We start from the raw sequence: 288358 nt of genomic DNA, 5'->3' as shown, positions 1-288358 counted from the left end.
ATTTTCTCAGATTCGTTCATGTTATTGATAGTAGCAGAGGTAATAGTATTAAGGAGCGTGCTGATTAGGGGACATATTCGATTTACTCGTCGATAGCTGTATTTTATTTCCAAAAATTTATTTCACTTACTCAATTTCTTTCTTCATAATCGATGATTTTCAAAAGCCTGCAACTGTGTCGTTCACGGCGTAAATAATGAAAAACGGCACCAGTTACTTATTTTTCATCCTTAACACAACGCGTTTCGAGAATTTATTCTAATTTTCAAGTACATTTGTTTACATAAATATGTAAACTATGTGAAAATTACTTACAAGTTCGTGGCGCCCTCTATCTGTAATGCCTGAATCCAGTATGGTGTTGACCCACCGTTAGCCTTGATGACAGCTTCCGCACTCGCAGGTAAACGTTCAATCAGGTGCTGGAAGGTTTCTTGGGGAATGGCAGCACATTCTTCACGCAGTGCTGCACTGAGGAGAGGTATCGATGTCGGTCGGTGGCGCCTGACACGAAGTAGGGGTTCCAAAACATCCCAAAGGTGTTCAACAGGATTCGGGTCAGGACTCTGTGCAGGCCAGTCCATTACAGGGATGTTATTGTCGTATAACCACTCCGCCACAGGCCGTGCGTAATGAACAGGTGCACGATCGTGTTGAAAGATGCAATCGCCATCACCGAATTGCCCTTTAACAGTGGAAAGCAAGAAGGTGCTTAAAACATCAATGTAGGCCTGTGCTGTGATAGAGCCACGCAAAACAACAAGGGGTGCAAGCCCCCCTTCATGAGAAACCGACCGCAATTTAACACCACCGCCTCCGAATTTTTCTGTTGGCACTGCACACGTTGGTAGATGACGTTCACTGGGCATTCGCCATACCCAACCCTGCCATCAGATTGCCACATTGTGCACCATGACTCGTCACTCCACACAACGTTCTTCCACTGTTGAGTAGTCCAATGTTTACGCTCCTTACACCAAGCGAGACATCGTTTGGCATTTACCGGCGTGATGTGTGGCTTATGGGCAGCCGCTCGACCATGAAATCCAAGTTTTCTCACCTTCCGCCTAACTGTCATAGTACTTGCAGTGGATCCTGATGCAGTTTGGAGTTCCTGCGTGATGGTCTGGACAGATGTCTGCCTATTACACATTACGACCCTCTTCAACTGTCGGCGGTCTCTGTAAATCAGCACGTACGCTTTTGTGCTGTACGTGTCTCTTTACGTTTCCACTTAACTATCACATCGGAAACAGTGGACCTAGGGATGTTTAAGAGTGTGGAAATCTCGCGTACAGACGTATGACACAAGTTATACCCCATCACCTGACCATGTTCGAAGTCCGTCAGTTCTTCGGAGAGCCCCATTCTGCTTTCTCACGATGTCTAATGACTACTGAGGTTGCTGATATGGAATACCTGACAGTAGGTAGCAGCACAATGCACCTAACATGAAAAACGTATGCTTTTGGGGGTGTCCGTATACTTTTGATCACTTAGTGTAGTTGTCTTTTTGAGTTTATACTGCAATCAGCAAATCGGGTAAAATGAATCTTGATCTTGGAATGTTTCTATATGCTATGTTAGAGATAGCATTTTTGTTTGTCAACTTGCGGGTATTGGGTCTCCTCCTTAACGCAGATAATCATACAAGTAAATTATCTCTTACAATGTATTTGTAACCACAAAATGCCATAAAGATATCACAGCATTATGGTTTCTAAAAAATTTACTGATCCGCTGTGTAGTTTGTCACAGGGAACTTCTTGTTCTTGGTTTTTGTGGTGTACAAATATTTCAAGGTCTTCCATTACGTCCCTGTATGCGATTTTGGGAAGTGACGGAATATCTTAAGACCTTCTACATTTTCTACTCGATATCCAGTATTTTTTCATAAATTGATTATACATGCAACAGTTGATGCGTTCAGTGTACTTAACTTGGAAGTTCCTGCTATGTAGTAGCTAGAGGAATTTTTATATGTGATTGTTAGATGATTTCAGAATTTTTATTGCACGTGGCGTGGACTACTTTCTGTTGTAGTTTGTTGTTTGTGGACGGATCCAAATAAAGTAGAACACCACTGACTGTGTACTTGCAAACTGTCTGCAAAACCATGATGTCGTAATATCACTGTAGCATGATTTTATTCCAGAAACAAACAGTGTAAGTGATGATTTGCCTACGTATGATATCATGTGTAATGGAGGAAGCACAATACTTGTAAGCAGACGAACAAAAATAGTATCTCTAGCACAGCACCTAAAAACATTCCGGCATTCATTTTGCCTGATTTTACGATTGCAGTATAACCTACAATGCAAGAGAGTCAGAAAATCACACATGCAAACGTCACGAAAAAACGATTTATGTGAGCAAATTCACTTGAATATACGAGGGTTGGAACTTAAATAGTGGCAACTATTTATTCACAACCTATACAAAAGAGCTACATATTTGCACCTGTTACTGTCTTTCAAAGTAGGCACCTGCGTTCTGTAGAACCCGTTGCCAGCGATGTGGAAGGCGTAGTACACCGTTATCAAAGCCTCTTCTGTTGATGGTGCGAATGGAGCGGTCTACTGCCTGTCGAATCTCTGGAACAGTTCTGAAGCGAATGCCACGAAGTGGTTCCTTCATCTTCGGAATCAAATCAAAATCACAAGGACTTAAGTCCGGGGAGTATGGTGGACGTCACAGTACTTCCCAGTCCCATCGACCGGACGGAGCAGCCACAGCTTGCGCTGGATGCGCCTCCGCATTGTCGTGCAAAATGATGGGTGGGTTGCGCAGAAAGTGTCACTGCTTCTTTCGCAAAGCTGATCCCACGTGATGCTCCAAAGACGAACAGTAATACTGTGCACTAACGGTCTGTCGTGGAGGAACGTAATGCGTTACGATAACACCATCACAGTCGTACACGAGAATCACCATAACTTTAGACCGCTCCATTCGCACCATCAACAGAACAATCTCTGCTAACGGTATACTACGCCTTCCACATCGCTGGCAACGGGTGCTACACAACGCTGGTGTTTACTTTGAAGGACAGGAAAAGGTGCAAACATGTAACTCTTTTGTATCGGTTGTAAATAAATAGTTGCCACTATTTAAGTTCCAATCCTCGTAAATTCTCCAAATGCGTTGCTCTAAGGATGAAAAAATAAGTAACTGGTGCATTTTTTCATTATTTAAATCGTATTTTACTTACGTTCGGGTCTCTCATCAAAGTTGTCAAGAAATGAAGTTAACTGAAGTTAAAATCTTCTGGGTTCTCAGGCCGTATCATATTTCTTCAAACAATCGGCTTTTCGACCCCACTGCCGAGATCTTCTCAGGACCATCTGGTGTTCACTATACATTGAGCACTGCCAGACAAGAGTGTCGCCTTTTCTTATAAATGGGAGCTTTCCTCGCTTTTGTGCTCGAAAAGTGGGATTATTGGTTAAAAATCTAGGGCTACCCTTGGTGGGTCACCGTCATTGGATAGTGAGAGAAGTTTTCCCGCGCTAATGTCGAAGAAGGGGGCGGGGGTGGTTCCTGGCTGACACTACTGTGGCTGCCATTGGTGGGCCAACGTCATTGATTAGAAAGGATTTTTGCTGCAGTTATGGTGGAGGAGAGTTATTGGTTTAAATTCCTCTTGTTGCTCTTGGGGAAGCCACATTATTGACTAGAAGCGAAACGAGCAGAGCATGAGAGGAGGAACGTTTACCCAAAATATTATTTTCCCCAGATGTGGCTCCCAGGGCGTTGTTTCTATTGCTCCAGTGCTGCGGCCGCGTATTCACGTCCTTGATAGTGGGGAGGCACGATACCAGAACCCTATAGCTGTCCTCTCTTTTGAAGTCAAAAAATGGTTGGTAGTGGGTTGACTGTTCAACATTGGCGCTTTCAGATTGGTCCCATTACCAGACAGTCTTCCAAATTTTAACGGCTACAGAAAGAAATACACTTTGACAAATTTTGCTCGCACGCTAGTGAGCCTTCTGGTTACAGAACTTCGTTAACACTAGATCATTACGTCTTTTAAATGAGTTGAATGCTCAACGACCTAGCTTGTAGCAGGTTACGTAGCGACTCCACGGAAAGAATTAAACGCAAGACTCTTCCACTTTTGAAAACGAACAAGTTGTCAGAAAATTATGTGCATGAAACTTCGTCCTGGTGCTGCTGTTCCTCCAAGGTTGGGTGGTCTGCCAAAGATACACAAGGAAGTGATAGTCTTGTGTCATATAATTAATAATCGGGGTGAAACCTCTTAAAACTTGGAGACGTGTTCAACATATGTTCTTCGCCAATTTGATGGCGAATGTGAACATCAAATTTGCGTTTGGCTGGGTTTCATTCGACGGCTGAAATCTTCCAGGCTCTATCCTTCGGAACAAAGTTGTTTGCTTTAGTCTATAGTTGGAGTTTTTATTTTACATAGCGGCTACCGGCTTCAGTACCAAGTGCCAATATCAGGCCCTTCGATGGCATGCAGTCGTCAAGGTCACTTCCCGGTTAAGTGTGTGGTCTGTGACACACATATAGAGTAAAGAAATTTTTTTCCCTATTTCCCTATTGCCATTGACAGTATGTCAGAAACATGTACCTTTCGGATTTACTTGTGAGTTCTGATGTGGCACCGGTGTCCGTACTTGCACAGGTCCTTCTGGATGTGCGTTTGTGTTTTAGTAGTGCAAACTGAGTGAAGGGTCGGTGCAGCTTTGTCCGCATGTACTGACATTCACTACTGACATGGCAATATTTTTGAACAGAATGACGGAATGACTATGAGTAGCCCTATGTCGTCCATAGATGCTAGTTTATTTATGGAGGACTTCAAGGATTAGGCACTGCGAACTTCGACTTCGCAACGACGTACTTTTGGAGATACATTAACCTTTTTTGTCTGGCCTCTAGTACCTGACGCTCTTAAGCAGTTTTGGACCACTTCAGTTGTCTTCATCGCAGCACCGCAAGCCCAGTCGTTGTAGCTTCACTTCCGTTAGGCGGGGCCTGTGGCATGTACGGCACTACAACCTACACAGAACTTCGGTTTCCTGACCTATCATCAGTTTTCAGCGACACCCTCCTGAAGACCATCGATATTCAAGATTGTTCTAAAAATACGTATTTTTTACCAAACACTATGAACTGTGCAGTTTGGAAGGTAGGAAAGCAGAGGGCGAATCATGATTCATGCCTGCATCTTGGTAAGAGCATAGTCTGCGAAAAAAATTGTTGCTGGTTTGAAGCCCGGGCCGGCATGTGGTTTTAATGACAGCAAGATTCAAAAACACTCCACGGCAGAGTGAAATATTCGTTGTGGAAGACCAAAGAATTTGCTGCGTATGAATATATAGAATGATGATGGCCATACGTGAAATAGGACTCATAAAAAAACACAAACTATTTCATATTCAGGCTAAACTAATAGCACCAATAAGTGCTTACACCGGCAAACGAAATACAAAATGATGACTAGTCATAGTTTTTTGCAATGTACTTAACATCTCTGTTTACAACGCTAATGTTTTGTGGACTTCACTACATGTCAATTGGAACACAGACATAGTGATAATACAGGCAGCGATCTTAGAACAATTGGGGAATATTCCCACAGCAAGATATTGCATCAGGAGGAAGAGATCAGACGAAACACTTAAGATTGCAAGGAATGTAAGGGGTGGAAGTCGTAAGAAGTTGAGATTTCGAGTTGATCTGTGAGACGTGCACGGATGCGGAATTCACCGTTCCTACTTTGATTCTCGGTTCAGCTAACAGTTTGAAAGTATTTCATACTACTTGAACATTCTATTTCTGTGTTCGAGAGTGCAATAATAGGAAAACTGTAAAACACACTAGATGTAGACCTTGCCAATTAAAAACGTAATAAAACGAACGTCCTTTGAGGGAACTACTTCATAGAGCTTTGTAAAGCTCACATCACTTGCATGTATTCGATGTGTAAGCAATGTAGAAGGGTATTGTGCTGCAACGCTGTACGTCGTATGTGTGTTGATAACATTCGTGTTATTTAAAACTAACACGTTAATAATAATGATAAAAATAATAATAATAATATGTAATAAAGATAATAAAACATGGATTACGAAATCTCGTACCTTCAGTAATTGCATGTTTTTGGAATTTATTACCTGTTGGTGTCCAGTTTTACTAGACGGAGCCGTACAGTCCCGCAAAGTATTTTCGAATAAAACTGTAATATCAGAGTTATCTGCGTCAATATGTTTGGGAAGTAATCTAAAGTTCCTATATTTTGCGTGGTGTCATAAAAGTACAGATATGATAAGTCATAAGCTGGAATGTTGGTAATTTATTGATACTAAATTGTTGCAGGAACGAGATTTCCCTTTGCTAAGATGTCGACCACGTCGTAATGCCACCTTTTACCATTGAATTCTGGAACAGTAGAAGACAAAGAAAACTACGAAACCGTAAATATTACTGTACTTATAAAAATTTCTTCTGATCTCAGTTCAAAACATACTGTCACTGTCGTTCGAATGATGGGAGCGTTGGTAAGAGTTTCGGCAGAAGGATGTGAGGCTACATAGAGTAATAGCTTAGTTTTGTTCATATGAACATCTAAATAATCACTTCACAAATCACAGACCAACATCAAATACTTGTCAGCTAATAGTATTCATCCATTCCAATATACAAATAATGAATGGCTGCTTAAACGTCTTTGTGTATGCAATTGTCAAACTAATTGTATACACCGACTAACGCAGAAAGAATATGAATGTCCGCAAATTTCGCTGTGATCATTTCTTCTTACTGGTAAGTTTCCACCAGACTCTCAACTTTTGTTTTTGTTCAGATCTTTTAGCAGCTTTTCCGCTTCCCCACGAGGTAAACAAGCCAATAGGTATTCGCACTACCCTACTTATTATATGCTCAGTTACTTATGTTAGTCTGATCTGCTATACATACAACACGTTTCAGCGGTATTCTACTACGGATCGTAATGGCGTTTCGTACACAGCGTTTTTCCCAGGATCCTGTCAACAAACCAAAGCCTGGAATTTGCTTTAGCTTTAATTCAGCCTATGTTATCACTCCGCTTCATGACCCTACACATTGTCAATACAAGCTGATTATGTGACATGACTGACTCTAGGTGTAATTAATTAAGCACATAACCAATGGCTACAAGATTCGTATTTTTCGTAAAATATAGAATGACGCAAAATAGATGTTAGAAAGTCTACGACATAATATGTGGTGGCAGATACTTGTTATCGTATTTATGCTATAGCGGACAATCTAAAATTAATAAATAATTTTTTCAAAGTGTTTTACTTCTGTTGTACATCTACATCTACATCTACATTTACACTCCGCAAGCCACCCATCGGTGTGTGGCGGAGGGCACTTTACGTGCCACTGTCATTACCTCCCTTTCCTGTTCCAGTCGCGTATGGTTCGCGGGAAGAACGACTGTCTGAAAGCCTCCGTGCGCGCTCTAATCTCTCTAATTTTACACTCGTGATCTCCTCGGGAGGTATAAGTAGGGAGAAGCAATATATTCGATACCTCATCCAGAAACGCACCCTCTCGAAACCTGTCGAGCAAGCTACACCGCGATGCAGAGCGCCTCTCTTGCAGAGTCTGCCACTTGAGTTTGTTAAACATCTCCGTAACGCTATCACGGTTACCAATTAACCCTGTGACGAAACGCGCCGCTCTTCTTTGGATCTTCTCTATCTCCTCCGTCAACCTGATCTGGTACGGATCCCACACTGATGAGCAATACTCAAGTATAGGTCGAACGAGTGTTTTGTAAGCCACCTCCTTTGTTGATGGACTACATTTTCTAAGGACTCTCCCAATGAATCTCAACCTGGTACCCGCCCGACCAACAATTAATTTTATATGATCATTCCACTTCAAATCGTTCCGCACGCATACTCCCAGATATTTTACAGAAGTAACTGCTACCAGTGTTTGTTCCGCTATCATATAATCATACAATAAAGGATCCTTCTTTCTATGTATTCGCAATACATTACATTTGTCTATGTTAAGGGTCAGTTGCCACTCCCTGCACCAAGTGCCTATCCGCTGCAGATCTTCCTGCATTTCGCTACAATTTTCTAATGCTGCAACTTCTCTGTATACTACAGCATCATCCGCGAAAAGCCGCATGGAACTTCCGACACTATCTACTAGGTCATTTATATATATTGTGAAAAGCAATGGTCCCATAACACTCCCCTGTGGCACGCCAGAGGTTACTTTAACGTCTGTAGACGTCTCTCCATTGATAACAACATGCTGTGTTCTGTTTGCTAAAAACTCTTCAATCCAGCCACACAGCTGGTCTGATATTCCGTAGGCTCTTACTTTGTTTATCAGGCGACAGTGCGGAACTGTATCGAACGCCTTCCGGAAGTCAAGAAAAATAGCATCTACCTGGGAGCCTGTACCTAATATTTTCTGGGTCTCATGAACAAATAAAGGGAGTTGGGTCTCACACGATCGCTGTTTCCGGAATCCATGTTGATTCCTACATAGTAGATTCTGGGTTTCCAAAAACGACATGATACTCGAGCAAAAAACATGTTGTAAAATTCTACAACAGATCGACGTCAGAGATATAGGTCTATAGTTTTGCGCATCTGCTCGACGACCCTTCTTGAAGACTGGGACTACCTGTGCTCTTTTCCAATCATTTGGAACCTTCCTTTCCTCTAGAGACTTGCAGTACACCGCTGTTAGAATGGGGAGCAAGTTCTTTCGCGTACTCTGTGTAGAATCGAATTGGTATCCCGTCAGGTCCAGTGGACTTTCCTCTGTTGAGTGATTCCAGTTGCTTTTCTATTCCTTGGACACTTATTTCGATGTCAGCCATTTTTTCGTTTGTGCGAGGATTTAGAGAAGGAACTGCAGTGCGGTCTTCCTCTGTGAAACAGCTTTGGAAAAAGGTGTTTAGTATTTCAGCTTTATGCGTGTCATCCTCTATTTCAATGCCTTCATCATCCCGGAGTGTCTGGATATGCTGTTTCGAGCCACTTACTGATTTAACGTAACACCAGAACTTCCTAGGATTTTCTGTCAAGTCGGTACATAGAATTTTACTTTCGAATTCACTGATCGCTTCACGCATAGCCCTCCTTACGCTAACTTTGACATCGTTTAGCTTCTGTTTGTCTGAGAGGTTTTGGCTGCGTTTAAACTTGGAGTGAAGCTCTCTTTGCTTTCGCAGTAGTTTCTTAACTTTGTTGTTGTACCACGGTGGGTTTTTCCCGTCCCTCACAGTTTTATTCGGCACGTACCTGTCTAAAACGCATTTTACGATTGCCTTGAACTTTTTCCATAAACACTCAACATTGTCAGTGTCGAAACAGAAATTTTCGTTTTGATCTGTTAGGTAGTCTGAAATCTGCCTTCTATTACTCTTGCTAAACAGATAAACCTTCCTGCCTTTATTTTATATTCCTATCAACTTCCATATTCAGGGATGCTGCAACGGCCTTATGATCACTGATTCCCTGTTCTGCACATACAGAGTCGAAAAGTTCGGGTCTGTTTGTTATCAGTAGGTCCAAGATGTTATCTCCACGAGTCGGTTCTCTGTTTAATTGCTCGAGGTAATTTTCGGATAGTGCACTCAGTATAATGTCACTCGATGCTCTGTCCCTACCACCCGTCCTAAACATCTGAGTGTCCCAGTCTATATCTGGTAAATTGAAATCTCCACCTAAGACTATAACATGCTGAGAAAATTTATGTGAAATGTATTCCAAATTTTCTCTCAGTTGTTCTGCCACTAATGCTGCTGAGTCGGGAGGTCGGTAAAAGGAGCCAATTATTAACCTAGCTCGGTTGTTGAGTGTAACCTCCACCCATAATAATTCACAGGAACTATCCACTTCTACTTCACTACAGGATAAACTACTACTAACAGCGACGAACACTCCACCACCGGTTGCATGCAATCTATCCTTTCTAGACACCGTCTGTACCTCTGTAAAAATTTCGGCAGAATTTATCTCTGGCTTCAGCCAGCTTTCTGTACCTATAACGATTTCAGCTTCGGTGCTTTCTATCAGCGCTTGAAGTTCCGGTACTTAACCAACGCAGCTTCGACAGTTTACAATTACAATACCGACTGCTGCTTGGTCCCCGCATGTCCTGACTTTGCCCCGCACCCGTTGAGGCTGTTGTCCTTTCTGTACTTGCCCAAGGCCATCTAACCTAAAAAAACGCCCAGCCCACGCCGCACAACCCCTGCTACCCGTGTAGCCGCTTGTTGCGTGTAGTGGACTCCTGACCTATCCAGCGGAACCCGAAAACCCCACCACCCTATGGCGCAAGTATGAGTGTGTAGAGCCCTGAACTGAAGTCCTTGATGACATTAGGAAGAACATCATTCTATGTGTCCCCGGAGTCTTTCGCGACGGCATACACAAATAAATCGTTCTCAGTTTTCAAGCCTCGTCAGTTCGAATAAAATCCTCGAGCTTTCGATGACCATCTCCGCCATAGTCGTCAGGAGTTCACTGAACTTCAGTGAACTCGAATTGACGCGGCTTGAAAACCGAGAACGTTTAACATCATTCTAGATTACACGAATCTCTCTGGAGATTGGAGTACGAGAATCCTGGAGTGTTGAAAGTACATTTTTGAAGACTGTATCGTTTAGAGACCTCCATAACAAATAATCACATGAGTTAAGTTCGGGACTATAAGGGGGCCATTCGACGCCATGTCCAGTGAATGCTAAGATGTCCAGGGCAGCAATCTGATCTCTGAGCGTCTCCTAAAAGAAATCAAAGACGTCCGCAGTACTACGTGGACTTGGTCAACCCTGCATAGAACAGCAGTATTTTTTTTTTATGTGGCGCAGCAGCAGCTTGAACGTATAGATTATAAGTAGCCCAGTGGCGCGAGTTTTGTTCGTTGGTGTGGAACTCTGACTCATCACTAAACCAAACCTGATACGTGTCGACTACACCATTTTCAAAGGCGTCATCTCATTTCGAAAAGAATATTGACGTCCACATTCCTGTCCTTCATAGTTTGGTGCAGTTTAATTTTGTGTGTGACTTGCTGTACTGTCTATCATTTGATGTAATGGGCTCCTCATTGACTAAAGTTCACACTTGTTCCACTCTCTCCAGGGTTACAGCTGAGACTGGTCTTCCTGACTGACACATAGTAGAATCACATAGGGATCAGGTCTTTCCATAAAATTTCACCAACTTTGGGATGGTGCTGTTCATGGACCAAATATGCTGTTGATTGCGCTTCTCACCACAACGACACGTCTAGAATTAGCCTGAAACAGCATTACGATCAACAAACGGTGCCATTCTGAAATGTGAACTGACGCATCGGTAGGCGAGCTACAGAATTTTCAGAGGTACAATAAGACAATACAAAAAGGAGTCTCACTTACGACACACACTTAATTCACTGTAGGCAAATGCTTTCTAACACCTACTTTGCGCCACCCTGTAGTTGACATCACACATTTCTACAGCGCACATAGCTACATTCCAGTGTATGTACTATGTTGATATTTTATTCAGATGCGACTGAATATTGCCACATTGTCTGTTAGTTAAGATTTGCCGGTAGCTAAATACATCATTTAAAAAATTACGTCGTACTTTTTGATATTATGTACCTAGCCATTATAACACACCATTACAATTAACTTGAAATTTCATGTGCGTCTGTGAGTCGCCCTTTCCAAAATGACGTCCTTCTGTAACGGCATTGTTACCTTCGCGAAGGCCAGTGAACCGGGAAGCTCTGCTGGTGCTTGCCGTTTCAGCATTATGTCGTCACCCGCAGCTCCTGCGGCTAGCTACTAGCTCACCACAGCGAGATTGCCAACAGCCTCGTCTCACTGAAATCGCAGGTTCCCGTCAGATCACTAAATTTAAGCAACGCAAGGAGTGACCGATACTTGGATGGGTGACCTCGCGCCGTTGACAATTTTCCCTTTGCTTTTCCGGCGAAGAGGAGGAAGGGTAGCAGCGTGAAGTTCCTAATCGCCAGACTTCGCGCCAGTGTCCTGGGTTCAATTCCAAACCTCTCCACAGTGTTTTATGGAACGATCGCATAAGACACTATTGATAGTGATCCGCCCGTCGGAAGGGGACGTTAAACTCCGCTACCGCCTTGGTGCCATTCGAGAGGAGCAGGCTATGTGCTGGGACCGGGTTTCACCTTGTCCCATCATCATACAACACAAACATGGCACCGCAGTACACGCACATCCATGACAGTCATCTAAACGTATCAAATGTACTTAACAAACAACTCTCACACTTTGCGAAGGAAAGGAGCCAATGTGCGGGAACGATAGGAAAAGCTTCTGTAAACAGGCGGCTGCACCTGCCCCTCGGGTTCTCCCAGTCAGTTATGCCATAAGATTTGCTTTTTACCACGCTGATGAATGTGCTAAAATTGAAATGCAAGGCGACCGGAATCGGTTATTGCGGTGTAAACACCGCCGAGTAGAGCTCTAACGCCACATTCCTTCGTTGTATCGAGCCTTTCAACGGTTTACTTGTTTCCACAAAAGATGTCCACTTAGACAAGAGAAGTAGACACATTTGATATACTTTTTCTAAGCCTATTCTGATACGCTAGTAGTTATCATATAGTTCCTTCACACCAGTCGTAGCTGACTCTGTCCTTACGTCGTATGAAATAGGACCAAGAGGAAATACGTTTAATTGTAGTAGCGTACGCTAAACTTCTTTCTGCATATACCGACTGTGTAGCACGAGAGCAAACAGCCGATTCCGGCCGTGTGAGGCTTAATTTTATCACATTTCTCGGATATTTTTGCGAAAAGTCTCATCTTCAACGTTAACAATTGTTATACCACTGAATTCGTCCGTTAGAACTTTCGAATTCCATTAAATAAAGTACAAAAAGTACTTGTTTCAATGTATCTGACGTTGCAAGAGTATTAACAAATGCAACGAGAAAGTGTGTCTCTTTCCATAGGGGCTTACTATTATTTGCTGAAAATCTCGTTTCGACATCTTGAACTACTTATGAAATACAAGTGGTGTTACGTGTTATGGCGTATTCTACGTACACTGATGAATACCAGCCTGAAGGAAGCAGCTTTGGAGCCCATCGTTGGAGTGGGACCTGTCCGAAGAACTGGGTCCTTGCGGTCCGTGCTGCATTTTGGTGGCCACTGCTAGTTGTGTTACGCTGTATACAGTACTGAATGAAAATACTGCTGGAAAAAAATCGCAACACCGAGAAGGAATTGTGCGACATAAACGAAAGTTACGATATTACAGTGCCTATGTTATTCCTAATTAAGATGCAATGTCCCTTTAGACATATATGCATCGTAATTCGAAAAACAAAGGTACTGCAATATCGTATCTATACGCCAACACAGGTCAAGCGTCCTTTAAGTAAAATCTCTCGCCTGTACGCAAATATACATAATGGATGTACGAGTAGAAGCTGACGACCTATAGAAGTTTAAGTCTGGTCGTGTGTCGTGCTCGGATAGTCCATTGGTAAGGCGACCGCTCTTGATAAGCGGGAAATCTGGTTTAGAGTTCCAGTCCGGCATATGCATTGTCGTCATTCCATCACACAGTTGATAGTTGTCCATATTCACAGTTGCAAATACATTTCATGCAACGGAAACCTGGTAGGCGTGTTTCCACACCTGAAAGATGATGTCTACTCAGATTTCGTACCAGTCACATAAGAGTGGCGCTAGTAAGCGCCGCTATGAGGATGCAGATCAAGTTTGCTTTAAATACACGTTGCTACAGTATTGAGCGTCAGTTACCTTAGGGATCCGACATGGTGAGTTGATGTTAGTCAAAAATGCCTTTAAGGCGGCCAAGACGCTGTTATCAACAGCCCACTGAGTTTGAACAAGGTCATGTAGCACTTTTTTGTTGATCTCATTTTGTTCTATATTGTATGTTGAATTCGTTCGGGGAAGACGTTCGATGACACCTGTTCAGGCTCTTCGTTGCTCCGTTCTCTCATTTTTTTTTTAATTACAGAAGGCAGCTAACCCGCTGATCGAACGCGCTGAGCTACCGTCCCGGTAAACTTACTGAGCTATCCAAGTCGGAACGGTAGCTCATTGTGTTCGGTCAGGGAACTGTCCACCTTCTGCAATAAAAACTTTGTTTGACGTCCTCATCGTTGGAATTTGGAAGACGTAATGCGACATACTCAAAGAAGCGGTGACGAATGAATTATGAACAAACAGATCGAAAACAAAGAAGACAAAAAATGACGATAGAGCACTTCACTCACGAAAGGCGAAAGGCCCAGTTTCCCGATACGGCACACAGTTTTAACCTACAGGGATATTTCTTTAGGTATCGTGGATGTGACACTGAAAGCTGTAACGAAAGTCAGTCCACTTCCATGTCCCGTTTAAAATTAAAGAGAGTTATCCACAAATTACAATTTTTTTCTCGTTTGCATATTTTTAAGTGAATTTAACGAAACAGTTGATCACTTGAAGTAGTATATATTACAAATTTACCGGTTGTGTAATAGTAATAACGATAGTAATTATAAAGACACTCATACCTCATGGGAAAATTTTTGAGCATTCACCACAGAAAGAGTAACTTTTAATCAGTGTTATCTCACTTCATTCCCATCCTGGTCGTTTTAATTTTATTCAGACTACAACTATGTTTTTTTATTCACATGATCACTTTGACACGTGAGCATAAGATCAAAAATAAATACCTGGGTCTCACGAAATGTGATGGTAAAGTAGTTAAAATATTTGTTCTCAAAATCATTGCAACTGGTCATTGGTTTTACAAGACGGACGACAGATTAAGATTATGAACCGAATACAGAACTAAATTCATTTTTCATTTGATTTTCAGCAGCTTATTTTAGGAAGTGGCTCACTATGCTGTCTTTAGCAGCTTACAAAAATAAATCGCACTTCGGAACGTCCAAACTTTTACTCTTCTTATTGGTAAATATCATATTCTAAGCATCGACGGAAAAACAAATTAACTTTAATCGCTTACTTTAAAACGTGGAAAAAATCTCTTAGGACGAGATATAATGTTCGAAGTTAAACATCTACTGAATTTGTAGTTATGCAGACTTAAACCACATGATTACCGAGTCACAATTCCAGTCTGTCATATTATACAAATATCTCGAAATAACAACGCGCGATAATGTTAAGTAGGACCATGACTTAGGATGAAATGTGCCTACAGTAAATCGTAGTATATCAGGTAACAGTAATTTGTCTGCAAAAGATATTTCCTACAAAGACTTGTGTAGTCACCTTATTTGAAATTGGAAAGAGGCGAATAATAATCTCACGAAGAGGTTTAGCAAAATTATAATAAACAACTGGAATGTAAGAGTATTGCATATTCTCAGAATTATCGAACCAGCAGAGACTGTGAATTGAATAATAGGTGATTACATTGGTGCCACTGATATTTTCTGTTTACTTAAACGGTAGGCTAACACATCAACTTCATAGCCGCCTATGGCTCCCTCAAAATTAAAATACGAGTAATTACACAGACTGTAAACTGAAAAGTTCTGAAGATTATTAGTGACACCCGGAAGCAGTAATCGCCCATATTAAATCACAATTGTAAACACTTGATTCATCTCTCTACATAATTACCTCCTGATTGTAGAGGATACCTTTAGTGTAAGAAATACTGAAACAGAGATCCATAAGCATTCGTCCCACAATACATCTATGAATAGAACGGCAAGAAAAGTTAGAAAATTTTACAATTCAAATTACCCTTCATTCTGCGCCTGACGCTGGTTTACGGAGCAAAGAAATACTGGCAGGCGTTGTTGCAAGTAGTTTCACAATTTTCTTAATGCGCTCGTAGCTACATTTCACTATTTTCTACGGTTTTGATAGGCCTGTTTTATTGTTGCGCCTAGCCCTTGGGAGCGGCCGAGCGAACACTGAAGGATCCCGGCAACTTTCAAAGGAAAAGCTGTTAAATAGGGCGCCTCTTGGTGGAGAAGTTTGGCACGTTAGCTGCGCCCCGCTCGACCTTGTACACCACTGCGGAGATCAAAGAACTCTTTCCCGGAGATTCTTCCAAAGCCTTTCATCAGGTAATGGATGACACGTTCTCCTTAAAGGGATTAGGGGAGAGGCGCCAGGCGTGTGAAAGGCCTCTCCAAATAGATTGTAGCCGGGCACAGACTGTGAGTTCGGAAATCGCCATCACTGGTCACATCTCGCTAGTCTGAGCGCCAAACAAGTTCCAGACCGCTATCAGGACATTAAAAAAAAACTAAATAACACAGCGATATTTCTCTTCACCGCGCTTACTTCAATGAAACATGTTCATATTTCTGGACTGTTTATAGACGATGGCAGTGCCGATTTTTAACATTCGTTAAATACTGCATGAGCTTCTGATACTTTACTTTTTATTTGCAACCGAAAATATTTTTTGTAGTCTACGAATTTATTTATGTGTTATGGAAGGAAATATTCATATTGTTACAAAAGGCAATATATGAGCTCTTTTTGCTTCCATAGCGCAGGGGATATCAGATGCGAAGTATTTCGTTGTGCAGAATAAAAGCTACTCTGCTACTGTTTTTCTCCCACTTAGCTTTGTTTATTGTTTTCATGATGTGATATACAACCGCAAATTTATCCTCTCCAGTCTTATAGTTAGCAAAACTAGTGGATGCTGTGGTACAGTGCCGGTAGTTGCTTCGAAATCGATGGCAAATAAATTAAGCAATAACTACAGCTGGTTAAAACATAAGCACACTGCTTAACAAAAGACGTGATGCACCCAGAATAGGATGAAGAAACGAAATGAAAGTTATGATCGAGGATATGTGACGTTACTTCAGTCATTACAAAATCTAGTTATGGTTCAAATGGCTCTGAGCACTATGGGACTCAACTGCTGTGGTCATAAGTCCCCTAGAACTTAGAACTACTTAAACCCAACTAACCTAAGGACATCACACACATCCATGGCCGAGGCAGGATTCGAACCTGCGACCGTAGCGGTTGTGCGGTTCCAGACTGTAGCGCCTTTAACCGCTCCGCCACTTCGGCCGGCAAATCTAGTTATAAAATTACAGTACAATACTTCACACTTAGTGCATATTCAGTGTTATTCTTTGATAATAACTGTATATATTTTCAATGTTTTCATGCCAAAGCTGGTTAAATGAAATATTGTGAAATGATGTTCTTGCAAATTATTGAAAACAGTTTTGTAAATGTTGTAAGTAGACGTGCTGGCGATATCAGAGACTTCGCATTGTATGACATCCACAGATACAGTCTGAATGAAGTATCGTCTGTGTTATGAGTTCATAAAACGTTTGAGAATTATCGTTCCTCAGTATGTATTTATTAATTTTGAGTGCTGATCTTGGATTTCGTGTTTTCAACAATACCTTGTTCAATTACTACTAATTGTGATATTATTTAAAATTAACTATTATGTTTAATGATAATGGATTTTGATCTTCTGAAAAAAGTGATTGGTAAAATCTAGCAACCGTGCACGTTACAGTGAAGTCACATTTCATAATCATTACCATGTCACGTTTTACAAGTAGAGAATGAGTTTTTATTTTAAAAGTTCTAAAGTGCTCATTTTAATAGTAGTTACCTATTCAAAATCTTGCAGTTCTTTGGAAATTTGATGGTGTTATCATTCATGTAATTACTGTTGTCACCAGCGTACTTTCGTTCAACAGTTACGAGAGTTCAGTTTTAATCCAACACAGTCAGGTTCATGATTATTGTCCTTGAACGTAATGGGGATTGTATTATTTCATTTATTACAGTTTCTGTTAATTTCAGTCTCGTAAGTATAATAATAACAATCTCAATTAATTAATAAACTATTACACACTTTTGCTTCCGGTGTTTATTAGTACAGCATATTTCTTTGGAGTTTATGCCTTATTCGAAATTTAGGTACACTGTAATTATGATCGACTGCGAATATACCGAAGGGTGTAGCAGGTTACAGAGTCAGATTTACAAAGTACTTGGCAGTTTTAGCCTAACTGTCAGTAGGATGCTTTACCCCTCCGGGGTGGAAGCGTGCACAAAAGCGTTGCATCCTCTCCTCAGGCAAGTTGGTTCACAAATTTTGTACCTCATCTTTATATCCTGGACAGGCAAAGAAAAGGAGGTGATGTCCGAGCTGATCTAACACATGTAGTATCTGGGACTGATCTGGGGATCTCTCTGGCGAGGGAAGTACCTCAATATCATGCACACAGTTCATTGAGACACGTGCTGTATGTGAACAAACATTGTCCTGTTGAAAAATGGCACCACACTACTGTGGCACAAGAGCTAGCGCATGTGGACGCAGGCTCCCTGCCACATACCATTATGCCGTCAGAGTTCCCACACTCACTAGCAGCCGTGACCTCGTGGGAAAGCAACACTTATGGGTACGTCTAATAAGGCAACCGAGATAGTGATTTTTTGCGTCACTCTGCCAAGGTCAAAACGGCAGCACCTATACATGCCGCAAACAGAGCGAACAAAAAAATGGCTCTGAGCACTATGGGACTTAACATCTGAGGTCATCAGTCCCCTAGAGCTCAGAACTACTTAAACCTAACTAACCTAAGGACGCCAGATTATGTAAAACTGAGCCACTGTCGAATTTTATGAGCCTCACCATGATACAATAACTAGTTTCTTCGAAAAATCAGTTTTTTTCCAAATTTTTAAATCACGTAATATTGAAGTTAGAGAGTTTGGAAACAGTTTCACTTTATTAAAGAAGCACACGATAGACGTTTTCGTCAAGCTATCTTCTTTACTTTTTGAATTATTGAATAAAAACTAATTTTCGGCCAAAAACTATACATACGAGTTTGGTTAAATTACTTTAGCCTGTAACATACAAATCTACAACGAAAGCACTGTAACTGATAAAAGTAATAATGAAACTGAGCCAATCTTCTCTGTTATATTGTTATTTAATAAAAGTACAGAAAATTATAAAGAGACAGTTCAGTGACCACAAACTACCATGAGTTCTGTTTGAAAAATTCGTCAGGTTAAAGTTGTCAGGCTAAGAATTATAAACAATATAAACAAGTTAAAGATCCACTTAGAGAAAATTTGTGATCATTGTACGCGTTCAACTAACAACTATGTACTTAATGTTGTAGTCAAAAAGGGTACTCTGCATGCATTGCTGCCCATGTTCGAAGCAGCTTTGGAGAGTGTTTCCTTCGCATTCGCAGCGCTGTTATAGAGAGACCGACATGTGTGCACTTTGGGAGCCTATTCACCGTCGTCAGCCACGTGAAATCTGTTACGCTCCACTACAGAATATACCGTGATCTTGTTTGCGTACTCGTACGTGTCCGCTTAAGCCTCGGATGGAGTTAATGACGAAATGTCACGAAATAGTGCAAAAGTGAACCTACTTGGATGAATAATTTAGCTGACAACCCCGTGTTTCGTTTTCGGCGTTCTGTTTCGTGGGCCGCCCACTACATTGCAGAAAACCGCATGGCAAGTGTAAGAGATTATTTCGACTTTTAAGGCGAGCAATTAACTTTACGTATTTAGGAACAAAGAGTAGAAATTGTCTCTGGACTGTGTCAAGTGCTAAACAGATAGGACAAGCTATAGTGATTGTGCAAATTAATTCTTTTGCGTGCGAGCTACTTTCGGAATATACTGCTCACCTAAACGACAGCAGACTTTTATTTATTGTTGTAGTTACTGACACCTTTGCCTTATTCTTAGAGAGTTAGAACATTTTATTTCAGTTTCGGTGAGCTGAATGGTGGATCTGTGTACTGAAGTCTATGAACAATTCGTTCTTCATCTTTTTCTGGCTGTCCGCAGATATGGTTTTCAGGTCCTTGAAAAATGCTGTGGTATCCAAGAAATCGTACAAGAACGCCAAACATTTAAGAACGTTCAAAAAATGGTTTAAATAGCTCTGAGCACTATGGGATTTAACATCTGAGGTCATCAGTCCCCTAGAACTTAAAACTACATAAACCTAACTAACCTAAGGACATCACACACATCCATGCCCAAGACAGGATTCGAACCTGCGAACGTAGCGGTCGCGGGGTTCCAGACTGAAGCGCCTAGAACCGCTCGACCACAGCGGCCGGCAACGTTCAAAAAATAAAAAGAACAACGCTGGCGATTCGGTGTAGTGCAGAAGCGTAATGCACTGTTGAACACAATACACACCATGGATCAGCAGTCCACGCTCCTCGTCCACAGCACAACTCCAAGCGCAGTCGCTTGTGTTCTGGTTTCAAATCAGTTCACGCATGAAACGGTAGTTCCCTAGTTGGGCTGCTGCTGGTCTCCAAGAAACGGAGCGGGATGACACAGAGTGTTGCAAGAAATCTCTTACTTGGTCTCGGACAGAGGGTGCAGATGTAAAGAGGTTATGATGCGGTTGCTGCACAATATGGCGGTACTCCCTTTGATGGTCACACACGATCGACTGAATCCTTGCCGATGAATATGCCTGTCACAACGTTCCCATCCAGTCAGATATCGGGCCATTGTCATGTCAAAATGTCCCACAAGGAAATTCAGGATGGGGTTCATTTCAAACACTTTGAGGTGCTAATAACGCTGTCTTACACAAGTACGCGAAAGCTCAGTGTCTTCAACATCTCTCGCTCTTCACGCCACTTACACTATAACCCTCCCACCTCTCCGGCTAATTAGGCTTTTCTATATGACCGTCCCCCCCATGAACCATGGACTTTGTTGTTGGTGGGGAGGCTTACGTGCCTTAACGATACGAATAGCAGTACCGTAGGTGCAACCGCAACGGAAGGGTATATGTTGAGAGGCCAGACAAACGTATAAACGTGTGGTTCCTGCAGAGGGGCAGCAGCCTTTTCAGTAGTTGCAGGGGCAACAGTCTGGATGATTGACTGATCTGGCCTTGTAACACTAACCAAAATGGCCTTGCTGTTCTGGTACAGCGAACGGCTGAGAGCAAGGGGAAACTACAGCCGTAATTATTCCCGAGGGCATGCAGCTTCACTGTATGATTAAATGATGATGGCGTCCTCTTGGGTAAAATATTCCGGAGGCAAAATGATCCCCCATTCGGATCTCCGGGCGGGGACTGCTCAAGAGGACGTCGTTATCAAGGGAAAGAATACTGGCGTTCTGCGGATCGGAGCGTGGAGTGTCAGATCCCTTAATCGGGCAGGTAGGTTAGAAAATTTAAAAAGGGAAATGGATAGGTTAAAGTTAGATATAGTGGTAATTAGTGAAGTTCGGTGGCAGGAGGAACAAGACTTTTGGTCAGGTGAATACAGGATTATAAATACAAAATCAAATAGGGGTAATGCAGGAGTAGGTTTAATAATGAATAAAAAATAGGAGTACTGGTAAACAACCACAAACAGCATAGTGAACGCATTATTGTGACCAAGATAGACACGAAGTCCACGTCTACTACAATAGTACAAGTTTATATGCCAACTAGCTCTGCAGATGACGAAGAAATTGGTGAAAAGTATGAGGAGATAAAAGAAATTATTCAGATAGTGAAGGGAGACGTAAATTTAATAGTTATGGGTGACTGAAATTCGAGAGTTGAAAAAGGGAGAGAAGGAAACATAGTAGGTGAATATAGATTCGGGCTAAGAAATGAAAGAGGAAGATGCCTGGTAGAATTTTGCGTAGAGCATAACTTAATCATAGTTAACACTTGGTTCAAGAATCATGAAAGAAGGTTGTATACATGAGGGGACCCTGGAGATACAGACAGGTTTCAGATAGATTATATAATAGTAAGACAGAGAGTTAAGAAACCAGGTTTTAAATTGTAAGACATTTCCAGGGGCAGATGTGGACTCTGACCACAATCTATTGGTTATGAACTGTAGATTAAAACTGAAGAAACTGCAAAAAGGTGGGAATATAAGGAGATGGGACCTGGATAAACTGAAAGAACCAGAGGTTGTACAGAGTTTCACGGAGAGCATAAGGGAACAATTGACAGGAATGGGGGAAAGAAATACAGTAGAAGAAGAATGGGTAGCTTTGAGGGTTGAAATAGTGAAGGCGGCAGAGGATCAAATAGGTAAAAAGACGAGGGCTAGTAGAAACCCTTGGGTAACAGAAGAAATATTGAATTTGATTGATGAAAGGAGAAAATATAAAAATGCAATAAATGAAGGAGGCGAAAAGGAATGCAAACGTCTCAAAAATTATATCGACAGGAAGTACAAAATCGCTAAGCAGGGATTGCTAGAGGACAAATGTAAGGATGTAGAGGCTTATCTCACTAGGGGTAAGATAGATACTGCCTACAGGAAAATTAGAGAGACCTTTGGAGGAAAGAGAACCACTTGTATGAATATCAAGCGTTCAGATGGAAACCCAGTTCTAAGCAAAGAAGGGAAAGCAGAAAGGTGGAAGGAGTATTAGAGGGTCTATACAAGGGCGATGTACTTGAGGACAATATATAGAAATGGAAGAGGATGTAGATGAAGATGAAATGGGAGATATAATACTGCGTGAAGAATTTGACAGACTACTGAAAGACCTGAGTCGAAACAAGGCCCCCGGAGTAGACAACATTCCATTAGAACTACTGACAGCCTTGGGAGAGCCAGTCCTGACAAAACTCTACCATCTTGTGAGAAAGATGTATGAGACAGGCGAAATACCCTCAGACTTCAAGAAGAATATAATAATTCCAATCCCAAAGAAAGCAGGTGTTGACAGATGTGAAAATTGCCGAATTATCAGTTTAATAAGTCACAGCTGCAAAATACTAACGCGAATTCTTTACAGGCGAATGGAAAAACTGATAGAAGCCGACCTCGGGGAAGATCAGTTTGGATTCCGTAGAAATGTTGGAACACGTGAGGCAATATCTTAGAAGAAAGATTAAGGAAAGGCATACCTACGTTTCTAGCATTTGTAGACTTAGAGAAAGCTTTTGACAATGTTGATTGGAATATTCTCTTTCAAATTCTGAAGGTGGCAGGGGTAAAATACAGGGAGCGAAAGGTTATTTACAATTTGTACATAAACCAGATGGCAGTTAAAAGAGTCGAGGGGCATGAAAGGGAAGCAGTGGTTGGGAAGGGAGTCAGACAGGGTTGTAGCTTATCCCCGATGTTATTCAATCTGTATATTGAGCAAGCAATAAAGGAAACAAAAGAAAAGTTCAGAGTAGATATTAAAATCTATGGAGAAGAAATTAAACTTTGAGGTTCGCCGATGACATTGCAATTCTGTCAGAGACAGCAAACGACTTGGAAGAGCAGTTGAACGGAATGGACAATGTCTCGAAAGGAAGATGTAAGATGAACATCAACAAAAGGAAAAAGAGGATATTGAATGTAGTCGAATTAAGTGGGGCGATGCTGAGGGAATTAGATTAGGAAATGAGACACTTAAAATACTAAAGGAGTTTTGCTGTATGGAGAGCAAAATAACTGATGATGGTCGAAGTAGAGAGGATATAAAATGTAGAACGGCAATGGTAAGGAAATAATTTATGAAGAAGAAAAATTTGTTAACATGGGGTATAGATCTAAATGTCAGGAAGTCGTTTCTGAAAGTATTTGTATGGAGTGTAGACGTGTATGGAAGTGAAACATGGGCGATAAATAGTTTAGACAAGAAGAGAATAGAAGCTTTCGAAATGTGGTGCTACAGAAGAATGCTGAAGATTAGATGGGTAGATAACATAACTAATGCGGAGGTATTGAATAGAATTGGGGAGAAGAGGAACTTGTGGCACAATTTGACTAGAAGAAGGGATCGGTTGGTAGGACATGTTCTGAGATATCGAGGGATCACTAATTTAGCATTGGAGGGCAGTGCGGAGGGTAAAAATCGTAGAGGGAGACCAAGAGATGAATACACTAAGCAGATTCAAAAGGATGTAGGCTGCAGTAGGTAATGGGAGATGAAGAAGCTTGCACAGGATAGAGTAGCATGGAAAGCTGCATCAAACCAGTCTCAGGACTGAAGACCACAACAACACATATGACCGTGTACCTTAAATCCCTAATCTGTGGGGAAAAGGCATCTACTCCAAAGAATAATGCAAAACCGAGAGAAGTAGATTAAGTTATAGCCGAATAGTCACTGTTCAGTACTTTAGCGATGACGATTAGAAAAAAAGTTCAATTAACTTTGCATATTTTTATTACGGAAAGTAATTTTTAATTAAGAGTAGGTAGTGGAAAATTTGGAAAAAAAGGTTTTCAAACTATGTCATTAATGAAAATAACCAATGGTCGCCGTTCCTAACTAATTTTTAATTAACAGTAGGTAGTGGAAAATATGGAAAAAAGGTTTTCAAACTATGTCATTAATGAAAATAATCAATGGTCGCCGTTCCTCGCCGGAACAAGAATAATTAAATTGAAACTGAACTTGATACTCCTAACAAATGTTACGTAAGAAAAGTTGGCATCTTGACGAGGGAACAGTACTTAACGCATACCATACTTTCAAATACTTCACACCACACATGTCACAGCAGTCAGATAATAATAAAACAGCAAACACATAGAACATATTAATTTTCAAAGATCAAATAAAGTAAGATTGTTTACTGGCTGTGGACAGAAACGTTTTGTTATGTTACTCACCATAGTACTGACTGTCGTAATTGCAGCAAGCAGAAAGATTGGATTTACTCATTGGTAAGGACTGTCATTTACCTAGCAGTTACTCTGATATTTCGTTGTTACAAACGCTATGAATTATGCCATAAGCTATAAATTAGAAACTGTGTTTTGACAATGAAATTCAGTGGCCAAGTTACGGAAAGTTTTACTACCAATTTTTTATTATGAAAGTTACTCTATTTTTAGCAAACGCTGGCTGTTGCATCATTCTATTTCTGACAATATTCATACTACAGCCAAAGATTTCATTATTACGTAATTGTCCACAAGTTGGAAAAATTATGTTTTGGTAATGTAATAAATTAATATTCACTTCATTTTCTGATTATTTCGGTTCGTACAAACACTTCTTGGATAACGACATAGAAAAATTATTTACGTGGTAATATACACGAAAACAATGTCATTTAAACACTAAATTCCAATTACGCTGGTCAGCCTATTACACTTCTAGTTATAAAAAGTCTAGATCTTACTTTTCTTCATGATGCCGCTGGTTTGTCGAGCGGCTTCATTTAGTGGTAAAATAGGGCATAGGTTGATCTTCTTGCTATACCATAGCCAATAACAAGGACCCACAGTACTCTGGGTGTTATGTGAAATACTCTTGCTGCATTTGTACTGTGCCCAACAAGGGCCCACAGTACTCTTGGTGTTATTTGAAATACTCTTGCTGCATTTGTACTGTGCCCAATAACTGCTACACACATAGGTTGCTTATATTAAACATCCGCCAAAACTACCGTATCATTTTTCACTGCTCCGCACTTCGGAAACAGACTTTTTACCTCCGCACTTCTGTGTAGCCACACCGGCGAATACACACAACCAACGACAACAATAGTCTCCTCGCGAACCCAAACTGCTACCTTATTTTGGCGTACTCGCACGCCCAGCGATAATACATCATAGAGGGAGACCAAGAGATGAATACAGTAAGCAGATTCAGAAGGATGTAGGTTGCAGCAGTTACTCTGAGCTTGCAAGACTTGGGACTGAAGACCACAATAACAAGAAGAGGAGTCATATTGTTTTTTCAGTTGCGTAGTCTAACATAGGTCGCTTTGCAAGTAATTAATTTGACAAGGTGGTAAGACTTTGAGGTCGCTCCACGAAATCGCTACAGTCAAATCTAAAGTTTCACTAGCCGGTTCTTGGAGTTCCATGTACGTCAGGGTTCAATATTATTTTATCAGTTTTAACAAACGTAATACACTCCCGGAAATTGAAATAAGAACACCGTGAATTCATTGTCCCAGGAAGGGGAAACTTTATTGACACATTCCTGGGGTCAGATACATCACATGATCACACTGACAGAACCACAGGCACATAGACACAGGCAACAGAGCATGCACAATGTCGGCACTAGTACAGTGTATATCCACCTTTCGCAGCAATGCAGGCTGCTATTCTCCCATGGAGACGATCGTAGAGATGCTGGATGTAGTCCTGTGGAATGGTTTGCCATGACATTTCCACCTGGCGCCTCAGTTGGACCAGCGTTCGTGCTGGACGTGCAGACCGCGTGAGACGACGCTTCATCCAGTCCCAAACATGCTCAATGCGGGACGGATCCGGAGATCTTGCTGGCCAGGGTAGTTGACTTACACCTTCTAGAGCACGTTGGGTGGCACGGGATACATGCGGACGTGCATTGTCCTGTTGGAACAGCAAGTTCCCTTGCCGGTCTAGGAATGGTAGAAAGATGGGTTCGATGACGGTTTGGATGTACCGTGCACTATTCAGTGTCCCCTCGACGATCACCAGTGGTGTACGGCCAGTGTAGGAGATCGATCCCCACACCATGATGCCGGGTGTTGGCCCTGTGTGCCTCGGTTGTATGCAGTCCTGATTGTGGCGCTCACCTGCACGGCGCCAAACACGCATACGACCATCATTGGCACCAAGGCAGAAGCGACTCTCATCGCTGAAGACGACACGTCTCCATTCGTCACTCCATTCACGCCTGTCGCGACACCACTGGAGGCGGGCTGCACGATGTTGGGGCGTGAGCGGAAGACGGCCTAACGGTGTGCGGGACCGTAGCCCAGCTTCATGGAGACGGTTGCGAATGGTCCTCGCCGATACCCCAGGAGCAACAGTGTCCCTAATTTGCTGGGAAGTGGCGGTGCGGTCCCCTACGGCACTGCGTAGGATCCTACGGTCTTGGCGTGCATCCGTGCGTCGCTGCGGTCCGGTCCCAGGTCGACGGGCACGTGCACCTTCCGCCGAGCACTGGCGACAACATCGATGTACTGTGGAGACCTCACGCCCCACGTGTTGAGCAATTCGGCGGTACGTCCACCCGGCCTCCCGCATGCCCACTATACGCCCTCGCTCAAAGTCCGTCAACTGCACATACGGTTCACGTCCACGCTGTCGCGGCATGCTACCAGTGTTAAAGACTGCGATGGAGCTCCGTATGCCACGGCAAACTGGCTGACACTGACGGCGGCGGTGCACAAATGCTGCGCAGCTAGCGCCATTCGACGGCCAACACCGCGGTTCCTGGTGTGTCCGCTGTGCCGTACGTGTGATCATTGCTTGTACAGCCCTCTCGCAGTGTCCGGAGCAAGTATGGTGGGTCTGACACACCGGTGTCAATGTGTTCTTTTTTCCATTTCCAGGAGTGTATGAAGCTTAGACGGTGACATTGTTAAAAATGTCTAGAGAGTAGCACAGCTGTTCCTTGTAACAAAACCGGCGTATGTATTGTGCTACCGTTCTGGCATTATTTTTTTATTTTTTATTTTTATTTTATAATTTTTTTTGCAGGCGACGTCCCACTTCCGTTAGTGAAAATACAGCTTATGATTCTCTAATGTTGGAATTTTTTCTTCCAAAACAATTAATGCTATTGAGCGACAAAATTATTGAACTAGGAATCGTATTTTTTCAATCCATTTTAGAGTTTTTCGATTTTTTTCGTGTCCATAATTTAGCTCAAGCTCGCAGAAGATATACAGGAAAACGTCTGCGAATTTGGGAAATACGAAAGAGATCCTGGGGAAGTAGAGCTGTGATGCCGCTCGTGAACCGTGTCTCGACAGCCCAGCCGGTAGACTACTTGCTCGTAAAAGGTAGAGGTTCGGAGTTCGTGTTCCGCTCCGACACAAAGTTTTCATCTGGCAGGAAGTTTCAGGTCAATGCACACCCCGCTGGAGAGTGGAAATTCATTGCGAATTTTTTTGTATTATATTGGTGCAAAAGTCGTAGCGTTTTTCCGTAAGTTTAATAAACACAATAAATACACACAACAGAGACTTCCGCCATCAGTACTGTGTTCTCCTTCACTATTTACTGTAGTCTGTTAACGCTGGGGTAACTTTTTTCGATACTCTGAACGCGTCCAGCTACGTTCGGAGTGCATTTTCGTCCAAAAAGCAATTTCGTTGAAGGTTATTCGATAGAGAGCGGAAAAGGTGAAAGTCTGATGGTGAAAGACCAGATGAATAAGGTGGGTGCCGAACGACTTCCCAATCCAACACCCGCGCAGTGTTTTTTATCAGTCTAGCAGAACGCACGCGGGCATTATAGTGGGGTAGTATTATTTCACGCAATCTTCCTGGCGATTGATCTTGGATTGCGTCTGCAAGGAGTCTCTGTTGTTGACAATAAATGTCAGCGGTGATGGTTATACCTCGGGGAAGGAATTCCTAGTACACCACACCGTCGCTGTTTCATGAGACGCGTAACATTATCTTTTGTGGACACCCGCAGGTCTTTGTACGGGAAGTTGCTGCTTCCTTTGGGCTCAGTTATTCATTTCTTTTCATTACGTTAGCCTAGAGACACCATAATTCGTCATCGTTAACGGTACTGGACGGAAATGGTCGCTGTTGTTCACGAACCAATTGATGATGAGCAAGCAGAGCTACTTACATGGCCACCCGCTGATTTTTGCGGTTTTGGCTTAGAGCGTGCGGTACACATACATCCGATTTTCGAACCTTCCCCATTGCATACAAATAACGTACTATGGTGGAATGATCACAGTTCATCACATTTTCCAGTTCTCGAGTGCACTGACAGCTATCATTGTGGATTAATGCAGTTAAACGATCTTCATCGAAACCCTAACGGCCTTCCTAAACGTGAAGAATCACTAACGTGAAAACAGTCAATCTTAAAAGAAGAATTTACGTTCCTTGCTCTGTCCAGTGGCATTACCCCACAGACGGTGTAAATGCTTCTGGCTGGCTCTGTTACTGTCACCCCTGTACTGAACTAAAGCAGAACAGTACGCCGGAAATGTTTCGATTTCGCCACTTGGCACTCCATTTTCTAGTGTCCACAGCTCCGTTCACAATCTCCAAATGATAAAATGACAATACGTAAACTCAGATAGTAACAGTGAACTACCAATAAAAAATCACAATCGATAACTAAATCCAGAGCAACCGGAATACAAACCTGCAAAGCAAAAACGCTACGAAGTTATGCACCAAAAATAATTCCATGTTATTATACACTAATATTGTGATTATGGTCCTGAGTTCATAGGTGCCATTTTGAATTTCTTATTAAATCGCTACAGGCAGAGAAATTTTTGCTTTATTAGAGCTACCATCGATACCATTACAATTATTTAATCTATGGGGAAAACAAATGTACACACATAACTTTACGAAACTGGTGTTCCAAAAAGTTGTTGCTAATTTAACGCTAAGAAAATAACGAAAAAACTCTAATATAGTGAAGTATCTGGAAATATTATATTTAATCCATACGTATTATGAAATGGATATGTATATGAGTGTATGTTCCATATCTCCTCCTAACGACTGGACCGATTTCAACCATACGTGATAGTAACAGTTGCTATGGGGATAAGAACCACGTAGCTATCATAGTTCAGGCGATATGGCTTCATAAAGATTGAAATGCGTGAAAAACTGCCGCATTGCGCATGACGTTTAAATTTATTACTTCTTTGCTACTAACTCTATTCGCAACACATTTTGCAGGAAACTTCCACAATTTCGTTGAATGTACCTACAAAATTATATCAGTGAATGACACATAGGTCAGAGATATGACTTCATAAACACTGAGATGAGTGAAAAGCTGCCGCGTCATGCATGACGTTTAAATGTATTACTTATCTGTTACTAACTTTATTGACAACATATTTCGCACACAGGATTCATGTATGCCACTCAATGTACTTACACCAATATAGCGTTGTACGACAAATAGTTCTAGAGATATGACGTCATAAACACTGAGGTGCGTGAAAAAGTGGCACATCATGCATGAAGTTTTAATAAATTTATTCTTTGCAGCTAAGACACTCCTCTAGTAAAGTCAACTTAAGGAAATTCTTGCACCCGGCAGCGCTTTTGATAGCTTTCAACTGCGAAGCACAAACGGCTGTATGCGGAAACAATAGTTATCTAAAGAGGCATTGAGAGGTGTTGCGATAGAGACATTTACAAAATCAAGTTGTCGTCACGCGAAGCAGCTGCCCCCACTGCACAGACACTGACGGGAATCATCTCACATCGAGTTTATTGCAGGAGTACGTACACTGAGCAGCCTGGACATTATGACCACCGACCTACTATCGATATAAGCCCCTCCATGCGACAGCATCATCACCTGGAAAGGACTGGCTGCTAGTCAGACACACGCACGGCGCATGTACTATCACTGAGCGTGCTGTCCATGTGTAGAACGGGGAAGGAGTTGGACCGAGATCTATCTGAGTTTGGCCGAGAGTAGATTGTGATGGCCTGGAGGCTCAGCACCAGCATTTCGGAAACTGCACGACTTGGGGAAATCAAGGTGAAACCACGTCCAGACTTCGTAGGATTGGGAGGCCACCGCTCATTACAGAATTCGGATGTCGTAGGATGGGTAGACTGGTAAAACAGGACAGGAGGCGAACTGTGGAGGAACTAACATCAGACTTTAATCCTAGGTGGAGTGCAAACGTGCCCGAAGACACTGGGCACTGAAGACGCCTAACGAAGGGCCTACGCAGCTGACGACCCACGCATACGCCAATGTTAACACCACGACGTCGACATCGACGACTGAAATGGGCAAGTGACCGTCAGCACTGGACGTGACAAAGCACTTCATGGTCTGATGAATCCCGATACCTTCTTCATAATGCCGATGAGAGGGTGCGAATCCGTCCTCTTCCAGAGGAGCAGCTCCTTGACAACAGTACTGCAGGACGCAGACAAGCTTGCTGCGGGCCCATTATGCTCTAGGGAACCATAATGGCCAAGGAGTATCGTACACTGGTTGCAGATCACGTACACCTCTTCGTGATGATCATGTTTCCAGGTGCCAGTGGCACTTTTCAGCAAGATAATGCGCTATGACGCAAGGACAGGAGTTTGATGGAGTGGTTCGAGGGACACAGTGGCGAGTTCCAATTGATGTGCTGACCCCACAAATCATTATATCTGAAGCCGATTGCAGCTGGAATGTGACTGAACGTGGCGTCAGAGTTTTGCGCAAACGGTCTGCATCTATAATTAGATAATAACTATGATAGTAATAACAATATAGGAGGAACCAAATATAATGACTCTTAGGAATATTACGTTTGTGTAAGTCAGAGAACCTACTTGTGTGAGTGGATATAGTAAGGAGCGCTGTGCGAGTTCTGTTATCCCTGCTACACTTCAACTGTTGCACAAATTCTTACCAAGGTATTAAACACTTCCGTCGCTGTGTCTTTCGATGAAGATGCCGTATTCATACTTTCATCCAAACTCATTGCATGCATCTGAACTGTTATTGTAACGTACTAGCTGTTCATATACTCTGAAAATGGTTGAAATAAAAGTGTGATGAGACTAATTTACGTAATTAACAGTTTTTCTTCAGATTTTTTAAACTGAACATACAATCTTTTTCTGTTGTACGAAATTTCTTGTGAAGCACGGTTTTAGCTGCCGGCTCATGGTAGAGCTCCTTATAGCCTGCAGTTGCGGAGACTATTTCATTTTGTTTACTGCTGCTAACGATTAAAAACGTATTGAAGCTAACTGTGCAACTACAAGGGTCACTCCAAATATTGTTACCAAAGCAACATTACGAAGGTTGCAATTATATTTAGATAAATATTGTTACCAAAGCACTGAATTTCTAATTTGAGGGTCACTGAATTTCTAATTGGAGAGTCACTCCAAATATTGTTACCAAAGCAACATTACGAAGGTTGCAATTATATTTAGATAAATATTGTTACCAAAGCACTGAATTTCTAATTTGAGGGTCACTGAATTTCTAATTGGAGAGTCACTCCAAATATTGTTACCAAAGCAACATTACGAAGGTTGCAATTATATTTAGATAAATATTGTTACCAAAGCACTGAATTTCTAATTTGAGGGTCACTGAATTTCTAATTGGAGAGTCACTCCAAATATTGTTACCAAAGCAACATTACGAAGGTTGCAATTATATTTAGATAAATTTCTAATTTGATATTAAAGTCCGTATTTTGTTAAAATACAGTTTTCATTCTGCACGTGTAAAAGTTTTACAGTGTGTAGATACACCCTTCCCGCTTGTTTTGAAACTTAGTTCAACCTCTTCCCTTGAGTGGCGCCGTCACATCATGTCTTCAAGATGGCTGCTACACTTGACGTTCGTCAGAAGCAACGTGCTGTCATAGAATTCCTGTGCTGTGAAAACGATACAGTGGGAAGCATCCACAAGAGGTTGAAAAAATTGTATGGAGATGCTGCTGTCGATCGCAGTACACTTAGTCGGTGGGCAAGCGGTGATGAAAGCAGGCACGGCAATATTGAGGATTGTCCTCGTAGCGGCAGGCCTCGTACTCCACACACTCCAGACAATGTGCAGAGAGTTAACGACTTGTTGACTGCTGACAAACGCATCACAGTGAACGAATTGTCACGCTACGTTGACATAGGGGAAAGAAGTGTTTGCAGAATACTGAAAGTGTTGGCGTTAAAAAAGGTTTGTGCCAGGTGGGTTCCCAGGATGTTGACAGTGGCTCACAAAGAAAGAAGAAAGACGGTGTGCAGCGAACTTTTGGAACAGTACGAGAATGGTAGAGATGAATTTCTTGGAATAATTGTGACAGATGATGAAACATGGATCCATCATTTTTCACCAGAGACGAAGAGGCAACATGCAAATTCACCCAAGAACAAAAAATTCAAAACCACACCTTCTGCTGGAAAAGTTATGGCTACGGTGTTTTCTATTCCGAAGGACTCTTGCTTGTGGACATCATGCCAAGTGGAACCACCATAAACTCTGATGCAAATGTGACGCCACTGAAGAAACTCCAAGCTAGACTGAGTCATGTTCGAGCACATCGGCAAAAGCAGGTTGTTTTGATGTTGCACGAAAATGCACGACCACACGTCAGTCAAGAAACCATGGATGCGATCACAAAACTCGGATGGACAACACTGAAACACCCGCCTTACAGTCCTGACCTGGCTCCATGTGACTATCATATCTTTGGGAAACTGAAAGACTCTCTTCGTGGAAGAAGGTTTGAAGATGATGACTCCATTGTGCACGCTGCCAAACAGTGGCTCCAACTGGTTGGTCCAGAATTTTACCGAGCGGGTGTACAGGCGCTGGTTGAAGATGGCGTAAGACAGTTGAGAGGAATGAAAATTAAGTGGAGAAATGAAAATACTGTTCCTAAAGGATGTATCTACACACTGTAAGACTTTCAAACATGTGGAATAAAAGAGGGATTTAAAAAAAATAGTGTGCATTTCTTTTGGAGTGACCCTCGTATATACCGATTGCACGCGTGAAATTACGGCAGCCACCAAGCGTAAGAAGATCTACCTTCAAAAAAAATAAAAATAAAAAAGATAATAATAATCGAATTTCACATCTTTGATTGAAAGTGACTTTACGAGGCAACTAATTTTTCTGGTGGAGATAGTTTAATTGACGTCCGATTTCCGGAATGCAGTTTGGAAATTTGGAAATTTTCGGTAAGGTCTTATGGGACCAAACTGCTGAAGTCGTAGGTCCCTAGGCTTACACACTACTTCATTTAACTTAAACTAACTTATGCTAAGGACAACACTCACATCCATGCCCGAGGGAGGACTCGAACCTCCTGGGGGAGGGGCCGTGCGGGCCGTGCGGGCCGTGACACGGCATCGTAGACCATGCGGGGTAGCCGCCAGAACGCAGTTTCTTTAAATTGTGATAAAATATTTTTTTCATTACTTTTTGTATGGTAATACTAAATTCGTATTTTCCTGGTCCTTGTCCTTCGGTATGAGTCGAGAAGAATTTACCAATTAATCCCAATGGCAAGAAGAGGTTCCACGAACTTCGTCAGTGGAGCTGCTATCAAGCAGAAATGTATCTTAATTATTCCTGTGCTCCATCTGCTCGGACAAAGTTCACATAGACACAGTTCAAAATTCAGACGTAGTAGCAGGCAATTCTTCTTTGTAAAATAGAATTAGTAATCGTTTTTAATTTTTTGGTCAAAGAGTTGCGCGTTGCGTAAAAGTAAAGGCAAATCGTTATGGCCTGCTTCTTTGAAACGAACTAATTGAGCTTACTTTCTGTAATAGTTAGGCGATCTACGTGTGTTGGTGTTTAGTTGTTGTTCCTTTAATAGTTATGTAGTGATGTTATGAAGCAGTTGGTTTTTATGAGTGATATAGTTTATAAGGAGTGATAGAAAACATAAAAATGATAATAACATTACGAAGGTTGCAATTATATTTAGATAAATATTGTTACCAAAGCACTGAATTTCTAATTTGATATTAAAGTCTTACTTAGCAACTACATTAACAATCTAGAAAAAATCTGTGTTTCAATAAAGGTATTTCAGTCGATAAGTTGTATCCCAGTAGGTTGACGCAGTGATTAAGTCATTGTATTAGTATTCAGGAAGTTAGGTATGACGCAAATTGTGGTTTTGTATGATTTCCCTAGACTGATTAAAGCAAATGGTAGAATGGTTTCTTTTAAAAAGAACGGTCGATTTTCCAGCCCATTTTTATCCGGCCAGAACTTTTGCTCAGAATCTAATAAACTCCCACTGAAATAAGTGACAGTTATTGTGCTCCATGGCGTGCTACTACTGTGGACGAAATCCTCGTATTATTATCACGAACTAATGTGATCATCAGTGTTATTGACCCATAAATGATCGTTTAAATACTGTCATCAGCTGTGTTCTAACGATATAATGCTAATTACTACAGATTTTCAACCAATATTTCCTGAAATCATCACATTTCTTGGGGGAACGATCAGGAACTGCTGTATGTTATCTTGTCTTCATAAATTGATAATGTCTACTGCTATATTCTGAGTTATGGCGTCAGCAATGCTTTTTTTCTCTTTACAACTTAGGTTTCTTTTCCTGTAGAGATTTCAGCATCACTTACGATTTCTATGGAAAGGCAGAATCTTCTGGAAATGAGACTCGGGAAACAAGCTTGTGTTTGCGCCAGTACGGAAATACCTCTTTCGTCAGTTTAGCACCTCTTTTCTTTTAGAACCTGACGCGAAGCGGAAGGGGCAGATGGATAAAAAGAGCAGGGGACAGGTAATTCTGGCAAGTTCTCTGTGCCGCGAAGTTGCCCCGTTGCCTTAGAGTTTTCAAATAAAATTTCTCCGTCACAAGAATAATAAATTTTCATTTGACCTGGTAAAACTGTTTCTGTAAGACCCTCGCAGCTGAAGGGCAGCCGCTCGTAGATATTAATATTTAATTTACGACTGCATAATGAAAGTATCTCGGAGAAATACGTTCTTTGATATTCAAGCTTTCTGTTACTGACTGCACTAAAGAGAAAGTTTGAACATTTATGCACGCTTCTCTGAGATGTTTCTGCGCACATTATGCTAAGAGGTTACAGTAAACTAGCTGAGAATCTTCAAATTAATTCATTTAGCCCCATCTTGGTTTGCTCCTTGGACCTATAAGTTTCAATCTGTTTTATTTGAAATACGACAGGCGAAATATTCATCTTGAAGATTCATATTCAGTCGGATATGAACGGATAGTGCAGATAAATGGACAAAGTCCGAGTGTGTGTGTGTGTGTGTGTGTGTGTGTGTGTGTGTGTGTGTTTAAGAGAGAGAGAGAGAAAGAAAGAGGGAGACACAGAGATAGAGACAGATTAGAGACCAGTTCCAACATCCAGACTCTATCTCTCATGAACATTCGTCGGCGATATCAATACTCGAGTAATGACAAAGACGTTTTGATCTTGTGGCAATCCTTGAGCTGTGATTAGTTTACAGACATTCAGCTTCATCATTCTCTAGATACACATACCTCACATGGTGACCAGGAGAAGAACTACTGAAAAACTTTGATGAACTTCACAGTGTTACCTTGGAATATCCTGTAACCGCTTTATTATGCTAGACAGACCAAGAAATATAAATCTGAACGTCAATTTTGAATTCTTAGTTGAGGAAAAATGGCTCAGTGAATGACCTGCATAAGCAGAAACGTTACAGGAAGAAAAAGAAGAAATCGAGAGGACGTGAAGAACTTTTTAACAAAATGGTAAAGTTTTCTGTTGCGTTTGGTTACACCGGATAGTACATGACCGGAAGAAATGTTTTCGATCCACACGTAGTTTTTAAAACACACATCTATTGCGAACACATTCATAGAGATCAAGTCCATGAATTACAGGCTGAAGCTTAGAATGATGTCGTTAGCGAACAGATTCGAATGGTGTTGGCTTTTAGAGTATTTATGTATAAATATTGTGTTTGATAAGAGTCATTATAGGCCTGTCTCGTATAGATGTTATCGAATATTAACTGCATAGTCTTCTTGTTTTTCCTGTTCACCTTACGAACTTAGTAACTTGTTTTTAGGTAATCTCAGAACTAGTATAAGTTTTCCTGCTGATGAAATTATAAGGAATGTTCAGCTCCCCGTCTTGAAAAGCATGACTTCTATGGCAGTGCATCAAATACTTGTAGCCTGAATGTTTAAACACTGATACCTTTAGTATCGTAAGAAAACTGTAGCTACAATCTCTACCATCATGCATAGAGACAATTGTTATGGAAAAGGCAGGATGAAACTGGAAATTAAACATAGGTCGCTTGAAACCCTCAAGTGAAATGCAAAAAACAAGATTTTTAAGACTATATATTTTGCCATTGCACTAGCGACAAGAGCACGGAAGAGAATATTTTACTTTCTTTAGAATAATGAGACTGTTAAGAATGCTACAGTTATCGACAGAGTAAATAAATTTGCAGCTATGGTAACTATCTCATAGACAGTTGTACGCTTACTCTTTCAAACAGAAAAGTGTTAGAACTTGAGGGCAGTCATTTACTTCTGTCAGACGGATATTAAATTACTTTAAACACATACATCCCTGTAAAGAAGTTGTTTTCTTGTTTCTATTTTTGTATAAATAAATCATTTAAAAGGCTGTAACAGTAGTTCATTTTCTATAGAATCTGCCCCTCCCGGTGTTGTCCAGCTATTGAGAAATTTCGAGAAATGACATAGAAAGAAATATTCTGAAGGGGCACTTAAGAGTGTCGCTGCTCGAAACTTATTTTCACGGCGTGCCAATTAATACGCCGGAAGTATTTTTTACACTGCTACACCACATCCCAGTTCGCTACAAAAATAATACAAAGACGTATGTGAGCACCACCGTTAAGAGAAAATACGTGTACTGAAAGAACTTCATTTGGCAGAGATTAAAAAATAGCTGTGGTTTCGCTAGTCATACATGAAATTTGCATTACAAGACTCGTAGGATGTGACGAAAAACGTTTTATTGGATACGTAGTTAGTGGTCGTACGTTAAATGTAGGACATCCCGTGAGTAGTGGTGTGAGTGGAGTGAAAGGGGCAATTTAGTTCTGGCTTACCAACATTTCCTACACCAGATTGACATTTGACTGTGCAAATTTTTATTTATCAGTAGCGCGTTATTTAGGAGCTGAAATCAGTGCTGAATGGAAAGTTCCGTAAGTAGAAATTCAGTACAATTCTTAACCTACTTCTTGGAAGTCTCCTTTACAATATGTAAACTTCTGTAACGGCTGATTTGTATAGAAGGTAAGTTCCAACACGGATTTTAGCTTCAACAAATAACTTTTTACATCCTGAATGCACATTTTGCTTGCATTTATTCCGCGTAATAACTATTTAAGAGCGTGCCGTTTTCTTCCATGTGGAATTGCTCTCACTAATAGATTGTGACCGAAAAATCATTTTCATACTTTCAAATAACGTATTTTTTCGTAATTTTTGTATACAGTACGGCGTTACGTGTCCTGCAGCTGCTGGTAACTTTATTCATAGTCTTCCGTTAATAATCGATATTTCTAGTCACATCTTTGTTGCCAGATACTCTCTGAGCAAATTTCCGTTATCATTATACCTCGAAAAAAATCGTAGGTTATCTCAAACTGTTTCGTATGCTGCATCATTCCCTATGATGTTTTTCCGTTGACCCTGTTTTTAATTGCGACATGTTTGTTGCAACATCTTTTGTAGCGTCAGTATTGGGCTTCGGAATGGAAAGAAGTTCGATGGTTACAATAGTTCTATTAAAGCAATGAACGATGGAAAAAAGCCAAAAACGCGCAGTCCAGGGACATTTTAATAGATAAAAAATATAAAAAAACATACTTGTGCTTGACTTCACAAAGGTGAAGCAGACAAAAAATCTCGATGTACATCGTATCAGAGTTGAGGACTTAGAATAAAGCAAAAATGGCCACTTAACCATAGCTCGTAATTTAAAATAGCTTTCATTCTTACCGTGCGCAGAAGGATATTGCTTTGTAATTTGTGGATGATGAGAATATTTTTGTGCTTGGATATTCAGACAGCAACTTCAGTGTAACAATATATATTTTCTCTGTTTCACCCTCTAAATGGATGCGTCAACAGAGATTCAGTCGCTACAACTCAGGAAGTACCGAGAGGGCTCACCAATTATTTCATCTCCGGTGTCAATTTTGTAGCGATGAGCAGTAAGCGTAAAATAATATTTGAGGAAAGAAGTGTGTATTAAATTTATTCTGTGCTTTGTTTTTCATTTGTGTCTTGGTCTACAGCCACTGATCTTGTTATAATGACGGCTCATTCTTGTTATCCGAAGATTATCGAACATTAAAACACACGCCCTCTAGATTTAACTACTAATAAAATCGCGACTTACAGTACCTCATTGTTGTCTTTCTCATTGCAGTGCTGTTTCGCCAGTGCAGTTCATCACATACTCAGGTTATTGCCATCACTGTGGCCCCTAGCGTTGCTGATTCAAAAGTGTACACTTAGTCAGGAAGTATCACAGAACAAAACTATTGTAGCATAGATATCAATCAGAGGATGCCTATCTCTGTCTAGCATAAGCAGTTAAATTGAGCCAACGTAACTAGTACCTAAGTTCTTTAGCTTCACAGGTGCTAGGCAAGTTAGAACAAACCCACTCTCGTGTACGCGTTCGTGACTGACAAACTATCGTTTTATGGCGAAGGTTCAGTATATTATTTCTGACCCAGTATTATCTCAGGTCCGCTATGCTGCTCTGACTTTACTATCAATACATTTTCTTTAGCGTGTATAAATAATAGCACTTTGCAATGTTCGATTTTCTGCTTTTCTAAAGCGTTTTTTATTTAGTAAGAACTGCGCGATTGTAGTCTAGTGAAGGTCCCTAATCAGCAAAACAGTTTGTGGATTACATAGAAATCAACATAAATTCATAAGTTTCCAATTTTTATTCTTAATCGTGTTCAACGATAATCCTAAGGATAAAGTTGGTCTCGCTTCCTCTGTTACGTATAGCTAGCGGTGGTTTATCAAATTCATGCATAAACATGGATGCAAAATGAATCGTATTATTGTAAGTTTCACACTATGAAAGGTGACTCAACTTCCTATTTCGAGGATGTAAAGTTACTACAATACACACTACTGAGAGCATGAAGTAACATATTTATTTTACTTATGGATTAACTGGACATTTTTTATTTTATACAATATACCAAAATGATATCGCGATAACCCCTTTGCAGCGCTGTTGAACTGTTGCTCTCTTGATTCTCCCGTAGTACTTGGATCAGAGCAACAAAGTGATTACGGAGTTTACTGGATAGCTACCTCAACAGTAGCTAGCGAATGAATCTGATACACCGTTCTTCCGATCGTTGTCATTTCGCTCGTTTATATCAGATACTTATTACTGCAGTCACTTTCGAGCGGAGCTTGTGGCTGGTAACGTAATTGTTGTGGTTCGATTCTCTTTTGTACCTCTTTTTCCGTTTATTTTATGGATCAGAATATCATAAACTTGTAGAAAAAGTACACAGAAAATGATAATGTGCAGTATGTGGAATAATGGTAATACGTTTAGCTCCACGTAATGAAAACGGGTTCACTCTAGTTGATACATGCGTTCCGTGTTTGTAGCGCCAGTATCGTCTGGCCAGGGATTTTGTCCTGCGATTGTATGTCTCTCATCGGGCTCTTTGGTGTGGCGGGGTCTTGGCTATCTGGGAGCTGAGAAGGAAGTCTGGAGAGAGCGCTGGAGAGAACTGCAGTGGTCGCTTGGGACAGTCAGTAGCTGTCGGAGCCCAACGCATGAGCACCGGGCCGTATAGCGGAAATGGGTTTCGTCATGGCACTGAGAGGTGTATCTCTCGGAATTCTGTTCGGTGTTGAGTTCGTATGAGCTGCCGTGCTCTACTATTCAGACATTTGTGGTTTGGTTCGCCGCCCTGCTCGCTACTGCTGTTCTTTGGTGAGCTGCTTTATTCTAACGTTACTGGTTCGGAAGCTGTTCTTTGCTTCTGACGATAAATGGTTACCGTTAAAGCTCGCCTGCCCGGATTGCACTGCATTCTAACATGTTACGCTGGTGTACCTTGCTATTGGTTTGGCTTTGTTAAGCCTGAGTTCTTAGTTCCGTAAACGTGTCACGTTTATGGAACTTCTTGCATACTAATTGGTAATTTGATGTTTGTAATTCAGAAGCTTCTGCCTCTAAGGGCGATCTTTAAAAAAATCTTAAAGATTGTTCATTATAATTTTTTCCCCGTTGTGAACATTTGGTTAAAGTCCTGAAGGGTTTTAATACACCTCTTAAAGGTAGCTCGGTGTAATTTTTTTTAAATTGTGAACATTGACTCAAAATTATGCTGTAAAGTTTTCGTTTATGCTATTGTTAGTGGTTGTCTTAAACTCAAGCATAGGTTTGATTACTTGGTCCACACTAACGTGTTGCTTAGCATAAGTAAGAGTATAACGTATTAACTGCAATTTGGTGCTTTTAGACGAACTTAATCTGTTTTGTAATAGTGCTGGAAGTTACTCCACGCGTAGTTACGTGCCTAGACCAGTTAAGAAGTCCAACACCTGTCGGCAGTTCCACGCACTGCTCCTGAGGCACCAAGGTTTAACATTGTAAGGAAATTCCTTTCCACCAATAATTTAACAAGTAAATTATGCACATCTGAAGCTTGTTCTGCGGCAAGATGAGTCGAGCAGGTACGAAGGATTGGTTTTATAAATATGTTGCACACTACCATATGTTTTGTGGAACCCTACATAAGGTTATATTGAGCTTATGTGCAAATATGTTTTCGGAATGTAATTTTACTGGAGGTCTTATTACGCTGAAATTTTTTCAGTGCTTTTTTATAGAATTTAATTCCAGTGGACTGCTGCCTGAGCATTAATTCTAGTCACCTGTTTTTTTTTTTTGTTTATTTATTTTTCAATTATTTTAAAAACACCTAAAGATTGCGTAATCTTATAGTGATCTAGATTGCTAACCTTGTTCTGTAGACAATCTTCGACTTAGTTGTTCTATGCATGATACCAATGTATGTTGTTTGGAATATTTTGGCAAAATAAACATCGTATTTCTGGTGTACCCTCTGCTTAAGTTCAGTCCTCCCGCTGCAGCAGCCAGTGTCCTGCTGTCATTCATATAATTTAGTTAATACCTCATCATTTAAAAAAGTAACTATAGATCTCATGATGCTATCTTTTGTATAGTATGATAAATTACACGTTTGGTATGCTTAGGGGCCTGAAGATGGTGGATATTATCTCCGAAACCAGTCACAAACAAACAAAATCTAACACACACAGCCAGAGATATTATTATACATAAATATACAGCGGCTGTTTCAATCCTTTTCCAGAAAGTGGATGTTCGGAAAAATAAATTGATAAGGCTGTTACTGTCCTAGAAAGGGTACTAAGTAGAATACGTCATGTTAACAGCGAGCGTGTGAGTATATTCTTTATGGAACTGTGCAGCTGTTCCTGTCACATCCATTCCGTGAGAAAATGTAACTGCGAATCGATCACAACGCCGCTTTCCGGGTGTCAATCACTTTGATAGTCTGATCGAGGTGTATTCCATTGGCAGTCATGAAGAAAGTCTGATTCTTGTCACAGAACTGTCGTATGCTTTCAAAATGTAGAGAACGGGCCGGACGGCCATGAGTAAAATACGTTTTGTAATTTCTTTCCTGTATTGAAGGGTGAGTAAACTTCTGTAGCGGTAGTACTGAGTAAAGGAATGGCGTGCGATGCCTTGGAGTTTAATGAAGATCGAGAGCGGAAATAAGAGAAAAATTTTATCATTTGGCCGAAAAGCATTTTCTCTTTTTCCTTGCAAACCAAACGCCACTATGTGATTTACATGTCTTTCTTTATTTGAAATAGATGTAGTTCGTCAGTGTTGCCATGAGGTTTTCATCATCAGAGGAGTTGCACGCGTATGAAATCACCGCCATCAGAAATACGCGTCAATAGTGCTGTACGAGGGGACGAATACTGGGTTCCTGTTGCGACAAGTGGCTGACAAATCACGCATATTAGGAGAAGATGTAGTTTAAGGCGTCTGCAATGCACGCAAATAAAATTACATTTGAAAAAGTTACCTTCCTCACAAAAGAAGCCGCCGGTACTTGCTTTTCGGATTTGCCAAGTACAAACAATGGTTCAAATGGCTCTGAGCACTATGGGACTTAACATCTGAGGTCATCATTCCCTCAGAACTTAGAACTACTTAAACCTAAATAACCTAAAGACATCACACACATCCATGCCCGAGGCAGGATTCGAACCTGCGACCGTAACAATCACGCGGTTCCGGACTGAAGCGCCTAGAACCGGTACAATGAATTCATTCCAGTCAAACTTAATGACTACTTTCACTGTATTGAGCTTTTTCATTCCACTTTAAGGATATCTTTACGAAATCTATTTTGTTATTACTTTCAAGTAAATGCCGTTAATACGAAATGTTAATTTCTTACTGCCACAGCGACTCTTTCTAGAAATTAATTGATATCAGTGTCAAGTTGGGTTGAAATTGATCCAGCGATTTCGGAGTAGTGGAAAAGTATACGTACATTTTTATAATGTGTATGAATGCCTTTTTTTCGTTATGCGATTTTGATGAAGTATAGCCTATACGGTGCCGCTAGCCACACTGAAATTGCCAGTGAAAACCCCATAAAAATCCGTCTACTAGTTTTGGTTCAAAAATGGCTCTGAGCACTATGGGACTTAACATCTATGGTCATCAGTCCCCTAGAACTTAGAACTACTTAAACCTAACTAACCTAAGGACAGCACACAACACCCAGACATCACGAGGCAGAGAAAATCCCTGACCCCGCCGGGAATCGAACCCGGGAACCCGGGCGTGGGAAGCGAGAACGCTACCGCACGACCACGAGATGCGGGCTAGTTTTGGAGATTAGCGTTTTTAAACCACGATATCTTTTTTTCGTGATCCTATTTTGATCACTAAAACGTGTATTGTGTTCTAAACTATGCTCAAGTTACCAGAAAAATCCCCATGATAATCCACCTAGCAGTTTTGGAGATTTTACCGTGTTGAAAGACAGACAGGCACGGCGGTTTTAAAAATTTGCTATTAGTATAACTTCATATTTACTACGTTTTTTCTCTACAGCCTAATAGGTCCATGCCGACATCTCTCAACATCAAATCCATTCCTAAAACAAAAATTTAATAAAATTAACATTTTGTATTAATGGGATTATTCGAAAGTAAAAAAAATCGATTTCGTAAACAGATCCTTGAAGTAGAATGAAAAAACTCAATACAGTGAAAGTAGTCATTAATTTTGATTGGAATATATTCTTTGTACGCGGCAAATCCGAAAAGCAAGTACCGGCGGTTTCTCTTGTGAGGAAGGTAACTTTTTCAAATGTAATTTTATTTGTGTGCATTGCAGACGCCTTAAACTCCATCTTCTCCTAATATTCGTGATTTGTCAGCCACTTGTCGCAACAGGAACCCAGTATTCGTCCCCCCGTACAGCACTATCGACGCTTATTGCTGACGGCGGTGATTTCATACACGTGCAACTCCTCTGATGATGAAAACCTCATGGCAACACTGACGAACTACATTTATATCAAATAAAGAAATACATGTAAATCACATAGTGGCGTTTGATTTGCAAGGAAAACGTGAAAATCCTTTTCGGCCAAATGATAAAATTTCTTCACTTATTTCTGCTCTCGACCTTCATTAAACTCCAAGGCATCGCACGCCATTCCTTTACTCAGTATCACTGCTACACTTAAAAAGACTAAACAGAAGCTTACTCATATCATAGGGATACGGGTGAAAAAGAAGTACATGTCACGACGGGCGAATACCGAGATTTTATTCAATCAGTATTTGAGAAGCAGCGCAGTTAGTGACTTTGTAACGTCTATTAGCAAAAGACATATTATGTAGTAACGAGAAAACCTTGTGTATCATATTTTGTTACTGTATAAAATTATGTATTTTTTTTATTATTTATTTTAGATAATATCTGTGACGGCGAGTACTGAAACCGCCACAGACGATAAATATCAAACAAAGATGAGAATGTGCAACTAGTATAAATAATACAGAGCGAACATTAATTTCTCTGTCTTCTTCTTGGAGTTAAGCGAGTAGGATAGTCTGTGAAGTTGTATTGTACGCTAGCGTAGCCTTCTTTTGTCAAGACTGAGAGATGTACGCCATTACGTACTCATTTTAAAGGTGTGTAATCGTTAACATATTTAAATGTTTGGAATAGAGTTATTTAAATGAAACCTTGCATTATTATTTGTAATAGCTTGCTTGGCATATTATCCCATCCTTTTGAGACATTTTCAGTTATTTAAATATTATCCGTGGTGCCGAGCTGCGCTACGAACGAACGAGCCGCTGCCGCGGCGTATTCAAACTACATTAAATGAAATCTATCATACCGCAAAGAAGCGGGAAGGTAATAGTGAAATAAAATTATTTCTTTCAGCTTCCGGACTTGCAGAGCAGAGCAGCAGATTTTATGATGTGTTGCAGGTTGACGCGGCCCGCTGATAATATATATAACTAACAGTACAAAAAGATAATTTACCTTCGTAATATAATAGGAATCTTGCTGTGCCTGGTTCAGGTCTGGCAAACCTTATAGTGAAAACGTATTTTTCTCCGATAATAGTCTCATGTTCTTGTGCTAGTCGTGGTACTGAATGGTGTTTTACTGATAACCAAAATCCACTGCAAAATTTTGTTGTTGAACAATCATGCGAACTGTAACAGCAGTATTCATAACAAAGTAATTTTCATTTTCAATAACTGTAAAGTAGGGAAGATATGTTGACTTTTAGAGTGAGTTACAGTAACGAAAAATGTTCCTTTATTAGAAAGCCAGATACAGAACAACAAGAACCCAATATATTCTGTTTTGTTGAAAATTAATGATTATAAAGAAATTCATAGCACAGCATTACTAAAAGGTATTTCGCGGCTCTTTTCATATATGCGTTGTTACGCAAATAATAATAATAATAGTAAAACAAAACAAAGCAAATAATAGAAAAGAGCATACGAAGCGAAACTGTCGCACAAAAACGAGGGGCCCGAATTTGCAGTGGCCACGAAAATAAGTGTTTTATGTATTTTCTTTTCAGTGTCTATTGTTATATATATGTATGTATTTAGTGATAAATGTATGTATGTGTATCATGATTAATGCCATATATTAATGAATGTACAAACATTCTTTCATGAAAAAACGCACTACTGCAAGCGAGTCAGAGGAAACGATCCTGATAGTACTGAGAAACTGTAACGACTACATAATCCGGGGGCAGCCGAACCCCGAAATCAGATAAAATAAAGGTAAGACTACAGTGTAGTTGTCCTGTTTGTAGAAGCTTATCTCCAGTGAAGTGATCTCATATCGCTAGTGGTGTGCGTAATTTGACGTTAGTGTTTATGACAGGGCAAAGTTGTTTGTAGATAGTAATTTTTAGTGTGCAGTGTATTGTAGATAAATTAACATATTTTGTGTGCAAGTGGAAAAACTGTCAGATCTTGTGTTCGAGTAGGCAATTTATGAATATGGTTAAATTGCGTAGTCAACGTCCGAGCAATATGGATACTGAGGAACAGCCATTAGTTAGTGCAGGAAATGTAGAAACGGGTGCATTAAGCAGTACAAGTACTCTTTTTGAGGATATACCATGCGAAAATGTGGGGGCAGGAGCACAGGAAGTGATGCCACCTCCCCCCAGTGCTCAAGGAGAGGTAGACAAGGAAAGTGTAACAACCCCAGAAAAGCAGGAACCAGAGAGTGGTAATCTGCCTGGTGGGTATTCACTTCAGGCGATATTAGAGCGCGTGCTGGATTACCAGGCAAAATTTGCGCAACAGCAAGCCGAGCGAGATCGCCAGCAAGCTGAGCGAGATCGCCAGTTAGCAGAAAATTTACTTGCCCAGCAAGCTGAGCGAGATCGCCAGTTAACAGAAAATTTCCTTGCCCAGCAAGCTGAGCGAGATCGCCAGTTAACAGAAAATTTCCTTGCCCAGCAAGCTGAGCGAGATCGCCAGCAGGCTGAGCGGGACCAGCAACTTGTGCAATCGTTAGAAAATATGAAAAAAGAGATTGCCAGTATGAAACAGAATTATGAGTCGATACCTAAGGCCGTGCAGGAGTTGACTGTACAGGTCAACAACCTGCAAGTAGCAAACACTAACAGGGTAGACGAGATAGATGTCTTAGCCAACCGATTAGAAAAGCTAGAAATAGATTCCACACAGCTTGTAGAGTAGAAGTGGAACGAACAAGCGACTAAAATTGAAACCGAATTCAACTCATGGCTAGAATCGAAGGGGAGTGAGATCGACAAAAATATTAATTCTAAGATACAAGCAGCCATGGCCGATAGAGATTCCGAATCGTTCAGTACCGCAGTAAATAGTCAGGTACGGAACGACGTGCAAACCATCAAACAAATACTCAGTGAGGATATTCCGCAGTGGCAAGTGAATATTAACAAACGGATATCCGAGTTGGAAAAGGGTTTAGCACAAAGCAGCAAACATCTTGAACATGAAACTATGTCGCCAACAGCCAATGCTTTTGGCAACGCACAAACTTATACGCGACGCAACAATGGTGAATCCTTAGGCGATAATGCGAAGAGCTGTAGCTTCGGTTCGGAGCACACAGCCTATGTCTCAGGAGCAAACCCATATAGGCCAAAAATATTAGTTGAAGAAAGTTTAATCAAAAATAGGCAGTTTCAAACGTTTACTACTGAACGGAAGTCAGTACACCCCGTAGTATTCATAAAAAGCTTTAAAAATATCTTGCCTAGTGTGTGGAACGAAGCACAGAAAATTCAATACGTAATGTCATACATTCAGGGTGATGCAGCGTTGTGGGCTACGGAAGTAGCAGACAGCTGCATGACGTATGAACAGTTCGAAAGGGCGTTTTTGTCGAAATACTGGTCGCCTTGTATACAAGAGCGGCTAAGAAAAGAAGTATACAATCCCGAACCGTACTCATCCCGTCTTGGGAATTTGAGACGGTATTTTGAAAAGTATATAAACAAAACGCGCTACTGGGACGAGCCTATCTCACCAAGAGACATAATAAGACTCCTAAAATCAGATTTACCCATTCATATCAAAGAGAAATTAATACACGTACCAGAGAGCGACATGGAACATTTCCTGTCTGTTCTACATTCAATAGACTTAATCCAGGAAGACGCAAAAGCAGCGTGTGATCACTCGCGGAATAATGGATCAGGGTGTAAACATGACAGAAATAATAGTGCACAAAACCACAACCATGAAAATGGTGGGGGTGGTAACAAGCGGCAAGAGCATTCGCAAAATGGTAATAATGGTAGAAGTCAGAACGGGTATGGGCAACCGTCCCATAATAAAAAGCGTCGATTTGACGACCGGTACGATTCCGGACTGCCAGGGACCAACCGCTGGAAAAATGCGAGAGGTCAGTGGCATAGCAATTACAGTGACAGTAATCGCAATTGGAATCAGAATCAGCGACCAAGCCCAGAGCGACAGGGTAATGACCGGTACGACAACAACAGACCACCACTGCAAAACGCGCCTATTGCGCAGTCGTGGCGGCCTACAAATCAAAACGTACACATAGTAGAGGTCGCGGACAATAGCCGCCCAAGTACCTCACAAGCAAGCAATCCAACAAACTAGAATCGGCCTCGATATGCTCTCCATCGCTGGCCGAGGGGTGGAGTGAGAGCAACACGAATGACAATAATATCCCTGGAATACGTATGCTGCGATACAACGACGGTATCAGTATGGATAAAGATCTACTGACCGAACCGCACGAATGTAAGAAAGATAGCAACGAGAATGTGCAAGCCATAATAGAAGCGAAAATCAATGATGTTGCCGTGAATATAATCATCGACACAGGTGCCTCAGTGAGTGTAATGAGTATAGAGTTGTTAAAAGCGCTGGGGAAAGGACGTAGCATACCGACTTTCCCGGTTGTCATTGCAAGGTGTCTGGAGCCATAAGTGCACAGAGCCAATTAGTTAAGTACCAGGTGCAGGTGGAGATTTGTAAGGAGGGCGAAGCCATAGTGAGCTCGTTCCTCATTGTTAAAGGGTTAAAGGTGGCCTGCATTCTGGGAGTAGATTTTCTCCGTGAGAGGGACGCCGTGATCGACCTCTCCTCGGGAAAACTAAGCATAGTTAATAAGGGTAGGAGGATTGAGTTGCCTATGATGAAATCGAAGGAGGTACTTGTGCCATGTTGCAACCGAATTAATATCAAATGTAGGAACCCTACACCTCGATGATTTTTCACATGTAGCAGACCTCTATTACCCGAATTTAGAGGATCAAAATTTTGAAACAAATGTTGAGGCATTTCAAAACAAAGTACAGGAATCTGAAAGTTTAAGCAACATACAAAAGCAACAGTTGACGCAGCTGCTATCGGAATATACCACGGTATTTACCGACCGACCAGGAATAGTCAAAGGGTACCATTATCACATAGAGGTGATGCCCCACAAAACATACTGTCGTGCAACTTACTCCATCCCTTGGTCGAGGAGGGAAGTAGTGGCTAAAGAGATTCGGAAGATGTTAGAGTGGGATATCATTGAGCCCTCTTTCTCCCCATACAGTAGTCCTCTTGTAGCAGTGGCGAAAGCCAACGGAAAAATCCGGCTAGTGTTAGATGCGCGGGACATCAATAAAATTATTATACCTGTCAGGACTCGTCCAGAAAATTTAGATGAGCAGATACAAAAATTTCACGGAGTGCAGTACTTGACCTCGGTCGATCTTAAAAGTTCGTACTGGCAAATCCCACTTACACCAGAATCAAGGAAGTACACAGCCTTCATATTCGGAGGGCGAAGTTACCAATTCAAGGTACTTCCCTTAGGATTGAATGTGTGTGCTGGAGTATTTATTACTGCTCTAGACACGGTACTGGGTCCAGACTTGTTAGAAAAAATCACAGTATATGTTGATGACCTTGTAATCGCTACTGCTACTTGGGACGAACATATGGAATTGCTGCATAGAGTATTAGAGAGATTTAAGCAAGCAGGTGTGACAGCAAATTTAGAAAAGTCAAAATTCGGACGAAATAAAATTAAATTTCTAGGCCACCTTATCACGCCGCTTGGTATCAGCCCAGACAACAAAAAACTAGAGGCGATACGAGAATTTCCGAGCCCCCGAACTAAGAGACAATTGAAAGCGTTCATTGGACTTACGTCTTTTTTCAGAAGGTTCGTACCTAATCAGTTGTTAAACGACGCGTCATTGTTAAACCTACTACGAAAAAATGTGCAGTGGGTTTGGACTGACAAATGTCAGCAAGCTTTCGAAGCAATTAAAACCGCCCTGCTGAATGCAAATATTTTGCAGTACCCGGATCTATTAAAAAATTTTTGTCTTGCGACGGCCTCGTGTTCCTATGGCTTGGGAGCGTGCCTGTTCCAGTGGGAGGAAGGCAACGACCCGGCAACAATAAAGATTATCGGCTTTGCCAGTAGGACTTTAACTAGCTGCGAGAGGGCCTACTCGGCAACCGAACTGGAAGCGCTCGCCGTAGTCTGGGCTGTAAAAAAGTTTAATTACTATCTATATGGTAAGCAGATTAAAGTGTATAGTGACCACCAGGCGTTAAGTTTTTTTGATGTCATGCAAGCTATTCCATACACGACTGAGGAGATGGATGCTTACCTTACAAGAATACCGAATAAAGATTATGTACATAAAGGGCCAAGATAACATAGTAGCGGATGCTTTGTCGCGACTGCCGGTAGGATTACCGGAGTTAGCAGAAATGCTAGAACAATCCGCCGAGTATAAAGTGCTTTTAGTACGTGACAATACTTACAGGAAGGATTTTTTATATATATGTAAAAATATGTTTGAACTACACAGATCAGATCCGATGTGGGCAAAACTCATTAATAATATTGAAAAGGGTGCTAACAATAGAGATGAGCAAGGTTTTAAAATTGTGGACAATATTTTGTATCATAAACTTAGCATGAAAGAAGACTGCTGGGCAGTATGCATACCTAACCAGTCCGTAAAAGTTATAATATGGCACACGCACTTGGCATGGGGCCATGCAGGGATCGGGAAGTGTGCAGAAATCATGGCGAGATACTGCTACTTTCCCCGAATGAAACACCAAATTCAGGCAATAGTTAGGACTTGCGCTATATGCCAGAAAGCAAAACACTGTAATAGGTCCACCAAATTTGAACTTCATCCCATAGTTCCACTCCGGCCGCTTCAATTAGTATCTTTGGATGTAGCAGGTCCCTATCCCATGGCCAGAGGAGGTATGAAATATATACTGGCCATGTACGATATTTTTTCCAAATACTTGGCAATTTATTGTATAAAATCAGCTACTGCCAAAACCATAGTCAGACGGATCAATCAAGAATACTTGCCTCAAGTAGGGAAACCCGAAGCCATAACGACTGACAATGCCACTTATTTCACGGGTCGCACCTGGAAAAATTACCTACGGGAACAAGGTATACAGCATATTCTGGTATCCCGGTTCCATCCAGAAGCAAGTTTAGTCGAAGGAACATTCAGAGAATTGAATAAGTTCCTTAGAATTTACATAGGGAACCGACATACAAAATGGCCTGGGTTGGTACCTAAATTTGTAGAAATACACAATTTAACACCCCATTCAAGTACAGGATACCCACCGGTAGAGATATTGAAAGGAGTTAATGAGAGACAGAATGAATGGCTCACGCCTTTACCGAGACTACCAGCCAGGGCAGAAACAAGGGAGGAAAAGATAAAAAAGATATGGAACAAACTAACCAGCTGTGCTGCAAAGAGAAAAAAGAAGTACGACCGAGGTGTAACTAACAAACAGAAATACAATGTAGGGGACATGGTGCTTATTCGTAACCACCCCAAATCCTCAGCCACCTTAAAGCAAAATAGTAAGTGGCTATTGCTATATTCAGGGCCCTTTGAAGTAATAAAGGTGCCACACGAATGTAGCTATTTGTTAGCACATCCCCAAACAGGGAAGATAAAAGGATTGTATCCACGTAAAGATGTAAAATTATTTATTCAGTGTCATGTCACATGTAAATAGTAGTAGTTTTAAGAAGATTTCAATTGTGTTTTAGGGTATAAGTATGTTAGTTTTAAGAAAGAATTTGTGTGTAATTAAACTTTGAGGAAGTAGAATCAGTAAACTGAGCAATAAAATGCAAAGGGAAGACTTTGTTTACAGACAATTAGTGTCACTAAAATACTATATGCACATCAAGCAAAGAACAATCTTTTTGTTGATAAAATAAGGATTAATTTTTTGAATCATTTTCCATTTGTAGTAAGTAAGTACAATTAATGATGCAATCCCATATAGTAAAGTAACAGATGTAATTGTGTTAGAATTAAGGAACCCTGAGAGAAAGTCTCTACTAGCCAAAAATTGACTTTGTAGTACGAAACAATTATGTGATGTAACGTTTACTTCCAGTAGTGATCTGAGAACGACACTGGAGCAGAATCCAATCAAAAACAAACCCGTTCCGTGTGAACTCCGCTTTGTATGTATCGATGCTTCAATTGAAGCCTGTGTACTTGGTACACGTCCTTGAATATTAATTACGCGATACGCAAATCAAGTCAATCAACGCGGAAACTACACTGTAGTCCTGTAGGACAGATCATTAAAAATAATACTAGTACTAAATGAAGTATTTATTGAGCGATATGCCCAAGTCAAGCTGTCATGCACATGGTAAAATCTGTTTGCTAGATGGGTGATAACCTGGCAAGCTACACTGAAAAAGGAAAAGAAAGCTATGTACCAAAAATCACACACCTTTAAATAATTACAAAAAGGCCATATACGCCTAGTAATAGCATTAAAAGTGTGTAGTGACGAGGTAAACACAATGGGCTCAATGTAGATGAGAGTGATTATGCTAAGAACAGTTTAGATGCATTAAAAATAAACTGTGTGCATAAACAATCGAGGAAAGGACGGAATATTGTGTGTAGTAGGGACAGAAAATGACTGTTGTATCTGCACCAATATATACGTCGGTATAAGTCAAGTGTTGAGTGACTACCTGTCATAGTGCAGTGCTCAGCGAACAATATACTATGTATAAAAACAGTAGTTAGTGATCCGTTCGGAGTCGATTCAAACAAACATTGCTCGACGGAGACATTTAGTGTGTGTGAACCGAAACATTTTCGCGTATTGAGAGACGCTCTGGCATCGTATCGACCGTGAGAACAAGTGAAAGTGTGTAGTACAATGTGCGTGTGACGAACCCTGAATACCAGTGTCACAATGCCACAAGAAAAATGTTATCACGCCAAAACATCCTGTGCATACCAGCGAAGCGACGGCTTACTGAACAATAAATGCTTTTAACCAAGTTGCATTTTCTTCCACAGCTAGTAATCTGTATCCTTAAAGACAGTACACCGTTGTGGAATATTTGTTTCATGCGTTACGACGGGGAGCCATGCGGAGAAGCAGAGACGAGTGCCGTGCCGCCAGCCAGCCGGTCGCGGTAAACTACTGCAACACGCCGACATTGGTGAATGATTCGGCGCGGTTCGCGACTGCTCGGGCGCCACCTCAGCACGACGTCGCTGTTACTGCGAGCCGGTCGTCGACCCCAGCGGTCGTCGGCACGCCGCGTTCCAGACGACGCTACGCAACAATTGCTTCGCGCCGCCCGCTTCTTACAACATTGTTGTCATTCAACCGAACTACCAACTACGTGGTTAATGTACTAATATGAAAATGGTTTATTGGACACGAAATTACGTGACGAACATTTTTTTTTCTTTGGTTACTGTGTGTAGACTCTAAATATTCATTGGTTCAGTGATATATATGATATGTTTTCATCATATTAGTGAAGTAAACTGACACGAATGCCATACCATGGTAGAACATTTGTCGTGAGTAAGGGCAGAGACAATCCATTACACTACTGTAAAACTGTTTAATGATTGACTTTCATTGTAACACAGAACACAAATATGAAAGAGTGTAGAAGATACATTTTTAACAAAGAGTCTAAAAGTTTAACGTTTTGTCATAAATAACCTTTGTTATCTGTGAACATTGGATAAAGTCCAACTTTTTTTGATGAACAATCAAACTGTGTGTTAAGACAAACCCGGCGAGATGACCATGGCTCCGGCGCAGTTTTCCCAGGTTTTCTGATCGCACGTAGCCCGAATGAGGAAGCCAGATAACTGTAAGGACCCTGGGACTAGGTTTACGGTCACCTCGCAAAGTGTGAGAAAACTATAAAGAGTGTAATTAAAACTATAGTGCAAAAGAGCTAAGAAGTGAACAGTGAATATTCCAATTAAGGTGACAGACAATGACAAAACAGACGTTAGTGGCAGCATATTGCCGAACATTCTTAACGTTAGTCAATTGCTGCCAGGGGGCATTGTAACGTCTATTAGCAAAAGACATATTATGTAGTAACGAGAAAACCTTGTGTATCATATTTTGTTATTGTATAAAATTATGTATTTTTTTATTATTTATTTTAGATAATATCTGTGTCGGCGAGTACTGAAACCGCCACAGACGATAAATATCAAACAAAGATGAGAATGTGCAACTAGTATAAATAATACAGAGCGAACATTAATTCCTCTGTCTTCTTCTTGGAGTTAAGCGAGTAGGATAGCCTGTGACGTTGTATTGTACGCTAGCGTAGCCTTCTTTTGTCAAGACTGAGAGATGTACGCCATTACGTACTCATTTTAAAGGTGTGTAATAGTTAACATATGTAAATGTTTGGAATAGAGTTATTTAAATGAAACCTTGCATTATTATTTGTAATAGCTTGCTTGGCATATTATCCCATCCTTGTAAGACATTTTCAGTTATTTAAATATTATCCGTGGTGCCGAGCTGCGCTACGAACGAACGAGCCGCTGCCGCGGCGTATTCAAACTACATTAAATGAAATCTATCATACCGCAAAGAAGCGGGAAGGTAATAGTGAAATAAAATTATTTCTTTCAGCTTCCGGACTTGCAGAGCAGAGCAGCAGATTTTATGATGTGTTGCAGGTTGACGCGGCCCGCTGATAATATATATAACTAACAGTACAAAAAGATAATTTACCTTCGTAATATAATAGGAATCTTGCTGTGCCTGGTTCAGGTCTGGCAAACCTTATAGTGAAAACGTATTTTTCTCCGATAATAGTCTCATGTTCTTGTGCTAGTCGTGGTACTGAATGGTGTTTTACTGATAACCAAAATCCACTGCAAAATTTTGTTGTTGAACAATCATGCGAACTGTAACAGCAGTATTCATAACAAAGTAATTTTCATTTTCAATAACTGTAAAGTAGGGAAGATATGTTGACTTTTAGAGTGAGTTACAGTAACGAAAAATGTTCCTTTAATAGAAAGCCAGATACAGAACAATAAGAACCCAATATATTCTGTTTTGCTGAAAATTAATGATTATAAAGAAATTCATAGCACAGCAATACTAAAAGGTATTTCGCGGCTCTTTTCATACATGCGTTGTTACGCAAATAATAATAATAATAGTAAAACAAAACAAAGCAAATAATAGAAAAGAGAATACGAAGGCGAAAACTTGCAGCAAACTTTATATAATTTCAAATCTTTAAAAAACTTTTTCTCGCTGACAACCCCCAAAAAGTGATGAAATGAAAAGAGTTCGTCGCTTATCATATTTTCGTTGTTCACAAAGTAAAACAGTCGCATCAGTTATGACGTCATGACGTTTACATTTTTTTGTCCTTTGCTGCTGTTCCAACACACTTAGCAGACGGTATCGAAACACGCTGTTGAATGAACTGTTAAATTATATCATTAAAAGACGCAGTTTGGGATATATGAGGCTAGGGGGAGATGGACAGAGAGAGGGGAAGAGGAGATGGACAGAGAAAAGAAAGAGGAGGAGATGGAGAGGGGAGGAGGTGGACATGGGAATGAAGCAAGAGGGGATGGACGGAGAGGGGAGAGGAGGAGATGGGCAGAGAGACGGAGGGGTAGCATAGCACAGAGAGAGAGAGAGGGAAGGAGGAGATGGACTAATAGAATTGAAATAAATACAGAATAGGGCAACGCCGGATACTCAGGTATCAGTAATAAATCTTTATTTAACAATACTGCGTGGTTGTCATTTCTTCATCAAGTCCTGACAAAATAATGTTACATTCTTTGGCAGGTTTTAATACGATGACATAATTGATTCTCCATTTTGTAAAACTAGCTTTCACTTCTCTATACTACACTATTCGTCTGCGCTAGTGGAACGTCATTTAAATGCGCTGGGAAGCAAATACTTGTTGTATTCGGGTAATAAATCACCAATAGCTCAGAAAAATATTCAGTTGTTGATTCTTCTCTTGTCACTAGGAAATCTTCAGTTATATCTTGCACATTACTTGTGCTAATATTAGTTTCAGAGTCTCCATCAAGTGAAATCTCTAAACATCCCTTCAAACACATCATACAGCAGATACTCTAGAATGATAATCTAGGCAACTGGAAGTAATGTAACTAATTACTTTACAAATATAACTTTTTCCATTGCAGATTCATTTTGCGCACATTGTCTCCTAGAGTGTCCATTGTACTTCCTAACTTATTTCATACAATTTTTTTTCTCTAAAATCTCCACATTAATATATTTTATAGAAACGAGAAGAAGCGATACCTAAGCTTCAAAGTATTACATTTTTCAGTTGCGGATCAGCCTGTGCATTTACAGCACACCATCACCTATTTATACTTGCCAAGACTAATGAAATTAGGAAATTTGTGGTAAGTTCCTATGGGACCAAACTGCTGAGGTCATCGGCCCATTGCCTTACACACTACTTAATCTAACTTAAATTAACTTACGCTAAGGACAACACACACCTATGCCCGAGGGAGGACTCGAATCTCCGACGGAGGGAACTGCGCCAACTGTGGCAAGGTCCCTAGACAACACGGCCACCCCGCGTCCGCGATATCCAGTCCTTGCTGTTTCCTCCTGCTGCAACAAAGAGTGTCACGTGATCCCAACGGGCGAGTCTTGTAACCACTAAAGAACTAGGCTTTACGGACACTACAAGCAGGACAGTGTTAAGTCTTGTATGGCAGATAACCAAGTCGCTGGTATATCGTCTAATCGCGGACGCCTCACTCGGCTGTGCCTTATGCGAAATATTAGAGGGCGCCCATGGCGCTTCCAGAGCTCCTCGGATCTGTCCGCAACATAACCGACTGGCGCCAGTGGCGGCTGCTAGCTGGCGGCGGCCTCGTCCGCCGGGTCGCCAGCCGCTGGAGCCGGCGGTGTCTGCGCGCCGGACCCCTCCTGCTCGTCGCCGCCTCCGCCACTGCCGCTGCCGGTGCTGCCCTCCTCTACGTCTTCGCCTTCTCCTTCTCCTGGCTCCTCCACTCCGGCGTCCTCATCATCCGACGGCAGGCAGACTCCTTTGTGCACAGCAGTCAGGTCTGCGAGCAGCGACCACAGCGTGTTAGTCGAAGAGACAACCATCCATAAATAAGGTAAAGAGCTGTACGACAAATTCTGTAACTCACATTGATGCTTTTTTATCACTAAACGCGCATCTGGCCAGAAATCTCTGACCTCTTTTCATTTCACTTCATTAATCACTACCGACTGTTTTGGACCGAAAAAAGAGGCGCAGTGGTGAAACACTGGTTTCGATTCTGGAGGATAACAGCTTTTAAAATCTCATTTAACTCCCTGAAAATAAATAGCGGAATAGTTCCCCTGAAATGGACCTGTCTGGATATTTGATTTACTTTTACATCCTCCTCCATCAAAGTAAGAGCATATGGACTATCAGACCAATTGTGTGATTGGATCGAAGAGTTCCTAGATAACAGAACGCAGCGTGTCATTCTCAATGGAGAGAAGTCTTCCGAAGTAAGAGTGATTTCAGGTGTGCCGCAGGGGAGTGTCGTAGGACCGTTGCTATTCACAATACACATAATGACCTAATGGATAACATTGGAAGTTCACTGAGGCTTTTTGCGGGTGATGCTGTGGTATATCGAAAGGTTGAAACAATGGAAAATTGTACTGAAATGCAGGAGGATCTGCAGCGAATTGACGCATGGTGCAGGGAATGGCAATTGAATCTCAATGTAGACAAGTGTAATGTGCTGCGTATACACAGAAAGAAAGATCCTTTATCATTTAGCTACAATACGGCAGGTCAGCAACTGGAAGCAGTTAATTCCATAAATTATCTGGGAGTACGCATTAGGATTGATTTAAAATGGAATGATCATATAAAGTTGATCGTCGGTAAAGCAGATGCCAGACTGAGATTCATTGGAAGAATCCTAAGCAAATGCAATCCGGAAACAAAGGAAGTAGGTTACAGTACGCTTGTTCGCCCACTGCTTGAATACTGCTCAGCAGTGTGGGATCCGTACCAGATATAGTCTGTCGGTAAACTGAAGAGCGAGCGAGCGAGTCCCCACTCTGCCTACCCAGCTACGTCACGAGGCGCTTCTACAGGCTGTTTCACAACTTACTACCGGTCCTGCCGCGGCGCGCGTTTTAAATCTTTGTCGACGCCGTGTACAGATACGTCCTGGCAGCGTTTATTTTTAAACAAATGCGTTAAGACCATAATGAATCCAAAAGACGATAGCTTCTTCCGAAGTACAACATTATAGAGTAAGTAATATTAACGTAGGAATGGAAGTCAGGATTCTGCTACAAATACAGAACCGAATGCCTGTTCATGTGAATGTATGTACCCTCTACTGCTATTCGCAAAACGAACCCCGTATGGTGCAATCAATCTGTAGAATTTACGCCTTGTTCTTACTTTATGTTTCTATTAAAAGCTAGAAATTTCCAGGTAAATCCCATTTTACGCTGTGTCTTACGTAAAACATCTTTCTGCCAAAGAAAACTGAATTTTTTTTTTGACGGCAGTAAGCAATGTCCATAATGTCGTCATTATTTTTTGGTTTATGTGGAAGTCCTCCATCGTTTGTCGAATGACCGATTTTGTGAAACTGCCTATAACGAAGAGTTTCCTCCCAAAATTATCAGTTTTCTTTCGTGGCGGTTCCAGTAAACCACGCGGTTTATTTTCGCGTTTCTTCCCTATGCGTCCTGTTGTGGCGAGGCTGACGTTTGCATAACTTGCAGCCCTCTGATTGGGACTGGTAATATTAGCCCACAGTTCTTTTGTGCCGCCTCTTTAACACATGATGTTGTAACATTACAGACAATCGAACGCTCGTTACTCCATTAATACCTCCTCTTCTCCATATTCTGCACATTTTATTGCAATGCAGGGCGATTATCCATCACTTCCGGATACCGAAGTATATCAGTAAGCATACAAAATTAACTGTCTGACATTGGCAATTAAGATCCCACGAACAGAACGACGTGTATCACTGCTCGCTGATCTACACCGCTAGGCAGGTAGCGGGCAACGGATTTTGGGTGCCCCTGTAGGCCAGTGGCAGGGTTCTTCTGGGAAAGGCCGCTTTCTCCACCAAAAGCACTGCTCGCTCTTCAGTTTACAGACAGACTATAGGCTTGATAGAAGAGATAGAGAAGATCCGACGGAGAGCAGCGCGCTTCGTTACAGGATCATTTAGTAATCGCGAAAGCGTTACGGAGATGATAGATAAACTCCAGTGGAAGACTCTGCAGGAGAGACGCTCAGTAGCCTGGTACGGGCTTTTGTTGAAGTTTCGAGAACATACCTTCACCGAGGAGTCAAGCAGTATATTGCTCCCTCCTACGTATATCTCGCGAAGAGGCCATGAGGATAAAATCAGAGAGATTAGAGCCCACACAGAGGCATACCGACAATCCTTCTTTCCTCGAACAATACGAGACTGGAATAGAAGGGAGAACCGATAGAGGTACTCAAGGTACCCTCCGCCACACACCGTCAGGTGGCTTGCGGAGTATGGATGTAGATGTAGATGTAGATCTCCGTCTCCAATGATCTGGTCGGTGACGGTATAATGCAATTGATCAAAGGCAAACTTTTATTTACTAATACACAAAACAATACATGCAATAATGTAGCACCCAAGCCATTAACATTTTTCACACAACATCAGTTACTGATTTTCATTTATGTAGAAAGAGATGTTAAAATATAATTATTTATGCACGAATGTAATTACGAGGGTAATCCCGAAAGTAAGGTCTCCTATTTTTTATAAGTACATAGACCTGTTTATTTCTACAATGGTTTACATCATTTTACAGCTTGAACATTTAGCTATTTTTCGACATAATCACCATTTCTGTCGATACATTTTTGTAGACGCTGTGGCAGTTTTTGTATGCGCATGTCATACCAGCTCGCCGCCATGCTGTTCAGAAAGAAAAGGACATAGTGATAGACATACCTGGGGTTGTGAAGCAGCTGAATGGGTTGAAAATAAATAAATCGCCAGGTCCTGATGGGATTCCATTTCGGTTTTACAGAGAGCACTCTACTGCATTGGCTCCTTACTTAGCTTGCATTTATCGCGAATCTCTTGCCCAACATTAAGTCCCGAGCGACTGGAAAAAAGCGCAGGTGACGCCTGTATATAAAAAGGTTAAAAGGACGGATCCTCAAAATTACAGACCAATATCCTTAACATCGGTTTGTTGCAGGATTCTCGAAAATATTCTCAGTTCGAATGTAATGAATTTCCTTGAGACAGAGATGATGCTGTCCATGCGTCAGCGCGGCTTTAGAAAGCATCGCTCCTGCGAAACGCAACTCGCACTTTTTTCACATGATATCTTGCGAACCATGCATGAAGGGTATCAGACGGATGCCATATTCCTTGACTTCCGGAAAGCGTTTGACTCGGTGCCACACTGCAGACTCCTAACTAAGGTACGAGCATATCGGATTGGTTCCCAAGTATGTGAGTGGCTCAAAGACTTCTTAAGTAATAGAACCCAGTACGTTGTCCTCGATGGTGAGTGTTCATCGGAGGTGAAGGTATCATCTGGAGTGCCCCAGGGAAGTGTGGTAGGTCCGCTGTTGTTTTCTATGTACATAAATGATCTTTCGGATAGGGTGGATAGCAATGTGCGGCTGTTTGCTGATGATGCTGTGGTGTACGGGAAGGTGTCGTCGTTGAGTGACTGTAGGAGGATACAAGATGACTTGGACAGGATTTGTGATTGGTGTAAAAAGTGGCAGCTAACTCTAAATATAGATAAATGTAAATTAATGCAGATGAATAGGAAAAAGAATCCCGTAATGTTTGAATACTATATTAGTAGTGTAGCGCCTGACACAGTCACGTCGATTAAATATTTGGGCGTAACACTGCAGAGAGATATGAAGTGGGACAAGCATGTACTGGCAGTTGTGGGGAAGGCGGATAGTCGTCTTCGGTTCATTGGTAGAATTTTGGGAAGATGTGGTTCAACTGTAAAGGAGACCGCTTATAAAACACTAATACGACCTATTCTTGAGTACTGCTCGAGCGTTTGGGATCCCTATCATGTCGCATTGAGGGAGGACATAGAAGCAATTCAGAGGCGGGCTGCTAGATTTGTTACTGGTAGGTTTGATCATCACGTGAGTGTTACGGAAATGCTTCAGGAGCTCGGGTGGGAGTCTCTGGAGGAAAGGAGGCGTTCTTTTCGTGAAGAGCTAGTGAGGAAATTTAGAGAACCAGCATCTGAGGCTGTCTGCAGTACAATTTTACTGCCGCCAACTTATATTTCGCGGAAAGACCACAAAGATAAGATAAGAGACATTAGGGCTCGTACAGAGGCATATAGGCAGTCATTTTTCCCTCGTTCTGTTTGGGAGTGGAACAGGGAGAGAAGATGCTAGTTGTGGTACGAGGTACCCTCCGCCACGCACCGTATGGTGGATTGCGGAGTATGTATGTAGATGTAGATGTAGATGCAGATGTAGAACCTCTTCTTTCACCTCGTCGTCGGAGCTGAATCGCTTTCCGGCCAAATGTTCTTTTAACCTGGAGAACAGGTCACTGGGCGCCAAGTCAGGACTATAGGGTGGGTGCGTGATTATGTTCCACTGAAACTATTGCAGGAGATCAACGATTTGCCGAGCGATGTGTGGGCGAGCGTTGTCATAGAGAATGTGTACATCCTTGCTCAAGATTCCTCCGGTTCTGAATTGCCCGTTTGAGTTTTTTCAGAGTCTCACAGTACTTGTCAGCGTTAATTGTGGTCCTAGCGATTCAGCTCCGACGACGAGGTGAAAGAAGAGGTTCATAATTTTCTGAACAGCATGGCGGGGAGCTGGTATGACATGGGCATACAAAATCTGCCACAGCGTCTACAAAAATGCATCGACAGAAATGGTGATTGTGTCGAAAAACAGTTAAATGTTCAATCTGTAAATTGATGTAAACCATTATAGAAATAAACAGGTCTATGTACTTATAAAAAATAGGAGACCTTACTTTTGGGATTACCCTCGTATTTATGTACGAATGTATTTTGGAAGAAATATCATAATACTAAAAAATTATCAAACAATTATTGTAATCTTGAAAACATCAGTAACAGTGATTATTATTATTGTTATTATTATTTTTGGTATTACTATTTTTACTATGTATTATTCTCTCTAATACTTACAGCATTAATTTTAAATGTAAAAATAATGAAATCAAAGTACTAAGATGTAAACGTATAACACTCAACTATGATGTTATCTCATTGTCAAATTGCGTCTTTGTGCATTTAGGTATATCTTTGTTTACTTTTCGTTTGGTATTTTCAAGTAACTGTGAGTTGGGAGTCGCGTATGTTACGTTGTTGATGTGCGCACATATCGCACACGTTGTATTTGATGTAGTGAAGCTATAAAGGATGTATTAAAATGAATCAAGACTCAAATCGCTCGTAACTTCATATAACCTTTCATTCAAAAATTAATTCATATGACAAAACCGAAACCAAGAATTTTTTTATCAATTGGGAAACAAGGTACTGCAAGACTAGCTGTGCCAAGAATTGGATAGAACTGTACTGGACGTCCCAACAATTTAATCACTAATATTCAGGATAAAATCAAAATAGATATCCTAATCATAATCTCTTTCGCTGTAGTTTTTAAGAAACTGAAAAACTTCACGCAAGCCAGAACACTGCGAAAAGACTGAGGTTTGTCAAGCAATGGTTTAATACTCAATTTTGTCATTATTTGAAAGAGATTATATAGGAATCTGACTTTAAATGTTAATTATCCATTCTGCCTTTTACTACTGGATGATCGATAAAGAAAGTTAAAGCGTCAGGAGGTGCCAAAACTGCGCTCCACCAATGTCCGTGTTCGGGATGTCTTGTCACAGCCACGGCTCCCAACATGGTGAGTCGTGCGGATGCCATCATTCGTGCAGACCTGCGCATCACAACTCTTGGCACTACAGCTATCAGTGAACATTGGAAGTATGTGTTTAATGATCGGGAGATTCTTGGATTTGGATTTTAAAGTTGTGCTAAAGATGGGTTCCACGCATGCTCACAACAAACTACACGATTCAACGAAAATTGGAGCAATTTGAGGCCAATGGGGAGATTACTGGGTCACGGATTGTTATGGGCTACGAGACTTGGGTATATCACTTTGAGCTGAAAAAAAAGGCAATCACTTTGTAAAATTCTTGTGCTGAAGTATTGACTTCCTTACTATTTATAAAGAGTCTACCAACTTGATTAAGTAAGAAGATTTTTTGTAGAACTTGCACAGTTGTAAGTAACGATAGATTTTTGCTTTCTGTTGGAACTTTGATAAAGGATACAAATCTCCTGAAACATGTCTTCAAGAAACTCTAGTGTGGAAGTGGAGTCATATTCAAAATGACCTAGTTTCTTAAGACTGGAGATATTCTTGACTGCATTGTCAGCTGCATGCCTGACAATCTTGTGGGCATCGTGTGAATCTGAGTACTATTGCAGGAAAGATTCCCCAGTCACTAACTGCTTTCTTCTCGTAATCGTCTCTTTCCCCACAGACATAATACGTAAATAAGCAGCTGCTGTTACTACAGCCAGTCGTCAAGTAAACTACTTTGCATATTGTTGCACGCAATCCAAGCAGGCAATGCCCATATCTAAAGAGAAACGCGAGCGATAGCCTGCGACAGCCCTAAATAAATATGAAGAGATCCCACAAACGTAAAGACTACACGGGCTGAATTCTAATTTCTATTATTTTAAACCACACTTTTTCTCTCTGCATACCTTATCTAAACTGTTCATTACATAGCAAACATGTAATAAATATTGTTCCTTGGCTACACATTTTACTTTACGCTGCTGTCAAGATCAATATAAAATGATATTGGAAATTAACGTCAACAGTTGTCTGCACAGTTTACAGTGCAGTCAACGTACCTCTGCATCTATGCTCTGCAAGTCTCCTTATAATGTGTGGCAAGGGATACTTTGGTCCTACTAATCGCTCACTCTCTTCCTATCCCATTCCAATAGTAAAGAACAGCGGCTTTCTGTTATGTTTTGTGAGAGCTCGATTTTCTCTGAGGTTCTCGTCATTATCGTTTAGAAATATACTGGCGATGGGAACTCATGTATTGCTCATAGAGTCTTAATTTTAATAATAATACTAATAATAATAATAATAATAATAACAATACCATTCCGACCTTATTTCTTCCGTCAGAGGGTTCGGATGAATATCTCCGCTCAGTTCTTTTTTCAGTCTTCCGTTTTCCTTGTGTCACTCCGTCCAGGTAAGAGTCCTAAACAAACTGTCAGAACTCAAGAAATGGCAGAACGACTGAAGTGTAAGCATCATCCTGTGTTGATAAATTATATTTCCTTAGCAATCGTTGAATGAACTGCAGTATGACATATACCTGTTCTACAACTTGTTACGTGTGTCTGTTAAAACTTTAAATCGCAAGTTATTGGACTATTATTTAACGCATACAACTTTATAACATAGGCAGCTACAGCCGTCCGCGAGAGGCGACATACATTTACAATCTCGGCTTCCGATTTATTGAAGATTTTTCCTTGAAGAGGTTGAGATGGTTCGCATAAGAACACACTACCCTTGCATATTTTAAATAAACAGATGGAGCTAACACACTGCGGTATTCTAAGTAATTTTGATTGTTTGAACACTATAATTTAACTCCTTGGATCCAATGATCTTTAGTATTCATCAAACCTTTCTTAGGTGTCCACGGCTGTTCAGTACTTTGAGAGAAGCATATTTGTGCCATAAGCTGTACCATTGTGTGTTTATTCTTTATCGGTTTCAGTTATTAGATGTTTGTTACAACTAAAAGCGGTAGAGAATAAACATACAATTGTGCAGCTGGTGGCACGAATATGCATTTTATACTCACTTTTGGTACCTTATTCGCTCATTATTCATATGTAGCATTCTCTCTAATACAATGAGCTATCGTGAAGATAGTCACGTGAAGTTTTATACTATGTTCTTTGGTCTGTAGATACAATGTTATATTGTTAAGGCGCTCGCCAACCTTTGGAGTTCAAAATCCCGCTGCGCCTATCACGTGTTGTTGTCTTCCCTCCTATTAAAGCCCGCCAGTTTAGTGTACAGCTGACCGACTCCAGGGCTTTATCTTCGAGATAACCGACTACAGGATATGTAAATTTCGTATGGTGTATTTGGACACTGAAGTTACGTAACGCGGTTTATTAATCTGTTCTTCTGGTTTCCTGGCTTGTCATTATAAATGGGTCTCCTGTTATCTGATATGTTCATTTTTGGTTCTGACTAGTTGGTTACTGATAAGTGTCTTGAATAAGTTTTTTAACCTTACAAGAGTTTTAATATTTTTAGTCCTACAGCTGCGTTAAATTTGCACATGTAGGCCCATAGTTTACTTAATTTCTCGCTTCCTGACTTTTTATCTTGCATAACTTTCTCCATCTTGGGGTTGTTAACCTTGTAGTAATAGGGGTAGTTGGAGGGTTACGTTTCTGAGTCAGACGCTCTATTGATGGTGTCTTATTTTATGCTTCTTGTGTTAGAATTTAATCACAATTTATTACATTAACCACTGATCTTTTCGTCGTAGTACCTCAAGCCCTGCACTTTTCGCCCCAATGCTCTGTTGTTGTTTTTTGACGGCTCCCCCTTTTCATAGGGTTGGATTCTGCGACTACGAACGTTGGGAGTGTCTCCGTGTGCTAATCTATGCGACACTAGTGTAAGTACTTTTTATTTAGGTTTACTTTCATTGGCTGTCATTAATTAATTTTTTAAATATATGAGTGCAGATTGCACGAATGTTTTCCTTTCCATGTAGCATCACCTAAGACGCCACTTAAACGTAGTGAAACTGGTTGCGTGAATAAATCATCGATGGACAGTTTTTTACGGTTCTATTCAAGTTCAGTTTACCAATTATTTAACGGTTGTGAGGTGTTTCCAGTGATTGATAGCCAGACTTACAGTGAATCGGTAATCGGTATTTCTGCTGATTTATGAGCAATACGTTACATTTATGATCGTTGGGGGCAGCTGCCAGCCTCTGCGTCAATCCCCCACGCTTTGCCGGTCTTTCTACATTCCGTTAGAAAGATTTTTTTAACCGGCTTCTGATATTGCCTACCGATTTCGCGCAAAATTTACTATCTGTGAAAAGTTTAATATACAAGAGACTTAAGTATCATAGTCAAAATGGTTGCAATGGATGCCCAGCTTCATACCTATATTTTACGATGCTTATTTATTAATCAAGGATAAGAGTCTCCTTTTTCATATTAGATTATTACAAACATCATTTTGCTGGTTGTAAAGTACTTACTGACTGGATAATTTGTATACACCATTGTCTTTTATAACAAACATGACCACCGCTGTAGTCCGTTATCTCTGCCGGTCGCAGAAGCTGACTTTTCTAAACAAATATACTTTCTGGAACGACAAACATGTTTGTCATTGTCGTCTTGAATTGTAACTTACCTATTGCTACTACGACCTAAATTTCTTACTGTACTTGAAAATGTTCGTCGAGTTAAAGTTATAAGTTATCTGGCCCTACTGACAGTCTCTGATCTCTGCCCGTAGTACAAGCCAGGACAAACATTCTGAATACAAAACACATTTTTGGATACCTCAAAATGTATACACAAGGATGTAACATAAATTCGCGATTATTATTTCCCGTCGTTCCGTTCGTTTTTAAAGATGTTTTCTCTTCATTCCCACATGGACCCTTATCCCAACGATTACTCTTATTACAAATACTGTCATTGTTTAAAACTGAAAAGGTGCGAAAGTTTCGCATGGGTTCTGATTCTTCACTATTTCTCACCAGCCGGGGACATATAATGTTGGATCAATGGAAGATATAGATTTTTTTTTAAGTCATCAATCTTACTGGCTTCATAAGGCCTGTCACTAAACTCTCTTCGTCTCAGAGGAGCACTTGCAACAACCTACTTCACAGTTATTTTCAGGATGTATTCCAATCTCTGTGTCTCAGTTATTCCCTGATGTCTTGACAGATCTCCTATCATCCTGTTCCTTCTCCTTGCCTGTTTCTTCCATATATACCTTTCCTCGTCGATTCTCCGGAGAACCTTCTCATCACTTACCTTATCAGTCCACTTAATTTTCAACATTCTTCTGTTTCACCACATCTCAAATGCTTCGATTGTCTTCTGTTTAGATTTTCCCACAGTTTGTGTTTCACCACCATACAATGGTGTGCTCCAAACGTGCGTTCTCAGAAATTTCCTCAAATTGAGGCCTATGTTTGATACTAATACATTTCTCTTGGCCAGGAATGTCATTTTTGCCGATGCTCATCTCTTTTTTATGTACTTATTGCTCCGTCCGAGATGGGTTATTTTGCTGCCTAGGTAACAGAAGTCCCTTACTCCATCTATTTCGTGCTCACCAAATCTGCTATAAGCTTCTCATTGTTCTCATTTCTGCTACTTCTCTTCAATTTACTCTTACTCCATATTCTTGTCATTGATATCCTTTCATCTTGTATCTTACTTCAACGAATAGCGGGTGGGTTTTAGCAAAGGATGATTTAGCAAGCGCGAGAGTGTGACACTGATGCATATCAGACGTCAGCGCCAGACGTTGCAAGAGAAGTAATGTGCATCAGGGAGAGACTATGTGTAACAATTTCGAGGGATCACGGTAGAGGAAGACTCGAGAAACGTGTTACACCTCGCTTAATGACCTCGACAAGAAAGTCAGATAAATTTGAGCTAGTACCAACGCTTACTGACAGCTCCCCCCAAGTGAGCAGACTCTTATTCTCAGACCAGTAGAGTGGTCTTAGTCCGAGTGCAGAGAGCTGCACGCACCGTCGGTGGCGGTGGTCATGGCGCACATGAGCGCCAGAGGGTTGCCGTAGGTGAGTCCGTCGCTGCCGCAGACGGGCGCCGCCTGCAGCGCCTCGGGCACCAGCCGCAGCCGCTCGCACGGGTGGTCCGAGGAGTCGCACGGGATGCCCACCTTGGTGATGCTGTCTGCAACGACCAGGATTCAAGTTACATACTATTCGTTTTTCATTCACCGCAAGAGAAACTCTCGCAAAGAAATTATGAACTATCAAAATACTCCACGTAAGACGCAAACTGCTGTGTGTGGCTTTCCGCGGGGGCCAATACTGCAAGCCAGGCTTCAAGCGCTACGTACACCGCACCGTTCCTCGGACTGTCACAGGTGGCGCACCAGTTTCAGCCGAACTAAAAGTGTCAAGAACTATCCTGTCATCAAAAACAGCTCGTAATTCTGTCATTGCACGAACTATCCTTTTATCAAGCCCACCTGTTAATACTGTCAGAGACGCTTTGGCGGCGAGTGCTCTCGCGTTGTCCTGTAAGGAAAAACCGCAACTCTTTTTGTTAATATTTAGCTCCCTGTACTGTAGCTCCCAGCAACTACAAAGGCAGACCAGACTGAATGATTGGAACTTGGGTAGAAGACGTTATGATACCAAAGGATCGAAGCTACGCAACTCTTCGGTAATACACATATCAAAAAAATTTTTACATCACCTCGGTTCCGAGAGTTTCGGAACCTGTACAGAAAATTGGAATAGACATCTACATAAACATCATGTCCGACTTTTAATTGCTCATGGAAACCGCACATTTCCTGTTGTACCATCATACAGTGAGACCTTCAGAGGTGGTGGTGCAGATTACTGCACACACCGGTACCTCTAATACCCAGAAGCACGTCCTCTTGCATTGATGCATGCCTGTATTCGTCGTGGCATACTATCCACAAGTCATTGACAAGATGTGCATTAAGGGGGCGAGAATTGTCTTCCATGAAGACGAATGCCTCGTCAATATGCTGCCGATATGGTTGTACCATCGGCCGGAGGTATCGTAAAGCCGTTAGGGCGCCTTCCATGGCCACCAGCAGCGTACGTCGGCCCCACATAATGCCACCGCAAAACTTCAGGGAACCTCCACCATGCTGCACTCGCTGGACAGTGTGTCTAAGTCGATAGGACTGGCCGGGTTGCCTCCAAACACGTCTCCGACAATTATCTGGTTGAAGGCATATGCAAAACTCATCGGCGAAGAGAACGTGATGTCAGTCCTGAGCGGTCCATTCGGCATGCTGTCGGGCCCATCTGTACCGCGCTGTATGGTGTCGGGGACGCAAAGATGGACTTCGCCAAGGACGTCGGAAGAGAAGTTGTGCATCATGCAGACTATTGCGCACAGTTTGAGTCGTAACACGACGACCTGTGGCTGCACGAAAGGCAGTATTCAACATGGTGACGCTGCTATCAGGGTTCATCCGAGCCATAATCCGTAGTTAGCGGCCATCCAATGCAGTAGCAGCCCTTGGCCGGCCTGACCGAGGCATGTCATCGGCAGTTCCTCTGTATCTCCTCCAAGTCCGAACAACATCGCTTTGGTTCTATCTGAGATGCCTGGACACTTGCCTTGTTGAGAGCCCTTCCTGCCACAAAGGAACAATGCGGACACGCTCGATCCGCGGTATTGACCGTCTAGTCATGGTTGTACTACAGACAACACCAGCCGTGTACCCCCTAACTGGTGGAATGTCTGGAACTGATCGGCTGTCGGACCCCCTCCGTCTAATAGGCGCTGCTCATGCATGGTTGTTTACATCGTTTGGCGGGTTTAGTGACATCTCTGAACAGTCAAAGGGACTATGTCTGTGATACAATATCCACAATCAACGTCCATCTTCAGGAGTTCTGGGAACCGGGTAAGGCCTTTGCATCGCTCCTGTCACTTGTAAGGACGATATCGTTATAGGCATGAGTCATCGGCAGATGTCACCAGGTGACATGGACCTGAGTTACAGAGCTGCACGTAGTTGTACTAGTAGGCGACAGAGGTCAGCAGCTGACGGACAGTGCTAGCAGTCGTAGTCAAAACAATGTTGTAAACTTATGTTTGATTAATATTTAATGTATTTGCATAATTATAATTGTTTTATATGTGTAGTAATTAGCAGAGTGAGTGTTGTATGAGTGAAGAAGAACAGAAGTAGATGAAAACTGTTTTGTTTATTCACGAAGTACCAGTTAAACTATACAGGGGATTTACTATAATTAAATGTGCAGTCAGGTTACGGTACTAATAAATCGTGAGTAGAACACAAATTAATCGGTAATTTCAGAAGGAGTAATTTTATATTTGATACTTTTCTAAATTTATTTATTTAGCAATTTCCATAGAAAGAAATGTTTTACGATGATTGGTCATTGAAGTAAAGCGCGGGTTAGCGCGGGATAATACTGCAACCTGATTTGCTGTTTGTGATATCAACCAAACAGAAAAATGCAGGCTCACGCCAATCAATGCTGGGAACAAAGCCTTTGGTGTGATCTAAGTAAGTCGGAGCTGAGGGTTCGAACTAGTAACATCTCACTGAAAGCAGCTCACGAAAGTACTGTAAAATCGCGGAAAAATGCTAATTACGAGTTCGCGAAGTAGTACAAAGTGTATTTAAATGAACGGTATAGTGGATGTTGTGTGGAATTTCGGACGGAATATCAAAATTATTGCTTTTGACTGTTAGTTAAAACCGCGTGGTGAATTGTGCGATCTAAGACTGGAACAGGTATTACGTGTAGAGCTGAGTGCACAACGTTTGAGCAAGCATTTTCATAACTAAACGATCTAGTGAACTCTATTTTCTTCGGTAGCTGGTGTAAATATCAAAAACTGGCTACGTGTGTGATTGTGGTGTGAGTGGGAACTTTACATTGTGTAGACACTTAGTACGGACTCGGCAGTATTAACTGTGATCTTTATCGTAAAAATACACCTGAAAATTTACATTGCCAAGTTAAAACTTTTATTTCAGTACTAGCCACATCCCGTTTACAGGACAATTCTATGTAAGTTGCGACCTGCAATAGCAGTAGTGGTCTAGTGTTTTCTACTACAGCTTTTAGCTAGACAAATGAACATTGCTAGACATTGGCAGGGCGGTGAAAAGTGACGTGCCGCATTGCACGGGTGATGCAAAACTTTTTTTGGTGTGTGTAGAATATGAACAGCACTGCAGTATGAGTTCTACATTACGGGATATTAAGATATTGATGTCGAAATATGGGCTAATATTCCTGATTGCCAAATGGGTCAGTCAACAAGGTTTGGAACGTATGCGTACAAGAAGAAGAACTGCACCAGAAGAACCTCGAGAACGAGTTCAGCAATGAAACATTTAGAAGGAAAGCTCATTGAACTTTGTAATTTGAGAAAGAGATGCTGACGACATGCAATAGGATGCTAATGAGGAGGCTGATTAATGATGTAACATGTTTATTTATAGCGTAATATTTTTAAAATTGCATTAAAGCAATTAGTCATAGGAACCAAATTAATGATGAAACCTTTTAATATTTAGAGTGCAGAGTTCTTTAAATTGTGTATAAACACTTAGTCACACTAACACTAATAGTAGTGCGAAAGATCGAGCGCTGCCAAGCCACGCAGTATCATTTGCCAGTAGTCAAATATAGGGGTGAACTTTGATGTAACAAATTGCATAGTCAGTAGTCGTGAGCAGTTCCAAGATTCCTGATTACCATTGTAACAGTTCAGGACGAGAGGGTACGTGATTGTGAGTCTTACTTTTAATTTCGTTCCACTCTTCTTGCTTCTTTGCTTTCCTGCTTTTTCTGTTAATATAGCTTTAGTTGGCAATGTTATATATTTAATGGCAAACTAAAATGCATAGAATGTATCTACCCGGTTTAGAGCCACAAAACTAACGTCAGATGTGCAGCAATAGATAAAATAATAAAAAATAGGTAAAAAAATAAACAGGCATTAAATCAGCTACCAGAAGTCATGGTTTTGTGGAAAATAATAAGTCCAACAATTCGTGCTGCACTAACAGTATACACAACTAATTTCAGATCATGAAGTGGCATGTGATGAAACAGATGGCAAATTCTGAAAACTCGATCGCCCACTGTTCTGCACATTCTCGTGCATAATAAAGGCAGCCTTGTTATTCTTGAAGTTTTCCTCTCGGAGTAATGATATCATCATTTTCAGGCGTGCATCCGGCACATTAGCAATTCCTCTCGCGTTATTCCGGTTATGGAGCTCACCGCCATGCTCAGCATTAGTCGGCGACTGAGTTCCGATTTCACTTGATTCAGTGCTATATTGTGGAGAAAAATGCACACGCGTCACAGGTGACACAATCGACAGAGTGTTACCGATCACAGATAATGCTTCGAAGTTGAGAATATTGCCAAGCGCCGATTGTAATTATACATTGTTCATTAGATTAACGAACAGACGGATACATGACGCTGTCCAGCCTCACATTAACAGTTACCAACTGTGTTCAAAAGGATGCCCTAAAGGCTCTCTTTGCAGTCCCGAATTCTGGGATGTAAACTTAGAGCCATTTCTGGATAAATTACAAACCAGTCAGGAATTACTTGGAATGTACACGACACTGAGGTGATAAAACTCATTGGGTAGCAATATGCATACATTCAGATTGCAATATTAGTATCTGTTTCGATAGCTTAAATAAACTTACATTCAATAATCTAACCATGCAGGCTCATAAAAGCCATAAAATTTGTGTAAAAATTTCTTAGATCGTCGCTGAGCAGCGACCACCTGATATTTCAAAGAATGCTTTACGCTGCACGGTGCGGAATACGAATTGTTCATAAATTGTATCGATAGAGATAATTTGTGTTTCTTATTTTTTGACAGCTGAAGAATTGTAATCCTCTTCTTTTACCAGAGTCGTGATATTCTTTAAAGACGGCGGACGCGTATATGGCGTGGTCCGCAATCACTGATTAGTTATTATAAAATATTACTGTAGTTCAGTGCTATGTAAGAATTTATGTGTGCATCTAAGATGAAATATCGAAGATGTTAAACGACTCTACTTAAGGAAATAGCCAGAAAGATAGAAAATTGAAATTTTACGGAGCCTGTTGTTAGCAATACTGACTAAGGTAATTAAATAAGTTATTGTGCTCTCAAATGCAGTAGTGCCTGCTTATTACTTAGTGTATTTCTGTGCTATCAATCTCCAATTAATAGCAACAGAAATAACGGTGTTTTTATAGTATAGTATAGTATAGGGACCGACTGCATGTCGTCAAACGTCGTAGTTAAGGCAGAAGGCGCACTGCTATTTACCTTGTTTATGATTTAAATCGAACTTCTTTTAATGTGTGGTGTAGTATAGCAAAGAACATTTCCAGCTCTGTCTGGTCCCTTAGGTTTCTCTGTCCGTAGTTGCTATGTCTCAAATCCTGTCATGATCGAACATGATAACGACACAAATAAATTAAGTGTCAATGCGAATTCTGTTCTTGATGTTGAGAACGCTACGCCTTCTGCAAACGATTTCAGGTGAAATATAAACTATCACTTACACTACTTAAGTTTTTTGAAAAGTCTTTGTTCTTCCAGCCAAGAAGTGGTGCAAAACTCACAACAGATTTCTGATTCTTCACAAGAGAATAATAATTTGATCAAAATATAAATATCTTAAAAAAAACACAACAAGATGCCGGTGGCATCTGGTATGCAACGTATAAAAGGGCAGTGCATTGGCGAAGCTGTCATTTATGCTCAAGTGATCCACGTGAAAAGGTTTGAAATGTGATCATGCTGAACTGCTCAACATGCCGAGCAAAGAAAACTCGCCAATGGAGGACAGCGACAGCAATAGAGGCTGTCATTTGCACTCAAGTGATCCATATGACGTGATTATAGCCGCACGACGGCAATTAACGGACTTTCAACGCGGAATCATAGCTGAAGCATCAGTTATACAAATATATGCTCTCTTTCTGAAAATATGCTTTGTACACAATTATGTGCATTTCGTCTTAATAGAGACTGAAACCACTGTAGACAAAACGTATTATTTACATTGTGCAGCTCACCTTAGTTCACATACAAAACTTCTCTTATTTACGTAACCCCGCAGTGTGGTTTAACACTCCAAAAAGCCATTTTCCGTACAGCTGTTCATATTGCAGGCTGATGTATAGCCTGTGGAATGGCGTGCAGGCTGTGCTGAAGTCCAGTGTAGAAAACACAGACTGTATGGAAGGGACCCTTCCGATCTTACTGCTCTAACTGGCGGTGTAGTTGCATAATTCCACACACAATCTACCAGAACTCCTAAGTGGCGGCAGTAAATATAGGGTTAAAATAAATCAGGAACAAAATCTGGAAACCCCGCTGGCACACCAGCTACTGGCAGACATTTATCAGCCGAGCAGTACAGGTACCGGGGGCGGGTCTCGTCACACCGAGAAGCTGGAAGGAGTGAACTCACAGGGGAACCAGGTGCCCCGCAGGTGTACGGCGCAGGAGTACGCCTTGGCGTTGTAGTAGGTGCGCCCGTCTGAGGCGCAGAAGAGCGGCCGGTCGATGACCGCCGGCAGGCGGTCCGCCGCCTCGCACGGGTCCTCGCCTCGCTCCACGGGCCGCTCACACGCTCCCTCGTGAAGCATTTCCACAACTGCACACACAAAGCACACCTCCGATTATCCGTACGACCAAGTGGTATTTTATATGCTATTAGATAACAAAATACTGTCTCAACCCCTTCCGCTTTACACTGCCTGACGAAAAAACTGAAAATTCCTTACGAGATGGCCGTACGTCAATGTAACTTCTTTGACGTACACACCATCTGTGGATGAGTAAATTTACTACACTTGCAATTTACTGTGAGAGGTAGAAGAGCCACCACAGTGGGCGTGGTTCGTGCTTAACGTTGTTACCGTATCTGACAGGCTATGTAAGGGAAGTGAACAGCATCAGATGCTGAGTTATCACAGTGAGTGACATCAGTATGCTGCATACTCGTGTAAAATAGCGTTTTAACCACCTGACAGAGTTTGAAGGGAGACTCATTGTGTATCTCCATTTGGCCAGCTGCTCGAATCGTGCAATATCCAAATTTTTTGAGGCATTCGGGTACAACAGTAGCTCGATGTTGAACTGCGTACTCGTCATCAACGTTCTAGTCGACCATGTCTGACCACCACAACGGAAGAACGCACCGAAAACATACTGAACTCTTCAAGTCTGCACCTGCCTACTGACAGCAAATAATGGACTCCTTGCAACATTTCGTGCCACGTTGCACAATTGGCTCGAGACTAATAGCAGCCACACTAGGAAATGACCTTCCAATGTGTACGCTGCCATTCACATCACAAAACAAACGGCTGCTTTTGGAGTGATACCGTGACCGGCAAACGTGGATTGATGTTGAACGGCGTCGCATTGTTTTCAACGACGAATCGCGGTTCTGCACTACCTCAGATGACCGTTGATGGGATGTATGACGACGAGGTTGGGAGAGGTCCCATTCCTCAGTGTTTTGGATAAGCACAGTGCTCTTACTCATGGCGTAGGGAGCCATAGGGCATGACTACGGATCACGGCTGGTAGTGACTGAGGGCAGTCTGATGGTGCAACAATACGTCAAGGACATCCTGCGTCCTCATGTGTTACTTCTTACGTGACAGTCTAGTGGTTCCATTTTTCAGCAAGACAACGCTCGTCCACTCGTGGAACGTGCCTCAATGAATTGTCCGCGTGATGTTGAGATACGCCCACCGCCAGTAAGATTCCCAGATTCATCTGAAGCAACTGGTATCAACCAGCCCAGACATCTACTCCATCCCAGTGCTAGTATTCCGGATATCAAAGACCAGTTATTTCACAAATGTGGGACAAGTTGCCTCAGAAGAGGATTTAACGGTTTTCTGATACCATCACCAACTGAAACGATGCATAGATCCAGAGCAGAGGGGGTGAATAAGTGGGGCTCAAATCGCCAAGTTCTTTGTAAGCTTGACTCGATTTTTCAAATACTGAAATAACATTACATACTCATTTAAACTGTGATGGATCATTCTATTTCCTTCTTCCTTATGCGTGCTCCATTTTTTTGTGAGGCAGCGTAAATATCCTGCGACCTCGGCATTTACAGCATTGTGCCCAAACCGTGAAAAGCTGCACACAGCACAATTACTGAAACTGAAAGGTACGTCTTGAAAGGCTCGCCCAAGCTGTAAGCTATTTTATTTTTGTGAACCATTCTCAGGCACTGCCCACTACGTGTTTCACACCTAATTTGTACATCTATAATTAGCAGTACTTAATATCCATTATACAATAAAACAAATCTGTTCTAAGCATAAATGCCAAACATACGACACGACGTTGCGGACTTCAGCTCCATAAATACTGTAAGAACCTAACGCAGCACCACCCGTGGTAATCTTATGAATGCACATTGACTGCAGTATCAGGAACAGGGGCTGCAAAGGTATGGGATATCGTGTAACCCCCTCCTGCTGCAGTTGATGGCTTGTGCGATCAACTCGTTAGGTAACAATTATTCTGTGTCCATGGAGTCGTCGTGGCAGCATCTCTTATAATCTCTTTTCAGTTTACAAGCTGCCTCATATCGAATAAAAAACACGAGCTTTCGATATCTCCGCCATTGTCAGGAGTAAAAACCGCTGACTGACGAGACGATTTTTTTTTTCTTTATTGTAATTTCATTCCCCTGCCCCATATGGGCAGGGGAGGGCTGTCAGCAGCACAATCCTCCGCTCTTCAGCCGAGTGACATGACAACTAAAACAAGAATAAAATAATACATACATAAGGAGATAATAAGGGGAACATAAAACAGAGTAAGGGGAGAAAATGGAGGTAAAAATACACTGGCACGTAGACGTTCATTGGGGACAGTTAAAAAAGTCACCAGAAAGTTAAAAAACACAGTTGACGATTCTTAAAACACAGAGAAGACACTGGATGCGCATGCACAGGTTAAAAGTTGGCCACAGTATTAAAAACACTCCAAAACAACACACTTAAAACCCACTTGGAGCACACACGACGAAGAATAAAACTACCAGTGGGACCTGCCGAGGGAAAGGTCAGAGAGGATGGAAAAGGAGGGGAGAGCATGGGGCAGCTGGGGAAGCGGCGGGATGAAGAGAGGAAGGGCAACCGTGGGTTCACGAAGAGGCAGGAGACACATGGGGCGGGAGAGGAAAAGGGATGACAGGGCAGGAGGGAGTGCAGAGACACTGAAAGAAGGCACAAGAGATGGAGGGGGAGTAGGAGGGGAAATCCGCTCAGAAGGAGGGAGGGGGGTGAGAGGGAGCCCTGAGGAGGAGGCAGGAAGAGGGGGTTAGAGTTGGTAGGAAGGGTAGATGTCAGGGCGAAGCTCATCATCCGGGAGGGGTAGACGGTGGAAGTTGTGTTGGGAAAGGAGATGGAGGGTACGAGACGAACGCAGCTTTCCGCTTATATAGTCACGACTGCAGCATCTGGAACCAGTCAGAGAAGGTCAAAAAGACGCATGCGCGGAAGGAGGGTTGCGGCGCAGCTCTCAGCAGCAGCTCCAGTCCGCTGCGGGACGGAGTGACGTCAGGGAGCGCGAGGGGTTGGCGCTACGTTTGAAAGTGTCGCTCCCGCCTCCCTAGCTACGTCAGGTATTCGTCTCTGCATTCGCTCGACATACAGAGCTCGACCCCATGCACTACTAAGGGTGTACGCTGGACTCTATTTAAGATGTTGCAGTTTTTTTCTAATTTCGGATGCCTCCCTTCACAAAATGATGACGCGTGAGCCAAACTCTTGTCTTTTCAGATTGTATTTTATATCCGTTTGTCAGGAAATGATGAGCTATGGCCGAATTCTCACGTTCCCTTTGGTTAATATGTCGATAGTCCTCAGCAATGTTCAAGCTATTTGATTTACATAGATACACACCATGCACTCGATTTACATTGATACACACCATGCACTCGAACAGCTATGTCATCTCGTATTTTGGGGGTGATCCGAAACATTGTTCTCAGTCCATGTCTCTGCATCACACGTACTAAGCTGCTGCTCGTTGCCCCGCAGCGTGGCAGGAACGCTGCCGGTCTGTCTTCTTCTGCCGATTCACAAGGCGTCCGTCATCAGTGGCACCTGACAGCTCCCGCCGTTCTCCTTCGCTGTAAACTTTCTCCCCGAACACGCGTTTCAATCGCTGCATTTCAGACCCTAATTGGTCGTTATCGAAAATAATCTTTGGTCTGTGTACCCGCTTTCTTGTATACTTGGTGGTCACACCTATTGGGATTCAAGTGCCGATCTGCGTGCGTTTGTTTCCCGTACATTGAATGACCGAGCCGGCCTCCTGCCCTCCACTCAACTAAAACTTCCAAGAACGGTAGCTTAACATCCTTCTCCATGTGTATAGTAAGTTTAATGTTGGGATGGACACTGTTAATACCATCAACGAAATGTGTATTTTCACCATAGGAAGGTGTCATCAACATGCCGGAGGAAGCAAGATGGACTCAACGTTGCAGAGTTCAGAGCCTGCTTCCCGAAGTGTTCCATGAAGAAATTCACTACTGCCAGAGACCAGCAGTGATCCTATTGTGTGCCATTCGCCATCTCATAATATTCGTTGTACAGGATGTACGCAGCCGTTTGGACATGACGGAACAACTTGACGATCCCTCACGGAAAATGTTGGGCCGAAGAATCCAGCGTGTCTTGCACTTGCACCCTCGTAAAAAGCGACATAACTTCCCGACTAACCATTACGTTATTTCGGCCTGTCGTCATTTTCTTGAGTATGTCAACAAATGTGTGCGAATTCACATGATGTTCACAGTGTCTCAGCTTGGGTGCTAATAACCCTGTCAGTCTGTAGGTGGGCGAACTGTTTGCACTAACAATGAGCGCAAGAGGGACATTTTCCTTGCGTATCCTCTTCGGTCCATGAACCCTTGGAGGTCTTGTGGCACGAGGCATTAATGTCTTCACTACTTCCCCTTGGTAAGCTAGAGTCTTTTTATAACTTACCTGTCTTTCTGCCAATGGCTATGTCGGATCACGACTGAGTATCTAGTACGTATCATCTTCTAATAAATGTAGCAATTGCAGTGTTCAGAACCACTGTGACTTTTACTTTGTCGGCTAGCAAGACAATCAAGTCTTTGTTCTTATGTAACAAGCGTAAACCAATTAGTTGAGTGGAAGGCTGGCTCGTTCATTCATTGTAGAGGAAAGCAGCGCACACTACTCGGTACTTGAACCCGAATAACTTTCACCACCTCGTGCGCAAGAAGGCGGTCTTGTACACACTAGTACATAGAGCAAAGATTATTTCAATGACGACCACCTACAGTCTAAATTGCAGCATTTGAGACACGTGTTCACGGAGAATGGTTACAGCAATGGAGACATCCCAACCGCTTTCAGGTGCCACCAGTGAAGGACGCTGTGTGACGTGGCGTTTCTGCCGTACTGTGGGGCAACGAGCAGCAAGTTACGGCGTGTACTGGATAGACATGGAATAAGACCAGTGTTCCTCCCCTCCCCCCCCCCCAAATGTGTGGTGCGTCCTGTTAAAGGCGAAAGACGAGATAGCTCTTCGAGAGCGAATGCAGCACTATCTACACTCATGCTCATAAATTAAGGATAATTGCAGAATGTGGCGCCTCACAACGTCGCGCTACACAAAACTGGCGCTAATAGCATAGGCACATAGGGAACACACACGACACAGATCTGTAAGTTGTGAAAACCGTCCCGAAACACATGTGCTACAAAACGCCACTGTTTCCTGCGCATGTACCCCGACATCAATATATCAATATGGGATATGATCACTGTGTACACGTACACAGGCCGCACAACGGGTTGGCATACTCTGGATCAGGTGGTCGAGCAGCTGCTGGGGTACAGCCTCCCATTCTTGCACCAGTGCCTGTCGGAGCTTCTGAAGTGTTCTAGGAGTTTGAGACGTGCAGCGATACGTCGGCTGAGAGCATCCCAGACGTGCTCGATGGGGTTTAGGTCGGGAGAACAGGCAGGCCACTCCATTTGCCTGATATCTTCTGTTTCAAGGTACTTGTCCACGATGGCAGCTCGGTGGGGCCGTGCGTTATCATCCATCACGAGGAAGGTGGGACCCACCGCACTTCTGAAAATGCGGATATACTGGTGCAAAATGAAGTCCCGATCCACCTCACCTGTTACAGTTCCTCTGTCAAAGACATGCAGGGGTGTACGTGCACCAATCATAATCCCACCCCACACCATCAAACCACGACCTTTCAAGGACATTAAAGAGTTGGTATCTGGTTCCTGGTTCACGCCAGATAAAAACCCGGCGAGAATCAATGTTCAGACTATACCTGGACTTGTCCGTGAACATAACCTGGGACCACTGTTCCAATGACCATTTACTGTGTTCTTGACACCAGGCTTTATGGGGTCTCCTGGGACCACGGGGTCAGTGGAATGCACCTTGCAGGTCTCCGGGCGAATAAACCATGTCTGTCCAGTCGTCTGTAGACTGTGTGTCTGGAGACAACTGTTCCAGTGGCTGCCGTATGGTCCTGAGCAAGGCTACCTGCAGTACTCCGTGGCCCTCTGTGGGCACTGATGGTGATACATCGGTCTTCTTGTGGTGTTTTACACTGTGGACGTCCCGTACTGTAGGGCCTGGAGACGTTTCCTGTCTGTTGGAATCGTTACCATAATCTTGAGATCACACTTTGTGGCACACGGAAGGCCCGTGGTACGATCTGCTATGTTCGACCAGACTCCAGTCGCCCTAGTATTCTACCCCTCATAACATCGTCAATATGTGTTCTTTGAGCCATTTTCAACACACAGTCATCATTAGCACGTCTGAAAACGTCTGCACACTTACTCGCAGCACCGTACTCTGACATGCACCAACACACCTCTGCGTATGTGGACTGCTGCCAGCGCCACCGTGCGACAACCGCAGGTCAAATGCACCGCACGGTCATACTCCGAACTGATTTAAATCCACAAACCGCCCACCAGAGCGTTGTTTCACCATGTATCAGCATTATCCTTAATTTATGAGCATGAGTGTATACAGGGTGTTACAAAAAGGTACGGCCAAGCTTTCAGGAAACATTCCTCACGCACAAATAAAGAAAATATGTTATGTGGACATGTGTCCGGAAACGCTTAATTTCCATGTTAGAGCTCATTTTAGTTTCGTCAGTATGTTCTTCCACCTACGCTCAATGGAGCACGTTATCATGATTTCATACGGGATACTCCACCTGTGCTGCTAGAACATGTGCCTTTACAAGTACGACACAACATGTGGTTCATGCACGATGGAGCTCCTGCACATTTCAGTCGAAGTGTTCGTACGCTTCTCAACAACAGATTCGATGACCCATGGATTGGTAGAGGCGGACCAATTCCATGGCCTCCGCGCTCTCCTGACCTCAACCCTGTTGACTTTCATTTATGGGGGCATTTGAAAGCTCTTGTCTACGATACCCTGGCACCAAATGTAGAGACTCTTCGTGCTCGTATTGTGTACGGCTGTGATACAATACGCCATTCTCCAGGGCTGCATCATCGCATCAGGGATTCCATGCGACGGAGGGTGGATGCATGTATCCTCGCTAACGGAGGACATTTTGAACATTTCCAGTAACAAAGTGTTTGAAGTCACGCTGGTACGTTCTGTTGCTGTGTGTTTCCATTCCATGATTAATGTGATTTTAAGAGAAGTAATAAAATGAGCTCTAACATGGAAAGTAAGCGTTTCCGGACACATGTCCACATAACATATTTTCCTTCTTTGTGTGTGAGGAATCTTTCCTGAAAGTTTGGCCATACATTTTTGTAACACCCTGTATAGGTCAAACAATTTGAACTTTTCAGAACGTTTTACTGAGAAGTAAGGAAACTTAAGAACCCAAACAGATAAGCATTGTTGAAAAAGTGCGTAAAATACAGTACAATATGGAAACACGACAGCCTTGGCTCACGCATCGTAGTCTTGAGATGCTTTTATAAAGGAGGCAGTTTAGATTAGAATGAATAGCAACAACTGATACAGAGACCAGGAGTACACACCCAATAGGGCGTGGGTAAGGACTTAACATATTGAGCGAAAGTAAAGATGGATGCCTGACGCTTCTAAAGAGGCGGGAGCGGCAGTTTCAAACTTGGCGCCGGCCACTCTCGTCACGTGTCGTCTCTGCTCCTGCAGCAGACTGGTGGTGCTGTGAGCTGCGCAGTTCTTCTTTTGCGCATGTCTCACTTCGGCCCTCTCCAGTTCCAGATGCTGCAATCGTATCCATATAATCAGAAAACCGTTCCAGCCCCGACAGTCAGTGATTTTTAATCCTGACGGCGACAGCCGAATGCTCCAGTGTTTTATTCAATATGACGCTACTTTTAAATCGCGAATAGTTTATTCCACAATTATTTTGAGTTTTACTTCTCTTTCATCATGTTGTCTTTTTTCTGTCAATATATATCTGCCTAGTCACACTGTAGGAGTTGTTTCCAATACATTCTGCGACAACAGAGTTCTTAAGGAAAATAGTTTTAAAAGCTATAATGTGTTAGTTTCACTTTCGTTTGTATTCCAAGTAGTGTTTCTTTTTAATATTAGACTGTTACGATAGCGAGAAGCGTTAAAACTGCCTTCTGGTCGAACCTATTTCAGGCTAAGTCTGCCTAAATCATTTCACCCGAATTTCGGATTGTCTTCATTTAATTTCCCGCGGATAATTTTCTGCTCCACGTCGCTTCTCAGTCTGCCAAAAGCAGTTCAGTGTAAGTAATCAAATACGACATTAAGTACACAGTCAACTCTTAGGAACTCTCTGTTTCGCATCTGATGCACGACCATGACTTCAATTTAGCTGATTAACAAACAATCCTCATTTGGTCTTCTCCACAGCACAGCGCAATATTTGCTGCAGGAATTTGTTGAAAGGAATATTATTTGTCGAGGTTAGCAGAAAATTTCAATGATTGCATTTGTTTCAAAGGATGGCTAGCGTATTTTACAGATTATCAAAGAGGACTGACGTACAACAACAACTGGTTTAATGTAGTTACCGTCTGTGTTACAGTAATATACTCGGGCAATCGATTTGTTTGCAGGAGACTGTTTACGGCTTTCTGTAATGTTCTGAAGCTGTGTGTACTTAACGATGCTCGCCGTGTTGTACGTTGTTTGCTGTGAGGCAACTCACAACTTCATTACGGATTTCTGATGTTTGTTCTCTTGTTTACCTGTGGAAACGTAAATATTAATAGGGATACAGAGAATTAATATCGGCTGGAATGAACTTACAGAAAGTTTCAAAAATCTTTGAGCCAGTGCACAGCATTTTCACGAGATCAAATTTTCAAATCTACTGTTTCCTTATTTCTCTCCCGGGGAACTACTTGCCTTCAGAGTATCCAATCGACACAATCTTAAAAATAGTGCTGCCTGATGCAATATAAAACTGTGCGCAATGGTACTAGGATCTGAACTGTCGTCCTCCCGGATGGAAGTTCGTGTGACAACCACTGCACCATTGCACTCCGTGTAAATATGGGCGACAGTCGAGGTCAGTCCTTAAAGGAGAGGCACTGGATGCGATAATTATGAAGCCGCACCAACGAATATACCTCTTAAATGCAATGGAAAAACTGATGAATGATCTTTATCTCGACGATTAGAGAACCGCAAGGTCATTGCAGGCATAAATCCGCGTACTTTTACGAAGGGAAACCCAAAAATAGGACGCTATAAAATCGCAGTGCACGTAGTCGTAAACTAAACAACCTAGAGACACATATGAGTGGGACTGTGAAGGACCTGATTACTTATGTACTTTGGGAGTGCAGTAGACAGCAATAGTTACATATTACGAAATGAAATTTGGCCAGGCTCCAGCAGTCCACTAGGGTACATACATAACTAATTAAAATAGGTTTCTCTTGAATTTAGAACGCTACCAAGAAAAAAAAAAGAATGTCCATCACATGATCCAGAAATTCTTCCACTGTAGAGGTAGATGCCCAATCAGGTTTGACAGAAATTGCAACTACGAAAAATAATTGGTCGTAAAATTCTTTATCATATTTAATAAACAATTTGTGGTCTCGACAGGTACGGAAACGAGACTATCCTGGAGTGCTAAACGCAGACCTTAGTTAGTTAGTCAGTTACTTTCATGTTCCATGGATCATTTGCACGATAAATCATAATCTACATGGTTACTCTACAATTTACACTTAAGTGCCTGGCAGAGGGTTCATCGAACCATTTTCATACTACTTCTCTACCATTCCACTCTCGAATGGCGCGTGGGAACACGCAACACCTAAGATATCTACTTTTATGTCACTCATGCTAACAGCTGTTCTGGTTTCTAATTATGGAATATTTACTTCTTCTTTCGGGAAGGAATTACGGAAAACTGTATTTAGTAACTCCGCTTTAGTGGCACCATCATCGGTAACATTTCCATCGCTATCGCGCAGTGACGGTATTAAATGTTATTTGCCACTGGTGTACTTTACATACGACCAGAATCTCTTTGGGTTTTCTACCATATTTTGAGACAATGTTTCATTGTGGAAACCATTAAAAGCATCTCGCATTGACGTCCGCACTAAATTTCGAGCTTCCGTGAAACTTAGTCAGTCTTGAGGATTTTGCGTTCTTCTGAATTTGGCATGCTTTTTTCGTTGTTCCCGCAACAGAGGTCTGACGTGTTTTGTGTATCATGGTGGATCAGTCCCACCTCTTATTAACTTATGCGGTATGAATCTATCTACTGGTGTCGATACTGTATCTTTGAATTTGAGCCATATCTGGTCTACACTTACATAATTAGCTTGGAAGGAATGGAGATTCTCTCTTAGGAAGGCGTCAAGCGAATTTTTATCTTCAGTTTTAAATAGATATATTTTGCGTTTATTTTTAGTAGTTTTGGTCAATATGGTTTTGAGCCTCGCTACAATGACCTGGTGTTCACTAATCCCTGTACCTTTCATGACGCTCTCTATTACATCAGGATTATTTGTGGGTAAGAGGTCAAGTGTGTTTTCGCAACCATTTACAATTCGTGTTGGCTCATGAACTAATTGTTCAAAGTGATTCTCAGAGGAAGCATTTAGTAAAATTTCGGAAGACGTTTTCTGTCTACCACCGGCTTTGAGCATGTATTTTCGCCAACAAATCGAGGATAGATTGAAGTCTTCACCAATTATAACTGTATGAGTGGTGTACTTATTAGTAATGAGATTCAAGTTTTCTTTGAACCGTTCAGCTAATGGTACGGCTGTTGAGCATAACCTCTACCCATAGTAATTCCCAGGAACTATATCTATATCAACTTCACTAAAAGATAAACTACTACCAACAGACACAAGCACACCACCACCTACTTTATATAATCTATCCTTTCTAAACACGGTTTGCGCCTCTGTAAAAATTTCGGCACAATTTATCTCCGGCTTTAGCCAGCTTTCTGTTCCTATAACCATTTCAGCTTCAGTGCTTTCTATCAGCGCTTGAAGGTCTGGTGCTTTCCCAACACAGCTACGACAATTTACAACTACAATACCGACTGTTGCTTGGTCGATTCTCGTCGTTCCTTTGCACTGTACCCTTTGAGACTGGAGCCCTTTTTGATCTTTCCTGAGTCTGTCTAATGATACGCAACGAGTCATTTTACATTGTAAGACGTATGCGTTGCCGGCGATGGGCGAGGCACGGCAGAGTCTCTGACCAGAGAGTAGTATGTAGTTAGTTGTTGCTTGTCGCGAGTCGGCGTCTGTCGGCTTTAGTCTTCAGTCCGTGCTAGTAAGCAGTAGTCTTGAGTAGTCTGCGTGAGTCCGCAGTAGTCGACAGTAGTCGGCGCGTGCCTGCGCATGTCGGCAGTCTGTTCTGGTCGGGACTTTGGACAATGAGTATTATTGTAGAAGGTAAAGAAGCAGCTTTGTGCATATCTAGTAATGTATATTAACTGTCATTAATTTCTTTTTAAAAAATGCCAATAATAATTTTTATAATATAAAGTAAGTTTTTAAAGAAAAGCATTCATTTCAATTTCAAGAATATTTCCAATACATGATCATTCCTTCCAAGAATCAGAAAAGAATATACGCCAGCATTACACGAAGCTGCGCCGAAAAATTTCTACATAAGAGCAAATATATTCGCAGTTTTTATTGAGGTAAGAATTTTTTCGTTTTTATTCAGAATACAGGGCCGAGGCGCAGCGCTGTTGTCGTCATAAAATTTACCAGGATACTGAATTTTTTTTATTATTTTGGTGCTTAGGAATTTTTCTGTTTCGAACTTAACATTAAAAGAGAAAAGAATTTTGTGGTTAGATTAAATGTGAATGCATTTCAGCATAGAGATCACAAATGGGAGCCAATTTTGTTCAGAGGTTACAATTTAAAAAATCATTTAAATATTTCTGTGGGGAGGTTACACTTGGTTCATGGTTTCATAAAAAAAAGTTTCGTGTGGGGAGGTTACACTTGGCGACCCTTTGTGAATCTTCTGATAAGTAGTCATATATCTGCTCTTATTTACTTAAACGTAGTTTGCATCTGGCACAACGCATTTACTAATTTGTCACTCTTTGTTTCACAGATAATCGGCAATTTGTTGCTCTTTGTTGTAATTGTGTTTGTTGCATTTTTGCATTGTCCTTGTTTCATTTGTGCTTAGTTTTGTTTTGTGAAAAATGCCGCGAAAAACTGTTAACAGTACATCGCGATGTGCAATGAGTGAAATAGCCGACTCGAATAATTTGACCGATAATACTTGCGATACTCAGTGTAATGATGATAATCCGCTAATTGTAGACAGTCAGTGCGTACCGACCACTAGTAATGATTTTGATCGTAATGATGAACAAATAAATTCAATTGTGTCGTCTGTCAATTTAATGACAATTGATGACGCCGGACGTTCTGTTACAATGAACGCTGCCCAGTTTAACACACCCGGTTTGCAAAATTTGCATAGTGAACAGATGAATTTTTCTAACGAAAATGAACAGTGTACTCAAAATGCGACAGATTTATTTGATTCCGAGGTAGTGACTAACAGTGCACATCCGATTGGAAAACCTTTTCGAGAATCACAGAACGACCAAATGGTTACTCAAAACGTGATAATTGCAGGTACGCCATCAAACAGCACAGAGAATAGAATAGGTAATGTTGGCTTGGATCAAATTATGGCAATATTGCTACAACAGAATGAAAATTCCAAACAACAGAATGAAAGACAACAATCACAAACAACTTAGTGAAAATTTCAAACGACTTAATGAAAATAATGAAAATCTCAAACAACAACTTAATGAAAAACTAGACAACAATTACAAACAGTTGAGTGAAGAACAAGACAACCTTAATGAAAGTTTCAAACAGTTGAATGAAAAACACGACCACCTAAATGAACAGTACAAACAACTTAGTGAACAGATTGAAGCCGTTGCCGCGCAATGTCATGATACTAAAGAACAATTACGTGAAGAAATTAAAGCTTGTGCTAGGAAAAGTAGTGCAGAAATTAGATCTGTTGCTCAAGAATTAAGGAATACGCAAACACCTACAACAGAGTCACTTAGAGACGAAATTAGTGCAGTCGCTAAACAAATCTCTGAAAACGCAACACAGTAACGCGACGAGTTTAAACTAATGTCAGCAGAACTTTCGCGCACACTGGATGCAAAGGTAGACGCGAAACTTGAACAACAGAACAGCCAAATTGACGAACGTTTTAATCACCACCTACAAAACAGTGAAACGCGTTACCGTAAATTTATACAGGAACAGAATAAAGTAAAGCGACAAGTCATGGAAACAATTTCCGCACAGAGACAGGAAGATAAACGTAAATTGTTTACGAAAGCAAAAACATACGTAAACAACAATATTGCTACAGTATCAGACGAAATTAATACTATCAAACAATTGAACACCGAATTGCTTGATGAAATTTCCGATCTTAAATCAAAAACAGATACACACACAGTAGACTTTCAGACAGTGACCGACAGACTTGAACAATTAGAACTAATACACGATTCCGATGTCATCAAAGCAGACGTTAAAAAATTGAACGAAATCACACGTAAAATACAAAAACAAATTAATGCTTGTGACACTAAAAACGATGATCAGGTAAAAATACTGACTGAAAAATATGATGAATTGGCCAGTCATGTTGAAGTTATTGAAAGTAATAATGACAGCAAATCAGACGATACTTCACCGATTTCGTTTAATCAAACACCTGAATTCCAAAATTTACAGAAGACGATCAGTGAGATAGATTCGTCCAATAATACATTACGTAGAAAATTGTCGACTTTACAGCAAGAGGTGACAGAGATAAAAAATATTTCAGTCAATAACACGTCACAGCATACGCCACGTTCCGAACATTTGTCACACCCACACAGCCAGTATAACTTAAGTAATTTACAGAGACTACGTGACTTAAACTCCGAACAGTCTCACACAGACAGATTGTTACACAATCCTGAACATGTTCACACATTCAGAGACGATAACGTTGATTACAAGCAATTTTTATCTGTAAAAAAATCTAAGGTACTTAATAATCACAGAACACAGGTACACGCTTTGGACTGGATACGACAATTTGCTTTTGTATTTTTATCAGCTTGGCCTGTAACGCAGAAACTAGAATTGGATTGGATACAACAACTTGCTCTTGAATTTTCGCCGGCATTGCCTGTAGCGCAGAAACTGAAATTTATTTGTAGCGCGTAATTGACCTCAGGGGATTCATTATGCTTTAATGAATATGTGCCGTAGCGTGCACAGGGCCCCGAGCCGTAGTAGTGCTATTTCATCTTTAGTTTTCTGCACTGCTGCCTTCTCTTCTACTATCCTTTATATCTATTAAAACAGCTCTTCAACTATCGATCTATCTAGGAATAAGAAACGTGTAAAGAAAACCTGATACGACAAGTTTTACCGAAAGTGACAGTTTTCATTAGACGCTCCAGAAATGACAACCACGAGAACTTTAATAACAGACAAAACTTTAATTATCAGTATCGACAAGATTATCAGCAACAGCGAACGCATTTTGGTAACAATAGAGGTTTTTCACAACAACAGCATGAAAGCCAGCCGGTTAGCATACCTAACCAACAATGTAATGTACAAGGTCAACCAAGCTTTAATGTTTCGCCGTCTACACGTATAGCGTCAGCTCCAACAAATAGTAACGCACAGCAACAAGGAAATCAGTACGTACAGAAAACACACTATTTCAATTCTTATCGCAATGCACCATATAGAAATGGCTATCATGACAGACGTAAAAGTAATGAGCACAATTTTCAGCGTACATTTAATAACAGTCGGTCTTATCAGCAGCAAAATCATCCGCAACAACATATTATCATGAATGAACCAGACAGTAGATATCATCCCGAACGTAATATGTCAGGAAGAAATAACAGAACAGTACAAATAGTTGAAATGCCACAGCATCCTCCCGAAAATAATAGCGCGTCAGATAGAATTTGACTAGATACAGTACAGGTTGCATCTTGCAGCAACGCAAGCAATACTTCAGATACACAGAATCTTGTTCACGAAAATGTTATTACTTTTGACGACATCCGAGAAACTCTTTTGCAGGAAAGACCAGTTATTCAAAAAACCATTTCACACCCTGTCATTGAAGTAAAAATTGGATCATCGAAATTTTCAGCAGTAATCGATTCTGGATCTCCTATGTCAGTTATAAATGAGGAAACTTTCAACGAGTGTAACAAAGAGAATACTTATCCTACGTTACCATTAGGCAAAACGAAAGTAAAAGGAGCAGTATCTGGTAAAGGAGTAATGTTAAATTACAGACACATTTATCATTTTGTATTGCAGGTCATACATTTCACTCAAATTTTTGGATTGTTCCCTTATTGACGACAGACGTTAATTTAGGTATAAATTTTCTGGTACAACACGACGCAATTATTGACTTTCAAAATTCCTATTTAATGTTAAAGGATGAAAATGTACAACTGGCACTAGAATTTCAGCACTCTTTATCTGCAGAAGAACAAACAATCAATCGTACAGAGGTCATTTCCGCATCACGTAACTTAAACTGTCATTCCACATTGTTCACAGATACGTACGTATACAAGTATAATACCCCAGACGAAACCGACTATGACGTTATACGGATGATTTCTGATAAAGTTAAACAGAGCAGTGCAAATACAGACGACGAACACACGCAACTACGCAAAATTCTTTTACAGCAAGCTCCAGTTTTTGACAACGTTCCTGGTACTATGTCCGGTTTTATGTGTGAATTTCAAGTTAAACAGCACGACACATTTAAAGCCAAGCATTATCCCATTCCGTATATTCACAGAGAACAAGTTAAGAAAGAATTGCAAGCTATGCTTGACCAAGGAATTACTGAACCGGCAGTTAGTCCGTACATAAACCTGCTCCATATTGTTAAGAAAAAGGATGGTTCACTTCGCCTCGTACTTGATTCGCGTCACATCAATGACATTATTATTAATGAAACAGATCGCCCACAGACACTAGAAGAACTTCTACAGAAATTTCATGGTACTGCTATTTATTCCACATTAGATTTGAAATCGGGATTTTGGCAAATTCAACTCCATCCGAACTGCAGAAAGTGTAAGTAGGCTGTTTATGTTTTCTTTATGTAAGTAGGCTGTTTATGTTTTCTTATTGGCAACGTTACGTAGCGCTCTATATGAAAATCACTGGCTATGCTGTGTGCAGTCTGTGGCTAGTTTGCATTGTTGTCTGCCATTGTAGTGTTGGGCAGCGGCAGCTGGATGTGAACAGCGGGTAGCGTTGCGCAGTTAGAGGTGAGCCGCCAGCAGGGTGGATGTGGGGAGAGAGATGGCGGAGTTTTGAAATTGAACTGCTATATATATTATGATTATTAAGGTAAATACAGTGTTTGTTCTCTATTAAAATCTTTCATTTGCTAACTATCCTTATCAGTAGTTAGTGACTTCCGTAGTTTGAATCTTCTATTTAGCTGGCAGTAGTGGCGCTCGCTGTATTGCAGTAGTTCGAGTAACGAAGATTTTTGGTGAGGTAAGTGATTTGTGAAAGGTATAGGTTAATGTGAGTCAGGGCCATTCTTTTGTAGGGATTTTTGAAAGTCAGATTGCGTTGCGCTAAAAATATTGTGTGTCACGTTAAGCACAGTCTTGTATAATTTTTCTAAGGGGACGTTTCATATGTCGACCCTTAGCTTAGGATACCTCACTGGAATCTTCTGATTTTTTTCTTGTATTTTGTGTAATTAGTGTAGCTATTGTTTATTGCTAGCGCGTAATTGTAGAGAGAATCTCCTTTGTAGTTGCAGCCTTTCATTGTTGTACAGTAAAACAGTTGTGGCATGCATGTAGATTTTCACTAAGTATTTCGAAGCTACGCTTGCAATTAACTAGATATTATTTTCAGTGCTATGTTAATGTGTTCCCCTATTTTTGCTCTTCAAATTGTGTTTTTCTGTGTTATCGTGTGAAATATTGTGACAATAATGGCGTGTGAAAAACGTAATACTAGGCTCCAAAGTAAACTGAGAAATGACAGTGAAGACGAAAGCAGTGTGTTAACGCCACCATGTAATGAATTAACTAATATTCAAAGTAGTAATTTGGTAACGGTGCATAGGGAAATGGAGCGGGCGTCAAATAATGGTGTAGACAGTGAAACAGGTAGTAAGCAGGGAAGCATTATCGATCGATCGGTCGGCAACAGCTCGCCTCAGGAATTGGGAATGACAGAACACAATATTGCAAATACTGTAGACTCAGGTTTTGGGTTCTCACCGTTTTCTCAAATGAGTCAAGACACATTTTCTGCTTGTCAAAATGTGAATGTTGCTGGTGCAAATGCGCTGCCGAAAAGCGTAGAGGAACAGATTCCAGACACTAATGCATTGTTATTACAATTAATGCAACAAATGGGACAAAATCTTCAAAAGTTAGACACAATGGAACAAAATCAGAAACAAACACAGCAAAAGCTTCAGAAGTTAGACACAATGGAACAACACCAGAGACAAACACAGCAACAGTTAGACACAATGGAACAATACCAGAGGCAAACACAGCAACAGTCAGACACAATGGAACAAAAGCTTCAAAAGTTAGACTCAGTGGAACATAAGCTTGAACAAACACGTGAAGATTTAACTACTGAGTTACATAACATTGAATCGAAATGTTAAAAAGTCTGTAATGACGTAAAAACACAAATTTGTGAGCATTTTCAACCTATTTTTTCGCGGCATGAAAATGCATTACTGAACCATGAAGCAGCCATAAAAGAACTGCAAACTATTGTTCATGAAAATCATGAGACCTTGCAAGCTAAAATTGACTCAGTTGCATCTACCGATTTGGTTACGCAACTTTCAAAAACTCAAGAAAACTTAAAGGACACAGTAGATACTCTGAAAATTGGTTCAGAAAGACACATGGAGGAAATTACTTCATTATCAGAGAAAGTAGTTGAACTTTCGGATCAGCTAAATAATTTATCTACGAAGGTAGATGATAATCTGAATGACACAAAACCAGTAGTCTTTAATGACACAGAAGAGTGCGAACAAATTAGGAAATTCAAATAAAATCAGAATCAAATTAATACGCAACACCAAAGAGAAATCCGGGAAGTACAAGATCAGCTGACACAGGTAAAACAAGAATTACGTATTTCAGAGGACACTCGCGCCCCAATACGGGAAGAGGGACATAGAAATACGGAACAGCCACAAAATAATAACACAGGGCATTTCGGATTGGTCTCAAGCTACACAAGACCGAGTAAAACATGGCATCATAATGATGAAACGTTTCGAACAATCTGAATTTTCCAGTCTTATGAAATATTTTGAAGACATGTTGCATAAGAATCAGTATCTTTCAAACCCATACAGCCCCTCAGAACTCATCCGCATTTGCTTAATCAAACTGCCTGAACATTTACGACATATTATTTTAGCAGGACGTTGCAAAGACGACATTGAAGCTTTTCAGGGACTGTTACAAGAACTGGAAATTGACACTGACAACAATTACAGGTCACATCTGTCACAATTCCGCGATGACAGAAATAATAAATGGACACGACAAGGCTATTCTTACAACGTAAATCGTGACCAAAACAGACACCACCCGTATGACAACCGTTGGCAGAGTAGTAATAATTACAGGGAAAGATCACCTCTCTGCGGTAATGACTATCACAGAGACATTCAGAGAAACAGACAATATGGGAACCAAAATAATTATTATCAAGGGAGACAGAATAACTTTAGACGCAATGGTCCAGCGCGCAGTTACGACTCAGGGAGAAATTCTCCACCACGTGACCTACAAGAAAGAAACTATGGAATCTACCGACATGACGACAGACGATATGATCGTAACGACAGACCTGAATTGCATCAGAACTGGCGGGATTCAAACAGAGCAGAGCCCTCTTGTCACAGTGAATTTGTAGAAGTTAGGTCTCCAAATCCCAATAACGACACGCGCCAACAGAGAGACAATAGGCAATGACTCGTACTGCTGGCAGCCACAAAACGTACGTATGAAACTGACGACGCAGCTGCCGTAGCTAGTAATTACGTAAGAATGGAAGACATTAGAGACATCTTACTCCAGGAACACGACGTAAAACATAACAACATTGCATATCCTGTGATTCACATTACAGTAAATGACGTAAAATTTACGGCAGTACTTGACTCTGGCAGTCCCATTTCAGTAATTAGTGAAACAGATTTTAGCAAGTGCAACAAATCGTACGATTGCCCCACACTTCCATTACGTAAGATTAAATTACAAGGTGCAATCTTTGGAAAAAGTGTAGATGTACGCCAACAAACCAACTTAGAATTCTTTTGTCAAAGCCACAGCTTCTTTATGAACTTCCTTATTGTTCCATTATTGTCGACGGAAATTATACTGGGAGTAGACTTTTTGAATGAATACAAAGCAGTCTTAAGCTTTCACGATGCTGAAATAAGTTTAGAGAAAGAAGGTAAGTCAGTAGCTTTGAAATTTGAAGATTTGCTCTCAAACCATGACGAAGAAATTAATCGGCTTTACCTCCTTTAGACAACAGTTCGGAATTTTCTATGGAACTAGACACTAACAATCACTCTGCAAGTACTGACAGGGATGATATCGACGGCATATTTGAAATTAATGAGTTAATTCAGAATAAAATTCAAACAATTGAGAATTGCCGCAGGAGCGCTACGGTCGCAGGTTCGAATCCTGCCTCGGGCATGGGTGAGTGTGATGTCCTTAGGTTAGTTAGGTTTAAGTAGTTCTAAGTTCTAGGGGACTTATGACCTAAGATGTTGAGTCCCATAGTGCACAGAGCCATTTGAACCATTTTTTAGAATTGTAATGACACTGATAGGCAGGAACTTTTTGAGATTTTACAAGCACATTCCACAGTTTTTACTCACAAAACAGGAACAATCAAGGGATTTCAATACCAATTTCGTGTTCGTGAGCATACTAAATTTTGTGTTAGACCATACATAATTCCAGCACATTATAGGGACCGTATTAGAACAGAAATACAATCTATGCTTGACGAGGGCATTATAAAGCCTGCAGTAAGCTCATACAACAATCCATTACATGTCGTTGAGAAAAAAATGGATCGATCAGTCTTGTCTTAGATTCGAGACAAGTTAATACTATCATCATTCCTGAAACAGATAGGCCGCAGACGATGGAAGAACTTCTTCAAAATTTTAATGGTGTAAAAGTGTTGTCTTCCATTGATCTCAGATCCAGATTTTATCAGATCGAACTTCATCCAGAATGTAGAAAATACACAGCTTTCCTTTGTTTCGGCATTTGTTATCAGTTTCGGAAACTTCCTTTTGGTTTGAACATTTCTTCAGCAGCATTCATTCTCAGGCTAAATTCCATATTACCTGAGTTCTTAAAACGTCACATCACCTTATATGTGGACGATATTCTGATAGAAGAAGCCTCATGGGAACAACACAATCGCATCCTCAACAGCGTGTTACGTATTTTTGCAGAATCTGGAATTACAGTTAACTTGGAAAAGTCTGAATTCGGTAGGTCAAAGGTGAAGTTTTTGGGACATATTATTTCTTCTGAAGGCATTCAGCCGGATCCTGAAAAGTTAGAAGCAATCAGAGCCATTCCAGTTCCATCCACAAAAAAACAAGTCCGCAGTTTTCTAGGTCTCGTAAATTTTTACCGTCGTTTTTTGAATATGCAAATTCTTGTTACACCAAAACTTTGTTCTCTCACTGGAAAAAATACTATTTGGAACTGGGACGAACAAGCACAGTTGGAATTCAATTCTTTGAAAGAAGCGTTATTTCACGCGCCAATACTAGCTCATCCAGATCTGTCACAAGATTTCTGCCTTAGCACGGATTCTTCTAAAGTCGGTCTTGGTGCCCATTTATTTCAAGAAGCCACAGAAAATGACACTACTGTTCAGAAAACCATTGCTTTTGCTAGCCGAGTGCTAACAAAATCTGAAAAAAATTATTCCGTTACTGAATTAGAAGCTTTAGCTATCGTTTGGGCATTTAACAAATTCCGTTTCTTTCTTTCTGGCAAGCACGTAAAAGTATACAGTGATCATCGTGCATTACAATTTCTTATGTCTTCAAAATTAAATCATGACAGGTTAAAACGTTGGGCATTGTTTCTGCAAGAATTCCACTTTACAATAGTCTACATTCCCGGCAAGGAGAACATTGTTGCGGACGCACTGTCACGCGCACCGGCAGGGCTTGAGAAAAGTAATACAGAAGGCAACCTCGAGAAAAATTTCAGTATTCTTTACATTCAGAAAGTCGCCTTTGAAAACTTCATCACCACATCTTTAAAGGACATTGCTCATGAACAAGATAAAGATCCGATTTGGAAAGACATCAAAAGTAAATGGCATGAAAAGACACACACACAGATTCGGCATTATTATCTGGTGAGAAACAACATACTCTTCAAACGCTGCACTGTTGATGACAAGCTATGGGTTCTTTGTATTCCAGATGATTTTATTAATAAGCTCATTTGGTACATTCATCTCAGCTACGCACATTTTGGTCCACGAAAATGTTATCATATTCTTCGAACGACTTGTTATTTTAACAATATGGAAAAGCGAATTCGAAGAGTCTTGTCTATTTGTAAACTTTGTCAAAAGGCGAAACCATCTACTATCTCACATCGTGCTCCGTTGTTTCCTATTATTCCTTCTAAATTAAAAGAATTTGCTGCTGTTGATCTCTTGGGACCCCTTGTCAGAACATCGAATGGATTTTCAGTCGCTATTGAACTTACTTCAAAATTTGTTTCTTTTACTCCGTTCCGTAAAGCCACTGGACGGTCTGTATCCAACGCCTTTGTTAAAAATTTCTTACGTGAAGTTGGCCACGTTGCTAAAGTCATTTCAGATAACGGACCGCAATTCAGATCTGCTGTTTGGTCCCGCATGCTTTGGAATCATAAAATCAAACCTGTTTTTATTTCATTGTACTCACCACATTGTAACCCGTCTGAACGGATTATGAAAGAAATCAATAAGCTTTGCAGACGTTATTGTCACAGAAAGCATCAGCATTGGGACAGATATTTACACTTATTTCAAAACGTGCTGAATGAAATGCCTCATGACTCCACTGCTTTACCACCTACTCTTGTACTGAAGAATGAAGAACCACCGAACAGAATCAGAGAGCTTGTACCTTTCCCGAATACACGTAAACTTAGACACAAAGACATAATTGATTTGGCTCTTAAAAATAATCTGCAGCAGACAAAAGGAGAAAACTACACGGTAAAGCAAATGCAAAGAAATTGTATATTGGTCAGAAAGTTCTCATTAAAGCTCATTCATTGTCACATAAGAAGAAACACTTGAGTCACAAATTCTTTCTAGTTTACAATGGACCATACAGAATCCGACGTATACCACATGATAATTGCGTTGAAGTTGAAACTCTGCGTACGAGGAAGAGTAAAGGTTTACACCACATTTCACATGTAAAACCGTTTATTGAAAAATAATCTGCTTTTTAACTTTGTCTTTGCCATAAAACGTTTCGCTTCACATTTCTAGTATGCATGTCACACTTAGAAACTGTTATCATGCAACTATGTTTTGAAGTTAACTATCCAGTCTAGAACCTAGGGTACATATTTAGACAGTAATTACCACTGCATTGTGATAGTGAACAGAGAACACAGTGTTACTGTGTGTGTACATTCTTGCTTGTTAGTTGCACGATCGCGTAACGACTATGAGGCTCACATACTTGGAACATATACCGGCACTGCTAATGAGATTTTCATGCAACATTTTGGTTTGCTTGAGAGTGGATTCTGGATTTGAGGTGCTTTCTGTGAAATGCCAGATGACACAGTGGTTGGTTTATGTGACAGCTACACGATTATATCACGACACTACTAATGAGTGACAATTTACAATGTTGCTTTTGCGGTGTTTCTGTTTCATATCTGCACAGTTTTTCTTAATTATTCTGGAATGTAAAACATGTTTTAGTAGTAACTTTTGTCGTATAGCTACAATGAGACAGCCTTTTCCGTAGCACAACAATACGTTACAGCACAGTAATTTCTTCATCACAATAATAAGCGTAATAACTAAGATATCTATACGCAAAGCATTTCACTTTTGTTTATCATGAGGTAAGTACATTGACTTCTGCAGAACTTAGCTTTCGGAGGACAATAACTACGACACTTCCACAGAGATTATCTTACAACAAGATGCACATTTAGCGCTACAGGACACGCATTTGAGTGCTTAATTTTGTACTTAAACCATTTATTTTTCAAGATTTTTGAAATACAAAGAAAGTTTTCTGTGATACATTTCATTCCATTGCTGTAATCTGTAACACCTGAGGGTATAATTACATTAATCCTCAGGGGGGTACACGCCTACTTTGTGTACCATGTGTTTGGCAAGCACAAGGAGCCCTAGCTAAAATGGTATTTGCTTATACAACTTTACACATCGGTACCATATTTCTCTAACACATAATTACATAGCTATCTGATCATTTAACTGAGAGAGACAAACTTTTTATTACGTCAGTGACACGTGTTTATGCAATTACAGAGTTGGATTACTTCACACTTACGAAATTGTATTTTGTCTGTACTGTGTGAACTGTTCATATTTTTTCGGACCCATTGTGATACTATGAGAGCTTTGAATGATGTATTCGGTATGAGATCATGATTTTTAAAGTACGTTTGAGGTAGATGACACTACTGAAATGAGCAGAGAATTTTCTTTAGGTTTTGAAATTATTGCAGAAAGCTTCGACGTTTTTGAGATTTGACTGAGGTGTTATGATGTTATTTTTACGACGACGATGTGTATTATGCTGTTGCGGTATGTTTATGATCAATAAGCCGATGTTATATGAGGAATTTGATTATGCTACATACTTCTTAAGATGAAATATTGAAAAAGTGTCGACGAATATGTATATGTGTAGTAAGGTAAGGAGTAATGAATAGTGGTTAGGGACTCTGATTTATGAAAAGGATGTTGGAAACCAAGAAACGTACTTTAAGAGTTATGAAATGTATGTAAATGCGTGAATGTATCGCAATGCCGACGAAAATTTTTGGACACTGTTATATCAATAGCACTTGGTTTCTACAGATTTGTAACGCAAATTCTTGACCTGTGAAATATTTTTATATGAGACTGTCACTGTAGCGGAAACTGCTGTCGTAAATATTTCCGTAAGAAAGTTAAGTGACCACCTGCACGTAATGCGTCGTGGGCACCCAGCTGTGCAACAGACGCCCAGAAAAAAAGCCTTTCAGAGGCACAGGTAGAAAAGAAAAAAAAGGGAGGCCATTATCCTCGTTTTTGACATACCTTTGTAGAAAGCACCGCAAATACGACACGCTTACATCTGCACACCTGATTATGACAAGCGTCTTTCTCTAGAATTGAGGGAATTTTACTGCGTTATGAAATGCCATATGGATAATGAATGATGTTTCATGCCGTCCTTTGTACATATTTGCTCATTTTCTTTAATATCTAGTTCCTAGCTGCACTGCAGCATTGGTTAAAATAAAATTTAATATATGTACTCATATAGTTATTAAAGACAGAATCACAATGTATGTAGATGACATTCTTATTGCAGAAGCTAACTGGTCTGAATATAATCTGATTCTTGAACAACTGTTGCAAACTTTTCGTGCACAAGGACTGACAGTTAATCTCAGTAAATCGCATTTTGGTAAAACTTCTATAAAATTTCTTGGACATGTAATTTTAGCAGAGGGCATTACGCCTGACCCGGAAAAACTTCAAGCTTTACGTGACATTACTGTTCCTACGACGAAGAAACAACTACGTAGCTTTTTGGGTTTAATTAACTTTTTTCGTAAATTTATTCATTACTCTGCTTTAGACACTATTTGGTCCTGGGATAAGCAAGCACATTCTGAATTTATGGACCTGAAACATGCTTTGTTGAACGCACCACTTTTATCGCACCCAGATCTTAGTAGAAATTTTTCCATTGCCACCGACAGTTCTAACACCGCTTTAGGTGTACATATTTTTCAGGAAATTGAAGAAGATGGTTCTATAGTAATTAAAAACATAGCCTTTGCGAGTCGCATTCTGTCACCTGATGAACGGAATTATTCTGTTACAGAACTTGAAACATTTTCTTTATGGAAGACATACCACCGTTTACGCAGACCATAGAGCTATACAGATTTTACTTTCGGATAAATTTACACACGACAGAGTAAGCAGATGGAAACTTTATTTACAAGAATTTAATTTTACAATTGTTCACATTCCCGGTACACAAAATATTGTAGCAGACGCACTATCCCGTTCTCTCAGCAACAATCAGCAAGACATCGCAACCAACTTCTGCAAAGCAAATTTCAGCGTCATGTACATTCAACAAGTTGCATTTGAAAATTTCATTTCGTCGTCATTACGAGACATAGTATTCTTTTTTTTCTTTCACATGCTTTGGTCAGCTGTGCGAGCTAATGCTTCTGTCCGTCAGCTGTGTTGTCTTCTGCTGTCACTACCAATTTACGACACTCACAAAATACAAACAAATGTTTTTCAGCAAGCGATTAATTTTGACACGCGCCAACTATTACGGGTACTAACAAAGTAGAATCGGAACACAAAAGAACATGTCCGACCTAACTATCAGGTTTTTGCTACACCTTTGTCGCTGTTGAACTCACTTCAAAATTTGTTACCTTCACTCCGTTACGCAAAGCTACTGCTAAAACTGTTTCGAAAGCATTTGTAAAACATTTTCTATTTCATGTAGGGCATGTATTGAAAGTAATTTCCGACAATGGATCACAGTTTCGATCTTCTATATGAACACATATGTTACGAGCTAGAAACATTTCTTTGATCTATATATCCAGGTACCATGCTTCTTCGAACCCTAGTGAACGATTAATGAAAGAAATTGATAAACTGTGTAGAATATACTGCCATAAAAAACATATTGATTGGGCCACATACACTCCTGGAAATTGAAATAAGAACACCGTGAATTCATTGTCCCAGGAAGGGGAAACTTTATTGACACATTCCTGGCGTCAGATACATCACATGATCACACTGACAGAACCACAGGCACATAGACACAGGCAACAGAGCATGCACAATGTCGGCACTAGTACAGTGTATATCCACCTTTCGCAGCAATGCAGGCTGCTATTCTCCCATGGAGACGATCGTAGAGATGCTGGATATAGTCCTGTGGAACGGCTTGCCATGCCATTTCCACCTGGCGCCTCAGTTGGACCAGCGTTCGTGCTGGACGTGCAGACCGCGTGAGACGACGCTTCATCCAGTCCCAAACATGCTCAATGGGGGACAGATCCGGAGATCTTGCTGGCCAGGGTAGTTGACTTACACCTTCTAGAGCACGTTGAGTGGCACGGGATACATGCGGACGTGCATTGTCCTGTTGGAACAGCAAGTTCCCTTGCCGGTCTAGGAATAGTAGAACGATGGGTTCGATGACGGTTTGGATGTACCGTGCACTATTCAGTGTCCCCTCGACGATCACCAGTGGTGTACGGCCAGTGTAGGAGATCGCTCCCCACACCATGATGCCGGGTGTTGGCCCTGTGAGCCTCGGTCGTATGCAGTCCTGATTGTGGCGCTCACCTGCACGGCGCCAAACACGCATACGACCATCATTGGCACCAAGGCAGAAGCGACTCTCATCGCTGAAGACGACACGTCTCCATTCGTCCCTCCATTCACGCCTGTCGCGACACCACTGAAGGCGGGCTGCACGATGTTGGGGCGTGAGCGGAAGACGGCCTAACGGTGTGCGGGACCGTAGCCCAGCTTCATGGAGACGGTTGCGAATGGTCCTCGCCGATACCCCAGGAGCAACAGTGTCCCTAATTTGCTGGGAAGTGGCGGTGCGGTCCCCTACGGCACTGCGTACGATCCTACGGTCTTGGCGTGCATCCGTGCGTCGCTGCGGTCCGGTCCCAGGTCGACGGGCACGTGCACCTTCCGCCGACCACTGGCGACAACATCGATGTACTGTGGAGACCTCACGCCCCACGTGTTGAGCAATTCGGCGGTACGTCCACCCGGCCTCCCGCATGCCCACTATACGCCCTCGCTCAAAGTCCGTCAACTGCACATACGGTTCACGTCCACGCTGTCGCGGCATGCTACCAGTGTTAAAGACTGCGATGGAGCTCCGTATGCCACGGCAAACTGGCTGACACTGACGGCGGAGGTGCACAAATGCTGCGCAGCTAGCGCCATTCGACGGCCAACACCGCGGTTCCTAGTGTGTGCGCTGTGCCGTGCGTGTGATCATTGCTTGTACAGCCCTCTTGCAGTGTCCGGAGCAAGTATGGTGGGGTTGACACACTGGTGTCAATGTGTTCTTTTTTCCTTTTCCAGGAGTGTACATACTCTCATTCCAGGATGTAATTAATTCCATACCAAATGAATCTACTATGCTATCTCCGTCTGTTATACTGAAAAATGTTGAACCACCAAACAAAATTAAAGAATTAGTAACCTTTCCTACATCTCGTCGACTACGACACCATGAAATAATTGACATTGCGCTGAACAACATCAAACGTGCCTCAGAGCGCCGGAGAAGACAGCAAAAACAGGTTTGTACGCGCCGTGACTTTCACATTGGACAGAAGATATTAGTACGTACACACTATTTATCCAACAGAGGAAAGAGCTTCTATACGCAGGTCCATGTCGAATTCGCAGCACTCCTCATGCCAATGTAGTACACGTCGAAACTTTGAGAACCAGAAAAAGAAAGGGCAATCACCATGTCTCCAACATCAAACCCTTTATTGAATGAACATACTTTATGATTTATCACACTGCAATGCCATTTCCTAATTTTTTTTTATGACCACTTATGCAATTATATTTATGTGACCACTTACTGATGATTATCGTATTTTTTCTTGGCAAGTGCCCGGCAAGGTAAGGTTAGCAGGTCGCCTTTCTTGTCGTTACACATCAGACTGTGCACATTTTCCATTTTTTATGTGTGTATGATTGTTTTCCTGTTTTGTTTGTATGCACTATGAAATATTCAAGATATAACAAACACCAGTTGACATTAACATTTTGCCTTACGATATCTCAACATCATGACTACTTTTTTTTTTTTTTTTTTTTTTTTTTTTTTTTTTTTTTTTTTTTTTTTTGCTACATTGTGATACTCTGTGTACATTTTTGCACCTGCACACTGTTTATGTTTTTGACATATTACGTTTTCTGTCATGCTATGCTGTATGCTCAATTATGTTACTATAAACCAGTTTTTATTTAATGGGTATATGATTTAAATGCAAGACATTAATCTTTCTTAATCATTTTCAGAAAGAAATAACGTGTAAAAGAAATAAATGAAACAAACCACAATGGATTACTATGAAATTGGAATTTCACCTTCGGAATGAACGAAAAAAGATGCAATACCTCGTCACGAAGAGTAAATGGATCAGAATTAACAAGCGTTAACAAGAATATACTATACACATCGTATGATAGCAGTCTTAACTAATTTTTTCTTTCAGAATACGAGGCGATTGATGCAGGCTGTCAGACAGAACTACACATCTTAGTTTTAGTGATGAAATATGCTAGAAATAAGGAATTCTATACTATGAATAGTTGTATAATGAATAATGAAGTGACTTTTTGCAGATGCTAATGAATGATGATGAATAGTGACGAAGAGTATGCTACTATGGATAATGAAGTTTTTCTTTACAGGTAATGATAATAATGGAGTTATGATGATATGGATAATGAAGTTTTTCTTTGCAGATGAAAATAATGATGAAGTTTATATATTTACTGTTAGTTAAGAAATGCTATGTAGTTATTGAGGTATTTGTTGCAGTTCGTTTTGACAGTATGTCTTATGTCGCATGGTATGATGACTGAAGGTTTTGGAAAGGACAGCTAGAGAACATATATATTTTATAGACATTTCACTACCTGTTAATTCGAAGTTCACTGCTTTTCAGCATAATATGCGTTTCTTCTTTCAGTTTAATAATCCATTTTTTATATTTTGCAGGAGAAATTATTCATGAAATTAATGTGTTAGAAGCAGTTGGTCATTAAACCTGTGTCATTCATGAATGTGATCACATATACTCTATTTGTTTCATAACTTTGCTACAGCTGACTCATGACAAATGACGTTACACATCTTCATTTGCAGCAATAACTCAAAAGCAAATATTGTTATCCCCCAGTAATTAATTATCGATCCCAACGCAATGCATTGCTAGCACAAAAAAAAAATGTATTACCAGTCCCAAATAATGTTACCAGTTTAAGAGAATTCTGAGTAATACTGAATAATGTTTTCTAGTCACAGACCTTGAATAATAGTTACAGTATGTTACATTTTCAATTTGTCCTATGTCACTGGCATGATCAGTTCTGAGTAATACTGAATGATGCTTTGTAATAATGCATAAATACTATGCCAATAATTTCTGTAAATAATATTTTGTTATACTCTATAAATGTTATGCCAATAATTGACTCTCATTTTGAATGATAACTTCTGAATAATACTGAATAAGGTTTAAAAATATATAAGAATACTTTGCAACTAGCCAATGAGTGCCAATAATTATTTTAAATATATCGTATGTCACTTGAATGACGAAAAATGTTTTGTACTATTCAATACTTGCTATATGTTTTGTAACTGGCCAATGAGTGCCAATGATTACTATAACTAAGTGAATTATGTTAATACTATACCATTCATTAGCTCCTGTTTTGAATGATGACTTCTGATGGTTTGTAACTGGCCAATGAGTGCCAATGTTCACTGTAATCAGATGATTTATGAACATTATTCTGTAATACTTCATACATGGTACAGAAATGTTCAGTAACTTGGCGACGAGTGTCACCAATTACTCAAATCAGACTAGTGTAATTCTCAATGAAGACTAGTATGTGACTTAATGTCCTTCACCTTCTGACCTAATTAACAGAAATTACTGCAATATCCGTTTGTCCTGTCTATCCTTATGATCATGGAGCACTATATTTGGTTTTTGCACTAATTCTACGTAGGTGTACCTTACAAGAACGTGGTGTTGACACGACATGCTGTCCACCACCTTGAGCGATGGAGATGTTATTATGGTCCCACTGTTTGGTGTACCTAATGTACTACCAAAATGATAACATGGAATATTACTATGACATTTCAGTGTCTTGGCTACTCTGATTAATACTTCAAGGAAAAGAACTTCAGATTGTCTCACTTGGTGTTGTGCTTCTGTAGAAAGATATGGACTTTCAGTGCAGCTGCGTGCAACCTAAAGTGCTACAACCATGATGCAATCCTTCCCTTTCCTATCCTAGTTCTTGTAAAATAGTAAGAAAAGTATATACAGTGCGTGTGCACTTTTGTCATTTTGTTAACATGATTTCTATTCATTGCATATACATTCTGTGATTTGCTGATATGTTCTGAACTACAGTGTGTGTGTGCACTTTTGTCATTTGTTAATATGATTTGTACTCATTGCCCATACATTTGTGATTTCCTGATATGTTCAATACTACAGTGTGTGTGCACTTTATGTCATTTGTTAATATGATTTGTACTCATTGCGTATACATTTTGTGATTTGATGATATGTTCTGAGCTACAGTGCGTGTGCACTTTTGTCATTTTTTAATATGTTTTGTACTCATTGTGTACACATTTTGTCTTTGCTTGATATGTTCTGTACTCAGTGCATGTGCACTATATTTTATTTCATGTTCTGCACTTATATAGTATATGTATATATTCTGTGATTGTAAACTTAATTAATTAAGAAAAATTTGTTGCTCATGGCAAGTCCAATTGACTCACCATCGCTGCCAAATTTTTGCCCCCCCCCCCACCCCCCCAGTGGAGGGTTATGTAAGACGTATGCGTTGCCGGCGATGGGCGAGGCATGGCAGAGTCACTGACCAGAGAGTAGTAGTCTTCAGTCCGTGCTAGTAAGCAGTAGTCTTGAGTAGTCTGCGTGAGCCTGCAGTAGTCGACAGTAGTCAGCGCGTGCCTGCGCGTGTCGGCAGCCTGCTCTGGTCGGGACTTTGGACAATGAGTATTATTGTAGAAGGTAAAGAAGCAGCCTTGCGCATATCTAGTAATGTATATTAACTGTCATTAATTTCTTTTAAAAAAATGCCAATAATAATTTTTATAACATAAAGTAAGTTTTTAAAGGAAAGCATTCATTTCAATTTAAAGAATATTTCCAATACATGATCATTCCTTCCAAGAATCAGAAAAAAATAGACGCCAGCATTGCACGAAGCTGTGCCGAAAAATTTCTACATAAGAGCAAATATATTCGCAGTTTTTATTGAGGTAAGAATTTTTTCGTTTTTATTCAGAATACAGGGCCGAGGCGCAGCGCTGCTGTCGTCATAAAATTTACCAGGATACTGAATTTTTTGTATTATTTTGGTGCTTAGGAATTTTTCTGTTTCGAACTTAACATTAAAAGAGAAAAGAATTTTGTGGTTACATTAAATGTGAATGCATTTCAGCATAGAGATCATAAATGGGAGCCAATTTTGTTCAGAGGTTACAATTTAAAAAATCATTTAAATATTTCTGTGGGGAGGATACACTTGGTTCATGGTTTCATAAAAAAAATTTCGTGTGGGGAGGTTACAACGTACAGATAGCAACTTAATTTTGTAGTATGGCTATAAAGTATTGTTTTTGATATATTCAGTAAGTCCTACCCATCACCTTTACACATTAAAGTAATAGAAATTTTTCTACATAATAGGAGATCTTCAGTTTGTTTTCCAATTTTACTTTGCTATTTGTCAGACATTTTGTGTCACTGGCTAAGTCATCAAAAATTATTGTTGCAGTATTAAGCGTTCCTTTTTGTGCTAAAGGCACCCTTAATGTGGGGTAATGAATGGCATATTTCCTTCTGGCATTGTTATTATTTACTTCATTGTTCCTTCTGAACTGCAGTTGATTATTTGCAACAAACTTCATGACAGAATTAATGTACTATAAAGTGGTGTCACTCCTTAAAGAAAAGTCTACGAGATGACTGTAGGTGTGCACCACATACTACTCTTATGGCACGTTTTTGAGCAATGAAGTCTTTCTTTCTTAAACATGAGTTTCCCCAGAACATAATTCTGTATGACATTATTGAATGAAAATTCGTGAAATACGTCACCTTACTGATCTGAAATGATTCTAAGTGAAACTGTGACTAAACTAAGTTTTTTAGGGGTTCCAAAATGAGCTTTTTCCATTTTAAATTTTCGTCTACAAACATCAAAAAAACTTTTGCATCGCCTAAGTTCCGAGAGTTTTGGAACCTGTACAGAAAATTGGAATGGAGATCAACATAAACATCATTGCCGCATTTATTACTGCTCATTAAAACCACACATTGCTTGTTGCACCACCATACAGCGAGACCTTCAGAGGTGTTGGTCCAGATCGTTGCACACCGGTACCTCTAATACCCAGTAGCACGTCCTCTTGCATTGATGCATGCCTGTATTCATCGTGGCATACTATCCACAAGTTCATCAAGGCACTGTTGGTCAAGATTGTCGCACTCCTCAATGGCATATATCCCTCAGAGTGCTTGGTGGGTCACGTCGTCCATAAACAGCTCTTTTCAATTTATCCCAGGAATGTTCGATAGGGTTCATCCTGGGCACTCTAGTCTAACGGTGTCGTTATCCTGAAGGAAGTCATTCGCAAGATTTGCGTTATGGAGGCGCGAATTGTCGTCCATGAAGACGAATGCCTCGCCAATATGGTTGCGCTATCAGTCGGAGAATATAAGATGAACATCAACAAAAGCAAAACGAGGATAATGGAATGTAGTCGAATTAAGTCGGGTGATGCTGAGGGAATTAGATGAGGAAATGAGACACTTAAAGTAGTAAAGTAGTTTTGCTATTTGGGGAGCAAAATAACTGATGATGGTCGAAGTAGAGAAGATATAAAATGTAGACTGGCAATGGCAAGGAAAGCGTTTCTGAAGAAGAGAAATTTGTTAACATCGAGTATAGATTTAAGTGTCAGGAAGTCGTTTCTGAAAGTATTTGTATGGAGTGTAGCCATGAATGGAAGTGAAACATGGACAATAAATAGTTTGGACAGGAAGAGAATAGAAGCTTCCGAAATGTGGTGCTACAGAAGATTGCTTAAAATTTGATGGGTAGATCACATAACTAATGAGGAGGTATTGAACAGGACTGGGGAGAAGAGAAGTTTATGGCACAACTTGACGAGAAGAAGGGACCGGTTGGTAGTACATGTTCTGAGGCATCAAGGGATCACAAATTTAGCATTGGAGGGCAGCGTGGAGGGTAAAAATCGTAGAAGGAGACCAAGAGATGAACACACTAAGCAGATGGATGTAGGTTGCAGTAGGTACTGGGAGATGAAACTTGCACAGGATAGGGTAGCATGGAGAGCTGCATCAAACCAGTCTCAGGACTGAAGACCGCAACAGCAACAACAACAACAATCAGTCGGAGGATGGCATTCACGTATCGTACAGTCGTTACGACGACTTCCGTGACCACCAGCAGCGAGCATCGGCCCCACGCAATGCCACTCCAAAACAGCAGGGAACTCCCGCCTTGCTGCACTCGCTGGATTGTGTGTCTAAGGCGTTCAGCCTGACTGCGTTGCCTACAAACACATCTCCGACCATTGTCTGGTTGAAGGCATATGCGACACTCATCGGTGAAGAGAAAGTGTTGCCAATCCTGAGCGGCCATTCGGAATGTTGTTGGGCCCATCTGTACCGAGCTGCGTGGTGTTATGGTTGTAATGATGGACTTCGCCATGGACGTCAGGAGTGAAGTTGCTCGTCATGCAGCCTATTGCGCTCAGTTTTAGTCGTAACACTATGTCCTGTGGCTGCACTAAATGCATTATTAACATGGTGGCGTTGCTGTCAGTGTTACTCCGAGCCATAATCCGTAGCTAGCGCCCATCCAATGCAGTAGTAATCCTTGGGCGGTCTGAGCGAGGCATGTCATCGACAGTTCCTGTCTGTCTGTATCTCATCTCATGTACGAACAACATCGCTTTGGTTCAGTCCGAGACACCTGGACACTTTCCTTTTTGAGAGCCCTTCCTGGCACAAAGTAACAATGCGGACGTGGTTGAATCGCAGTATTGACCATCTAGGCATGGTTGAACTGCAGACAACACGAGCCGTGTGCCTCCTTCCTGGGGGAATGACTGCAACTGATCGGGTGTCGGACCCCCTCCGTCTAATAGGAGCTGCTCATGCACGTTTGTTTACATCTTTGGACGGGGATAGTGACATCTCTGAACAGTCAAAGAGACTGTGTCTGTGATACAACATCCACAGTCAACGTTTATCTTCAGAAGATCTGGGAACCGGCGTGATGCAAAACTTTTTTTGATGTGTGTATATAGACACCTATGAATTTTGAAGTTTGCACCCTGTTTATTATTTCCTCAGCTTGTGTTACACTTTTATTTGGAGTTGTACCCGTAGATGTGATGAACTGAATATATTGTGTGTCTTTAAAATTGAGGGCGAGACCATTCGCAGAAATCGAGTCAATGATACTTTTAAGAAAGCTGATTACTATTTTTTCTGTTTCTGAAAAATTGCTTGTATCGATTGCAGTACTAGTGTCATCTGCAAAAAGAACTAATTCTATTAGTTATGTGTTAAATAGAGGATCGTTTACATATACGCGGAACAATAGTGGATCTAAGACTGAGCACTGTGGAATCCCAGACGTGATTTCGCCCCAGTCAGAATAATGTCCATGGACTACATTGCTTAAATTACTAAGTACAACTCTCCGCATCCTTTTCGTTAGATGTGACATTATCCAACGGTTGGCTATAATATCAATCCAATAAAATTCAGTTTATCTAGGAGTACATAGTGATTTAAACTATCAAATATTTTAGATGAGTCACAGGAAATAGCAACCGGCGCTGTTTTATTATTTAATGCTCGGAAAATTTGGAGAGCATGTAAATTTCATTCTCAGTGGAAGAACTATTGTAATATCTAAATTGCGATTTGCTGAGGATATTATCGTTGGTCAGGTGATATACTAATCTGGAATACATCACCTTCTCAAAAAATGTCACCAGAGAAAGAGGTGGGTGTTTATGACATGTCTCTTACAACTTTTCTTAAAGAGGAGTTTAACAATGGCACGTTTCAGTCTCTCTGAAAAAATATCTTGAGCTAGTGATGCATCACATATTTAAGACCAGCCAGGGTTTATTATATAGTGACCAAAATTTAATATTTAATTGGAAATAGCATCAAATCCATACAGGTTTTTATTTTTGAGGGTATATAAAATGTTCTTAATTTGAGAGGAAGAAGGTGGTAATACGTTCATTTGATTTAATTCTATGAGAGTTGCTTTTTCAACATAATTCCATGATTTTTCACCTGAACTGTTTGTTTCTATACTTTCTGCTGTATTTAATAAAAGATTATTAAATATATTTCCTATCTGTGTTTCATCATTTACAGCCTTAAGAAACGAAAAATAGTAATAAGATGATCGAATAGCTGTCTGTCTGCTGGTTAACAGTTTTCGAGTGCTAGGGGAGTACAGAAGTATACAGTCTGCCGACTGGGAGCAAGTGCAGTAAAAAATAACACACCTTACCTCTCCATAATAATATGAAAAAATATGGTAACGATTGTTTGGTAGCAGCAGTAACAACGCATTTTCATCGTTTAATTATTTAATGATTTTAATTGTATATCATTTTTCTCACATTCAGTACTTGTATATTAACTGCTTTTCGCATTCGGTATAGGCCACATAAAAACTCTCTAAAGCCAGACAGCTTCCGTCCTGAGAAACGGCGAAAAATTTAAGTAGATGACATTGAAAAAACATCTTCTGTTAAAATTTTTGTACTTACAAATGAAAAGTCTGCAGTAGCAACAAGGCTGCAGGCTACTCAAAGCCGTTCCAACATACCAGCATGCTATTCAAATAATTTTAAATATAAAAAGAATAACTATAATAAGGAAAATAACCTAGCTTGAATTTTTACTGCTTCAGTTTTCATTGAGTAACCAACCATCTCGCTCTCCTAGCTGTCAGTGTCTTACACGGGATTGTCGACATAGGCCTACTAATGAAAAGTCGACAAACTAAGTCATAAGGAGGTTTTTTGTGATACTCAGTAAAGTATGACACTTCCTGTAGTTGGTCGTGATTGGGGAAAGAAGTACCGTCCTTGAGGATGACATTGGAAGTACGGACAGACGCTCGGTATGAGAGGACTGAGGTACTTACGCCAGGGGATGAGCTCCCTCTCCTTGGCGCACTGCAGAACAAAGGGGTTGGGGTAGGTTACGCCGTCGGTGCCGCAGACGGGTAGGTAGATGGCCTGGTTGTCCGCCAGGTAGCAGACGGTGCGCGCGTTGTTCGGCATACGGATGTCGGTCAGCTGGCACGCCCCGTCGTGCACGATCCGCAGACCTGCAACAGCAATGACGGGCCAGCCGACAGGTTTAGCTGGCGGCAGTAGTGATGGGACAACCGACTGGTTTTGCAGACAGCGGTAGTGATGGTGAAGTGTATGGTACGAGAAGTAGCAACTGACTCTAAATTATGAAAAGTGTGAAGTCATTCATGTGAGTACCAGAAAGTAATCCGCTAAATTTTCGTTACACGACGAGTCGTATAAATCTAAGGGCTGTAAACTTAACTAAATACTTCTGAATTATTGTTGTTGTCGTGGTCCTCGGTCGAAAGACTGGTTTGATGCAGCTCTCCGTGCATCCTGTGCAAGCCACTTCATCTCGGTATATCCTTATGAATCTGCTTACTGTATTCATCTCTTGCCCTTACCTCTACGATTTTTATCCTCCAGTACTAAACTGCTGATCCCTTGATGCCTCAGAACGTGTCCTACCAACCGATCCCGTCTTCTAATCAAGCTGTGTCACAAATTCCTCTTCTCTCCAACTCTATTCAGTACCTCCTCGTTAGTTGCGTGATCTACCCTTGTAATCTTCAGCATTTTTCTGTAGCATCACATTTCAAAAGCTTCTGTTCTATTCTTGTCTAAATTGTTTATCGTCCTTGTTTCACTTCCATACATGGCCACACTCAATACAAGTACTTTCAGAAAAGATTTCGTAACACTTAAATCTATACTCGATGTTAAGAAATTTCTCTTCTTCAGAATCGCTTCCCTAGCCATCGCCAGTCTACATTTTATATCCTCTCTACTTCGACTATCAGCAGTTATGTTGCTGTCCAAATAGCAAAACACATCTACTACTTTACGTGTCTCATTTCCTAATCTGATTCCCTCAGCACCACCTGATTTAACTCGCTTTTTTACGTTCAACTTATATCCTCCTTTCAAGACACTGTCCGTTCCGTTCAACTGTTCTTCCAAGTCCTTCGCTGTCTCTGACAGAATTAAAATGTCATCGGCAAACCTCAAGGATTTTATTTCTTCTCCCTGGATTTTATTTCCTATTCCAAATTTTTCTTCTGTTTCCTTTACTGCTTGCTCAATGTACAGATTGAATAACATCGAAGATAGGCTACAACCCTGTCTCACTTCCTTCCCAACCACTGCTTCCCTTTCATACCCCTCGACTCTTATAATTGCCATCTGGTTTCTATAAAAATTGTAAATAGCCTTTCGCTCCCTGTATTTTACCCCTTCCACCTTCAGAATTCGAAAGAGAGTATTCCAGTCAATACTCTCAAAAGCTTTCTCTATGTCTACAAATGCTAGAAACGTAGGTTTGCCTTTCCTTAATCTTTCTTCTAAGATACGTCGTAGGGTCAGTATCGCCTCACGCGTCCCTGTGTCTCTACGGATTTCAAACTGATCTTCCACGAGATCGGCTTATACCAGTTTTTCCATTCGTCTGTAAAGAATTCGTGTCAGTATTTTTCAAGCATGACTTATTAAACTGATAGCTCGGTAATTTTCACACCTATCAGCACCTGATTTCTTTGGAATTGGAATCATTATATTCTTCTTGAAGTCTGAGGGTATCCCATTTGTCTCATACATCTTGCTTGGAAGATAGAAGAGTTTTGTCATGGCTGGCTGTCCCAAGGTTATCAGTAGTTCTAACGAAATGTTGTCTATTCCCGGAGCCTTGTGTCTACCTAGGTCTTCCAGTGCTCTGTCGAATTCTTCATGCAGCATCAAATCTCCCGTCTCATCTTCACCTAAGTCCTCTTCTATTTCCATAACATTGCTCTTGTATAGACCCGTTATATACTCCTTCCACCTTTCTGCTTTCCCTTCTTTACTTACGACTGATTTTCCATCTGTAGTTATACAGTCTCTTTAATTTTCCTATAGCTGGCGTCCATCTTACACTTAGTGATATATGCTTCTACATCCTTACATTTGCCTCTAGCCATTCACGTTTAGCTATTTTGCACTTCCTGTCGATCTCATATTTGAGACGTTTATATTCCTTTTCGCCTGCTTCATTTACTGCGTTTTGATACTTTCTCCTTTCATCAATGAAATTCAGTATCTCTTGTGTTACCCAAGGATTTCTATTACACCTCGTCTTTTTACCTACTTGAACCTCTGGTGCCTTCGCTATTTCATCTCCCAAAGCTACCCATTCTTCTTCTATTGTATTCCTTTCCCCTGATATTGTCCATCTTTCCCTAATGCTGTCTCTCTAAACTCTCTAAAACCTCTGGTTCTTTCAGTTTATCCAAATCCCATCTCCATAAATTCCTGCATTCCTACAATTCTGGAAGCGCTTACCTCTTCAATGTCTACATATATTCAACGAAAGATAGTGATCGATGCGGCCTGACAGAAGAAGAGTAAATGCTTGCCAAACCAACTCAGGCTGTTTTACGTCTGTGCAAACCAATAGAATGAAGTAACCGAAACATTCCTGTTGACAACTGGTTTACATCTGTAGAACTCATTCGTGAGCTGAGCAAGAGAGGACTAACATACGTAGGAACGGTCAGAAAGAACAAACGCGAAATTCTCCAAGAGTTTTTGGCTAATAAAAGTAGGCCAGTTGGGTCAGTATTATATGGACTCACTGAGAATACAACACTGCTTTCATTTGTTCCTAAGAGAAACAAGGCAGTAATTCTTGTGGGTTCAATGCATCATTCCATTGAAAATGATACCATAAAAAATAAGCCAGAAATTGTTTGTTACTACAATACAACGAAATATGGAGTAGATTTGCTCGACATGAAATGTGCCAATTATTCGTCAAACAGACGTACAAGGCGCTGGCCAATGGCAGTCTCTTACACACTTGTAAACATCAGTTGCGTGAACCGTTTTGTTCTTTATTTGTGCTACAGAGGAAACCCCATGCTAACTCGTCTCAAATTCACCAAACGTCTGGCCATGGAGCTGGTAGATCCACATCTAAAAAGACGCCTGGCAGTTCAAAATTTACCCATAAATATCGAGGAAATGATCCACAAAGTTGTGGGAGACACTTAGCAATCAAGCGAAGGCATGCCAAGTATTAGAATGGACAAAAGGAAGACGTGTAGGAAATGCCCTGGCTCCAAGAAGAGGAAAACGGCGCATAAGTGCATAAAATGTGGTCACCCAGTTTGCCTGGAATGCAGCAGAAAGATGCGTGTTGACTGTGCAAAAGATATGTGATTTAATATTTCAGTTCAGTTGATTATTATCTTTTTTTACATTTTCTACAATATTTTATTTATATTTAGGAATATATTGTCTGGTATAACAGCGATTAAAATCATATGAAATCTGACACTGAATGGCTGCACGTACTTGTGATATTTCGTGTTTATTTTATATAATTTAACAACAAATCGTTTATATGGGCTGAAAAGCATTAAATTTACTTGTAACATGAATTAACTGACTATGTACTTGATTTCTGTCAATTTATGTGCAGTTATGTGATATAAAATATTAGGTGGTCTGAGAGACCGCATGTTTCTAGTTACGCACATTTCAGAGATGTTTCGGGTTAAAGGTTAACTAGGGTTGTCAACTTTTCAGAGACAAATAATGCTTTTCTTTCAAGAAAAAGTGAATAACAATTATATTCACAAAAATTTTCTCGAAATGTATATGTTCATAGACATAAATACGAATTTTTCGTACTTCTTGAATTAAATATGGATTTTTGGTTAGTTTTAAAGGCTTAATAATTGGTGCTACATAAAAATTTATGTTTCAATAAATGAATTACATTATACTTAAATTTATTGAAGGTCCCTCTCTTCCCGTTGGTTTGAACCTGTTGTAAGTAACCTGTTTATGTGTTTGTATGTTGGCAGCGCTGCAGACTGCATTAACATGACTGACAGCGCTCTGCGCCCTCGCTAAGAGACTCTGTGGTTAGAAGTTATTAGTTAGCACTGATGGAGGTTAGCAGTGTTAGCGCGAGTGGATGATTTGGACGTGTGTCCTTCATGGAGATTTAGTGTTGACTGGAAATGGATTGTAAAATGATGATTGATATATCCGCTAATGATTGTATAACGGAATTATTGATGACTATATAATTTTTGGGAACTGGATGTCACACGATTACGGTAAAATCTGTAAAATACATTGTTTGCACAGCAACAAATCTTTCCTTTGCTAACTACATGCCTATTAGTAGTTAGAGCCTAGAGTAGTTATAATTCTTTTTATTTAGCTGGCTGTATGGTTGCTGTATTTGCTGTAGTTCAGGTCATGAAGATTTTCTGTGAAGTAAGTGACTTACGAAATGTATGGGTTGTTGTTAGGATTTCGTCTAATTCAGGGTCATTCTTTTGTGATAATTATTTGCGGTCAGATTGCGTTGCGTTTGTATATTGTGGGTAATAAATGAATAAGATAAATTTGAGATGTGTTTGTCAGGGCAAATTCTGTAGGGCAGTGTTGAAATGATAAAAATTAAGCAAAGAGACAGTAGGTTCAGTTTCACTAAGAAGTTTCACTCAGTAGCTTAAGAAGGTTAACTAAACATTCAGCAGTTTAAGTAAAAATGTAGAAGTTTCACCTTCTCAGTTATTTCAGTTTAAATGAAAACATATTAAGAAGTTTTACTGTCACCGATATTTCTCTTTCGGTAAATGCTGGGGATGACGTGAACAGAAAGCATAAAAGAAACAATTATTTATTTGTTTGGTTACTTAATCACTTGATTTTAAGCACACACTGTTACCTGTCGGAAGTAGTTTTTTCCGTGAGGAGTATTTATACATTATTCGTTAGTTCTCTCCGAATTTTTTAAATTAATACACTTTCAGAATGTAATTCACACCTGCAGATACTTTACATCGCATTGACTGTATCGGGAGGAACATTTTTTTCTCCACATTTGTGTGTTGCGACCTGATGAAACTACAATCGTCTGGTCACAAATGTGAGTTCTTCGAGTGGATTAGAAGATGGTTCATTTTTATCTACAACAAATGAAATATTAGTTCACTTTGTTACTTGAATCAACAAAAATATTTACTTAATTTGAGACAGTTCTTTCCCACAGGAGAGCGTAGATTATTTACGATTGTCATTGACTATGGAAGCATCACTGGATGCATACAAGCACACACTGTTCTCTTGAAGTACAATGTACGGTATTTACAACAGTAAAAGTTCATCTGATTCATTAACAAGTAATGATGTTGACCGCTGCAGCTGAGGCATCGAACAGGGGTTGAGCTCTTGCATGCTCGACACTGCACTGACCTCAGCGTCAGGACATTACTATGGTTACGTCGTTGCGAACTGCATCGAGCTTTCACTAATGTCTGTGGTACTGATTGGTTTTGCCGACTTTGATGTGACACCGCGATCTCTGGACCGTACCACAATATGATTTATTCCATTCCCACGTCACTGAGCGTCTCGGCATTTTAATCCAAAGTTCACTATTAAGTAAACACCTAGTCGTAAACGTAGAGGTTAAACTGAATCAAAAGCTGGTTACTGGCGCTCAGTAAAAGGCAAATATCGCAAAGACAGTAACAGTGACAACAGGTGATAACGTAGTGTACTCAACAACAATGGTTTAACAACGCCAAACGCCGCTCATATGGGGATACGCTGGAGATAAGGCGACAATGTCGACTATTTTCATTAGGTTTCCCCCGCAGACAGATTTCACTCGAAAGAAGTGAATGAGTAACAGTACAACCGATACTTAAAACTGCAACCAGCTGAACTTTTTTTTTATTCATAAAGTTGCGCCCGCAGACTCCTTTCTCTCAAAAGGATGAAAGAATAAAGCAAACTACAAGTGAAATTACAACCCAATGAGTTAATTATTTTCCATCACTAGGCTGCAACAAGTGATCAGGCGATAATCCAACAGCAGAACACTGTCTATATTCCTTCAATGTCTATACGGCCTCAACGTTCAATCCGTCCTCTGTAGCATCATACAAGGTCACCCAAAAGTCCGTTAATATTTCAAAATTCAATACTTCACCGGAATAATGTGGGGAGAGAGGTAAGAATTGACACACATACTTGTAATGACAGGGGGTTTTCTTGAAACCACATAAAGGTGCACAAAATGACTAACAGAAGGCGCTTCATGTCTCCACACGTGTTGCAATACGGGGTGGAGCGCCGTCCTGCGGAAAAGTCGTGCCTTCCAGCAGATGTTTATCAGCCAGACTAGCAATGATCTCACTCCGTCTCTCGCTGCAGTATATTTTATTCACGATTCTCATGCGGTGTCGCTGACGTGTTGCTGTCCAAGCAATCCCATCTCACTTTAGGCACCTGTGTCAGTTTGTACGTCTCTAAGTACATTATTCCTTGAATTACTGCATTTTCAACTGATTTAGGGGAACCCTAGATGTTGATTGAGGAGTCGCTGTCGACCAGATCAGTGTCCCCTTCAACCTGATCCAAATAAATTGTTGATTCTTCGTGCACTCTTGAGGCGTGTCTTAAAGAATAATCTAAAGTTTAATTCGTTTAATTGCTCTAAGATGTCAGTTATTGGTTTAATGGTGGACTTATTTACTCATTTTCCGAAAATTATCATCATGAACTAACTAAGAAAGCACCTGAGGGTAAATGTGATATTATCGGATGATTTGTCTGACAATTTCTTGCCACAATAATATAAAGAAGAATAGAAAGAAGAATTGAAAATTTGTGTCTATGTGTATCCACAGCCTCTGGATACTTTGTATCAGAAAACATGGTTCGTTGTAAGCTGTACTGTAAATGTAAATAAAGAGCGTTTATAGTACAGCCTACAATTGACCACATTTCGTAAAGAAAGTTGAAAAAGCAATATAGGAATGTTATACTGCTTTCGTGGAGGGTAAAGGAACCAAATAAGCAACTCTGAAGTTGTACGTAGTAGAGAAAGGCCGACTCAAGAAAAATCTGGATTGTGGGTAGTGTAACCTGGAATAAGATTTTCACAAATAATTTACGGTAAGTTAAAGTATTTCAAGTATTTCCGTTCAGTAACATCCTATAGTATAATATTCTGGGGTACTCTTCTTTAAGAAAGTAAGTTTTCGTTGCACAAAATGTGTCGAACGGATAACGTGGGGCGCTCACACACGACCATATTGCAGGCATCTGTTTCAGGAATCAGTCACTTAGGCAATTGCTTCACGCTAATGTATTCCCTCTTGAGCCATGTCGTTTGTTGTCAAATAATGCGCTACATTTCTAAAGGAACAATGTGCGTAATTACGGCGAAAAATAACAATCTACATTAAAATTAACTTTAACCAGTAAGAGGTGCACAATACTGCCACCAACAGTTTTTTATCGCATACACCGTGGCATAAAAGGTCTGACATACAGTTCAATCTCAAACTGAAAACATTTCTCCTCGACAACTCCTTCTATCACATGGAAGAATTTCTATTTGTTTAATGTGTAGAGGGAGGCGGATACAAGTTTCTAATTTACATCACCACTAAAAACTGTAAACGCTCGTCATGTGCATCATTGTACATACGAACGCCAAAATGACTAATTCCCCATCATTACGATTAATCGTACGACCGATCCTTGGAACATGAAACAAAGCAACTGTAAGAATATGGGACAGTATTTCTTAAAATAGCGTGTCTAATTGTTTGAGTTTATTTGTATCGACGAAAAAGAGTATTCACACGTTTCAGTCACTGGTTGCGCTGGGTGTACTGATGCTGTTGTTGTTGTTGTTGTCTGGAACACTGGTCTGATGCAGCTCCCCACAATAGTTCATCCTGTGCAAGCGTCTTCATTTCTACACAAATACTGCAACCCACAACCATTTGAAACCTTCTTACCGTAGTCACACATCAGCCTTTCTCTACAGTTTCTGCCCCCTATGCTTCCCAACATCAACAGATTATCTATTCCTCACTGTCTCGTGGCCTGTCAATCTACCTCTTCTTCTAGTCAAGTTATGTGATGTATCAGCTTATGATACTTGAAGTCCTATCTGTATTTTTCGAATCATTACAAAAAACTTAAAATCGGAAGGTAAATCTTCATCCTTAACCCAGTATTTCATGCGTCAGCACCAGAACTCGCCTGTTCAGAGAGACATTCATTTACACGACACACATCGACAGGGTCTATAGAATCAAAAACAGGAAAATCCATGGAATCAGTAGGCAATTTGTTTCCACTCTGCACGTTTGAGTAACCAATAATAATCGACAAAATATTCACACTTTGCCTCTAAGTAAAGGAAAATTAGTTTTGTAAATTGCAAATTGCCTGCATCACAATGTTCAGCTGTGAAATGCATCTGCATAACTACTCTGCAGTTCCCACAGAAGTGCCACTTAGAGAGTTACACACTATTTCTCTGTCGTTATACTCTCTAACAGCGCCTGGGGAAAACGAACTCATAAATCTTTCCGTGCGAGCACTGCTTTCACTTATTTTATTACAATAATTATTTATTCCTATGTTTGTGGGCGTCACCAAAATATTTCCACAGCCGGAGGAGAAAGTTGATGATTGAATCTTAGTGAAAACGTCTCGCCTCAACGAGAAATGTCTTTGTTTTAATGGTTGCCACACCAACTCGAGTATCAAATCCGTGACATTATCTGCCATTTTTCTAAATAACAGAAAATGAACTGCTCTTCTTTGTACGTTTTCGATGCCATCCGTAAATCCTACTTGGTAAAAATCCTATACCTCACAAAAATAGTCTAGATGACGTTCAAACCTATCGTAGACAGTCTTTTTAGTAGACCTGTTGCATCTTGTAAGTTTTCTGCCAACAAAAAGCAGTCTTTCCTTCGTCTTCCGCACAACATTATTTACGTGATAGTTCCAACTGAAGTTGTTCATAATTGTAATCCTTCGATATTTAGATGAACCGACAGCTTTAAAATTGTGTGATTCATCGTGTGACCTGAATGTAACGGTTTCCTTTTAGCACTCATGCGGATGATCTCAAGCTATTCATTATTTAGGGTCAACTGCACTTTTCGAACTATACTGATATCTTATCTAAATCATTTGGCAATTGGTTACAACCTTCTTATCATTTTACTAGACTGTAAATGACAGCATAATCAGTAGACAGTCTAAGGGGACTGGTCAGATTGTGCCCTAAACCATTTGCATGGTTTAACAGCAGCAGAGGACCTGTAACAGTTCCTTGGAAAACGCCAGGTATCACTTTTGTTTTACTCGATGACTTCCCATCAATTACTACGAACTGTGACGTTCCTGACATGATGACAGGAAAATCGCAAATCCAGTCGCACAAACAAGTAAAAAAAAAAAATTAACTTCCGAGAAAAGTCTCGGTGGTCATAGTTTCACGCCATAAGCAGCAATAAAAATATAAAATTTCCGCTGCTGTTGTCATGAGCAAATGAAACTACAAAAACAACTTTATTCCGTTAATTAAGTAAAATTTCACGTTTAAGTTTTTTACTATAAACTTAACGCTGCTTACAATGCTTTGCTATTGCAGACGACTCTGCCTCTCTGCAAACATACAGATACAGAATATAACAAATCAGCAACTGAGCGCCACATCCACATACATTATGTATTTACTACACGACGGGGAAACATCAACAAATAGTGCCGTATGAACTGATAAGGTCAACAGATTTAGAGAAAAAGGAAGTTAAAATCTGGATCTCGTAGAGGATCACGGTACAAATACTGTTAGAGATAGGAGCGTGTTGAATTTCCAAGACAGGAGGCGGTTACACGAAAGCGTAGAAGGGCATATGAGACGTGAGAGAACCTCGAATCATCAAATTTCCTATAGTAAATAGACAAGCACATGTAGTATGAAAGTACTAACATTTGATGTGAGAGACAAAATTGTAGACATATCAATAACTAATTTAATTAGGGAAGTAACAGTACTAATGTACGGTTATGAAGTCTTTTGCGACTGAGAAACTGGATAAAAAATTCTCAGTTTACTAACCAAGTTAAATGTAAACAAAGTCCCAAGCCAGTTTGATGACTGTCAGACGTAGCATGTGAGGATGCTGACAGAGGCAACCATCGAAATCTTAGGATTCATTTGAATTTGAAGTGGTAGGTTAACCGAGAACTTAGTATTTGGAGCAATTTGCAACTTCTTGTTCTTTTCAGCCATCGGTCTCCGGACTACGTGAACGTTGTTCATCACTACCTAAAGATACGTACATTTTCTCGCCGTACGTGTTACAAGTACCTTGCACAATGGGTTCAAGCGAGGTAATGTTCAATGATGTTACAAAGCCAGATCACTCAACATTCACACTCTTGACCCTGCTACTATCGAAAAGGTTGCTGCGCACCTGTAAGTACGATGTGTTAGTCTGGCCTCTGCCATAGATACCCTTGTAGCGGGACATGCAAGCCACGCTATAGTGCCAAGGTCCATTGTTCGTTGCAGAGAAAGTCTTATTACATTCTAAATACTTATCTCTCACCCCATATAGTTTTTGTTCTTTTACTTCATTGAATTTGGTCCAGACAGTCCTATACTGTTGGCTGCCCTTTTCATTCTGGCAGTTGTTGCTTGTTTTATACTAGTATGCAGTTAAGGGTTCAATCTGGATGTTATAACATATTGGCAGAATATCTTCCAATTCAGTTGCTTAATATAATGTAATGATGAAATAGGCCACTCATCTGCACAAGTTCATCAGACGTGGAAGAGAGAGAGCGGGGGATGGTCACATCTTGGAGCTCCAGGTATAGATAATGCTCACTGCTAGTATTCGATTCGATATGAGTAGAGGCAGTGCAAACTTTCTGCGACATCATTCACCACAATACGTGCCATGAGGTATGCTACGACGAGGTCGGTCACACTGTAGGGAATTAAATATTATGTGAGCGCTCACAAATACAATGGGATATTTTTCGAACAGAGCTATTGTTAGTAAATATATTCCTCGCAAAATCGTACACGAAAAAGATATTCTGCATCTTTTCATTTTTACGAATGGTATTTGAGGTACAAGAATTGAAAAAGAATTCTGTTAACATAATAGTTTGCAGTTTTTGTTGCTTAGAAAAGTATTTAAATATGATTCAAATGGCTCTGAGCACTATGGGACTTAAGAGCTGAGGCCATCAGTCCCCTAGAACTTAGAACTACTTAAACCTAACTAACCTAAGGACATCACACACATCCATGCCCGAGGCAGGATTCAAACCTACTACCGTAGCGGTCGAGCGGTTCCAGACTGAAGCGCCTAGAACTGCTCGGCCGCAGGTGCCGGCGGTTGATAGAATAGATTCGTTCTGATTCGTTAGAGGTTCTTCGGCAATATTTTTTGTTCTAGAGACTAAAGCTGGTAGCGAAGACGATTCGCTCCGTATGTTTTGCTTTACTCGACTGTGCCGCTTACACAAGTAGCAGCAATATTTACAAGGGGAGGCCACGACTTTGGGAACACGGATTTGCTTCAAACTTTGTACATGTTTAGTAGGCCATTAAAACAACATAATGCGCAAGTAGTAAGGTACACTACACTGGCCATTTCGAGAAAATCATAAGAGGGGTTTACGCGTCTGTTATGTAACTTTTGTATCTGTGCGTAGGTGCCGGACGTCATAGTTCGTGGTGCTCAAGTGGTTAGCATTTGAGCTTCGTAAGACGAACGTGTAAGAGGAGACTCCCGCTAAAACATTCATTTTCGTAGTTCATGTGCAAATTCTGTGACATTCAAAAAAATTTGCTGTTACTCTATTCGTTCTTGCTACATTAGCAACGTCTCACTGCCAAATGGGGCCTGTCCCTGTGTCTGTATAGCTGTATAGCGTCAATGTGCGAAGTAGTTACGGGTGCCTTACCAGTTTGCATGTTTAAAAAATTTCGCAAATCACGACAGGCATATATTTTCAGGCAAACTACATGTGTTTTTTCGTTAACCTGCCGACAGTTATGAATATGTTTGTTCTAATAATTAATTTAATTAAAAATAGTGAGTAGTCAAACAACATGAAATTCACTAAAACTTCATACAAATATACGTGGCTTTTTTTAATTATATTACCTCTCAAATGTCATATAAATTAAATAGTATGACCAATGATGAAAGAAATAAACATTGAAAGTTAAGTTTCAGTGCGAGTCGAACAGTCGCCTCATTCACCTTCTTCTTGCGAAGCTCGAACTCTAACAACTTGTCTGCTCTGAATTTGAACATCGAGTATCTACGCACAAATACATCCATTACATAAAAAACTAAAATAAACTCCTCCCGAGCAGGCCATGAAGGCCCAAAGGTACTGACCGGCCGCCATGTGATCCTCAACCCACAGGCATCACTGGATGTGGATATGGAGGGGCATGTGGTCAGCACACCGCACTTCCGGCCGTATGTCAGTTTCCGAGCCCGGAGCCGCCACTTCTCAATCAAGTAGCTCCTCAGTTTGCCTCACAAGGGCTGAGTGCAACCCGCTTGCCAACAGCCCTGGGCAGACCGGGTGGTCACCCATCCGAGTGCTAGTCCAGCCCGACAGCGCTTAACTTCGGCGATCCGACGGGAACCGGTGTTACCACTGCGGCAAGGCCGTTGGCAATCCGTTACGTAATGGACTCTTAAAACTGCTCTTGCGATTTTCTCGGAATTGCCAGAGTAGTACATCTTATTACTTGAACATTATGTTGTTTTAATGGCCTGCTAAAACTGTACAGTGTTTGCAGTAAATCTGCGATCCCAACGCCGTGGCCTTCCCTTGTTACTTCAATCCCCTCGTAAATCCAACAGCATCTCAATGACTTTGATATCTCCACATACCACACATTCACGCTTGTTGTAATTAACACTGTTTACAACGGTTTTCTAAATGATATAACTTCCTTTAGCTAAGGCAGCACATACAACAGAGATGGATGGCGTTTCATCACTTTCCTGATACATTACTGTCTTCAGGCTTATCTTTGAGCCATGTATACAGACTCTCCACTTGTCAGGTTTGTATGTAAATATTCACATCTTCCAACAAATCGTGCCGTGCGGGACTAGCCGAGCGGTCTAAGGCGCTGCAGTCATGGACTGTGCGGCTGGTCCCGGCGGAGGTTCGAGTCCTCCCTCGGTCATGGGTGGGTGTGTTTGTCCTGAAGATATTTTAGGTTAAGTAGTGTGTAAGCATAGGGACTAATGACCTTAGCAGTTAAATCCCATAGGATTTCACACACATCTGAAGAACAAATCGTCAGTGTCACTGCAGAATGTAATGTTGCCTTCAGTGCTAAAATGACACTCAAGTTTCTTCTGACGCATCAGAAACATAGACACACGTAGTATCTCAGGGAGGTGATCCCATTGCTGCAGACGTGAGGCCAAAAGTTCTGCTTTATCCTTTGGAAGATCTAAATCCCTGACCACATCGCTGAGTTCACACTGTGTAACTTTGTGTGGTTGTCCAGATGACAATGTTCGTGTAAATGTAGGATCTGTCACTGGTGGATGATTGCATGTGAGTCATGATGCTAAGCAGGGCCGCCAAACTGTACTGGAAATGAAACTTCCTGGCAGATTAAAACTGTGTGCCGGACCGAGACTCGAACTCGGGAGCTTTGCCTTTCGTGGGAAAGTGCTCTACCAACTGAGCCACCCAAGCACACTCCGCTGCAGAGTGAAAATCTCATTCTGGAAACATCCCCCAGGCTGTGGCTAAGCCATGTCTCCGCTATATCCTTTCTTTCAGGAGTGCTAGTCCTGCAAGGTTCTTAGGAGAGCTTCTGTAAAGTTTGGAAGGTAGGAGACGAGGTGCTGGCGGAAGTAAAGCTGTGCGGACGGGGCGTGAGTCGTGCCTGGGTAGCTCAGTTGGTAGAGCACTTGCCCGCGAAAGGCAAAGGTCCCGAGTTCAAGTCTCGGTCCTGCACACAGTTCTAATCTTCCAGGAAGTTTCATATCAGCGCACACTCCGCTGCAGAGTGAAAATCTCATTCTGTACTGGAAATGTCTATTTCACTCAGTTACGGCAGAGGAACACTCCTCAAAATGCCTTTGCATGTAGCTCTTATAATGTCCCACAACTTTGACTGTAAACCGTAAAGACCTTATTTGCTTGTAATTCTGAGCTATAAGACAATTTTAACCTTGATACTCATGTTCAGAACATCTAAATCTATAAAGTACAGCTGATTTCGTTTCTGTAAACGATAAAAAGTGAAAATTTCTGTACCAGTGTTGTTAGTGAGTAACAGTCTCCCCTGCCTAAAACATATTATTTTTTAAATCCAATTGTCAATAATCAGCCCGCCCCCTTAGCTAGTAGTCAACGAGGATGACTGCCACGCTTAAGACCCTGGTTCGATTTCTGGTACAGCCAGGGGTTTTTCCTTGGTAGATGGATTGGAACGGGTCCATTCAGCCTCGTGATACAAGCTGAGAAGCTACTTGAATGAGAATTTGCGGCTCCGAGATCAAGAAAGCCGACAACAACCGGGAGAGCGGTGTGCTTACCCCGCGACCCTCCATACCGCATCCACGCGGCACCATATGGCGGAGGATGACACGCCGGCCGGTCGGTGACGCGTGGTACTCTGGTCCTGACCGTGGAGTTACTGTCAATAATTATGTAAGTGTACTGATCATTAGCGAGATGCTATGGTATTCAATCTCTGCATCACAAGCTCTGGTATGTTAAATTTTATTTATTATAACGACTCGATGTATTTTTGATTAACAATGAGGCACACGGGCTCTCTTCTGTCTGATTTACACACTTGAAGATTGAGGGGCCTTTGGAAGTAATTTTAATCATGTTTGTAACTGCCTATGTTGGAAATCTCAAATAACTGCAGGAATGTCGTGCGCTATGGGCTCAGCGGAAAACATTCCGGGCAAGCAGTCCATACGAGAGGGAGAGCGACGAGTTATCTGGTGTTACGTCATTTTCATGCCGTGTATTCATGCGCTCTTTAATAAGCAGTTTTCTGTCTTCACTCTTCTCGAACGTACTACGCTCGCTTTAACTACATTTAAATCTGAGAGAGAAGTAACTGCCTTCATGAGGGATAAAATTTTAGTTTTAGACGAAATTTTCAACTATTCAAGTAAGTTCGTCTCGCTATGGAATTTCTACAACAGTGCTTGCGCAAAATGACACTAGCTCCGATCTTTTCCATTTATTAGGTGTTCTTGGATCTCAGTGCAAAAGTATTTCCATCGCACGAATCACATCTCCTAAAGTGTAGCTCAAACACCAGTGTGTAGTGAGTAACTGCCTGACGTATTATATTTTGAGCGTTTTGGTTTAACTCTTGTTAAAGACACCTTTAATTTTTCTGCTACGCTATGTGAATGTTACTGCCGTTACAAATTTAAAACTAAGCCGATCAGATTCCGTTTATTAACAAACGGATCAGATTTCCTACAAAGGGACAATGTTTCTGGGCATTAAAAACAAGCGTTATAGTCTCTTATGGACTCGCGGTTAAAGTGTAAATTAGTTCAAGTCTTTCAAGCGGTATAAATACTTAACCACAAGAAACTCTTCACTCAGACTTAATGAATTTTATCGTTCCATTTAACCCTCGCTAAGACGTTATTTGATTAAGACCTGATCACTTAAAACTTTTAATGTCTCTTTCAGCTGCTCTTAAATCTCTTCTTATGCACAGTCGCCTCCTAAAGCAGCGTTAACGTGTTAGACCTGCCGAAAAATAGTCTCCTCTGCAGGAAAGTACTCGCTAAATTTAAAATGCGACGTTCTCTGTTCATCAGAAATTTCAAATTCAATCCCACAATCATAACTTCAGAGTTTTCGAAAGGTTCTTCTCGGTTTTAAGGCAAACGACGGAACTTGACATCCTTTGCGCGTACACAAACACACACACACACACACACACACACACACACACACACACACACACCACTACTGAAACCCACTCTAACCGCTCTTTCTCTTCACTATGTCAAAGTGCACTCTACAATCCTTATGACTGTCTTAATCCAAATACATATTTCCTTCAATGAGCTCTAATAAAATCATCCCACTTGAAAGTCACACTCATTAGTACTATGCGTGTTTATTTAAACACTAACACATATCATGTAATTAAGGAGTTGCATCACTTCAGACCAAGACTGAGGTCTTTCAATTGGGCTACAGTAACACCCTTGCTGATCACAATGCCATATAACATATAGCTTAAAGTGCTACTAGCGTGAGATTGTCACCTCTGTGTCGTCGACCGAGGAAGTAACTTATGACTGCTCATTTTGTTATCCGGCGCTGCACTGTAAAGTGATCTGACATTCTGTGACTTTCACAGTCACAGTTACAATGAGATCTCGTTTCGGCGACCCTGACATTCACGTACTTTTGACGAAGACACAGAACTGTAGTCCTAATAAAATTCGAGAGAACCGTGTTCCATCCTTTCCTTGGTAGTCCGTGAAAAGTGTAGCTCTTGAACGAAATGTCCTTCGTGTACGTGCCTACGATGATGTGATGTGACCAATCAAATCTCGTGTCTTTTCCATCCTCCGCGCGAGTATAAGACGGTCAGGTAAGCTCTGAGGACATTACTGTCAAACCGAACAGCTGCACTTCTCTTGGTGCTCGGACACGTATATGCACGAGCAACGTTCACTTTAGAGAAGATGTTCAAAGGAACCATCTTGCATTTGCGAACACTTCACCACTCGGTGTATCATACTTTGCTGGGCTCTACGCAATACCTGCCTCCACCATTGCTGAAGTGGGATGCACACAAGCTATTAGTTCGTATACATCCATAGGTGGAGTACTATAAACTTGTTCGTTTAATCCAGTGGAGTGAGTTCCGGGCAACATGGAGGCCAGAACATTGGATCTCCACGACCTATCTATTACACTGGAAACTATTCATTTAAGTAGTCACGCACATTCATGCCAAAGTGTGGTGGTGTACCATTGCGCTGAAACCATAGCTGTCGCCGAACGCGGAGTGGCACGTTTTCTAATGTGTCAGGCAAAGTCTTGCAAAGAAACGTACGATATGGGGGTACATCCAAATTGATCGGGATGGTTACGGGCCCAAAACCATTCCTCCCATGAACCCAGCCCAGAGGTTTATGCCAAAGCGTACCTGCAAGACATGTTCACGGCTGATATGTGGGTTGTGATCTAGCCAATAATGGTTGTTGTAGAGAGTGAAAATACCTTCACGAGTGAAGCTAGATTCTTAAGTCCACATCACGTTATTTATAAAATGTTTTCTATCCTGCACTTGATGCGAACAGGTACGGTCTTCTGGTAGCGTGCGTTAAGTTAGGGTGTAGTGATATGGATGCAGCTCTTCATCGTGCAACACTTCGACAACCAGTATTTAAGATATCTGGTACTACCTTGCAATATAACGGGTACTTCATCGAGGTGACTGGTGAACGCTTTCACGAATGACATGCTCTGTTTACGGAGTAGGTCTAGTCCTTGGACGACCTGTTTTCCTTTACTTTTGGACGAAGACTACCGGTTGAAAAACATTCTTATCGTGGTGGCACCTTTCTGGGTACTGTGCAGCTTACGCACAACCACCACGAGCAGCAGCTTGATTATCGGATGCACCCAGCACCAAAAGTATATCGGAGTTTTCATCGCTTGTGTATTCCATCGGGAAGCAGCCCTACATGGACTTGACAGGACCAGTTATGGTACTGCATCACGCGCTTAATAGACACATGTGTACAGTTTAATTGATCCCAATGTCATGTGATAGGCTATTGTCATGGGACAAAATGAGGTCCTGCTTATAAACGACGAAAACTAGATAACGGATGTCTAAAGAATAACAAAAGGAACTTGACAAGGACTCGAACCATAGCTCCATGGTGGAAGTCGGTTTGATGTCCCGCCAGTCTGATCAGTGAGCTGCGACGCCTAATAGAATAGCATACGGTATTACACATTCCTCTGTACATCCCGATGCGCTGCAGGATGTGACAGTGTTGCCACCTCCTCGTTTTCATACATATTTCCAAGTCGTTGAACGTCTCTCTCGTTGCTCTCGTTATGTTTATTTTTCCTTCGTTCAGCTTTAGTTTGTCATTTAGGTTGTTTCTTTGTCTCCTCTTAGGTTTGAGATGAAGCTCTCTTTTCTTACGAAGCAGCTTTCTAACACGGCTCTTAAACCACAAAGAGTAATTCCCATCCTTTCCTATCTTTCTAACAGTCCTTATAACATCTGCAGTCGTTGACGTTATCACAGTCCTATGACCAATGAACCCTCCTCTACCTTAAGTTATTCGATAAGTTCAGGTCTGCTTGTTGCTAGGTCTAGGAAATTACCATCTAACTAACTGCTTAAGGTAATTTTCGCACAAGACTTTCAGAGTAGTGTCTCACGAGTCCCCCTCTGTGTTACAAGTTTTGATCGCATGACTCACAGATTTAAGTCTCCCCCTATTACAGCAGCATCATTAAGAAACATATTCACGGAATTATGCATGTTCTCTGGGTAGCATTCTGCACTATAAACCCATAAAAGCATCCGATCACAATGATTGATCTGCCTTCGATGTTTAACTTTACCCAGATTATTCCTCAAACGGGACCTCACTCGCCATTATCGAATTTTTTACTGAAATAAATATCCCTCCACCACCGACGTATAACCTATCCTTACGATATACACGGCCTGAAAAATAGGGAAGCACCCAGAAGACAAGGTCGGATACGAATGCAACTTTGCACATGTACAGTCGTGCTCAAAAGTATCCGAACGACCTTAATTGCATTTCGCCTGATTCGCATGCAACCCACATAACGCAGCTGTCTAGCATGTCCTCTAATCGCTACTTCGTACAGTCGTTTCACTATTGAAAATGGTTCCAGCAAGTCACCACTAGAAAATACTGCTCTGTATCGCAATATCTCAAGATGTAAAGATATACCATTATACTACAAATATCAGGCAACACCTTATCACAGATAAGACTGTCCTTAAGGCTTGTAAGCTCACATTTATTACAATAAATGACATACCTGAAATGTTACCGTTCTCATTATTACGTCAGATAGGTAATGGACGTAGTAAGTTCGTCGCATTCATGATTTCCTCTTCAAAGTAACATACCGTACTTATTTTTTAACACAAAAGACATTAAAAATTTAATTATTCACGAGCAGCTAGTTCAGAATATGTATGAACTTCAACTGACACGACGAACCGTCTCGTTCTGCATATGGATTCAAACCCAGGTCATGCAGACTAAGCAAAGATTTCGTGACTGACGGAAACTAACAGTCATTCCTGACTATGCACACAGACAGAGATACACCTCTGTTTCAGACAGTTTCAGTTGGCAAATATCAACTTTAAATTACATAACGTAACATTTTTAACGGACAGGAATTCCTACCCAGCATCTATTATATATTATATATTAACGAACTAAGGGAGATGTTCAATATTGCTTCTTCACAAGTAACCTACTTGAAATGCCTTGAGCTAAACCTTTGTGTTGGACAGGGGTTCGAACCCAGAACCTAATCAGATTGTTATCGAAGCACAATCAATGTGCATATCGGATTTTCTAGGCAGTAGCTAGATGTTTTAATTGAAATGACGAGACGAAACATTAATTTTTTCCTTCCCACGACTCCAACCCGACACCTATCGCTGTTATTTTCTAGAGAAAACGTACGTTAATTATGGGTTTGTTACACCAGCAGCAGAATGTGAGCATGTTTGAACTAGAAATAATATGACGAAGAATTCAGTGCTGACTGGAAACCGAACACCACACATATCATTGTTGACTACACACAAAGAGACGTCAGCTACCGAATTTTTCTCCACCAGCATCCTTGAACTTAGAGTTATCTCGCAAATATTTCTGTGTCTCACTGGGAGTCAGAAACGTCAGATATCGTTAGTGGTGACAACGAACGAAAATACATTAAAAATCAAAATTATTATCCACCAGCAGCTAGGTGTTCTCATGCTAGAGATTGATAATACATAATGAAAACTTTAGTTTTGGGCCAGGATTCGAGCCCATTCACGCGCAATATGTGGAGATGTTGAAGAATCTGCAGTTTTGAACAAACAACAAATTGTAGTCGAGCTGTATTGTCACGAAGGGATCAAATTCCGCGTTAAGGGCGCTTTGAGTTGCATTCCCAGCTCAGAACCAATTTTTTCGACATACAGAAGCTCAAATAGAAGATGGAATAAGCGTCCTGTGACCCTACATAGCGTTTGTTTCGTCACTAGAAATAAATAACTAGTATAATAAAGGTTAGTGGTGTTAGAGTTTCTACATGTCGCCACTCCTGACTTTATTGTGGTTCAACCTAACGTTTACTTGGTAAAGAAGGAATATCACGATTAATGTGAATTTCAGACCACAGTGGCATTATACCTTCTTCACTTGGCATAGCCATAAGAGAATAGAATCTGTCTCTCCCTATCAAAAATCATCAGCAGAAGCGGGAATCACACCCAGACCATAAGTATAAGAACCTATTATCAATCCAACAGGCCACCGAATCCTCTGCTAATAATGCCACAGTGGGTCAGAATTCTGACACACAGGCTCCCTGTAGTTGTTTGCAGCATGTTCTGTACATTAATTTACTTGGTTGACCGAATCGCCATGAACTAGTGGCCTCGGCTACCCAGTGCATACATTCGGCTATTTTGTAATCACCGAAATGAAGCCACATAACTGCCACCTACACAGAACTGCCAACAGTGTAGGATGCAGAAATTTAAATACATGGTGTTCCTTTCCACTTGAGCTACTCTATTGCGCTATCTGTTTGTTGAAAACATCGTGCAGTGCAAAAGAAAAATTGTAACTATCTGTCTCTCAGAAGTCTAGATCCAGCCATATGCATTATCTCACAGCACTGTGGAAAGCGGAAGTTCTGGAGGAATTGTTATTGACCTCTGGAGGTGCCAGTGCTTTGTATCAGCTAGTAGTGTAATGGTAAGCGTCACGAACCGTGGGTAAGATGTCGCGATTTCGAATACAATCATTACTACATTTTTTAAAACACAATTCTGCTGTCTGCTGAAGTTATCGATCTAATGGAAGTTTGAACATAATTCCCTTCACTTCTCAACCCAAAATAGTAGCATGTGGAAAAAGGGCTAACTTCGGCGACATTTTGTTCTTTTCAGGTTTAATAGATGACCAGGCAGCAGATGCATCTCGAAACCTTTTTATTATGTATGGGGAGACTGTATCGTGCCAAAATACGCCAGAAAAGTATTTTCTACATTAGCTGTCATGTGGTAGTGGCATTTTATTCTTCGTCAAACCTTGTTTGACAACTGTAACTCAGAACAAGTTTTCTACATGCATGTAATCAATAAACTGCACGTGCTTGTCAGACTGTTATAAAGAACATCAGAGAATTCGCACATATCATTGATGATTAATTTCTCTCTCAAGTTTACTATTGTTTTAACAATACTAAAAGAAACCTTACGAAAATTGTGCACTGTATTATAAGAAATGAAATAAAACTACCCACGATAACCTTATGACGAAAGTGTGTTTTAATAAAACTGAGTATCTGTACACAAGCGTGCCTGTATCGGAACGAATTAGTAAAACACTACTCACTTAGATTTCGATTGGGGCTGTGTTTAATTAGTAGGCTGTGTCATATTCAAGAGGTATGCAAATGTGGCATTTCATAAATAAAGTTATGTATTCCTAGAAACCCAAATTCTGCTTGTCAGCAGTGGAAAGAGGCGTTACCTGTAGTGCAGCATTGTAAGTTTTTCACCATTGCACTATGAGCCGAATGTATTTTCTTGTGATTTCTTATCGATGTTTGATCTGACTGCTTGTAGCTCTTTCACAGAAGGGATAAAAACGTTATTATCAGCGAGACTGGAACCGCGAACCATATCAACACTTTTTGACAGGTCAGCACGTAACCACAGAGGCAACGAAGAGGTATGTGTTTTGGTGTCCTCTTAGGTGGTGAATGATGCCTAGAACTCGTAAACAGCTATGTAAAGGACGAGATTAGTTCGATTTCCACGTGCAACGACTTTCCTGGGCTGAAAATCGTAAATTTACAATCTTTTGTTATACCTCAAGTGATAATAAACCATATTACTCAATGGAATTGACAGGAAACATCAAGAGAACTTTGAGGCTTAATCCCATGCGCACCAGGAAGTAGCTCGTCGATCACAGAGTTGCCAAACATACATTGCCGTGTTGCCAAATCTCAGTTACAGTACCAGCAGGAAGAAGACTAACCGATGTGAGCCTACAGCGGACTGGGAAGTGCCCATAGCTGGTGTCTCAAAGACGCAGCTGCTACTGCCTGGAATACCTAATGCGTCTAATTCGCATATCTGTAACCAGATTTAGGGACTGGAGTGTAGTTCTAATAATACTCAGAACTGACTGCAAACTAAGCATCATAAATCAGTAACTCTCATAGTTTTTTATATATTTCTTTCGTAAGTGTACTCAAACCTAAGAAACTCGTTCATGGATGTTTTCGTGCCTCACCAATAGTCTTGCACAACAAACAAATAAAAAACAAAGATTGTGTGTGTGTGTGTGTGAGAGAGAGAGAGAGAGAGAGAGAGAGAGACAGACAGACAGACAGAGAGAGACACAGAGAGACAGAGAGAGACAGAGAGAGAGAGAGAGAGAGAGAGAGACAGAGAGATCAAAATAAAAATGAACGAGAGAGAGAGTATTAATCTAATCTAATCTAATCATATCATATTGCTAACTAACCATGACGAGTCATGAATTTTCGCCAGTGACAGAAACCAAATCTAAACTTGAAAATAAAGACGACAGTTTTTGTAATAAACTGGGATTCCTATCAAGACCCTTTTATCCCTGTTAACTAACCACGATAGATGTCTGATATAGCTTCATTCAGAAGTAACAAGGTGTGCATTCATTTAAAGATGAAGCGCATGATGTGAAGTTCTGTGATGGAGATATGAACACAACACGTAATCGGATTGTTAACTAAGTAAAATAGAATATTACTTATCGGTATTTCTTACCAGCAGCTAGGTGTTTGAATCTAACATAAGGATACAAATATTTGTGCCTGAGCGACAATCAAACCGCACTCCTACCATCCTCCTTTATCATCCACGAATATAGCTTAAGTATCAGTTGCTTTCTCACCAACATTGAGATGAGTGCGTGGTTGACCAGAAGTTAGGTTGAACCACAATAAAGTCAGGAGTGGCGACATGTAGAAACTCTAACACCACTAACCTTTATTATACTAGTTATTTATTTCTAGTGACGAAACAAACGCTATGTATGGTCACAGGACGCTTATTCCATCTTCTATTTGAGCTTCTGTATGTCGAAAAAATTGGTTCTGAGCTGGGAATGCAACTCAAAGCGCCCTTAACGCGGAATTTGATCCCTTCGTGACAATACAGCTCGACTACAATTTGTTGTTTGTTCAAAACTGCAGATTCTTCAACATCTCCACATATTGCGCGTGAATGGGCTCGAATCCTGGCCCAAAACTAAAGTTTTCATTATGTATTATCAATCTCTAGCATGAGAACACCTAGCTGCTGGTGGATAATAATTTTGATTTTTAATGTATTTTCGTTCGTTGTCACCACTAACGATATCTGACGTTTCTGACTCCCAGTGAGACACAGAAATATTTGCGAGATAACTCTAAGTTCAAGGATGCTGGTGGAGAAAAATTCGGTAGCTGACGTCTCTTTGTGTGTAGTCAACAATGATATGTGTGGTGTTCGGTTTCCAGTCAGCACTGAATTCTTCGTCATATTATTTCTAGTTCAAACATGCTCACATTCTGCTGCTGGTGTAACAAACCCATAATTAACGTACGTTTTCTCTAGAATATAACAGCGATAGGTGTCGGGTTGGAGTCGTGGGAAGGAAAAAATTAATGTTTCGTCTCGTCATTTCAATTAAAACATCTAGCTACTGCCTAGAAAATCCGATATGCACATTGATTGTGCTTCGATAACAATCTGATTAGGTTCTGGGTTCGAACCCCTGTCCAACACAAAGGTTTAGCTCAAGGCATTTCAAGTAGGTTACTTGTGAAGAAGCAATATTGAACATCTCCCTTAGTTCGTTAATATATAATATATAATAGATGCTGGGTAGGAATTCCTGTCCGTTAAAAATGTTACGTTATGTAATTTAAAGTTGATATTTGCCAACTGAAACTGTCTGAAACAGAGGTGTATCTCTGTCTGTGTGCATAGTCAGGAATGACTGTTAGTTTCCGTCAGTCACGAAATCTTTGCTTAGTCTGCATGACCTGGGTTTGAATCCATATGCAGAACGAGACGGTTCGTCGTGTCAGTTGAAGTTCATACATATTCTGAACTAGCTGCTCGTGAATAATTAAATTTTTAATGTCATTTTGTGTTAAAAAATAAGTACGGTATGTTACTTTGAAGAAGAAATCATGAATGCGACGAACTTACTACGTCCATTACCTATCTGACGTAATAATGAGAGTGGTAACATTTCAGGTATGTCATTTATTGTAATAAATGTCAGCTTACAAGCCTTAAGGACAGTCTTATCTGTGATAAGGTGTTCCCTGATATTTGTAGTATCGTGGTATATCTTTACATCTTGAGATATTGCGATACAGAGCAGTATTTTCTAGTGGTGACTTGTTGGAACCATTTTAAATAGTCAAACGACTGTACCGAGGAGCGATTAGAGGATACTTTTTTCGGATACTTTTGAGCATGACTGTACACACCACGATGTGTATCTAAAAGATTAAAGGTCCAGTTCTCTATGACGGACACCACAGTGAATTAGTGTTGTTCATGTTAAGCGATGTTATCAGGCCCGGTATGGTACTTTTTTTTTCTGACTGGTTTGATGCCATCCGCCACTAATTTCTCTCATGTACCAAACCTTTCATCCAAAAGTAGCAGTTGCAACCTACGTCCTCCATTATGTGCTGGATGTATTCCAATCTCCGTTGTTGTTTCTACTCTCTACACCTCCTTCTAGTACCATAGAAGATTATTCCCGATGACTTAATAGATGTCGTACCGTCCTGTTCCTTCTTCTTGTCACCGTACGCGAAGTATTTCTCTCCTCACCGAACCTGCGCAGAATCTCGTCATCCCTTACCTTATCAGCCCACTTTGTTTTCAACGTTCCTCTGCAGCATGGCCGTCCGGAGTGGCCGAGCGGTTCTAGGCGCTACAGTCTGGAGCCGCGCGACCGCTACGGTCGCAGGTTCGAATCCTGCCTCGGGCTTGGATGTGTGTTATGTCCTTAGGTTAGTTAGGTTTAAGTAGTTCTAAGTTCTAGGGGACTGATGACCTCAGAAGTTAAGTCCCATAGTGCTCAGAGCCATTTGAATCATTTGAATCTACAGCACCACATCTCAAATGCTTCGATGCTCTTTTTTTCCTGTTTTCCCATAGTCGTTGTTTCACTGCCATACAATGCTGCGCTTCGGAAATATTGTCTCATATTAAGGCCTGTGATACGTAGGCTTCTCATGGCCAGGAATATCCTCATTATCTGTGTCGTCCTTGCTCCTTCCGTCATGGGTTATTTTGCTGCCTGGGAAACAGAAACGCTTAACGTCATCATCCCCAACTCTGATGTTAAGTTTCTTGCTGTTCTCTTCTCTGCTACTTCTATTTACTTTCGTCTTTCTTCTGTTTACTCTCAATCCATATTCCGTACTCACTAGACTGTTCATTGCATTCAACAGATCCTGTGATTTTTCTTCACTTTCACTGGGGGTAGCAATGACATCAGCGAATCTCGTAACTGATATGCTTCCACCCTGAATTTTAATCCCACTCTTGAAACTTTCTTTTATTCCCGTCATTGCTTCTTCGATGTATACTTTGAACACAAGCGATGAAAGACCACATCCCTGTTTACACCTTTTTTAATCCGAACACTTCGTTCTTTGTCTTCCAGTCGAATTATTCCCTCTTAGTTCTTGTACATGTTGAGTATTACCCTCCTTTCTCTATAGCTTACCCCTATTTTTCTCAGAATTTCGAACATCTTGCACCATTTTACATTGTCGAGCTATTTATCCAGGTCGACAAATCCTATGAACGTACCTTGATAATTCTTCAATCTTTGTTAACAGTCGCAACGAGAGAAATGCCTCTCTGGTTCCTTTCTCTTTCCTAAAGCCAAACTGATCGTCATCTAACACATCTTCTTTTTTTCCATTCTTCTGTATATTATTCTTGTCATCAATTTGGATGTGTGAGCTCTTAAGCTGTTTGTGTGGTAATTCTCGCATTTGTTGGCTCTTGGAATCTTCGGAATTGTGTGAACGTCGTTCTTCCGAAAGTCTGATTGTGTATCGCCAGTCTCATACATTCTACGCATTAACGTGAATAGTCGTTTTGTTGTCACTTCCCCCAGCGATTTTAGAAATTCCGATGAAATATTATGTATCCTTTACGCCTTATTTGTTCTTAAGTATTTCAGAGGTCTTTTAAATTATTATTCTAATACTGGATCTCTTATCTCTTCCTCATCGACTCCTGTTTCTTCTTCCATCATGTCACCAGACAAGTCCTTCCATCATAGAAGCACCCAATGTACTCTTTCTACCTACCTACTATCGCCTCTGCATTTAACAGTGGAATTCCCAATGCACTCTTAGTGCTATCACCCTGTTTTCACTTTTGTATGTGCTTAGTCCATCCTTCCGACAATACGGCAATAATTTCTTTTTCAACTTCTTCACATTTTTCATGCAGCCATCTCGCCTTAGCTTCCATGCATTTCTCATTTATTCCATTCCTAAGTGACTTGTGCTGCTTTTTTCCTGAATTTCCTTGCACATTTCTGTACTTCTTTCTTTCGTTGATCAAGTGAAGTATTTCTTCTGTTACCCATGTTTTCCTCGTAGTTATCTTCCTTCTACCTGTGTTTTTCTTTTCAACTTCTGTGATTGCCCTTTTTAGTGATATCCATTCCTCTTCAACCGAACTGCCTCGTCAGCTATTCATCATCGTGGTATCTACAGCCTCAGAGAACTTCAAGCTTTATCGTCATTCCTTAATACTTCTGTATCCCACTTCCTTGGGCGTTGGTTGTTCCAGAGTACTCTCTTAAACTTCATCCACTCATCATCACTACTAAATTATGATCTGAATCTATATCTGCTCGTGGGGACGCATTACAATCCAATACGTGATTTCGGAATCTTTGCCTGACTACGATTAATCTAACTGGAATCTTCCCGTATCTGCCGACCTTTTCCAAGTATATTCCTCCACTTGTGGTTCTTGAACAGAGTATTCGCTATTACTAGCCGGAATTTAATGCAAAACTCGATCCGTCTTTCTCCTCTCTCATTCCAACTGGCAAGCACACATTCTCCGGAAACCCTTTCTTGTACTCCTTCCTCTACAACCGCATTCCATTATTAGTTTTCATCTCGTATTACGTACTGAGTTACCCGTTCAATATCCTCGTATACTTTCTCTGTCTGTTCGGCTTCTGATTGGGACGTTGTCATGTATACCGAACTGTTGTTGTCGGTAACTGTTTACAGTAACACTCCGTCTACCTTATCTTCCTATTCATAACGAATCATACTCCTTCACAGTGATCACTCAACTTATGACGCTGTTCATGGCAGACGAGTACGCGATGTTAATTTTAGAACATAACCGTTCATGTTTCCGATCTGCGAGGATGAACGATCTCTGATAATAATGTGGCTGATCTAACTTTGATTTCAGTAGGCAATTTATCTTAGTTGAAAATTGAGCTTTATTCTATATTCGAGGAGCCTTAAGTGTGTAAAAATACTGTGCAAAACATATCTATTAACTTAAACTTCATTTGACATACAGTAATAAAAGTAATCTACGCATTTTAAATGATCCAATCACTTCTTTGAAACTCCGCGCACAGAATAAAATGCATTTTTGCACCACCTATCTTCGGGTTATTTGTGTCTGAACGTAATATTCATAGCTGTTATGTCTTCTTAACGGTTCAGCATTTAATCTGATCTGAAGATACTCTCTCTCTCAAAAGGAACACACTTAATTGAACCAAAAGATAGGCATTTGAACATTTTGATTCCTAATTTACAAAAGCATTAAAAAGTTCTTTTCTCATGTCGTTTGCAATATCTTTGAAGCTACATCATTCTGTTTTGCAGCAGTGGACGCTGGAATACACTTGAGCAGGCATAATGTTACCTCTGCGCGTAATATATTCTTGTCCACTCTTATGTGCCTTCTTCCTGCTATATCATTCCACTTTTCTGGATTTCTCTTCCTCTTTCTGCCTTTAATTTCTATATCTTCGTAATTTATAAACAAGCTATCACTATCTGCACAAGCCATCTTGATTATAAGCCCTGTGCATGAAGTAGGTCTCCCAAAGGTCGATTTGGCAATCAGTTATCAAGTCGGTACCCAAGTATCAGGGAGATGCAGGATACACACTTCATCTACTCAGAATTTGAGACTGCTTTGTAAGGCCTGTTATTTTACCCTTTTTAGTAGTAACATGGTGCTGTACCACACTCTGGTGGTACGGGCGCAAATCACATAATATGCACATTGTTCAACTATCACCAAACTGAGGGATAACTCCTTATTCCACTAAGCCCGTTCTCCGTACGATAGCGCAGGTCGAAAAAATTCCATCCGACATCGCAGGATCTTCTGTGGCTATGGTTTAGATCTTTCAGTCTGATTCAAACCAAAGGAACGGGATAGTCCCTGGGTACGATTCTGCAAATATGAAGATTATTCTACATCCCACGCGCGACGCTAGCTGCCTTCATCAAACCAGCCAAATACCGAAAGGAACTGATGAAAGTCCATCGTTCTTGTTTTGAAAGACGATCATTCTTGTGGACGTGGGACATTGACTGACAATATAAGTAAAGGCAGTGGGACACCACAGCCGTATTTTCAAAGTATTTATCATTCAGACGACTACTTTCTACGCTACATTTTTGTCATTTTCAGGTACTGCTACAAACCAAATAAGTACTTCCAGTGATTGATTCACATATCATATAACGCATACAATAACGAGGTTCTGTGGACCGCTTTTCATCAGAAGTGTATATTTCGAACTTGTAGGAACTGAGGACGGCGTCAGGCGTCATTCCTGATGACAAGAGACACTTGCACCCAGTACGTTCGATAGTCGCAGGCAGAATCTCCACGAGTCGGACGAGACCTCCCAGTAACACATCGAGTGCACACTGGCATGCTTTCCCGACCTGCCTGCTACATGGACGAGGGGCTTCTTTATATGCCTAAGTTGGAGCTGCCAGTGACTATAATACGCGTCTTCGGCGCTTGTCCGGACTAGGGCAGAAATGTTGACTGGCCAAACAGAACAAGCATCCCGTGCTGGTTCATTTGTGTTATGAACAATGGGTAGCAACTCGTACCTGTTGCTGAAGCGTTAGGAGTCAGCCGTGTGGCTAATTCCCACCTTCACCCTCCGTCCAAAGATACGCGAATCCACCACTGTCCGCCACTTACTCTCAGGTGAAGACAGACGGATCAGACATTACATATCGAAAGATGCAGTGATAGTGGCGTTACGAGGGGATTTCAGCGGCACCAAACGTGTGACAGGTTTCGCCACTTTTGCCCCAACGCCTCTGCAGCTTTGAGCAGGTTAAAAACCCCGCAAGTTCTTAGAAAACATTCATAAACCCTAGACAACGCAGGCAAAAATATTTATAAATTCACTTCTTGACACAAGATCACGAGAAAAGCACTAAATTAAATGCCGTGTGAAACAAAACCGCTGTGCAGTTACTGCTGCTGCTACTGGATATTGCTCCCTCGTGGGCGGCGGAAATGGACTGACGTCATCCTCTGTAATCTGTTACGTACATTCTAGTCTTTGTCGACTCTTACTGTTTTTATCTCTGCTGCAGTTTCCAGCACAAAGTACAACTAATTCTGGTTGCCATCACAGACATCGCACTAATCTACTTCTGGCAAAGGTCTTCCACAGATTTCTTTCCTGAATATTATTTTTCGTACTTCTCCAATGTATGCTTTATCCTTCAGTCCGTTTTAACAGTCTTCGAAGACATCATATTTCAGTTTGCTTCTGTGTTTTCATGTCCAGATTTCCGTAGGTCCACATTTCATTTTCGTACGATGCTGCGCTCCAGACAAACTTTCAGGAACTTCTTTCACGAGTCCATTTGAACCTCTGATACTAGAGCTCTTTCATTAAAGATCGCATTAACAATCCGTGCTAATATACGTTTGATGTCTACCTTGTTTCGGTCATCCTGTGTAATCTTGCTTCAATGGCAATAATTGTTTCATTTCGTCCAATTCTGTGTCCTGGTCTTATCCAAATATACTTTCTGATCTTGTTATTTAGGAAGAGAATATTCACTATGACCAATTGAAACCTGTGGAAGAACTCCAGAAAATCTAATATGTTTCCTCTTCCCTTCCTACATTATTCTCCAGTAAACCTACTTTCCATTGCCTTTACTGTAATAGTGAATAAGCGACTTACGATTATAAAATTTTCATCCCATTCAAATTTTTTACCATCTCCTTTGTTTCCTCAGTTATTCTCTTACTCCCTTATCAGCTAGTGATGCTGCCTTGTAAGCCTCTAATAGTAGTTGGTTTGGATTCAGTTCTGAAAAGAATAATTCACTCAATTAGTTGCTCATAGTAATTCACCCATCTAACTACCTTTCTATTCATAACGATGCAAATACCTGTTGAAACGTTCTTTGATGCTGTTGTTATTATCTCATAATCGACTGACAAGAAATCTCTACGCTCTTTCCATTTCACGTCATTGATCACCACCAAGTCGAACTTAAGTTTTCTCACCTTCCTTTTTTTATAATATTTTTTTATATCGTCACTCAGTGATAAGATTGGGTGTGTAGTCTCTTTTCTTTCTTTTTTTGCAAAGGAAAAACTCATTATAAGATAATTCCGAAAGACTGCCCGAGCTGTTAACATAATTAACGTGTCTTAATGCAACGGTTTCCAATTTCTTCTACATCCTCACTCCACTGATCATATCTGATTCTTCCGCCTTAAGAGGCAGTTTCCCGTCCCAAGGGCAAGAGTACGTGTAGAACCTCTACCCAATCTTTCGCCCGTTTCGGTCACTGCTATGGCTCCTTACAATGGCCGTCTTCGATCAATGTAGCTGATGGATCTGGATCTGAAACCCAGGGCGTCTGGGTTAGTAGTAGACTTCATAAGTTGTAGGAGCCCGATAACAGATCCTGTCTTCATTTCTAACAACTTCTAAGCAAAAATTAAGTTGTACCTTAATATAAATTTTGCACTGTTAAACCGGCTAAAATATATTAATGTAAAATCTGCAGGAAAGGCAAAACTTTTTCCACATTGCAACAATGAAAGTCTGTTCGTAAGAAAATTATCAGAATAGCTCGATTCGCCAGCACAAGGAGGACTTAATGTGATAATAGCATTTAACTATTGCATTGTACCAAAAATATGTACTGACAGAAACACATCATTTCTAAGGATACTAATTTTGTATCATTTTTCCATGTGATATTTCTCCCGGTTGCAAGTAATTTTCAGGCAACAAGATATTCACCAGTCAATTCATCTATAAAGGTTTACATAAAATGTATTGTGCTAAATAAAAAAAGTAAAGAAAACTGGACTCACTGTGTTCTAGAGAAAGAAGGACCTGATGTTATATATCCTATTTCTAGCGATAGAGACATTTGAAACTGCTATAACGAAACATATTTCGCGACATTTCTTTGAATCCACCTCTTTAACTTTTGAATATCACGCAGTTTTCATGTTGGACTGATAGTGTCCGAGCACCAAGATAAGTGCAGCTGTTCGGTGAAGAAGAGCGTGTAAGAGAAATGAAGAATTTTGATGAAGAAAGAAAGTATGCATTTCTTGAATCTAAATATCTCTTATATTGCTTTCATTATGCAAATGTGTGTCAGAACGTCCTGTCCTCCACCTTTGCACAACAAATGAATACAGCATCAGTACCTCATAACATTCTCGTGTATTTATTTACTGAACCGTTTAGTAATTTGCCAGTCACTTTACTTAAATGTTGGTCGCAAGTGCTATTAAAAAACTATGGTAATTTAAAACTGGCCAACTGCATCTGTTAGCGGAGATCACAGCTGAAAAGAATACCAAAAGAAGCTTCTATTTAGAAGGCATAAGTAATTGTTTAAATAATGTTTAACGATATCTGTAGCCATTAACGTGAGCGCATTTGTACAAGAACACTGACATAATTATGGGCAAACCTTCATTTATAATTATTGTGAATTATCTGAGTGTGACAGAAAGTTTATAACGTTTCTGTATTAAAATATTTTTGTAACATATTAGTTCAGTCAGGGAAGTGGTCATGTTGGATCGAATCATGACCGTAGAGCCGGAGGACGATGTATTTTTGGTGGGGCTGGCCTTCAACCAATGAGAGTTGGACAGTGGCGGAACACCGCTCGAGCCAAGTGGACATGGCGACTTCGACTTCTCTTTTGGCTCTGATGTCTGTGGACGATATCTTCAGGGGAGTAGCTGTGGCTTCGATGTTGGTCCCTTCCGCAGAGGGGGACGAAAAACGCTAGGTTACCTAATAGATCCCAGAGAGCTACGGTGTCATGTCTCCGAGAATTTTAATGATTTTTATGTACTTAGCCGTGAAAGTCTGCGTTTAACGATAAGAAAATAACCTGCTCAGTTCTTGCCCAGTAACGTATATTCCATTGACATTAACGTTCAGGTTCCTGTGCTACAAGTATTCAATGTAGGAACCATCTGCAGGACGTGCCACATCAAGGCGACAGGGTAATTTCACTCATATGCTTTGCAGCATATCGATCCAGTAACTTGACAGCTGTCATTATTAGATCAGTAATTCCATCCAGATTACATAGAAGTGAAGAAACAAAAGGATTATCTTTGACAAATTTCCGCATGAAGCAGTTGGCGGTCTTGAAAGAGAAGCATGTAGACCCACTCCTGTTTTCACATACGCCAATTCCATCCGTGATATGACGTCTCAATAAAGAAATCTGTTAACTGTTTTCTACCATTTACACAGCAAACGACGGCTCTGGAAGTCTCTAATCCATTGCCGAATTCTTTTTCCTACAGATCATGCGCACTTCTGTATGCACAGGAGAAGCACAGTGCGTAGTTGACATCTACATTAGTTCAGAGTACAGAAAACTTTGTATTTAAGTCAGCGCTTTGCAAGAAGTAGTAAGAAAAATGTTAATGAAAGCTATGTTTGACGCAGAAGTCTGCATGATGGCGAAACATGGACATGACGGAACAGAAACGAAAAGTTCAACAACCTTTTTGAACATGTTTTAGATGAGACTATGGGAAAGTCCAACGAGCTAAGTAGGAACTGAAGATCTGTAGCGGGTGAACAAAATAAATCTGTATAACAAAGGATATAATAAATCTGAGAGCTGGGAAGGTACATGATTCGCTATTGAAACTATAGTGGATGGGTGATGGAAGGAAATAATCGCAGGATCTAGTCTAAATGTAAGGTAAGTTGTAGGTGACGTTGTAATGCTGAAACATGTAGGACAGTTGGCAAGCGACAGGATTAGATAACTGTTTGAAATCAATATGACCGAACCAGAGGTAGCCATACCATATGCAGCACGGAGTCACTGAGAACAGAGCAGGAAATAAAACGGGAAATAAGTGAAATATGTGCTACTTGGTTGGATTTCTTTACTACTTTTCTTAACAAAATACGGTTTCAGGGAACTTCCCTAGATTTTGTTTCAAAAAAATAGTGACACTTCGAACTGAATCTGACAGTGAAGCACAATAAATGTGGCCCAGCGAAACAATTAGACCAGATGGACCCTCCAACATCGTTTCATGGCAGTGATTAGAACGAGAATCTTTCCGGTATGTTGTGCTATTGCAATAAATAGATACGGTCATTATGCGGTGAAACGTAAAAGCAGGTTACAGCGTGCACTTTTTTTAGGTAAGAGTATTCAGGCAAAAGTAACTTTTACAACTGCGTTCTGTTATTCATATAGGTGAAATCGGATAGCAAATGACTTGGAGCCTGAGTAATTCATCGTAATCTACTTTTCTAGATGGATTAGACCTAAAGGAACTTGTGGACTCCCTCTAAGAATTATTAGTTGTATTAAAGTATATAAAGTAATGAATTTTAAAGCAAGTCGTGTCAATCTATTACACTTCGTACACATCGGTCTATAAGCAACATAACAGTGCAGTGGAAACTATTTGTTTGGTTTGTAAAGCGATTCACCTGAATGTTTGCGGTGTGGGATTCTGACGCCTTTGTTGTGTGTAAACAACGCTCATGCGCGCCAGGCATTCCATTCCAGTCTAAGACTTCTAACAATGTGTAATCGGCTCATTTGAAAGCGAAACCACAATCATGTAATTTGGGGAATTTAATTAAGTTGGGAGCATGCTGCGTAAAGTGAAATCTCCACTGTATGAGAAAGACAACGTAAACTTTTTAGCTTTTTGTTTTAAGTGCCTATGAAAATATCAACGGCTAGCAGAAAAAAAGAAAAAAAACATTTACCGGGTGCCTGGCCGAATTGATTGCATTGTGATTCTGTTTTGGCTGCAACGTGGCGTTTGCAATAATGTTAGGCAAACGAATTCACTGTTTACAAAACATTTGACCGAAATAGCGCAAAAGTTCTCGTCAAAGTTTGCGTTAATCAATGGTGCGTTGTTATTACTGCAGTCGAGTTCAGTGAAAATTCTGCGTCACGCTTGACTCGTTGCAAAGGACGTGGCGTGGAGATGGGACGTCAATAGGACAAACACAGGCACTGAGCTCTCAATAAAAGCGAATTATGATCCAATATTTTTATTTCCTTTTTACTCTCTGTCTCTCTCTCTCGCGCACGCACACACACACACACACACACACACATACACACTGCATCAAAAAATTAATTAAATTATTCGCCCTGCTTGATGGTTTGGTTTTCATAAATGTTACGCTACATTCGCTGGTACTTATAAACCAAATTATTCATACAGAAAGTACGAGTATCATAGGTAGTCGGCTTAAGCCTTCCTTGTGTTACCGGCAATGACACTTCCTTTACAGTTAAGTGAAGTTTAGTGTGCAGTAGCAGATAGACAACCATTGCGGTGATGTTAAAGCGAAACGCCGGAGGCTACATTTCAAATCAAGGGTGAAAGGTGCCCCCATTGGCGTTTATTAAATCGCGGGGGTGTTTACAGGCTCGCCAAAGAAATCCGTACTCACTAATGTCAGGCTTGCGGGAAATACGTACTGGAAATTTCTACCGCCCCGACTGGCAGTATTAGCAGTTGCATTTACCAATCCATGAGGTGGACCGAACAGTAGCGCTTCTATTTACGTTAATCTTTGGTTCCCAGAGGAACAGTGATTGTCAGTAGTTGCGTAAGGACTTCATTCACAGTCACAGTAGCATTTTAATTTATCCACATGTTAACAGTTGCGACTCTACAGCACTATTTAGATAGCCAACATTCGTCCATTGACGCTGTGGTGGTGCGTGTTATTGTTGCAATGCTGCACAAATCTCAATTATATCACACTTCATATTTCTCCTTTTCGTACATCATTTTAGGCTTAGGAAACGTAATATACAAGGTGTTACAAAAACGTATGGCGAAACTTTCAGGAAACATTCCTCACACACAAAGAAAGAAAATATGTTATGTGGACATGTGTCCGGAAACGCTTACTTTCCATGTTAGAGCTCATTTTATTACTTCTACTCAAATCACATTAATCATGGAATGGAAACACACAGCAACAGAACGTACCAGCGCGACTTCAAACACTTTGTTACAGGAAATGTTCAAAATGTCCTCCATTAGCGAGGATACATGCATCCACCCCCCATCGCATGGAATCCCTGATGCGCTGATGCAGCCCTGGAGAATGGCGTATTGTATCAAAGACGTCCACAACTCGAGCATTAAGAGTCTCTACATTTGGTACCGGGGTTGCGTAGGCAACAGATTTCTAATGCCCCCATAAATGAAAGTCAAGAGGGTTGAGGTCAGAAGAGCATGGAGGCCATGGAATTGGTCCGCCTCTACCAATCCATCGGTCACCGAATCTGTTGTTGAGAAGCGTTCGAACACTTCGACTGAAATGTGCAGGAGCTCCATCGTGCATGAACCACATGTTGTGTCGTACTTGTAAAGGCACATGTTCTAGCAGCACAGGTAGAGAATCCCGTATGAAATCATGATAACGTGGTCCGTTGAGCGTAGGTGGAAGAACATGGGGCCCAATCAAGACATCACCAACAATGCCTGCCAAAACGTTCACAGAAAATCTGTGTTGATGACGTGATTGCACAATTGCGTGCGGATTGTCGTCAGCCCACACATGTTGATTGTGAAAATTTACAATTTGATCACGTCGGAATGAAGCCTCATCAGTAAAGAGAACATTTGCACTGAAATGAGGATTGACACATTGTGGGATGAACCATTCGCAGAAGTGTACCCGTGGAGGCCAATCAGCTGCTGATGGTGCCTGCACACGCTGTACATGGTACGGAAACAACTGGTTCTCCCGTAGCACTCTCCATACAGTGATGTGTCAACGTTACCTTGTACAGCAGCTACTTCTCTGACGCTGACATTAGGGTTATCGTCAACTGCACGAAGAATTGCCTCGTCCATTGCAGGTGTCCTCGTCGTTCTAGGTCTTCCCCAGTCTCGAGTCTTAGGCTGGAATGTTCCGTGCTCCCTAAGACGCCGATCAATTGCTTCGAACGTCTTCCTGTCGGGACACCTTCGTTCTGGAAATCTGTCTCGATACAAACGTACCGCGCCACGGCTATTGCCCCGTGCTAACCCATACATCAAATGGGCATCTGCCAACTTCGCATTTGTAAACATTGCACTGACTGCAAAACCACGTTCATGATGAACACTAACCTGTTGATGCTACGTACTGATGTGCTTGATGCAAGTACTGTAGAGCAATGAGTCGCATGTCAACACAAGCACCGAAGTCAACATTACCTTCCTCCAATTGGGCCAACTGGCGGTGAATCGAGGAAATACAGTACATACGGACGAAACTAAAATGAGCTCTAACATGGAAATTAAGCGTTTCCGGACACATGTCCACATAACATTTTTTCTTTATTTGTGTGTGAGGAATGTTTCCTGAAAGTTTGGCCGTACCATTTTGTAAAACCCTGTATACCTTGAATATATTATTATAATTATAATCAATTATCATTGGTCACCCAACGTCCTGCTGCCTCGTAATGAATCCAGAACCGCCGCCGAGCTCGGACCAAATTCAGTGGGTTTGCACTCCTACGGCAACTCGCTGCGGACAGCGCAGCCCATTGCACGTCGAGCAGGGACGAGTCGAGGCCTGCCCTTAGCGTACTGGCCACTGAAATCACAGGTGTTGCAATCTGCATGCTAGTTCCCTGACTAGAGACGGTTCCAAATGCTCCCTTTGGTAACTGTGCTACCACCTTTTCCAAGATATGTTTTCCACTATATTGAGTTACCTGTTTTATTCTGTGTACCAAGAAACTAAGAATTCTGTAGAAATTTTGAAAATATTTAGCAGTACTTAATGATACGCTACGTGATAGCGCGCAGTCAGAGATAACATACCACATACTATTGCAACAGTGGGTTGCGCTCTATGGAAAATGAAGTAGACTTACTCTTCGTAATTTATTCACACAGAGATGCAGGAAACTGTAATAGATTAGGATTAATACGGTCTGATATTCTTTGGAGATACTGAATGCAATTGATAGAATATATAATTGTGGGCGGACACCTCGATAAATTTGTAATTGACAGAATTACGTCCGACAGTGGACGAATTTCGAACTGTGATTGTGACTAATAATTGTTAGGGATTGTTAAGACTTATTTTAAGAACATACGGCATTAAGCTTCAGGTACTGTGCGCCATTTTTCTTGTAATTGTCTGAATCCAGTTTTCCTGCTTAAAGATTAAATTCTACGGAACTTGTGGGTATGTGTGAAGAATGACTAGTAAGTAAAGATTGCATCTCACGGCTGTTGCCCTTTCAATAATTCATATGGTTAAGTAATTTCATCTCGTAAGTACAGCTAATTAATAACCCGTTCATTTTCCACGGAGAGCACCACAATGGCACAAATGAGAAGCAATGCTACTTATAATCACGACGCAGAACGGAAGAGCGAACCTTTTTGTTAATGTGCTATGATTAGCGCATTCGAGCTCTGATGCAGGGCAGCTCGCTGAACATATGAAGTCACATCCACCTTGAGAAGGTATTCCAATTGGTTCCAATTTACAAAACGAGGTTTCGGTGGTAATTTGTTGAAGTGAAGGGATAAAATCCTAAGAGAAAGCTTTCATTTGATCACAGTATTTCAGGGAAGTTAAGACTTTTCAGAGTTCCATTTCCAGTTACATATATGGTTAGAAAACATCTGCGTCAGATTATATGTCATTATTGCAGAAATACAACTTTCTGATGAGGAGAAACTTGCTCTAAAGAACTAGGACGCTCGTTATCACTTTTAAATATTGTGCAAGACATTAATAATGAAATCGACAGTTTGAGAGGGAGTTTAAAACCGCTCGCTCACCGATAGATCTGTATCTACAGATTGGAAAATTGCGCAGGTCGCACCAGTGTTTAAAAAGGGTAGTAAGAGTAATCCATCGAACTACAGATGTATATCATTGACGTCGGTTTGCAGTAGGGGTTTGGAGCATATACTGTATTCAGACATTATGAATCACCTCGAAGGGAACGATCTATTGATACGTAATCAGCATGGTTCGCTTAGGTTGTTCGCATACGATGCTGTAATTTACCGTCTAGTAAGGTCATCCGAAGACAGTATCAGGTGCAAAGCGATTTAGAAAAGATTGCTGTATGGTGTGGCAGGTGGCAGTTGACGCTAAATAACGAAAAGTGTGAGGTGATCCACATGAGTTCCAAAAGAAATCCGTTGGAATTAGATTACTCGATAAATAGTACAATTCTCAAGGCTGTCAATTCAACTAAGTACCTGGGTGTTAAAATTACGAACAGCTTCAGTTGGAAAGACCACGTAGATAATATTGTGGGGAAGGCGAGCCAAAGGTTGAGTTTCATTGGCAGGACACTTAGAAGATGCAACAAGTCCACTAAAGAGACAGCTTACACTACACTCGTTCGTCCTCTGTTAGAATATTGCTGCTCGGTGTGGGATCCTTACCAGGTGGGATTGACGGAGGACATCGAAAGGGTGCAAAAAAGGGCAGCTCGTTTTGTATTATCACGTAACAGGGTAGAGAGTGTGGCAGATATGACACGCGAGTTGGGATGGAAGCCATTAAAGCAAAGACGTTTTTCGTCGCGGCGAGATCTATTTACGAAATTTCAGTCACCAACTTTCGCCTCCGAATGCGAAAATATTTTGTTGAGCCCACCCTACATAGGCAGGACTGATCATCAAAATAAACTAAGAGAAATTAGAGCTCGAACAGATGGGTTTAGGTGTTCGTTTTTTCCGCGCGATGTTCGGGAGTGGAATGGTAGAGAGATAGTATGATTGTGGTTCGATGAACCCTCTGCCAAGCACTTAAATGTGAATTGCAGAGTAATCATGTAGATGTAGATGTAGATGTAGACACTTATAAAAACTGTGATTGGGTATGTAGCTGTGTAGCTAAAAAATGCATTAGTCTGCCTGTTGGTTGGAGCGTAACTCTTGTGGGCGGAAGTGGAAGCTACGGAAATAATTCATCTGAGTGTCGAAGTGAAGAAGCATGAATCTTGAGCTGTTCACATGTAAAACTATATACATAGCTGAACAATTGGATAGCCAGTATAGAAGGAAAATTGTGGAGTATAACGAAGGAGTTAGGCGTAATAGGTATGCGTCATTTTAATAAATTGTATATCTTTCTGTGGTTCCAGTAAATTGGCCTTAAGGCGTCATGATGAATGTGAATCGTCTTCCTGAACTGTATGCAGCATTGAAAGTTCATTTCGAAAAGGGAACTATTTTCAAAGGAACATCCAAAACAATTAAAACGAACTTTTTCAAATTATTTTGGAAGTATGCCAAGAAGAGATTTCAAAGTAAATAAGGGAATTAGAGTTTTTAGTTGTTTTAGTGCGTTAAACTGATGATGATAAAATGTATTTCAAATAGCTGTTCTACACTGTTCCATATTAGCAAGTAAAGCAATAGAAAAGTTCTTGAGTTTCCTGTCTCCTTCTAAACATGATGCACAGCCGTTAGCCGCGAGTTTGTTAGAAGACTTAGACAAGCAAAACATAAATGAGACCCCGCATAAAAAAATTAATTCCGCTGATCTATGATGCGCGATCCGTTATGACTTGTTCCTCCGGTGGGGTACAAGCTATTGAGAAAAAATTCTATCCTAATGCGAAATATGTACATCGGTAATGTTATGAGTATCGACCAACTGCAATGTGTTTTTTTTTATTATTATTATTATTATTACTTTGGAGGGTGATGTTTCCGTGGTCTCCTACAGCACCAGCAACCCGCAACGTCGCACTGCCATGCGGGTCATCGCTCCAGCTCCACAGGCGCACAGTCCGAAGTCAGCTGAACATCGCCTGGCCTGTAGGAAGCAGGCTAGTACAGAGGGAGCGCAGAAGTGCAGTTAAGGCCGCCACATATGCGGACCTTTCGGTGCATCCGCCATGCAATTTTTCTCAGCCAATCCGAGCCCACATAGCTAGACCAATAGCTACCTCGCAGTCGTCAGCCACGTGGGTATAACTATCCTCGCCCTGCGAGTAGCAGGCAGTTCCGTCTCTGCCAGCAGAATCAGAAGTTCACCAGCTCTACGCTGCCGTCCGGACTCGACGTTGCCTTTGCCACCCGGGACCACCGCGCGTCGCGACCCTCTGCTCCGGCTGTTAACTCGGAGCTGGAAATCCTTGTGTTGCTTGTGAGATGGGGTCTTAGTTTTCTCCCCACTGTGCATTTCTAAGATAGTAGTTTTCGCTTGCAAGAGAACTTTTCAGAGGATAGTCTCTCGCAAGGATTTATTTACGTTGTTTTCCAAGAACTTTAAGTTGTCAAAGAAATCACTCCTTTATTTTCAAGAAGAATTTTTCTTGAAACTTCCTGGCAGATTACAACTGTGTGCCGGATCGAGACTTGAACTCGGGTGCTTTGCCTTTCGCGGGCAAGTGCTCTACCAACTGAGCTACCCAAGCACGACTCACGCCCCGTCCTCACAGCTTTATTTCTGCCAGTACCTCGCTTCCTACCTTCCAAACTTTACAGAAGCTCTCCTGCGAACTTGGCAGAAGTAAAACTGTGAGGACGGGGCGTGAGTTGTGTTTGGGTAGCTCAGTTGGCAGGGCACTTGTCCTCAAAAGGAAAAGGTCCCGAGTTCAAGTCTCGGTCCGGCACCCATTTTTAATCTGCCAGGAAGTTTCATATCAGCGCACACTCTGCTGCAGAGTGAAAATCTCATTCTGGAAACATCCCTCTGGCTGGGGCTAAGCAATGTCTCCGCAATATCCTTTCTTTCAGGAGTGCTAGTTCTGCAAGGTTCGCATGGGAGCTTCTGTAAAGTTTGGAAGGTAGGAGGCGAGGTACTGGCAGAAGTAAAGCTGTGAGTAAGGGACGTGAGTCGTGCTTGGGTAGCTCAGTTGCTAGAGCACTTGCCCGCGAAAGGCAAAGATCCCGAGTTCGAGTCTCGGTCCGTCACACAGTTTTAATCTGCCAGGAAGTTTCATATCAGCGCACACTCCACTGCAGAGTGAAAATCTCATTCTGGAGAATTTTTCTTATTTGTTTTGTACTGCTAACAGAGCACAGAACTTACGTTTGTGAAATAAACTGATTGTGTCAATGAAGTTATTATTTATGAGTGAATCACTGAATTATTGTAAAATTGCCCCAAGCCGGGACACTACACATAGAATATGTGATTCTTCTCAAACAGCCCACGGCTGACCATGTCCTTGATGACGTGGTGAAAAAGCATTTCCCTTGATCTTGTCCGGAATTATCAACCTTGATCCGCCTACACAGCCTATAACTGCAAGGAATACGTTGTTGACTGTATGAATAACATATTGGAAGATGACTCTTTAATGACTGAAAGTGCAATTCGCCAACTCTTGGTCATAGAAAACTTCTTTCCAGTTTTAGCTTTAATTACTGGCTGGAATTCTGCGGAAAAATTATGCCGTTGGTCAAAGTTCTCTTCGGTCAGCTACAGCATAAAGACACAAATGTGTGCTATGCCCATAAGGCAGTTTCGACTTTTGAAATGAATATTATCAAGACCCGAGAAGGAACTGACATCACTAGTGATAAAGAATCTACTGGCTGCTCTGTTAAGAAAAGGAAGTTGGGCAGCACTGCGTGGAAAAGATAACCAAAGGACGTATACAATGTGATAATTTCCGAGGCTAAAGATCGTTTTAGTTTCTTAGGTCGTCATTAAGTTCGTCAGTGTTTCTTACAGAAAAGTTTAGTCTGTACTGTTGTACGTTTCCTGAAGATATCTTAAAGAAAATGTGTTCAGTGTATACGCTTCTGGATAAGCTGACACTACGTCATGAAGTACTTCTGTCTACCTAGCACAAAAATTTAGATCAGGTCTGGTGCCGTTAGTCTAGCAGAGTTTACAATATAACCAACAGAACCAACAGCCCATTTACTGAGTGCTCGAAACCTTTGAAGCTAATTCTCTCAATTCACATGACGTCAGTCGAAACAGAAAGAAACTTTTCAACTTTGAAAAAAATTAAAATCGTTCTGGAGCAGCTCTATGAGTCAGGAAAGATTGTTGGCCTTGGCGATGCTTTCAACTGAAGGAGATCTCGTGGTGGGGCAAGTGACTAACAGCAAGTCACTAACAAGTCTGTATAAAAAAAAGCCAGGAGAGCAAGTTTTCAGTAGAATATGTCTACTCATAATGTATAATTTGTTTGTGATTTCCAGTCTTTTAAATGAAGAATTGCAGTTCTACTAGAAATGTAGCTTATTATGCAATGTTAGCGATTTTTCTTGATAGTCGATAAATCGTAGCATTCTCACTGTCATGGATATTTTTCCATTACACATATATCGCTAACATTTCACAGGATCGTAACGTAGATTTTAGAAAAACTGTATTTTGTGACCATACACCATGAATTTCAGGGGTGTTAACATCGTAACGAATGCCGGGAAACCAGGCGCCGAGATAAAGAACTTTCTCCGGCGTAAGCCTCTCAATAAAAAATGCAACGTTGAAACGTCGGTGCAACACCCAACTTCCGACATCAGGGGCCACCATTGCACGGACGTCTAGTAGAGGAGTCTACAGGGTGGCATAGAGCAGCATACTCAAATGAGCTGTATCTGCTAGGTATCGGAGGAGCTGTGGTGGGTAATGGCATAGAAAGAAGCTCAGTACCCGGCTATTAACCAATCCACACGAATACGCCTGCTTTTTACGGCAGGTAATGCAGTAGTTAACGAGCTTGAAACCCGCTTGCAGATATCCAGACTTAGATATTCCATGTTTATGCTGATTCACTTACGCAGACTGCAGAAACATACTGTTGAGAAGATGACTACTCGATCTCTGCGCAGTCCTCACATTACTGTACAGGTGAATATTAGAGAGAGTTATTGCACAGATACGGTGTAAAGGTACTGACAGAATTTAAACTTACTGAGACATTTGTCGTGCACTTAGGCCCTAATAAGGAAAACAAAATAAGTTCACGTTTTGATCCTACTGTATTATTCTCGGAGAATACCCGTCATCTAGATCCGAGCTAGTGCTTTATTGAGAGTAAAGCCACGTGTCAGCTGGAAATTGTATGGATGGTAAATTACGGTACGCGAAAGCTAGTACCGTAGTGGAACCACACAGTTAGGGTAGCAAATCATTCACTGTGATTCTAAGGCGACTGACATTCGTCTTCGGCAGGAGGAAGAGAATCTTATGGAGTACTGAAGTCGAAAGGTGAGGAATGTTAAGTGCCGAAAGCGACTCTTTGGTAACACCAAGCAACCACATAATTTTTAACAACACTGTCCAGTGTTCTTTCTATAACAAAACAAATTAACCTAATGACTGACATTTGGGTTACTCGTCTGTCACCTTAGGTCTTATCTTCCACAGAATTCCGAATGTAACGTTAATTCTTACATTTTAAAAGCGTCCTCTAGTTTATTTCTTTCTATTACAACGTGAATCATCGAAGTTGCTCCTCGGACTAATTTATGTTTCGCTGATTACTCTTAAATCCTCTTGCAGTATTACTCTGCGTTCTTCTGAGTACCACAGTACGCGAAAGACACTGTAGGCAATCATTTAAAAATTTATATGCTTTATGCTGCTTTCCTCGAAACCTGTCTCGACGTATCATGTTTCACATATTCTGGGTTGCGAATTAAATTTTATTAATAGTATACGGCGAAGGTTTGTAACGTTTGAGAAGGATTCTGCCTCACTTATGCTGAATTCCTTTATTAGTATAAAAAACACATCTAAGACCTCCACCAGCCATCTTTTTCCTCATGACTCTGAACTCTTGATTACTCGACTTGCTGCAGTCCGGTTCCCCATGGCACACGCTTTCCAATAATTCTTTACAAATAGCTTCTCCTTTCAGTTAATTGTAAGCTTCTCATTCAGTAGTAAATCTCCAAACGATGTTTTTTTTATTTTAATCGTCTTTTTTTTTTAATTCAACACTTTTCTCTAAGCCACTCAGCTTTTTTGTTTGTCATTGGCACAGGTAAAACTCGTAGGTGACCCGTAAATTATAGACATCGTTTTAGAAACAAATGTTTCATTGCGTTCCTTTTTTTCAACCATAAGCTGAAGTACGTGGCCTTTTCCCCCATAGATTTTATATCAAACTTTCCTACTCTGTAACAACTCTTTCAATATTACAAACTTCCTCGCTGATAATGTTCCTCTCATTTTGGACATGTTTATCCTCGCTGCTTTGCATAGACTCACCACTGCTCGCGTTAAAAATTTCATAATTGTTTCTGGATTTCTTAATTTTTTGTGTCTTAAAGTGGTTCGTAAATCTTTGTCTTCTAATGACATAGCTCAACCATACTTCTCGATCTCTCCTGAGTTTTCCGCCTCTACCTTTCTCTCACAGAACCAGTCGCGAATGATCCGCGTTTTGTATATTTTTCAGAAAATTCTATAAATTCTAATTTAAGCTTATTTCACTGTAAGATGTCACCTTGCATTTTTGTTAACACAAATACGATTAATTTTAATAAATAAACTAATATGTCAAAATGCCTCTTTGCTGATGTTATCGATTTAATTACTTAGTTGCCGAAGTACCATGAGAAAAGGAATCTTTCAGCAACGTACTCTGTTCGTTAGATTATCAAGTGAGAAACGCATCTTTTGCAACTGTGTTCCCCTTGTGAAGTGTTCCCGTGATCAACGTATGAGAGGCAGGTGGAGATTCCCTGTCTCATAAACGCCGGTGGGGCATTCTGAAAGCGGCGACGGTCACAGAGAGACAGAGAAGAGAGACAGGCGAGAGGGGCAACAGTGAATAGCGTGCAATTTTGGTCGGGATTGTGTGCGTGTGTCTGCTGAAGTGACAAAAATTAACGACTAAAAGGTCCTGTCGAGACTGCAAAACGGGCACTAGGCAATAGGCGTTTCAATTTTCGACGAAATGTCTAACGTGAATGAAAAAGATGGTGCTGTTGGTACCAGTTCTATAAATTAACAGTTGGTGCCGAGAATCTACATGAATAATAATAGTTTGTAACTCAGAAAAGCATACAGTTGTCCGTTTCTTATTTAACATAACCATCTAACCATGGTCCGCTGCCTTGATACAGTGTGCTCCATGCCGCCGTTGGATAAGCAGCTGCCAGCAGCAAGTCGTATACTCTTAGCTTACTTATTTGTTACATAGTTTAATTCTTAATTTCTTTGCGTGTTTTTGGGTACTTGCATTGTTTAATTCATAAATTTCGGGCGAATTATAGTATTTGAGAGTTGTAGCATCGCGCTTTAGTACCTGAAAAGTGTAAATTCGTGTAGTCGTCCGTCCTCTGTTTTTGTTTTGAACGGCCAGCGTCGGTTGGTCACAGCCAGTGTGCTCCCTGCCGCCTTTGGATAAGCAGCTACCAGCAGCAAGTCGTATACCCCTAGCTTACTTATTTGTTACATAGTTTAATTCTTAATTTCTTTGCGTGTTTTTGGTTACTTGCATTGTTTAATTCATAAATTTCGGGCGTATTATAGTATTTGAGAGTTGTAGCATCGCGCTTTAGTGTTTACGTCGTAGATTCTTACTTAAATTGCGTGTGAGTTTCGTATAGAAGGTGTAATTTCGAGTTTTAGTTACTGTAATCGTAAATTCAGGCAGATTGTGGCGCAGTCGTTAGGCATTTGTACAGGTTAGTTCATACATTCTTTGCGTGTTTCCTTTGCGTTATCTAGGCATGGACACTCGTGGTTAAGTAACTGTTGTTCAACATCAATTAGAATGAACAGGGACTGTGATTTCTGTGTTCGGATGAGGGCTGAGTTGGCATCCCTTCGCTCACAGTTGCAAGCGGCGCTGACTTCGGTCACGCAGCTTGAGGCTATTGCCAATGGGCATCACTGTGGGGAGCCGGACTTGGGTATCACGGGGATGTCAACCTCGTCCCGTCTGTCCCCAGATCGGTTGCTGCCCGCAGTGGGGCTGAGCCCTCTGCTGTGGTTGATTGGGAGGTCGTTCCAAGGCGTGGCAGGCAGCGAAAGAGGTCCCCGGAGGCTGATCAGAAAGCCTCCCCGGTGTGTCTGACAAACAGGTTTCAGGCACTGTCTCTGGCTGAGCTAGATGCAGCTGCCTGATCTGTTTCAGAGGATCATTCTCAGCCTTCAAGTTCCGGGCAATCGCAGAGGGTGGGCATATTGGTATTTGGGAGCTCCAATGGTAGGCGCGTAATGGGGCCCCTTAGCGATATGGCGACTAAGGAGGGGAAGAAATTCAGTGTGCACTCCGTGTGCATCCCGGGTGGAGTCATTCCTGATGTGGAAAGGGTCCCTCCGGATGCCATGAAGAGCACAGGGTGCAGCCAGCTGCAGGTGGTGGCACATGTCGGCACTAATGGCGTGTGTCGCTTTGGATCTGAGGAAATTCTCTCTGGATTCCAGCGGCTATCTGATTTGGTGAAGGCTGCCGGTCTTTCTTACGAGATGAAGGCAGAGCTCACCATATGCAGTATCGTTGACAGAACCGACAGCGGGCCTTTGGTGCAGAGCCGGGTGGAGGGTCTGAATCAGAGGTTCAGACGGTTTTTGCGACCGTGTTGGCTGCAGATTCCTTGACTTGCGCCATAGGGTGGTGGGGTTTCGGGTTCCGCTGAATAGGTCAGGAGTTCACTACACTCAGCTGGCGGCTACACGGGTAGCGGAGGCTGTGTGGCGTGAACTGCGCGGTTTTTTTGGTTAGAAGGTCTCGGGAAAGTACGGGGTGGGCTGCAATCTCAAAGGTTGCATGGCAAATACAGGACGTGCTTGGATCAAGGAACAGCCGGAATTGTAGCTGTAAATTGTTGTAGTTGTGCTGGGAAAGTCCCTGAGCTACAAGCGCTAATAGAAAGCACAGAAGCTGAAATCGTTATAGGTACAGATAGCTGGCTAAAACCTGAAATAAGTTCTGCAGAAATTTTTACGGAGTCTCAGACGGTGTTCAGGAAAGATAGATTAGGCAGAATTGGTGGTGGAGTGTTTGTGTCTGTCAGTAGTGGTTTATCTTGTAGTGAAGTCGAAGTAGATACTCCGTGCGAATTGGTATGGATGGAGGTTATACTTAACAGCAGAGCTAAGTTAATAATTGTCTCCTTCTACCGACCCCCAGACTCCGAAGATATAGTTCTTGAACAATTAAGAGAAAATTTGAGTCTCGTAACAAATAAATACCCCACTCATACGGTTATAGTTGGTGGGGACTTCAACCTTCCCTCGATATGTTGGCAAAAATACTTGTTCAAAACCGGTGGTAGGCAGAAAACATCTTCCGAGATTGTCCTAAATGCTTTCTCCGAAAATTATTTCGAGCAGTTAGTCCACGAACCCACGCGAATGTAAATGGTTGCGAAAACACACTTGACCTCTTAGCCACAAACAATCCAGAGCTAATAGACAGCATCATGACTGATACAGGGATTAGTGATCACAAAGTCGTTGTAACTAGGCTCAATACCGTTTCTTCCAAATCCACCAGAAACAAACGCAAAATAATTTTATTTAAAAAAGCGGATAAAGTGTCACTAGAAGCCTTCCTAAGAGACAATCTCCATTCCTTCCGAACTGACTATGCAAATGTAGACGAGATGTGGCTCAAATTCAAAGACATAGTAGCAACAGCAATTGTGAGATTCATACCTTATAAATTGGTAAGAGATGGAACTGATCCCCCATGGTACACAAACAGGTCCGAACGCTGTTGCAGAGGCAACGAAAAAAGCATGCGAAGTTCAGAAGAACGCGAAATCCCAAAGATTGGCTAAAATTTACAGACGCGCGAAATTTGGCACGGACTTCAATGCGAGATGCCTTTAATAGGTTCCACAACGAAACATTGTCTCGAAATTTGGTAGAAAATCCGAAGAAATTCTTGTCGTATGTAAAGTACACAAGGGGCAAGACGCAGTCAATACCTTCGCTGCGCAGTGCCGATGGTACTGTTACCGACGACTGTGCCGCTAAAGCGGAGTTATTGAACGCAGTTTTCCGAAATTCCTTCACCAGGGAAGACGAATGGAGTATTCCAGAATTTGAAACACGAACAGCTGCTAGCATGAGTTTCTTAGAAGTAGATACCTTAGGGGTTGCGAAGCAACTAAAATCGCTTGATACGGGCAAGTCTTCAGGTCCAGATTGTATACCGATTAGGTTCCTTTCAGATTACGCTGATACAATAGCTCCCTACTTATCAATCATATACAACCGCTCGCTCACCGATAGATCTGTATCTACAGATTGGAACATTGCGCAGGTCGCACCAGTGTTTAAGAAGGGCAGTAGGAGTAATCCATCGAACTACAGACCTATTTCATTGACGTCGGTTTGCAGTAGGGTTTTGGAGCATACACTGTATTCAGACATTATGAATCACCTCGAAGGGAACGATCTATTGATACGTAATCAGCATGGTTTCAGAAAACACCGTTCTTGTGCAACGCAGCTAGCTCTTTATTCTCACGAAATAATGGCCGCTATCGACAAGTTCATTCCGCATTTCTAGATTTCCGGAAAGCTTTTGACACCGTTCCTCACAAGCGACTTCTAATCAAGATGCGGACCTTTGGGGTATCGTCTCAGTTGTGCGACTGGATTCGTGATTTCCTGTCAGGAAGGTCGCAGTTCGTAGTAATAGACGGCAAATCATCGAGCAAAACTGAAGTGATATCAGGTGTTCCCCAGGGAAGCGTCCTGGGACCTGATCTATATAAATGACCTCGGTGACAATCTGAGCAGTTCTCTTAGGTTGTTCGCAGACGATGCTGTAATTTACCGTCTAGTAAGGTCATCCGAAGACCAGTATCAGTTGCAAAGCGATTTAGAAAACACTGCTGTATGGTGTGGCAGGTGGCAGTTGACGCTAAATAACGAAAAGTGTGAGGTGATCCACATGAGTTCCAAAAGAAATCCGTTGGAATTCGATTACTTGATAAATAGTACAATTCTCAAGGCTGTCAATTCAACTAAGTACCTGGGTGTTAAAATTACGAACAACTTCAGTTGGAAAGACCACATAGATACTATTGTGGGGTAGGCGAGCCAAAGGTTGCGTTTCATTGGCAGGACACTTAGAAGATGCAACAGCTTACACTACACTCGTTTGTCCTCTGTTAGAATATTGCTGCGCGGTGTGGGTGCCGTCAGATGGGTGGGATCCTTACCAGGTGGGATTGACGGAGGACATCGAAAGGGTGCAAAAAAGGGCAGCTCGTTTTGTATTATCACGTAATAGGGGAGAGAGTGTGGCAAATATGATACGCGAGTAGGGATGGAAGTAGTTAAAGCAAAGACGTTTTTCGTCGCGGCGACATCTATTTACGAAATTTCAGTCACCAACTTTCTCTTCCGAATGCGAAAATATTTTGTTGAGCCCAACCTACATAGGTGGGAATGATCATCAAAATAAAATAAGAGAAATCAGAGCTCGAACAGAAAGGTTTAGGTGTTCGTTTTTTCCGCGCGCTGTTCGGTAGTGGAATGCTAGAGAGATAGTATGATTGTATTTCGATGAACCCTCTGCCAAGCACTTAAATGTGAATTGCAGAGTAGTCATTTAGATGAGGTAAAACAGATCACACTAACGGTATGCTCCGGGAAATATCACTTAGTACATGGAGGACAGATCAAGGCAAACTTGCAACGTGAAAACAACGGAATTCTATATTCAAGTGTAGACATCGCATGTCGCAGATCCTTTTACTTACGTTACGCAACGAGATTTTTAAAAAATTGACTCGTTACACAACAAACGGTTAAATGGCAATCACGAGCCTATAAACAATAAAAGAACTATACGCTACAATTTAAATATTCAACAGTAGTACACTTACTCTACACTCTGGTGCCTAAAGTCATGGGGTAGCGATATGCATATGTACAGATGGCGGTAGTATCGCGTACACAAGGTATAAAAGAGCAGTGCATAGAGGAAGGTGTCGTTTGCACTCAGGTGACTCATATGGAAAAATTTTCGAAGTGAATATGGCTGCACGACGAGAATTAATAGACTTTAAACGCGGAATGGTAGCTGGAGCTCGACGTCCAGGCATTAGATTTCAGAAATCGTCAGGGAATTCAGTATGCAGAGATCCACAGCGTGAAGCGTGGACCGACAGTATCAGATTTCAGGCATTCCCTTTCACCACAGCCAACGCAGTGGCCGACGGCCTTCGCTCAACGACCGAGAACAGAGACTTCAGTGCTTACAAACAAGCAACATTACGTGAAGTAACCGGAGAATTCAGTGTGAGAGGTACTACGCTACGAACTTATTCGTTAGGACAGTGCGGCGAGATCTGGCGTTAAAGGGCTATGGCAGCAGACGACCAACGCGAGTGTCTGCTAACAGCACATCACCTACAGCGGCTGTCCTGGGCTCCTGACGACATCGGTTGGTCTCTGGACGACTCCGAAAACTAGTCCTAGTCGCGTGAGTCCTAATTTCGGTTGGTGAGAGCTGAGGTAGGGTTCAAGTGTGGAGCAGACCCCACGAAGCCATGGACCCTGGCCCTCAACAAGGCTCTGTGTAAGGTGTTGATGGCTCCATAATGGTGTGGGCTATGTTTAAATGGAATTGACTGGGTCCTCTGGTCCAACTGAATCATTCTTTGACTGGAAATTTTTATATTCGGCTACGACCGTTTGGAGACATTCACCGATGGAATTTTTATGGATGACAATGCGCCATGTCGCAGGGCCACAAATGTTAGCGACTGGTTTGAAGAACATTCTGGACAATTCGAACGAATGATTTGGCTACCCAGATCGCCCAGTATGAATCCCATCGCACATTCATGGGACACAATCGTGAGGTCGGTTCGTACATAAAATCCTGCACCAGTAACAATTTTGCAATTACACTACTGGCCATTAAAATTGCTACACTACGAAGCTGACGTGCTATAGACGCGAAATTTAACCGACAGGGAGAAGATGCTGTGTACGCAAATGATTAGCTTTTCAGAGCATTCACACAAGGTGGTGACACCTACAACGTGCTGACATGAGGAAAGTTTCCAACCGATTTCTCATACACAAACAGCAGTTGACCGGCATTGCCTGGTGAAACGTTTTTGTGATGCCTTGTGTAAGGAGGAGAAATGCGTACCATCACGTTTCCGACTTTGATAAAGGTTGGATTGTAGCCTATTGCGATTGCGGTTTATCGTATTGCGACATTGGCTGCTCGCGTTGGTCGAGATCCAATGACTATTAGCAGAATACGGAATCGGTGGGTTCAGGAGGGTAATACGGAACGCCGTGCTGGATCCCAACGGCCTCGTATCACTAGCAGTCGAGATGACAGGCATCTTATCCGCATGGCTGTAACGGATCGTGCAGCCACATCTCGATCCCTGAGTCAACAGATGGGGACGTTTGCAAGACAACAACCATCTGCAGGGACAGTTCTACGACGTTTGCAACAGCATGGACTATCAGCTCGGAGACCATGGCTGCGGTTACTCTTGACGCTGCATCACAGACAGGAGCGCCTGCGATGGTGTACTCAACGACGAACCTGGGTGCACGAAAGGTAAAACGTCATTTTTTCCGATGAATCCAGGTTCTGTTTACAGCATCATGATTGTCGCATCCGCGTTTGGCGACATCGCGTTGAACACACATTGGAGGCATGTATTCGTCATCGCCATACTGGCGTATCGCCTGGCGTGATGGTATGGGGTGACATTGGTTATACGTCTCGGTCACCTGTTGTTCGCACTGACGGCACTTTGAACAGTGGACGTTACATTTCACATGTATTACGACCCGTGGCTCTACCCTTCATTCGATCTCTGCGAAACCCTACATTTCAGCAGGATAATGCACGACCGCTTGTTGCAGGTCCTGTACGGGCCTTTCTGGATACAGAAAATGTTCGACTGCTGCCCTGGCCAGCACATTCTCCGGATGTCTCACCAACTGAAAACGTCTGATCAATGGTTCCCGAGCAACTCGGTCGTCACAATACGCCAGTCACTACTCTTGATGAACTGTGGTATCGTGTTGAAGCTGCATGGGCAGCTGTACCTGTACACACCATCCAAGCTTTGTTTGACTCAATGCCCAGGCGTATCAAGGCCGTTATTACGGCCAGAGGTGGTTGTTCTGGGTACAGATCTCTCAGGATCTATGCACCCAAATTGCGTGAAAATGTAATCACATGTCAGTTCTAGTATAATGTATTTGTCCAATGAGTACCTGTTTACCATCTGATTTCTTCTTGGTGTAGCAATTTTAATGGCCAGTAGTGTATGAAATACTGCGGAGGTGGCATAACTCAGTACCCAGTATTTCTGCGGGAAACTTAAAAACGACTAGTTGAATCCATGCCACGTCGAGTTACTGCACTAGACAGGCAAAAGTGGGCTCGACACGATATATCATGACTTTTGTCACATCAGTGTATTCCAATTACACATTCAGTAACTTCAGTCGATCTATAACGCTATGAAAATTCGTATCCAAATAGGGACTCAGTTCTTTGGTGGATGCCTGGAAGGACTTTTATGGAAATACACTACACGGAGATGCACAGAACTCTGCGATCTAGAGGCAGAGCCGCTAACCAAAAGACCACAAGCTGTTAATGTTAATAAACCGAATTAATCTTCCTCCTTCCTGTGCGTGAAGGACTACGTTCATACTCACTGGGATTGTGTTGTCGCAGACAGAGCAGGGCGCCTAGGCTGGGGTAGGTGACGCCGTTGTTGGCGCAGACGGGCTGCTGCGCATGCGCCCTGCCGGGACCTCCGCCGCGACACTCCGCCGCCGCCACGGCGCCCGCCTCGTCTGCGCATGCGCCGGTCCCAGCCATCGTGATATCTGGAAACCATCATATACGAAATAACGCTTAAATATGCTTTCAAGTAACTGGTACCAACTTAAATCTGGTTCTCTATCTTCTTTAATTCCTAATTGGGTCGGTACATAGTTCAACAAGTTTATTTGACGTGAGTTGTCTTGAGCGCATACAAAAAAAAAAAAAAAAAAAAAAAAAAAAAAAAAAAAAAAAAAAGAGAGAGAGAGAGAAAGGAAAGGATGTGCGTAGGGGAGCCATAAATACTTCGTCACCTTATCTTGCTACGTAAGTCATCCAAGAACATGTATGTGAAGTGCTAACCTTCACCATCCAGCCGATCGCATGTGTGAGTGTGGGAACTCTCCTAAAAACAATATACATATTTGACCGTTCACTCGCGGGTCATAGACCAATACACGGATTTGATTCTCACAATGCTAGCTTCACTCCTTGCGTAGGACGAAAGAGTTTACCTTTACTTCCTCCAGTCAGATCGGGACGATCGGTATAATGCCGAGGAGGAAAGGTTATAGGTAAATACGAGTTACTAGAAACATATACGAAGTGAGGCAGCTAAGACAGGTCACCCCAAATTCAGGCTGTTTCACAATTCGTATTACAAGTTTCCTGGGGTTTTATAGGGGACATAATAGATCAAGTTTTGATAAGGAACCCATTTCCGGATATAAAACATATTTCGTGATTGGATCACTTTCTCATCTCACGCATACCAGCACACGAGTGCGTCATCATCAGTCCCTGTTGCGATTATGATATCACATACAATTTTCGTCCCCTCCACTCTTTTGACTTTGAAAAAGAAGTGCTTCGTCACTTAGAAGAGAACGCGACGAGACTACTCAAGACGTTTCCCGTGCCCTGAACTGCAAACAGGTAATTGCTCACGGTCTCTGCTGTATGTGTACCGTGAAGTGTGAAATTTGAAAGTGGTCCGACCTCCAAATTTACTTTCAATCCCAATGGTGTAGTACATCAGTTTCTTATTCAAACTTTATCTATAACCTCTTGAAGCCTGTAATTGGAATTGTAGAACTTCCTGTATATGCTGAAGGAATACTTATATCGATGTATGGTTTCTGCTACGTTATAGGGCAGAATGTGGCAAATTTTCTGGCGCACGCAAGCAATTTTTAAACCGTATGTAGTGACCTGAGAGACGTCAATACAAACGCAAACTGATGCGTGAAATATCATTCGTTTTCGGCGTCAATAGTACGTACTGAAACAAATAATCTTCGTCGACTATTACACTCAGGTTCCACGTCTTCGTGTAAGACATTTGGACGTCATAGTGTTATTATTGCCATTTAAGGTGAAAAAGTAATATTAAGTTACCTGAAGATCGAAACCGGTTGTAAATAAAGAATTATTTTTCAGCTTGGAGGTTGAAATACGACGTTTTCACATACTTACTAGCCGTTGGATATCACATACACAAAACACAAGCAGTAACTCTGATAAAGGATAACTGCTGTACGAGCTGCAACGTACGTAGGTTTATCGCATACGATAAGGTCACAAACCCACGAGAATATTATGGAAGCAAACATGGAAAGATAACACAATTATAAAGTTGAAAATAACTGAGGATGATTATGAAGGAAATAGGACTCAGTTCGACATCGAAGAGAGGATCACGAAATTCCAGAAAGCATACAGACTTACTCGGAACCTCTTTAACAAAAGTAGTTTCTCTGTCAATAGCAAATAAGACACTATAATACAGTGGTCTTACCAGAGGCCTTGTACGCCTCAGAAACAACAGTAATCAAAATCGAGGAGACAGAAAAGCAATAGAGGAGAATGCTAAGAGACATCTACGGACCAGTTGAGAAAGAAGAGAGCTCCATAAAGAGATCAACAAAAGAACCGCACGTACAGACAGAGACGTTCAGTATAAAGAGGCCAAAGTTATATGGACACTTACAAAGCATGGCTAAGGACGGGATGACCAAGATTTTTAATATGGTGACGACGAATGCTCTGAAAACCAGTTGTGTAAAGGAAACCACGAATGACGGCAGGAAACTAAACATCTCCATAGAAGACATGACAGATAGGAAAAAAAAGAGAAAAAGTCAGAAAATATATCTGATCCAACACAAAAAGAAGTGGGCAGAAGAGGCGAAGATGAAGAATATATGAGAGATTTTTGGTAAGAAAGGAGAAGGAGACGGAAAAACTGGCATAAATATTGATTATGTTTTATCGCTCTCCTTAAAGTGGGCATTACCGAGGGTTACAATAATGATAGTACATTCACATGCTTGTTTCCTTACACTCCTATACTTAAACAACAGACGAAGGTCGTAGCCGATATTTGTCATTATATGAGACACGTAATATAGCCCTGAAATAAGACCAATCCTTTACGATGAGCAGATATAAGAATTATGGCCAAAATAAAAGCTACATAATTGAGTTTTTATTGTTTGCCTCTACATATCTGCAGTAATGGTAAACATTGAAATTCCAGCGCCATAATACGCTGCTACAGAAGTCAAAACAAAATGATGACTAAGGAAGTCAATTGGATTGGCCTGACACGGCTGCAGCATTTCCGCTACTGCAGGAAACGAATTACCGCGTGATACTCGAGTTTCACAGTGGCGCCTCTAGCAGTGTGCTGCGGTATTTGGCAGCAGGCCATTTCAATGTGCGTCAGGACTACAGACGTCACTGCAAACAAACAGTAAAATAATTTCAAATTTTATTTTTCCGAGGTCGTAATTAAGACCTTATGACTCCCCTCGTACTTTAGTAAGCATTTGTGTGTCATGTAGTTTTCAATAATGGCCATAAGGAATGGTGCATTAGTCTAGCGGTTCGGTTACTGTGAGTAGTCGAGGTACTGACTGCCGTCCATGAGGGCGGCGCACTTGAGGGCCTCAATGTTGGGGTAGGTCGCGCCGTCAGAACCGCACACCGGCTCGAAGTGGAGGCCGACGGCGCAGCGCACGCGGCACGGACCCTCGTACTGCACGCTGTTGGCTGCAACACAAGTACACGAGATGGACAAAAATACGGAGAGACCGTGAGAAATCCATGCTTGCACATAAATGCAGATGCTAGCCAAGCCTACAGGTTGCACTGTTGTATTTGACCACAAATGGCACCTGTGGAATCTCCTCAATATGTTTCCAATGTCAGTTGTAGTCGGAATGGTGTTCTGTGTAACGGTGAGTGCATTATGTACGAATTAAGTGCATCTGAACGTCAAAATTGTTGGTGCTCCTGCGGTGTTTCCGTGACCATGATAGATGTTGTTTGCTTTTTATTTATTTATTTATTTATTGTCTTTTTGGCATATAGTCACCAACTGGTGACTTTTGCAAACGTCATAGCATTTTTATACAATTTTTGTACAAACAGTAGGAATTTTCATTTCACATTTACAAGAAGCCACTTAAGGGTGACACACTTGGCAATATATGGTACAGTACTTCATAATGCAACATGAAGTTGTTACATAGTATAGGTATCTGAATTTACAGCATGTTGTTACAAAAATAATATATATTACAATCACCTCAGAATAGTACATCGTATAGATAGAAGAGGTAGGCCTATATTTAAGAATACCTACATTTTAATGTCAGTATTCATTCAGTGAGTACAAACATTTGAGAGTTAAGAATGATTTTAATTCCCTTTTGAATACTTGACCTCTGTGGCATCTTATAGCACTTGTCAGTTTGTTAAACAATATCTGGCCATTTATCCAAGGGCTATGATCGGTTGTCTTTAGTTTAGTTCTGTTTCCGAGGAAGCAATAGTTTTGTCTTGTGTTATGGGTATGCACATCAGAGCACTTAGCTTCATTATTTTTATGGTCCACAAAGAATGGTATTAATTTGTACAGATACAAGGAGTATACTGTTAGATATTTATGTTGTACAAAGGTTTCCCTACATGAATCTCTGTATCCTAGTCGATGCATGGTCCTGATTGCTCTTTTCTGCAGTGTTAGGATTCTGTTCTTGTGTCTATCAGCAGCACATACAGGGTGTTTCAAAAATGACCGGTATATTTGAAACGGCAATAAAAACTAAACGAGCAGCGATAGAAATACACCGTTTGTTGCAATATGCTTGGGACAACAGTACATTTTCAGGCGGACAAACTTTCGAAATTACAGTAGTTACAATTTTCAACAACAGATGGCGCTGCGGTCTGGGAAACTATATAGTACGATATTTTCGACATATCCACCATGCGTAGCAATAATATGGCGTAGTCTCTGAATGAAATTACCCGAAACCTTTGACAGCGTGTCTGGCGGAATGGCTTCACATGCAGATGAGATGTACTGCTTCAGCAACACGGCTGCGACAGCCTGTACACCCTGCAACCGAGCGTTTGCTGGCGGCCTGGCATGTGTGTGGTCTGCTCGGCAGGCTTGCTTTGGTTAGGGTTAAGCTTTCGGCCTTTGACTTACTCTCTATTGCTGGCGGTTTAGAAGAAATAACATAAGCTTATGTCTTTCGTTCTCGCTGACAAAAGAAGGTAAAATTTTATTGTAAAAACAATTATTGTTATTGCCACTAATACTTCTATTTCTGTCACAGAAAAATGAGGTGGCCCAGTCTCCCTTGCCTCCTCTGATCAGCCGCCTCTTGCGATTTTAGTACTCATCTGATTGCCCGCCCGGTTGCCCGTGCGGTCAGAGGCACGTCTTTCCGGGAGGGAAGGAGCGCCTGGTCCCTGGCACGAATCGGCCCGGCGGATTTGTGGCGAGGTCCGGTGAACCGGCCAGTCTGTGGATGGTTTTTAGGCGATTTTCCCTGTGCCTCGGCGAATGCGGACTGGTTCCCCTTATTCCGCCTCAGTTACACTATGTCGGCGATTGCTGCGCAAACAAGTTCTCCACGTACGCGTACACCACCATTACTCTACCAAGCAAACATAGCGGTTACACTCGTCTGGTGTGAGACGTTCCCTGGCGGGTCCACCGGGGGCCGAACCGCACAATAACCCTGGGTTCGGTGTGGGGCGGCGGAGGGGTGAAGTGGACTATGGTGGTCGTCGTGGGGTTGTGGACCACTGCGGCTGCGCCGGGGACGGAGCCTCTCCGTCGTTTCTAGGTCCCCAGTTAACATACAATACAATACAATACTCGTCTCTTTTAAGTTACATTTTTATACATTTGGAGCTATCTGCCAGTAGGGACGAGAGCGTCAAACCAAACGTACGGGTTGCCCCTTCAAGGGCAGTATGCGGGGTGCCTACCCTTAAGAGTCAGTGACGACAGCTGATGACGCGAGTACGTGACGTCATTCACGATAGCTGCTGTGACGTCAGCTGATGATGCGGGTACCGGTATTCAAGTTGGCGGCTTTTGGCAGGTAGTTTGAATTTTGGCAGGAAATTGAATTATTTGCTTCAACGGGTCACCTGGCAGTCCCCCGCCGCCACTATCCGACTTTTTCAATATGCGCGTGAAAAACGGAGGTAAATTTGAATTTTGGAGGGAGTTTAGCTCAAAGTCCTTACTCTCACAGCTGAGGGTAATTAGTGCGGTTTTTCCAACACCAGAATGTGCTACTGGCGTCAATGGTGGGAAACAAGAGCCTGAGTTGTCAGTGCTTCTGATCTGCCCACAACGAAGGAGCATGTGTTCGGTCATCGAGATGAATGTGAAGGATACAGTAGCTTTCAATAGCTGCATTACGTGTACACATTCGAAGGAGGACTGTAGCCACATTTCACTACATGAGGTACGGAAGAGTATGATAATGGAAGAGTGTAGGAGAAAGAAGCAGAAGAATTCAGTTCAGCAGATTGTGACAATGCGGATGGATGGAGCCAAGGTCAATGTCGTGGCCGATACATGCTCATGCGCATGCTCAAACTGTCGAGATATCTAACATGAAGCATTCACTATCCCAAAACGGAAGAGGCGGATAGTTGAGGTCAATTCACTTCAGTGGAAGCATATTCGTATATGCGATATATACCATTGAAGAGCAGCTGCCCATCTTTATCCTCGCGGTTGTGTGGAAAGTGTTCTATCGAGGAGCTATTGGTGTCTGACCGGGAGGAGTTTAAAACCCATGTTGCCTGTAAGCATACAACCAAGAACTGTCCCCTTAGCCTCTACATATAGAATGGAAGCGAGCATTAGTGCTTGAACATATGAAGGGGAAGAATACAGTCCTGCAAATAAATGCTTTGCATCGAGATGCATTAAAGGTGCGTTACGCCGAAATATATTGAAGTCCGGTTTTCAGACTATAAGTGGGTGAACTCTGCCGTGCAAAAACATACATCAAGAAGCATATGACTACAAAATATGTTCCATCTCACTCCTACCAAGACATCTACTGTGGCATTCTAACAGTGAGTATATTACCAATGTATGATGATGTTACTCTAAGAGTTAAAAGTGCTGGGGGTCAGAGTATTTACACGCGCACACACTGTTGATAACTTTTTCAGTCTAGACTCGGCGATAACTACTACGATGGAGAGACTAAATAGATGGTTCCCATACGTTCAAGACGTATACAGTGATATCATTAACTGGCTTCACACATGCAGCATTCACATAGAAGATTACATCATTGCTTTAGTTCCTGTATAAGTGCACTCCCGAAGTCTTGTGCTATTCGCCGAATAAATGTGGAAAATGTTGAACTCAAATTTACTGATGGAATGCCAGACTATTGCAATGCACCGATAACATTACGAGATATAGGTGCAGAATTTGGTTGATATAAGAATCAACTATATTCTAAATACTGTACTGCTGTTGCACCGATTAAAAAAGAAGCAAGTGATTTTTTTGAAGTTGATGATAATGGCATGTATAACTGTAGTTCGTGAATAAACAAATATATTCAGAATCTCAAATTTGTGTTTGTGTTATTTTTCTAGCCAAAATTATCCTACATAAAAATTTCATGCACATTTACGCACGTAAATGCACGTTTAGACACGTTTATGCTCGCATTTTGTGACAAAATGATCCTACATAAAAGCCTATTGCACGACAGTACCTAACACAGAAGTATCATGGCAGGCTGGGTGAAACACCCTCGCCACAAGGACTTAGTTGTGACTGGTCTTGCGATGATGATGAAGATCTTGCTTGGAAAAAAAAGTTCGCAATACCACTCCAAACTTTCGCAAATATCGATCCTAATTACGTAATTAATCACAAAGATCGGTTCTAATTACACAACTATATACATAGCGCTGCACAAGGACATACTAAAATCGCAAAAACTGACCATACATCTGGTGTTATCCTGCTGGGAAAAAAATTATACCACTCCAAACATACGGAAATATCGATCCTAATTATGTAATTAATCACAAAGATCGGACATAATTACACAAATATATGCATAGCGCTTCACGAGGACGGCAATACTCCGCAAAAACTACCAATTGGTGTTATCCTGCTGGGAAAAAGATCTTGCAATACCACTCGAAACCAGTGACAGATGATAACTGGGTGTTGTGTGATGTCCTTAGGTTAGTTAGATTTAAGTAGTTCTAAGTTCTAGGGGACTGATGACCATAGATGTTAAGTCCCATGGTGCTCAGAGCCATTTGAACCAACCAGTGACAGAAACACTCAAACTCTACCCTACACCATCAAGCTCGGGGGAAAAAGGCTTGGGTGTAAGATACAATCATTATTCTTTTTGGTGGGAAATACGTCAACTGACTAGATGCTGGTGGTGGATACAGAAGAGTTGAAAAAAAAGTCTTATCCCTGTTTGACATCAAGAGTTCACCTCACACGCCTACTGAAAATCACCATACAGCACAGCTAAGCGAAACCAATACACGCCATCACGGCTGATGGAAAAAATACCTCACAGCTATAATTACACTTAGAAATTGTCGCGAAAAAGAAAACCAGGACTCGTATTGAACTTGTCATTATGCATCACATGTAGTGGGGAAATCGACCTCCTAAAAGACCGCAGTTGAACGTGCGTTATCCATGTACAATCACGTACAATCACAAACGTTGGAAAATCAACCTACGTGATGGAGCAACTGAGCCGAAAGCCTCGCTGCCGTGCTGGCCGGGGCCCACCCAAAAGCCCGCGGCCCGTGCTGAACGCCGCCTGCATCGATACGATCGTGCTTCGCCAATACAGTAGCAGGTGTAGAGATAAAATGACGGCTTTCCCACAAATGCATCTTGTTCGTCTAAAGTATAGTGGCGCAGCCATCCCTAATGGCTAGGAAGCATCGCTTTCACAGGCCACCAACGCCTCTGGTTCTGAGATGGAAAACAGTTTGTTTGACATCATGTAGGAAACTCCAGCAGGGGCAGCGCCCTCATAGGGGACTCGTCCGCCGTTCTGCGCTCATTTATTTAACACCCATTCAACTCGTATAATAAAGCAAGTACTAAAAAAATTCCCGAGCATAATAAATGTTCTCTTTCCACGGAAATAGACAAATACCATTTTTATTTAGTTTTATGAGCAAAATCGGTAGAATTTTTTTCGTTCGACTGCACTCACATCTTATTATTTTGTGACGATCAGCGAAGTATACTGCCACCGATCACAAATGATCACCAGAGTTATACCCACGTTGTGTATAATCAAGACAAAAATCATTCCATTATTTTAATGCGAAAACTACCGATCACCGCGGAATTTCCTCATTATTTCGAAATTAAATGCATCATGAGTGCAATGCGAGTAATTTTTTTTTCTCTAGTCGGATTACACTCACCAGGTATGTCAAATGCGAACACGACGTTCTGTTTTAGAGGAGCACTATTGAGAAATGACGTCTGAAGCTGACCACAGAGGGATTCTACAGCTCACAACAAATATTTTGTGCTTGGACCATGCTATTACAAACACGATCCTCGCAACTGCGTTACCGTCACAATCCATGAAAAAGTGGTCTTGAGCCTACAGGTACACACTCGAGCCGCTGATAGTGTTGGGCTTTCTGTTAGAAATGCAGCCACTTACTTGCGTTTGATTCTCTAGAGACATTGCTTTAATGATTACAGCCACTGGTGAATCATATTCGTCACACTCTCATATCGCGAAAATGAGTTACATTTTTTCGAACCTATCTGCTAATCATCCCATACGACACCCATTCAAATATGAGTCTCGCCTGTACGGAATTCGGAGAGCGCATGATCACCCAAAAATGAGTCACGCCTGTATGGAATTCAGAGAGCGCTGTATCTTAGACCTCGTGCATCCTGTAGGGGAAAAGGATGAGCGAAGTTAATGTGACAAGAGCGTGGGTTGACCACTCAAAGACATCGCAGTGGTTTCTGATGTTATCCGAAAGTTGTGACCTGTACAGTTAATCTCATCTTCCACAGCGACACAGTTACACCAATGCCCCTCTCAAATTTCTATTGTAAAAAACAAGTGTCTAACACTACATGATATGGACAACGTATTGTCTATGGTGTGTTCATCAAACGAACGACAATTGCAGCATTAATGATTAACAATTTTTTTTACTACTTGCTTTATTATAGTAGTTGAGTGGGTGTTAAATAATTGAGCGCAGAACAGCGGACGAGTCCCCTACAAGGGCGCTGCCCCTGCTGAAGTGTCCTACATGATGTCAAACAAACTGTTTTCCATCTCAGAACGAGAGGCGTTGGTGGCCTGTGACAGCAATGCTTCACAGCCATTAGGGATGCCTGCGCCACTATATTTTAAACCAACAAGATGCATTTGTGGGAAAGCCGTCCTTTTATCTCTATACCTGCCATTGTATTGGCGAAGCGCGATCGTATCAATGCAGGCAGCGTGCAGCACGGGCCGCGGGCTTTCGGGTGGGCTCCGGCCAGCACAGGCCACGAGGCTTTTCAGCTGGGTGCCGACCAGCATGGCCGTGAGCCTTTTGGCTGAGTAGCTCCATCACGTAGGATGATTTTCCAATTTTTGTGATTGTAGATGGATAACACACGTTCAACTACGGTCTTTTAGGACGACAATTTCCAGACTACACTTTATGCATAATGACAGGTTCAATACAAGTGCTGGTTTTCTTTTTCGTGACAATTTTGAAGTGTAATATTAACCTTGAGATATTTTTTCCATCACCCTTGATAGCGTGTATTGGTTTTGGTTAGCTGTGCTGTATGGTGATTTTTAGTGGGCGTGCGTAGTGAACTATGATATCAAACAGGGATAGATGCTATATGCTGTAAGTAGGCTGTTTATGTTTTCTTATTGGCAACGTTACATAGCGCTCTATATGAAAATCACTGGCTGTGCTGTGTGCAGTCTGTGGATAGTTTGCATTGTTGTCTGCCATTGTAGTGTTGGGCAGCGGCAGCTGGATGTGAACAGCGCGTAGCGTTGCGCAGTTGGAGGTGAGCCGCCAGCAGTGGTGGATGTGGAGAGAGAGATGGCGGAGTTTTGAAATTGAACTGCTATATATATTATGATTATTAAGGTAAATACAGTGTTTGTTCTCTATTAAAATCTTTCATTTGCTAACTATCCCTATCAGTAGTTAATGACTTCCGTAGTTTGAATCTTTTATTTAGCTGGCAGTAGTGGCGCTCGCTGTATTGCAGTAGTTCGAGTAATGAAGATTTTTGTGAGGTAAGTGATTTGTGAAAGGTATAGGTTAATGTTAGTCAGGGCCATTCTTTAGTAGAGATTTTTGAAAGTCAGATTGCGTTGCGCTAAAAATATTGTGTGTCAATTTAAGCCCAGTCTCGTATAATGGTTCTAAGGGGACGTTTCAATGCTTGCAGGTAAAAACGTTTTTTAAACACCTCTCTGCCCAGCACCAGTATCTAGTCAGTTGAATGTATTTCCCACCAAAAAGAATAATGATTGTACCTTACACCCAAGCCTTTTCCCCCCTAGCTTGTAGGTGAAGAGTACAGTTTGAGTGTTTCTGTCGCTGGTTTCGAGTGGTATTGTGAGATCTTTTTCCCAGCAGGATAACACCAGCTGTCAGCTTTGGCGGAGTATTGCCATCCTTGTGAAGAGCTATGCATATAGTTGTGTAATTAGGTCCGATCTTTGTGATTAATTACCTAATTAGGGTCGATTTTTCCGTATGTTTGGAGTGGTATAATTTTTTTCCCAGCAGGATAACACCAGATGTATGATATAGTCAGGTTTTGGGATTTTAGTCTGTCCTTGTGCAGCGATAAATATATAGTTGTTTAATTAGGACCGATCTTTGTGATTAATTATGTAATTAGGATCAATATTTGCGAAAGTTTGGAGTGGTATTGCGAAATTTTTTTTTCCAAGCAGGATCTTCACCATCATCGCAAGACCAGTTACAACCAAGTCCTTTTGACGAGGGTGTTTCACCCAGGCTGACATGATACCTTCTGTGTTAGGTACTGGCGTGAAATAGGCTTTTATGTAGGAGCATTTTGTCACAAAATACGAGCGTAAACGTGTGTAAACGTGCATTTACATGCATTTTTGGCATAAATGTGCATGAAATTTCTATGTAGGATCATTTTGTCTAGAGAAATAAGACAAACAAAAATTTGAGATTCTGAATATATTTGTTTATTCAAGAATTACAGTTATACATGCCATTATAACCAACTTCGAAAAAATCACTTGCTTCTTTTTTAATCGGTGCAACAGCAGTGTAGTGTTTGGAAAATGGCTGATTCTTATCTCCCTCAATATCTGCACCTATATCTCGCAATGTTATCAGTGCATTGCAATACTCTGGCATTCCTTCAGTAAATTTGAGTTCAACATTTTCTACATCTATTCGGCCAATAGCATGACTTTGGAAGTTCACTTCTACAGGTACTAAAACAATGATGTAATCTTCTATGTGAATGCAGCATGCATGGAGCCAGTTAATGATATCACCGTATACGGCTTGAACTTATGGGAAACATCTATTTAGTCTTTCCATCATAGTAGTTATTTCCGAGTCTAGATAGTATTAGTTATAACAGTCGAGTGCTGCATGTAAATACTCTGACCCTCAGTATTTTTAACTCTTAGTGTATCATCACCATGCATTGATAATAAACTCACTGCTAGACTGCCGCAGTAGATGTCCTGGTAGGAGTGGGACAGAACATATTCTATAGTCATATGCTTCTTGATGTACGTTTTTCACAACAAAGTTTGCCCACTCACAATCTGAAAACCAGTCTTCAATATTTTTCGGCACATTTTCGAGCACTAAAACAGTTGACAAGCAACCGCCTTGTGTCACTTCAATTAATACATGAAGTCGTTTTGAACCGCTAACTGTTAACACACAGCATGAGAAAAATAGTAAAGATGGCGATGCACTGGATGTTGGTACCCTCTCATCCACAACATCCATGCAAGTACTGTTAGCTATCTGTTGTTGCACTGATGCTGGAATATCTCTTGTGTGTTGCTCTATGGTAGGGGCGTATTATGGAGGCCAGTACGATGCAGGACCCTCTAGCGCAACTTCTCAGCACGCTGTATGGGAGGCAGTTGTCCCTTGTTGGGCGGGAGCTTATATGTAGGTTTTAGAAATGACAGATAGTTCCAGCAGAGACGGATGTTTGCATGTGTTGTGTAATGCATCTTTAATGCATCTCGATGCAAAGAATTTATTTGCAGGACTGTATTCCTCCTCTTCATATGTTGAAGCATTAATGCTCCCTTCTATTCTATATGTAGGAGGCTATGGGGACAGTTTTTGGTTGTATGCTTACAGGCAACATGGCTATTAAACTTCTCCCGGTTGGACACCAATAGCTTCTCGACAGAACACATTCAGCACAGCCACGGGTATGGATGGACAGCTGCTCTTCAATGGTATATATTGCATATACGAATATGCTTCCACTCAAGCGAATTGACCTCAACTGGCAGCCTCATCCGTTTTGGGAGAGTGAATGCTTGATGTTGGATATCTCGACAGTTTGCTCATGCACATGATCATGTATTGGGCACGACATGCATCTTGGCTCCATCCTTCTGCATTGTCACAATCTGCTAACTGAATTTTTCTGCTTCTTTCTCCTACACTCTTCAATTATCATATTCTTCATACCTCATATATCGAACTGTTCATCTCAAGGATCGAAGACATGCTCCTTCCTCGCGGGCATGTAGGAAGCACTGGCAACTCAGACTCTGGTTTCTCGCCATTGACGCCACTAGCACATTCTGGTGACGGCAACACTGCACTAACTACCCTCAGCTGTGAGAGTAAGGACTTCTGAGCTAAATTCCCTCCAAAATTCAAATTTACCGCTGTTTTTCACGCGCCATATTGCAAAAAGTCGCAAAGCGGGGGGGGGGGGGGGGGGGGGGACTGCCAGGTGACCAATTGAAGCGAATAATTCAATTTATTGGCAAAATTCGAACTTCCCCCCAAAATCCGCCAACTTGAATAACGGTACCCGCGTCATCAGCTGACGTCACATCAGCCATCGTGAATGACGTCAATCGCGTCCGCAGCTGTCGGCACGTGACGTCACGTACTCGCGTCATCACCTGTCGTCACTGCCCCTTAAGGGTAGGTAACCCGCACTCTGCCTTTGAAGGGACGGCAACCCACAAGTTTTGGATGACGCTCTCCTCCCTCCCCTACTTCTACACCACCTACTCTACTCACTGCACTTATTGGGCAGCATATTTAAGCAGCATTGAATGAAGGCACTTGTACATATAATTACAGTGCTAACAAACTGTCTTTCTTGGTCGTGAATTTACTCCCCTGCAATCACTCAGTGACACCTACCTATGCACAACAGCATCATCAGCAAAAGCCTCAGACCTTTACTCACCCTGCCTGTCAGATCATTTAAGTGTATAGCTCCCATGCAGCTTAGTCTAAGTATATAGTGTCACAGTATTTCGTCAGGCACATTCGAACCCAGTTTCCGCTATGCAATCCTGCCGTTAGCTCAACAGATTCGTACAAAGTACTATGCTTTCCACTGGCATGTCCACCACATTTTCTTTTTCGTAGCCAGTATCGCCAACAACCCACATGACAGATAACTTCCAAAGTTAGTTATTATTGTTATCGTCATCATCATGAAACGACTAATTGTGTCTTTCAGCTTTCAGTCAGTTGGCCACTCATTCTGAATGTATTATCTACTTTTAACATACACAGATGTTGTAGCTTTGTAGTTATTTCTCCTCTATAATAAGTAATTAGTTTTAAATGTTCATTACTATTCATGAATAATTCTGACGTGTCTGAGCAACAACTGTTGTTTTCAGTGTTAAAAAAACTAATTCTTGGATAGATATCGTACAAGAAACAGTGCACTGTATAGCATTCTTGGGCACATCAAAATAAAAAAAAATTAAAAAATAAAATCTAAATCAGGAATCTAACTCCCAAATTCGAGTCTTCTAACTCTAAACTCTACTCACTGCACTAATTCGGCAGCATATTTAAGCAGCATTGAATGAAGATACTTGCTGTACATATAATTACAGTGCTAACAAACTGTCTTTGTCGTCAGTTCACTACCGAAAATATGCATTGGATGAAATTTCGTTACAGACATTTTTGTACTGTTATTATGCAAGGATTCGCGATTTAGTGTCGGACAACTGGAATTTTTGTTCATTCTGTATGTATCCATTATACACTATGAGTTAAATAAGCTTCTTTAGTGATAAGCCACACTTTTTCAGCCATTATGGAGAACAAATATGTTACTGGTCTGCAAATATGGAGGATGTGTGAGAATTACCTGTTATTTTAAATTTATGTGCGATATGCCTCTAACAGTACCAGTGCATAAGATATTACAAATGAATTTAGCTGTCACTGGCATTGGGATATCATGTCCATCTTCAGATGGCTACACTTGTTGTACTTCAGTGTTATTTTCATCAGCAGCATGTCGACCACTGCTGCAATTATTCTACAGTTTTCTCTCGCTTTGATTTTCTCTCAGTTTATTCCTTATGTGATTCTGGAAGGAACCACATATACAGGGTGGTTCACCTGCCCCTACAGATAGGTTTAATGCAACCTGCAATGCCTTCAAGAACCACATGTGAGATTTACATATTCTCTCACTCGCTATACAAAAATGGTCAGCCCTACAGAAATTGTGAACAGAATCTTTTTGTACGAGATTTGATGCCCTAGTACGATACTTTGTCGCCAGAGGCAAAGGTTTCCGAGTTATTCAAGGAAAAGTGCATTTGAAAGTTATTGAAGGTCACTTCTGAACGTTTTTCTTGAGTAATTCAGAGACTATTGTCTCTAGCGAAAACGAATCTCTGCACAAAATTTAAGTTCACTAAATTTCCTATGAAAAGATCCACTTCATGTCTTTATTTTATTTTATTTTTAGGATTAATAGTTTTTGTGTGGCGAGCGAGAGAATATGAAAATCTCGCATGTGGTATTTGAAGGCGTTTCGGGTTGTGTAAAAACTGTGGATAGGGGGCAGCTGACTCACCGTGTACATCACACAAACATTGTGGCACAATTATAGCCATAGATTTCCGTATAACATTCAAATGGTTCAAATGGCTCTGAGCACTATGGGACTTAACAGCGGTGGTCATCAGTTCCCTAGAACTTAGAACTACTTAAACCTAACTAACCTAAGGACAACACACACATCCATGCTCGAGGCAGGATTCGAACCTGCGACCGTAGCAGTCGCGAGGTGCCGGACTGCGCGCATAGAACCGCGAGACCACCGCGGCCAGCCCGTATAACATTCTTACAAGTATTGTACGTCATTGAACCCATTTAAAATGGTAAAAGGGAAGGCAAGTTTCAAAAGAGTGGAAACGTCGCGGAAGAGTGGAAGATTCATTCTGAAGAGCAGCAATTGTTTACACTGCCTGCCCAGGTTACGAGAATTCATACGATATAGCTTTTACTATTGTAGCTCACAAGTAAAGACGCCATGCGAGTGACAGCAGCTCAAGAGGTAACAAGTAGCATCAATGAGAAAAGTGCAGAGGAACTACACTGTGGCCCCCTGTCGTATGTAATTTAGATTAATATTTGATTATCGGTTACACTGAGGGAACGTGTTACAACTCTGAATTTGTACAGCAAGAATTCTCTTACGTTTTCAAAAAATTATGTGGAGATACACACCTACAATATATTAACCATAAAATGCTTGGCCAAATAGGTACGCCATATTTCGTCAGTGGGACCTTAATAAGCAATCTTGACTTCTTTTCTTCAGACGTTACTAGTACATATCTAACAAAAAAATGGTTCAAATGGCTCTGAGCACTATGGGAGTTAACTTCTGAGGTCATCAGTCCCCTAGAACTTAGAACTATTTAAACCTAACTGACCTAAGGACATCACACACATCCATGCCCGAGGCAGGATTCGAACCTGCTACCGTAGCGCTCGCACGGTTCCAGACTGTAGCGCCTAGAACCGCTCAGCCACCCTGGCCAGCACGTATCTAACACATTAATCTATGTCTGTTAATTAATATCGTGTCATATAGCGCGATGCTACTGACATGTTACATATTCAATTAACCGTTATTATGTAATTTCCTAGAATACCGTAACACTAAAACACAAATGGCATATCTTGTACACGAATATTTTATACTATGAACAAGCAGTAAGGGAAACTAAAGAAACATGTGGAGTAGGAATTAACGTCCAGGAAGAAAAAATAAAACCATTGAGATTTGCTGATCACAAAGTGGTTCTATCAGAGAGAGCAAAGGACCTGGAAGAGCAGGTGAAGGGAAAGGACAGGGTCTTGAAAGGAGGACATAAGATGAACATCGACAAAAGCAAAACAACGATAATGGAATGTATTCGAATTAAATCAGGTGATGCTGAAGGAATTAGATTAGGAAGTGAGACACTGAAAGTAATAAATGAATTTTTCTGTTCGAGAAGCAAAATAACCGATGATGCTCGAAGTAGAGAGGATATAAAATGTAGACTGGCTGTAGCAAGGAAGGCGTTTCAGAAGAAGAAAAATTTGTTAACATCGAGTACAGATTCAACTGTCAGGAGGTGCTTTCTGAAAGTATTTGTATGGAGTGTAGCCTTGTATGGAAGTGAAACATGAGCATTTGAAATCTGATGCTACAAAATAATACTGAAGATCAGATGGGTAGATCATGTAGTTTGTGAGAAGGTACTGAACAGAATTGGGGAGAAGATAAATTTGTGGTACAACCTGACTAGAAGAATGGATTGGTTGGTAGGACACATTTTGAGGCATCAACGGATTACCATTTTAGTAATGTAGGGAAGAGTGGGGGGTGGGGGCAAAAATCGTAGGGAAAGCCCAAGAGATTAATACAGTAACAGATTCAGAAGGATGTAGGTTGCAGTAGTAACTCGGAGATAAAGATGCTTGCACAGGATAGTGAGAGCAGAACCAAACCAGTCTTTGGACTGAATACCACAACAACAGCACGTAAACGACCAGCGCCTTATGCCAACCTCAGTCGGAAGTAGCATCACTGTGATGTTCTGGAGGCGCATAATGCTACTTTCAGTTTTCTAGACACATGTCGCTCTGAGATCTGTTCCGCAAGAAGAATGAAACTTCCTGTCGATACCACCATTCAGAGCATTACACATTGCTACTGAAGTTATAAGTACTACAAAAAAACCAACAAACGTAATTAACACATTAACACATGTTCTAAATCAACTGTGTTTTAGTGTTCTATTTAAGTTGTGTTTCCTAATTTGATTCAATTTCTTTATATTCGATATAGCAGAAGATCGTCGTTAATTTTATTATGTTTATATAAGCTGTAATTACTAGATGATCGAATAATAGTACATTGCGTGGCTTCTATAGAAATGTAAGAGTGGCTCTTTATAATTCTTAATAGAAACAATGTTGTTCCACAGAGACGTATCCCTGACGTGATCTCACAGCGCTTGTATCCAGTTATACGAACATATATGCTGCTTGGTACAAACGCGAAGTAACACCGAGCGTCTGGTAAATGTAATGTCGACAGACGCTCATGTTTTAGTTAATGTAAGTGTAAACGTGCAATTCTATGGTATAAAATATACCAATATACAAACTACAGAATTAACTACGACTTCATGTATTGACAAAAAATTAAGTATTTTGGTACTTCGCTTTTCATTGTCAGACAGAATTACAGATGTTTCGTAGATATCTGTGAAGTTATTATTTGCTTTTAGCAATACATTCTGGCTTTGTTTTTCATTCTGTTGCATTTGGATCATCCCTTTAATCATCGGTTAGAGACTGCGCCTCAATCAAGACAGTTTCTTTACAAGGAAAAAAGAAGGAGTGGTATTATTAGGATTTCAACATCGTCTTGGGTTATCTGTTGCCCTCCTTAAAGAATCTTTCTGTAATATGACTGGCCGGCCGGGGCGGCCGAGCGGTTCTAGGCGCTACCACTACGATCACAGGTTCAAATCCTGCCTCGGGCATGGATGTGTGTGACGTCCTTAGGTTAGCTAGGTTTAAGTAGTTGTAAGTTCTAGGGGACTGAAAACCTCAGAAGTTAAGTCCCATATTGCCCAGAGCCATTTGAACCATTTTTTTGTAATATGATTTAGCTAAGACCACAGTCAGAATACTGTATACTGAAAAATTTTGCTTTGCACTTGTCTTTTGACCAGTTGCTGGGAAGATAATTAGGAACTCTAATCCAGCTGTGCTGAAATGAAACATAGAGACAGTAGGCGGTGATTTTGCAGGAAAATCCATCCGTTCTCTCACTTGGAATTACACAAAGCACGAAGTACCTTTACCAGAATTTCAAGACGGAATAGTTCTCATCAATTAACCAAACACAAAGCGCAAAGTTACATGAACATTCCAATGCGTAGTCGGGGAGCGGGAGGGGCGGGGTTAACATCTGGCAAAAGTCGAGGTCATTACAGACACATAATACGGCCGGAATGGAGAAGAGGTAGTAAGTAAATTAGAAAAACCCTTGTTTAAAAAACAAGTCCTGCATTGTTGTTGTTGTTGTGGTCTTCAGTCCTGAGACTGGTTTGATGCAGCTCTCCATGCTACTCTATCCTGTGCAAGCTTCTTCATCTCCCCGTAACTACTGCAACCTACATCCTTCTGAATCTGCTTAGTGTATTCATCTCTTGGTCTCCCTCTACGATTTTTACCCTCCATGCTGCCCTCCAACACTAAATTGGTGATCCCTTGATGCCTCAGAACATGTTCTACCAACCGATCCCTTCTTCTAGTCAAGTTGTGCCACAAACTTCTCTTCTCCCCAGTCCTGTTGTAAGTAGGCTGTTTATGTTTTCTTATCGGCAACGTTACGTAGCGCTCGGTATGAAAATCACTGGCTGTGCTGTATGCAGTCTGTAGCTAGTTTGCATTGTTGTCTGCCATTGTAGTGTTGGGCAGCGGCAGCTGGATGTGAACAACGCGTAGCGTTGCGCAGTTGGAGGTGAGCCGCCAGCAGTGGTGGATGTGGGGAGAGAAATGGCGGAGACTTGAAATTTGTAAGACTGGATGGCATATATATTATGATTATTAAGGTAAATACATTGTTTGTTCTCTATTAAAATCTGTCATTTGCTAACTATGCCTATCAGTAGTTAGTGCCTTCAGTAGTTTGAATCTTTTATTTAGCTGGCAGTAGTGGCGCTCGCTGTATTGCAGTAGTTCGAGTAACGAAGATTTTTGGTGAGGTAAGTGATTTGTGAAAGGTACAGGTTAATGTTAGTCAGGGCCATTCCTTTGTAGGGATTTCTGAAAGTCAGATTGCGTTGCGCTAAAAAATATTGTGTGTCAGTTTAAGAACAGTCATGTATAAATGTTCAAAAGGGGACGTTTCACTGTTCAATACCTCCTCATTAGTTATGTGATATGCCCATCTAATTTTCAGCATTCTTCTGTAGCACCACATTTCGAAAGCTTCTATTCTCTTCTTGTCCAAACTATTTATCGTCCATATTTCACTTCCATACATGGCTACACTCCATACAAATACTTTCAGAAACGACTTCCTGACACTTAAATCTATACTCGATGTTAACAAATTTCTCTTCTTCAGAAACGCTTTCCTTGCCATTGCCAGTCTACATTTTATATCCTCTCTACTTCGACCATCATCAGTTATGTTGCTCCCCAAATAGCAAAACTCCTTTACTACTTTAAGTGTCTCATTTCCTAATCTAATTCCCTCGGCATCGCCCGACTTAATTCGACTACATTCCATAGTCCTGCATTATCTGGAGTGATTTGTGGATAACCTCATTCAGGATTGACAAACGGGTAGGAGACAAATTCGTTAACTGCCGCTTGTCTATTGTCGGAGCTTTTATACCCTTACGAGATAAGACAGAGAAGCGCCGCAGTTAATCTGTGGTGCTCAGTGAAAGAGTACGAGGGAGGAAAATAGCCGGGCAGTGCGCGGCCGTTCACTTGGTAGCCACGGCGATAGATTATCCGTGCGGGATCGCGGCAGTGCGTTAATTACCAGACGCTCTCGTTAATATTCAGCCGAGTGGAGGCCGAACTGAGGGCAAGGGGTGGCGCCTCGGCCGCCGGACGCCCAAAATTGCCGAGCCCGCGTCCACTCGTCCCTATGCTAAGCTCGCCACCGCTAATGATATATCGGCGGGCAGCCGGCCGGCCCGTAAATCTGGCGCCAGCCAGATAAGCAGGCGGCTGGCAACAAGTAGGCAAACAACTTGCTTATCGCTCGCGCAACAATTATCGCGGCGCGCTCTGCATTATGCATCAGGACGGCGCGGCGTGGCCTGCACTTCGGCAATCACTTAGGCCGCCGCGCAACTTGCCCGCATTGCGTGCTGCGCCGCGCTGAGCTGCGTCCACTCCGGAGCGCAGGCCCATTAAGTCGCGCTCCCAAACTTAGAACGCAGCACTGTGAGAGGCTAGCTATCCTGCTACCAGTCACCCGTTACAGCCAGTAGATTTTATTAGCTCTCCTCCACACCTCACCAACAAGGTGCTGAGGTTGAGTTGTTCAGAGAACTTATGTCTACCGTATTCGAGAGCTCCATGCACACTTCTTGACTTGAAACTATATATTTTATTCTTTTTCCTTTAATTTTCTTTTTCATTATTGGTTTCGGCTCAATATAAACAATCGTCAGACGTCTAGGCAGTGATACTGTGCAAAATTCAATATTCTTATATTACCTTAGGACAATCAAACGTCAACTGTACCTGCAGAAATCTGATTGCATTGGTTACAGGAGCAATCTGTCCAACTTATAGACAATAAATTTACATGCTACACCGCAAGGTATTGGGTGCAGTCCATATTATTAATATAGTCTTCAAGGTTACTACCAACGGATGGTGTCTGGTACATTTCTCACATTTGAATAGAAGATATATACCCACACTGATATAATAATATTTTTGTATTTCTTGAGAATACTGTTCTCGGAAGTACTTAATCAAAAGGTGTGGTTTGTCAAGGTTAAAAAGCTTTATAAACATAACTAAACTTTTTTGTAATTTAAACAGTTGATGGCTTACGTATCCATTGCGTTACTGGAGGCCTATATTCCTTGCAGCATGCTTCCTTATGGGGCCGTTGCCTTGGTGTGAATAATTTCAACGTGTTTTCGTCTTGCATGTTGCTATGGGTTTATTCATCTATTGCTATTTTTTATTTGTAGTTCACCATTGGCCGCGCGGGATTAGCCGAGCGGTCTGAGGCGCTGCAGTCATGGACTGTGCGGCTGGTACCGGCGGAGGTTCGAGTCCTCCCTCAGGCATGGGTGTGTGTATTTGCCCTTAGGATAATTTAGGTTAAGTAGTGTGTAAGCTTAGGGACTGATGACCTTAGCAGTTAAGTCCCATAAGATTTCACACACATTATTATTAGTTCACTGTTGATATGTCAGTTTACACATTGTCATTTCGTCATCCGGAGATAGTGAGTGGAGCTGTGAACGCTAGAAAATGGAGTTCCAAGAGGATAAATCGGAACATTTTTGACACTTCTGTTTGAGTTCAATAGAAAGATGACAGCAGCAGAGGCAAGCGGAACATTTCCACCGTGTATGGAGATAATGCCACTGGACAGAAGGCAGCAAGAAAATGATTTTCTCTCTATAAGGAGGATCGTTTTACATTAATGACGATCCAGGTTCAGGAAGAACTTCGGGGTTTGATGAAGATCGTTTATAATCGTTAATTGGCAATGATCCATGGCAGTGTTCTCGAGAACGGGCAAATGTGATGAACTGTTATCATTCCACCATTTTGTGACATTTGCATGCAATGGTGAAGATTCGAGAATCGGGTCTATGAGTACCGAATGATATAAACAAAAACAGTGGGTGGCCATTTGTGTAGTTCTGGTTGCTTTTCATCAATTGGCTCATGAACAACATCGAAAGTTCCTGTCTTGCATCGTTACTGGTGACTAGAAACCGTGTCTTTATGCTAACATAAGAAAAAGAATTGAATTGTAACGCCCAAACAAATCAGCAACACCGCGTACAAAAGATAATAGTATGCATCTGGTGTAACAGCAACGGTGTGATGTGTGCGAATTACTTCCCCGATGTGCAAGCATCACTGCTGACGTTTACTGTCAACAACTAAAAAGTTTTGCAGACGCAATCCAAGAATGCGACCAGGGAGATTGCATAAAGTGGTGCTACTCCACGATAACGTTCTCCCGCTATCTGCTAGACCGACAAAAACACTATGTGGGAGTTGAGAAGTTATTCCGCACCCACTTTACTAACCGGATCTTGCGCCCTCGGATTTTCACCTTTCCCTCTCTATCGAACAGCCTTCAAGGGTCTTCCTTTCCGCAATCGAAAAGTTACCCTAGTGATGGCAGATTGTTGTTAATAGTGAAGGAGAATATATTATTGATGACTGCGTCTCTGTTATGAGTATCTGTTCAATTTATTAGATTTATGGAAAAACACCGACCCAACAACTCTGTTTTATTCAAATTTGACAAAAGCACTAGTCGCCATCTGTTAGTAGTAGCCTTGTGGGTTATTTTAATAGCATGGAGTCCACCAAATAAATATTTTATCTTGTGATGTAGAACGTAAATTTTGCTAATAAGTTGAATGGGTTGCTCATGTAACCAAGATAGGTCCGGTGCATCTGCTGTCTGATGGTGGTATGGTGTAATAACATCGTTGTATTTAGTAGAGTAATTAAGTTACTGTTGTCTATAGATCTGAGGATGGTTCATGTTGAACCTAAACAGCGTATTTTAATCAAATTTAAGCAATCCAGACGGTCAATAAAAAATTCCCGTGCTTGCGGATTTTTTCCAAGAACATTATGTCGTTTTTGCCTCTTGACTTGTAGACTTAGAGAAATAGACAATTCTTTTCTTTGTTTCCCTGCTTTCAATACGACGAAGAGCATTGTTGCAAACGTGGTTAATAGTTCATCTTAAATGCAATGGAATCATCGCTGACACTCATGGACCAGCACAGTTTGCTATTCAGGTGCGTGAATTTCTTGATGAACATTTTTGAAGTCGCAGACAACGCATTATGGCAATAACAAAGTCCGATGTGGCACAACGTCTGTACAAAACAAATGAAGAATTGCATGAAAGTGTTGAGGCAGCCTTTCTTGAGATGCTCTTTGCCACTTGTCAAGCAGCAGTTGGAGAGGCCTAGATCTCTGTCTAACGCAGATTGGTGCACATACATATCCACTGGATACATGCTTTATGTGTGTATATACTGCAGTATACAATCACTGTTTTGACTTACAGGTAAAACTCGCGGAAAATAAGGTTACACTGACGAAAACCTCTAGTGTGGTGAGGCAAAGGTTAGCACACTGAACGCGAATTCTAGAGGATGTCAGTTCAAATCCGCGTCTGTCAATCCAGATTTAGGTTTGCTACGATTTCCTTAAATCGCCCTATGCAAATGCCGGAATGTTTCCTTTCAAAGAGCACAACCGATTTCCTTCCACATCCCTGAAACATTCCCAGCTTGTGCTCCGTCTTCAGTCACCTACATATCGATGGGACGCTACATTCTTATCTTCCTTCCTCTTTCCGGGGCAGGACGCATTCCTCTCCTGGGTGCTGGAAGAGTCCACCTCGTTGTTCCGAATGGGTAGCCACTACAGTTGCTGGTGCCAGTTACTGTCTCTTACTAGCATGGTACCATAGTCTTTGCTCGCCGTAGATGCGCGGAAGTCTCTTCATAATTAGATGCGGTTAAATGCAGATCAAATAAATTTATATAAGAAGGGGAGAAATAGAAAGGAAAATCTTATTAAAAGTATGCTTCAAAGAGTTGCAGGAACCGCTGTCTATGTTCATTTTAACTGAAGACATTGAAATATCTCTAAAACAACATATCGGATTATAAAATGTTATAATTCCAATTTGTTTGTTTCGGATGGGGACATCCAATGACACTACATTCGACCCGCCACCCAACCCTTTACGTGTGTCGCGGGTGGCATCTTTGAAATCTTCAATGGGAGCCCACGTTTTTTATTGCAGATTATGATTATAAAGTAAAATCTACATCGGTTTTGTGTGAAGCATTTTCTTCGTTTCGTCACAGATGACACTGTAATCGTAGGAATAGTAATGGATACATAATCGTAATTTACGATATGCTACTCAATGGCCCTTGAATATACAATAGCACGTGGGACCCCATATCCATCCTGCGAGCGTAGGACAGGCCAGTATTTCATAATTTCTAATTGTAAACCCTATCACAACGTTCTATATAGGGACTAACAGACGCGTCACCGTGGCCAAGTAGCGAACTACGAAATGTTATAAAAGACAGTACACTGCGACCGGAGCTCATGTAACATGTAGACGTAGAACAGATAGCGGCTCTTAACGTTAAAATACTTGCGCAATGTTTATTGTCTGCACGCCTACGTATCATTTGGAAAACAGACGTGCAAGTGGACGCTGAATACTGCAGCCACAGAAGGAAAAACTAAATGATCATGTTTTGCAGAGAATGTATGAGAAATATTGAAGCTGTTGCTACCTTGTATGCCGAACATTTTCCAGAGAATCCTCGCTCTCGTTCGTTCTTTTACAAAGTTTTGAACGCCTTTATGTCTGATGACAGCGTACAGATAGGCAAAAGGAACTGAAGCAGACGTGTTACAGAAGAAGCTAACAAAATAGCTGTACGAGGGGCAGTCACGGATAAGCGCCCGGCAATTACACTGCGATTCCCGTATATCCGTACGTAGTATTGTCACAAAACTGCATTGCCACAAGTGTCATCCGTATCGCGTATCAAGGACTTCATGACGCCGATTTCCATAACCGGGTAGTGTTTTGTGAATGGGTGCGTCAAGAAATGCAAACGGCTCCCACGTTCTTTTCCGAAATACAATTTTCCGATGAGTCTACATTCACAAATCATGGTAGTGTTAATCGGTATAGCATGCACTACTAGAGTTGACAATCTCCACTAGCTACTGCAAGTTGACCATCAACGTCCTCGGTCGGTTGACGTATGGTGTGGCATCGAGGGGAACGAGCTCATAGGTCCGTATTTTATCGACGGCACGTTGAATGGACGCAAATATCGTCACGAACTACTGGTACTACTGTAGGATACCGTTCTGGACGTTCGACAACGTATGTGGAATTAACATGGCGGTTTCCCAGTGCATTAAGCGGTTGAAGTATGAGAGGTATTAGACCGTGTTTACACTTTTAGGTGTATCGGCAGAGGTGACCCTACTAATTGCCCGCTAGGTCGCCGGATTTGACGTCGCCGGATTTCTTTCTGTGGGGATATTTAAAAGATAAGGTGTATCAGCAACCGTGTTTACACTTTTAGGTGTATCGGCAGAGGTGACCCTACTAATTGCCCGCTAGGTCTCCGGATTTGACGTCGCCGGATTTCTTTCTGTGGGGATATTTAAAAGATAAGGTGTATCAGCAAGTGCCAACAGGCCATGAAGACGTGGTGGACAGCATCATAAACGCCTGGGCTGTCATTCCCGCCGATATGCTTCTGTCCTGTGTACGGTCATTTGAAAAGCGGATCACTAAGTGGACTGAACTTGGCTGTGCTACGGTTGGACCCTTACTCTAATTGGCAAAGTACATGTAGCGTTCGCCTCGAGCCACGTCCACAGTGGCGGCCGAGTAGCCCTCTGTTCCATACGTCTGAGGAATACAACGTTGAAAACGGGGTTTCCAGTTAGAGAGTTATGAAATTCTGTCGCGTCCTACATTCGCAGCGTGCAGGTGGGGTTCCGCGTACTATTGGATATACAACCTCTGCTGAGCCACGTAAATTACGATTGTGTACCTATTTTCATTCCTCTGATTACAGCCCCATTTGTGGCGAAATGAAGGAAATGCTTCAGACAAAACATATGTACATTTTGACGTAGACTCGTAATCTACAATAAAAAAGCGGAGGTTCCCATTGAATATTTCAAAGTTGGCTCCACATACCCACGCACGGGATAAGGTGGGGGTCGAGTGTGGTGTCATTGTATAACCCTCTCCAAGAGAAACAAATTGGAATTACAACTTTTTTTGATCCTATGCGTACTTTTCCAGATATTTCAATGCATTCACTTACAAAAACACCATTTATATATACGTATACTGGTCGGACTTGTTTTCCTTTGGTGATCTTCTCCGTATGTCTTTATTTCTTTCTTGTACTTTAATGCGATTTTTAACGTCTGTATTTTTTGAATTATTGGGCGTACTGGCATAACCTGATCATAGGTTACAGGTTATGCGCCACATGCTTTTGTCCATAGCCTTCAGTTTTCGAATTGCACCTCGTCTACATCACGGTGGAACCAATGCCACTACTGCTGCTCCTCCCCTAATGCGCCATCTGTGCAGGTACAAGGCGAATCAGCGAATTATTATCGTGCGGTCTGTTGGGAGTCCCAGAATACACTGTGGAGTACGCTACAGATTACTCGGTCGTAACTACCTTGTCTCCTGTTCCGTTCCAAGAATAGCTGATTCCACTGCACTCTTTAAAAATCTAAGGTAAAGAAGGTGGTAGAAATCAGTTCATTGGTAGGCTCCTGGTAAAATGCTACAAATCTACAAAGCTTAGTTAAAACACTTTCGTTTATCCCATCGTTCAAAATTGCTCTAGTGTATGGGATCGATACCAAATAGCACTGACATCTATAGTGAAACCTTACAAAGAAGGGAAGCACGAATGGCCACAACTTAGTCTGACTCATAGGAAAGCGACAAGGAAAAGCTGACAAATCGGAATTGGTAAACGGGTGAAGACAGATGCCCATTACCCTGCGAAAGCCTGTTTATAAAGTTTCTAGAGACAGCATTAAATGAGGAATCTAGAATTATGCTAGAATTCCATACATATTGCTCCCAGAGGGATCGCGAGGACACGATTAGACTCATTACAGCAGTGACATAGGCGTCTGAAGAGTCATTCCTCAGAGCTACATGCTTGAGTGGAACGAAAGAAATCTTAATAGCAGCCACAGTGATAAGTTACGCTCTGCCATGCATATCACATTCGTTTGCAGAACATGTGTATAGAAGGGAGATGCAGATGTGAATGTTTGCCTGGAGTGTAGACAGCCCGCACAACTGTATTACACGGTTGCAGTCTGTGGACTCAATCTGCGAATGTATTGTAGTTCATTCATACAACGTAGGTTTTCACGGCCGGCGTCTTCTTTAGTTAAAACTCCCGGCCACTCAGCCCGTAAGTTTCAACTGAAGGATCTGGTTGATGTTTTGATGCAAATGAAAGTGTCTTTTCTCCTACTGAATGATATACTGGGAAGGGGCAAAAGACTAAGCTAACTTTGCCAATTTTTATTCTATCTGGAATACAATGACCTTAGATTAATACAACATGCACATCGACGATGTACAGTTCTTACATTGCACTTTTACTTCACCATATGTGAGATTCATAATTCGCATTTTTTCGCAGCCTCATTCTGTGATGCATTTAATGAAGAAATATGTGCTGTGTAAACTATCATCACAGTGTAAACAGACAGACAACCTTGCCGCCAGGTGATATGGAAGCAAACACTTACTGAACTAGCGGTCTTCCCCACAACAAATTCTCAGCCTTCTAAGTCTGTCTATCTATATCAGTGACTATCACAGAACCCGATACCCGGCGCCAGTTGCAGGCTGCCAGCTAATGGCTTCCAAGAATATACATATATATAATCAAATATTTCGAGCAATTATTGAGCTAATTTAAAATTCTGACATTATGTTTTCAGTAAGAAGTATAGTCTTATGTGAAAACATTCAGAAACTGCGAGTTTGTCTTAGGTAGCGTACCTGACAGCTCACAAATGCAAAGATTATATGCATCCAATGTTTCGGAATGAGAGCACTTAGTGACTTCCAGTAAACATTACACCCTATTTTAAAGCCTTACGAAACATTTTCTCGCTGACATCCCCCACAAAATTACGAAAGGAAAAAAGTTTATAGCTTGCTGCATTGTTGATGTTCATGCTGTAAAACTTCAGCATCAAACATGACGTTTTATCAGAATGTAAAATTCTCAGAGGATTCGGCCATTTGCAACAGTGGTCGAAGCGTCGGAGGATTTCGCATATTGACAATGCAATCACATACCCTACAGAATTTTATTGACAACTAGCTGAGTACCTAGCGTTTCTCGGTTAAGTATTTATTCCAATCATCTGTTAGTCCATCTCCTGCTTCCCTCTCTCTCTATCCATCTCCCCCTCCTCCCCCTCTCTCTGTCCATCTCCTGCCCCTTCCCCTCTGAACATCTGCTCCACCTCCTCTCTCTGCCCACCTCCTGCACCCACCACTCTCTGCCCATCTCCTCCACACCTCTCCATACCCATTTTTGTCCTGTCCTTCTCCCTATTCATTTCTCTCTTCCCCTACTCCCTGCTCATCTGCTTCCCGCCTCTCTGTCCACCTGCTCCCCTCTCTCCTCTCTCTTCAGCCACTCTAAGTCCAGTCCCTCCTCCCCTTTCTTGTTATCCATCCCCTGCCCATCTTACATCTCCTGTTCTAGCTCTCTGTGTCCTATTCTCCCTCCTCTCTCCCTGTCTATCTCCTCCCCCTATTGGTATTGATCTCCTTCTCCCTCTGTCCACCTCGTCCTCTTTCCTTTCTGTATACATCACCTCCCCTCTGTCTGCATCTCTGTGCATCTCCTCCTCCTCCTCACCCTAGCCCATTTCTTCCTCCCCCTATCTCTGTCTGCCCTCTATCCATCTCCTTCTCTTCTCTCTCTATGTCAACCTACTCCTCTTTCCTTTATCTTTCCATTTAACCTTCTCCCTCTCTCTGTCCATCCATTCCTCCCCCTCTTGCCTGTGTCCATCTCCTCCTTCCCCCTCTCTATGTGTCCATCTCCTCCACCCCTTCTTTCTCTTCTAGTTATCACCTGCAACACGATACACTTGTTCTTACCCGCCACAGTATTTATTTCTAGATAGTAAGTAACATGTATACCAAATGTGGTCGATAATGATCCAGGCGTTTAAGCGGAGCTATTTACCCACAGCTTTGCAAAAGTACACGCATTTAAGATATATTTCAAATGTATTTAAAATATTTCACACATATTTGTACACATATCTCACCTGTATCTGTACCGAATTTCAATTTCACCCAGCTCAATGTTTATGATGTCATATTTCCTCAGTCATGTCACATAACCATATAATATTACAGATACGTCCAGTGATATATGTGGGCACTATGTGCGAAATTTTTGCGAAATGAGAAAGTAGTAAGGAAACAGTAAATTACAACATCAAGCATGATGCGGCAGTTTTTCAGTAACCTCAGTACTTCACGTCATATATCTTGAATTATGTGTCGTAGGATGACACAATTTTGCTGGCATATTCAATGGTATATGTGAATGTTGTCTGCAAAATGTTTCACTAAAACAGTTAGTGGTATGGAAGAAATATATTAAAACGGCAAGCCTGACGCAGCAGTTCTACTGCATACACAGCGAAAATGCAGTAAGCGATAAAATTTTTTCTTTCATCATTTTTTGGGGGTTGTGAGCGAGAAAAAGTGTAGTAAAGATTTGAAATTATGTGTAAGTTTATTGCAATTTGCTAAGCGGTTTCATTCTCAAGTATTGGATGAATATAATGTGGCTATTTGCACGTACTGAACTACACTACGTTTTCACCCCCACCCCCACCCCTTTGTTTGGTAGGTGGTTCGTACCTCCACAGCAACTTTCTCCAGGAATAAGTTGTATGTGTACCAAGTTTGATTGAAATTGTTCCAGTAGTTTTGGAGATGTGGAACATACGTGCATATATACAGACATTTTTATAATATGTATGGATGATAAGTTATATTTGTACTAAGTTTGGTTGAAATCGGCCCGGTAGTCTAGGAGCTGTAGAATATACATACATATATATTTTTTTATCACGTGTTTGGATTACAACCTCAGTGGAAACCTACGCTTACACGGCGTTTTAATGTATTGCTTCTTTACTATCGACTCTATTTTCAACGCTGTTTACAGACAGTATCCACATATAACATTGAATGTCCCTGTAAAATTACATCTTTGTACGGCACATAGTTTAGGACATTAAGATGCGTAAAAAAACAGCTTTTGCTTAAAATGGCGCGTAATGATACTTCATCAACAGGCATGACGTTTTAATTTACTACTAATTCTATTCGCAACAAGCTTTTCATAAAGTATTTACATATATCACTGATTGTACCTGTGAAATTATATCATTGTATGACTCACATTTCAGGAGATATAATGTCATAAACACTGCTTAAAGAGACCTGGACGTTATGGCCTGTAGTTTTTACTAGTATTTCTAAAAATAATAACTCGATAACTTTTATAGGTATTGGAATAAAACTTAAACCACATAATTCGTATATTGTGAACTCTATGTGAAAAAAATTAAAAACTAGAACATATAGTGGAGTAAATATCGATATAATCCCATGCAATCCAATTTCTGATTTTGTATATTTAAAAAAAATTTTTTTTAGAAGTCAATTTTTCTCCTACAAATTTAAGAACATATGACACGCTCCAGCTTAAAATATCTAATGCATTGTTGAATAATGTGGTTTCTCCTTGTTAGCAAGCACTATTTTACTATCCATACAAAATTTTGTTTCTGCAACATTAATATCAGATGTGATAATGGTACCTAAGTATACAAAAATGTTGATAACGAGAAATTGAAACTAAAGATTTGCATATCGTTTTCTTCTCAATGATAACATATTGCATCATTCCAGCTCCATAATCTTGATGATTCTGAGTGTCGTTTTCATCTTCTTTAGTTTTTATGTATTTTCTTTGTTAGTTTGTCCTTCTTTGTAATGCTTTCAACAGCTTCTGCAGCACAGTTTCTTGGTTTATTTAGTTATGTATATCACTGATGTTCCTCGAACCTCTCCTCGGCTTTTCTAGTAGGATTACCTCGAACTTACTCGTGAAACTAAATAGGAGACCGATATGGTGGAGCATACGTCAAGCTCCTGTGACAGAATAGTTAAGGAATCTGTCGAAATAATGATTTGAATTTCAAGCAGGAAGAAGAGAGGGGATCAGGGAAGGCGACCACTTTTCTAGCAGCGATTATGAGCTTCGATACTGAATTTGGACATACTGTGACTTCAGCATTCATTATGTGTCGTATTTTTCGGTTATTATGCCATTCACAGATTCGGCGCTGTTTTGTAGCCAAAATGGATGTGAAACATTACGGAACCGTGTCGGAACAGTGTCCTCAGTGTTTTCTCTGTCACTCCCTCATGCAGCCCTTAACGAACTGCAGATCACCTGGAGCGCCAATTCCGACACCAGTTCCCATAACAACATAAACATGACGGCAGTATAAGTGCTCATCACCCGTTCTTAAGTTCGCATAAACACGTCTCCCTCCTCAGATGTAAAACGGAATCACAACGGTAGCTTATCGCTTCCTGGGGACGAAGAAGACCCGTGATGGATAGCTGAATGTACAGGTTGAGGCAAACAAAAGTGGCCCGGAGAACAGAGTTCCAGGATAAAAAGGATCATAGGCGTCGGGTTGATTTCGTAGGACTCTGAAGCATTTTCTGGCGGTGTGCAGCCACATATTTCTGGTATGTGCGCACGTTTCGGAATGTCCTTTGACTTGTTTAAAGCAGATATTATCCGACGCCATTTTCTAACTAAACGTTGCATGGCACTATTTGCTGGCACTTTGACACCATTAAACTTCTCAGCTAACAACTGATTACACCGTTTCCACGATTTTGCTATCACGTGACTTTCCACAACGAACACACGCTGCACTGTTCTACCCACACTGAAACAACCCGAACTACGCTCTGAACCGGTGTGGATCACGTGGCGAGCGTGCCCGTGGTGTAGGTGTCACAGGGTGTTGTAACATGCATGCATTCAGGTCCAGTCGTGTTCACTCGTCCGGGCCACTTTTTTTTGCCCTATCCTGTGCATTCAGTTTCGCAAGGCAAACCAACGTAGTGCTCCCTGAACAACACGATCCAGGTCTACTGTAGGCATGGGTATCTATATTTATTCTTCGGACCTAAATACATCAGCTGAAAAAAGATAATACCCTTTTCAGCGACAAAATAGAGGAAAAATATGTGAAATTTCGAGGCGGAAACATATGTCCCCTCTAGCGGCTAGGAACATCTCAAACTCTAAGGGTTGCAACACTTCACCAAATGCAGTTACAGAGCTATGAATTCTGCTTTCCAATTGGCCTGACTACACAATAATGGCACAAAGTGAAGAGATGAGGACTGCCTTGCTTCAATCCTAGGCTATTAAAACCAGTTCCTAGAGGCCAGTTTCAGTTCGGTTTTGGCAGGCTTCCCACATTCATTGAATGATGGCCCTTGATCACGCTTTTTCCAAACAACCCAAAAAACGTAAGCTTTGAAAATACATTTTATTCAACTATATTTACGCCAGTCAACATGAAAAATAAAAAAAAGCAAGAAAGGAATGCAGTAAATCCATTAAAGTGATCAGAAGTGACGTTTCGTGAGCAATAAAGTGTTGCAGATGTCATCAAAGTTGAGTGTTTTCCAAAAAATCGTTCAGATGGCTCTAAGCACTATGGGACTTAACATCTGAGGTCATCAGTCCCCTAGACTTAGAACTACTGAAACCCAACTAACCTAAGGACATAACACACATCCATGCTCGAGGCATGATTGTAACCTGCGACCGTAGCAGCAGCGCGGTTCCGGACTGAACCGCCTAGAACCGCTCGACTACAGCGGCCGGCAGTGTTTTTCTCTTCGTGGAACTTTGAACTGGTACTTTGTTGGTTATTTTAGTTGACATCCGACTGAATTTTTATATTTTTAACTTTAGTGACAGCCTAATATTATCGGAATATAACAATTTTTTTGCAAATAGTTTCTACCTACATTTCATAGCTCATTGGTTATGCTAGGTATAAATTCAGATAATTGAATGACAATGGTCGTACTATATCGTCTCCATACTCATGTGTCCATACTCGTGTGGACTATTGAAACATGGATAACGTTTACATATGAAAGTAATCTACCTTAAAATTACCGTGCGGATATTTATCAATCAAGTAAGTATAATTAGTTTTGTATACTTTCTGTCAAAATTAGTGCTTCAGGAGCGACAAGTTTTTTTTTAATACATCACATCAGTTATACCAAAAACGGCAAGAATATTGCCACCTCTTTGGAAATATGTCGTCGGCCATTTCTTCAGAGCTACAAAACGCTGAGAGAATATCCTTATCAAAGAACAAACAGTGAAACCTCCGAAAAACATATGAGCATCAAAGAGGATAGCGAGCAGTCGAACTCGGCTGCAGGTCTGTCTGGAGTCCAGACAGCGAGTAAGTTGACACAGCTCGCAGCATCTGAAGTTACGATTATGTCGGCCATCGACTGTAGTGCATGAAATGGAATCAACAGCTCGACTGTAGCCACACTGTTAATCAGTCACGCCGAGAAAATCTGAAATATCGCACGGAAGAGCAGTTTCCAGATTCTAGAATAGATTTAGGTGTCACTGCCTCAGTGGTCCACGGGGTACGTAATTCTTTTTCTCTGTTGTTTGGTCGCAGACGAGTGGGTACTCACGTATGCCGGTGGTCTGGGCGTGGCAGAGCAGCTCCCAGACGCTGGAGTAGGTGCGGTTGTCCTTGCCGCAGACGCGCCGCCACACGGCAAACGCCAGCGCGCAGTGCTCCGGCTCCGGGTTAGCCGCGCATGCGCCGCGCCGCACGCTCAGGCCCCGCACTGCACACAGCAACACACCAACGGCAGCGTCAGTCATCACTGCTGCGTGAAGCACCCACAAGGGGAGGAGAAAACGAAATGAAGCTTCACTGGTGTTACAAAAAGGTACGGCCAAACTTTCAGGAAACATGCCTCACACACAAATAAAGAAAAGATGTTATGTGGACATGTGTCCGGAAACGCTTAGTTTCCATGTTAGAGCTCATTTTAGTTTCGTCAGTACGTACTGTACTTCACCGCCAGTTGGCCCAATTGAAGGAAAGTAATGTTGACTTCGGTGCTTGTGTTGACATGCGACTCATTGCTCTACAGTACTTGCATCAAGCACATCAGTACGTAGCATCAACAGGTTAGTGTTCATCACGAACGTGGTTTTGCAGTCAGTGCAATGTTTGCAAATGCGAAGTTGGCAGATGCCCATTTGATGTATGGGTTAGCACGGGGCAATAGCCGTGGCGCGGTACGTTTGTATCGAGACAGATTTCCAGAACGAAGGTGTCCCGACAGGAACACGTTGGAAGCAATTGATCGGCGTCTTAGGGAGCACGGAACATTCCAGCCTTTGACTCGCGACTGGGGAAGACCTAGAACGACGAGGACACCTGCAATGGACGAGGCAATTCTTCGTGCAGTTGACGATAACCCTAATGTCAGCGTCAGAGAAGTTGCTGCTGTACAAGGTAACGTTGACCACGTCACTGTATGGAGAGTGCTACGGGAGAACCAGTTGTTTCCGTACCATGTACAGCGTGTGCAGGCACCATCAGCAGCTGATTGGCCTCCACGGGTAGACTTCTGCGAATGGTTCATCCAACAATGTGTCAATCCTCATTTCAGTGCAAATGTTCTCTTTACGGATGAGGCTTCATTCCGACGTGATCAAATTGTAAATTTTCACAATCAACATGTGTGGGCTGACGAGAATCCGCACGCAATTGTGCAATCACGTCATCAACACAGATTTTCTGTGAACGTTTGGCAGGCATTGTTGGTGATGTCTTGATTGGGCCCCATGTTCTTCCACCTACGCTCAATGGAGCACGTTATCATGATTTCATACGGGATACTCTACCTGTGCTGCTAGAACATGTGCCTTTACAAGTACGACACAACATGTGGTTCATGCACGATGGAGCTCCTGCACATTTCAGTCGAGGTGTTCGTACGCATCTCAACAACAGATTCGGTGACCGATGGATTGGTAGAGGCGGACCAATTCCATGGCCTCCACGCTCTCCTGACCTCAACCCTCTTGACTTACATTTATGGGGGCATTTGAAAGCTTTTGTCTACACAACCACGGTACCAAATATAGAGACTCTTCGTGCTCGTATTGTGGGCTGCTGTGATACAATACGCCATTCTCCAGGGCTGGATCAGCGCATCAGGGATTCCATGCGATGGAAGGTGGATGCACGTATCCTCGCTAACGGAGGACATTTTGAACATTTCCTGTAACAAAGTGTTTGAAGTCACGCTGGTACGTTCTGTTGCTGTGTGTTTCCATTCCATGATTAATGTGATTTGAAGAGAAGTAATAAGATGAGCTCTAACATGGAAAGTAAGCGTTTCCGGACACATTGTGTGTGAGCAATGTTTCCTGAAAGTTTGGTCGTACCTTTTTGTAACACCCTGTATACGCCGTGTGGCTAGGGCCTCCCGTCGGGTAGACCGTTCACCTGGTGTAAGTCTTTCGAGTTGACGCCACATCGGCGACTTGCGTGTCGATGGGGGTGACATGATGATAATAAGGACAACACAACACCCAGTCCCTGAGAGGAGAAAATCTCCGACCCAGCCGGGAATCGAACCCGAGCCATCAGGTATGACATTCCGTCGCGCTGACCACTCAGCTACCGGGGGCGGACACTGGTTGAGATGGAACGTGAAGTTACAGGGGATAAAATTTGGAAATTTGTAGTAAGTTCCTATGGGACCAAACTGCTGAGGTCATCGTTCCCTGGACTTTCACGCTACTTAATCCAACTTAAACTAACTTACGCTAAGGACAACACACACACCCATGTCCGAGGAAGGTCTCGAACCTGCGACGAGGGGAACCGCGAGAACCGTGGCATGGCGCCCAAGACCGCGCGGCAAGGTAGTAATGGGATGGTTGTGTTTGACGGTCAACAACGCAGGTAAGGCACGTGTGGCGCTGGACTGTGAGAGTTCAATACGGAGCAGGCATCAGTGCAGGTTGTTTGCGAGAACAGTACTCTTCATATTTGCATTCAGAGGCCGAGGTCGATGTGCAATGAAAGACGTAGCAGAGTTCCAAAGAGGTCAGATTGTAGGGGCCCGATTAGCTGGAGCATCAGTAACCAAGACAGCCAACTTACTGAATGTTTCAAGAGCAACTGTTTCAACAGTCATGACAGCCTATACAAAACATGGAAAGACTTCATCCTGTAAACGTAATAGAGGGTGAAAATCGGAACTAAATGACAGACATCGTACGCCAACATGAATTGTGTCAAAACAACACAAAACTACGGAGGCTAAAGTGATTGCCATCTTCGAGACCAGTATCTATCGACACTGTCCGCCGAGGAATCCATAAAGCGAATATTCATGAACGAGCTGCTATACCGAAACCATTAGTGACGACAACCGACACAAAGAAGCGTAAAACATGGTGTCAGGAGCATAAATCCTGGACGGCTGATCAGTGGAAGCACGTCATGTGGCCCGACGAGTCAACGTTTTCGTTATTTCCAACATCGGGCGGGGTTTACGTCTGGAGAACTCCAAAAGAAACCTACAATCCTGACTGCTTGATTCCACCGGTTAAGCATGGAGGTGGCAGTGTGATGGCGTGGGCAGCCATCTCATGGTATTCTGCTGGTCCCATCATTACTCTCAAGGGCCGTATTACAGCCAACGATTATGTGAACATTTTAGGTGATCAGGTGCACACCGTGATTCAAATATTGTTCCCCAACAATGATGCCATATTTCAGAACGATGATGCACCCGTTCGCACAGCAAGGACAGTACAATAGTGGTATGAGGAGCATGCAACTGAACTGCAGCGTCTTCCCTGGCCAACACAGTCCCCGGACTTGAACATTATCGAACCCTTGTGGGCAGTATTGGATCTCAGACTCCGGAGCCGATTTCCGCCTCTCTCGTCACTACAGGAGTTAGAAGAAGTTTCAATCGAAGAGTGGCATAACTTTCCACTGGAGACTATGCAATCATTATATGCCAGTATTCAAAGAAGTATCGCAGCTGTATTACGGGCAAATGGGGCTTCTACTACTACTTAATAAATCATTCCCAAGTAAGTACAGGTGTTACATTATTTTGCCTATCCCCTGTATTTCACTGATTACAAAACAGGGTCAGAATTACAAAGAAGTCAGCTGTGTGAGCGGACTTATTATTAAGACGTTGCACCCCCTCTAACCTGGACGTATACCCCGATTCGCTTGGGAATGGTGCCATAAAGCCGTTCTATCCCTCCCTGAGGCAAGATAACCCACAGCAGTTGCAACTGGTCCTTCATATCCTAGATCAGGGGTTCTCAGACTTTTTGGCACAGTATATCACTTCATATTTTGAACAATTTACGCGTTCCACGATACCATCTTCACTTTTAACAAACCCTGAGGTGTGGCACGCGGAAGGGGGAGGGCTCGTGCAGGTTGAGCGACGACTGCCGCAAGGGTGAACAACGGTACGTGGGGAATAACTTTCGCCGTCTTGCTTAGTATTGACAACACACATTTAGTTTTTGTGTCGCGCCGAATGAGACAAACATACACATGATAAGGTTTCGTGGAACCACTTTTGCACAAATTCGCTCGAGTTCGCATGTGGTTCTCGTTTAACAGCGAAATAAGTGTACTCTTGCAGTTGAAATAAAGATGTTCCTTCAATATTATAAGAGATTTCAATTCTCTTTTACACCTTATTGTTGGATTACTGAACTTTTCGTATTTCTTTGATCCCTTTTTCCCCAAAAATTACTTGCACCGTGCCTCTAGCCACGGGCAGTAAGACCGACTCATCAGTTGTGTGAGGTTCCCCTTCCTCTGCAATTCTAAAACTAGCAAAAAATGAAACTTCATCACATTAGTGTGTGTTAATAAAATTTTCCATGCACATTGATTCTTTCTTTATAAAACTCAGATATCCCTTGAATAACGTTAATAGGTTTACCAACCATCTCAAAGTGCTTATAACGTTGATTGCGTTTTCATAAAGAAGGCTTCATCTTCTGATTTGAAACCATTTCCAAGCAAACAACGTATTGGGGAATTGGATTATCGCCGGTTTCTGTACCGGCTTTTGCTGTAAATGCAAACTGAAAGTAACTTTCATCATACAGGGCGACAATTATTAGACTATATGAAATAAAATCGCCATAACTTCTGAACGGTTTCCGTTATGGAATTCAAACTGCACGATTGGCAGCGGGACATGATGGGAATTAGTATCGTTTGGTTTAGCGACGATGCCCACTTTCATTTGGATGGGTTCGTCAGTAAGCAAAATTAGCGCATTTGGAGGACTGAGAATCCGCATTTCACGATCGAGAAGTCTATTCACCCTCAACGCGTGACAGTGTGGTGTGCAATGTCCAGTCCCGGAGTAATCGGTGCGATATACCTTGATGGCACCTTACGCGAATGTCTTGAAAGATTATTTCATCCCCGTTATCCAAACTGACCCTCATTTCGACAAGATGTCGTTCATGCAAGACGAAGCCCGACAACATCGAAGCAGGAGAGTGTTTGATGTCCTGGTGGAGTACTTTGGGGACCGCATTCTGCTTCTAGGCTACCCAGGGGCCACTGCCATGGGCCTCGATTGGCCGCCATAATCACTGGATCTCAACGCATGCGACTCCTTTTTGTGGGGCTATATTGAAGACAAGGTGTACAGAAGTAACCCCATATCGTTTACAGAGCGGAAACCAGCCATTCAGGCGGTCATCGGCAGCATCGATGTTCTGACACTTCAGCGGGTCATGCAGAATTTCGCTATTCGTCTGTGCCACATAATCGCCTAAAATGGCAGGCATACCGATCACGTCATACCCGAAATCCGAATATCTATAATTTACGTGTTGGATAAAGTGTGTGCACGCCGTAGTTTGTAACTAATTTACTTTTTCTTCCTACAGTTCAATAATTGTCACCCTGTACTTGTGCTTATGTGTTGGTTTCGGTTTTTTTAACTTAATGCTTCGAGGTAGAAGGAGATTCCTGGCGCAAAAATGTCATCATGATTAAGTTAAAACACGATCGCATATAAAACACACAAACAAGTTAAACTTCACATCACAGTTGTAGTAGTCAAGAATCAGCTCGTTCAATACTCACACTCCGGTTCAAGACGCAAGCCATCGAAGGTAACGCCCAACAACGCGAAAATAACAACAATAAACCGTTCAGTGTGTAATGACTGCTGCAGCGACGCACATTGGAACACCGTGAGAGTTAGCAGCACGTGCAAAGCGAAACGAAAACGTTCGAATAAAAACAGATAAGATCTGATCACAATATCGCCAACGTCAAACGACTATGAATTATTTATCAACTCTGCAGCGACGACTGATGAAGGGAGAGGCGGGGAGGGTACTGTCCGCCATTCTGTGTCCGGCATACAGTCCTAAACAAACATCCTGTGGTAAATAAAATTTGTTTAGTATTATACAGATGCCACGTTTATCAGTGAGTTTTCCAGCTATCATTTTGCTTCAAAAAGAAAGCAACTTGAAGGAATATATTACTTACATCAGTACTTGTCTTGCTTACTTGCACGTGTACCACTTGAAATATCCTTGCTTACCACCAGTAGTACGCGTACCACCACCAGGGAACCCCTGTCCTAGATACCGGCGCTAGGTCGGAGTTGATGTCCGAGCTGGTTTCATCGGGGACAGATCTATGGATCTTGCTGGCCACAGGACTACTGCAACAATACGCATTCACAGAGACACCTAGCATGTATGGAGAGCATTGTCCTGTTGAAAAATGGCACCACCATACTGTCGCTTGAAAGGCAACACATAAGGATTCAGGTTGTCCATGACGTACCATTGTGCTGTTAGAGTTCCCTCAGTCACTACTAGCCGTGACCTAAACTCATATCCGATGGCACATCACCATGACACCAGGACTATCGCCGCTGTGCCTGTCCAAAACATTGGAACAACTGGACGTCTCTCCATTTCACCCTCACACTCTCCAACGATGGTCACACGGAGCAGTGCAGAACCGAGACTCATCACTGAACAAAATGCGACACCCTTTCTTAACCTGGCTGCTTGCTGCCTGTTCAGACCAAAAGTTCAGGATGACACAGAATGTTGCAGCCGGATGGCAGACACAGATTTAAAGGAGTTCCGAATGATTGACAGTAGGAGAATTCCTTCTTATAGTTTTACTCCCTGACATCTTAAGACATGTCTTATCATCCTGTCCTTCTTCTAGTCAGTATTTTCCATATATTCCTTTCCTCGCCGATTGTGCGAGAACGTCCTTGTTACACACCTTATCAGCACATAATTTTCAACATTCTTTTGCAACACAACATCTCAAATGCTTCGACTCTCTTCTGTTCCGGTTTTCCCACAGTCCTTATCTCACTGCCACGCAGTGCTGTGTTCCAAGCGTACATTCTCAGAAATTTCTTACTCAGATTAAGACAAATGTTTGATACTAGTAAATTTCTCTTGATCGGGAATGCCCTTTTTGGTACTACTAGTCTGCTTTTTATGTTCTTCTTGCTCGGCTCGTCATGGATTATTTTGCTGTCTTGGTAACAGAATTCCTTAACGTCATCTACTTCGTGATCACCAACTATGATCTTATGTTTCTCGCTGTTCTCGTCTCTCCTACTTCTCATTACTTTCGTCATTTTCGATTTACTCTCAATCGTTATTCTTTACTGATTAGGACTGTTCATTCCACACCACAGGTTCTATGATTCTTATTCACTTTGAATGAAGACAGCATTATCATAACCGAATTTTAACATTGCTATTCTTTCACCTTGAATTTTAATACCTCTCTTGAAACTTTCTTTTATTTCCGTCATCAATTCTTCGACGTATACATTGAACAGTAGGAGCGAAAGACTACATCCTGGTCTTACAGCCCTTTTAACCCGTGCAGTTCGTTCTCGGCCCTGCACTCTCATTGTTCCTTCTTGATTCTTGAACATATTGTCTGTTATCCATCTTTCATTACAGCTTACTAAGTTTCTCAGAATTCGAACATCTTGCACCACTGTATACTGTCGTTCGCTTTTTCCAGGTCGACTGATCCTACGAACGTGTCTTGATTTTTCTTTAGTCGTGCTTCCATTATCAGTCGTAACATCAGAACTGCCTCTCTGCTACCTTTACTTTTCCTAAAGCCAAACTGATAGTTATCTAACAGATCCTCTATTTTCGTTTCTATTATTCTGTACATTATACTTGTCAGCAACTTGGATGCATGAGCTGTTGAGCTGATTGTGCGATCACTCTCATACTTTTCGGCTCTTGCAATCTTGGGAATTGCGTGGATGATGTTATTCCGGAAGTCATGTGGTATATCGCTAGTCTCATACATTCTATTCCGTTGGAATGTTATCTAACCCTTCTGCCCTATCCGAGCTGCAGTCTTCCAAAGCTCTTTTAAATTCTGGTTCTCATAGCGGATCCCCTACTTCTTCCCTATCGACTCCTGTTTCTTCTTCTATCACATCATCAAGTAAGTCCTCCCCCTCATGGACATCCTCAATATAGTCTCTTCACCTACCCGCTATGTCCTCTAAATTTATCAGTGGAATTCCTATTTCACTCTTAATGTTACCGCGCTTGCTTTTAATTTCACTTACGGTTGTTTTGATTCGGCTGTTCTGATTTTTCTATATGTTCAGTCAGTCCTTCCGACAGTCATTTCATTTTCGATTTATCCACACTTTTCACGTAGCCATTGCGCCTTAGCTTTTTTGCATTTCCTATTTACTTCGTTCCTAAGTGACTTGTATCCCTGTATCCCTGACTTTTCCTAGACTTTTTGTACTTCCTTCCTTCGTCGATCAACTCAAGTATTTCCCCTGTTACCGGTGCTCTCTTCGTAGTTACTTTCCTTACACCTACTTTTTTCTTTTCTACTTCTGAAATTGCTCATTACATAGATGTCCATTTCTCTTCAATTGAAATGCTTACCGAGATATTCATTAGTACAGTATCTATAGCCTCAGCAACGTCTAGCGAATCTCTTCATTCTTTTTTAGTACTTCGGTATCCCACTTCTTTGCGCATAGATTCTTCCTGACTAGTCTCTTGAGCTTCAGTCTACCTTCATCACTATGAAATTGTGATCGGAACCTATATCTTCTCTTGCGTACGCATTATTATCCAATATCTGATTTCAGAATCTCTGCCTGACCACGACGTAATCTAACAGAAATCTTCCTGTATCTCCTGGCCTTCTCCTAGTATATCTCTTCCTCTTTTCTTGAACAGAGTGTTCGCTATGGCCATCTGAAATTTATTTCAGAACTCAGTCTTTCTCGTCCCTCATTCCTTCTACCAAGCCCACATTCTCCTGTAACCCTTTCTTCTACTCCTTCCCCTGCAATAACATTCCAGTACCCCTTACTTACTGAATTACCCAATCAGTTTGCACACATACTTTATCATCTCTTCATCTTCCGCTATTCTAACATTATACGAACAGACTCGTAGAACGCTATCCTTTTGTTGCTTATTCAGTCTTGGTCACCTCCCCCTTCACAGTCCCCTCCCGAAGATCCGATTGGGAAAATATTCCGGAATCTTTTGCCGATGAAGACATCATGAAGACACTTTTTCGATGGTGGACTGAGGATGATTTCTTATGACAGAGGTCTTCGGCCGCCATTTCTGATGATTTTCATTCAAAATTTACGCAGCGGTGATGCTCGAAAGCGGGACCGAGGATGGTTTGATTAGTAATCAAAGACGCTGCGCTTTTTGTCCTCTCTTATCAGTTTATGGTTACTACATTCAGCATGGAGAATTACAGTGTCTATTCCTTAGTAATACTGAAACGGATCCTAACAGCTACATTCGCACTGCGCGCGGCTGTTTGTTTTCTTTTTCCTTTTTATCTGAAGGAACAGTTCTGATGCTCAGAGGCAGGGGTGGGGGCAAAGTTGGCAGGGGTCAAAACCCGAGACATATGTAGGGAAGCAGCATACTCACGCCTTATAAAATTCACATCAGTCTTTCCATTGTGTGCCAGCCTAGTCCACAGTAACTAGCTCTGAGGTCATAAATATTGCACAATACTTTAAAAATGAAGTAAAGAACCTGAAACGTTTCTAGCATGTCACGAGTAATACAAAATCAATATGTGTTGGATATCAGTTCAATAACTTTAACCATTTTCGAAATTTGGATGTTTTTCTGTAAAAATCATTGTCGCAACAGAAAAGAGCTAGAAACTTAAAAATGTATATTTAGATTCCTTTTGCATAATAATTTAGTAGAAACAGTATTCTGGATCTCACAAATTAGAATTTTAGTTGAAATTCATGATTTTCTGGTTATTGTCTTAGAAATTAAGGAAGCAAGATAGATTAAGTAGGCGAATAAATAAAGCTAGGATGTTTAAATTTAAATAAAAGGGAGATCCGCTATAATCATAAAAAATGTGAGAAGTTTCAACAGAATAACTATAAAACTATAGCTATAGCGTATCTCCAAAGAGCAAGTTCAGAGCTCGTCTACTGCGTGTAGTGTAATTAAATTACTTCTCTCGCCCAAAATATTTGACTTAGCCACGTCAGACTTTTATTATGATTACTTACTTGTGTGCTGATTGCACAATTAAATTGAAAGCTTCATCGGCCATCAACAAAGGAAGCAATGATCTATTCGATAACTTAAAGTGGTGCATTACTAGCCCAGCGGCTAGTCGGGAGAGCAGATTTGATCAGGCGTTCCCTTAGCTGTCCACACCACGGCGTTCTATGTAAGAATGCTGCGCGAGAAAGAGGAAGTCCCCCAGTTCTCTCCAGACGCTGATTAGCGCACGACCTGTGCTGGGAGTCGCGTCGCGTCGGTATCGTTGATATAAACAGCCTCGGATGCAGTAATAAGTTACTCGGGATACGCGTAATCATGAAATCGTTTTCGAGTGAAGTGTTAATTCTGGGATGACGTTAATGATCTATCTTTAGTTTGCGTATGTCGTATTTTCACGTGCCGCCGCAGGACAGACATTCTACCATTATTTGGCGTGGCGTTTGATGAACATTATCATCAAATTATGGCGAGCATTCACTTAAACATTTAATTTGAACAGTTATAGTTGCATCAGCGCATTAGACTCTGAACTGCTCTGCTAGTTGGATTGTGTGGGTTCTTTTTGGTCTGTGACTTTCAGAATATAGTGAACATTTTAGAGAGAATGGTTTTTGATTATGAATCCCAGACAATCTCCTAATTCCTCGGAGCTATAAGCTGTAGCTATAAATGTATTTCTCAGATGAAGTGGACACTAGGAATTCTAATTACAGACTGCACGTTTTGCTAATCACTTTCTGGTTGCCAATATTGTAGTTAGAGAGCCAGTGTTGAGAACGGCAAACAACAGCATTAAATAAATAATAGGAACATTAACAATTATTCCACCTGCCGCCCCACACATAGGCACCATGACCTTTTCTTTTCATAGGAGCGAAGGACATATATGCGAAGCAGGAAACCGACGTCACGAACAGGATAGAGTGACACACCACACTCGGTGGGACTATCGACGAGAAGAACATACCATAACCAGGGAATAACCGGTACTAACAGCGGCACAGGCGTAGATCATCTTCTCACTGCAGTAACACCCCAGATCCTAGGTGGGCTAGGAAAGACACTATAAGGAAAATTAGGGTAAAATTGTCTGCATTTGAGATTGCGGACAACTGCAGAACCTCATTCATTAACGAATTGCCAAAATTCAAGGACATTTTTCTCGCCGTCAGCAAACAGTAGTGAACTACGTGTCAAAAAAGTCCACTTCACGGAGTTCGTCTTCGTTTGTGGGACGTATCCTGAATTCGAAAAGAGTATAAGGTGAGGAGGTATCTGATGAGAAGTCGTATGGATAATTAAGGCAAGATTCTGTCGGGCTAATAACCACACAACTATACCAAATCAGCACAACAGGCGATGCTCGTCCATGTCTAGAACATCACAGGTGACACGCAACAGAATGTCTCCAAGGTGAATCCCGTGAAGGCGTGACCGTCACACTTGTTTCCCATTCATCGTAAGATACTATGCAGACAGGACGTCAGTGGCAAGATCAGGAGCGACCACCGATCGCCGGACTGCACGCCTGTCGACATGGGAATGCTGCCCCTCAACCACATTTGGTGACTTTTTATGATGAAAAAAGCCGTAGGTCGCCTTCATGGACATCAATATCGCAGTATGGACTCATCTTAGATTGAGCAAAATAAAAATACGGTAGTAAAAGTAAGGCGGCGGGACATTCGAAACCTAGGGCTGAGAGAGAGCGTGGTGCAAGAGCTTCCAGCAACAGGCTGGTAAGGCACAAAGGGCAACGGTGCCACAGCACCATTTGAGAGTTGACGAACAGGGCTATTGCTCTGTCAGGAACATGATAAAGGTCTAAACCGCCCCTGCACCTTGAGAGGGTGGGAGTAGAGACTCTCATCTTGAACAGCTAGCTGTGGCAAACATATGGACCCAGTGCCACTAACGTGTGGCTGACCATGGATGGTGGAATGGGAACTTTCTGTGCCACATGGGTTTTACGTGACGCCAAATGTACATTTACATACTGTGTCCCTTACGGAAGACTGAGGGCTGGCAAACGATGATCTAAATCCAGTTAGTAATTTGGACAGTAGGCGCCTGCAGTTACGGGCGATCGTGCGTTGCTGATCACTTGCAAAATCGAGTGCTAAGCATCGGATAGTTGTACCTACATGCAGTGGAGCACCACTGTTCTCAGGAAGCCCAAATCCACGCACCTATAGCCATAGCTCTCGGTTTGCGGAAGTTAAGGCAGCTATGAGAAGCTTTGCCTTAGGTGGTTACCCTTGCCAGTGACTCTCTGACCTCAGAACAGCTACGAATATCGATGACGAGATCGTCCACATCTGTGCATCTGATTATATGGCCACCGAGAGACATTCGAGACTGACAGCCCTGACGCACCAAACGAATGATCAAGAAGGGAGAGTATAAGGGACGTCGACGTCGATGGTAGTATCAGAGTATCCTACATTGCGGAGCACGCCTCCCAGGTAGTTGTGATCGACCCGATCGAACGCCTGGCTGAAGTTGCTCTTGACTTCTTACACTACGAGCGTGAGCAAGAGCGGTTGTGTTTCTATAGAAACAGAGGACAATGCTGATGTTATTGGCACCTCCCTAAGAGGTTTGATCAAGTGGAACCACGTTCTGGGCCGTCCGTTTGAACCGTGCAGCCGGCAGTCGGTAAATATCTTCGTGTTTCGCATCATCAAGGGACAATAATTGCATAACCGTGATGTGCCCCGAGGCTTGTGGATGAGAATGAGAAGATCATCAAGGAAACCGACTAGATCTGCACGATAGGTGACGGAAGATCCCGACAAATTTCGACCCACACTGGCGCGAGTGGGGGACGAGATATCCGACAAAACTCTAGTGGGAGGCCATCAGGGCCGGCGACTTGTTCATAGAACCCGTGTGGACATCATCATGGATTTCGTTCTCCATGATGTCGGCAGACAGGTCCATTGTTACATCCCCAGGAACCAAGCCAAAGGAGAGGGCAGCAATGGTGGCATTGCGCAGAGTACAGCGTAAAATATTGTGCATGGAGAGCAGGCCCTTCTTCGCAGTGGGTATCTAAGCGCCGCCCATCATCGCTCGTAACCACATTAGTATAGTCCTCCGATGGTGGAGCCTTTCTGCTGTCACGTGGCACATACACAGACGTTCCTGCGCTAACTCGTCGTGTGTCCACGGCCTGACCATATTCAGTCGAGGTAACGCTGAGAGAGCGCAGCGAACATTGCCTTGGTAGGAGTCACCGTCGCCTGACGCTCCGAAAAATACGGGATCATAGTATATTCCTGCAGAATGGTGAAGTAGAAATCCTAGGTTCGTTGCTGCCATGCCACAACCTCCCTTCCATAACCCTTGCGGATGGCAGGCTTTGCGCAGAGGACCCACCTCGACAGGGCAGACTGATTTGCATGATGGCATTGACGACAAGCTGTTCACATAGTCTAGAAGAGCTTCCGGCAGATGGGTGAAGTAAAACGAATTTCCATCGTCCCTGGCCGCGCCACAACCTTTGGAGGCGGAGACTGCCGGCGCAGATACAGGCGTCATGGTCAGAGAATGGAAAGGGCCAGACTTCCGCAGCCGGCACCCCATCAATAATATTTCAGGAGATATAAACACGATCGAGGCGACTGGAAGGACGGTTCGTGAAATTCACGAACCCTGGACGACCACATGGACATGCTCCCAAGAGCCCACAAGATTGAGGTGCTGACAATTGCGCTAGCGCCACGCATGCAGAGTGACATGGCAGTTGGCCTTTGGGAGCCTGGTTGCAGTTGATGTCGGCTCCCATGATTAAGGAATCCTGCAGACCCAGGAAGAAGTCCTGAACAAAAAAGTGGAACGTTTGCGGCGGCGACCCAAACCACACGGCGAAAAGACGTTGATGATCCGTACGCCAGCAAATGTGAGAACCACACCTCTGGCATCCGAGAATAGCATTAGCGAGGATACCATGACGCAAGAAAAGCGCCACTCCACTAGCAGTAGGGGAAGCCGTAAAACTATGAGGAGCATGAAAGGTTGTAACATGCAGCTCCTGAAAGAAGGCAACGTCGACGTCCGCAGCATATAACATTTACAACATTTTATGGAGTAATACCTGATTATGGAGCGCGCGAATGGTATTGAGACTGACAGTGGCTATGCGATAAGTTTGGAAAGCTGCCATCCCTAGGAAGGTGGGCAATGCAGAAATGAAGACATGGAGGAAGTAGGGTGAGCTCCCTGTTAGTCCCCTGTGGAGGGGTACATCACTGGGACGAGGAGAGACCCGACCCCACCAAGGGGTCTCCATCGGCCTGTACACCTCCAGAAAGTCCGTCCTCACCATCGACGTTGTTCATCCACGAGATAACGTCTCACTGGACTGGTTCAGTGGAACTCTACCAGCGGTGCGCCCACGCGCCCACAGGAACTGTCAGACCCTGTAAGGGGGACAACTGCATCAGATGCAGACGATGATGGAAGGGCGTTGTGCGTAGGCGGATGCTGACTGGGGACGGAGCAGACGTCGCTCTGTCCGGTGCCAGGGCGTCGGAGAACAGAGCATCATCATTATGAAGGTCGTAATCCTGAGCACAAATCCGATGGAGGCAGTCATTAGAAGCGGTACGTTGCTGTCTCTTCCATTCTTCGCCAACCGTTGCTTCCTAGCATGTTGCTTCGTACCGGGAGACGAACGGCTGTCGTTCGACAGGTGGCCAGACGGCAGAAAAGCGAGGGTCGATCAACAATCATGGGCGTGACTCAGACGACTGGCGTCTGCCGACGGCCTTATGCCGTTGGTACTACCTCCATGGAAGTAAAGGGGAGACACGCAAAACCTCCATCGCGTCTTCGAGAGGAGTCAACACAGGTACCGACTGATTCAGAGACTGCGCAACGGGCAGCCCCGCCTCGAACGCAGAGGTAAACAGTGGGCGCCGCAGGAAGAGCGACGTCTCCGATCGGCGTCCCAACCAGTCTGCTATGTCAGAGACATTCAGAACCGACGTGTCCTTCCTGGCAATAACCTGAACGAGTAGGCGTCTGGTTACCGTAGATGACGACTGCCCTACGGCCATCGAAAACCAAGTAAGAAGGCACGCGTTTCCTCAGTTCAGTTTTTATCTGACGAACTCCATTGAGGACACAGTAGATTTCAAGCGTCTTACACGTTTCGGCAACGTGACTGACGACGTTGCCGTAAGGTTTAAAGGTGGCCACGACTACGTCCGACGGCACCTCAAACGGATGATCAAAAACTGCCAACTTTCTGAGGCCAAAACCAGGGCGATCAACAACGGCAGCCCCAATACGACCGTCACAGCATCGGAACTTGACATCGTTCTCATGGCGCCGCACAAGCGGCACACACCTCTTCAGCACAGGTGGCACACACCTCTTCATTCGCCAGATTTATGGTACAAAGTGATACTAAGAACCAAAACATGAATTCCGAGAACATCCTGTGGCGGGAGACGCATTTCGTCCCGTATAAACCGTTCTATTTCACAAGCTTGTGGCCATTCATGATCCAAAGGAAAAGTTAATTTATTCGTGGCTTAGAGAGAGGAAAACGCCATGATGGTCGATGAATTCGGACACGAAAACAAGCCGCTACGAGGAGGTACACCTCCTCCTCTTGTGGTTCTTCAACAGAGTATTCGCTATTATTACCTGAAATTTATTACAGAACTCAGTCTTTCTACTCTCTCATTCTTTGTCCCAAGCCCCTATTCTACAATAACTTTTTCTTCTATCCCTCACCCTACAACTGCATTTCAGTTCCCAAAGACTATTAGATTTTCATCTCCCTTTACGTACTGTACTGTTCTTTCAATATCTTCATACACTTTCACTCTCTCTTCATCTTCAGCTTGCGACGTCGGCATGTATACCTGAACTATCGTTGTTGGTGTTGGCTTGCTGTCGATTCTGATAAGAACGACCCTATCACTGGACTGTTCACAACAACACACTCTCTGTCCTACCTTCCTATTCATAACGAATGCTACTCCTGTTACACCATTTTCTGCTGCTGTTGATATCGCCATACACTCATCTGACCAGAAATCCTTGTCTTCTGTCCATTTCACTTCACTGATACCTACTATATTTAGAGTGAGCCTTTGAATTTCCCTTTTCAGATTTTCTGCCTTCTGTGCCACATTCAAGCTTCTGACATTCCATGCCCCGATTCGCAGAATGTTATCCTTCCGCTGGTTATTTAATCCTTTTCTCCCATAGATCCGAATGGGGGACTAATCAGGAATCTTTTGCCCATAGAGAGATCATCATGACACTTTTTCGGTTACAGGCCACATGTCCAATGGATACACGTTATGCTTCTTTAATGCATTGATTTCCACTTCATTCTGCATCCTCATGCCGTTGATCATTTCTGATACTTCCGCCTTTAGGGGCAGTGTCCCACTCCAAGGATAAGAGATTGTCCTGAAACCCCATCCGCTCCTTCGCCCTCTTGACAAGGCTGTTGGCAGAAGGGGGGGGGGGGGGTGATTTCTTATGCCTGAACTCTTCGGCCGACGATGCTGATTATTAATCAATAATTTAAGTGGTGGCGACTTTCGAACCCAGGACTTTTTAATTACGAATCAAAGACTCTACTCCGAGACCACTGTTACAGCTACAAGTGGAATGGGAAAGGAAATGAGTAGTAGTGGTGCAATGAGCCCTCCACCATGAACCATACGGTGGCTTGAGAAATTCGGGCCACCGTCACATTCACAAGCCACACAAATCTGGATAACACATGATTAGACAAGTCGGCCAAATGAAGACCTACGATGACGGCCTTTCCGAAACGTGTCAATTGACTGTACACGGCATCTCTGTGTTTCTTACAGTGATCACTCAACACTCGACTCAGTTCACAGCTTACATGACCTATCTGCTCTGGTGAAAACACTATGAAAGAGACAACAGTGCTGCACTCTAGTGGCTGTTCCATCTGTCACAGAGAACTGCAACTTTAATTCTTTACATGGAGTGATGGTGAGTACGTGTACGAACTTACAGTGATGTCTGACCAAATATTCTGGAAGATTCACTTCTTCGTTAAAAAAAAAGCACTCCGTCTTCAGGCCGCAAGTGGCCCATCAGGACCATCCGACCGCCGTGTCATCTTCCGTTGAGGATGTGGATAGGAGGGGCATGTGGTCAGCACACTGCTCTCCCAGTCGTTATGATGGTTTTCTTTGACCGGAGCCGCTACTATTCGGTCGAGTAGCTCCTCAATTGTCATCACGCGCTGAGTGCACTCCGAAAAATGGCAACAGCTCATGGCGGCTGGATGGTCACCAATCCAAGTGCCGGCCACGTTCGACAGCGCTTAACTTCGGTGATCTCACCGGTGTATCCACTGCGGCAAGGCCGTTGCCCAACTTTTTTGTTAGTTAGTGCATAAATCATATGGACGAAAATGGAAAGTGTCACATCTTGAACACCGGTACTTATATACGTGTGTATTCTTCATTAAACTTTCTTCCTTCTACGAGTTTGTTCTGCATACATAAAAAACGTCATTGATACAAATGAAGAAAGGTTTGGGTAAGTGACGACTGCTGGATGTGACTAACGTTACTGCAACTGCATTTGCAGCTTATCACCATCTTTCGGTCTTAGAGAAAGGTCAAATCATTGGCATGAGGGACATGGGGACATCACACCGACAGATCACACACACATCTGGCAGTAGAGCAATGAGCTCTGAGTTAGTGACGTAAAGATTCAAGACTAGAGTATGTTATGGATCCTTCCAGAAGAACTGCACTATGAGAGGGTTGCCCGATTTCAGACTGGCTCTGGCGAAACGACGGATGACAACAGTTTGACCCCAGGCGGAGATCACAAGCAGTGTGCCGCCATGAACCGTTGCTAATAGATTACGAGAAACTAGGTTGAGAATTGTAGTTGTCATGCGCCACTTCGCGTAACGAGTTTTAATGGTCGTTTACTGCTGCTTTTTCGCAAACAACAGAGATTTTCACAGCGTAGAACTACTCAGTTTGGACACTGAGTTGCATTATGTGATGTTCAGCGATCAGTCTCGCTTCTGTCATGGAATAATTGTGTACGAGCTACCGGATACAACAGGACTGATCTGGTAACTTAGTAATGGAGGCTTAATGCTCACCCGTATTTGGTGAGAACAGTAAATCCTCTTGTCGCACCGTTCACAAGCTCGGTAACAAATGGCATATATCCACAGTGTAATCCACAGAACACGTCTACCAGTCCAGATAGCCATGCATGTTAAATTGCTGATTCAGAGATGAGGAGATGCGCTGGTCCCGGATCGAATCCGCCTAGCAGGTTAAAGAAGATGGTTTGTGTGGTGGCCAGTCTAGATGTGGTTTTTAGGAGGTTTCCCACACTTCACTGCGTGAATACCAGTCTGTTACCCAAATCGCACCTCAATTACATAATTCACAAACATTTAGAGAAGTTTTGCTCACTTTCACATACATAACTGTACATGCAGACAGTTATGGTACACATTTTCCGTCCCAATAGGAGGAGGGTTAACGGAGTGGTGATAGGAAGGGCATCCAGCCATCCCTTAAATTAATCATGACACATCCTTCAATAACAGTGCCAACCCTGCACCGATGTGTGGCAAAGGAACAAAAAAGAAAAAGAAGAAATGTTGTAATATGTCTGGCCTTATGCCTTATGCAACCTTACTTGGAAAGGGGTGAGGGGGGGCAGCTATATGCTCAAATGGTACCACTCTACTGCTCGACGTCGGAGCCAACGTCTTGCTGCATCAATTACCTCCCGATTACCCCCACGAAGTACATCTTTCATTTTGCCAATCATATGTAAGTCAGAAGGTGTATCATCTGGGCTGTAGGATGGATGGGGAAGAACAGTCCAATGACGTTTTGTGAGATCCTCTCGGGTATGTGGACATGCATGAGGCCTTACATTGTCACGAAGAAGAACTTCATTCGCATTTTTGTGACGATGAACATGCTAAAGCGTTTTCTTCAATTTCAGCTTCAGGGCTGATCGTTGCACCATGAGGGAGGACACCAAACAGAATAACCCCTTCAGAATCTCAGAAGACCGTCGCCTTGACCAGCTAGGACTACAGCTTTGAACATTTTCTTCGCAGGGGAGGTGAGTAGGGGGACAAGGCCAGTTTGGTGCTTTTTGTTAGTGTGGGTTGCCTACATTAGGAGCAGATATGCGCTCAGCGCAGCCCCCCCCTCCCCCCCATGAACCATGGACCTTGCCGTTGGTAGGGAGGCATGTGTGCCTCAGCGATACAGATAGCCGTACCATAGGTGCAACCACAATGGAAGGGTATCTGTTGAGAGGCCAGACAAATGTGTGGTTCCTGAAGAGGGGCAGCAGCCTTTTCAGTAGTTGCAAGAGCAACAGTCTCGATGATTGACTTATCTGGCCTTGTAACACTAACCAAAACGGCCTTGCTGTGCTGGTACTGCGAACGGCTGAAAGCAAAGGGAAACTATGGCCATAATTTTTCACGAGGACATGCACCTTTACTGTATGGTTAAATGATGATGGCGTCCTCTTGGGTAAAATATTCCAGAGGTAAAATAGTCCCCCATTCAGATCTCCGGGCGGGGACTACTCAGGAGGATGTCGTTATCAGGAGAAAGAAAACTGGCGTTCAACAGATCGGAGTGTGGAATGTCAGACCCCTTAATAGGGCAGGTAGATTAGAAAATTTAAAAAGGGAAATGGATAGGTTAAAGTTAGATATAGTGGGAATTAGTGAAGTTCGGTGGCAGGAGGAACAAGACTTCTAGTCAAGTGACTACAGGGTTATAAACACAAAATCAAATAAGGGTAATGCAGGAGTAGGTTTAATAATCAATTAAAAAATAGGAGTACGGGTAAGCTACTACAAACAGCATAGTGAACGCATTATTGTGGTCGAGATAGACACGCAGCCCACACCTACTACAGTAGTACAAGTTTATATGGCAACTAGCTCTGCAGATGACGAAGAAATTGAAGAAATGTATGATGAAATAAAAGAAATTATGCAGATAGTGAGGGGTGACGAAAATTTAATAGTCATGGGTGACTGGAATTCGGTAGTAGGAAAAAGGAGAGAAGGAAACATAGTAGGTGAATATGGATTGGGGCTAAGAAATGAAAGAGGAAGCCGCCTGGTAGAATTGTGCACAGAGCACAACTTAATCATAGCGAACACTTGATTAAAGAATCATAAAAGAAGGCTGTATACATGGAAGAAGCCTGGTGATACTGACAGGTTTCAGATAGATTATATAATTGTAAGACAGAGATTTAGGAACCAGGTTTTAAATTGTAAGACGTTTCCAGGGGCAGATATGGACTCTGACCACAATCTATTGGTTATGACCTGTAGATTAAAACTGAAGAAAGCGCAAAAAGGTGGGAATTTAAGGAGATGGGACCTGGATAAACTGACTAAACCAGAGGTTGTACAGAGTTTCAGGGAGAGCATAAGGGAACAATTGACAGGATTGGGGAGATAAATACAGTAGAAGAAGAGTGGATAGCTCTGAGGGATGAAGTAGTGAAGGCAGCAGAGGATCAAGTAGGTAAAAAGACGAGGGCTAGTAGAAATCCTTGGATAACAGAAGAAATATTGAATTTAATTGATGAAAGGAGAAAATATAAAAATGCAGTAAATGAAGCAGGCAAAAAGGAATACAAATGTCTCAAAAACGAGATCGACAGGAAGTGCAAAATGGCTAAGCAGGGATGGCTAGAGGACAAATATAAGGATGTAGAGGCTTATCTCACTAAGGGTAAGAGAGATACTGCCTACAGGAAAATTAAAGAGACCTTTGGAGATAAGAGAACCACTTGCATGAACATCAAGAGCTCAGATGGAAACCCAGGTCTAAGCAAAGAAGGGAAAGCAGAAAAGGTGGAAGGAGTATATAGAGGGTCTATACAAGGGCGATGTACTTGAGGACAATATTATGGAAATGGAAGAGGGTGTAGATGAAGATGAAATGGTGGCAGGGGTAAAATACAGGGAGCGAAAGGCTATTTACAATTTATACAGAAACTAGATGGCAGTTATATGAGTCGAGGGACACGAAAGGGAAGCAGTGGTTGGGAAGGGAGAAAGGGAAGCAGTGGTTGGGAAGGGAGTGAGACAGGTTTGTAGTCTCTCCCCAATGTTATTCAATCTGTATATTGGGCAAGCAGTGAAGGAAACTAAAGAAAAATTCGGAGTAGGTATTAAAATCCATGGAGAAGAAATAAAAACTTTGAGGTTCGCCGATGACATTGTAATTCTGTCAGAGACACCAAAGGATTTGGAAGAGCAGTTGAATGGAATGGATAGTGTCTTGAAAGGAGGATATAAGATGAACATCAGCAAAAGCAAAACGAGGATAATGGAATGTAGTCGAATTAAGTCGGGTGATGCTGAGGGATTTAGATTAGGAAATGAGACACTTAAAGTAGTAAATGAGTTTTGCTATTTGGGGAGCAAAATAACTGATGATGGTCGAAGTAGAGAGGATATAAAATGTAGACTGGCAATGGCAAGGAAAGCGTTTCTGAAGAAGAGAAATTTGTTAACATTGAGTATAGATTTAAGTGTCAGGAAGTCGTTTCTGAAAGTATTTGTATGGAGTGTAGCCATGTATGGAGGTGAAACATGGATGATAAATAGTTTAGACAAGAAGAGAATAGAAGCTTTTGAAATGTGGTGCTACATAAGAATGCTGAAGATTAGATGGGTAGATCACATAACTAATGAGGAAGTATTGAATAGGATTGGGGAGAAGAGATGTTTGTGGTACAACTTGACTAGCAGAAGGGATCAGTTGGTAGGACATGTTCTGAGGTATCAAGGGATCACCAATTTAGTATTGGAGGGCAGTGTGGAGGGTAAAAATCGTAGAGGGAGGCCAAGAGATGAATACACTTAGCAGATTCAGAAGGATGTATGTTGCAGTAGGTACTGGGAGATGAAGAAGCTTGCACAGGATAGAGTAGCATGGAGAGCTGCATCAAACCAGTCTCAGGACTGAAGACCACAACAACACAAACAACAATCCGCTCAGGGACAAACCTATTGTTCTTCTTTGATTGACATGTACTTAACCTAATGTTCTCCTGTCAATCAAAGGAGAACAATAGGGTTACCCCTGAGTGCATAGCTTTCCCTGATGTAGGCAACCCGCACTAACAAAATGCATCAAAAACAGCCTTGTCCCTCTATTTAGGTGATATGGTGCCACTCCATGGACCACCTTTTTGTTTCCGGTTTGAGGTGATGAACCCGTTTCGTCGACTCTGACAATGTTCAACAAACAATTGCCGTGATCAGCCACGTAATGCCGAAGCAATTCCGCACAGACAGTCCTTCGTTGTTCTTTATGGTCCTCTGTTAGGCGGCGAGGAACCCAGCAGACACACACCATTGAGTACCCCCACTGAAATTCTAACCATTTGCATATCAAAGCATGTAGTACACTTTATACAAATATGATATTTGCAGCACTACCATCAGAGACAGCCAGTTGTGCAGCGATGTGTCTGTCTTCCACCAATCACCTCGAATGAGAGTGCCCTTGCATTCAAACATTGCAAAAGTCAGCTGTGTAATGCCAGCTGGCATGAAGGAGATCGGACAGATTTGCGCAAGATTGTTGTGATGAGGACAGACGTCTCAACCAACAACTCATCATGCTTTTGTTCACTGGCAGGTCTCTATAGATATTCTGGAAGCATCTATGGATATCTGCGATAGTCTGATTTTCCGCCAAAAGCACCTCAGTGATAGCTCTCTGCTCGGATGTACTTTCGTTACTGACGCCATTTTGAAGGCTACGTATGGCACCACCGCCTATCAAAACTTCATGAAACTACAGGGGCTGAAGTGGGAATATTCCACGTTGCCCAACAAAAAGTTTCGCATTTTTTTCTACTGAAATTGCCCAAAAAAATCTGTTGCATTTCTTGTTGAACACTCCTATTACATGGCGTTACTCCTACAAATTTGAGTTGTTACACTAATCATCTACATATCCAATCATATCATGACAAAATGGCATTCGTTGCATTCCTATTTCGTGAATTGTGCTTTTAATGGGCTGCATTTTAATTAGATACTCGTGTATCAGTGCCTTACAACAACGGTGGGCATAGTCCAAAGGTTTATGCTTTACTGGCTTTCGGTAACTGGCTATTCGCTAGAAACTCCTCTGTTAGAATTGTGTGGCTTCAAATATGGCAACAGACGTCGGCACCGTCAGCATACAAATATCTAAGGTCTCCGGGAGACTTTCTCATCTGCAACTTGTGAACGTTGTAAGCTACGTGTTAAAAAAACTTCGTTGTTGTTGTTGTTGTCTTCAGTCCTGAGACTGGTTTGATGCAGCTCTCCATGCTACTCTATCCTGTGCAAGCTTCTTCATCTCCCAGTACCTACTGCAACCTACATCCTTCTGAATCTGCTTAGTGTATTCATCTCTTGGTCTCCCCATACGATTTTTACCCTCCACGCTGCCTTCCAATACTAAATTGGTGATCCCTTGATGCCTCAGAACATGTCCTACCAACCGATCCCTTCTTCTGGTCAAGTTGTGCCACAAACTTCTCTTCTCCCCAATCCTATTCAATACTTCCTCATTAGTTATGTGATCTACCCATCTAATCTTCAGCATTCTTCTCTAGCACCACATTTCAAAAGCTTCTATTCTCTTCTTGTCCAAACTATTTACCGTCCATGTTTCACTTCCATACATGGCTTCACTCCATACAAATACTTTCAGAAATGACTTCCTGACACTTAAATCTATACTCGATGTTAACAAATTTCTCTTCTTCAGAAACGCTTTCCTTGCCATTGCCAGTCTACATTTTATATCCTCTCTACTTCGACCATCATCAGTTATTTTGCTCCCCAAATAGCAAAACTCCTTTACTACTTTAAGTGTCTCATTTCCTAATCTAATACCCTCAGCATCACCCGACTTGATTCGACTACATTCCATTATCCTCGTTTAGCTTTTGTTGATGTTCATCTTATATCCTCCCTTCAAGACACCATCCATTCCGTTCAACTGCTCTTCCAAATCCTTTGCTGTCTCTGACAGAATTAGAATGTCATCGGCGAACCTCAAAGTTTTTATTTCTTCTCCATGGATTTTAATACCTACTCCAAATTTTTCTTTTGTTTCCTTTACTGCTTGCTCAATATACAGATTGAATAACATTGGGGAGAGGCTACAACCCTGTCTCACTCCCTTCCCAACCGCTGCTTCCCTCTCATGCCCCTCGACTCTTACAACTGCCATCTGGTTTCTGTACAAATTGTAAATAGCCTTTCGCTCCCTGTATTTTACCCCTGCCACCTTTAGAATTTGAAAGAGAGTATTCCAGTCAACATTGTCAAAAGCTTTCTCTAAGTCTACAAATGCTAGAAACGTAGGTTTGGCTTTCCTTAATCTTTCTTCTAAGATAAGTCGTAAGGTCAGTATTGCCTCACGTGTTCCAGTATTTCTACGGAATCCAAACTGATCTTCCCCGAGGTGGGCTTCTACTAGTTTTTCCATTCGTCTGTAAAGAATTCGTGTTAGTATTTTGCAGCTGTGGCTTATTAAACAGATTGTTCGGTAATTTTCACATCTGTCAACACCTGCTTTCTTTGGGATTGGAATGATTATATTCTTCTTGAAGTCTGAGGGTATTTCGCCTGTTTCATACATCTTGCTCACCAGATGGAAGAGTTTTGTCAGGACTGGCTCTCCCAAGGCCGTCAGTAGTTCTACTGGATTATTGTCTACTCCGGGGGCCTTCTTTCGACTCAGGTCTTTCAGTGCTCTGTCAAACTCTTCACGCAGTATCGTATCTCCCATTTCATCTTCATCTACATCCTCTTCCATTTCCATAATATTGTCCTCAAGTACATCGCCCTTGTATAGACCCTCTATATACTCCTTCCACCTTTCTGCTTTCCCTTCTTTGCTTAGAACTGGGTTTCCATCTGAGCTCTTGATGTTCATACAAGTGGTTCTCTTATCTCCAAAGGTCTCTTTAATTTTCCTGTAAGCAGTATCTATCTTACCCCTAGTGAGATAAGCCTCTACATCCTTACATTTGTCCTCTAGCCATCCCTGCTTAGCCATTCTGCACTTCCTGTCGATCTCATTTTTGAGACGTTTGTATTTCTTTTTGTCTGCTTCATTTACTGCATTTTTATATTTTCTCTTTTCATCAATTAAATTCAATATTTCTTCTGTTACCCAAGGATTTCTACTAGCCCTCGTCTTTTTACCTACTTGATCCTCTGCTGCCTTCACTACTTCATCCCTCAAAGCTAGCCATTCTTATTCTACTGTATTTCTTTCCCCCATTCCTGTCAATTGTTCCCTTATGCTCTCCCTGAAACTCTGTACAACCTCTGGTTCTTTCAGTTTATCCAGGTCCCATCTCCTTAAATTCCCACCTATTTGCAGTTTCTTCAGTTTTAATCTACAGGTCATAACCAATAGATTGTGGTCAGAGTCCACATCTGCCCCTGGAAATGTCTTACAATTTAAAACCTGGTTCCTAAATCTCTGTCTTACCATTATATAATCTATCTGATACCTTTTAGTATCTCCAGGTTCTTCCATGTATACAACCTTCTATCATGATTCTTAAACCAAGTGTTTGCTATGATTAAGTTGTGCTCTGTGCAAAATTCTACCAGATGGCTTCCTCTTTCATTTCTTAGCCCCAATCCATATTCACCTACTACGTTTCCTACTCTCCCTTTTCCTACACTCGAATTCCAGTCACCCATGACTATTAAATTTTCGTCTCCCTTCACTATCTGAATAATTTCTTTTATTTCATCATACATTTCTTCAATTTCTTCGTCATCTGCAGAGCTAGTTGGCATATAAACTTGTACTACTGTACTAGGTGTGGGCTTCGTATCTATCTTGGCCACAATAATGCGTTCACTATGCTGTTTGTAGTAGCTTACCCGCATTCCTATTTTCCTATTCATTATTATACCTACTCCTGCATTACCCCTATTTGACTTTGTGTTTATAACCCTGTAGTCACCTGACCAGAAGTCTTGTTCCTCCTGCCACCGTACTTCACTAATTCCCACTATATCTAACTTTAACCTATCCATTTCCCTTTTTAAATTTTCTAACCTACCTGCCCGATTAAGGGATCTGACATTCCACGCTCCGATCCGTAGAACGCCAGTTTTCTTTCTCCTGATACCGACATCCTCTTGAATAGTCCCCGCCCGGAGATCCGAATGGGGGACTATTTTACCTCCGGAATATTTTACCCAAGAAGACGCCTTCATCATTTAATCATTCAGTAAAGGTGCATGCCCTCGGGAAAAATTACGGCCGTAGTTTCCCCTTGCTTTCAGCCGTTCGCAGTACCAGCACAGCAAGGCCGTTTTGGTTATTGTTACAAGGCCAGATCAGTCAATCATCCAGACTGTTGCCCCTGCAACTACTGAAAAGGCTGCTGCCCCTCTTCAGGAACCACACGTTTGTCTGGCCTCTCAACAGATACCCCTCCGTTGTGGTTGTACCTACGGTACGGCTATCTGTATCGCTGAGGCACGCAAGCCTCCCCACCAACGGCAAGGTCCATGGTTCAGCACCCTAAATTTCAGAGACACTGTTGAATGACATATCAATGGATTGCACAATACGAGTTAGTATTTTGTTTTGCCATTATTATTATTACTATTATTATTATTATTACGCTAAATTCCTTTAGTTGGAGGTGACTAAAACCTACAAAAACTATTGAATTATCTAAAATATTTAAGCACCTGATAAAACTTTAAGGTTAGAAGATTACGATTTGTGTTTTGAGAGCAAATCTGTACAGTGTTTCGGATAACACAGTACCGCCTTGTATTCCTGAAATGGTTCGAGAAACTGAAACGAAGTTTTCGGTAAGTGATTATCTACAATGGGGAAAGAACTTCCCTGTATACGTGATAACCATGACATTTTTCTACCGAGATATCAAACACAAATTACGATCAGTGAAACATGTAAACTACTTGTTTATGCGAAATATTTTTTTCAGCCTAAATACTTTTACCAGAGTTTGTACCCTTGAACGAATAAATTTTTACCTGCCTTCTTCCCAATATTTTTCCGCGGTACTCGAGCGCTCTTGAAAAGGACAGTCCACTTAATGTTTGCTGTGAGCCTCTTCACAAGACTATTTGGAAAATATTCTAAAGCTGAAAGGACAGCTAAATGCAGAAAACAATACTGCGGAAACATGACACCGTTTGGTTCTCAACGAGTATGATCTCATCACGATTTTTCTTATGTAATTGTTACTAACTGATGTCTTTGACAGTCCCGTAATTTAGCAGCCACTACGTACTACCCATTTAAACATTTTTCAGCTACACTGCTATATATCGAGAGAAATCAAGAGTAAGATCGGGTAGCCTGGAGCGAGGTGTGCTTCTACAGACGTCTGTCAATTACCAGAAGATCACACATAAAGGACAGTCTTCGGCCGCCCCCTGTGGCCGAGTGGCTCTAGGCGCTTAAGTCTGGAACCGCGTGACCGCTACGGTCGCAGGTTCGAATCCTGCCTTGGGCATGGATATGTGTGATGCCCTTAGGTTAGTTAGGTTTAAGTAGTTCTAAGTTCTAGGGGACTGATGACCTGAGATGTTAAGTCCCATAGTGGTCAGAGCCATTTGAACCATTTGACAGTCTTCGCCAACACAGTACATAGTACCGTTATTAGCGAGATAGGCTCCGAAACCTGGTCATTGCAATCTTGAACTTCTTTATTTACGTCATACGATACTTGTAGTAGAAATGAGCTTTCCAATTATTGTATACTGATGTTGCGTAGTCTTCAGTCTGATTTGATACAACCGTCTAAGCTAGTAGATCCAGTACAAGTCTCGCCATCTCAGCATAAGTACTGGAACCTATATAAATTTGAACCTGCTCACTGTATCCAAGCCTTGGTCTCACTTGGAAATTTCACCCCACCGTGCTTCCCACAATTACCAACTTGACGACTTCGTGATCCCTCAGCATGTGTACTATCAAGCGACCCTTTCCTTTAGCGAACTGCGTCATAATTCTCTTTTATAGCCATTTAGATCGAGTAATTTACTCATCTGATCTTCAACATTCCTCTACATCACAACATTTCAAAAGGTTCTGTTATCTTTTTTTCTGAACTGTTTATCGTTTACGTTTCAGTTCCATAGATGGCTACACTCTACAGAAATTCAGAAACAAAATCGTAACATTCGAATTTGCATTCGATGCTAAGAAATCTCTTTTTCAGCAACACTTTTCATGCTGTTGCCAGTCTCCATTTTACGGGTACATTCGCTCTAATTCAAACATTGTCAGCTTTTTTTCTGCTCAAATAACGAAACTCATCTTTTACGTATGGTGTCTCATATGATAATCCACTTCCCTGAGCATCGCCTGATTTACTTCCACTGCATTCCATTGCCCTTGTCTTACTTTGGTTGATCATCGTAAACAAGTCCCTGAACATATCCACCCTGTTCCACCAACATTCCAAATCCATTATCTCACAGAAACACAATACTATCAACAAACTTCGATGTTTTAGTCGTTCTCCTTCAAATCTGATTTCCTTTCCAAATTTCTCCTTGGTTCTTTTCCTTTTGCTCAATGTACAGATTGAATAACTCGGGAGATAAGTACAGTTTCTTCCCCCGCTCTTGTCAACCAGTGCTTCCCTTGCATGTACTTCGACTCTTACGCTGAGGTTACAAACGTCATGGGATAGCGACCTGCGGACATACAGATGGCGACAGTATAGCACAAACAAAGTATAGAATGCTGATACTTTATCGGAACTGTCATGTGTGCTCTGATGACCGTATGTAAAGATTTCCAACGTGATTATGGCAGCATGAAGGGACACAACAGACTTTGGACGCCGAATGGTAGTTGAAGCTAGCTAGATGCATGGCACATTCCATTTCGGTAATCGTCAGGGAGTTCCATGGTGTCAAGAGTGTGCCGAGGATACCACATTTCATACATTACCTCTCACCACAGACAGCGGAGTAGTCGACGGCCTTCACACTAAACGACCGAAGGCAGCAGCGTTTGCGTAGAGTTGTCAGTGCTAACAGACAAGGAACACGCGTGAAATAACCGCAGAAATCAATGTGGGACGTACGACGAACGTATCCGTTAGTACAGGGCGGCGAAATCAGGCGTCAATGGGCTATGGCAGCAGACGACCGATGCGAGTGCCTTTTATTAACAGCACGACATCACCTGTAGTGCCTCTCCTGGGCTCGTGGCCATATCAGTTGGACCTAGGCAAAAAACCGTGGCCTAGTTAGAAGAGTCCCGATTTCGGCTGGTTTCAACTGATGGCAGGGTTCGAGTATTGTGCAGACCCCACGAAACCACGGACCCAAGTTGTCAACAAGGCACTGTACAAGCTGGTGGTGGCTCCATAATAGTGGGCCTGTATTTACATGGAACGGACTCGGTCCTTTGGTCCATCTGAATCGATCATTGATTGGAACAAGTTACGTTCGGCTAATTGGAGACCATCTGCATTCGTTCATGGACTTCATGTTCCCAAACAGCGATGCGCCATGTCACCGGCCACAGTTTTGTGCGATTGGTTTGAAGAATATTCTGGACAATTCGAGCGAATGATTTATCCACGCCGATTGTCCGACATGAATTACATCGAACATTTATGGTACGAAATCGAAAGGTCAGTTCGTGGACAAAATCCTGCTGCGGCAACATTTTCGCAATTATGGACGGTTATAGAGGCAGCATGGCTCAATATTTCTCCAAGTGACTTTCAAAGAATTGTTGAGTCCATGAAACGTCGCGCTGTTACATTAAGTCAGGCAAAAAGAGGTCCGACAAGATACTAAGAGTGAAATTAGAATTGTATTAATACCTTCAGCTGCTAACGGGTGTTGATATGTATCAACGGGGACAGATGGAAATGTGTGCCCCGACCGGGACTCGAAACCGGGATCTCCTGCTTACATGCCAGACGCTCTATCAATCTGAGCCACCGAGGGCACAGATGATGACGCGACTGCAGGGACTACCTCGCACACACCTCCGCGAGACCCACATTCTCACGTTGTATGTCCACACACTACATTCGTAGTGTCCCACCCCAATCCAACACCAGTCCCGGTTGGGGTACACATCTCCACCTGTCCCCGTTGATATACAGGGTAAGTCACCTAACGTTACCGCTGGATATATTTCGTAAACCACATCAAACACTGACGAACCGATTCCACACACCGAACGTGAGGAGAGGGGCTAGTGTAATTGGTTAATACAAACCATTAAAAAATGCACGGAAGTATGTTTTTTAACACAAACCTACGTTTTTTTAAATGGAACCCCGTTAGTTTTGTTAGCACATCTGAACATACAAACAAATACGTAATCAGTGCCGTTTGTAGCATTGTAAAATGTTAATTACATCCGGAGATATTGTAACCTAAAGTTGACGCTTGAGTACCACTCCTCCGCTGTTCGATCGTGTGTATCGGAGAGCACCGAATTACGTAGGGATCCAAAGCGAACGGTGATGGACCTTAGGTACAGAAGAGACTGGAACAGCACATTACGTCCACATGCTAACAACTTTTTATTGGTCTTTTTCACTGACGCACATGTACATTACCATGAAGGGTGAGGTACACGTACACACGTGGTTTCCGTTTTCAATTACGGAGTGGAATAGAGTGTGTCCCGACATGTCAGGCCAATAGATGTTCAATGTGGTGGCCATCATTTACTGCACACAATTGCAATCTCTGGCGCAATGAATGTCGTACACGCCGCAGTACATCTGGTGTAATGCATTACTGGTCCGTGGACAACGAAGTGAGGACAAATGAGGTGGTCGCCAATGATTCCGCACCATACATTTACAGTCCACGGTCGCTGTCGCTCTACCTGTCTGAGCCAGCGCGGATTGTCCACGGACCAGTAATGCATTACACCAGATATACTGCGGCGTGTACGACATTCATTACGCCAGACATTGCAGTTGTGTGCAGGAAATGATGGCCACCACATTGAACATCTATTGGCCTGACATGTCGGGACACACTTTATTCCACTCCGTAATTAAAAACGGAAACCACGTGTGTACGTGTACCTCACCCCTCATGGTAATGTACATGTGCGTCAGTGAAAAAGACCAATAAAAAGTTGTTAGCATGTGGACGTAATGTGCTGTTCCAGTCTCTTCTGTACCTAAGGTCCATCACCGTTCGCTTTGGATCCCTACGTAATTCGGTGTTCTCCGATACACACGATCGAACAGCGGAGGAGTGGTACTCAAGCGTCAACTTTAGGTTACAATATCTCCGGATGTAATTAACATTTTACAATGCAACAAACGGCACTAATTACGTATTTGTTTATATGTTCAGATGTGCTAACAAAACTAACGGGGTTCCATTTAAAAAAACGTGAGTTTGTGTTAAAAAAACATACTTCCGTGCATTTTTTTATGGTTTGTATTAACCAGTTACACTAGCCCCTCTCCTCGCGTTCGGTGTGTGGAATCGGTTCGTCAGTATTTGATGTGGTTTACGAAATATATACAGCGGTAACGTTAGGTGACTCACCCTGTATATCAGCGCCCGTAAGCAGCTGAAGGTATTAATACAATTCTAATTTCATTCTAGACGGCTGCAGGTCATCAGTGATGTCTGTTCTTTCGGACATGTCCGAAGTAAGAAAGTATATAGTTCTGGCAACACTGACCATGACCTTCTTCTTTTGTGCGGATGCACACATATTCCCCGAACTCTCTTACGAGACTTGGTAAGAATGTCTTCCACCAGTAATGAGTCCTTCTAAGGCCCACATAGCTCTATCTGATCAACGACGGCTTAAATATCATATAGACTGCCACAAACCAGATTACGACCTCGTGAAGTACAGTTCTGATACGACAGTCGGTCATAATAAGTCACTACACTTCATTCGTCTTTCAAAAAAACGGTTCAAACGGCTCTGAGCACTATGCGACTCAACTTCTGAGGTCATCAGTCGCCTAGAACTTAGAACTAATTAAACCGAACTAACCTAAGGACATCACACACATCCATGCCCGAAGCAGGATTCGAACCTGCGACCGTAGCGGTCACGCGGTTCCAGACTGAAGCGCCTTTAACCGCACGGCCACACCGGCCGGCCATTCGTCTTTCAGATATTTTTCCATAGGTATGTTATGGATGAACATTTTATTTTTAAGTTAGTAGATCACATGAGCACGAAGTTTGGTTCTGTTTCCCTACTTCTATTGCCACGTGAAACAGACCTTTTTCAATAAAGTAACTTATATGTGTATAATACACAAGTACCAACATGCATTTTTTATATAATACACTGTGTGATCAAACGTATCCGGAAACCCCCAAAAATATACGTTTTAGATGCATTGTGCTGCCACCTACTGCCAGCTACACCATATCAACGACCTCACTAGTCATTAGACATCGTGGGAGAGCAGAAAGGGGCGCTCCGCAGAACTTAGAATGGGGTCAGGTGATTGGGTGTCATTTGTGTCTGTACGCGAGATTTCCACACTCCTAAACATCCCTAGGTCCACTGTTTCCGATGTGATAGTGAAGCAGATACGTGAAGGGACATGTACAGCGCAGAAGCATACAGGCCGACCTCATCTGTTGACTGACAGACCGCTGACAGATGAAGCGGGTCGTAATGTGTAATAGACAGACATTTATCCAGACCATCACACAGGAATTTCAAACGCATCAGAATCCACTGCAAGTACAATGACAGTTAGGTAGGAGGTGAGAAAACTTGGATTTCATAGTCGAGCGGCTGCTCATAAGCCACACACCACGCCGGTAAATGCCACACGACGCCTCGCTCGGTGTAAGGATCGTAAACATTGGACGATTGAACAGTAGAAAAACGTTGTGTGGAGTGATGAATTACGCTACACAATGTGGCGGTCCGATGGCAGGGTGTGGGTATGGCGAATGCCCGGTGAACGTCATCTGCCAGCGTGTGTAGTGCCAACAGCAAAATTCGGAGGCGGTGGTGTTATGGTGTGGTCGTGTTTTTCATGGAGGGGGCTTGCACCCCTTGTTGTCTTGCGTGGCACTATCACAGCACAGGCCTTCACTTATGTTTTAAGCACCTTCTTGCTTCTGACCGTTGAAGAGCAATTCGGGGATGGCGACTGCATCTTTCAACACGATCGAGCACCTGTTCATAATGCACGGCCTGTTGCGGAGTGGCTTCACGACAATAACATCCCAGTAATGGACTGACCTGCACAGGGTCCTGATCTGAGTCCTATAGAACACCTTTGGGATGTTCTGGAACGCCGACTTCGTGCCATGCCTCACCGACCGACATCGATTCCTCTCCTCAGTACAGTACTCCGTGAAGAATGGGCTGCCATTCCCCTATAAATCTTTCAGCACCTGATTGAACGTATGCCTGCGAGTATGGAAGCTGTCATCAATGCTAAGGGTTGGCCAATACCATATTGAATGCCAACACTACCGATGAAGGCCGCCACGAACTTATAAGTCATTTTCAGCCAGGTGTACGGATATTTTTGATCACATAGTGTACGCTGGGCAACGTTCCTCTAGTACACTTTTATTTTCCATTAATTATTCAGTACCATCAGGCTGCCAAAAACAATATTAACATGGTGTAATCTGTGTATATCACTAATGCTGTTTTTGTCTCCCGTTTGTAATGCGTCCCCACAAAACAAACTACAGACTTGGTTCTTGCCCACTGGCCTCGGTTGCGGGCGGTGGCCAAGTGCCAGCCAGCTATCGCCGGTGAGGCGTGCGGTCTGCGACACGCCTATCTAGCCAGCCGGCGCCGGTTAGGGCTTAATATTTAGGCAGCGCTCCCCACCTCTCCTCCCACCCTGCCGGCATGCACATTTCATGGAGTACACGTCCGCGCCCGCCCGGACCCGCCTAACGGCTCTTTTCACAGCACAAATTGCCTCGCAACTAATTAACCGCTTTAATAAGGCAGTGCGTGAACAGAGTGCCAAGGAGCGATCCGGCGAGCGGGAGCCAGCGGGGTGCGGTGGTGGTAGTGGCGAAGAGGGTGAAGAGGGGAGAGGGGAGGCGGCAGGTCGTCAGCTTCGCACTTTGCCGCCAGGGTGACCATCACGCGCCGTCAAGTGCTCAGTCAGTGGTTCAGACCCTCTACAAAGTGAGCTCTCCTGGCAAACGGACGCTGGTAATCATTGCTGCCAGAGTTACGCTACGCGCATCGTGTTCGAAATTTTACTGCAGAAACAGTACATTGTATCAAGCAAATTTCTGAGTGATATGTTACACGACCGAAAGGATATTATGTAGTACATACGATCAATAGCGAAAACTGATACTAGTGAAAAACACTCCTGGAAAAAAAATTAATGCTCCCGTAGGAACGGTGTCGATTTATGATCCGATTACAGGATATGCCACCTAGGATATAGTAGATGCTCTGATAATGGTTTCAACATCACACGCCAAAAGATAGCGTAGTTGCATAGCTACCAGAGCGCCATCTGTGTCTAGTCTTTAATGGGGAATGCTTACAGCTAGAAGGCTCAGCGTAGTGTAAAATTGTGAGCGAGCAGGCAACCATGGCATGGAGACGTACTCCTGCTTCTTACAGGCAACTAACAAGGAGACGGCACGACTGTGGGGTCGGGGATTTGTCCGAAATTTTGTGTGGTGAAATAGGACCCCTAACACCTCACGTGGTTAAAGTATTAGGACGCACTACTCGTAAAATATCGAGAAAAATCGATGCAAAGTTTCTTAGGTGTCATATGAGTATAAAATGGTAGTCCGTTCCCGAGACGTCGTTTGGCCTACATGGTTAGCGCTCAGACCTTTACGACAGAGGTCTCGGGTTCGATTCTTCCTCCTACACTTTCTTTTTTTTTCCTTCTGTTGCTAGCAAAATTGCAGCGCATTGTTACAGGAGAATCGTGAAATTAATTCCTGGGAAGATTATATAAAAATTCATTCTGTAATTCACCATCAATTATCGTCACCAATATTCCAAGACATGATTCAATATTCCTGGTTTGCCTCAAAATTATGAGAAACTCAAAACATTTTCGTAAATGTTAATGGGGCATGTTTTCCTACAGATTTATTGCAAACGCCCTGTGATTGTAAAAAATCCGCTTTTATATGTTGCACAAGATGACGCATAAGTTATTGCTTTGTTTGTTTTTACGATAATTACCACTGCGGTTCTTGTTTTTAATTATTATATGTATAAAAATTGAATGTTTCACGATCGACTTTGTTATTATGATTAAAAACCCAATGTTTTTTCCTCATATATTTTACAATGAAAAATGGAAAACCCCCGCCATGAATTGTGTTGTTGGAGATACAGAAAATAATTTTTATTCAATAATGTAACTAATTTGCTAAAGATAATGTAGGTTTGGGAAACTTTCTGAATAATTGGTGCAATAACAAAAGAAAATGAAACAGAAAAAATGTGCCAGAGAAGGAATCGAACCCGAGACCTCTGGCGTAATAGTCTGAGCCCTAAACATTTTTTTTTTTAAATCTCATTTTTGTTCGATTTTGTTCGTTGCATCTGCCCGGGGCGGACGTCGTAAGACATCCGTTTAAGTTCGTTGTTGATCCATTAACTCAGTTTTTTTGTTACAGAGGGCAGCTAACCCTCTGACCGAACGCGCTGAGCTACCGTGCCGGCAAAGTATTAAAATTTGACATTTAGGACAGACGCGGCTCGGCAGTTCATTAACATTTTATACTCATATGGCACCTAAGAAACTTTGGATCGATTTTTCCCGGGATTTTCCGGGTAGTGCGTCCTAATATTTTAACTACGTGAGGTGTTAGGGGTCCTCTTTCACCACACAAAATTTCGGACAAATCCCCGACCCCATGGTCGTGCCGTCTCCTTGTAAGTTTGAAAGGGGCCAAGTATTGGCTTACCGAGAGGCGGGATGGTCCTTTCGGAGAATCGTCACACAAGCAGGACGTGCTGCGTCAGTTGTGTAACGATGTTGGTATCATTGGTCACGTGAACGTTCTCACACCTGTAGACGATGAGCTGGACGTCCACGCAGCGCAGTCACCCGACAGGATCGTCTTATTGTAAGGGCAGCAGTGGCAGACAGTACAGCTTCCACAGGTCGAGCCTCTTGTGCTATTGATCTGTAGGTGTAATCATTTCACGAACTCTGTATGCGTTATTGCAGCAATAAAGCTTGAGTGAATCGGGAACCTCTAAAACAGTGCACTAAGAGCCGTTTGTACTATTGATCTAGAAATCTGATGATCATTTCACGTACTCCTTATGCAGTGTTGTAACAATAAATCTTGATTGCATTGGAAACCCCTAAAAGGGTGTACCAAATTTTTGCCAGTAATGTATAAGATAATGGGAACAAAAACATTGCAGTAAACCTGAGCCCACAAAAGGGGTAATGTATGGTTAAGAGTCGCCAATGACTTCAAAATAGAACATTGCAAAAATTAATATAGATGTATTTATTAAATCTCACTCCAATTGGGCTCAAATTTCACCCGTGGCACGTGGTTAGAGACAGTAACAGATACATGATGGGGCACTGAAACATTTTTCTGCTGATACAAGACGTCATCTGAAGCGCCACTATGGTGCAAGACAAATAAGTCTGGAAGCGCCTTTGCCTTGGCCTTCAAGAGCACCTGTCAATTCCCTGAATTTTTCTCCTTGTGGTTATCTGAAAACTGCAATCCAGCTGATGTGGTTGAAGAACTCGGGCAGCAAATTATACAATCCTGTAAAGATTTAAGAGATGACCCTGGGTTGTTAGAAAGAGAGGAACGCGTTGTTGCACCCAAATGCAACGGTGACACGTGGGAAATCTTAAACAGATGTAGTTAATTGTAGCATCTAACGTAATGTAGCAGTGTATTATTTCTTATTAAAGTAGGTCATTTGTAGGCAAACTACTAAAAATCATCGTACGACAAGCCTTTAATTGTAAAAATGGGGCTTTTCTACTTGTTCTTGTGTTAGCTGTACCTTGCAACACCAAATAGCCTCGAAACAATAAGAGATACAAGGAAATGTTATTGGTTAGAAGTTACTAATGGGGTACCACAGCACGAAATACATAGTTCACAAAGAAAGAATAACTTGTCGGTTGGCACAAACCACCTTTGCGACTCCCGTCTTCCAGCTGAATATTAATTACCCGCATTTGAGTGTCTTTTTTTTCATTTATTGGAAACATAAGCGCCGTGTTTTTACAGTCAGTAGCTGAACAACCTGGAATTGCATCTTATTTTGCTTATAAATTACAATCATCTTATTAGTTACATTTATTAAGTACCTCATCAATACAAAATTAATCTACAAAAGTTCGTGTGAAAATCTAAACTGGCAATCATCTCCGCAGATTCAACTTACAGCATGAATTATTTCATTGCTGTTAAAATAAAATGAGCTCACAAATCACATGCAGGAGAACAAAAATGGTTCAAATGGCTCTGATCACTAAGGGACTTAACATCTTAGATCATCAGTCCCCTAGAACTTAGAACTACTTAAACCTAACTAACCTAAGGACATCACACAACACCCAGCCATCACGAGGTAGAGAAAAATCCCTGACCCCGCCGGGAATCGAACCCGGGCGTGGGAAGCGAGAACGCTACCGCACGACCACGAGATGCGGGATGCAGGAGAACATCAAGTGCTCGTATTGTATTTCTTCTTGCGAATAATTATGCCTGGGAATTGGTGAGGGAACGTTAAAATCAATGTATACCATCACCGTCCATACTACTCCTCCCCCCCCCCCCCCCCCGCACAGTGAACGCAAAGCAGTAAGCAGCAGAAACACGGCGCCTTGAGTTGTCAACCAATCAGCTTCGATGTCACAATTGGCTACTCTCTGTCGATATAAGCAGTCTGACATCCTTTCTGTTAACTGACGAATGTGGTGACAAGATACGCATCTAAATAGTTCAAATGGCTCTGAGCACTATCGGACTTCACTGCTGAGGTCATCAGTCCCCTAGAAATTAGAACTACTTAAACCTAACTAACCTAACGACATCACACACATCCATGCCCGAGGCAGGATCCGAACCTGCGACCGTAGCGGTCACGCGGTTCCAGACTGTAGCGCCTAGAATCGCTCGGCCACGCCGGCCGGATAGGCATCTAACTATCTAACTACGAAGTTAAAATAATAAATTTGCCAAACCCACAGTGGACCTCGTACGACAAGACAAACACTAGGAAAGAGAAGGTCGTATCCTTCTATTTTTTCCTGGTACGGCGCAAGTGAACATCAGTAAGCGATTCGGTATCAAAAATGACAACGAGTACATTTCCTTATTCACCCGAATTACTGTGATTTTACCACTATTTTTATTTCCTGGGCCTCTTGCATGAAATTAGAGGGTGGTCCATTGATCGTGACCGGGCCAAATATCTCACGAAATAAGCGTCAAACGAAAAAACTAAAAAGAACGAAACTTGTCTAGCTTGAAGGGGAAAACCATATGGCGCTATAGTTGGCCCGCTATATGGCGCTGCCATAGGTCAAACCGATTCCAACGGTTTTTTTTAAACAGGAACCCCCATTTTTTATTACATATTCGTGTAGTACGTAAAGAAATATGAATGTTTTAGTTGGACCACTTTTTTCGCTTTGTGTAGATGGCGCTGTAATAGTCACAAACATATGGCTCACAATTTTAGACGAACTGTTGGTAACAGGTAGGTTTTTTAAATTAAAATACAGAACGTAGGTACGTTTGAACATTTTATTTCAGTTGTTCCAATGTGATACATGTACCTTTGTGAACTTATCATTTCTGAGAACGCATGCTGTTGCAGCGTGATTACCTCTAAATACCACATTAATGCAATAAATGCTCAAAATTATATCCGTCAACCTCAATGCATTTGGCAATACGTGTAACAACATGCCTCTCAACAGCGAATAGTTCGCCTTTCGTAATGTTCGCACATGCATTGACAATGCGCTGACGCATGTTGTCAGTCGCTGTCGGTGGATCACGATAGCAAATATCCTTCAACTTTCCCCACAGAAGGAAATCCGGGGATGTCAGATCCGATGAACCTGCGGGCTATGGTATGGTGCTTCGACGACCAATCCACTTGTCATGAAATACGCTATTCAATACCGATTCAACCGCACGCGAGCTATGTGCCTGACATCCATCATGTTGTAGGTACATCGCCATTCTGTCATGCAGTGAAACATCTTGTAGTAACATCGGTAGAACATTACGTAGGAAATCAGCATACATTGCACCATTTAGATTGCCATCGATAAAATGGGGACCAATTATCTTTCCTCTCATAATGCCGCACCATACATTAACCCGCCAAGGTCTCTGATGTTCCACTTGTCGCAGCCATCGTGGATTTTTCTTTGCCCAATAGTGCATATTATGTCGGCTTACGTTACCACTGTTGGTGAATGACGCTTCGTCGCTAAATAACGCGTGCAAAAAATGTCATCTTCCCGTAATTTCTCTTGTGCCCAGTGGCAGAATGTGCACGATGTTCAAAGTCGTCACCATGCAATTCCTGGTACATAGAAATATCGTACGGGTGCAGTCGACGTTGATGTAGCATTCTCAACACCGACGTCTTTGAGATTCCCGATTCTCGCGCAGTTTGTCTGCTACTGATGTGCGGATTAGCCGCGGTAGCAGCTAAAACACCTACTTGGGCATCATCATTTGTTGCAGGTCGTGGTTGACGTTTCACATGTGGCTGAACACTTGCTGTTTCCTTAAATAACGTAACTATCCGGCGAACAATCTGGACACTTGGATGATGTCGTCCAGGATACCGAGTAGCATACGTAGCACACGCCCGTTGGGCATATTGATCACAATAGCCAAACATCAACACGATATCGACCTTTTCCGCAATTGGCAAACGGTCCATTTTAATACGGGTAACATATCACGAAGCAAATACCGTCCGCACTGGCGGAATGTTACGTGATACCACGTACTTATGCGTTTGTGACTATTACAGCGCCATCTATCACAAAGCGAAAAAAGTGGTCCAACTAAAACATTTATATTTCTTTTCGTACTACACGAATATGTAATAAAAAGTGGGGGTTCCTATTTTAAAAAACGCAGTTGATATCCGTTTGACCTATGGCAGCGCCATCTAGCGGGCTAACCACAGCGCCATCTGGTTTCCCCCTTTAAGCTAGACGAGTTTTGTTCCTTGTGGTTTTTTGTTTGATACTTATTTCGTGAGATATTTGGCCTGGTCACTATCAATGGACGACCCTGTATAATATTATAGTTGCCTCTATTTGGAACGTAGTCTGGAAACTGCTAAGTCCTTTCCATGACGGCACAGGAGTTAGGGCACATGACACACTTCGAGAGGATCGATGCGCCACCACCCATACGGGCATCCTGATTCTGATATTCCATGACTTCTATAAACTTATTCAAACGAATACGGGGGTTTCCTTCCGCACACTTTTTCAGTTCGAGCATGGGTTGCATATGCTGCCTCATTGCAGATGATGTACAATGCTTCTCTTGCGAATCTTCTCACGCAATGTGAAGATGAAGATAAGACTCGGACTGCGCGGCTTTCTTTAACATCTTCGCTAAATCTCTGCTAATCGAAATTGGTAAGAGTTCGATACTCACAGAATATATTGGAGAATATGGATTATACAAGGGAACTATGTATAGACATTTGCAAATGAATTTCAAAAGACATTATAATGCTAGAAAATTGGCGAATCAGTCACAAAAAAAATTTTAACACTACACATGACTGGAGGATAAATATGATGGTGATAATGATGATGATGATGTCTTATTAAAGAGGCGCTTAGTGATACGGATACCAGATGGATTCGTAATGGGAACGATCATAGTTTGATTCTCAAACGTCTAGATTTATCTGCCCCGGTGTTCTCCAAAAGTATTAGACGAATGTGATGCCTTATAAAGAATTACAATCAGTTTCGTTACATAACGTCCCCAGTTCCTATGTGATGATCTGTTTCTGAAGAATTTATTTCCCAGGAGATGTTTAACCTTAAAACTAACGAAGAATCTCATAGCATTAAAGCTTCACTGCAAGGCTAATTCCATTGTCTCTGAAACTGAATGCGAAGACTATTTCCTCGCTTACTTTCACTATTCTACCTTGTATGGTGCTATATTTCGCTGCAAACTCTGTGTGCTCGCCAAGAACTTTTTTAGCCCAGAAACAGGTCATCAGACTGATCTGTAGTGTCAATTTTCGAAATACACGCAGGCCGCTGCTGTGATGTCTCTGTATTCTAACTTTGCCATTCCTGTACATATATTTCACCATGGGATTTGATGTTGATAAGGATGATTCACACAGATGCAGTGGTACTGCAACTGTAAAGTTGTCTTATATGTTTTTCATTCATAATTGAGCTGATGTGGCGCCAATGTGTAGTGCCATGTGATATTTATTGGGCAATGTTTATGAAATTTGTTTGATATAAGCTCTCTAAATTATAAGGCGAAACATAATCAGTCTTACTGGAAGATCTTCTGTTTGTAGATGACAGAAATGTTTTCAAAAGTATTGTCTCTAGCTCGCCTCTACCTAGGCTACTGATCCATTGCTCAAAACAAAGTGTATTTGGGACGCACGTGCTTCAGATTTCCCTTCGAAGTTAATCCGTACATCTTACTGTTTATAAAATGATAATACAGCGTTTAATGTAAATACACATCTGTAACATTAATTACATTGAGAAAACATTTTTATCGCGATTATTCAGAACGTCCCATTGCCTTTTTCCGGAGTGATATCTTTAACATTTCGTAAGTTTCTCATGGGAAATGCTTATTTATTATGTGGTTGTTAGTGAGATAGCAGTGCTCACACCCTGTATGAGCTTCTTCATTCGCAGTAGCTTGGCGAATCCCCTACATCGTCCAGTTGCTATTCCACGAAAGCGTAATTATGCGCTGCCAGGTAGTCCCACTCGGTTTTCTGCACGTTCGGGTGTTCCGAAAGAAGCTCCTTTTTCTTACCCGCGTGTACAACAATGCGCCGCTGAATCTGAGGCTCAGCAATACAAGAAGGACGAAAAGGAATCGGACGGGGCCAATAATGTTCATTTTACCGCTGCGACTCTAGCGACAAATTGCTGTTTATTCGGAACCTTGTGCGTGCTGTAGTGTATTGGTTGTCTGAATCGAGATTTATTTCCCAATAGGCCATTACTTAGCTCGACGCGGCGAACAACGCCGTCTGACCGAGCGCACGGAGACCAGCGAGGGAGAAAATGGCTCCGCGCCTGTTTCAGAAATGCATGGGCCCTCGCCCCTCCCTCGTTTGTGTGTGTGTTATGCCTGCTGCGTCGCAGGCCGGAATAATAATACCAGCCCCTGCGTAACTGCAGCAAGCACTTCTGCTTTAAAAAGAAAAAAAAAAGCACTCCTTGTAAGGCAACGCCTTGTCCTAATGCACAAATACTCATTAATTTATGTCAAAAATGGCAACATTTGTTGCATAAGCAGGAGGGCAACCGGAATAAAATGTGGTTTTTTACAGCTCTGAAGTGTTTCTCGATGAGTCGTGCTGGAAGTTATAAGATCTCTATCATGCACTAACGCATTCTTGCAAACATTCCACCTTCAATTTGAAAAGAGTGATTTACATTCAGACAAGTTTGGGAAACGCTGCGTAACACACACACGGATGGTTAGGATCGTTTCCACGCGCGATCACTGTCTAATCCGGTGACTTTATTCTTGTGAATACTTTACTCCGAACAAAACATCCAGAAATAACCGAAAATTCAATTTACCATTGCACGATTAAGAGCGAAAACAGAAATTACAATTACGATCCTAGCGGATTTGCTCTAAAATTATAGTTTCCCACAGAAACGTTTGTTAATTAGTGAAAGAATACTAATAAAATGTTTCCCTCCACGAAGGAGACCGACTGTTACATCTGGTTCAAACGGCTCTGAGCACTATGGGACTTAACATCTATGGTCATCAGTCCCCTAGAACTTAGAACTACTTAAACCTAACTAATCTAAGGACAGCACACAACACCCAGCCATCACGAGGCAAAGAAAATCCCTGACCCCGTCGGGAATCGAACCGGGGAACCCGGGCGTGGGAAGCGAGAACGCTACCGCACGACCACGAGAGTCCTGTTACATCTGGCATCTTTGCTATTTACATATTTAGTTAGGAGAAGGGATAAGGAAGATTCAAGAAACGGATGCGACATTCACCCCCGTGTTGTTGAGTCAGCGAGAGAATGGTACAAAAATTTCCACGGCCTTCAGAGAAAGGCGCTACAAGCAATGTGCTGAGAAACATAACTTGGTTCATTCCTAAAATTACAACAGAGCATGTTCCACGACGTATGAAGACACCCCATCACAGGCACTGACAGTTAATCTTACAGTTGGCACATTACCGACAAACTCTCTCTCTCTCTCTCTCTCTCTCTCTCTCTCTCTCTCTCTGGTCTAATCCTACTCGAGGGTGTAGTGGCATTACGCGGCAAGCTCCTTCACGACCTGTCTGCACGAAGTTCTGTCTTGGACTTGGTGTGGCTTGCTTGCTGCAAGCCCATACCGAGTTCTTAATCTGATCTATCCACGGCAATGGTGCACGTCCTCAAGGTCTTCGACGGTCAACTTCTCCCTCTATGATTGTTCTTTCCACTGCCTCTTACAATACCACAGTCTTGTTCTGATGCCGAGCTGCCTCAGGATCGATTCATTAGTTCGACGCGCTGTCCATGATTTTCTAAGTAACATTTTGTTGCACCACGTTTCCAGAGCTTCAATCATGCGACGATCCGCTGTCTTTATCGTCGAAATTTCCAATGCGTAGATCGCAATACTTTGTTTTTAAAATGCCAGTATTCAATAAAAGAAGGACAAACTTATTTTAATCGGTACCTCTGTAACTCCTCACGATCTGCTTACCACAGCACGTCATTTTTATATACGACTAATGATGATCCATCCCGGCTTCACACGGATAGCATTATGTACTACTCAACCACTTGGCGAGGGGGGGGGGGGGTTACGGGTTGCTGAACTTGGCCTCCCGTGGCACCTGTCCATCTGTCGGAAACACACCATGACTTTACAATATATAAAAGCCACACCCGTTTCTTCGACTGCCGTTTACATTACGCAAGTCCGAATAGCTTCAAGGTCAAGTTGTCTGGGCGTTAAAACAGCAGAACACTTTCTGATGGCCTTCAAGCACAGAGATAAATACACCAGCCGACCGAAGCGTACTCACACCAAGACGCAGTAATATTGCGGTCGACTGATGTGACCAGACGACTTGGCTGGCATGGTGGTAATTAATTACATATACAAATCCTCCTTGCCAGTTAGTCACCTAATGCGAAAACCGTTTCAAATCGCCTACATTAGTAACTGAGATTATTCTTCACAAACAGACGAAATGCGGGGGTGAGCCTCAAATCTAGAGTATCTATAGAACAGACAGATAAGTATAGATTCTGCTCAAGCTTCGCAGCTCTCTGGTGTTAGGGCGGCTTTTTACTGCTCTTCCCGCCAGAAACTGCCTCCCCTGTAGCTACCCAGCTCATAGGTTCCCCCATTGTCACGAGATGTCACTCCAAACTCCAATTAAATATGAAACATATTAGAATAAATATATTACACTTCCATCATTACCACAGTTGTAAATTACTCGCGAATCAGTCTACATTAGCGGAAATCGTATAAAAATCGATACAGTTGTTCTTGAGACAAAAAACCGCAACAAGGGACTTCATAAAATTTACAGATATCTCATTCTAAATATAATCTCCGTTGCGACTCCAAGTAACGCTGCAGTTCGATGCCATTTTTCGTGCGCAGCAACTAATTCTTACTATTTTCTAGGAACATTGTCTATTGTTATTTACTTGTTAGCCTCGTAAAAATAATTCACTGAGATGAACAGAATCAGACGGCAGTAACATGTCAGATTTAGGAGAGCTAGGCTTTTTCGATGGGCAATACAGGCGGCATACAGTCACGGTCAAATCAGTAATGTAAGGAACAATCTAAATTAAACAACACGACAAGTTTATCGTGCATATTGTGATAAGCCATAATTGGAGGAGACAACATACAATTACAGATTTTGGACAAGAGACATGTTCTCATCTTCCTAACGACTCTAATGTGGTTCTGTTGATAAATACAAATAAAATAGCTTCTGCGTCAGTCACTGATTTATTTTGCCACTACGCCTTTCGATGGTTCACACCATCGTCTTCAATTCGAGAATTGTTCATTTACATCGCTGATGTTGGCGAAGAGACAGACGTATTTTCATAGTCGCAGACTTAGAGCAGTGTAGTTTATTTTGCGTCTTCTGCTAATGATAAATACTGTTGATTTAGAAAAGGCGCTTTAGAGGTTAAAAAAGGCGAATTCCTGACATTGGTATGTACTTACAGGGACGAGAGCTGTAAAAGGTCTAAATACTGTTGCCTGTTGTATGTCCTCTCCACTGCACGTTACATTTACACTGTTACTTCAAAGGTATGTTTACGTTGGATCGCGGATAAGAGATTAAATGGTTTCTACATAAATATGTTTTTCCTTTTTAAAAATATGAACGGGTTGCACCAGAATATTGACATGTGCACAACTCAGTTATTATATTAAGTAGTTACATATACGTTTTCGATAATGTGGATGTGGTGCAGCATTGGATACAAAATATTGGTTAAATGATTACGTACATAAATATGTTTCACTTCTGTTTTTAAAAAAACGTAAATGTGTTGCATTTTAATATGGATATGTGCACACCTCAATTATTATATTGGTTTCTTATGTATAAAAAGATTACAACAGATCATGCATACGTATGAACTTACTGTGGTATGAATGGGAGTGGTTACATTAATTGCTGTGCATTGAAACTGTAAATTCTGACAGTGCTTTAAGTTCTTTATCGAAGCCATTGAAAAAGTTTTTTATCCTTTTTCACTACTGTCGTTTGGTAGATTTTCCCCAAATTTCTTTCTATATGAAACTTCCTGGCAGATTAAAACTGTGTGCCCGACCGAGACTCGAACTCGGGACCTTTGCCTTTCGCGGGCAAGTGCTCTACCAACTGAGCTACCGAAGCACGACTCACGCCCGGTCTCACAGCTTTACTTCTGCCAGTATCTGGAAACATCCCCCAGGCTGTGGCTAAGCCATGTCTCCGCAATATCCTTTCTTTCAGGAGTGCTAGTTCTGCAAGGTTCGCAGAAGAGCTTCTGTAAAGTTTGGAAGGTAGGAGACGAGATACTGGCAGAAGTAAAGCTGTGAGACCGGGCGTGAGTCGTGCTTCGGTAGCTCAGTTGGTAGAGCACTTGCCCGCGAAAGGCAAAGGTCCCGAGTTCGAGTCTCGGTCGGGCACACAGTTTTAATCTGCCAGGAAGTTTCATATCAGCGCACACTCCGCTGCAGAGTGAAAAATCTCATTCTGGAAACATCCCCCAGGCTGTGGCTAAGCCATGTCTCCGCAATATCCTTTCTTTCAGGAGTGCTAGTTCTGCAAGGTTCGCAGAAGAGCTTCTGTAAAGTTTGGAAGGTAGGAGACGAGATACTGGCAGAAGTAAAGCTGTGAGACCGGGCGTGAGTCGTGCTTCGGTAGCTCAGTTGGTAGAGCACTTGCCCGCGAAAGGCAAAGGTCCCGAGTTCGAGTCTCGGTCGGGCACACAGTTTTAATCTGCCAGGAAGTTTCATATCAGCGCACACTCCGCTGCAGAGTGAAAAATCTCATTCTGGAAACATCCCCCAGGCTGTGGCTAAGCCATGTCTCCGCAATATCCTTTCTTTCAGGAGTGCTAGTTCTGCAAGGTTCGCAGAAGAGCTTCTGTAAAGTTTGGAAGGTAGGAGACGAGATACTGGCAGAAGTAAAGCTGTGAGACCGGGCGTGAGTCGTGCTTCGGTAGCTCAGTTGGTAGAGCACTTGCCCGCGAAAGGCAAAGGTCCCGAGTTCGAGTCTCGGTCGGGCACACAGTTTTAATCTGCCAGGAAGTTTCATATCAGCGCACACTCCGCTGCAGAGTGAAAAATCTCATTCTGGAAACATCCCCCAGGCTGTGGCTAAGCCATGTCTCCGCAATATCCTTTCTTTCAGGAGTGCTAGTTCTGCAAGGTTCGCAGAAGAGCTTCTGTAAAGTTTGGAAGGTAGGAGACGAGATACTGGCAGAAGTAAAGCTGTGAGACCGGGCGTGAGTCGTGCTTCGGTAGCTCAGTTGGTAGAGCACTTGCCCGCGAAAGGCAAAGGTCCCGAGTTCGAGTCTCGGTCGGGCACACAGTTTTAATCTGCCAGGAAGTTTCATATCAGCGCACACTCCGCTGCAGAGTGAAAAATCTCATTCTGGAAACATCCCCCAGGCTGTGGCTAAGCCATGTCTCCGCAATATCCTTTCTTTCAGGAGTGCTAGTTCTGCAAGGTTCGCAGAAGAGCTTCTGTAAAGTTTGGAAGGTAGGAGACGAGATACTGGCAGAAGTAAAGCTGTGAGACCGGGCGTGAGTCGTGCTTCGGTAGCTCAGTTGGTAGAGCACTTGCCCGCGAAAGGCAAAGGTCCCGAGTTCGAGTCTCGGTCGGGCACACAGTTTTAATCTGGCAGGAAGTTTCATATCAGCGCACACTCCGCTGCAGAGTGAAAAATCTCATTCTTTCTATATATTTAGATTACAAGTACCTCATATAGAGATCTTCTGTATCCTCTGTTCAATATACATGGTACTTCAAGGTTAATTTCTACGTTGTCAAAGGGATGTCCTGAGTCTTTTGTATGGGAACCTACTGCAGATTTGTGAGGTGTGTAGTATCGGAAGACGGTGATGTGTTCTTCGAATTTGGTGTGGACGTTACGGCCTGTTTGACCTACATACTGAGCTGGGCATTTACTACATCGGATTTTATGTATGCCAGATGATGAAAATTTGTCTAAACTGCTTTTTAAGTTATGAGGAAGTCTTTGACAAATTTTATTGTTTGTTTGGAATTCAGTTCTTATTTTGTGTCGATTAAAGATATCGAAAAAGTTTTTGAAGATATTACTGAGGAAGGGGATGCATGTCCTTGGTTCCTCGTGGTTCATACGTTCGTCTTCTTTTTTATTTTTTTTAAGGGTAAGTAAATTGTCGATTAGTGTGGGTTCATACCCATTAGCTGCAGCCTTTTGTTTTATGATTTTGATTTCATTCTGGAGTCTGCCATCAGTCACTGGGATTTTTAGACCTCTACGGATCATTGACCGGTAAGCTGCTAGTTTGTGCATGCTGGGGTGGCAGGAGGAAGCATGTATGTTTATGTCTGTGGTGGTTGGTTTCCTGCAAATTTGGAAGACATATTTGTTATTTTGTTTCCAGATGGTTAAATTGAGGAACTTAACGAAATTATTTATTTCCTGTTCGCAGGTGAACTAAAAATTTTTGCGCATTTTCCGGAATGTTTGAAGGATTACTTGGACATCATCTTTGTTTTTCCCGCCAATGATCAGAACACACCATGCAAATCTGTAATATCATCCCATATAAAAGTTACAGGAATTCCATTTGACAATATAGAAAGCAACGTTGAAGTACTACATACACTGAAGAGAGGATACAGAAGGTCTCTATGTGAAGTACTTGAAATCTACATACACAGAAAAAAATTTGGGGAACATCTACCCAACAGCAATAGTGGAACAGGATCAACCAATTTCTTTCAAAGGCTTTGATAAAGAACTTAAAGCATTGTTACAACATATTTTCAGTTTCAATGCACAGAAACTAATGTAACCACTCCCTTTCATCCCTCAGTAAGTTCAGCCTGCAATACGTATGCATGATCTGTTGTAACCTTTTATACATGAGAAATTAATATAATAATTGAAGTGTGCACGTATCTATATTAAAGTGCAGCCAATTTACATTTAAAAAACAGAAGGGATACGTATTTACGTACATAACCATTTAACCAATATTTTGTGTCCAATGCTGCACCACATTCATATTACCAAAAAAGTGTATATAACTACCTAATGTAATAACTGAGCTGTGCACATGTTAATATTCTTGTGCAACCCGTTCATATTTTTAAAAAGGAAAAACATATATATGTAGAAACCATTTAATCTTTTATCTGTGCATCCAACATGAACACACATATCTTTGAAGTAACAGCGCAAATGTAACGTGCAGTGGAGAGGACATAAATCAGGCAACAGTATGCAGACCTTTTACAACCCTACCGTCGCTGTAAGTACAATCCACTGACAGGAATTCGCCTTTTTTAACTTCTAAAGTGCCTTTTCTAAACCAACAGTATTTATCATTATCAAAAGACGCAAAATAAACTACATCGCCATTGGTCGACGATGGTGAAAAGGCGTTTGTACTCTTCACAAACACCAGCTATGTAAATCAACAATTCTCCATCTCAAATTGAAAGTATGAATCATCGAAACGCTAAGTGGCGAAATAAACAAGTGACTGACGTAGCAAAGCAACTGTTTTATTCGTATGGTTGCAAGAGCTTTCCTTGCTGACATGAAAGAAAACCGTGTAACGACAAAAGGTAATTTATCGAATGAAAGAATAATGCATATTATGGTTACAGACGACTAACAAAATGTAGAAAATGAGAAATAACGGATACGAGAGAAGAATGTTACAATACCCTTTGAAGTACAGCCCAGATAGTTGCTACAATAGTATAAACATTGAGTAACGAATGTACAGGGTGCTTGTAGTAATGTGGGAAAGGTGAAGAAATGACCGCTTAGTGGAAAGGAACAAATACTCTAATCAACACAAGCTTAGAAACGTTTAGTTTCAACTCTAGTGGCATTTGTTTCATACTATGCATTTTCTTATAAGGTAAGTTTCTGTGGGTGATAAATTGTCGTTCTCTGCATCACTATGCCTTTGTTCACTGGTGTGCAAAATTTAAGAACGAAATTAACTTTCGCATGATGTGTCACTTCCATTAAATTAGCTCGGACCATATATAGAAAGAAATGCTGCAGTACGGCACCGTACAGAAGATAATTGAAAGAAATGTTCAATGGTACTAGCAGAAACGATACTTTTCTTCATAGAGAATAATTACAGTGAATTCCCCGCGATTCATGATGGTCTCCTGGACACGGTGCGATGTGGTTCTTATTAGGATGTGTGATCACCATTGATGGCAGTACATGCCATGCAACGTTCCTTCATGCTCGCCATAAAGTTGGTAAGGAGTTCTTGTGGTGGGGATTTCCATTCCTCCACGACGACGGTCGAGAACTGTCGGATAGCCGTTGGTGAATGTGGACGTACTGCAAAACAACTCCCCAACGCGTCATATAAGTGGTCTCTGAGATATAAGTCAGGTGAATGGGTAGGCCAGTCCATTCGCCAGATATCCCCTCGTTCCAAGAGCTCCTCCACCAGCGTTGTGTGATGCGGTGTCGCATTGCCAACCACAAAAAGTAAGTCAGGGCCAAACGTACCCCTAAAAAGACGCAAATGGGGAAGGAGTACACCGTCCCAATAACTTTGATTCGTGAGTGTACCACGTTCGAGCGGGAATTCATTGAAGATTTGACGCCATGGGCTGCGCAGCTGAAAAAAGTACTGCTATTCAAGAGCCTCTCGTTTCCCTTCATTGATTCTGGTGCCCATACCTATAGTACTCTTCAGTTCCGTACAACAGAATCAGATCTTATTACCCTGTCCTATGTCCACTTCCGGGTCAAAAATGGTTCAAATGGCTCTGAGCGCTATGGGACTTAACTTATGAGGTCATCAGTCCCCTAGAACTTAGAACGACTTAAACCTAACTAACCTAAGGACATCACACACATCCATGCCCGAGGCAAGATTCGAACCTGCGACTGGAGCGGTCGCGCGGTTCCAGACTGTTGCGCCTAAAATCTCTCGGCGACCCCGGCTGGCTCCACTTCCGGGACCAAGTGAAAGCCTGTTATGACAATTTACGTGCTCTGACGGACACTGCACACTTCAAGGTGCCATCCTCGATGGTCATCCATCCTCCTCCAATTCTCAGTGCTCATCCGTACGTAACTCATTTCTGAGCGTCCTTCACGTCGCTGACAGCATCGCCCCGGCACCGTTGACTTTTGCCCCGTTGCCTCCAGTGGCATCGCTGCCTCCAGTCGCACCATTGCTTCCAGTGTCACGACGTAGACACTATTCATACATGCAGCCGGTCTAGCTCTCGCAGTCCTTCCACCTCTTCTTACGCCTGTTGGAGAGCCATCCTTGTTGGGGCACTTCTGCACCATTCTGCTGGATTTCAAACACTTTCCCCATCATTCCACTCTCCTTCCTCCCAGGAAGGTCATCCTCCTCATGTTTTTGCACTGTTTCCAGACAAGCGACACTAGAAGATTCCCCAGCGCCATTATGCACTAGCATCGTGATGCACCAAGGCAACGACATACCAGCATCACGACGTACCAGCTCCACGACACACCAGTGCCACGAGACATTAGCATCATGACGCATCAGAGCTACAATGGAGCAGTGCCACGATGCACCAATACGACCGGCCGGGGTGGCCGAGCGGTTCTAGGCGCTACAGTCAGGAGCCGCGCAACCGCTGCGGTCGCAGGTTCGGATCCTGCCTCGGGCATGGATGTGTGTGATGTCCTTAGGTTAGTTAGGTTTAAGTAGTTCTAAGTTCTAGGGAACTGATGACCTCAGAAGTTAAGTCCCATAGTGCTCAGAGCCATTTGAACCATTTTTTGATGCACCAATACCTGCCTATACTATTACGCCTGGGCCACCAAAACGATCATGTTTGACATCTACATCTACATGGACACACTGCAAATCACATTCAAGTGTCTGGCAGAGGGTTCATTGAACCACCTTCACAATTCTCTATTATTCCAATCTCGTCTAGCGCGTGGAAAGGATGAACACCATATCTTTCCATACGAGCTCGTATTTCCCTCATTTTATCGTGGTGATCGTTCCTCCCTATGTAGGTCGGTGTTTCTGCATTCGGAGGAGAAAGTTGCTGATTGGAATTTCAAAAATGTTCAAATGTGTGTGAAATCTTATTGGACTTAACTTCTAAAGTCATCAGTCCATAAGCTTACACACTACTTAAATTATCCTAAGGACAAACACAGACACCCATGCCCGAGGGAGGACTCGAACCTCCGCCGGGCCCAGCCGCACAGTCCATGACTGCAGCGCCTTACACCGCTCTGCTAATCCCGCGCAGCGATTGGAATTTCGAGAGAAGATTCCGTCACAACGAAAAACGCCTTTCTTTTAATGATTTCCAGCTCAAATCCTGTATCATTTCTGTGACACTCTCTTCCACATTTCGCGATAATACAAAAGGTGCTGCCTTTCTTTGAACTTTTTCGATGTACTCCGTCAGTCATATCTGGTAAGGATCCCACACCGCGCAACAGTATTCTAAAAGAGGACGGACAAGCGTGGTGTAGGCAATCTCCTTAGTAGGTCTATTACATTTTCTAAGTATCCTGCCAATAAAACGCAGTCTTTGATTAGCCTTCCCCAAAACATTTTCTATGTATTCCTTCCAATTGAACTTGTTTGAATTGTAATACCTAGGTACTTAATTGAATTTACGGCTTTTAGATTAGACTGATTCACCGTGTAACCGAAATTTAACGAGTTCCTTTTAGCACTCATATGGATGACCTCTCACTCTTCGTTATTTAGGGACAACCGCCACTTTTCGCACCATTCAGGTATCTTTTCTAAATCTTTTTGCAGTTTGTTTTGATCTTCTGATGAGTTTATTAGTCGATAAACGACAGCGCCATCTGCAAACAACCGAAGACGGCTGCTCAGATTGTCTCCAAAATCGTTTGTATAGATAAGGAACAGCAAAGGGCCAATAACACTACCTTGGGGAACGCCAAAACTCACTTCTGTTTTACTCGATGACTTTCCGTCAATTACTACTAACTGTGCCCCTTCTGACAGGAAATCACAAATCCAGTCACATAACTGAGACGATACTCCGTAAGCACGCAATTTCGCTACGAGCCGCTTGTGTCGTACAGTGTCAAAAGCCTTCCGCAAATCCGGAAATACGGAATCGATCTGAAATCCCTTGTCAGTAGCACTCAAGACTTCATGTGAATAAAGAGCTAGTTGTGTTTCCAAGGAACGATGTTTTCTAAACATGTTGACCGTGTGTCAATAGACCGTTTTCTTCGAGGTAACTCACAATGTTCGAACACAATATATGTTCTAAAATCCTGCTGCACCTAAACTCCTGCTGCTAGGTGTATCCTCACATGACGAGAACTGGAAACAAGTAATGCACCAACGAAAGTTATCGAACATGATCTTTGAAGTGGTCCAGGTGTTATGGAGCGGTCAGGTGTAATGTTGCATGGGCTTATTAGTTTCCAGATTTTTGATCACGGTACAACCACCAGTCAATGTTATTATAACACTGTACTCCTTCCCCATGTGTGCCTTTCCAGAGTTGCCTTCAGCCCTTAATTCATTTTTATGGATAAGAGAATGTAGCACGTCCACATACACCAACGAACAACCACCAATTGTCAACCTCACTGGTGAAGGAATAGTGGGCAAATGAAACTCCCTAACACAAGAACTCCTTACTAACCTTGTCGCCAATCAGTGCAGACCATGCACTGACATCTGTGGTGATCGCACACCCTATTAAGAACCATGTCGCGCCTTTTTTATGTCCAGGGGACCATGATGAATCGCGGTGACTTCACCGTAACTATTGTCTGTGAATAGATGTGCTATTTCTCTTCGTCTCATTGCGTATTTCAATTACCTTCTATACTTCAGCAGTTCTTTCTGAGTCCGTCTGAGACCTGTGTGCACTGAAACATCGGAGCATAATGCCTGTGGCTTATTTGTGGTACAGACTGGTGCCTATGGGCGATTAGAGAACTACATTTTGTTACCTGTGCGTAGGTGCCTTTACGCCCTTGTGGACTACCTTGAACACCTCCTTTATACCACATAGCACCGTGTCGTCCGCTAAAATACACTGCGCAAGATGCAAAACAGAATGAATAAAATCAGGGCCACCTCTCATTATTTCTGGACTGTTTAAGACAGTGTAATTCTCTTTTGATCAACATGAATCCTGCGAAAATCGTCATTGAACGGAGTACAATCTCTTTTCAGAGATAACTGCAGAGTTATCGCTATCAACTTCGCTTTGGATCTGCACTAATTTCTACCGGAAGTACCGTAGTTTTGACATAAACGAATCCAACGCCATTGTACTCATCAAAATTGTTAGCTTTCGAATAATAACAACATCATTTAGAACTTAGGATTTGTCTGTTTTGAACATGAAACCAAATGCAAATACACTTCTCGGGCTTGCCACCGGATCATATTGTGCGAATCCCACAATATTTGTGTGACATCTTCAGGTGATGGTAGACGCTGTTATCACTGCTACAAGACGTGACTTATAATAATCTACCGGCGGCAACCGCAGAAAGGCCCTCGGAGCTTGCGCTGTGGGCATAAGCTGGCATAATCTAGCACAACGCGGTAGTGGCAAATAGAACACATGTGGTCTCAAATACCGACAGTCTGCCTGGGGAGCTACAACACCTAAGAACGGTATTCCAACAGAACGACTGTTCTGGCAGATACGCCATGCATTCCGTTCTAAACAAGTTCAGAGCAGGGATGTAAATGAAGATGCGGAGGCACTCACTGCAACGGCGTGCCTTCCGTATTTTGGCTGCGTATCTTCAAGAATAGAAATAATCCGCAAGAGACACGACATCAAGTGTGTTTTTCGGCCACCAGCAAAATTGAGGGATTTTTTGTGTTCGGTCAAAGACGATCTTTGCCTTAGGAAAAGTGGTGTGTATACTGATCCTATGTCAATGTGGGATATTTTATATTGGGCAGACATGCAGAACCGTGCAAGAACGTTGTGTTGAACACAATCGTCACACACGCCTGGGGCAACGTGAGAAATCAGCAGTAGCGGAGAATTCCTGGACACGGGACATCGCATGTCTTTGATAATGTTGAGGTTTATCCTCAGCATCATCTTTCAGGGACTTTGTTCTTAAGGAGCCCATACATATCCGTAGAGGGATGCATGTTTCCAATTAAGTACCACCTGGAATCTTGCACTGGCTGCTATTAAATTAAAACAGAAGAAACAAGAGCTTCCGACTCGTAACTCAACGCAGCGCACTGCTGAGATTTAATTTAGTTTTTAACAAATGGAGTGTCCGGAAGCACAGTCTTTGACCACAGCACGCACGCGGAAGTCGTTTCTGAGGCTCCCGGCAGGGGCTCATGAGCGCCGTTTTGCTACAGCTGCGAGCGTCTTCCGTGCATGCGAATTGTCTGCCTCTGGCCTGATACATGTCGACGCCACCACTCGATTATCATCGGTCGCGTCTTGTCAGGTAGCGATAACAGCCTCTACCACCACCTGAAGATGTCAGACAGCCATAGCGACGAAATATTGTGAGACTTGTCTGATATGGTCCTGCGGCAAAGTCGGGAAGTGCATTTGCAACAGAATCGTCGGGAAAGCCTGGAAAGCCACGAATGAAACAAAATACTGCCTTATACCGAAGTTAGAGATTAAAGTCCCAAATAAAAAATATTTCACGTTATGTAGGAAGGAAAAAGAATGTTTAGTCGCGGGAACACCGATTTAAAATGGGCTTCGAGAAATATGACTTTAATTCTGTCTGAGTCGTTCACGTGTGTCGAGTGCAGGTTGGTTTGAAAAACATTGAAGTATGTCACAAACAAAGAGGAACTAGTACGCTGCTTCTTTGCGGAGAATCCAGAAGGAATGAGAACAGTTGACTTGTACGTAAAAAAGGCATCTCGGCAGATGATGTCCAACAAGAAAAACAGTGTGCAATGTTTTCAATCGAAGCGCCGCCTGGAATCCTGCACTGGCTGCCGTTAAATTGAACCAGAAGAAAGAAGAACTTCCGATTCGTGACTAGATGCACACTATGTGCAAAATAATGTTATTGGATGGACACTGAAATGCCATGCAGAGGGTAAGGAGCAATCCTACAAAGAGCGAAGCGGACGAAATAGATGTTCTGCCAGCTGTTGCTCGCAATGCGCTTGCTAGTTGCAGAGAGATTGCGAGTGTCTCTGTAATAAGTCAGCCAAGCGTTTTTGCGCCCAAACAGCTTACTGCTGTGTCGTGTCTCACTTCACCTCCAGGCAGAAAACCCCTGGAACTCCGTGCCTCGGTTCTGATACGACTTCAGGACAATATTTGTTTTCAAAGAATTCTTTTTACGGAAGAAGCTACCTTTACAGATCAAGGGAAAGTGGATTATAAGAAACAGGCGTTACTGAGCCATCGCGAATCTGCACTGGCTTGTGACAGACTCAACATTAGAAGCGGTAGAGTCTAAATATCTGATGCTGGGTTGTTAAAGACTTCGTGATTGGTCCTTGCTTCATTGAGGAAACCTCAAGAAAGATTCGCCCAATTTCTTACTGAAGTGCTACCGCCTCTCGTAGAGGAAATGTCACTTGAAATAAGTGGGTACGTGGTACCAGCACGATGGGCGCTCAGCTCACTGCTCGCCTTTGGTTGGGAAAGCGCTCACCTAGCTCTTTCCTAGCCCCTGGATAGGACGTGAAGGCGTTGTCAGTTGGCCTGTACTTCCGCCTGATTTTATGCCACTGGACTTCTATCTCTAGCGTAATATTGAAAGCTCCGGCAACCAAAGAGAATTTAAAATGTCACGTTATCGTAGCGTGTGGAATAATATCGAAGGAGTCTCTTCAGTCTATCCAGAAGTTCTTGCACTAGCGGCTGTATATGTGAATTTCAGTGGAGGGTGAGCATTTCGCACACTTACATCGGCTGTAATACACACGCAAGGAATCGACAAATGGTACCGCTGATGGTAGCTTCTTTTAATAACGTTTCTGATGAAGGTAAAATGGATTTAATAGTTTTTACTCGCATCAACTGCAGATTTAAGTATATAATAGCATGTGAGAACAACCCATAAAAGCGTAATAAATTCCACAACTGACATGGGAAGCAAGTACAGAAGATAAATTTAGAACGTTTTGTGTTATTATTCAGAAATCCTGTAAGAAATTACAATTTCAAAATTACAGTTGCCATTCAACAGACGGCGTGCAGTGTAATTCCACAGAATATGAAACTTAGAACAAACCAGAAATTCCTGTAAAAATGCCGGCCGGGGTGGCCGTGCGGTTCGAGGCGCTACAGTCTGGAGCCGAGCGACCGCTACGGTCGCAGGTTCGAATCCTGCCTTGGGCATGGATGTGTGTGATGTCCTTAGGTTAGTTAGGTTTAATTAGTTCTAAGTTCTGGGCGACTGACGACCTCAGAAGTTAAGTCGCATAGCGCTCAGAGCCATTTGAACCTGTAATAACGATAAATAAGTGGGAGGTTAACGTGCGTCATGGCCTGCACTCACAGATGAATAAACGAAACACAAATATCGAAACTTGAACAAGGAACAAAGCCTCTCTCTTTAAGCAATTGGTCTTAGCCTTGGGTACAAAAGAATGTATAAAACAGAAAATCCGATAACCGAGTATTGGCGAAGCTGCACTTGCTAGCAACGGTTTCCCCATAAATTCCAATGCATTGCAGCATGTAAATAACCGTCGAAATAGAACATGACACAAATTATTTTGTAAGGACTAGCAGCGCCCTCCCGATGCGCGTAGTGTCGGCAACTCTTGAAGCATGACAGACCACAATAGCATGCAGAGACAGAGAGTGCGGAACACAGTATTCCTTTATCCTTGCAGTCTACATGGGCATCCTTCTTGCGATCTCTCAGGTGTTGACAGCTGATGGGTCAGTCACCTGTTCTTCCAAAGTAAAGCGTACAGGCATATCTCCACGAGTCAGGCAAAGATTGTAGCATGCTTTAGTAAAATGCAGGAGTCTAGGTTAAGGTGCCTACTGTTATGATGACGGAGCGTGGAGTGAACTGAAGAAGGCTGGTCGGTACCCTGGGCACTAATGATATATTGGCGGAACAACAGTTTTTTATCTTATAGTCGTCCGTTCTTCTCCGTGGCGGTGCCCCAGGCCAGCGACTGCGGTCTCGGAGCGGGCTGACGCTGCCCCAGCAACCTTCAGAGGGCGTCGCCCCGGCTGCACCCGATAACGTAAAAACGGAGTCGGACTGGTGGCAGATCTCGCTGGCGGCCGGTGTATCTCGTACGGGAGGCGTTGCTGCTAGTGACAGCGACTACGTATCACCAGAACACTGTATTGGACATCTAACGGGTGTTCCTGAGTAATCTCTTAGCAGCTCCGCACAGTGTAGAGAGGAACAACAGCATAACCCTTCCGCCAAGGAAAGCCACGGATGTTGATGACTGCTTACTAGTCTGGGTAGCAACGCTTAACACGCCTCTCGATTACTGCAACATATTCGCAGTGCACCAAACAGCATCATTTCGACTCAGCAAGGCAAAGGTAGAAGTCTCCATGTCTTCACGAGGTTAACAGCTCACAGCGACCAAGTGTGGCAGACTGGACAGACAGCCGTTTCGAAGGTGGAAGTCTTCTTGACAAATGGAAGTACCGCGTCACATGTTCGGCCTCACTGTTGGTGCAATGCAACATAATTCTCTCAAGGCTCAGAAGCCCCAGGCACGCAATTATGTTGTTCCTGGCTGGCGATGAGCGAATGTGACCTATTTTCCTGAATCGATCAACAGTCTTCACAACCCCTTTATTTCGCAAGAATGGTTTTCAGGACTTCAGCCTGTTGCCTTTCCCCCATATCAGCAAGCGGATATATGTTCCTGTAAAACGCTCATCAGTGTGCTGTCAGAATGACATTCTGTCTCCTCCTCGGCGAGGCAGTGTTGGCGAGTCTACGATTCAGGTCTCTCGCTCGCATGAGATGAGCAATATCTCTCAGGTGTGTTCTGCTGTTCACAATGCCGACTTTCTGGCTGTTTGTTACTCTGGTGTGTTACGACTTCTGCACCACTTGTTAGCAGCAGGCACAGTGGCTGCGCCAAAGACTGAGACGACGTGGAGTTTTACAATTATTTATTGAACTTTGTTTACAAATTCTCCATCGTCGTCGCTGCCCAGCCATGCGGATCCCTCCGCCTGGCTGCTACTGTGTAGATTCTCCGACAATGCGCGCAACGTGCGCCGCTGATCGCACTCGGGAGCCTCAGGCCACCAGTGCTCCGCTGAAGCCAGGATGCCCTGTGGTTGAGATGAACTCGTCACCGTGAGGTCAGCTGCCGACGCCTGCTGCACCGGCGGCTGGGAAACCGTCGGTCGCGATGTCCGCGAGGTCCCGTCATGGACAGACCACGCGCCGTGGGGCCGGGTTGCCGTGAAGTTCGGGCGTCAGTCCCCGGCGACGCCTGTGACCAAGACCGCGCTGCGGCCAGTCCTGCTGTTAAGTTCTCGCTGTAGTTAATCAGCCATGGTGCCGACCGAACTCGGGCCGACCTCCAGAGCTGAAGTTGACATCTGGCGGCGAACGCATGACTCCTGTGAGCTGGAATAGACTTCCGGAATTGTCACCTACGAAAATTGAACTTTCGGACACAGACCACGTCCGTCCTCAGATCCGAACTACTTCCTAATGGCTTCTGTCTGTTGCTGCCTGCGCTCCACTATTTATATCCGGCAAGAGGCCTTTTTTTACCCTCGGTGGTAGCTTTTTTTTATTACTCCTGCAGTATATTGCAGTGTAACTTAGCGTGCTGGCCTCACTTCCCCTTACTCAGCACTCTGCAGGCTTCACTCGGCGCTCGGTCTGTGTGCGTCCTTGCATCAACCTGTTGGTAGACTGCTGCTGTCAGCAAGGCTATCTGTGCTTGCCTACTTCGCAACGCCTCAGTCGCCGACGTGCCTCTGTTTTGCCATTCTCCACTGCATGAAGCAAGGCTTATAAGATGTGGCCGCAACAGGTGGCAACACGGGGCGTTGGGATGGCATGCCTTTGCATAGTGCTGGCCGGAGAAGACTTTGAGAAGATTTTGCATTTTCCCATAATACGTTCCTGTAATGTAACAATAGAGTTTCTTTGCACTAACTAGCGACGTACAGCTTGCATAAGAATGAATGTTTCGAAAGATATTGTTTAACACACGACCTTCAGAGTGTGATTATTAACAGTTTTAAAGTTAACTTTTCCCCAATATTTTGTTTTTGCAAATAGACTTACTTAGCTGCATCAAGCAGACAGTCTGATATGATAATTCCGTAAAGACTATAAGATCTTCCACACAGTTTTCATGTACAAAAAAAGATTAAATCCTAAGTCACAAATAGTGTAATTTCTCCGACACTACTAATCGACTTTGGAAGAGGTAAATATCGTCGAACCTGCCTTTTTCAGAGTAACGATGCTAGCAGCCGAAATTACGACAGTTTGGTACGAAAAAGAAAAGGCGATAGTGTTCTCTCTATGATTAATACACGGAGCAGACAGATTAATGTGACCACCTGTCATATGCCTCAATTACCATCTTTTATAGTGCGGACGTGCAGGAAGAGAGTCAGTGAGGTTCTAGAAGGTATCGACGGGGATGTGGAGTGAAACGTCCCCTTAGAAAAATTTATGACTGACTATGCTGTTAAACCCCTAACGTTATTTGATTTTCAAACAGCTGAACAGAACTGTACGTTCGCTCTTTACCTATTCTGATCAACACTAAACTGCCACGCAATAGTGTATTTTTGGCGCAACGCAATCTGATTTTCAAAAATCCCTACAAAAGAATGGCCCTGACTAACAATAACCTATACCTTTCATGAATCACTTAGCTCACAAAAAGCTTCGTTACTCGAACTACTGCAATACAGCGAGCGCCACTACTGCCAGCTAAATAAAAGATTCTAACTACTGAAGGCACTAACTACTGATAGGCATAGTTAGCAAATGAAAGATTTTGATAGAGAACAAACAATGTATTTACCTTAATAGTGTTCAAAAGACATAATATATGTATCAGTTCATGACAGCCAGTCTTACAAATTTACTGTCTCTGATGGACACACGTCCAGATCATCCACACTCAAAACAACGCCATCCCTCTCCACACATCCACCACTGCTGGCGGCTCACCTCCAACTGCGCAACGCTACGCGCTGTTAACAGCCAACAGCCCAACACTAGAACATTCCAACAATGCCACCCAGCCACAGACTGCACGCAGCACAGCCAGTGATTTTCATACAGAGCGCTACGTGGCGATATCAACATAAAACCATAAACAGCCTACTTACAGGAGTCATGTCGACTCCAATGCCATGGCCAGCTGCACAACATTTCTCGACTGAGGATACATCGCCCGAACGGCCCGATCGATATGGTTAACAGATTTTCGATTGAGTTTAAATTGGGGAAGTTTAGTGGCCAAGGCAGTACGGTAAACTCATCCTGGTGCTTTTCTAACCATGCAGGTACACTGCGAGTTGTGTGAAGCTTTGCATACTCCTACTGGTAAATGTCAACGTGCCGAGGCAAAAACAAATTGCATGTAGGGGTCCACATGGTCCCCAAGATAGATGCCTCCTTGTGCTGATCCATTGTGCTTTATACACTCCTGGAAATGGAAAAAGAACACATTGACACCGGTGTGTCAGACCCACCATACTTGCTCCGGACACTGCGAGAGGGCTGTACAAGCAATGATCACACGCACGGCACAGCGGACACACCAGGAACCGCGGTGTTGGCCGTCGAATGGCGCTAGCCGCGCAGCATTTGTGCACCACCGCCGTCAGTGTCAGCCAGTTTGCCGTGGCATGCGGAGCTCCATCGCAGTCTTTAACACTGGTAGCATGCCGCGACAGCGTGGACGTGAACCGTATGTGCAGTTTACGGACTTTGAGCGAGGGCGTATAGTGGGCATGCGGGAGGCCGGGTGGACGTACCGCCGAATTGCTCAACACGTGGGGCGTGAGGTCTCCACAGTACATCGATGTTGTCGACAGTGGTCGGCGGAAGGTGCACGTGCCCGTCGACCTGGGACCGGACCGCAGCGACGCACCGATGCACGCCAAGACCGTAGGATCCTACGCAGTGCCGTAGGGGACCGCACCGCCACTTCCCAGCAAATTAGGGACACTGTTGCTCCTGGGGTATCGGCGAGGACCATTCGCAACCGTCTCCATGAAGCTGGGCTACGGTCCCGCACACCGTTAGGCCGTCTTCCGCTCACGCCCCAACATCGTGCAGCCCGCCTCCAGTGGTGTCGCGACAGGCGTGAATGGAGGGACGAATGGAGACGTGTCGTCTTCAGCGATGAGAGTCGCTTCTGCCTTGGTGCCAATGATGGTCGTATGCGTGTTTGGCGCCGTGCAGGTGAGCGCCACAATCAGGACTGCATACGACCGAGGCACACAGGGCCAACACCCGGCATCATGGTGTGGGGAGCGATCTCCTACACTGGCCGTACACCACTGGTGATCGTCGAGGGGACACTGAATAGTGCACGGTACATCCAAACCGTCATCGAACCCATCGTTCTACCATTCCTAGACCGGCAAGGGAACTTGCTGTTCCAACAGGACAATGCACGTCCGCATGTATCCCGTGCCACCCAACGTGCTCTAGAAGGTGTAAGTCAACTACCCTGGCCAGCAAGATCTCCGGATCTGTCCCCCATTGAGCATGTTTGGGACTGGATGAAGCGTCGTCTCACGCGGTCTGCACGTCCAGCACGAACGCTGGTCCAACTGAGGCGCCAGGTGGAAATGGCATGGCAAGCCGTTCCACAGGACTACATCCAGCATCTCTACGATCGTCTCCATGGGAGAATAGCAGCCTGCATTGCTGCGAAAGGTGGATATACACTGTACTAGTGCCGACATTGTGCATGCTCTGTTGCCTGTGTCTATGTGCCTGTGGTTCTGTCAGTGTGATCATGTGATGTATCTGACCCCAGGAATGTGTCAATAAAGTTTCCCCTTCCTGGGACAATGAATTCACGGTGTTCTTATTTCAATTTCCAGGAGTGTAGAACGACGAGATCAGCCAGGGAATTCCATGAAAATATTCCCCATATTATAAATTCTTCGGCCTGGATCCTGCCGACGACTGTTGCAGGACCGTATACGCCAAAGGCCATTTGACCGATGGAGCATCAAACGTTATTCATCTGAAAGTGCCGTCTGTCGCCACTCCAGTTGCGGTACTGGCGTGCAAATGCCAGCCTGCGTGGCCAATGAACAGCAGTGGAGGCCCTTACACAGCAACATACGCTGAACGGTCGTTGAGGAGACGCTGTTTTTAGCCCCCAGGTTCATCTGTGGTATCAGTTGCTCAACAGTCGCCCATACTAATCTCCGCAGCCGTCGTTCATCTTTCTCATTTAGGTTGGTTGGTTGGTTTGGGGAAGGAGACCAGACAGCGCGGTCATCGGTCTCATCGGATTAGGGAAGCATGGGGAAGGAAGTCGGCCGTGCCCTTTCACAGGAACCATCCCGGCATTTGCCTGGAGTGATTTAGGGAAATCACGGAAAACCTAAATCAGGATGGCCGGACGCGGGATTGAACCGTCGTCCTTCCGAATGCGAGTCCAGTATCATTTAGGACCCGTGGTGCACCACAGTTGTCTCTGCATCTACATCTACATGGATACTCTGCAAATCACACTCAAGTGCCTGGTAGAGGGTTCATCGAACCACCTTCACAATTCTCTATTATTCCAATCTCGTATAGCGCGTCCTTCCAATTTAAGTTGTTCATAATTGTAATACCTAGGTATTTAGTTGAATTTACGGCTTTCACATTAGTCTGATTTATCACGTAACCGAATTTTAACGAGTTCCTTTTAGCTCTCATGTGGATGACCTCACACTTTTCGTTATTTAGGGTCAACTGCTGCTTTTCGCACCATTCCGATATTTCTTCTAAATCGTTTTGCAGTTTGCTTTGATCTTCTGATGACTTCATTGATCGACAAACGATAGCGTCATCTGGAAACAACCGAAGACGGCTGCTCAGATTGTCTCCCAGATCGTTTATATATGTAAGGAGCAGCAAAGGGCCTATAACACTACCTTGGGGAACGCCATAAATCACTTCTGTTTTACTCGATGACTTTCCGTCAGTTACTACGAACTGTGACCTCTCTGGCAGGAAATCATAAATCCAGTCACATAACTGAGACGATATTGCATAAGCATGCAATTTCACTATGAGCCGCTTGTGTCGTACAGTGTCAAAAGCCTTCTGGTGCCGGTTTTGGAAAGCGCCATTTCGCCACGCACTGTATACTTCAACCACCGCTGCACGTGGTTATTTTACAAACTTAGCCGTTGCGGAAATGCTTCCATCCTTGACCCAGAAACCAATTATCACCTCCTTTTGTATGTCAGATAAATCGGTTTGTTTCCGCCTTACAACGACTCCAATGTTTTCCGCTTACCCCGCCCTCCCCCGTCCCCCCACGCGACACGCTTTATATACCCTCTACTACTAGTGCTGCTACCTGCCGTCTGTGAGTGGTTATTGCACGTTGACCTCTAACATGGACGGTGGTCACATAGTGACTTGACCGTGTATAACTATTATAAAGGAACTATTTGTAGTGTAGTGGTGATTTTTTCACAATTCATTTTAATGCAAACAGAAATAAGATATCTTAAGTGATTCAGGAAATATCTCAGGTGAATAGCTTAGCTGAATGACGTAGCATATCTTATCCTCACGTGGATCGCCAAGTGCGTTTCCTTATAGTTCATAATCGCCCGGTATATGTGTAATGCTAGGAGGCGAAATTATAAACCAAATCAGCAGAGAATGTGTGGTGTGCAAACTATGGCTAATAGAATGGTAGCGCAGTCACAAAACCACAGCTGAACACCACTACCCATCAGTGTTTTCGAAAAACTGTAACTATTTAAACATTTTACTTCTAATGAAAGCGTTTCATGAACTACGTGAAGTGGATAATAGATATAAAAATACACTGAAAGAACCTATCACAGGAGACGACTAGTGTATCGTAACAGTTTCATGAACTACGTGAAGTGGATAATAGATATAAAAATACACTGAAAGAACCTATCACAGGAGACGACTAATGTATCGTAACAGAGCAGAAACTACAGTCTCTTAATGTACAACTGAATCATGAGTTTGAGGGATTGTAGTCCGTCCTCCATCAAAAATAGAGCAGCCTCAGGAAAAAGGTCTTATTTTTTGAATGCATGTCATTATGAAAAGTGAAAACATTCAGATTTAACCTTCTACTTCGCGACAGAATTAAACAGACACAAAAAAACAACGCACTGTTTCATTGTCGTAGTGGTGTACATGCGCGCATCGCTTGTCGCCTAATGCAACTTGAAAATCTCCGGAGATTTGAGAATGGGGCAGGAAAACATCGCTAATTGCACACTTCTTGGAAAGAGCTCCCCAGCGGCTGAAACAACTGGTGGAGCGTCGGCTAATAGGATTTGGATTAAGCTTCCCCGGCGCCGGACCCTTTAGAAGTGTTTACGTCTAGACTCGGTGGCCCAGACCACTCGACACCAATCACGGATCGACTGGAGCATCGCGCTGTGTTTCGGTTGCCTTTCTGAGGCTCTTGAGGACTGTATTAAGATACTGCCCGCTTTGCGAGCTATTCTCTGTATTTGCGTCGACTAAAAAGAATATTTTACGTTATAGGCTCTTTGCATCTTGCTAACGGTGTCGGGTATTAAAATATCCAAGTACATTGCAGTTGCAAGGAATTTCCCAAGTACATATTTAGTGCATTTATGGTAGCTTGTCGGACTTGGTGCTCTAGTGCCTGGAAAGTGAGAGGTCGCATGTTAGAATCCGGAAATTTTCAATCTCTCTTTAATCTGTCCTTCACCTCTCGAGTCGCCAGAAATGAGACGTTGTTCGGATTTCATGTTAAATTGTAGGTCCCATTTCCTCGGTTGGATGTCTAATGTAGATCAGAAACAAGCAAGTCGCCGAAGAGTAGTTCAACTGAAAGTGTTACACCCGGCCCTGGGCCCCACACGAAACTGATTATTATGGGAGATGATGCCAACCGTTTACACTATCTTGAGTGGAAATCATGACACATATAAAGAATGACCAGCGTAGAATCAAATTCGAGTCATGAATAAAATAGTGTACCCGTGCAAATGCATAAGACTGCAGACAGTTGGTATTGCCTCAGAAACACCCTTTCCTGTATGACAAGATACGGCAGTGTTACTCCAAACACAACCAACAGCCGTCATATGAAACGGAAACGTGAAAGTAAAGTGCCAGTACGAGTCACAGGGCGTGAATCAGCATGTAACTGAATCTGAACGTAGCATAACAGTTGGTCGCCTGGAAATCATTTTTCTCATAGTGTGACGCTTTGTCTTGTACAGCGGTACTGTAGGATATCTGCATCACTGTTGTGACAATCGTCACACGTGCCAGTCTTGAGCTGTGTACTCGGTGCCCGCTTCGTCCTCACAGAAGTTGTGACCCATTTGTTTCTCACCTTCACACTCCATAAACTCTTCTTCACCGACAGCATAGGCAGCGTCTGGAGATCTTACAGTTACCGCTGGTGGTGCAGTTCGATAATAAACTATGTTAGTTTTCGGTTGCGTTCTGTGAACAACATAAACCGTTTTTCGCATACGATTCTGGAGTTGTGCGGTACTTATACTCGGGAGACCGGCTTCGATCGCTGGTGATATGTTGGTCCGTTTCTTGGATTCTGGAAGGTGGTATATCTGTTTATCTGCAGGACACGGAATAGCAGTTGCCTTGGAAAAAGCAGACATAATGGTTCCACCATTTAGTGTGAGATGCTTTTGAATATGGGAGTTGTCGCCGTAGCACTGTCATACAAACATTAATGGAGTATTTCCTTGCACTGCAGTGTATGAAATAATCTAAGGTCTTTCCGTTAATCGTTATTTCTCGCTGAAAAAGTTCAATAAAAAAAATTGTTCAAATGCCTCTGAGCACTATGCGACTTAACTTCTGAGGTCATCAGTCGCCTAGAACTTAGAACTAATTAAACCTAACTAACCTAAGGACATCACACACATCCATGCCCGAGGCAGGATTCGAACCTGCGACCGGAGCAGTCGCTCGGCTCCAGACTGTAGCGCCTAGAACCGCACGGCCACTCCGACCGGCTAAAAAGTTCAATCGAACAATTCGTGCTGCACTGATTGAACACTACACTCCTATTTCCAAACGACTCAATCTGTAGACGCATTGCCGTTTCTTTGTATGGTTGAGTATGAGTTTGTGCACGGGGCCGTGAACAGATGCTCGTCACTCAGGATTGGCACATCATTTTTCTCGGTCTTACTTCCCAGGCCGGTCTTGACTTCTCGTTTCGCCTAAAGCAGATACACCACCTATCATAGTCCGAGAAGGGATCAAACCGTCAGGGAGCTTGTCTTCTGGATATTAGTTCGTCGTATGTGAGACACTCAGTATTTGACAACTTCGTTTACATGAGCAATATAATGGTCCATACTCTATTCTAGTTTTTGCGAAACCAAAGTAGACGGTCTTTATAGATTTCTATGCGCTAAGCACAAATATCACAATTAATATTATCCCCTAGCTCAGGGTTACAAGTAAAGTTGGACTTCCTTTTTCACTTATATTCCTACCATAATCAATAGGATATATGCATTAATTCAACTTGCCAATTTCATTTGCACCGTTTCTTTGCTTTCTCTTTTTGGTTGGTGGATGTAACATCCAGAAGCAATTAGCCGGCATAGAAGTAGTCCACCGTCCTGTGTATCGTTGTGCCATTAGAGAAATGTCCTGGTGGAACCTCTCGCCGTGCTCATTACTGAAAGGACTACAATTCTCTGGGAACACATAGAGATGCGAGTAAAGGAAGTGCATCTTCGGAGTCATTCTGCAGCCAATGACCTTATAAGCAGAAATGAGTTCGTCCACAAGGTCTCTGTAATTTTCGGCTCTACTGTTTCCCAAGAACAATGTTGCCACGTTACGAAAAAGTTCCACATAGGCAGCTGATCAGGAGTCGATTGTGCTCAATGTGTGTGTCCACCAACAGCTGGCGTGTCTGTGGACCAATGAAAATCCCCTTTGCGATCTTATATGTGATGAGACATGCAAAGTTCTTACTCAAATACACACCTGGAAATTGAAATAAGAACACCGTGAATTCATTGTCCCAGGAAGGGGAAACTTTATTGACACATTCCTGGGGTCAGATACATCACATGATCACACTGACAGAACCACAGGCACATAGACACAGGCAACAGAGCATGCACAATGTCGGCACTAGTACAGTGTATATCCACCTTTCGCAGCAATGCAGGCTGCTATTCTCCCATGGAGACGATCGTAGAGATGCTGGATGTAGTCCTGTGGAACGGCTTGCCATGCCATTTCCACCTGGCGCCTCAGTTGGACCAGCGTTCGTGCTGGGCGTGCAGACCGCGTGAGACGACGCTTCATCCAGTCCCAAACATGCTCAATGGGGGACAGATCCGGAGGTCTTGCTGGCCAGGGTAGTTGACTTACACCTTCTAGAGCACGTTGGGTGGCACGGGATACATGCGGACGTGCATTGTCCTGTTGGAACAGCAAGTTCCCTTGCCGGTCTAGGAATGGTAGAACGATGGGTTCGATGACGGTTTGGATGTACCGTGCACTATTCAGTGTCCCCTCGACGATCACCAGTGGTGTACGGCCAGTGTAGGAGATCGCTCCCCACACCATGATGCCGGGTGTTGACCCTGTATGCCTCGGTCATATGCAGTCCTGATTGTGGCGCTCACCTGCACGGCGCCAAACACGCATACGACCATCATTGGCACCAAGGCAGAAGCGACTCTCATCGCTGAAGACGACACGTCTCCATTCGTCCCTCCATTCACGCCTGTCGCGACACCACTGGAGGCGGGCTGCACGAAGTTGGGGCGTGAGCGGAAGACGGCCTAACGGTGTGCGGGACCGTAGCCCAGCTTCATGGAGACGGTTGCGAATGGTCCTCGCCGATACCCCAGGAGCAACAGTGTCCCTAATTTGCTGGGAAGTGGCGGTGCGGTCCCCTACGGCACTGCGTAGGATCCTACGGTCTTGGCGTGCATCGGTGCGTCGCTGAGGTCCGGTCCCAGGTCGACGGGCACGTGCACCTTCCGCCGACCACTGGCGACAACATCGATGTACTGTGGAGACCTCACGCCCCACGTGTTAAGCAATTCGGCGGTACGTCCACCCGGCCTCCCGCATGCCCACTATACGCCCTCGCTCAAAGTCCGTCAACTGCACATACAGTTCACGTCCACGCTGTCGCGGCATGCTACCAGTGTTAAAGACTGCGATGGAGCTCCGTATGCCACGGCAAACTGGCTGACACTGACGGCGGCGGTGCACAAATGCTGCACAGCTAGCGCCATTCGACGGCCAACACCGCGGTTCCTGGTGTGTCCGCTGTGCCTTGCGTGTGATCATTGCTTGTACAGCCCTCTCGCAGTGTCCGGAGCAAGTATGGTGGGTCTGACACACCGGTGTCAATGTGTTCTTTTTTCCATTTCCAGGAGTGTACTAAAAAGCTCCTTCATTCCAGTGTACAGCCTTAACAAATGCTGTCATGAGTCCGAGCTTAATGTGTAATGGTAGGAGAACAATACTGTTCAGATTCACTAGAGGTTCTTTGGTAATATAGTTTTGACCTACACACCAGAGCTATTCGTGGAGGCCATTCCCTCCGTGTGTAGTGTTTTTCCCTTGTACGACTGTCCCAATCAAACAGGTATCAGTAACGCTTAGTGTAACCCACTTGCAAACCAAACAGCATCACAATTACTTTGAAATCTCCACATACCAGCCACTCACGCTTATTACAATTAACACATTTTATAGCTGATATCAACATGGTATAAGTTTTTAAACTAAAGCAGCATATGCAACAGGGATGGACGGTCCTTCATCACTATTGTGCTTCCAGGTATGTCTTTGAGACGACTGTTAGGAGTCTCTACTCTCCTGGAGTGTATGTAATGTTCAGGTCTTCCAACAAACCGTCAATGCCACTGCAGAATGTAATGTCGCCTTCAGTACTCAAATGATAAGCAAGTTTTTTCTGATGATCCCAAAACAGAGATATACTTACTGTATCATCAAGAAGATTCAACTACTGCAGTCGTAAGGCCACGATTTCAGCTTTATCCTTTGGCAGATCTAAATCCTTAATCATATCACGGTGTTCATACTGTGTAATTTTGTGTGGTTCTCCAAATGGCTCTGAGCACTATGGGACTTAAGATCTGAGGTCATCAGTCCCCTAGAACTTAGAACTACTTAAACTTCTCTAACCTAAGGACATCACACACATCCATGCCCGAGGCAGGATTCGAACCTGCGACCGTAGCGGTCGCGCGGTTCCAGACTGAAGCGCCTAGAACAGCTCGGCCACATCGCCCGTCTGTGGTTCTCCAGATGACGATGTGGGTGTTAATGTAGGGTCAGTGTCACTGTCAGGTGACTGAACTTTCTCGGCTCTACGTGTCGGTTCAACATCATCGCTATCATTGTTTGATGATAGTCGACGTGGGGAGAAAGGAAAAGGCAATCCTCGCCATGAGCCACAGGACGAGTGACAGATAGGATGTCAGGATATTGAATATTCTTCTTCCTCTCGGAGAACTCCTTTCCTGAAGGGAGGTACAATACGAAAATAGCAATCCGATCCGTTATTTGTGGTTTCACGCCACAACAAACTTCATGGAGAAGTTTTTACCATACATCCGTGCATTCAGTGTAGAACAACACGAGGTCCAACACGTGTCGAGCCCATAATTTATCTTGGTTTTCAACTCAACACCCGCAATACAAGGCGTGTGCTTGTTCACTGCTTTTGTTAATGGTCGACTAACTAAACCACAAATAACAACTGCATAAATGTAACAAAATTTATCAGGTTTATTACTGCAGGTACATGAAATTTTTGTAAAAACGTACACACGCACAATAACACAACTCTTCAGTTTCAACAATTCAACTCACATACATTCTTTACCAACAGCCGTAACGTTCGTTACAGTAATAAGTGAACTAACGCAGCACAAGAGCACGTAACCATGACAAACGACAATTTAAATCGCCTATGGTTTCTACAATTGACATTTAAAATCTACCATTCGCAAATAATTTTCCAGTTAACACTGAGAATATTCCGTTACGAAACTAGTCTATTCTTTGTAAAAACAAAACATTAGAAGTCTATTTAATTTATCGGATGTACTCTTTGAAGTGTGACGAAGTCTGATGCCAATTAGACATACATTGCATGAGCGTATTCAGAGCGAAAAGTAACACGTTTGTAGTTCAAAAGTAGCTTGTTTGTCGTAATGGAATAAATTTTTTATGTTCTCATGCAACATGGCAAGCAACCTAACGCTAACACCGCCTCTTGCATCGAAAATGATCTCATTTCTGATAAGTTTAAGAACGTACCCCATATCCATCTAAAGCAACTAATTGATGGCTAGATCCCGGTGAGCTACCGAATTGAGGGGGTGTTAATTGCTACATTGTAGTTGCTGTTCCAAATAGGAACTATGAACGTATGCTTGCAGCACTGTGAACATGGCTGTTGTCTTACTGGAATGCGATGTGATGTAGAACAAGAGGCAGCATTTTGTCAGAGGGAATTTTGAAATATACATTGCAATTCACTTTCACGACAAGCTCAATGCATGAGCTCAAATCATTGTACGAAAAACGTGCACAAACCATCACAGACACTCCTTCGGCCTCAACTGCTCCCTCTACACTGGACGCCTCCAGTCGGATACCGTCCAGTTTCTGTGTTCCTTGACCCACTGACGACGTCCAGCTACATGTGGTAACGTACCCTACTACAAAGTTCCATTGCAATCTGTTCTCTTCGCAATGCACGCCAGGAAACTGGTTAGATGGACCTGCATTCAGCGACAGTAGTAATTCCTGCCTTGTTTGAAAGCGATTGCAAACGCGTCACACTCGTCTCCGGTCCTTGTTCGTTCGGATGTGCTTACAACCACGCTACGTCCGCCTTCTTACATGGCACCGAGCGGGATAGCGTAGTGTTTAGCAAACTGGTCGCACAATCGGAAGGACGACGGTTCAAACCCGTGTCCGGCCATTCCGATTTAGGTTTTCCGTGATTTCCCTAAATCGCTTAAGGCAAATGCCAGGATGATTCGTTCGAAAGGGCACAGACGCTTACCTTCTCCATCCCTCCCTAATATGAGTTTTTGACCCGTCTCTAATGATGTCCTTGTCAACAGGCCGTTAAAAGCTAACCTCACCCTCCTCGTCACATGGCTACGAGTGGCCATTATGCGTTGTAGGAGGAATGGACATTTTGCATTGTTCCACCAAAAAATCTGGCGACTTTATCCACGCTGTGTCCTTGGGCAGGTTAAAACACGATAGCTCCTTTGTATCTCTGTCACGGCTGCAAGCGGACCCAAGTTACTGCGATGATGCACTGATTCCATACAACAGACTGCTACATAACGCCACTTCACTGCCGTGACTTACGTCGGTGGTTGGTAGTCATGTGACCATCTAGTAGTAGTCCCATATGGGCAGGGGAGGGCTGTCAGTGGCATAATCCACCGCTCTTCAGCCGAGTGACATGACAGCTAATAGAAGAAAAAAATGTTACATGTAAAGGCGATCAAAAAGGACGACATAAAACAGAGTAAGGGGAGATAATGGAGGTAAAAGTACACTGACATGGAAACATTCATGGGGGGGGACAATTAAAAAAGTCGACATAAAGTAAAAATAAAAACCACAGTTGGCGATTCGTAGAGCACAAAAAAAGACACTGAAGTCACATGCATAGGTTAAAAGTTGGCCTCAGTATTAAAAACACTCCAGAATGACGCACTTTAAACCCACTTGCAGCACACATGATGAAGAATAAAACTGCCAGGTAGGACCTGTCGAGGGAGAGGCCTGAGAGGATGGAAAAGGAGGAGAGAACAAGGGGGCAGGATGAAAAGAGTAGGGGCATCAGCAGGTGCGCCAAGAGGCAGGAGACAGGTGGGGTGGGAGATGAAGAGGGAAGACAAGGCAGGAGAGAGTGCAGAGACACTGAAGGGGAGCACAGGAGAGGGAGGGGACATAGGAGGGGAAAGCAGCTCAGGAGAAGGGAGGGGGAGGAGAGGGAGCCCTGAGGAGGACGCAGGAGGAAGGTGGGGTTAGAGTTGGAAGGAAGGGTAGATGTCAGGGAGAAGCTCAGCATCTGGGAGGAGTAGATGCTGGAAGTTCCATTGGGAAAGGAGGCAGAGGGTGTCGAGATGGAGAGAGGGTGGGACACAATCATAAAGATGCGGCAACGGGTTGGGGGTGAAGAGGAAGGGGACACCAGGGGGTGAGGGGTATCGAGGTGGCGGACAATATATAGGGTGCAGATGTGTTCAAGGAAAAGGAGAAGGTGAGGGAAGGGGATGAGGTCGTAGAGGATGCACGTGGGCAACAGAAGGCGGATGTGGAAGGAGAGGCGGAGTGCATGGTGTTCGAGGATTTGGAGGGCTTTATAGGACTTGGGAGGGGCAGAAATCCAATCAACGCTGGCATAACAAAGAATGGGGCAGATCAAGGATTTGTAGATGTGAAGGTTGGTGGAAGGATGCAGACCCCATGTCTGGCTGGACAGGAGTTTCGGAGACGGAGTCTGTTGTGAGCTTTGTGTTGGATGGTAAGGTAGCGGTCGAGGGTAAGGTCGCTCCAAAACGACCAGAGATCTCTTGTAAGACTGTGACTAACACTTTGTCCAGTGAGCTTGTTTAGTGTGGCTGAGCGTCTGATGAATATAGTTTTCTTGGTTACCTATAAAGCGTATTTCAAGGAAAGTAAATCTAGGGGCCTACCTTTGAAGAAGCGGATGTAGCAGCGGTAGGCGAGGAAGTTGTGGAAGGTCTGCCCATTGGAGGCGCACACGGGGTCCGGCGTGGCGTTGCGCGCCGCCTCCAGGCAGATGGCGTCGCTGTTCGCGTGCACAGACCACCGGCTGGGCTGCAGTAGCGCTGCCGCACCTACCAACGGAGACAGGCAAGGTGTGACATTTGTACCGGTTGCGTATGTATGGAGAGTACTCGATAAATAGGGTATTGGCAATATTAAGACATTTTTAAACTTTTTAATTTCACAGAAAGTGCATATGATAAGCGAAACTGAGCAGTTCAAATTTCTAGGTGTTCAGATAGATAGTAAATTGGAAAGCCCACGTTCAGAATCTTGTTCAAAGACTTAATGTTGCCATTTTTACTATTCGAACGGTATCTGAAGTAAGTGATTGTTCGATGCGAAAATTAGTCTACTTTGTTTATTCTCATTCGCTTATGTCGTATGGTATTATATTTTGGTGTAACTCTTCCCATTATAAAAAGGATATTTTTGGCTCAGAAACGGGCGGTTGTGGCAGTAAATGGTGTAAGTTCACGAACCGCTTGTCGACCTCTGTTCGCTAGTCTGGGTATTTTGACCTTGGCTTCCCAATATATATATTCAAAATCAAATGTGTGTGAAATCTTACGGGACTTAACTACTAAGGTCATAAGTCCATAAGCTTACACACTACTTAACCTAAATTATCGTAAGGACAAACACACACACCCATGCCCGAGGGAGGGCTCGAACCTCCGCCGGGACCAGCCGCACAGTCCATGACTGCAGCGCCTGAGACCGCTCGGCTAATCCCGCGTGGTAATATATGTATATTCTTCACGGTCGTTTCTTGTTAACAATATCAGCTTATTCCAGAATAAACAGCTTTCACTCAGTTAATACTGGGCAGCAATTCAACCTGCATTTGGATCAGACTTCCTTAACTCTTGTGCAGAGAGGTGTGCAGTATACTGTTGCACCCATTTTCAATAAGCAACCACAAGAATTCAGAACTCTTAGCAGTAATCCAAGCGCCTTCGAACAGAAACTTAAGAGATTCATCATGGGTCACTCCTTCTATTCTTTTGAGGAGTTCCTTGAAAAATTAAGCTCATTCTTACATTAAATTGTTGATTGCATTTACTTAAACTTACAGCTTAACTCTTTTTTGGGTTCATAAACATTTTATTTTTATCTGTTATTCTCTTCATGTTGTAATTTCATGTACTGACCTTGGAGATTTGCTACTCAATTTGGTCCTACGGAACTTGACGTGCAAATAAATAAATAAATGATGAAAGAGTTTTTTGGATGCTCTACTTTTTGTATCTTCAGCGCCGACTTTAGAATAGACGGAGATACTTTCTAACGGTATGAGGATTAAACTTAAATATGACGTCGAATGTAACCTCCTATGATAATAACGTATACGAAATGTGTGTTGCTTGAGTTAATTACAGTGATCCAAGTACCCCGATACACATCAGTAGTATGAAATTGATAATTACTTGTCAGGACAGGCAGACCCGTCATTATAAAAGAAGGTGATATCTGGCGTGTTGTTAGTATAGAAGCAGTAACAGGAGACTGGGTCGGTCAGAGGACCTCAGTGGCTTCGAACATAGACTAATCACTGGATGTCACCTGACCAATAGATTCGTCAGAGATATTTAAATCCTTCTGAAGCTGCCAACAGCGACTGTTGTTGATGTGACGGTGACTCGGAAACATGAAGGGAAAACCGCAGCCAAACTAAAACCATACGGACCTCGTGTACTGACCATCCAGCATTGCTGTGAGCGGTTGTAAAAAATCGCATGAAATCAGCGGATGAAATCAATCGTGAGTTCCAAAGTGCAGCCAGCAGTCGAACAAGCACAATGACTGCGTAGGGAGTTACAAATAATGGAGCACGATGATAGAGCAGCACCTCATAAGCCACACATCGTTGTAGTAAATGCTGAGCGACGCTTGAGGTGGTGCTAAGAACGATGCCACTGGACAGTGGATGAGTGGGGAGGAGTGACATGGAGTGGTGACTCACGCTGTACACTGTGCCAATCCGATATTTCTGAAAACCGAAAATCTGTTCTGTGGGAATCAATTTGGGTTTCAAAAACAACGATAGCGTGAAACCCAAGCTCGCCCAGTTTGTCCACGAGACCCAGAAAGCAGTAGATGCCGACGCCCAGGTCGATGCCATGTTCCTTGACCTACAGAAAGCGTTCGATACAGTTCCGCACCGCCGTCTAATGAACAAAAAAAACACAATCGTACTGAATACCAGACCAGTGGTGTGATTGGCTTCAATATTCTCTAACAAACAGAACACAGCATGCCACTCTCAAAGAGCGGACATCTTCAGACGTAAAAGTAAATCCGAGCTTACCCAAAAGCAGTGTTATAGCACCATTACTTTTCACAATTTACATAAATGACCTAGCTGTTAATGTTGAAAGCTTCATGGGGTTTTTTGCAGATGGTGCTGTTGTACACAGAGAAGTCGCAACGCCCGAAAATTGGACCGAAGAAGACCTGCAGAGAATTGGCGCTTGGCACGTAAACAATTGAAATATATTGGGCGTAAAGAGGCAGACGGACTTGTTATTGTCAGATTAGCCGATTGCAGAACAATCCCTGAAAGTAGTCACACCCATAAAATATCTAGGAGCGATTTAAAGTGGAAGACCACAAAGAATAAATCGTCGGTAAGACGAACTGAGGTTAACTGGAATAATCTTCAGGATATGCAGCCCGTCCACGAAGGAGGTAGCTTACACAATTCTAGTTTGACCAACACTTGAATATTACTCGCTAGTGTGAGATCCTTACTAGACAGGATTGTCAGAGATAATAAAGAAGACGCAAAGAAGAGCAGCGCGTTTCTTTACAGGCTCACTTAGCAATCATCTTCACTAAGATGACTCATTCCCTGGATATGGGGCTACTTGACTTTGTACCACAACATCTTGCAGAGGTCCCCTTCAAAAGATGTGGAATTTTGTCAACAGTTTCACTTAATGTTGTTTCGGTCTTCAGACAGAAGACTGGGTTTGAAGCAGCGCTCTACACTGCTGTACCCTGCGCAAGCAGTTATCTCCAAATAACTACTGAAATCCACATCCATTCGAACCTGCTTACTGTACTCGTCTCTTGGACTCCCTATGCAGTTTTTACCCCCACCCCACGCCTAGCTTTAATATTAAGCTGACGATTCCTTGCTGTCTTAGAATGCGTCTTATCAACCGGTCCCTTCTTTTAGTTAAGTCATGCAAAATATTGTTATAACAATGTTTCTATAACTTGTTATTTATTATTATTTTTATTCCTACAGGGTTTGGCCACCAAAAGCCATCTTCCGATTTAGATTGGTTTGTCACAGTGTAACTCATTACATTAATCGCCGTAACTGGCTGTGCTGATGTTAAAATTGGTGCTAATGTCACTTAAGTCCAACGTTGTATATCAAGAAGTAGCTGACCATGCTGTGAAGCATTTACCCACGTTCTCTCAGTCCAGTACCCTCGACAGACCTTCTCCCGGGCCGGAGAATATCGACGTAGCAAGTACTCGGCTGCCGAAGTTTCTTCCATAACCTTACCCATGGTACAGTAGCCTGACACGGCCCAAAGAGTTTGGCGATGCGCATAAATAGGGTTAACCATCGGCAGAGCTATGTTCCGTGCTCATAGGAATTCGTGATAGGCCAGAGTAGTTTTCAACCGAAGAGTCTGAGATCGAGACAACCGGCAGGCATACTGATTATGTGCCAGGAAAGTGTCGCTGTCTCCAAGCGGTGTCATCATTTATCAGTCCGTCGTTGGCTCAGCACGCTGTATGCAGTGCGAGTTGAGGAATAGCCCAGCCATATCTGTGCCCCTCGCACCTGTTCATCAAGATAGTTACCTTATGGGTACTACCAACACCACGACGTCAACGTCTTGATTGAAAAACGGCATCTACCGTTTCTCTCACGTTGCTGATAACCTCATCGTCTACTTTTACAATTTGTGTTCATGGGTCATCTGATTTAGACATAGTTTCTGTGTTTAAGGGACAGCACTACTATATCTACGAGGATCCGACATGTGTTATTGTGTAGGTCACTAGCGACTATTACGAAATGTAACAGCTTATAGGCAGGTCACAGTGCAACAAATCACTTACCAATTCAGCGATGGACAACAAAAAAAAAAAAAAACGAGCAGCCATACCACCCAGTAACGACCGCCCCAAACGCGAATCCCCGCTAGCAGTAGGTTACAGGCGTCAGAGAACACCGCCATTGGACGCTAGAACCGTGAAATACGCTCTCATGGACTGATGAGTTGTAGAAAGTTGCGTAATATTGTGCGAATGTACTCCGCTTTACAACAGGATACGGTTCACGAAGTTTCTAGAGGCATTCCTTTAAAATTAGGGTCTTTGTCGCTCACCAGCAAACGATAAATAAGGCTATGTTCCGGTCACTTGCTTCTGTGGTTTAGCTTATAGCACCCAGCGGATGAAGAGTATTTTCAGCAAGACCCGAATTGTGTCAAAACGGTTTGAGAAACACTCCACCAATATGATGGTGGTTATGTGGACTTCAGACTGGTTTGATGTGACACGCCACGAATTCCTCTCCTGTTTCCTATGCCAAGCATTTGATCCCAGAGTAGAAATTGCAACCTACGTCCTCACTTATTTCCTGGATGTACTCCAATCTCTGCCTTCCTCTACAGTTTTTACGCTCTCTATTTCCTCACTGACATCTTTTTCAAAAACATTCAGAAAGCAATGTATTGTAGGGTAGCGTCATATTTAAGCAGGAACATTAACTCAGCATATCACATTCTGGATTCCAGAAAGGTTGCTCGATTGACAACTCTGTTTATACATTCACTCAACAAATATTATAAGCCTTAATTTAAATATCTCTTGTTGGTATTTTCTGTGATCTTTTCAAGGCGTTTGATTGTGTACTGTAGATCATATTACACTCTAAGAAAAACTTTTATGAAACTGATGGCCTTACACTCAATTGGTGTCCGCCCCCAGAAGCTGAGTGGTGCCGGCACGGTAGCTCAGCGTGTTCGGTCAGAGGGTTTAGCTACCCTCTGTAATAAAAAAACTGAGGAAAAGGATCAACAGTGAACTTGAACGGGTGTCAGGGGACGTCTGCCTCAAACAAATGCCACGAACATTATCGAACAAAATGAGATTAAAAAAAAAAGTGGTCAGAGTGACAGACTGTCAATCCTAAGAGTCCGGGTTCGATTCCCGGCTGAGTCGGAGATTTTCTTCGCTCAGGGACTGGGTGTTGTATTGTCCTAATCACCATCATTTTATTCCCATCGACGCGCAAGTCGCCGAAGTAGTGTCAAATCGAAGGACTTGCAACCGGCTAACGGTCAACCTGATGGGAGGCCCTAGTCACACGACATGTACATGTACTCAACTGGTTTGAATTATACTTAACAAACAAAACGAAAAAACTTGTGCTGACTAATTCAGACAGTGTTGGAATCATAAAAACTGTAATGACTTGAGAGAAATCACAACGGGAGTCACAGAGTCACACAGGGTTCAATTTAGGTTCCACTACTGTTCCTTATATCGGGTGTCTCTCCTAGGAGTCGTCAGGCGCATTTTCTCTGGTGTTTCGTCAGATATCGGCACTTTCGTATTTGCAAAGTGCAGCTCGATTCAGCCCGAACAATAACCTTCATAACGTTTCTCATGCGACGTCCACTGTCGATGGGAAGACTAGGTTCGTTTGTCATTACAAACATGATTTTTGAAGCGGAATTTTAGATGCCCATCCAATAGAGCTCTTCCACATTAGTCTAGAATGTTATTCCTTTTATGGATCTTTGTTAACAGGGGCATTAAAACGTCAGCAGCGACAGCACCCCCCTTGACCGCGCTGGCTGTTATCGCCGTACAGAAGCACTGCTCAGTTGCTGCTGGAGTACTAGCTTATTCTTCTTGTTTTGCTGTAATACATCGAATAACGCACTGGACTAATTTGGGACTGCTCTATCGAATGGTAACGTAACATTACGCTTTCCGCGGATACTGGGCGCTGTATGTGAGATGTGATGAGCAGAATTTGCTTGGGCTGACTCCAGCTACAAGCATCAAAAGCTAAGTCGCAATTATGTGGCGAGGCAGCAGATAACATGCTCGTGACAGTCCATAGGAGAAACACGTAATGATGTGACTCACCTTCCACTCAAAATACAACAAGCAGAACAGGTACTTTTTACAGAAGATATTAATATTACAAAACAGGTAAATCCCATTACAGAGAAAGCAACAGAATAGAACGGTAATGGTAAAGGAATTATTATGCGATCCTCTGAAAACAGGCTCTCCCTATTTTTTTAAAAAAAAAAGTGCATTACGTCCAGTTCTGTACAGCAAATAGTCACCTAACGATCGATGTAGCACATTAACAGGAGTCAGTAACAGGGTAGAATGCTCTAAATTATTAAAAATTTATGCGCTCTTATCTTTTTCTTCAAAATATTTATATAGCCTTTAACATTTTCACATAATAACATCACATAACAGAACATAATAGGAAACAAATTATTGTTGTAAATATAAATAATTATATACTCTATAAATAATTATCTCCTCCCCAGGGAATACCGCCTGGTCGACGGCGTCTTATGTGACGGGCAGGGAGGCTTTTGAGCTCTGAAGAAGCTGGGGGCTATGCCGGCGGTAGTGCAGCTGCTGGCAGGGTCACTGGCACCAGCAGAAGAGCCAGACGAAGCGTGTCCCACACCATGGAGTAGGGGAGTGGGGTGGGGCTCTATAGACTAGGTGGCCGAGCGGTTCTAGGCGCTACAGTCTGGAACCGCGCTATCACTACGGTCGCAGGTTCGAATCCTACCTCGGGCATGGATATTTCAGTAAAATAACAATTCAGCCAAACTTAGTACGGAAATTGAGACAAATTACGGCAAAACTTTTTCTGTCTTTCGAAGGAAAGCTGAACGTATCGTCGTAGTGAGTCCACCGGCACGTGGGAAGCCGGGAAAACCTATTTCAATCTACCACTCAGAAAGGGAACGGAGGCGAGGCAGAAACTGTTATACACTGAAGAGCCAAACAAACTGGTACACCTGCCTAATATTGTGTAGGGCGGCAGCAAGCAGAAGTGCCGCAACACGACGTGGCATGAACTCGAATAATGTCTGAAGTAGTGCTGGAGGGAACTGATACCATGAATCCTGCAGAGCTGTCCATAAATCCATAAAAGTAGGAGGGGTGGGGACCTCTTCTGAACAGCATGTTGCAAGGCATCCCAGACATACTCAATAATGTTCATGTCTGGTGAGTTTGGTGGCCAGCGTAAGTGCTCAAATCCAGAAGAGCCACTCTGTAGCAATTCTGGACGTACGTGGTATGCCGACCGAAGTGGCCGAGCGGTTCTAGGCGCTACAGTCTGGAACCGCGTGACCGCTACGGTCGCAGGTTCGAATCCTGCCTCGGGCATGGATGTGTGTGATGGCCTTAGGTTAGTTAGGTTGAAGTAGTTCTGACTTCTAGGGGACTGATGACCTCAGAAGTTAAGTCCCATAGTGCTCAGAGCCATTTGAACCAATCTATAGACTAGGTCGTCAACCTGGAAATGGAAAGCTAGTCTTCCAGCTTGGGGACTGAGCGTAGGTCATGATCAGGCCAGTTGTGACCTACGGATGTGAAACATGGAAACTAACGAGTGCTGAAGAGCAGCAGCTCAGAATATTTAAACGCAGGTCCCTGCGGAAGATCTAAGGGGCGATTCAGGATAACAACATTTCTTGAGACCCATGACAAACATTGAGATGAACAGCCTCAGACAAGGAACTGACATAGTAAGAACAATAAAAAGTAGCACAGCCTGGCTTGGACTTGTCCTTAGGTTGGATACTGGATGAACAACTAAGAAGGTTTTTGAATGGCGGCCAACTGGAAGAGGAGAGAACGGAAGGTCACGTAAGTGGTGGATAGACGTCGTGGAAGAAGATATGAAATCTCTCAGAGTTAGAGTATGTCGAAGAAGTGCGCTGGAGAGGACAGAATGGAGGAAACTTGTTGAAGAGCCTAAGACCCATGAAAGATTGTAGCGCCATGAGAAGGCGAATATAAATAATTATATACTCTACAACACATTTACATTTCAGTCTTCAATATGGAAATCTGCAAGAAATTGTTCAATTGTCCGTAGAGTTATTTCTTAGGTAACACTTATGCAGAATGAACCTTAGTTTTTTTTATGTCAAAATATTGTCATAAGCTTTATGTATTGGAAACTTGAGAAAATTTGCGTGTGTGATCCTATATTTTAGATGACGCGTTACTTTCTCGTGTTCATCCCATAAGTATACCAGATACTGTCGTGTACTCTACTACTGGTTGTCCGTTAACTTAAGTCCAAAATTTCTATGAATTTTGTGCTACATGATCCACATTGTTTTCTGTCGATTTGCTTTAGAAAAAGGTTCCTGTTCGGTTACCATGACATTACGGGTCTGCATATTGCGAATAGCCAGTCTATTGATCAATAGAATGATTCCATTTATAAGAATTGAAATTCCTTTGAGAGCTATGTCATTTTACGAACTTTTCCTTCTTTTAGGACATCTTTTATAAAGATAATAATTTCGGACGAAGTTGAATGAGTTTGGGATGTCGTCAACATTAACCTGCGCTAACTCTGATATCGGGCAATATTTGCGAAACAGTACAGCAGTGAGCGAGCGTGGTCCCTCTGCTAGCAGACGCTTAGTTCTATTGACGAGTAGTGCAGCGCATTTTCCGTGCAAGTGCGTTAGTCCTCGTCCATCCTCATTCAAGTCGAAAAACCTTAAAAACGTCACCCCTCCGCGTAAACAAATATATCACATCCTGTATAGCCCAGCAGGAGGACCTAAGCTAAGTAAGACGCCTCCACGGGTATTAGACTTTCGGTTAAATTCAGATTTTCTATCGTAGCTAAATCCTTACCCACGTAAATTTTTGCTACCAGTGATATTTTATGTAGTGTCATGCGCCAATTGGGAGCCTCCATTCTTTTCGGGTTATTTGTCATAATGACGCCTAAGACTTGGTGTTGGTCTTTGGCTGTGAGCCAGTTTCGCTGTGTATTCAATTTATTACTTGAAATCGGCAGCAACACAATCTTTTTGAGGTTAACAGTTAACCTGTAACTTTTTCGTACCGTCGGAGAATGTTATGGAAGATGTCAACACTCTTGAATTTTGCATGAAAACACCTAAGTCATCTGCTAAGCTCTACATGTGAGCCGTTCATTTTGCACTGGAATTCCTTGATACAACATATTATATGAAGTATCTACAGCTATTGCAAATAACACAGTAGGTAACGGGAAACTTTGTCTGTCTCTTGATGGGACTTTACCAACTTAGTCTGCCGTTAATAATGACTTGTGACACAGCATTGCGCAAAATATTCTGAACTGTATTTGTGAACCTACTTCCAAAGCAATTTTTAATCATGAGTTTTCCATACATTTAAAATCTATTAATAAAATTGCTGCCTCCTTTGGCAGGTCAGTTTTTTTGTGAAATACAATCTATCGCGATAGTAAGGCGGCGTAAATATTTCTGTCCGAAACGGCACACATTTGATTCGGACTAATCAGTAATTGGTTTGCTTTAATCTCAAAGCGATGCACCGAGCGATTGGCTTATAGTTCATAGTTTTTTTCCATTACCTTACACACTGAAGCGCCAAAGAAACTGGAATACGCTTGCACACTCATATACAGAAATATGCAAACAGGCAGAATACGGCGCTGAAGTCGGAATATAAGGAATCCGGTCAAACATCAAATCTCCGACATCGCTGCGGCCGGAAAAAGATCTTGCAAGAGCGGAACCAACGATGACTGAAGAGAAACGTTCAACGTGACAGAAGTGCAACCCTTCCGTAAATTGCTGCAGATTTCAATGCTGGGCCATCAGTAAGTGTCAGCGTGCGAACCACTAAACTAAATGTCATTTATATGGGCTTTCGTAGCCGAAGGCCTATTCGTGTACCCTTGATGAGTGCACGACACAAAGATTTATACCTCGCCTACGGCTGTCAACATCGACATAGGACTGTTGATGACTGGAAAAATACTGACTGATCGGACGAGTCTCGTTTCAAATGAAATCGAGCGGATGGACGTGTACGGTTATGGAGACAACCTCATAAATCCATGGACCCTGCATTTCAGCAGGGGACTGTTCAAGATGGTGGAGGATCTGTAATGGTATGGGGCGTGTGCAGTTGGAGTGATATGGGACCCCTGATAGTTGTAGATACGACTATGACAGATGAAACGTTCGTAAGCATCCCGTCTGATCACCTGCATCCATTCACGACAATTGTGTATTCCGACGGATGTGGGCAATCCCAGCAGGACAATGCGACACCCCGTACGAATGGTTCAAGTGGCTCTGAGCACTATGGGACTTAACTTCTGAGGTCATCAGTCCCCTAGAAGTCAGAACTACTTCAACCTAACTAACCTAAGGCCATCACACACATCCATGCCCGAGGCAGGATTCGAACCTGCGACCGTAGCGGTCACGCGGTTCCAGACTGTAGCGCCTAGAACCGCTCGGCCACTTCGGTCGGCACACCACGTACGTCCAGAATTGCTACAGAGTGGCTCTTCTGGATTTGAGCACTTACGCTGGCCACCAAACTCACCAGACATGAACATTATTGAGTATGTCTGGGATGCCTTGCAACATGCTGTTCAGAAGAGGTCCCCACCCCTCCTACTTTTATGGATTTATGGACAGCTCTGCAGGATTCATGGTATCAGTTCCCTCCAGCACTACTTCAGACATTATTCGAGTCCATGCCACGTCGTGTTGCGGCACTTCTGCTTGCTGCCGCCCTACACAATATTAGGCAGGTGTACCAGTTTGTTTGGCTCTTCAGTGTATAACAGTTTCTGCCTCGCCTCCGTTCCCTTTCTGAGTGGTAGATTGAAATAGGTTTTCCCGGCTTCCCACGTGCCGGTGGACTCACTACGACGATACGTTCAGCTTTCCTTCGAAAGACAGAAAAAGTTTTGCCGTAATTTGTCTCAATTTCCGTACTAAGTTTGGCTGAACTGTTATTTTACTGACGAGATCTTGCAAACAACTCTGATAGAATAGAATCCGGTCGGCTTTCTGGAAACTGTAGTTGATTAATTAATTTCGAATAGTAGCCTTAGCTTGCATCAGCCACCATTCCAACTTGTTTTTAACTTGATACCGCTTTTTTAGGTACGTCTTGCCACATTTTGATTATTATTTCGATTATTAATGTAAGGTGTTACCATGGGCCGGCCGCGGTGGTCGGGAGGTTCTAGGCGCTTCAGTCCGGAACCGCGCTACTGCTATGGTCGTAGGTTCGAATCCTGCCTTGGGAATCAATGTGCGTGATGTCCTTAGGTTAGTTAGGTTTAAGTAGTTCTAAGTCTAGGGGAATGATGACCTCAGATATCAAGTCTCATAGTGTTTAGAACCATTTGACCCATTTTTTACCGTGGTTTCATGCCAGCTGATTCTTTAGAAGTAAAATATTGCACAAAACCGAGGTGTTCACTCGCGAACATCATGTGGGCCTCTTCAAATAGTCAGGCATTTTAACTGCAGCATTTTACCTGGACCTTCACAGCGTTTATATTCCCAAAGGAAATACTCAGTCACAATTTGAGAAGAATAGTGATATCTATACCTACATAACTAGTGAGAAAATGACCTTTATTAATCATTATTAAAGCTGTCAGAGGCTCAGAACGGAGTTTAATATGCAGCAACAAATTTTTTTTATAATTTCCCCAATAATATCAGACTTCTATTGATAGCATTGCAAGTTTTGAATCCAACCTAACATCAATTCTGCTGAACAATTCCTTCTATTCCATGGACGAATTCCTGTTTAAAAACTGGTAGCCTGAAAAAAGCAACACGTTGTTTTTAAGTGTAGTTGCATGAGTCGGTCTAAGGGATAGTGGTTTTATTAACGTTAACGCTAATCGTGTATACATATTCCGTAAATTGAATCGTTCTGCATCAAATGTCCTATGAAATGTGCAACTAACTAACTCCAAAGACGAAGGGGCGGGGGGCAAGGGGAGGAGGGTGGCGGTCACAGCACGCTGCTAGGTAGAGGACTCTAACGCAGCTGCTCTTATGTTTATACAGCAAGATCCCGAACTCCGCCAACAAGGTTTCGGAGACTACTCGGTGATATTTTCTGAGTACTGCGGACTAAGAGGCTCGTCGTCCCCTACGGCACGCTACACAGTAATAACCATATTACGATTTATTCGATTTGTTACAATAGTTGCCTTTATTTCTGTGAAAATACTTTCGCAACAGCGAAAAAGTTTTTGAGACACAGTAATCAAAATGTACAACGCAAAACACAGGGTAGCGCAACGACTTTCAGGCGCTGAAGTGCCGAGTGATTGAAAAAGTAAGAACGTATTTCAATCATTTATTACAGTCAAATAATAAAAGAGAAAAACACATTACGCATGTCACTGGATACAGGAAAGAACAAAGTTTTAACACAGTTGCGTTGTTGTTTGTTTGTAGCAACATGGTGACTACACCGTAAGAGAAATCAATTTGTGGGTTGGAATTTGTGCGAATTCAATCGACTGTTCAAGTGCAAAGTACATTCCCCCCCTCGATTCAGCAAGAAGGCGCATTTACTCAAGCAGATTATGACTGGCTTTGGCTTACAAAATTCTTGGAAGTTATTTCTACCGGATGGTTACAGTTAAACTTTCCATTTTTAGCACGTTATAACACGGAAACTAATTATCGCACTCATACAGGGCTTCGAAGCACTAATTTCAAGGATATGGGGAAGAGAAATAATACAGAATCAATTCAACTGAAACACATTTAATGTGCTGCTACGATACATCATACCATTACATACCAGTACAATTCCTGCCACAAAGGGGGCTCAATATGACCGCCATCAGTATCCAGAAGAGTCTGACAGCGCAGGATTGCATTCTGCACAGCAGAACGAAGCATCCGTTGGTATGCTGGCTACCTGTCTTGATATACTGCGCTTCAGATCGGCACACGTGTAAATGTTGCCCTCGTAAATCCTGTCCCTCATGCAGCCCCACAACCAGAAAAATGTTAAAATGTGTGTGAATTACTAAGGGACCAAACTGCTGAGATCATCGGTCCCTAGACATACACACTACTTAAACTAACACCCATGAGAGAGGATTCAAACCTCTGACGGTAGGGGCCGCGCAGTCAATGACATGGCGCCTCTAAACGCGCGGCCAGTCCGCGCGGCCACAACCAGAAATCACAGGGAGCGAGATCAGCTGATCGTGTCGGCCAAGCATTTGGAAACGATCGACTAATAATTCGGAGAAGCAGGTGAGCTTCACGAGCGATGTGCGGCGGGCTCCCATCTTGCAAGAAAACTGTTGAGTTCAATGCGTCTCTCTCCTTTAGAGGTGGTATGACATGCTGGAAAATCGTATCGCAATAACGCTAGCCAGTCACACTGCACGTCTTTGGCTCTTGAGCGCCAACCTGTTCAAAAAAGAACGGGCCAATGATGAGCGTAACCGTGAAACCACACCATAAGGTGACACGTTCACTATACAGAGGAACTTCAAGCACAGTGACCGGAGATGAACATCGCCACACTCGTCCATTCTGTGTGTTCACCTCGCCCGTCATGGAAAAATGAGCTTCGTCTGTCCAGGGCCAGCCCTCGTCAACTTCAATCCTTGCGAGAAAGTGCTGAGGGAGGTCAACATGTCGTTGTGCGTCCTGTGGCGCAAGCTGCTGTACGATATGGATCTGTACGATTACCATTTAAGAATGGTTCAAAGCACCTTCCGTACAGGGGACCATGCGATGTCCAACTGTCGTGACACAGTGAAAGGTGGCTACACTGAGCCACAGCGCCAGAGATCGCGCCAGAGAGTTTTGTTCCGCCGCCTCCACTGGCAGTGATTATTGAGAAGTAGCGGCAGGCAGTTCTTGCCGAGAGGTTGTTGTGGACAGTACTTGTGAAGAACTCGTAGCAGAGAGTGTTTGTAGGCAGTGCTTGCTGAGATGTGATATTGGAGAGTTCTGGTTGAGATGTGGTAGTAGCGATGCGGTGTGGAGAGATTGTAATGTCTAGAGTGCTTTTCATCAATATAATTTAAGGTAACAAACTAATGTTCTTTTTTTTATTATTTGTGTCTCAAATAATGCATCATTACAGGTTCAGTCAACAAAGCATCTGGCGTGTGTTCTTGTATTAGAGTGTAATTCTGGTTTTCTTGCGCAATTATCGTATTTCTAATTTTTTTTATCACGTCAGTATAAATGGTATTTAAAATTTCTTGTCTTGTTGAAGAAGAACCGTGCCAGATGTGTACGTTGAGTCACACTTCCACACACAGAACAGCTACACTTGTGCTTTGTTGGCTTCGTTGGTTTTATAGTTGCTGGGGACTTAATTAATTAATTGTATTAACGAAAATTTTCTTTCATTGTTTGTTGTTATTCTATGTAGTCAGATTGCGTACAAATACTAGTCAGGGCCAACCGTTTACGAGACTTGCGTAATCGGACTTACAGCTACTAAAAATATTTGCATTCTTATTAATTTAATTAAGCCCCCATGCAACAGCACGCACATGCCTGACGATCGAAAATTGTACGCAGCGTTGTCTGCCATAGCAACAGCTATTTCATCAACCACTTGTGGTGCAACCGAACATCGGCCTCTTCCTGGAGAAACGTCCAGTTCTCTAGTTGATTCTAACTTCATCATCATGCTCCGCATAGAAGATGGAGAGAGAGGACCCTTTCAGCCAGCGATATTCTCGAAGTGCAGCATTGCTGTTGTTTTTAACAGGGCTCATGTTGACATGTCAGCAAGTGCACTGCGACTGGTAAGGTGTGTGAGACTAGGGATCAGTGTGATCACGACACCTGGTGGCCGTAGTTGGAACTGGACGTTGCCGCTGTGACGCATGGAAATCATGCACTCCATACTCTGGACATTAGTGCTACCAAGTCTGGTACTCTTGCGGTAATTAGTTTCCGTGTCATAACCTGTTAAATAGGGAAAGTTTAATTATAACCACCCGGTATATGCAAAAGGAAGATCACTGGTCGGCCACAAACGTCTAATGAAAATGTCGATCGTATCCGAGACGCTTTCACACGGAGCCCTCGGAAGTTCACAAGACAGGCAGGCCAGGAACTTCAGCATACTCAAACAATGGTGTGGCGTGTTCTGAAAGGATGTAAAAAAAAAAAAAACAAGCAAAATGCACTTAATCTGTAATGAGTTACTGGAGAGCACGAGTTCTTTAAACCAAAATACCCAGAAAATATCCCTAAGCAACCTCAGAAATACTGTCAGCGGAGTTTGAGTTGCACTTGTTATTTCCCCAGACGTATACAGTAAACATATATTTAGTGCTTGCACCAATTAGTGAATATTAATATTTACGTGTGAGAGTCTTGTAATTATGCTTATTTTTCGGCAAGGCTGTAAACTAGTTGTTTCATGACATGCAAAAACCTCCTTTGTTAATGAGCAAATAATATGATGAACAATTTTCTTTCATTTTTTCATAAACTGAGAAAAAGTTGACTAATTCAGTCACAAAAAAGGGACAACGACACATTGCATGTGCTTCGGTGGGAAATATTAATGTGATGATTTTATGGTGACTCCATGAAATTTTGTTACATTACATGACAAGATCTATAAATCTAAAACATTCCTTTTGCATTACGTATTATAATATGTGGACACAGGAAAACGAATCGAGAGAGAAGAGGCTGTATATGAATCTGAAACACTGTGAATTCCGTTGCAATGTCGGTGTTCGGTTTCTGTTCGACATTTAACAAACAGACGGCAGAAAATTTAGACAGACAGTATCAGTGGAACAATCGCTCCGTTCTGGTGCATGTTGTATCTGACAGCAGGAATCTAACATGTGAGGGATAAGC

At 42.3% G+C, this 288358-nt stretch overlaps 1 protein-coding gene and 1 pseudogene across 1 annotated transcript; both read right to left on the bottom strand.

The window, feature by feature from the left end:
* Nucleotides 1–56773: 56773 nt before the first annotated feature.
* On the bottom strand, nucleotides 56774–275962 carry LOC126121327 (serine protease inhibitor dipetalogastin-like). The gene is made up of 9 exons (XM_049915083.1): nucleotides 275839–275962; nucleotides 272342–272506; nucleotides 198462–198620; nucleotides 167327–167461; nucleotides 164299–164472; nucleotides 110806–110991; nucleotides 74286–74471; nucleotides 67811–67975; nucleotides 56774–56985 (listed from the first exon to the last, which is right to left on the bottom strand). Exons 1-9 carry the CDS (start codon nucleotides 275960–275962, stop codon nucleotides 56774–56776), a joined length of 1506 nt encoding a protein of 501 aa, XP_049771040.1.
* LOC126103848 (5S ribosomal RNA) lies at nucleotides 123374–123491 on the bottom strand (annotated as a pseudogene).
* Nucleotides 275963–288358: the final 12396 nt, after the last annotated feature.

The sequence above is a fragment of the Schistocerca cancellata genome, chromosome 1 (assembly GCF_023864275.1).
Source record: "Schistocerca cancellata isolate TAMUIC-IGC-003103 chromosome 1, iqSchCanc2.1, whole genome shotgun sequence".
NCBI classification, from domain to species: Eukaryota; Metazoa; Arthropoda; class Insecta; order Orthoptera; family Acrididae; genus Schistocerca; species Schistocerca cancellata.
The sequence above is the reverse complement of the archived record's forward strand: the minus strand, read 5'-3'. Positions and strand labels throughout refer to the sequence as shown.

Excerpts from the sequence above, each read along its gene's own strand:
- LOC126121327 (XM_049915083.1), bottom strand. The coding sequence starts at position 275,962 with ATGGGTAAGGTTATGGAAGAAACTTCGGCAGCCGAGTACTTGCTACGT. Across the intron at positions 167,462-198,461 it reads CGCCCAGACCACCGGCATAC|CCAACAGCGTGCAGTACGAG; the intron begins GTGAGTACCCAC and ends CTTGTGTTGCAG. Across the intron at positions 164,473-167,326 it reads CGCCGCCCTCATGGACGGCA|ATATCACGATGGCTGGGACC; the intron begins GTCAGTACCTCG and ends GATGGTTTCCAG.